Source organism: Polypterus senegalus, chromosome 9, assembly GCF_016835505.1.
Source record: "Polypterus senegalus isolate Bchr_013 chromosome 9, ASM1683550v1, whole genome shotgun sequence".
Taxonomy (NCBI): Eukaryota; Metazoa; Chordata; class Cladistia; order Polypteriformes; family Polypteridae; genus Polypterus; species Polypterus senegalus.
In genome coordinates, this window is record NC_053162.1 from 26492849 (window position 1) to 26781206 (window position 288358).

The 288358-nt window shown below is 39.5% G+C and overlaps 2 protein-coding genes across 5 annotated transcripts in view; one reads left to right on the top strand and one right to left on the bottom strand.

The window, feature by feature from the left end:
• The first annotated feature begins 33689 nt into the window (after positions 1 to 33689).
• Positions 33690 to 169360, top strand: fam163ba (family with sequence similarity 163 member B, genome duplicate a). The gene is made up of 3 exons (XM_039762752.1): positions 33690 to 34614; positions 155451 to 155566; positions 167567 to 169360. The coding sequence occupies exons 2-3, from the start codon at positions 155474 to 155476 to the stop codon at positions 167948 to 167950; spliced, it is 477 nt and encodes a 158-aa protein (XP_039618686.1). The 5' UTR covers positions 33690 to 34614; positions 155451 to 155473; the 3' UTR covers positions 167951 to 169360.
• Positions 169361 to 185141: 15781 nt separating this feature from the next.
• Positions 185142 to 288358, bottom strand: part of adamtsl2 (ADAMTS-like 2) — a 137131-nt gene continuing 33914 nt past the window's right edge. For 3 of the 4 annotated variants that reach the window (XM_039762755.1, XM_039762753.1, XM_039762754.1), the window contains 18 exons: positions 276878 to 276980; positions 264265 to 264407; positions 260887 to 260965; positions 258262 to 258364; positions 256424 to 256569; positions 251525 to 251648; positions 246999 to 247079; positions 236542 to 236717; positions 235125 to 235485; positions 233182 to 233554; positions 218305 to 218408; positions 212842 to 212968; positions 204468 to 204681; positions 197752 to 197907; positions 196801 to 196971; positions 193219 to 193395; positions 189796 to 189940; positions 185142 to 186666 (listed from right to left, as the gene is read on the bottom strand). In XM_039762755.1, the coding sequence (XP_039618689.1) occupies positions 186545 to 186666; positions 189796 to 189940; positions 193219 to 193395; positions 196801 to 196971; positions 197752 to 197907; positions 204468 to 204681; positions 212842 to 212968; positions 218305 to 218408; positions 233182 to 233554; positions 235125 to 235485; positions 236542 to 236717; positions 246999 to 247079; positions 251525 to 251648; positions 256424 to 256569; positions 258262 to 258364; positions 260887 to 260965; positions 264265 to 264407; positions 276878 to 276952 (2877 nt within the window). In that variant the 5' untranslated portion in view covers positions 276953 to 276980 and the 3' untranslated portion in view covers positions 185142 to 186544. Of the gene's footprint in view, positions 186667 to 189795; positions 189941 to 193218; positions 193396 to 196800; positions 196972 to 197751; positions 197908 to 204467; positions 204682 to 212841; positions 212969 to 218304; positions 218409 to 233181; positions 233555 to 235124; positions 235486 to 236541; positions 236718 to 246998; positions 247080 to 251524; positions 251649 to 256423; positions 256570 to 258261; positions 258365 to 260886; positions 260966 to 264264; positions 264408 to 276877; positions 276981 to 280555; positions 280574 to 288358 lie in introns of those variants that run through there. The other variant, XM_039762756.1, reaches the window with a different exon arrangement.

A 288358-nucleotide genomic window follows, 5' to 3' on the forward strand; every position in this document is an offset into this window, starting at 1 on the left:
ATGCAAAAACAGCTGAGGAGGATAAAGAAAAGGCTACCCAGGCAGATGAAAGCAGCAAAGAGAAGGCTGCTACAAGCTTTGATGACTTTGCATGCCCAAACCAATCCAAAGATCGTAATATGTTTTTCTGCTATCACCTCCAACAATGGGTTGGTTTGAGTATTTCTGTAACTGTTGATATCCTGGTATTTTCACACATCCCATGAATAGCAGTTTGAAATGCGTTGATGAATAGAGAGGTCAGAGGAGAATGACCAGACTGGTTCAAGCTGACTTAAAGCTATGGTAGCTCACATAAGTACTGTTTACAGCTGTGGTGAGCATCTTATAGTACACAGAACTTCAAACCTTGAGGCAAATGGGCTACAACAGCAGAAGACCCATGTCAGCCAAGAACAAAAGGCAGAGGATTCAGTAGGCACAGGTTGACCAAAACTGGACAGTTGAAGACTGGAAAAATGTAGCCTGGTCTGATGAACCTAAAGTTCATCAAACACACAGATGGTAGGGTCAGAGTTTGGAACTCACATCATGAATCCCTGCACCCAATCTGTCTTGTGTCAACAGTCCAGGGTGGAGGTGATGGTGTAACATTGTGGGGAATGTTTTCTTGGCACATTTTGGGCCTGTCAATACCAATGAGACACCACTTCAGTGTCACAGCCTATTGGAGTACTGTTGCTGACCTGGTGGATCACTTCATGGCCACAGTTTACCCATCTTCTAATGGCTACTTCCAGCGTGATAATGCACCATGTCACAAAGCAAAAGTCATCTCAAACTGCCTTCAAGAACTTGACAATTAGTTCATCATTGGCCTTCTAAGTCAACAAATCTGAATTCAATAGAAGACCTCTAGGATGTGGTAGAACAAGAGATTTGCAGCATGAATGTGCAGCTTATAAATCTGCAGAAATTATGTGATGCCATCATATCAACATGGACCAGAATCTCAAAGGAATATCTTGAGGAATTCATGCCAGGTATAACTGAAGATTTTTTGAAAGCAAAATGAAAGTCATCTCAAACTGGTCTCATGACCATGGCAATGAGTTCAGTGTTCTTCAGTGGCTTCCAATTCACCAGATTTGAATCTAAAGTGGCAGAATGAGAGATTCACAGCAGGAATGTGTCATTGACAGATCTTCAGAAATCATGGGATGCAATCATGTCAACATGGACCTGAATGATTCCAGCATCTCGTAGAACCCATGCCATGAAGAACTGAGATTGTTTGGAGAGCAGAAAGTGGCCCTAAAAATGTTCACAGTGACTGAAAAGGAAAATATTTCATGAGCAGTTTATGTGCATGAGCACAATGCTTACTGAATTCATAGACTAGAGTGACGTGTGGAATATTGATTGATCTTTGCTGTTGCCCACAATGACATTTAGTTTTTGCTAGTATTGGCTCATAATAACTGACCATTTCAACTTACTTGACACAAGGAGACATTTGTCTTGGCAGACGGATAGGAAATACCTCAGATTTCTGAGAGTCTGGGCAGTTATGGGCCAAGCTGTTTCATTTCTTATAGGTCATTATGCTTTAAATAACTCTGTGTATGAGCCTGAAACCAGTGTAAAATAAAGCTAGACTATTTTTTTTAAATCCAAAGCAATATATAATGTGACTTGTGACAAAGAGTGTGTGATAAGGACTTTGCTGCCTTTGTCTTTCTCGTACCTGTTAAATAACTGGAGGTGACATGGTGTCATTAACATTTTGGATCAAAGGAGAAACTGTGTGTGGGCAATTTCTTATGTTTTTGCAGGTGTGAAGAAGTGATCATAGGCAAGGTTTGTGATGACTTAATGTTATTCAGAAGCTAGGAATAATAAATTGTGTTCAATACGTCATTCCAGTTGTACTTTATTTTCACCTGAAATTGCTTTCGTCCTTTTTTGATTTTATTTCTAGACAGGAAAATGTCACTGCATTAGAAACTGAGAGAGATACTCAACGCCTAATCTGCAATGTGGAAGTACTTTCTGTAACAATGCTGTTGAAGTTAGGACTCAGGAGGCTAGTCAAGGGATGAATCAATGCCAATGGACAGGCACCCCCAGGACTTGAGAGGTCTTGTTTGGCATCCTCACTTTCACATAATATCGTTTATTTTTCATTCATGCATTTCATGACTCACTTTCTGCCATTGTCTCGTCCAGTTTTGTCGATTAAATCTGCACAATATCCATAATATCCTTGTCACACATTGCAGGATGTGTGCAAGAATGGTAATTGCATTGAAGTTGTGCATTTTCACAAAGTCAAACTGGAGGTGTGCATGTTGTTGCTAAGCAACGGGAGATGCACTTGTGATAATTTGGGGGGTTTTGCACATGCTCAAGCTATTTTGCACATATTTGGTAGTCCATCCATCCATTATCCAACCTGCTATATCCTAACTACTGGGTCACGGGGGTCTGCTGGAGGCAATGCCAGCCAACACAGGGCGCAAGGCAGGAAACAAACCCCAGGCAGGGCACCAGCCCACTGCAGATTTTTGGTAGTCTCCATTTCAATTTGAGGTTATGGTTTTTTTGTATTGTCATTTTTATGCCTATTTCATGCTACATTTCTGTGTTTTGTGTTTGTCCTTGAGTGTCATCATTTTGTGTGTTTCTTACAGGCACAGCCATGTTGTTTATAGTTGCCTGTGTCATGATGATTGGGACTTTGTTTTCTGTTTATCTTTTTTAAAAACCTTTTCATTGGCCTTTAAAAAATAATGGAGTTTTATGGGTTTTAGAGGTCAAGGAATTTAATAATCTTGGCCCGTATTTATTAAGTGTCTCATGATTACACCTAGGAATTGCACTAAAAGTCTCACAAGAATATGGATTTGCTGTACCTCAGAGTAGGACGTAAGAAGTATTTACAAAGAATCCTACACCCACACGCAGCTAACGGTGAGAGTTCATGTTTGAGAACCCCGAGCTACAAACTGGAACTCATGATGACGTTTTGTAGTTTTCTGATACTAAAGCTAAAACTGCACCACAAAGATGATGATAATAATAATAATAATAATAATAATAATAAAAGTAATAATGTTGTCATGCATGCACGTCTGAAGATCAAGCTCTTCCCGGGTATGTAGCACCACCCCATGCCGATAGGGGTCTCTGTCACTAACAGCCATGTTATGTTCTTCCTCCACAGCCAGGAGAAAATGCCCACTGTGGACAATTGACCCCGCCCCTTATGGTCCTGGGGCTTTAAAAGGACAGCCACTCGAATCTTTGACCAAGGAGATGATCCAGAGTAAGGACCTCTTTTACGAGAACGCGTGTCACTGGCAGAAGCCTGATGAGCGAGGCCACTTTGCTACATGGCAGTTGCTTTGTTATTATTTTCATGCCAAGGCCAGGCTGTGTTGGCACTTTAAACTGCTTTTGGTTAATCGACCCCACTTCCCTCAACCACTACACTGTATTCAAAGTATTAGGTGAAGAAGTCGAAAAAGAAAAAGGAAAACATAAAAAGGTAGGATATTGTGCTAAAGTGCAAATAATTATTGCCAATTCACTACAAAATGAAGAGTATGTGATAGGCCATATCATAGGATATTTGCAAAAGTTTGCAACAATAGTTTAGTTATAAAAAGTACACTTATCTGCATGCTGGATGAAGAGGTTCTGGGAGAAATGGTTGTGGTGGTGGTATGGAAGCACACCACGAGTGGAAACACTGCGTTCAGATGACAGTTCAACACGGGTGAGCAGGCCTGTCTCCCATTTTACCCCTCTAGGACAGGCATGCTGACATTCCAGCATTACATCATGCCATCCCGGGGAAGGACATCTGTTTAACAATATGAATCGTGGCAGACTAGCAGTCTCATAAAAGTGGTACGTAAGCCAGGTGTGCAGAAGAGCCGTGAGTTTGCAAGTCCCAGAAAAAGAGTAAAAGTGAAAGTAACTTCAGAAAGCTTTCTGATGTTGAAGGTCCGTGTGTGTGTGTGCGTGTGTGCTGGCAGCCACGCACCTGCACACAAATAATAATGTCCAATAAACAGAAAGTCTTCTGCCTAGACTGAGGCTGTAGGGGTGGAAGCTCACAAAAGACGTCACTAACTGGAGTGTGTTTCGAGCTGCCGTTAACAATAACAGGTAAATTGGCCCAAGAAATGCCCAGCAGGGGTCGTCATTTCACCATCTGGTATGAAAAAGGTAGCTGAACAAATTCTATAATGATCCTTCTAGAGCATTCTTGTATATAAAGAGTTGTTTATTTTTCCTGTAATTTTGTGCTTGTGCCATTTTATTCACTTTGGATTTTTATAACTGTTTTTTCTGTCCTCTTGGTTATTGTCCCATGAAAAGAAGGAAGAAAAAGAGATGTCTGATCATTTGTGTCTATTTTTTTCATCACCTTTGTTTTGAGCCATTGTGAATACTGTATATATTTATGGTCACTTATTTTTGTTTATTGCTGCATACATATATATATATATGTACTGTATACAACTATATATATATATATATATATATATATAAAAGTCACACACGAGTGCATGGGAGGCAGTCAGTGGGCTTGGCTGAATGTGATATACAGGGAGTTAATGGGGTGCACTAACGGCTTTTCTCTTTCCCTCCAGACCTTCCAAACAGAAGCCAGCTTAACTCCACCTTCACTTCCAAAACCTTCACTACCAGTGACCTCACTTCCAGTTCCGGCCCCTTGGACACACCCCTTCCTCCTCTGTAGCTATAAAAACAGTTACTTTTCCCTCATTCCTCAGTCCTGTTTTGGACACAATCTGAAGTAGCTTCTTGGCTTCATTGAAACTCACTACATTTCATCTTTCGTAGAGATTCGAATATATGGTGTGGAACCCCAAACCTTTTTCTGTCTCTTTTGTCCTTCTTACAATATATGTATTAATTTTGTGTTATTGCAGAGGACTGTCTTTAATTTGAAGTGCATACCTTTTGAACCTTTTTTGTTTTACTGGCACTATAACAAAGAATGGTTTTGTTTTAAATATTTTCCTAGATTCTGTGCTTCCATTTTCCACCACTGATCTGTTCAGAGACATTACAGATGTCCAGAGTTTGAGCATGTGCATGAGGCATCACAGAATAATACTGTAATTAGCACCGTGATGGTAAGACAGAGGAGCACACACACTGAGAGAGAGAGAGTTCATTCATCTACTACTGGGGGCTTAGGCCTATCCCAACAGCATAATAAACCAGGCAGGAACACAACTAGTACTGGTCATCAGTGCCATGATGGACAACCTCACTCTGAGGTGACATCAAATCACCCATCAATCCAACATGAAATTTAAAAAATCAAAGAGAAAAAGCTAAAAAGTGCTATGGTGTATCATTTTACCACTGTCAGCAGTTTTCTTCTTCTTTTCTTTAATAGTCAAATAATCCTTATGCCCCCTTCTTCTTTGTAAGTGTTAAGCTGGTGGATGCAAGCCACATTACATCAGTGTTTAAGTCGACAGACCCACAAAAGGGCTGTGGCAGCCTGGATGAGCCAAGTGTTTCCATTCAGGAAGTCAGCAGTTCTGTGAAACTATGATATGCCCTCCTGGTTTCATAAGTCATAAGGTGACAGAATAAAAATGCCAACTCAGAGAAACTAAAGCTGCCGCTGATGTTGCTTCTTCATTGACATATCATCAGATATTATATAAAATGATTTCTGAAAGTCAAAATGAAACTTAAACCTTCCAAGTGATTTAAAATGCATCACGAGAATCTTTGTCATAGATCATCCTCATCATATACTGGTATATTTAGTAACAGGGTGGTCGTAGGCCAGAATATAAAATGCCATAAATGTAAAACACGTAAGGCAGCTTTGTGGCTCAGTCTTTGTCCTTTCTGAGTTCACAGTCTCCCTGTTCTGCACAAAGACATGCTGGTTAGGTCAACTGGTGACTCTGAACTGACCCCATGTGTGTTGTAAGATAAGCGCTGTATGGCGCCCGACCTGACACAGATTAGACATGGGAGGCACATGTAAAATTAAATAAACTTTTACTTTCTTCATCTGTGGGCTACGCCTTCCCCATACCCACAGACACAACACAGTACCAAGCACACAATAAACACAATTATTTATTCTTTGTCTGGCACCACCACTCCTTCCTAGCAACCGTGTCCTCCTCCACCTGACTCTGGCCCCTGAGTGGTGGTCGATGGCTCCCTTTACAGTTCACCAAGAAGTGCTCCAGGTGCTTGATCCCTGATTTCTAGTTGCACTTCTGGGTGTGACAAATTGGTTGCCCACATGGGCTCAGGAGTCCCAAATACAGCACCCCCTGGCGGTACCTGCGGGACCCAACAGGGCTGCACCCAACTCCAATTCCCAGGATGCCCTGCGGGAACCCGAGGCACTGTTCCACCCCAGGGAGGCGGCCAACTAGCATTCAGGGCGAGGTATTGCAATGTCCATGGCTGCTCCCCCTGAATATAGTGTGCAGGGGTGTCCCGGCTGGGTAAGGACGCCAAGCCCCTGTCACAGTGTCTACATGAAAAGAATCTGCAGTGGACTGATGCCATCTCTAGTGCTGGCTCCTGTATTGCACCAAGTGCTTTTGGAATAAGCTATGAACCCTGCAATGCTCAGATGGATCCAGCGATGGAGATACCACCAGGGTCAGTGATGGCAAGGGACTTTTTCAGTAATAAAAATGAAACAACTGAGTGTCTGCAAGTTAAAATGACTAAGAGGGAACCAAGGGCGATGAAGTCATTGAGTCTCATGCAGAAATCAAGAGTAACAAATGCTGTGCTACATTAAACAACCATGCGGTGCATTGTTAAAACGTAGGACCAACTCCCTGTTAAGGAGCTAAGGAGCCTGTAGGGATCTTAATTCAGGATTGTTTGCTCCACAGAAGTAAGAAATCTGAAAAAAAAATGATATTTTTGTAAACATTTCTTTATTGAAATAAATGTTATCAGTTGAGTAATGTGGCATTTCATTTCCACTTCTCTGGCATCATTGGACTGTGTGACATGTATCTATTATAGTAATTCTAATGCACTGGCCCGGAACATGAGCAAAATGGCACCTGGCCTCACCATAAAAACAGATTTGGGGGGTCTAATAGAGCATTTAAAGAAATCCGCTCCAAACTATACATGACTAATATCAGCCAAGTGATAAAATAACTAGAAATCACTGGAGACCACCTGCCTGTTACCTCATACCTAATAATTTCCACATTTATTTCAACATGATAGGAGCTGATTTAGCCCCATATAGCTAACTGTGCCATTTTACTGTACACTCCTGTGTGTGTATATGTGACAAATAAAATCTAAATCACTCCTAGCTTGTATCTAAAAGTGTCAGCAAATCAGTTTTGATTACAAGATTTGGCAGTTTGTTCTTGATCTCCCTGCTGTCTGGTTTCCATCTTTAATGCTCTCATACCTGGTTGTCCTAAAGTTCATGTTTCTCTGAAAGTTCCAAGCTAGATGTTGCTCTGCATCCCTCAGCTGACCGGGACAGAAGTGGCTTAGCATGGATACTCTCTGCCTCTCTCGTTTTCTCCTTTTCTCTGTTCTCATTACTCCTAGTTTGTGGCTTGCAGGGTGATGGGAGTCAGACCTCAAGCTTTGCTTTATGTGAGTTGGTTTGATTCTCTTCTGTAAGTCTTTAATTGTAATGGTAGCTGATAAGATATCTTTAGACAGCCATGAAGTTCAATTGATATTCAATGTATGACTGTCATCTATGCACGGATCAATAGCTTTAGTCTGATACAACCTGTTTATGAAATATGAATCTTTCACACAGTATATAACAGTGGTTCTCAACCTGTGGGGCGGACCCCCTAGGGGGGCGCAAAGTAACAAAAAGGGGGGCGCGAAGATGTGAAAAAAGAAAACAAGAATCGAAAATATGAAAAATGCATCTATTGAAGCCAAAACAAATTAACTTAAACTACATTTTGATACTAGAAAAATAAATATAGAGTTAGATAAATGTCGATAAAAGTTAAGTAGGTATAATAAAATACGCATCTATGATATACCATTAATTAAAAAAGAACAAATTGGTGTTAGTGGGCTCCAGTCAAAAAACGGTGCACGATTAAAACTGTTATGAAAACTCGCGTCACAAATACGTAAAGGTTGAGAAATGCTGGTATATAATATATTTTGGATTGTAAGCACTGTCACTTGTTCTTTCTGCCCAGCTTGTAATACTTTGAGTTTCCTTCTTCCCTCTGCTCAGTTCTTCTAAGGTCAGTTCCTCCCAACTCTAAGTTCACAGGACCAAAGGAAGGGATGCTAATTTATATTGTACCCCAGAGTCCTTCTGAATAAGCATTTCCAGGGTCCCAGGTACTGTCATCTGTCTCTGGTGTTGTATGAGCAGAACTCTCCCTGGGGGCACCAGGTACTCTTGAAGTTAGCCTCACTGCAGAGGTGTACTAGAAAGGGCAAGAATGATTGTCCTCCCCAGTACTCTACATCCTAGTGGCTTCAGGAACCTTGAACTCCGCAATAGAGGGCAATTGCTACCTATAGGGTTCTTGTGTGACCCTCTGCTGTGATGGTGACATCCTCTGGTGGTCAGTAAGGGTACCGATACACAGATTAACTTCATAGTTATCATGTAGTGCATTGATTACACATACAGAACACTATACTGTATGGTGAAAGGATTGTGGGCACCTGACCATCCCACCTACATGAGGTTGCTGGACATCTGATTCCAAAATTATGGCCATTAATGGAGTTGGATTGTGTCTGTGGGAATTTGTGCCCTGTGAGGTCAGGTCTGAAGTTGGACAAGAAGACCTGGCTCACAATCAGTGTTCCATTTCATCCCTATGGTGCCCAGTAGGGTTGAGGTCAGGGCACTGTGCAGGATACTGGAGTTGTTCCACACTAAACTCATCAAACCATGTCTTTATGGACTTGTACACCTTGGAACACCATGCTGGAAGTGCATAATTATCTAAAATGTCTCTGTGTGAGGTAGCATGAACAGTACCCTTCACTGGAACCAAGGTGCCTCGTCCAAACCCTGAAGAACAAACTAAGAACATCACTCTTTCACCAAACTTTACAGTCCAGAAGGTAGCATGTCACTGAGCTCTTCATTATGACCAGCTCTACTCCCAGTGTTTGTTAATGGAGATTTCATGGTCATGTGTTTGATTTCATGCACCTGTTAACTATGAAACACCTGGACTCAATAATTTGGACAGGTTTCCACATACTTTTGGCCACGGACTAAATTTTGTATTTTAGTGCTTCTTCATCATCATCATGGGTTAGCTGCACACCCGTGTACCCACATTCAGATTAAGTTCATAGTATATGTAATAATATTAATATAGTATTATCATCGCTGTGTTGCATTGCTTGCTTTTCCTTTTTATTATACATTCTTAGGTTTTGATCTCTTTGCTGTGTTGTGCCACAGTGTGATAAATTATTACTTGAGCTCTATTGGGAGAAATTCTGAGAACTTTCTTAATTTCCAGAGATTTCTAATATAAGGAGTCAAAGCTACTAGTTAAACATGGATTGGTTTATTGTACCAAAACAATATTATCTTTAATTTACTAAAAGTGTTACCACACACTTGGCATTTGATAGCATCACAACCACTGAACCCCATAAATACTTGAGCACTTGGTTAAGGATAACAGCCAGCAGACCAAGAGCATGGTCTGGACATAGCATCTCTTGATTTACATTCAGCGTTATTTTAAATAAATGTTTACCTTTTTTTGCACATTTCCTGGAAGTTGACAATCTTGCATTAACATACAGTAAACCCCTAAATCCTTTCTAGAGTGTATCTTCCTTGAGGCCACCATTGTGCATCCGATATTTAATTATGTCTAATCTTTCTACCTTTAAGGAACTTCCATTTTTTTGCTTTCTTTAAGCTTAATAGTCTCCCTAATGCAGGGTTTCCCAAACTGGAATATCTGCCTCCCAAAGAGGTGTGGAATTGCTTTTCAAGGGGTTCAACAAAAAGGAAGACTGTTGCAATTTGCCAAAATTAAGAGAGGTGCATTGTCCGACTTTATCTTGGTGCAATCGGTGTTTTGTAATGTGCCGTCATTTAATAGTTTGTGCTCCTGTCCTATGAAATGAAAAGTATCAAACACTGCATGTGCAATTGTCACCTGTGAAAAAGACACAGAAATGTGTGTTTTTGCAAGTTCCTTGATGTGGGCAGAGCATTTTTTATATGTTTGTTATAATATTACGTTTAATGTCATTGTCTATGTGCAGACATTTTAAATCTGTTTTTCTTTTCTTTGTAGATACATAGCTAAGCCAGATTTAATACAAATGGGATCAGCATTTAGAATTGCTGGGCAAAGCATAGGACAAGATAGACAAAGACAGCTGGAGGAATGTATAGTAAGCCTAAAGACTATTGTATACTATTTTGTCCTCTGCCTAATTTCAGCATAAAATCTTCTTTCCTTGTTTGGAAATTGACTATTTGCTGACATGGGGGCCTTCACGTGGAGGAACCAGTATAAAAGACTTGGAAAGCAGCCAAATACTTTGAAGCCGACGGACAGATGTGTGACATCATCATCCATCCTGAAAACCCTTCCGGCACAGCAACGAAAAATGGCAGACTGTATAGATCAAGATCCCACCTTGGTATTGTCATGCAATTTGGCTTCCTCGTCTGCAATGGCGTGTAAATCGTGAGTAAAGAAAGCTAAGTTATTTTCTCTTATGTGATTTTTACCACCGTATCACTATGGGAGAGGTATCGCCTTTTAATATCATATCTATATAGTTTTCGGCTACTTAACTAGAACTAGAACTACAACTAGGGAGCTATATTGCCCCTAAAAGGAAACAGCATTCATAAAGGCAAATAACTTTTATGTATGTAAATGTATGTAAAGTATGTAAATTTGGACCTTGCAATGATCCACAGAGATGGGTGAGGTCTGGTATTGATTTCTGTGGAAGCCTTAATCGTGAAATGTCACTGATTTTGAGGATTGATAGATATTTTTGCCTGGCGGGGACCAGGGGGACAGAATTGGATGCAACAACTGCTAGTTACACTAAGCCCATCTCTCCTGCTGGTGTTCCTGGCAGTAGCACAGCAAATTGAATTGTGTGGCGCATCTGTATATGAACTGCAGTGCAGGTGTTATTGGGGGACAAAGCTCATCGATTGATTTGGGTTGTGGGGTTGTGGGTTTGCAACTGACCACTGGTAGTTCACCATGGTGAAAAAATCATTGAATTGAGATGCTTCAGTGTGTGAATCTATGGCAATTCAATTGGCGACGAGGATGGGATTTGCACTGTGGACGAGAGGAGTATAGTGAAGACATTGTGCAAAAATGGAGGAGATTGAGAGAGAGAGAGAGAGAGTGGCAGAAGACATCACCAGGTAGTGATGTGCTCGTCTATTCAGAAATGTCTGTGAATCTGCCTAAAGGTATTCTTCTATTAGCTTATTCTGCAAGGAGATCAATTCTGAGCCAGATATTGTGGGTTCACAACTGACCAAAAATAGCTTACCACAGTGCAAATCTTCAAACTGAGATGCATCATGTGTTAGTTACTGCAGTTCAGCTACTCATACTGACAACTGCGTGAGTGTAGTTGATTTGTGTATCTTATATTCTGTATATTGCCTCTAATATATTGTGTTGTATTGATTCAGTGAGTGTGCCAATTGTTGGCATTGCACTTCGGCCACTAATCTGTGGGTGACAAGCACATAGAGTAAGATGCCATCATACACATGTCAGTAGATTTAAAATTAAACCAACACAAGGAGAGCTTCACACATACACATACCAGAAGTGGAATTCAGCAGCAGAATGTTAAATATGTAAGGCAGCAGAGCTAACCACCATTATGCCATTGTACAACCAAAGCACTCATTCCATACTAGCCAAATAAACACTTTTCACTTTCTGTTTTTTGAAATACTAAATGATATGCACATACAGGGTACATATATGCTACAGGGTACAACCCTTTAATGCCTCTAAATCACCGTATAATGAGCACCTTATTCAAAGAGGAGCTCACAGACTTCTTCATTTCAAGCATCAACCCCTCAGATGCTGTTAACCATTTTTACTTTACCACTTGCTTTTACATTTAGTTAGCAGCACCGCAAAGCAGATGGTTTGTTCTTTTTCTTTCACTATTACTTTTTATTTTAACCATTGTTGCTAATTAAATCAGTATTCTCCTACTACCAACACTGTCTACCCACACAATTCTGCTACGGTGTCTAAAGAATGTTTTGTATTAAGATGTATTTTCATTTCATTTGAGCAGATTCATTAGAGGAAAAGATATTTTTTTCAGTATTATTAAGATTTTTTATGCAATGTACTTCATCGTAAAATACTAAGCCAATTTTTTACTTCACATTATGCCAATATGCCCAAGTGTGACAAGCATTAGAATAGAAATGCTGCACAATAAATATTGCAAATAATTTGTGGATACACATATTTCCATATCTCATAGCCTGTTCCACCATCCTTTCTGGTCCTTTTGTTAGGGCCACAAGTGATCCCCCTAAATAATAAACCTGCCATAGCTCTATGATCTGCTCTTGCCTTGCTCTCACTAGCTGCTCCTATCTTTGCTAGCGTATCTCTATCTTTGGGTCCACCTCCATAAAAATGAGACACCCCGTGGCCTGCAAACCCTTTTATTCTACTCCTGTGCACCCACACTTTGGTGCAGTTGCTCAGTGTATGGCGAGCTGGTACATTACAAAATGTTCATGATTTTCAGAGCCTTGGTACATTAACTTTTGGGTTTTTAGTAAAAAGTTGTTTTATTTGTATGACATATTTCAATGCAGAATTTAGATAGATGGCATGGCTGGGAACATCTCCTACCACTATGTATGATACAATTCTGGAAGGTTGTTGATAAGGCAGGGGCCCAGAAAACCACTAAAATGCCACAGAGTCAGGTGCCATACTCCTTTGCCCCTTTATTTAGAGCTTCTCTTTAGAGCCTGACCTATTAACCCACATGTGGTTTTGTAGGTGTTGTTGGGGAGTTTCTTGCAGTTCCAGTGGTTAGATTTAGCCTAACAGAAAGACTACGGAAAGAATCCACTCAAGAGTGACGTTGATGTGGAGTAGGACAACATGTGAAGAAGTACCTAATCACATATATACTGAAAGACGAAGCATAACATAACACTCAAAACAGTTCATAGTAGAGCTGAGGCCCAGCAATGTTGGCTTCAAGGCTGGAACCATTCATGGACATTCTGGATAATACGCTGAAGACTGCACAATGATATGGGACCAAGATGGAGTTTCCGATTCACCTAACCCACATCTTTAAGATTAGGAGGAAAATAACAGCATCTGGAGAAAAATCCACACAGATATGGGAAGAACATGCAGACAGCAATGAGTACAGCAGGATGAAAGATCTCTAGTTGAGCAGCACTAACCTCTGAACCATCCTATCATCCTTATAGCGAACGATGATCTCCCTAGAAACGATCTGGTGCTCTTCTCAAGTTATGAATTCTCGGTCGTAACGTGAATCTTACAATTTCACAACAATCATCAGGAACTTGCAATTCTTGGGTTTCTGCATGGCTCAAAATGTCCTCCCTTCTTCATTTCAGTTTCAATGTAATTTTTAGTACTAGGATGTTGTACCGTGTTAGCCATTATGGATGATGATAAGAAGTTAAGCAAAATGACACCTTATATTGGCTAACTAAAAAGATTACAATATGCAAGTTTTCATTGGCTCCAGCAGACCCCCGTGTCCCTGTGTTCAGATTCAGCGGGTTGGAAGATGGATGGATGGATGGAAGTTTTCAAGACAACTCAGACCCCTTCTTCAGGCAAGATGTAAATTGTAGTTTTTCTATTGCACTCTTCACTAAGTATTTCTGCAAAGTCCTTGCACACAATTTACAAGCAATAAGGAAGAAGCAAAGTTCACCTTGGGTTTGGCTGGAGAAAGAAAGACCCTCTTTAACAGAGAAAACTCTTTCCAGCAGGGAGAACAGGATATTAAAAATATGCAGTTCTGGTATCATATATACAACATCAGTCAGTACCAGACATGGCTGATGTTATCTATAGCTCATCACCCTGTAGTAATCTGCCTGCCAGTCATTATCACTTTAAAGAAAAAAGGTTTGAGAACAGTGTACAAACTGTTGACTTTTAGTAAACTTAAATTGTCTAAGTGCAGGGAAGTGTTTTCTTGAGAATTTTAACTTTGACCTCTGCAGGATCACACGGTGCGACGCTGGCTGCATGTCAATTTCAGGCCTGATGGATGCCACATGTCTGCCCAACAAAAAGGCGAGTGTCTCCATAGCTCTCTGAAGTGAACAAAGTAGAAGTGCGGCCCACTTCAGTTTGAGCATGCATGCATTAGTTTTGAAACGGAGATCCCAAAATAAAATCCCAAGGTAAAGTTACAAGAAAAGTAACTTACTTACCGGAGAGCATATTGGCTTGTCCGAGGGAAGCATGTTAAAGGTGCGCTTGTGCTCGCTCACGCAAAGCTGCCAGCCTGTTTAATACATGCCTTGCAGGGATCGAGCGTAGCACATACGCAGAACGCACAAGCGTCAGCTGCACTAAGAGAAGGAGAGCAGCGTGATGCAGGATTGGCTGTAAGTTTCATTCCCTGATATACAAGGCTCTTCCTACCTCTAAGCATCATCTTTGGACTCAATGGTGAGGAGAGTGTGGTTGACGTTCAAAGAATATCAAGCATAGCGTCTCGTGCCTTATTTGTAAATATTTTCTTGTGCACATAAGTATAGACATAAATATCTTCTAGTAGTAATATTGTTAGTGGAGGTATTTATATAGCTTGGGGTTGTGGTACACTTTTTGTTTTTCTTGTTTATACACAGTTTTTATTATTCTTCTTGTAGGTTTTTTTGGGGGATTCATTGAAAGGACTGACTCAGCTGGGTTGCCCAAGAAGTGGAAGGATGGAGGAAGGCAGCCTCTTTAGGGCAATTGCTCCCCCTACAATGCTAGATGGCAGCTCCCCTGATTCCCACAGGGCACTATGAGACTTGGAATTCTTTATCTCTGCCCTGTTGGGTACTGTGGGTGCCACCAGGGGAGGCTGTAAAAATGGAGGAGCCATGTGGCATGGTGTTTCGCCTAACCCGGAAGTGCTTACACACCACGTGGGCAGAAGAACAGAAGCACTTCCGGGTTGAACACTATAAAAAGACTTACCAGCCTCACAGTGAAGAGCCAGAGTAGGGAGGTGGAGGACAAAGCTTGAGGGAGGAGGATTGGAGACTGAGAGAAAGAGAGAGGAAGAAAGGACTGTGTGCTATTTGGTTCCCTGTACTGTGTTGTGTAGTGGGGGCTAAAGAAAAACTCCACCCAACTTTAATAAAATGTGTGCAATTAGACTAGTGTCTCAGCATGTCTGTGTCGGGGTTCGGGAGCAGTATAACGACTGGTGGTCCACAGTGTTAAGACTTGCTTTCTGACTTCAGCCATAAATGCACTTCTGCTTAATTTCCAAAAATACCCATCCATACATTCATTTTCTAAAACCCACTTTATCTTGAGCAGGGTCGGGGGAAGCTGGAGCCTTTTCCAGCAAGCTTTGGATTCAAGGCAGGAACAATCCCAAACAGGGAGCCAGTCCAACAGAGGGTTTCCAAAAATATGCTTCTGCTTAGCTGATAGCCTTCTCCATAGCTACACAAACTATTAGAAACACACAGAGTTAAAGAAAGTCTGTACTTCAGCATTCATACATAAAAAAAGGTCCTCCCGACTCCAACAATGTACGTCAAGTCATTTTCTAACCTACTTAATCCAGATCAGGGCCGTGGTTGTCACATAGGGGGTGGAGCCTATCCTAGCTAACATTGGACACAAGGCAGGAACAAACTGTGGACAGGGTGCCAGTCTATAGCAGGGCAAACACACACACCTAACACACACTTGTGTCAATTGAGCATTGCCAGTTCACCTAACCTGCATATCTTTGAACTGTGGGAGGAAACTGGAGCACCAGAAGAAACACACACATACAATGAGAGAACATGCAAACTTGACTCATGGAGGACCCGGGACGTGAAGCCTGGTCTCCTTACCGTAAGGCAGCAATGCTAACGCACTGCCCTCCAAACAGTATTTAAGTATAAATTTATTTTAACAAAGATAACTTTGGATCACACCATACAAGCAGTTTATTCTTGTAAATCAAGTTACACTACTAATCTTTTTATAGAGAAAGCCTTTATATGTATGACTATACAAACAAAGCGTATTTAGCCTATAGCTGATAACATGTTAATTTAATATAAGCAGGCCCATATAAAAGGCTACACAGAGATACCTGATGCCTCCACCTGAATGCAGGGAGACTGCATACTGGGATGAACTCATCCTACTTAGAGCAGTTTGACAAAAGGCAATATGACTGAAAGGCTTTAACAGATTAAAAATGTTACACAAAGGTTTTCCGCTACCACAGCAAAATAGAACAGTTTTCAATTATCATTATCCTTAAGTTATTCATAACCATGTGATGTCCATAATCATTGAGATATAACCAGTTGACAGTGGAGGAGAAAAAACACAATTCAAATCAGCAAAAAATAAACCTCAAGGGGATCCTGGACAGTTATAATGGGGAAAGTTACAAAGTTAGAAAAAAATCTAGTTGTGATGAAGTAGACCACCTGACCACATACCCCCTCTGGGTATTCTGTGGTATCATCATTAGATGCTGGACAGATGGACTGTTCCTGCCTGGCACCCTATGCATGCTGGGTTAGGCTCCCACTTCCCTGTGACCCTGCTCAGGATGAAGTTGGTTTAGCAAATTTATAGATGGGTGGACAAAGACCCCGGTTTGAAATTCAAACCATGGACACTTTATCAATGCGACAGCCATAGATAATATATGCCACAAAACAGCAGCAAATAAATTAATATGCAGTTAATTAAACTTTTTTTTTGTTTTCTGTTCTATCTAAATGATTTTTTCATATTTTTGTCTTACTATGAAATGATTCATTGGCAGAGCAATAAGTCATTTGGTTTATCATTAAAAACCACTTGTGCAGTTCAGGGCAGAAACCAGTAGGGGGCAATGGCTTAATGCGCCACATTTGGCTGCTGGGGGGTCACTGTTAGGAGATGGTTATGAAGAAATTATGAAGAAAATCAGAGTGAATATAATTGAGTGAATTTACATTCTTAATAGGAATAAATTAATTTTAGAGTTAATAGCTAAATGCTTTTAAATGGGATTTTTCTTCAGGCTACCATAATTGCAGCCTTTTACTCATCAGGAGATATCCGCATTCCAACTAGTGAGGTTGTTTTTAGTGATTAATGATAATATACAAGAGATCTGATGTGGATTCTTATATTCATGTTGTATTATATTACAGCTGTAGAGACCTGGGTTCAATTCCTGGCCCAATGTCTGTCTCTGCAATTTCTGTCCATTTCTCTCCATGTCTGTGTTTTTTTTTTTTTTTTCCTTTTTTTGGTACGTCATTTACCGTATCTCACCAAAATTGCATTTATACTGTATGAGGAAGGAGCAGAACTTTTCAGGAAAGCAGCAAATTCTCAAGAAGGAGCAGATGAGTGATTTAGCTTTGAGTAAGGACTTTTACATAAGCACGTTATTCTTTTTTAATGCTAAATCAGCCAGTTTGCTGATGCTTTCACATTTAAATAAGAACTCTCATAATATTTCAGTAGTTAAGTTTAAGTAGAAACTGTTCAGATTATCCATCCATCCTCTAACCCACTGAATCTCAATACAGGGTCACGGGGGTCTGCTGGAGCCAATCCCAGCCAACACAGGGCACAAGGCAGGAACCAATCCTGGGCAGGGTGCCAACCCACCGCAGGACACACACAAACACACCCACACACCAAGCACACACTAGAGCCAATTTAGAATCGCCAATCCACCTAACCGGCATGTCTTTGGACTGTGGGAGGAAAATGGAGCGCCTGGAGAAAACCCACGCAGACACGGGGAGAACATGCAAACTCCACGCAGGGAGGACCCGGGAAGTGAACCCGGGTCTCCTAACTGCGAGGCAGCAGCGCTACCACTGCACCACCGTGCCGCCCCTGTTCAGATTATGTGACACTAAATGTCCAGAGTTATGTTGTTTTAGTAAGAATATCATCTGGTTACTGATAAAGGATTAGAAAAATTACTGATGTGAGTGTGCAATACAACACGATTTTCTCTGATGTCAGAAGCATAAATTATTTTTATGAGCTTTGAAAGGAGAAGCCAACTACTCCAGAGACAGTGAACTGCATTTGACGAGCCCTGAATGAAAGACAAAATCAATCTTGGGACAGGCAACATTTAGGAGCCCTTAAGGGACAGGATCACCCCACATCTTACGATTGTGTTATAAGAACACACAGTATGCTGATCAGGGTCTTCCACCTCCACTATCACTGAGGTACACATGCAGTGTAAAAGAAGGTAAGACACTGGATAGCAATGCAAGTCCTGAGCTGCCCAGAAGACTGAATATCTCGGTTGTATGGTGTAGATTGCTACATGTTGATTTGCTTTTTCTTTGGTATAAACTGTATGTTTACAGAGTATAAATATTGTGAACATTACAACATTAAACTACCTGCTTCTCTAGGTTTCATTAGTTAGGATTACACTTCAACAGAACTGATACAGTAGCACAACAAAATAAAGGGTGAGCTGAATATCACAAATGATCTTTAAAGTTAGAATTAAAGAGAATAAAGACCATGTACTCTGAATTCACATTAAAAAGAATTTAGCCCAGGTAAGAGAATGTGCAGTGCATGTTTTAAGGAGAGGTGACCTCCCTTAAGAGCATAAGAAGTTTGAGAAACAAGAGGAGACCATTTACTTTATCAAGCTCGTTTATCAAGCTGTTCCCCTGAAGCCTTTCCACAATAAAACATCGTGTTACGTTAGTTGAACACTACATCAAATTCAGCTCTTCCAACAATCACAAATATGTTCAGATTTCTTCTTGACATATTCCATTATGTGAAGTATGCAGTGATTAATGGTAACCTTCCCATTTTGTGGGGTCTCTCACATTAAGAATTAGGTTAAATGGATTGTCCAAATGGGCCTGATATGAATGAGTGTGCCCTGCAGTGGACCAGCATTACATTAAGGCTTTGTTTCTAGCAGGTTCCTCACCCTTCAAATCTAATGGATGGATGGAAGCAGGGCCGGCACCACCATTATAGCAAATTACACATTCGCCTATGGTACAGATCATAAGGGATGGGGGGGCACCCAGCCACATGGGTTAGCTACTGAACAGTTGGTTGGTGCACTAATAAGCTTGCCATAGGGCACAAAATAACCAGGCACCGTCACTGGGCAGAAGAATTCTTTGAAGCTAATAAAGCATGGTGGAAATTGCTATCTATGGCAGTCCATAGGATGACAAGGCCCATAAGATGTAATATGGTCAAGCTGAAATACGTGCATGACTAACCAGCATGCACCTCACCACCACCACTACTTTCCAGCCCCACGATCAGCAGGTCAGCTAGAAAGGGAATGCTATTGTACCTCTAAAATGCCTTCCATTACTACTATAGTACAGTGCAGCTAACCAATTCGAGTGCTGGTCATATTTAAATTCAATTCAATTTACTTTCATTACACCATGAATAACAATAAAGAGTATCTGTTACTAGTATACAGTATAATAAAGTGCGTGGCAATGAACACTAGCAATAAATATCCACACATGTGCAACAGTGCCTAATAAAAAAATAAATATCAGATATTATCACTCAACAAATCTCAGAAGGATCAAGTTACCATCTGATGGTACAAGTAAAAGAGCTGCACAAGGGTCAGTAACACTGAATGGGTAACGAATGGGCAGACTGGTTGGTACTGTCATTTGGCTTTCAGTTTTACTTCTTGCCAGTTGCATTTTTGGTATGAAAATTCTAGTGTTCTGGTAGGTCATACCATCATTTTCCATTCTGCATACAGACATCTTTAATGTCGACATTTTCACATTACATGATTCAACCAACAAGGTGCTGTTGCTTAGTCTGTTTTGACTGGCATCAGATTATTGTGATACACTCTGACACTGTCATCATCTGAAAACGCACAACTATTTACACTTCTTCATTTTCTTTCGGCTGATCATGTTAGGGGTCGCCACAGTGGGTCATCTTCTTCCATATCTTTCTGTCCTGTGAATCTTGTTCTGTTACACTCATCACCTGCATGTCTTCTCTCACCACATCCATAAACCTTCTCTTAGGCCTTCCTCTTTTCCTTTTTCCTGGCAGCTCTATCCTTAACATCCTTTTCCCAATATACTCAGCATCTCTCCTCTGCACAGACCAAACCAATACAATTTCACCTCTCTGACTTTGTCTCTCAACCATCCAGCCTGAGCTGACCCTCTAATGTCCTCATTTCTAATCAACAACAACAACAACATTTATTTATATAGCACATTTTCATACAAACTGTAGCTCAAAGTGCTTTACATATTAAAGAATAGAAAAATGAAAGACACAATTATAAAACAAAATAAATCAACATTAATTAACATCGAATAAGAGTAAGGTTCAATGGCCAGGGGGGACAGAAAAACAAAAAAACTCCAGACGGCTGGAGAAAAATAAAATCTGTAGGGATTCCAGACCATGAGACCGCCCAGTCCCCTCTGGGCATTCTACCTAACATAAATGAAACAGTCCTCTTTGGATTCAGGGTTCTCACGGAAGGGCTTGATGATGATGATGATCACATAGAGTTCTGCCTTTTAATCCGTCCATCATTGTTGGAGCATCAAGAAGCTTTGAGTAGGTGGTGGTGGTGCAGGCCACCACCACAAAGAAACCGAAAAAAGAAACAGAAAAGAGAGTAGGGGTCAGTATCGATTTTAGAGCCACCATGAATAGTTATTTTGAGGAAATTGAACATATAGAGTATCAGGATTAAGTTAAATTACGATTAAAATGAAGTTATAAAAAGGCCATGTTAAAGTAATGTGTTTTCAGCAGTGTTTTAAAGTGCTCTACTGTATCAGCCTGGCGAATTCCTATTGGCAGGCTATTCCAGATTTTAGGTGCATAGCAGCAGAAGGCCGCCTCACCACTTCTTTTAAGTTTTGTTCTTGGAATTCTAAGGAGACACTCATTTGAGGATCTGAGGTTACGATTTGGAATATAAGGTGTCAGACATTCCGATATATAAGATGGGGCGAGATTATTTAAGGCTTTATAAACCATAAGCAGAATTTTAAAGTCAATTCTGAATGACACAGGTAACCAGTGTAGTGACATCAAAACTGGAGAAATGTGTTCGGATTTTCTTTTCCTAGTTAGGATTCTAGCAGCTGCATTCTGCACTCGTTGCAAACGATTTATATCTTTTTTGGGTAGTCCTGAGAGGAGTGCATTACAGTAATCTAGTCGACTGAAAACAAACGCGTGAACTAATTTCTCAGCATCTTTCAGTGATATAAGAGGTCTAACTTTACTTATGTTTCTTAAGTGAAAAATGCTGTCCTAATGATCTGATTAATATGTGATTTAAAATTCAGATTACAGTCAACAATCACCCCTAAGCTTTTTACCTCCGTCTTGACTTTTAATCCTAATGTATCCAGTTTATTTCTAATAGCCTCATTGTATCCATTATTGCTGATCACTAAAATTTCAGTTTTCTCTTTATTTAACTTGAGAAAATTACTATTCATCCATTCTGAGATACTAGTCAGACATTCTGTTAGTGAATCAATAGAATCAGGGTCATCAGGAGCTATTGATAAGTACAGCTGTGTGTCATCAGCATAGCTGTGGTAGCTCACGTTGTGCCCTGAGATAATCTGACCTAACGGAAGCATGTAGATTGAGAATAACAGCGGACCCAGGATAGAGCCTTGTGGAACACCATATTGGATATCATGTGTCTTCGAGTTGTAATTCCCACAACTAACAAAATATTTTCTCCCTGTCAGGTAGGATTCAAACCAATTTAAGACACTGCCAGAGAGGCCCACCCATTGACTAAGGCGATTTCTAAGAATGTTGTGATCAATGGTGTCAAATGCAGCACTCAGATCTAAGAGGATGAGAACAGATAAATGGCCTCTGTCTGCATTTACCTGCAAGTCATTTACTACTTTAACGAGTGCAGTTTCTGTGCTGTGATTTGTTCTAAAACCTGACTGAAATTTATCAAGAATAGCATGTTTATTGAGGTGGTCATTTAACTGCATAATGACTGCCTTCTCCAGAACTTTACTTAAGAAAGGCAGGTTAGAGATGGGTCTAAAATTTTCAAGAGCTGAGGGGTCGAGATTATGTTTCTTAAGTAGGGGTTTAACTACAGCAGTCTTAAGACAGTCTGGGAAGACCCCAGTATCTAGTGACGAATTTACTATGTTAAGAACATTATCAATTAGCACGCCTGATACTTCTTCCTCATCATATCCAATGCAAATCTTAGCATCTTTATCTCTGGCACCTCCTGCTCTGTCTCCTGCTTTCTGGTCAGTGCCACCGTCTCCAACCCATACAACAGAGCTGGTCTCACTACCATCCTGTAGACCTTCCCTTTCACTCTTGCTGATTTTTCTGATGTCACAAATTACTCCTGACACTCTTCTCCACCCATTCTACCCTGCCTGAACTCTCTTTTTCACTTCTCTTCCACAATCCCCATTACTCTGTACTGTTGATCCCAAGTATTTAAACTCATCCACCTTTGCCAACTCTACTCCTTGCAGACAACAATACAAAATAAAGTTATACACCCTCATTGAGCAAATTCTTAGGACCATTATCCTAATACTGTGTAGGGTTTCATTTTACTTTTAAAAGTCTTCATAGAATGGATTTCTTAAGATGTTGGGAACTTTTCTTTGAGATTCTGGTCCATGTTGACATGATTGCATCACACGGTTTCTGTAAATTTGTCAGCTACATATTCATTCTGTGACTCTCCTGTTCTACCACATCCTAAAGGTGTCCTATGGGATTCAGATCCAGTGACTGGGAAGGCCTCATTGTTATGTTCATGAACCGTGTGGCATAACAATCTCAACTGTTCTAATTATTTGTATTAAAGATATGACTGGTGAGGGCTACTGAGCAGGTAGCCTCCCAGATATTCTTCATAGCCATGTTGATTTTTAAAGGCTACCTGGTTTATCTGAACTCATTTATTCCACTATATGGTCTAATATAGCCTGAGGATATCATGTTAGCAATGGGTTAAAGGTGGAAACCAACCCTGGATGGGATGCCAGTCCATTGCCGGAACTGAAAACAACCAGGATTCAAAGAGGACTGTCAGCTTGAAGCAATCATTTTTAGTGAAATGTGTTAAAAGCGCTTAGTATCTTGATGCTGGCATTCCCAGTCAGAACGCCTAAGAGCAGGGCATGTTAATCGTGTCTTACTGGATTAGACTCAAGTGCTTGGCCGTAAACCATGTTGAAAATTTGATGACTACAAACTTCACATTGTTACGCTATTTATCAAAATATTTATGCAATCGCTGTGTGCCCTATTCAAAACTCAGACAATCTAACAAGCTCGGAGCTTTATTTGATATTGTGAATGTTGTGAATTCTGATTTACACACTAAGCCTCTGAGAATTCCACGGTGAATTTATTTTCTTATGTACAAGTAGCTGACATTTATATTTTGAGTAATGATCTTGAATTGGCTGTTAGATTCAAACTGACCTCTTAGAGTATTCTGGAATAATAATAATAATAATAATAATAATAATAATAATAATAATATGTTTTCTTTATATAGCACCTTTCCCATGCTCAAGGCACTGCACAGAGTTTAAGAAAGAACGACAGGGTATGCAGTATATAGCATTGTACTAAACCAGATAAATAAATAAAGAAGAGTAAGATAGTAATTCAAAGTAAAGCCTAACAGACAACATAATTGATGATCTCGCCCACACACACACAGGTTACATGAGCATCTTGACAGAGAGGTAAACTGAGAGAAGGGTAATAAAGTCAGGTAGAGCTAAAAGCCTTCCTGAACAGATGAGTTTTGAGTTGTTTTTTAAAGGAATTCACAGAGTCAGATGATCTAATTAATTTTGGTAGGTCATTCCAGAGTCTGGGTGCTATACAGCTGAAGGCCCTGCTGTCACCCATGGAGTGTAGATTAGTGTGGGGCACAACAAGATTGCCAGAATCAGAGGACCTTAGTGGGCGGACAGGCACATAGTGATGGAGAAGGTCACTGATGTAGTTTGCCGTGAGGTCATTAAAGGCTTTGTAGGTTATTAGTAGGATTTTGTATTTGATTCTATAAGACACAGGAAGCCAGTGAAGACGAAGCAGGATGGGTGTGATGTGCTCGCTGCTGCTGGTCCGTGTAAGGACTCTTGCAGCCGAGTTTTGAATAAGCTGGAGCTGTGATGTAAGATTAGAAGGGGCACCTGCCAGTAGGGAATTACAATAATCGATGTGGGATGTGATAAAAGCATGGACAGGTTTCTCAGTGTTAGAAAAGGAGAGGAAGGGGCTTTAAAGGAGGTGAAAGTAAGAATGTTTCTCAATGTGATTTGTGTGGGCGGAATAAGAAAGGGAGGAATCAAAAATGACAGCAAGATTCTTTGCAGTAGAGGCAGGTCTGATGAGATCACCGCCAAGATTGACTGGGAAGGAGCTCATTTTATTAAGTTGCACTTTAGTCCCAATTTGCAGGAGTTCAGTTTTGTTGCAGTTTAATTTTAAAGTGTTCTGCTCCATCCAGGTTTTAATTTCACTGAGGCAACTTGTGAGCTGAGAAATGTCAACTTTTAACATTGAAATAGAGTTGAGTATCAACTGCATATAAATACAGAAAAGCAGAGGGCCAAAGACAGAGCCCTGAGGAACTCCTTGTGTGGCTGGCACTGAGCTGGATCTGCTGTTGCCAGGACTAACAAACTCTTGCCTATCAGTCAGATGGGACTTGAACCACTGGAGGGCAGTGCCAGAGATACCCAGCATGTTCTCCATTCTGGACAGTAGAATGTCATGTCTGACAGTGTCATATGCTACACTGAGGCCTAACAGAATTAATATGCTGGTGTGTCCAGAGTCTGCTGCCATAAGCAAATCATTGGTTACCCATAGCAGAGCTGTTTCACAGCTGTGCTGCGCCCTGAAACCAGACTGAAAGGGTTCCATCAAGTTATTGGAAGTTAAGTGGCTGGTGAGTTGGGAAGCTACAACACGCTCAAGAACTTTTGACAGAAAAGGAAAGTGGGAAATAGGCTGGAAATTGTTAGGATTGTCAGCATCAAGAGCAGATTTTTTTTAACATTGGGGTTACAGAAGCGATTTTAAAAGTGAGCGGCACAGAGCCAGTGTCAAGGGATGAGTTCATTATTGTTGTAATAGTCGGGATTATGGCATGAAGGCAGAATTTAAGTAGTGTGCTGGGGATGAGGTCCAGTACACAAGTAGTCAGCCTCATCTTACAAAGCAGGTCATTAACAAAAGCAGATGTGACAGGTGAGAACTTAGAGAAGGAGCTGGATGGAGTGGGGAAACAGGGAAAGATATAAACAGATGATGTATTCATGTTAGTTGAATTATTTAGATCTTTAATTTTGTTTTGGAAAAAGTGGAAGAATTCCTCACAGACTTGAGTAGAAGAGGTAGTTGGGCCAGATGTGGGTTGGAGTAGTTTATTAACTACAGAGAACAAGACCATTAGGTTGTCATGGGCACTTTCTATTATTCTGTCGTAATGGGTGTTCTTGGCAGCAGTTAGTGCTTCTCTGTAAGCTCTTTGGTGGTCAGAGAAAGCCTGGATGTGCACGGTGAGGCCAGACTTACGTGACATTCTCTCAAGGCGTTGGCCAGCTGCTTTCATAGATCACAATTCTAAATTATACCAAGGAGCTGAACGTTTAAAGGAAACCTCCCTATGTTTTAAAGGAGCTGTTTTATCTAATGCTGAATGAAGGGCTGTGTTATAGTGGTCAACAAGTCTATCTAGTGTTGATGGAATAGGTGAAGACAGTAAAAGATCAGAAATGGATCCAGAAAGGATAGAGGGACAGATATTTATAAGGATTCTGTGAGAAAGTTGCCGTTTACAGGTAAGAGGAGGGAGAGGTAATGAGACAGTGAAAAGTACTTCTTTATGGTCAGAGAGTCCCAAATCAATGCTGTAAGTGTTGGCAACAGATAGTCCAGATGTGCAGATCAGATCCAATATATGACCACCAGAGTGGGTGGGAAAATCAACATGTTGTGTCAAATCAAAACAGTCCAGTAAGGATAGGAGTTCATATCTCAGTTTAGATTTGTGGATGTCAATATGGATGTTGAAATCACCAAGAACAATGACTCTCTGGGAAAAGGAACTTAAGTGGGTTAATAGTTCAGTCACTTCAGATAAGAAGGAAGCACTGAATTTTGGAAGATGATAAAGAACAATGAGTAAGACAGGACCTGATTCTGTTATTAGTTTATGAGTCAGACACTCAAAAAATAATGGACAATCAATTGGGATTCTTTTGATATTTAATTCCATTCTGACAATTACTGCAAGTCCTCCACCTTGTCTTGAGCTATGAGGTTCTGTGTGGAAAGTGAAACCTGGTGGAGTCGCCTCCGTTAGAGACGTAAATTCATTTGGTTTTTGCCAGGTCTCCGTTGAGCACAACATATCAAGTTTGGTATCAATGATGAATTCTGACAGCACCAATGCTTTGCCATTAAGAGATCTCGAAGACACATTGCGAACGTCTTGTGATAGAGCACTCAATGAGCAAGAATGGGTGATGAGGAAGGGGGGAAGTAAGGTCCTAAAATACATGAAGGAAGGCAAATGATCTCCTAGGAAGCTAGAGGACTGGTAACCCAGAACGTTCCTGGGGTACCTAAGCACCCACTGAACTGTGTAAACTGGCTCTGGAGGACTAGGAAAAGAAGACTGAAACACCCATTGGAATATAAAAAGGCAGCATACAGTCTCGGGGCTGGGGAAACAGGAACACGTTGTGCTTTAATAGTGAGGTCTGGCAGGAGGCCATCTGTGTCCCTCCAGACCACAGGATCCTAAAGTAGAAGGAAAGTAGGGCAAGTCATGAATCACCTGTGAATGGGTCATACATATACCAGCACATGGACGATTCACAATCATCAATCATACCTGAGAACTGTGGTAGGAGACCAGTGTGAATGTGGGCTGAGCTCCAGATGGAAGCTGAACTGGGCTCTAAAAAATGTGAGGCAGTGTGGCATAAATGTGTCTCTTAGCTGGCATCAACAGAACAGGAGCCAGAGATTAGTTATGTATTCATGTTATGATTTGTATTGAAAGCATATGACATAGTCCTTGGGACAGCCATTCAGTCGTAAAACCAGAGGTACAGCTCAGCTATTGATTTTCAAATCCTTTAAATCCAATTTAACATCTGTTGGGACCTGAGCTTATCCCAGCAGGACAGTAAGCCACACTAGATAGGGCACCCGGGTTTTTTTTTTTTTGTGTGTATCCAGTGACTTTATCTCAAGCACTTTACATGACATCATGTGAAACCACTTAGTTACTAAACCATAAGTATTGTCTGTCCATCTGTTCATTCTCAAGTACATTTAACCACAGTCAGAGTCGTGGCCTGGCAAAGCCCATCCTGGCAGCACTGGGCACAAGGGTGGAACTACCTCTGGATAAGGTGCCGTTATTTGTTTATTTATTTAGTCAGTACACATTATACATATGATCAGGATATTCATTCACTACACCATGAGTAGAGTCAATTGCTTTTCAAGCCTTGTTAAATTAAGGTTCATGGTAGCGGGAACCAACCTCAAACATAACGCTGACCACCTACACGCTATTGAGCCTATTTAATCAAATGGAGCCTGAATCTTTCCCACCAGCATCAACTGCAAGGAAGGAAACAACTCTGAATGGGACATCATTCTCTTAGGTATTTAGTTGTCCTAATAATTCTTTAATATGACATAATTTGGGCAATTATTATTAGATGCAGTACTGGTACTAAATTATTTCATAAAGTTATTCACATTTTAAGATCACGCATGCATGATTTGAGTTACAGAAAGTATTTTAACAGGTCCCACATGAGAGATTGGGCATCCAACTAAAAGAAGTGGGAGTTCAGTGTGTGGTGTTTATATACAAAATTGTCTCAGACGCAGGATGCAGAGGGTTATGGTGCGAGGATCCTTGGGTGATGTTAAGAGTGGTGATGTTAACAGTGGTGTCCCTCAGGGGGTCAGTGCTGGGGCCACTGCTGTTTTTAAAATATATAACATAGGAATATAAATATCAAGCTGGTTAATTTTGCAGATGATGCCAAGCTAGGTGGACTTGCAGATAACCTAGAATCTGTTGAATCATTACAGAGAGACTTGGACAGCATACAGACAAAACGTAATGTAAGTAAAAGTATTACGCATAGAAAGCATAAATGTTAGATCAGAATGCACAATGGGAGGTCTGAAACCTGAAAGTACTGATTATGAGAAGGATTTAGGAGTTGACACTACCAACTGCCAGACAGTGTTCCGAAGCCATTAAGAAGACTAACAGAATGTTGGCTGATATATCCTGATGTGTGGAGTACACAACAAACCAGTTTATGTTTACACACTGGTGAGGCCTCGTCTGGAATACTGTGTACAGATTTTCTCTCCAGGCTACAAAAAAGACATAGCAGCACCAGAGAAAGGTCATAGTATCTAGGCTGATTCCTAGACTGCAGGGGATGAGCTGTGAGGAAAGATTTAAGGATTTGAACTTTTTCATTTCAAGCAAAAGAAGATCAGGAGATGACATGATTGAATTGTTTAAAATTATGAAAGGAATTAGCACAGTGGATCGAGACTGTTATTTTAAATTGAGTTCACTGAGAACATAGACACAGTTGTAAACTTGTTAAGAGTAAATTTACACAAACATTAGGATGTTTTTCTTTACACAGAGAACCACAGACACATGGAATAAGCTACCAAGTAGTGTGGTTGACAGTAAGACTTTAGGAACCTTCAAAACTTGACTTGATGTGATTTTAGAAGTTTTAAGTGGATAGGACTGGTGAGCTTTGTTGGGCTAAATGGCCTGTTCTTGTCAAAATGTTTCTATTGTTCTAATGATTGATTAATGGATTAAACAATGAATTATGCTCCCTGGGTTTACAATCTGCGGATAGCCATGTGGTACTCTTTTCAAAAGCTTTTCACACTGTGATTTGCAGTTAAGCTTTAATAATAAATAGGTGCCCGTCAGCATCAGGGATTTACAATACCGCCTGTTTGTTTTAATTTTTAAATACGCATGCACATCAGTGCATCAATTGGGTAACTTTATAGCCTGGATTTACCAGCACAGCATTTACCAAGGATTTTGTGGCCCTTGTTTAATTACGTGTTTCCACTGTCCACTGTCAAAGGCTTTGAGAGAAGGATCCGTTTTCACCGCCACAGGTAGTTCAGTCTGTCACAAAGTGTGAGTAGCATTGCATTGTACAGAAATAGGAACAATCACAGGATACATTGGACTAGGTAGAGCAGTGGTTCTCAATCTGTGGGGCGGGCCACCCTAGGGAGGTGCGAAGTAACAAAAAAGGGGCGCGCGAAGATGTGAAAAAAAGAAAACAAGAATCAAAAATATGAAAAATACATCTATTGAAACCAAAACAAATTAACTTAAACTACATTCTGATACTAGAAAAATAAATCTAGAGTTAGATAAATGTCAATAAAGGTTAAGTAGGTATATTAAAATATGCATCTATGATATATAATTAATTAAAAAAAGAACAAATTGGTATTAGTGGGCTCCTTTCAAAAAATGTTAGGGGGGGGCACGATTAAAACTGTTATGAAAACTTGGGTCGCAAATACTTAAAGGTTGAGAAATGCTGCGGTAGAGTCACAGCTATGTCATAGTGTGCTAGTGGGGTCAGTGGCAGCTGGCCATGAGGGATCAGGTAGCATCCTAGAGCTCTGCGATGACAAAGCCCAGGGAAAAGAAAGGTGCCTATGGTTTCAAAAGAAGAAGAGCTGGAGTTGAAGAACTGTGTATGAATCACATTATATGGTGTGGATGTGGCAGTAAGGTTCATGGATGAGATGGGAATAGATAGCAGACCATAAGATCTCCTGGTCTGAGTTGTGGCACACTGAACCTCACCACATTAAGTTCCTTATCCAGTCAGTGTATGATGTTCTACCTAGCCCATCAAAACTCTTCTGTTGAGGCCAGGTTGACTTACCAGTATGTCCTTTGTAACTCAGGAGAAAAATACATCTGTAGCACTATAGCCCAAACCAAGTGCTTGCAACCAGCAAGGTAGGGCATCAGACCAGGGGAGAAGTTCAAACCTCCACTAAGAGTTGCAACAGAGCTACTTAGAACAAAGATGGACTGGTAGGTGAAGGCAGACCTGGGGAAACAGTTCCAGTTCCAGGAGAACATTGTGGAGACCACCTTAAGATCAGACAAGTTCTCAATAACATCAAGGCAGGTAGTCATGCTGGAGCATGGACGCAGTCCAGGATCTGATCACTCCTGGTTGGGTTGCCTGGGCGAGGGTGTCTGATGTTGCACCCAATGCACCTGATGACCCCAGGTACTACCACTAATGATATATCCAAGTACATCACTTGATTTTTGTTATAAATTCTATTACAAAATGGTTTGTGAGTACAGAATTTCACACCTCAGAGTTTTAAGGATTTCCATAAACTCTGAACTTTAAAAGAGCAGAATGTTATATACTGTAAAGTAGCAATGCAGGACTTAGAACTTTATAGAAAACTGGTGGTAATTAGTCTTGAAAGTGACTGAAAATTAGTCTGAACCAATGGGCTTTAGCAATGGGTATATGTGGTCTGTGTCTCCCCCATCCACACAAGATCCATGCTTTCAGGAGCTGCTTTTATGGCTGGGTTCGCCAGGGATGCTTGTCCCCTCAAACCGTTCCTGGACCCCCAAGAGGCATGTCCTTCTCAGATTCATGCTGAGGGTGCTACACTGCCCTCCCCTCAAAACCCTCATCCTCAATGCTAACACAAAGCCCATCCACCAGGATATTCAAGGGGTGTGAGGTGATCTGGTTCACTCAGCCTAAAGCAGGTCCTCTTGAGTATGGTCAAAAGGATGCACCAGCATTAGTGCTTAACTAGTCCTCCATCTCGGGTCATTAGTGGGTTCTTATCCCACTACTGACACCAATGTAATGACTCAGGGGTGAAAGAGATGAAGGAATAAACAGGAAGCTGGTAGTTATCAGTTCTGAAAAGGACTGTTGATTTCTTCAGTTGCTGGAACTGCTGCCACCTTTTTCCAGTGCTCCTCCACTGCACAGGCATCTGCATCTCCACAAGTTCCCAGCTGCTCCTTCTCATTGCCTGGGCAGACACACCTCCAGCCTCACATCACTCTTCTTTGCCCATGATCAGAGACAACCCATGTATTACACTGAGCTCTCTGAGTTGCCAGAGGTTAAGGTCCACATCTGAGGCCTCCTGGTGGCCACCCACTCAGGCCGATGAACTATTGAAATGACGCGAGGTTGAAGTGCTCTTTTAGTGCTGTGCATGCGTTGACCTAACTTCTACTCCCACCCACTCTCACACCCCCCCTTAAAAGCTTGTATATGTTCACAAGAGCTGCTTTTATAGCTGGCTCCTGTCAGTCCGTTCCAATCTAAGAAGTTATGTTTCACTAATGTCTAAACCCAGGGTGCTACAATACCCAATTCTCAAACCCCTTCTCCTCAAGAGTAACACAAACTCCATCTACTCCTGTTTTTGCTGCTAATTAACTAATTTTGAATTCATTTTAATTGACTTGTTCTTGAAAACTCAGACCCCTCAATTGTTTCTTTTTCCTTAATTAACAGTCAAACAATAATGAGTTATAAAATGAGCCAACACTTGACCAGCAAACTGTGTCCATCATATAATATCTGAAAAGAAAGAAAGATGAAGGTCTCAGGAATGCTGATCTGCTCAGGTCCCCAAAACATTTTCACAGTGCTCTTAGAAAACAGAAAATCAATAATTTTGGAAATGTATGCCATTGCACAACGAGAGCAGCAATGAGCCATGGAATTAAAGAACGGGTTTAATGAACATCAAGAATCAGCTCCGAATTAAGTGAGTGAAAGTGCTTGGAGTTTGAGGCTTTGACTTAGGTGGTCTTCTGTTAGCTCACTCACTTCATGTTTCATTTCTGATTGGGTGCCATTTTAGGAAAGAAATGAAGCAATTCAGACAAATGGTGAAAAAATTCAGGAAAACAAATTTTTAAAAATAAGTCAATTAAAGTGAAAGGAAAAGGAGTTAATTAGCAGGAAAAACTGATCACTAATTAAGAAAAGGGTTAGAATGAAAACCTGCAGCCACTGCGGCCCTCCAGGACCAGAGTTTGATACCACTGATCTACTTGGATAATTATGTGTTGCAAAGTTAAAATATCTTTTCTGCCCAGCTTTTGAAACAAGTCTTCTTCAACATGATAGAACAAACCACAAGCTTTAGTGTTAATCCTGTCTTCCGTCTCAGGTTTTTAGTCAGTTCTTATCCCACCTCTGACACCAATGTAACGACCTGGGAATGCAAGAGATGGAGGAATAGACTTTGTACTTTGTAGAAAGCTGATGGTAATTAGATCTGAAAAGGACCCTAAGACTATCTCCCTCGGCCAATCCTTCACAATACATTTTTCTTCTAGGGTTGCACTTGACCCAAGCTACTTCATCCCTGTGCCTGTGCATACAAGTTGCCAGCCTCACCTCACTGTACTTACCTGTGTTCAACCCATATGCCAGACTTTTCCTTGACTCCATGAGATGACTCGAGAGCAGGGTCCTTCTGAGGTTGTGGCCAGGTACACAGGCAATGGGGACACACAATCTAAGTGTTCTTTATGTTCTTTGCGCTAACCCATCCACCCCCTTACAATTAACGCTCACAGGTGCTGCTTTTATGACCTCTTTCTCCAGGTATCCCTTCATCAGGACCCTGCAGGGCACTGCAGTAACCTTGGAGTAGAAAAGCTTAACAAAGATGACTTACATTTTCCTTTATTAGAAAAGAGTACCTGTTAAATCAACCATCTGCTCGAAGCTGTTCTAATAAAATCTTGATTTCACTTAACAGGAAAGGTAACTCCTGTGTTGGGCTGGCACCCTGCCCGGGGTTTGTTTCCTGCCTTGTGCCCTGTGTTGGCTGGGATTGGCTCCAGCAGACCCCCATGACCCTGTAGTTAGGATATAGTGGGTTGGATAATGGATGGATGAATGGAAAGTTAACTCTTTTAAAGAAACTTGTGGGCTGTCTTGCACACTTCCATTAAATTTGAACTCTGGATCAGTAAGTGGGGTGACAAATCTCGTGCCAGTTTCCAGCCGCTGGAGTAAAATAAATGGATAGGAAAATGTGGTGAGATGACGAGTATGGCGCTAAAGGTTGAGGTTACAGCTGAGTGCAAACATCAGCTGGAATCTGTGTGTCTGTCTTACCACAGAGCGGAGAGTCGAGCACAAATACACCTGCGATGGGAGCTGAAGGAGATGCTCATCGGTCTTAACTGCGCTGCGATTTCTCACAAAGAGGAGGGGGCGGGGGCGGTGGGAGTTATTGGGGAGAGCGCGAGCAAGCGTGTGAGAGAGAGAGATGGGAGGGGCGGGGGGTTTGGAGGTGGGTGAGGGCCGTACTGTTATACGTTGTTCAAATTCCGAACAGCGCCTGTGTGGTTAATTGCATTATTCACGTAATGATTATCAGAGGCGCAGGAGAAATCTGCTTTTACACTGGAGAAAGGAAGAGAAAATGCATCTGGCGCGACGCTAACTTCATTAAGAAATAAACCTAATGGACTACAGATGCCGGCCACCGTTGAAAGCCGCTACACTGGAATCTAAGCATCGCAGGATACAATATATGGTCATCAAAATTAGCCACATAAAACAACAGAACAAAGAAACAAACCCGATGAAACCTTTGCGTTATTCACTTTAAACCAAGCAAGAAACAGCGGGCTTTGTTTTTCACTGTCCAGTGTATGGAGATTGTTCGAATTTGTTTTCCCTGTAAAGATTAATATAACTCGCAATTATTTAAAGATTGATCGTTTAAATTCAAACTTGAAAACTGGAATTTCCAAAATGGAAAAAGAGCGTCAGAGGGTTGGTGACGATCTCTAATTTGAAAATCTTATACATTTTTTTTAAGCATAAATGTATTTTTTTTAATAAGGAGTTGCAGAGCCAACCACTTTAACCGACTCTTCCATGGGTCTCAAACGAGCTGCGTCCTTTGAGCTAGGGGATCTGAACGTCGGTTTTTTTTATTTTTGATCCAATTGTCTCCATATACTGTCTGCAGATTCATTACGTAGCCCTGCACAAAATGCATGGGTACTGACACTGAAAAAGGAGATCCTCGGCATGTGATAATTTTACTTTACTTTTCCTTTTCCCTGCGATTTGTCACAAACTGAGTAAATCAGCGCCGGGTGCTGCTGTCATTTGGGGGAATCACGTGTTTGGGGTTCACCGATGCACAGTGCCGGACACTCCGAAAAAGAAGACCAAGACGGATGAGATCAGGAACAATTCAGATCTTTATTAAGGTAAGAAACGACATTTATTAAAGCTGGGCTAGACTGTTATGCCGTAGAGGTGAAGACGCTTGTCGTCGGAAGAACGAAACGGCGGATCATTGTGGAGCTGATGCGCCTGCTGAGATTGTGTCTTGTCTTTGTGCGACTCTTGTCCTTTTTCACCCTCCCCCTCGGAAAGAAAAAAAAACAGCTTTTTATGCACCATATTTCCTCATTCCCATTGGTCTTTAGTTAAAATGATTTTCACGCTGCATTAACTTGATTATTTAATCTCAAGGCATTTGGGAAAAGGCCAGTATTTCAATTGAACTATACGTCGTGTATTTGTACGTATAAGTTAATATGCTTGTATTCCAACTTATGTTGCGCTTTTCCAGTTTGGAATCATATGTGCATCCATATTTTAAACTAATGAATCTATCTATCTATCTATCTATCTATCTATCTATCTGTCTGTCTGTCTGTCTGTCTGTCTGTCTGTCTGTCTGTCTGTGTCATGTTTTATTATACATATATTTTTCCTTTTTTCTTTATATATTTCTTTACAGCACTTAACAGAGTTACGAAGTGCGCCTTTTGCCATATATACACACTGACGCCCACACATACAATTCAACACTGAAACATACAAACAAGTACACTTTACACATAATAAACCTTAATGAATCTTTAAATCTGTTTATACACGCACACATTCATTTCCATCTGTCCATCCATTTTTTAAAAAGCTCAATTAAACATAAAAATAGTTCATATAACGTAACATTCTCAATCTTGCCTAATCCAGTTTAAGGTCACAAAGCTGGAGCTTATCCTGGCAACATTAGATGTAAAGCAGGAGCCAGCCATGAACATGACACCAGTGCATTGCAGAGCACACAGGGTCAATATGGAATTTTCAATTAATTTACCTGAAATTCTAGAAAATATTTTGATTTCACCATTTTATATTGTCTTGCATTAAGATGTTGTATAAGTGCAAAAAGGTATAGTGAGCACAGCAAAATGCAACAACAAATTTGAATTAAGTAACCTTATATCTATTCATTTGGTCAATAAAATAAATTTAATTAAATTCTTCAAGATATTGTTTCTATTATGTTTTCTTTGAAAAAAATGTGAGGGCCTTTAACACATTTATTTTCCTAAATTGCACTTTTAATAGACTGTGATCTAAATGGCATGTTGGGGGTACTTAATGTACAAGACTGAAGAAAAGCGAAAGCTTCATGGACAGAAAACACAACAAAATACTGTAGATGGCTCAGCCTGAAGCAGTCACTTCCATAAACACTCTGAGCTGATCTTTTTGCATTTTCCTGACTGATAAAGTGTTAATGTGCACTCTCTGGTGGCAAATCTATCTCTATCTATCTATCTATCTATCTATCTATCTATCTATCTATCTATCTATCTATCTATCTATCAATTTTTTCTCATACATTTCTTTACAGTATGTGTAAAGTGTTAAGAAGCGTTCCTTTTACAACACACACACATTAACAGACGCCCACACATAATTGCTGTGTATTTATATAGTTCAACAGTAAACCATACATACAAGAACATCTTACGCATATTGAGCTGTAATAAATCTCTCCATTTATACACACATACAAATATATCCACCTGTCCATCGATCTAAAGCGTTCCATTTAAACTCAGTAGCACAAGCAACCCCAGATGAGAAGCCAGTTTTATGCATATGCTTATATATAAATATATTTATACAGTATATAATATGTTTATCTATGTACTGCATACACAGTAGTATATAGTACATATATACAGTATGTATATATATATATACTGTATATAATGTATAGTGACCATTCATGCACACACAATATATGCACATATATGTAGACAGTGTGTGTCAGTATGCATTACATGATACTCATCTACACCTTACTGACAGACAAAAAGTTAGAAGTTTGTTCCGCATTAAGTCTTCACCACACACACAGAAATACAAACACATACATGCATATTTTTTAAGCAATCTTAAACATTACTGAAGTATTAATCAAGTCACACCTAAAAAGATTAGAGAAGAAAATGAGAGTGTTGTAAATGTTAGAGTAGCAGATGCTTGTTTATTGGTGTGGTGGTTGGTCAATCAGGTATACTGTACATTTAGCTTATGTTTACGGCAAACGCTTTTAACGAAGGCGACTTAGAACATTTGCGATACAGTTGGTGACATTTAGGTGCACAGGCAGGTGAAGTGACTTGCTCCTGGTCACAGAGTAGCACTGGACCCATTACACCTCACTGCCTGCCTAAGCTGTGGCATGGATTGGAAAAAGCAGGGTTGCAAAAAAGAAGTGTGGATGGGATGAATGACAAATGGACGGATGAGTGTTACTTCACTGATGACTGGGGAATTTGGACTTCGACTTCTGTTTTTTTCTTGCTGGTCTTCAGGTTCATGTTTATATGAGATGACTCAGAAAGATTATACTGGTTATCATCAATTTAAAAAGACATTTGGATATGCTAGTACAATATATCGTGTTATTTGAATGTATCTTTATCTCTCAGAGCTTTGCATCCCAAAAATGACAATATTTTAAAGAATACACTTCTTTTGGGCTTCTACTTCACGCTGCTGGTGATGAAGCCTAAATCAAAAGGTCTGTTATGTTCCGATTTATATTTTGGCGTGGGCATGGGGATGACCTGAGAAATGGCAAATCTGTACTCAAATGTAGTTTATCAGACCAAAGTTAAGACTTTATCGGGTTTACTAAATTAAAAAAAAAAAATACCAAACTAAGCACACTTTCAGCATTTCTGTGTGATGAGACACTTTCCTGATTTTCTTCTATTTTTGTTAAAATAAATTCAATATTTGTTGTGTACTGCATTGTGCTGGTTGTGAGTGATTAAATGAAAAGTTCAGCATAAGTCAGCTGGAGGACAGCTGTGACCGGAAGTGGATGGACTTGAACCTTGACTTAATTGTGTGAGCAGATCATTTTTATGATGTTCCATGAGGAATACTCAATATACAGTATATTAATATATTCCAGGTATTGTTACATATGTCAAGGGAAAGAAAAGGACAGAAATGCATTAAATTAGAGTCACTATACCTTCAGATATTGCTGTTAATATCAGTGGCTTTCGAATACTATATCTTAACATTATTCATGATGCTTTAGAAAATACCTACAGTTGTAGTTAGAACTGTGTCCTTTCCACATTTAGAGCTTGTCATGTTAAAAAAACAGCAAGTGCACTGAGGCGAGAAAGATGTGCTTTTACAGTTTGTTAAATAAGGCTCATAATATTTAATGTGTGTGGCTATTAGAATTATCATAGGATTCTTTGAGTAAGATGAGACTTTTAGGTGAATAAACTGGAAAAGTTAACATTAGTTTTGATAGTGTGTATTTAAACAGGAGTTTAGCAGGCAGCTGCCCTTTTGGAGAGAAGGCAGCAAGTAACTGACTCATAGGGTGGAATGTTCTTCAAGAGAATGAGGGTGGTGGAATGCACACAAATAAATTGAGAAATACTTGAACGTATGCAAATCTAAAAGCAAAAGCTAAAAAAATGTTATTACTACTAAACTGCATTCTTTTAACCTTCAATAAACCAACCAGTGTGTATATGCTTGTAAGAGGATGTGAAACAGGAGCTTGGGAACCTTGTAGTCAACATGCTATTATATTTAACTTAACATAACTTCACTGACAAGTAAAAGGACCACCGTTAATAATGAGTTGTCCAGTTTTAGCAGATATAATTCTTGCATGGTCAGCTACCTAGGCATTCTGTAAAAGAAAGGATCATTGTCAGAGATATTACAAGAGGAATATACTGATGGACATTTTACATACTTTGCTGATTTGATTATTTCAAACTACCCATTTAAGTCGATTCATTTCATTTGTTTGATTGTTTGATGTTTGATTCATTTAGTTTAGGAGGGGTCTTCTCTGATCACATGAAAAATATATAACTTAATAAATCATACTATTCATTGACATACGTATATATTTATGAATATGAATATATATGTTAATGAATATTTTAGTTACATATTTAACATGATAACACTTCATATAACATTACCCTGTTTTAGTACTGTGGACGCCAGGGGTCGCTGTTGCCCCGTTGAACCCGTCAGACAGATGTCCCAGACACACGTGTGAAAACACCAAGAAGGTTTTCCTTGTAGATGTAGTGGCAAATTGTGTTAACTGACAATGGTTTTCTGAAGTATTCCTGAGCCCACGTGGTAATATCCTTTACAGAATGATGTTGGTTTTTAATGCAGTGCTGCCTGAGTGATCAAAGGTCACGGGCATCCAGTGTTGGCATTCGGCCTTGCAGCTTACGTGCAGAGATTTCTCCAGATTCTCTGAATCTTTTGATGATATTATGGACACTAGATGATGAAATCCCTAGATTCCTTGCAATTGAACGTTGAGAAACATTGTTGTTAAACTGCTGGACTATTTGCCCACGTAGTTGTTCACAAAGGGGTGAACCTTTCCCCATCCTTGCTTGTGGAAGACTGAGCCTTTTTGGGGATGCGCCTTTTATACCCTGACAAACACCTGTTTCCAATTAACCTGTTCACCTGTGGAATGTTCAAAACAGGTGTTTTTTGAACATTTCCCAACTTTCCCAGTCTTTTGCTGCCCCTGTCCCAGCTTTTTTCGAACATGTTGCAGGCATCAAATTCAAAATGAGTGAAGATTTGCAAAAAAACAATAAAGTTTATCAGTTTGAACATTAGATATCTTGTCTTTGTAGTGTACTCAATTGAATATAGGTTGAAAAGGATTTGCAAATCATCGTATTCTGTTTTTTTTACGTTTTACACAACGTCCGAACTTCATTGGAATTGGGGTTGTAGTACTGAGTTCAACCCACTTTTGCCTTCAGAACTTCCGTAATTCTTTGGAGCATAGATTCAACAAGGTGCTGGAAACATTCCACAGGGACTGTGGTCCATATTGATATGATAGTATCATGCAATTGCTGCAGATTTTTTGGGCTGCCCATCTTTGATGCAAATCTCCCGTTACACTGCATCTCAAAGGTGCTCTATTGGATTGAGATCTGGTGAATGTGGAGGCCATTTGAGTCCAATGAATTCATTCTCATGTTCAGGAAACCAGTTTGAGGTGATTTGACTTTTGTGACATGGTGCGTTATCCAGTAGTCATCAGAAGATGGGTACATTGCAGTCATAAGGAGATCAACATGGTCAGCAACAATACTCAGGTAGGTGGTGGCATTTAAACAATGCTTAGTTGGTACTAGAGGGACAAGGGGTGCCAAGGAAATATCCCCCACACCATTACACCAACACCACCAATACTGGTGATACAAGGCAGGATGAATCCATGGTTTCATGTTGTTAATGCTAAATTCTTACTCTACCATCTGAATGTCGCAGCAGAAATTGAGACAGCAGATCTGAAAACATTTTTCCTATCTTCTATTGTCCAATTTTGGTGAGACTTTGCAAATTGTAGCCTCAGTTGCTTGTTCTTGCTGACAGGAGTAGTACCCGGTGTTCTCTCCTGCTGTTGTAGCCCATCTTCTTCAAGGTTTGGCATGTTGTGTTTTCAGAGATGCTCTTCTGCATACCTCATTTGTAATGAGTGGTTATTTGACTTACAGTTGCCTCTATATCAGCTCGAACCTTTCTGGCCATTCTCCTCTGACCTCTGGCATCAACGAGGCATTTTCACTCAGAGATCTGCCACTCACTGGATATTTTCCCAATTCTCTGTCAACCCTAGAGACCCTTCTGATTCTTGGTTTGAACGTCAGCACATCAGCCTGACAATGTCTACTTTCGTAAATGCACTGTGTTGCTGCCGTGTGATTGGCTGATTCTATATTTACGTTTACAAGCAGTTGAACAGGAGTACCTAATAAAGTAACCAGTGAGTGCATATTCTGTTTAAAAGAATTTTAATAACACATTGTGCAAAACAAACATTGAACACTTTCTAATATGAATGTGTTGTTACTGTATTATACTTGTATGATCAGAAAGAGAATGATCAATGATAGACTTCTTGATTGCTGAGGATGAGTTACTTGTAACTAGAAAGAATCATGAATCAGAAGGATAGTACCTTCATGTGCACTACAAACATTAAATTAAAGAGGCTCATAGCGTCATGCATGTGCTTTAGCACTCCCATTGAGCTCTACTGAACTGATTTGTTCGTGCTCATGGTTCAGTTCCCATAATTCAATGAAAACAGTTGTTTATAAAGAATGTCCCATCACAAGTGGAGAAGAGAAAACACATATCACATGTGGCCTAAAAAGTCAAAGACTGTAGTAACCCAAAGTCAATTGACCATATGACCTGAAGCTTGCTGTGTGACTCTGATTTGAATCATCCAGGTCGTATGTGTTCCTCCATTGTATTATGTAACATTTGGATATAAGCCTGGTTTCTCTGCAAATAAAAATACATTTAGATTGAAATAAAGTTTGGATATTATCTCATTGTGGTCCTGTGGGATCAGGGTCCTGGTCCCTGTTTGAGTGTTTAGTGCCAGCGTTTCAAGTATAGCCAGTCGCAGATGGCATATCTGCTCAAACTCTTTCCAAAGGTAGTGAACAGGGAGCAGGGTGTCTTCTGGGATCTCGGCAGGAGCAGATCTCTTGGCCTTTGCTAATTTATTCAGAGGTTTGGCCCTTGCAGTGGGTGCAACTGAGAGCAAGGTGGATGATTCAGATGTTTAGTGCTGAATCCTTTACAGAGGTAGTCAGCCTTTATTAAGGGTTCCAGAGGTAAGCATTGCAGGGCGTACATATGGAACAACACTAATAACTTAGGCATTTCCAGGATTAACTTGCCCACCAAATTAAAAAAAAGAACCTTTGAAGGCTAAAGCTGCCCTTTGTGGTTACTGTGACAATAAAACAGTAAGTTTAAATTTTGTTTAAAGTTTCTGGAGATTTAATAATTAATCAGTTTTTCATATAACATAACCTGCTTAAGGGCGGCATGGTGGACCAGTGGGTTCGCTAACTGGGCCCTCCTCCCTACTTGGAGTTCGCATGTTCTCCCAGTGTCTGCGTAGGTTTTCTCCCACAGTCCAAAGACATGCAGGTTAGGTGCACTGGCGATTCTAAATTGTCCCTTGTGTGTGCTTGTGTGTTTGTGCCCTGTGGTGGGCTGGCGCCCTGCCCATGGTTTATTTCCTGCCTTGCGCCCTGCGTTGGCAGGGATTAGCTCCAGCAGACCCCCGTGACCCTCTAGTTAAGATATAGCGGGTTGGATAATGGATGGACGGATAACCTGCTTAATCTGATGAAAGGTCACAGAGCTGGAGCTTAGCTTGATGGAATTCGGAGCAAGGCTGGAGCCAGCCATGTGCAGTGCATTGCAGAGCCCACACACACACACAGGAACAATACAGAATCACTGATTAATTTAAATGATATTTGAGAAAATATTCCAATTTTATCATTTTGCACTACCATCTTGCATAAGATTGATAATGTTCAGTTAAGAGTGACCACAATAGAATGTAACCAGAAATCCTGAATAAGCAGCTTTACTTCGGGTCAGTTACTAATTTCTTTAGGCAATAAAACAAATTTCATTAATTTCAAAAAAATAATTTTCTGTTATATTTTCTTTCAAAACATGTTCAGGCTATTAACACATTTATTTTCCTTAATCGCCCATTTAACAGGCTGGGCACCATGATGGCATAGTGGTAATACTGTTGCCTCACAACAAGGAGACCAGCATTTCCATCTCGGATCCTCTCGGCATGAAATTTGCATGTTCTCCCCGTGCTCATAGGTTTCCTCCAGGTGCTACTGTGTCATCCAACAGTTCAAAAGACATGCAGGTTAGGTGGTTGACAATGCCAGATGTGTGTGTCACTCTGTCCAGGGATTGTTCTTGCCTTGTACTCAGTGCTTGTAAGGATAGACTCAAGCTTCCCTGAGACCCTTCTCTGGATAATTGGATTTAGAAAATGGATGGATGTGTGGATAGACAGTAATCTAAATGGTATGCTGGGGTATTTATTTTATAGAATGCCTTTAAGAGAAGTGAATGCTCCACAGAAGGAGAAGACAACAGTTTAGGCACCACAGAAGTGCACTTCTACAAAGACTCCTCTTATCTTTTTGCATTCTCCCTATTATGCCCATCAGTCTCCACATCACCTCAGCTGCAGTTCTTTATTCACAAAAAAGCAGGATGAGGCAGCAATAATACATGAATGATTATACATTGTGACCTGGAGATGCTGCCTCAAAGTCTTGTAGGCCTGGCCTTTGCAGCGACTGTGTTGAGTGTGTATGTTCTTGTGTTTTTTTTTTTGTTTTATCAGTTGCAGATTAGGCTAATTTGGTTTTTACCTATTATATGCAAAGTCATGAGTGGTTATCGGGGAAAATCCCATCCCATGCATACAATGTCCTACTTTTGTATCCTGTGCCAGACTCTTGTTTCTCTTTGTGTCTGCATTAGTTTTTCTCTCTTGAAGATGTTCAGCTTAGTTTAATTGACAGGCCCGAAATATCTTTGAGTGGATATGTGTGTGAGTGGGCACTGCAGACCTGCCTCCTGCCCTGTGCCCAGTGCCTCCAGGATAGACTGTAGCCTCCCAGGACATTGAATGTGATTAACCTGGCTTGAAATGTTATGTTATGCATTTTGATCAAAGATTTAGGCATTGATGCACTGTATTGCACTCATTTGTGGTGTACTGTATGTTTGTATGTGGCCTCTTCCATTTCATGCAGCTCACTTATTTATTTTTTTAGCAGTCAGCTTGTATATGTATGAGAAGGTATCTAACATATATATATAATATATATTCATTCATGCTCACAAAATATGCATAGATATTGTGTGCTGTTATGTATTAATAGACGTCCGGCTACAAGTCACCTGACAGACAGAAAGTTAGAAACATGAGCTTGTTTGGCATTAGGCCTTCATCACACAAACACACACACACGCACACACACCTACATATTTCTGAACAACACTTGAATGTTATTAAAGTACTTAAGCAAGGCACATGTGGAAAAAGTACAAAATAAGAATGGCATAAATGTGTTAGTAACTGATGAGTCTTTATTAGTCCGAGGTTTGTCATTTTGGTGTACATCAAGCACTGCATGGAATGAAAAGAAAGCAGAAGAGAAAAAGGACTTGTGGAGCGGGATGGAGGGCAACCGGTGGAATGAAAGACAAATGAATGGATGAATAAAAAATGGATGAATGAATGATAAATGAATGGATGAATAACAAATGGATGGAATGAATGACAAATGAATGGATGAATGACAAGAGGATGGGATGAATGGCAAGTAGATGGAATGAATGACAACTTAATGGATGAATGACAAATGGATGGGATGAATGACAAATGGACGAATAAATGATAAATGAATAGATGAATGACAAGTGGATTGGATGAATTACAAATGAATGGATGAATGACAAGTGGATGGGATGAATGGCAAGTAGATGGGCTGAATGACAAATTAACGGATGAATGACAAGTGGATGGGATGAATGGCAAGTGGATGAATCTATACTAATAAAAGGCAAAGCCCTCACTGACTGACTCACTGACTCACTGACTCACTCATCACTAATTCTCCAACTTCCCGTGTAGGTAGAAGGCTGAAATTTGGCAGGCTTATTCCTTACAGCTTACTTACGAAAGTTAAGCAGATTTCATTTCGAACTTCTATGCATAACGGTCATAATTGTATCTTACTTATGTACATATATACGTCCATAGCCTGCAGCTCGGTTGCCGTGTGAGGCGGAGTTGCATCCCCCATCAACACACCTCCCACGTAGTTGGCTGCCTGCCTATATTGCGTCCCTCATTTCCACACCTACCACGTAATTGACTGCCTGCCCATATAAGGCCGTCCGTCAGCAGCAATCCAAGCTGTGAGAAAACAGTAAAAAGGAGGCGTGTCAGATGTCGTGGTACATTTTCTGATGCAGCTAGATGGAAACAACTTTGTGACGCTGCCGCCAAATACTTGCAAAAAAATCCACAAGTTAATAGACACGCTGACGCTAAATAATCGCAGGCAAATCCACAAGTTCATAGAGACGCTGCCGCTAAATACTCACGGGCTAATCCACAAGTTCATAGAGAGTCTGTCGTTAAATACTTGCAGGCGATTCCACAAGTTCATAGACACGCTGCCTCTAAATATTTGCAGGCAAATCCACAAGTTAATACCGGGAAAGCCTGTTAAACATCTTAGATTCACAAGTAGCGATTTGGATAGTGAACTCTTCGAATGATGAAACCTGTTATCTTTACAATGGTTGACAAACACGGAATGTAACTTGAACACAACACATCCTTCAGATACAAACCTGATTGAAAGAAATAATGATAATCAAATCCTTGATGACAGCAACACTCATAACAGTGACAAAAATTTACATTGACAATCATGTTACGTTATTTTTAAAATGTTTCCTTTTCTTTTTCATAACTTCTTTAACACACTACTTCTCCGCTACGAAGTGCGGGTATTTTGCTAGTAAATGATAAGTGAATAGATGAATGGCAAATGAATGGATGAATGACAAGTGGGTTGGATGAATGACAAGTGGATGGATAAATGAAGAGATGAATGACAAATGAATGGGATGAAATACAAATGAATGTATGAATGACAAGTGGATGGATGAATGACAAATGAATGGATGAATGACAAGTGGATGAATAAATGATAAATGAATATATGAATGACAAGTGGATGGGATGAATAGCAAATGGATTGGATGAATTACAAATGGATGGATGAATGACAAATAAATGGATGAATGGCATGTAGATGGACAAATGCTGTCAAGTTGATGACTGGGAAATTTGGAATTGAACATCTGTGGGGTTTGTTTGGGTGGTCTTCAGCTTCACGTTTATATGAGATGGCTCTAATTCAACACTGACCAGCTGAATGAAGTTCCAGAAAGGCTGGTTGGGATCTTTAAGGTCTGCTTGAGTTTGAATGTGTAAACTTAGTTAATGCCCATCTCTTCTTGTTTACCACCGGGAGTGTGGGGTTATGGAGGTGTGATTATACTGATTAATCACCAATTATAAGTGATATTTAGAAATGTTGGTACACATTGCTATTTGAATGTGTCTGGATATTGTAAAATCTTTTCCTCATGCAGTCAAATCTTAGCATACTTGAAGGACAGTATTTGTATGGAGTTTACTTTCTTCTACATCAAGCTGCTGGAGATCATACCAAAGGTCGACATGTTCAGATTTATATTTTGCCTTGAGTGTATAAGCGGCCTGAGAAATGGCCAGTCTGTACTCAAATGCTGCCAATGTTAAGACTTTACTGGATTTCCTAATTTTCTAGTAAAATACCAACAGCACACTTTCGGGAGTTCTGTGTGACAAGCCTGTAGCCCGATTTCCTTCTATTTTTGTTAAAATAAACTCCTTATTTTTTGCATACTGTACTGTGCTGGCTGAGAGTCATGAAATGAAAACTTCAGGATGAGTCAGCTGGAGGACAACTGTGGCCAGAAGTGGACGGGCTTGAACTTCGACTTAACTGTGGCAGACGATTGTTTCTTTTTTATGACACTCTGTGGAGAATTCTCAATGTACAGTAAATGAATATTATTTTAGGTATTTTCCTCTCCTGTTACTATGCATGTCCAGGCAAAGAAGAGGGCATAAACGCATTAAATTAGCATCATTCTCCTTCCAAATATAGCTATTAAAATGAATGGCCTTCAAAGGTTAAATCTTGCATTATTAATGATGCTTTAAAAAGTAGGAAAAGATGTAGTAAGAACTGTTCTCTTTCCACTTTTAGAAGTGCCAGAGGTGAGGATAAGAGTCGTGTTTATTAGTCCTTGCCATGTTGCTCTGGGCAAACATCTTCTCGGTCTGTATATTCACTCGCTTTGGAACATTCACATTTTCTCATCATTTCAGCTTCTTAGTTTAAGATAGCATGGAGGACTGGTGCTACGATTTAAAGAGAGGCAGGAGATGCTTCAAAAGTGTTTAGAGGCAGATTTCATAAAATGAATCACACAGTTCAAGAAAATGGAAACATCATCAGTAAGGAAAGGCCAGAGCAAAGATCAGGTAAAAATGGAGCAAACGAGGACACAGTTGGGATCAGGAAGCAAGTCATGGCACAAGCTGGGGAAAAACACAGTATAAGATGCAGGGAATTAGGGTTCAAGTCAGTTGGTTTCTTCTGGAGAATCAATGCACAATGGAGGAAGGGATTCCAACCAAATAGCATGTGCTAGATGAGCAATAGATCTGATTGTAATTAATAAAAGTGGCCCCACACTGGGTGGGCAGCTCCATCCTGGTGACAGTACCAGCAAACATTGTACAGTGAAGCTAGCGGGTGGTCCCTATGCACATTTTGTTTAGTTTTGTTAGTGTGCTGTGGAGAAGACGTACCATATTCAGCATATCAAACGGTGTATAATCCTAAAATTGGAGGAGCATCAGACACTGAGGAGGCTACAAAAAAAATTCAGAAAAACTTGGACAAGCTTCAAAATTGGGAGAACACTTGGAAAATGCAGTTTAATGTATAAAAGTACAAAGAGCAACACGTGTGCAAGAGGAACGTCAATTATAAATACAAGATGGGAGACACTGTCCTAAAGAACACAGCCTCTGAAAACGAATGAAGGGTTTACGTTCACATAGCATTTTTATCATCTAAGCAATGTGCAGATGTAATTTAAAGGCAAATGAGATCGGTAACTTGGCCGGGAACAGACTGGCATAAGTATGTGTCACACACGTGTGCATGGGAGACAGTTAAAGGGCCTGAATAATGGTAGTTCCATGCCAGACCAGGGGGTGACGAGGTACATTGACTTTCTCTCTCAATCCTCTGCAGACCATCCAAGGGAAATGCTGCACGGCTCCAGTGCCAATGATAATGTCACTTCCGTTTTTTTTCTGGCCCAAATGATGACATCACTTCCAGCTCCAGTGCCAAAGATAATGTCACTTCCTATCCCGATGATGTCACTTTTGGGCTCGGCCTTTAAAGCTGGCATCTTTACACCTCTCAAACAGTTCTGTTTTGGACTTGAACCTGAACACAACTCATCTTAAACAAACCCATTCTGCAGCCTGGACATAATATACGGGTGGCTGCCCCAAACTTTTTTGATGTCTCCTGTCTATTCTTGTGATGTATGATAAAAGATGGGGCACTAGCCGGGTCATCCCAATAAATCAAAAAATAAATTACAAAGTAAAAACAATAAGGGGGATCTTGTGGCTTGGGATTCGAATGCTCTGTCCTTCTCCTTCACCAGTCAATTTCTGACCCACAGCTCCCTGGTTGCCTGGTTTTTATAGTGCTGGAAGGGGCGGAGTCTTCTCCATGGCATAGGGTGAAGCTACACATCTTCCTTTGGCGTCTCCTCGATGCTCCTGGTGAAGGAGATGATGCTGTTAGTGTCAGCACCCCTCTCGTCCCAGGGCAGAACTGTTTACCTTACCAGAACAAGGAAGGTGGGCCCAGGTACACATATGTGTCAGATGTTAGGTCATATAATAAAAACAGTTGGATATAAATCAAGGGATATTATTCTCAGACTGCATAATGAGACCACATCTGGTGTATTGTCTGCAATTTTGGTCATTACACTACAAGAAAGACACAACAGCACTTGAAGCAGTGCAGAGGAGAGCAACTAAGTGGGCATCCCATGGCTTAAGGAAATGCTGTCCCATGACAGTTGCCAAGAGCTAAACCAGAGGAGACTGCATGGGGACCTCACCCAGGTACTTCAGTACCTCAAAGACATTGATAAAGTAGACCCAGCAGAGCTGTTTGTACTTAATGGTGACTCATATCTTCGAGGACACCAGTGAACTCCTCTCTTATAGCATCTGAGATGGCTGACAGTAGGTTTGCGTGAACTGGAATTTCTGATTGATTTACAGTTAAAGAATTCTCAGCGATCTATTTACGACCACAAGTTTGTTTAATGTTTTTTTTTTTATTTTAGCATCTGAGCTTGGTTTGCCTGCTTTTGAATTTCCCGTTTCAAATACACTTCATCTCTTGATCCTTTGTGTCGGTCCTTTTTGTAGGAGGGAAGTTTAGGATTTAAACGCAGGTGGGCTTACATGCAGTGTGAACTGCTTTCTTTTCCAGGCATTCAAAGTACAGATATTTTTTCCCACTCTTTGGAAGAACAGTAAGCAATAAGGGTAAAACGTATGCTAATATGAATTTGAACTTATTCTTGTTATTTACTTATTTTCTGTTGTTCAGATTATCACTTATTAGTATCCATCCATCCACTATCCAACACACTATATCCTAATTACAGGGTCAAGGGGGTCTGCTGGTGCCAATCCCAGCCAACACAGGGAACAAGGCAGGAAGCAAACCCCGGGAATGGTGCCAGCCTACCAAATGGCGCACACACACGCACTCTCACACACCAAGCACACACTAGGGATAATTTAGAATCGCCAATGCACCTAACCTGCATGTCTTTAGACTGTGGGAGGAAACCAGAGTACCTGGAGGAACCCCACGCAGACACGGGTTGAACATGCAAACTCCAAGCTAACTGTGAGGCAGAAGCGCTACCCACTGCGCCACTGTGCCACCCTACTTATTAGTATTGTTTTGGAATTTGCATGTTTACTTTTTTTTTTTTTAGATCATTCTGCACCTATTCTGACAGTTTTTGCCATCTGTATTTCCAGTTGTTTCTGTAGCCACATTGTGTTCTCACTGCTTTGAAGGTCACAGTCAAGTGCCTGCAACATGACACGTGAAATTGTCACAAACCAGTTATTTAAGATGGACGTACAAAGCAAGGAGGCTACTAGATAAACTTTAAATTCAGTGGTCAAAAGAGCTGTTTTTTATTTATTTTACACCCCACCTTTTGGTGCCCCGTCCAGGGTTTGTTCCTGCCTTGTGCCCAATGCCACCTGGGGTAGGCTCCAGCACCACCCTGTTTGAGACTAAGCAAGCTGGACAATGAGTGACCTGTCTGACCCCACCTTTTGAAATAGCTTTTTGATTCACATTATTGGGATCTTTCTGACGTTTTACTAGTTTCTTGATCACGTGTTTTTCCTGCCCTTTGGTTTTCGTTTTCATGTCCTGATCTTTTCTTTTTCCAAGTACAGCTTGACTGTCAGTATTTTCTTATCACATACTGCGGATTCAGAAAGTATTCAGACCTCTTCATGTTGAAAGGATATCAACACTAAATAATCCATAATGACAAAGTGAAGACATGCTTTCAGAAAGGTCTGCAAATGTATTAAAAAAAATCAAAATCTAAAATCTCTCATTTATGTGAGTAGTCAGAAACTTTGATGTGCCACTCCTTTTTTGTTAGGGGCATCCATGTTTGCTTTAATTCTTCTTGAGATGTGTCTAGGACTTGATTGGGGTCCATCTGTAGCAAACTGGACATCATTTAGAAAGGTTCACATACCTGTGTATAGAAGGACCATAAGTCAAATGTCAGGACAATAAGAATGTGTAAAGTCCAAAGAACTCTCTGTAGACTTCTGTGATCAAATTCTGGTGAGGCATAGACAAGGGCAAGAGGATACAACCATTTGTAAAGCTTTGAGTGTCCCCATGAGTAGAATGGCTTCAATAATTGTAAAATGGAAGAAGTTTGGAACCACCAGCAGGACTCTTTATAGCGTTGGCCATCTGGCCGAACTGAGTAACCAGGCAAGAAAGTCCTTTGTCAGGGTGGAGACCAAGAATCCAATGTTTACTCTTACAGAGCTTCAGACGTCCTCTGCTGAGATGGGGGAACCAGCTGAAAGGATGACCATCTCAGCAGTACTCCATCAATCAGGTGCTTACAGTAGGGTGGCTGGACAGAAACCACTTTGAGTTAAAGGCATGTGACAGTTTAAAGGAACCTGGAACCGTGAAGAAGATTTTCTGTGGCAAGAACAGGGAGACTGGTCAGAATTTAGGGATGGGTGAATGCAGTCAAATACAGAGGGGTTCCTGAAGAAAATCTGCTCCAGAGTTCATGTGACCTCAGACTAGGGTGACAGCTCACCTTCAGCATGACAATGACCCGGAGCGTACAATCAAGGCAACACTCGAGTGGCTTTGGGTCAAGTGTCTGAGTGTCCTTGAGTGGCCCAGTCAATTTCCTGACTTAAACCCCATAGAACATCTGTAGGAAGACGTTAAGATGGCAGATTACAGACACTTAACATCCAGTCTAATGGAGCTTCAGAGCATCTGCCAGGAATAATGAGATTAACTGGCCAAATCCAGGTGTGCAAAGCTTGTAGGGACTTACCTAAGAAGACTCAAAGCTGTAACTGCTGCCAAAAGAACTTCTACAAATTACTGAATTAAGGGTTCTGAATACTTGAGAGGTTTCACTTTTACATTTTAAATAAATCTGCAAGACTTTCTGAAAACATATTTTTACTTCGTCATTATGGATTATTACGTTTAGATTATTGGAAATTGTATTCAATTAAAATTAAATCGCAAAGCAGCAAAGCATGCAGAAACTAAAGGGGTCAGAATACTTTCTGAAACTTTTATACAGCCATCCATCATCTAACCCACATTTCCAGTTTAGGGTCACAGGGTACAGGTTCCATTTCCTGGCAGCTATGGGTGCAAGACAATTACCAGCCCAGGATATAGAGCCCATATTTATTGTCAGTTGCTTTTATCCTTATCCGCTGACATAGTATGCATAGATACTGGAATAGACAGAGGAATTATTCAGTCACTAAACCACCGTCCACTCACCTATCCCATAAGCCTAAACCACAAGGCCACAAACTGTATAGAAGCAGATGTGTTAAAGAGGAAGTGTGCTATTTAGAGTCATTGCTAAGCAACATATGATGCTCAAAACAGAAGCGCCACAGGCGGGCACCATGGTCCTGAGTTAATCCGTCACTCACAACTGCATCTTCCTCAGAGATATACCACTTTCTTGACAAAAATAAATGATCAGCTGAAATTTGAAGAGAAGCAATAAAGTATGATGGTGTAAAGTGTCAGAAAAATAGAGACATGCCATAACATAACTCTGTCAGGAGCAACTCGCAAGAACAGGACCCTTTTGAAATTTGTGATTGGTAAGGAAGAAGACTAATTCAGTGAGGAGCTGACGGGCAGACATGACTTAACTAGTGACTGACTGAGCATTGGACTACAGCCCTCCAAGACCGGGGGGGCACCCATTCCTGCTCTAAATGCTCACATAACCTGACCACTGAACAGGAGAAAGGGAAGGAAATTTCAGTGACCTCTCCGTGCTCCTGCTTTTTCTTTTCATTAAATTCTGCCGTTGTGTGCCTGGTACTGATTAATGTGTTATTTTACTCTTCATTAGTAGATGCCGGTTGAAGAGCTGACAGTGATGTAGTGCTCCAAATTAACACAGAGCATCACTACCCACTCTCAAATTATTGGCTTTCTGTTCAGGTTATCCCCTGTGAAACACCATAATGTCTTGTGCAAGCTACTTGGCATCTCCACGAATATTTCCTGTGGGAGATTTCTGCTTCTGCGGCTTTAAACAGAATGTTGCTGTGGCGTCACAGGTCTGGAGTTCAGGGTTCAAATCTTCATTAATTGTACCTTCTGCTTTTGGTTATGTTGATTTTTCTTCCAGGTCTTCCAATCATCTTCCCACATTGAAGGCGCTCTTATTTAATGAAAAATTGATTGTGGCTTTGCTATCAAAGAAGTATAACTCAGTTGTATTTTGTTCAGAACTCTTCACTTGTAATGATCAATTTTGTAACCTTGTCCTGTTGCACCCCAGACTGATGTTTACTCGATTATGTTGACCTCTTTTGTTACTTTGGATAAAAGTGCCTGCATCAGAATACACGTAAATATACACTCACCGATCAAATTCTTAGGACCACTTGTACTAATGCTGGGCAGGGTCTCCTTTTGCCTCAATTTTTTATGTTCATGGATTCCTCAAGATGTTGGAAACATTCCTTTAAGATTCTGGTCCATGTTGACATGATTGCTTCCTACAATTTCTGCAAATTTATCAGCTGCACATTCATGCTATGGATCCTCCATTTTACCACATCCCAAAGGTGTTCTACTGGATTCAGATCTATTAACTGGGAAGGCCATTGATGAACTCATTGTCATCTTTATGAAACCAGTCTGAGATGACTTTTGCTTTGTGACCTAGTGCATTAACATGCTGGGTAAATAGTGAGCATAAAAGGATGGACATGGTCAGCACCAATACTCAGATAAGTCGTGGCATTCAAGTGATGAATGATTGGTATTAACAGGCCCAAAAGTGTGCAAAGAAAACATTCCCTACACCACCACCACCACACAGGCAGGTTGTGTGCATGGATTCATGATGTTGGTGCCAATTTCTGACCCTACCATCTGTGTGCCTCAGCAGAAATCGAGATTCACAGACCAAGCAACATTTTCCAAGTCTTCATCTGTCCAGTTTTGGTAAGTCTGTGCCCACTACAGTCTCGGTTTTATGTTCTTGGCTGACCGGAGTAGAACATGATGTGGTCTTGTACTGTGGTAGGCCATCCGTCTTAAGTTTCAGCGCATTGTTCATTCTGAGGTGCTGCTTTGCTCACCGCAGTTATAAAGAGTGGTAATCTGAGTTACTGTAGCCTTTCTGTCAGCTCAAACCAGTCTGGCCATTTTCCTCTGTCCTCACTCATCAACAAGGCTTTTCAGTCCACATAACTGCCACTCACTTGAGGTTTTGTGTTTTTCGCTTCATTCTGAGTAAACTCTACAGGCTGTTGTGAATCTGGCACCAACAATCACGCCACAGTCAGAATCACTGAGATCATGTTTTTCCCGATTCTGGCATTTGATGTGAACATCGACTGAAGCCTTTGACCTGTATCTGCAGGATTGCAGGCACTGCTGCTATATGATTGGCTGATTCGATAATTGCATGGATAAGCAGGTGTGCACGTGTCCATAATAATGGCTCAGTGAGTATTAATGTTATTGTGCATCCCAGAAGTAGGCATGTTGACAAAAAAGTATGAGTGAGCTCAAGCATGTACATGAGTGTGTCCAATGTTGCAATGATTCCTACTTTATGCTGAATACTTCTGGAACAGGCTTCAGCCCCCATGACCCTAGTCTGGATAAAGTGGGTCTGATAAAAGATAAATGAATGCATGTTCTTTATAAACTGGAATATACCGTTCATGTACTGTATTTTATGTCGTTGGAGATCAAGGTCATTACTCACATTATTAATGAAAAGACCACATATAGCAAGTTAAAACTTTGCAAAGCTTTTCTGTGCCATTTGTAATCATTTTAAGTTATCTTGCCTGTATCGGGTTGCTGAGTTAAAAGGGTGGCACAGGGCAGAAAAAGGTCAGTTAATGTCTAGAAAGACAGAGAGAGATAATATAAATGATAATACATAGATCGCCTCTACAATGACCACTGCCACTAGGTGGTGATAGGACCACCTCAAAAGAGTTGCCCACAGAAGCACCTCAGGGAGAAGAGAGAGACTGTGACACCCAGCAAGGAGGCATCATGGCGCTTGAGGGTAGCAGATAAGCACCAGACATTGGTGGGTTCTTGCTTATGGGGGAGAGCAGGGAACTTAAGATTTCATGGGTACCTGAACTTCTGAGAGGTAGGTTCTATCAGTCAAGTAAAAAAAAACAGACACCTGGGAAGTGTTGTGTATGAACGAGCATTTATGTTGTCATTATGTTGTCAGCCCAACAAGGCTCCACAATTCTATTCACTTAAGTCTTAAAAAATAACATCAGCTTCTACTGTCCACCACACTACTTGGTAACTCATTTCCTGTGTCTATGATTCACTCTGTGTAGAAAAACTTCGTAATATTTATGCAAAATTTACCATTGTCAAGTTTTCAACCATGTCCCCATGATCTTGATACAAAGTTTATTTAAAGTAACAGCTGGGATCTGCTGTACTAATTCCTTTCATAACTTTAAACATTTCAAATTTGTTCCCTGTTAATCGCCGTTTACTTAAACTGTCTTGTCACAGCTGATACTTCCCAGAATTAAGCCAGTTGCTCTTTTTTATAGGATTTTCTGTAGTGCTTCAATGTTCCTTGTTTCTATGAGTGGAGCTACAGGAGGCGGGGCCACCCAGACATCACCACTTCTGAGCCTTTCTTCTGGCTTTATTAAGTCAGCTGAGAAGACTCAGGAGCTGGAGATCATTTCATGTATCATGCAGTAAGTATTGCTATTTTTACTGTTTTTTCGGACATTCTTACTTCTGATTTCTGGTCAGTGTTTTTGGACTTGTGTGCTATACAATTTCCTGTTAGGCAACTCCTTTTGTCTCTTTTTGCTCTGGTGAGCCTTTTTCTGGTTTTGATAACTAAGCTAAATCTTCAATTTCTAAAGATTCCTTGTTGTGCTTTTTTCATACGCCAGTGGTTAACGGTTATCCTCCCTCTTGTGGGGCTTTTTGATATATTTGTGGACACATTTTGTGTTGATTGCTCATCTCCCCATTTGTGGACTGAAGCTAGTAATTAGTGTTTTTGGAGCCAGGCTGAGTTTAGGTGAGCCTGTTCTGGACAAGTTAGTCAAGTCACACCCATTTTTCCTTTTAGGAGACTCCATTTCATGATAGGAAGAGAGAGAGAGAGGTTAGGAGCCTGCACTGATAACACATTAACACACCCATCACACGATGAACCACCTGGATTGGGACCCGAGTGCAGTGGGTGACACCTCAGCAACACACTGGAACAGTGTGAGTTTTTTATGGTGGCTGGAGTACCAATCCTGCCACCAACCCACACGTTTTCCCTGTAAGTTGGAGGACCTGCTTGCAGGAAGGAGCTTTGCAAATTTATTTCTTTGGAAGGCCACCCAGTTCTCATGACTGTAGTTCTTTCAGGGGAATTGAGTAGTAGTAGCCTTAGAGTTCCTTGGCAAAATCGAGCCTGGAAGTTAATCCAACTCTGAGATTTAAAGTCTTCTTCCTGCCTTGAGTCTAGAAGGACTGAGCAGAACGTGTGTGTCCCAAGTGAAGGCCTGTTTAGGCCTCAAGGTCTACCATTGATAGTGTTGGAACTGAAACCACAAGATCTTCAGCCTGGTCTCCTGACTTACCCACCGTGCAGTCCTGAGTGAGCCACTTAATCAGTTTGTGCTCGTGTACAATGGACATTTACAACACTTATAATGTTCAATGTTCTACATTAACTTTTTTTGTCATTGAATATCACACAAAGCAGTGCACAGCAAAATGAAATTGAGTCACCTGGCCCAGTTATGAGCAGTATACACAGTGAAAATAACGAGAATAACGAGAATGAACAAAAATAAACAGCAGAGAATCACTAACGTTTAACATTTTGCACAGATATGTTATATATTCTGCTGTATTAATGCACTGCATTATCAGAGTGATAATTGTTCAAGAGTCTGGCTGTTTCACAAGTCAACAAGTTGTCTGACATCGTCTCTGTAAGCCATCTTGGCATTACTGCTGATGAGGCCTATCTCTGATGTGTCGTCTGCAAACTTTTTTTTGGCAAATATAATCATAAACAAGGAATTCACTCCATGTTTTTCAATGATTCTCCAAGTGCAGTTACATGACAGACAATTCATAAGTGCACACTGGAGATAAATACAAGACAATGCACGTGACTATATGCATACAAAACACAAGGCAGTGCAAGAAATGCTGAAACAAATGGTGAAATAGGCATTAGCTACTCTATATGTAAAGATATTTTGAGATATTCAATGGGGAGGGGTGTACAGACTAAGGAAGGACAAAATTAACCATTTATAAGCTTGATGATCTGTTCTTATACTGTATATGCTTGTTATGGCGTAGTTTAGTCTATGACTCCTGGCAGATGGGGGAGGTTCAAACAGCTGGTGGCCTGGATATGAAGAGGTTCGTGATGAATTTCCTTGCCTACTTAATGCCTCTGGAATAGTACACATTCTGTAAGGTGGGAAGACTGGTGCCAGTGATCTTTATGGCAGACTGGACTATTCATTCTACCCTGTAGTTGCAATATTTAGTTGCTGATCCAAACCATACTGTAATGATTGAGTTTAGAACAGACTCAGCGATTGATGTGCAGAACTGAATCAGCAGCTCCTGTGGTAAATTGAATTCCTTCAGTGGTAACTGGAAGTATTGTGGAATCTATGTTAGTCTTTCATGTCAGTCTTGGGTGGTTATGGATCCCAGTAATGTGAAGGATTGCTCAATTGACACATTGTTGTTAACTATGCAGAGGATGGGGAAGTTTTGAGGGGACTCCTCCTGAAGTCCATCCACTGTCATCTCCACAGTTCTGAGCATGCTTAGCTCCAGATTATGCTCACCATGCCAAAGGGACAGTTGTTCAACCTACTTTCTGTATGCAGACTCATCACCATTCCTAATGAATCCAATTATGGTTGGATCATCTGCATATACAGTGTGAGGAGTTTGACAGAGTGGTGCTTAGTTGTGCAGCCATTAGTATAAAGGGAGAAGAGCAGTATGGAGAGCACACATTTCTGGGGGGTGCCAGTGCTAGTTGTACAGGAGCTAAAGGTGAGTTTTCTCAGTTTCAATTAAAATGTGGTTCATGCTGTACATGGTACCACACTCATACTTCATCAGGGTGAAGAGTAATGGACTCAAGATGCAGCCTTGAGGGACACCAGTGCTCAGAAGAATGATATCTGATAAGTTGTTTCCAACTCTGGATGACTGGGATCTGCCTTTAGGGAGTTTGTTATTCAGTTGTGGGATGGAGTGGAGATTGAGGATTTCCAGACCCAGCAGAGACAAGCTTGTCCAAGAGATGCTGAAGGATAACTGCATTGAATGCAGAGCTGAAGTCTAAGAATGACATGCACACATATGTGTCTCTACCCTTCATGGTGTCCCAAGCTTAGGTGGCTATGGAATTATCAATAGAGCAGTTATTGTAAGTAAACTGGTTTGTATCCAGTGTGTGTGTGGGGGGGGGGACTGAATGTTATATAGGACGTGATCAGTCTTTCAAGCAATTCATCGTAATGGGAAAGAGCGCTATAGGGCAGTAGTCATTGAGGCATGCAACAGTTGACTTCTTTGGTACTGGTATGATAGAGGTGACTTGAAACATGGTGGAACGACAGTCTGGTTTAGAGAGGTGTTACAAATGTTGGGGACTATATGTACAAGTTGGACGGCACATTCCCTGTGCACATGACCAGGTATTTTATCCGGCCCTGCAACCTTTCACTGATTGACTCAATGCAGGGTCCTCTAAACATCAGCTGGATTGACTTGGTCATCATGATGGGTGTGAATTTCCTCGCAGGTGTGTCATTGGAAGCATCAAACCTTGCAAAATAGCTGTTAGGTTTGTTAAGGAAGTCCATGTTGTCCTTAAAGGTAGAGGAAGCAGGCTTACGGTCTTAATAGTTTGATTGTGTAAGTTACATAAAAGCCTTAGTCTAACCAAATCACATTCATACTTGTGTTTTCAGGTTTATTCTACATGCACCTTTTGTTTCCCTTTGTGTATAAAGTGCACTGAATGTTCATCTGCCCTATCTGCATTTCAAAAGCGAAGTCATGTCCCTGCCTTCACCAATACACTGTGTTTAGTAGTGGGCTGCATCACTCCTCTCATCACCTCATCTTCTCAACTGCTTTTCCTAGTGAGGCTCAGCAGGCTAAACAGGTCAGCCTAGACTTCCTTGTCCACAGCTGAAGAATCCAGATCTTTCTGAGGAATTCACAGAGTTACCAAGCCAGCCAAGACATATAATTCTTCCATTTTTTGTGGAGTCTACCACAGGTCTTTTCCCAGGTGGAACTCTTGGTGGAGCAACCAATGGACATCCTTACAACATGCCCAGACCATCTCAACTAGCGCTACTCGATCCAGAGGAGCAGTGACTTGCTGAACTTATTTCCATATCATGGAGTGCCAGCTCAGCATCCCTGTGAAGAAATCTCATTTCTGCCACTTGTACTTGTTGTTCCCTTCTTTTAGTCATTACCCACAGCTCATGAGCATAGGGGTGGACAGGGAAAGCTTTGTCTTTAGACTCAGGCCCTGCTTCAGCACCATGGAATGGTACAACACCCACAGAACAGCAGCCACCACTCCATTCCACTTGTCAATCTCATGCTCCCTTTTTGCATCACTAGTGAACAAGATCCTGAGATACATAAACCCCTTCACTAAAGGCAGTTGTTTCGCTTTCACCTGGAGAGACCAATCCACCATTTTCTCAGATTTGGAGGTGCTGATCCTCATCACGGTCACTTCATACTCAGCAGTGAATTGCTTGAGTGTGTGCCAAAGTCCACAGTCCAATGAGGCAAAGAGAACAATATCATCTGCATAAAGCCACAGTGCTATTCCTTCCCTCCTCAACTGGACATCCTCATATCCTCTGCAGCTCCTTGATATTCTGTCAATGAAAACCCCAGATAGGAGCAATGACAAGACACAATGACACTCATGATATTACAAAATTAAAAAAGTGTACCATGCTCGAGATAGGGTTACTGAGACATACTTCTGAAGCCAGGCCTGTTGGTGAGCATCTGGTGGTTGGGCACCCCACAAAACCCGGCCAAGGCCAGCCATCTTGTGGGCTCACAACCTGCAAGAAGGGTCAGGGTCAAGTGCAATGTCAGTTTAGTTCAGGCATAGGCGGGAAAGATCAAGATGAACTAGATCCTGGCAACGGAGACTGACTTTGGGAATTTGGTTTCAAAACTGTACATTAAAATCAGCTAAGAAAAAGTTCCAAAACAACACCTTGTTTAAGTCCCAGCTTGGCCAGTAACTTACAAAGTGGACTTTCAGCATCCTATTGAGCTATGTGCTTTCATCATAGAGCCTGATTTTTAATGTGTTGGGGATGAGAAACCAAAAGGTCGAGTGTACTGCTTCTGAAATATTCAGGGCTGTTTAGGGAATCGTTTGTGTTACCATCATCCGAGTGCTATTTTTGTTCCAAGGTAGTACCGTACAGAGTAATCAACGAATAGATCCGTGGCGTCCAAGGCCAAGCAGTGAACAGTGAATCCTTCAGTTGAAATAAAAGCATCCAGAAGAATTTGTGTTGAGGGCTCATTGCTGCCAGCATGTCTGAATTGTGCAACATGGCATAGAAGTGCGGTACCAGCCTGCCTGTTTCACTGGAATTCAGTTTCTGTCTCTCCCGCAATAAAATGGTGAGTTATTGTAATATATTCTTATTTACTGTACACCTCCACCACTAAGCAGCATTAATAAAGTTCAAAGAGAGTCTGTTAGCTGGAAGAGTGATTGCAGTGTGAATTTTCAATCATGTGGATTCCCCTGAAAGCATCCCCAGGAGATCTGACTCTGTCGGCGCTTGCCAAAACAAGACGGGACGGACTGAAAGAGAAAAGCTGTCGAGAGCCGCTTTGCATAGCGTGAATAATGAGAGGGAGCTGAGCCTGTCTGGTGGCCACCCAGATGGAAACCACGCAGGGCTGTGCTTCTGTCTTCTATTTCGAGGTTGTCAAGAAAGACCCGACAGATTGTCTTTGTATTGTTGAAATTTCAGCTTTTACCTGGCACTTTTAGGTTATGAACTGAAAGCATTGCATGATCGGCATCCGTCGTTTTTGATGGAGATATTTTTATAGGGGATGTTTAGAGCCATATATTAAATATTCAATGATATGGATTAGCTGTCATGTTTTAAAATTCTATAAACTATATTCTCACTTTCTGCACTATAGTCTTTAAGCCTTGAAGGTATGACTGTTATTTTTGTTAATTTTGTTTAAAAAGTTAATAAAAAATAATACATATTTAAATAAAAAGAAAATTGTTCATAGTATCCAAATCCAAATCCGACATGGTGAATATACAAATTTATTTGTATATATATATATATATATATATATATATATATATATATATATATATACATACAATATACAGTTTATTCTACTTTAAGACATTGCATTAAAATCTGTACAGAAAGGAAATTGGAGTTAGACTGAGACTGAGGCACCTGGCAGTGGTTGGAGCAATGGTGATGGGATGAGTAGGGTTAACACAATCATTCCACAGCTGTTGGTAAGGAAACTCTTTCTGTTGGTCTTTGACACTCCACTGTGTAATTGGATAACATCAATCACCATCAGACTGAGCACAGGTGCCCCCCAAGGCTGGGTACTGAGCCCACTGTTGTTCATGCTTCTTACCCAATGTCCAATGTCGTCATCATGTTTGTGGATGATACAACCATAGCTGTACAGAGAGGAGGTTTAACATCTGGCGAGGTGGCTTAGTGAAAATAATGTCCCTAAATGTCAATAAGACAAAAGAGATGCTTGTTGATTTCAGGAAAACACCAGCTGAATATTCCCTCATTGCTTATCAATGGCTCTGCTGTGGAGATAGTCAACAGCAACAAGTTTCTTGGTGTGTATATTTCTGATGACATCTCCTGGGGCCTCACGCATAACGCCGTGACTAGAATTAACACTAAAACATGGCATACGGACAAAAGCAGAAATGTGCATATGCACAAAAAATCCAGATGCATGAATCTATGCGTACGCCAACTTCCATGTTTTTCCGCTACATAAATCCCGGTCAATGTGAAAAGTAACACATATGCACGCGCCTGCTGCCTCTCCCCAACTCCTCCCAGAATTACGCCTCTTTGAATATACAAATCAATATAAATAGCCCTTAAGCTCAGTGTTCTGTGAAAAGGCAGAGGCAAAAGCACAGGGGAATATAGAAGAATTTCAGCAAATATCAAGTGGAGGTAAGGAAAAATGTACTATTTGTTGGTTTAAACATTGGTGTAAACAACAAAAGGAAGTTGATCGACATAGAGTGCCAGAGAAACTCAAAAGTTCAAGTTCACAAAGTCGCACAGTGCCTAAACCATCCTAAACTTCATCTTTAAATTGTTTAATTTACTAGTTTCCCAAATCGCATCGTAAATAAAGTAGCTCGTTAAATGCTTTGTTTTGTATGTGTTCTTCTATGTGCACTATGTGTGTGAATCACTACGTGCTTCTTAAACGGGCTTTTTCTTCCTCTGACAGGACACAGAACCCATTACATTCATGATATTAAAGCTCTCTGAATAAATTAAATACTGAGATATATACTTGATATAATTTTCATGATGATAAGAATTAAAGCATGTTATTAAACATGGGAACACGGTGGCGCAGTGATAGTGACAAGCTGTCTAGAGATTGTTCCTGCCTCTCACAAGATGCTTGCTGCGCTGTGCGCAACCTTCGATTAAATAATTTATTGCAGCAGTACTGTCTCTTTTAAATGTACTAACCCACAATTCCTGTCCTTCCATTTCTTTCTCCAAGTACCCAGTCGCCACACAATCAGCTCTGTAATAGATATTAAGCTATCTGCAAGCTTAGAACGCAGATTCTTCAAAACTTTTAAGGAACATTGAAATATCTTTGTAGTACATGTTTAATTATTCTATCCATCTATCCTTCCAGTGATGCTCCAATCCCAGTAAGCATACAGCGTGAGGCAGGAACAATTCCTAAATGGGGCGCCAGCTCGTCGATAGCACTGCGACACCATGTCCTCACATGTTTAATTACTAACAATATAGATTATTTAAATGATGTTAAAAGTTTATCTGTATATGTAATATTTTGCTGCATTTCATTTTAAAAATGATATTGTCATCATATGTAAACACACGCTTTATAAAGTGACTCAGGTTGTGCAATATTATAACCGTATCACAAGTTTACAGTGAGGTAATTGTACTTATACAGACACAAATAGTTCTACAAGGAGCATTTGATGGACTGATTGAGTGCGTTTATAGTTTTTGGGATGAAATTGTTTCTAAACCACGAAGTCCCTACAGGAAAGGCTCTGAAGCGTTTGCCGTACTGTATGGGAGAAGTTTAAATAGACAGCATGGCTGAGGCAGCTTTTGCTAGATGCTGTATACCGATAATTGTCTTTCCGATCTGCTGGTGTACATCTGTGATTCCACACTCAGATAAAGTGGGATAAATACTTGAGAGTAACAACACTAAAGCAGCTATGGTATTTGGAATAGTCTGGCCATTCCGTTTATTGTTACGGTTTAATTACAATCAGATGCCCTAAACTAATAGACAATATGCGGTTAATTTCAATGTACTGTATTTGATAAAGCCGTCAGGGATGTGCATCTAAAAGTGAAAGGGAAACCACACTGGAACAAAAGCACTGCTTTGACTCTGGGTGCCACCAGTTTGCAAAACCGAGCAGAAAACTTGTGTACACCAAACATTTAGCTGGTGTGAAAGTGTGCGTGGCTTTATGCCAAGTTTAGTTTTTATACATCATGATGTGAGCATGGAAACGGGCGTACGCAACATTTTTGTGCATATGCACCTTTTATACATGCGGCTCCAGGACAGTCAACACCAACTCTGTTATCAAGAAAGAACAGCAACACCCTTTTTTCTGTGGAGACTGAAGCAAATTGGCTTGCCACAGCGGTTCTTACCTCCATTTACAGAGGAACTGTGAAGAGCGTCCTGACAAACTGTATCACTGTGTGATTTAGGAACAGCAAAGCCCATGAGTGCCAGATTCTGCTAGACATAGTCAGGAAGGCTGAGAAGATCATAGGTGTCTCACTCTCTTCAATCCAGGACATTTTTCGGACACAACGTTTGCATTGTGGAAGACGTCTCTCACCCATCACACAGACTCTTTGACCTCCTGCCATCAGGTAGAAGATACCGAAGCATTAGGACAAGCACAGCCAGATCCTATAACTGCTTCATTCCTCAAGCTGTTAGACTTCTGAACTCCTACATGCCACCCAGTACCATATCTCTATAACATTTCCCAATTATGCACTGTTACTTTACACTGTGCACTTTAATATGGATATTGAGCATTGTTTAAGCTGCAGCTTTTGTTTTGTTACATTGTACCGTTGTCCTGGTTTGGGTAATGTTAATGTTTAAGTTAAATTTATGTTGTTTTGCATATGCACTGGGGACTGTAAGAAATGAATGTATAATGTTGTATAGAGTGAATCTGTTAGACAGAGAGGCCATTGTGAAATGGTCAGTGAAGGACACCTGGTCATCGCTCATCACCTCGATGGTGAGATGACTTAAACAGAGATGGGCTGTTGAACAAACAGATGAGCTGGCATATTAAGAAGGTCCTTCTTAACTAGACTGAGTAAGAGATTATGTTCCTTTATCCAGGATTCAATTTCAGTGAGTCATACAGAGATTCTAGTTGATATTGTGTGGTCCTTGGGAGGGAACGACAGATATAATTCTGATAATAAAAGTCATGGAACAGGATGATAGAGCTTGGTGAGGAGGTGTATAGAGAGAAGAAGAGATGGCCCAGCATCAATCTTTGGGGAACCCTCTACTTGCCTAAGTGAATAGTGAAAGACACCCCAATATGCTCTTCATCTGGCCGAGTGATATCTAGTGTCTACTGACTGGTAAAATCCTTAGGATTTGTGTTCAAATTCACCAGCATTGTTTAAGCTCTAAAACGGGAAGCATGTTGCTGTACTTTCTCTGGTGGGTGTCATAATAAGACAGTCTAGTATTCTCCATTGTCTTGCCCACCTGGGTGCCACTGATCTGCCTGTTCTTTGACTGCCTGTGTCAGTATCACTCATTGCTTGAACTTCTTATTTTTAGTAATCTCATGAATAATTTCTTGTCACTAGTGTATTTAATCTTCAGTGTTGTTGTCTTTGACCACAAGTCTTTAATAATCTAATACTTACCAGTCAGTGTTACAGCCTGGCCTGGAAGACTATGATTCCATCTTTTCCAATCCAGTCTGTGATTGTGATCAACTAAGTCATCAGTCATCATGCATCACCACAGACCTGGGGATATAATCTTATCAGTTGAGAGAATCTAATTTCTAAGGGTGCAAGATGGATGAAGCTGGAGGTGACAGATGAAAGGTCTCTCCAAAGCACAGCCATTTGTGTGAGTCAGTTAACCACCGTCACATGTCTGCTTGGAGAATCTGGGAAATACTAAGACCAGTAATGGTTCTACTATGTCTGCAGCATACGTTTTGGCTGTAAAATGTTTTTTTTCAGTGTGATGTAGGGGATGATGCTGTTGTCTCTTGTTTTATTACTCTGGATTCAAATTCTAGTGAGGTAGCTCTCTGTTTGTACATTACATGTTGTTCCAGTGCCTCAGGTTTATCAGTCACACTGTTGGCCAGGTATGAATGAGTGCAGGTGCGTGTGGGTGTGAATAGTCCAAGTGTGACTGGCATTCAGTGCAGCTTCAGTTCCTGCTTTGTTCAAAGAAATGCAAACCTTAAATTGTACGAGGGGGTACCCAAAAATAACCGGAATCTGTGCCTGGCGTGCAATCTAGACTTAGTTGCGAATTTTGCTGCTAGTTGTAGCATACTTCGAGTGTTCGGTGGCAGTCTGCCAAGTGGCGCTGCTCGGTATTGTTCATACGGCATTCCGTGTCGGTTCTTGGTGCTTATTGAATATGTTCTGAGATTTTTGTGATGGCTGATCATAAAGAATAGCAAGTCTGCATTACATTTTGTTTTATCTTAGGGAAAACAGCTGTTGAAACTGTAGTGATTCTTGAAACTGCTTTTAAACCGGAAGCTTTAAGTAAAACACAGGTCTACGAGTGGTTATTGCGTCTCAAACATGGGGAGATGTCACCTGATTTTGCTCCGTGTGTCTTTTTCTTCTTCCCTCATATGAAAAAGTAACTCAAAGGAAAGTGTTTTTGTACCATGGAGGAAGGCAAAGAAAAATCACTGCAGGCATTGGACAACATTCCTCTTCAGCACTTCCAAAAATGTTTCCACCAGTGGGAAAACCGTTGGGACAAGTGTATTCATTCTCATGAAGAGTACTTTGAAGGAGACTAAAGTTTCAGTAAGTAAAAATTATTAAAACTTTTTTTTTTCAATTTCCGGTTATTTTTGGGTATCCCCTCATATAATACAGGTTCTGTAAATTGATAGATGTATGGAGGTTATCCAATAAACCCTCACCTGATTCAATGGTGATGTTTTATTAGGTAATAAACTGTGTGCTATGACATATTCCAGGTGGAAGACAAACTTATAACAGCTAAAATGTATCCTTTCAGTTACAGTGACAACAATAATCAGAATACATTAGGTGACTTTATCCTATCTACTAAATTATACTGCTCAAAAGAATTAAAGGAACACTTTTTAATCAGAGTATAGCATAAAGTCAATGAAACTTATGGGATATTAATCTGGTCAGTTAAGTAGCAGAGGGGGTTGTTAATCAGTTTCAGCTGCTGTGGTGTTAATGAAATTAACAACAGATGCACTAGAGGGGCAACAATGAGATGACCCCCAAAACAGGAATGGTTTAACAGGTGGAGGCCATTGACATTTTTCCCTCCTCATCTTTTCGGACTGTTTCTTCACTAGTTTTGCATTTGGCTACAGTCCGTGTCACTACTGGTAGCATGAGGCGATACCTGGACCCTACAGAGGTTGCACAGGTAGTCCAACTTCTCCAGGATGGCACATCAATACGTGTCATTGCCAGAAGGTTTGCTGTGTCTCCCTGCACAGTCTCAAGGGCATGGAGGAGATTCTAGGAGACAAGCAGTTACTCTAGGAGAGCTGGAGAGGGCCATAGAAGGTCCATAACCCATCAGCAGGACCAGTATCTGCTCCTTTGGGCAAGGAGGAACAGGATGAGCACTGCCAGAGCCCTACAAAATGACCTCCAGCAGGCCACTGGTGTGAATGTCTCTGACCAAACAACCAGAAAGACTTCATGAGGGTGACCCAAGGGCCCCATGTCCTCATGCAGCTTGATTGGCATTCGCCATAGAATACCAGAATTGGCAGATGCACCACTGGTGCCCTGTGCTTTTTACAGATGAGAGCAGGTTCACACTGAGCACGTGACAGAAGTGAAAGGGTCTGGAGAAGCCATGGAGAACATTATGCTGCCTGTAACATCATTCAGCATGAGCAGTTTGGTGGTGGGTTAATGATTGTCTGGGGAGGCATATCCATGGAGGGTCACACAGACCGCTACAGGCTTGACAAAGGCACCTTGGCTGCCATTAGGTATCAGGATGAAATCCTTGGACCCATTGTCAGACCCTATGCTGGTACAGTGGCTCCTGGTGCACGACAATTCCTGGCCTCATGTGGTGAGAGTATGCAGGCAGTTCCTGGAGGATGAAGGAATTGATACCATTGACTGGCCACCACACTTTCCTGACCTAAATCCAATAGAACACCTCTGGGACATTATGTTTTGGTCCATCCAATGCCACCAGGTTGCACCTCAGACTGTCCAGGAGCTCAGTGATGCCCTGGTCCAGATCTGGGAGGAGATCCCCACAACACCATCTGTCATCTCATTAGAAGCATGCACCGATGTTGTCAGGCATGTATACAAGAACACAGGGGCCATACAAAGTGCTGCGTACAATTTTGAGTTGCTGCAATAAAATTTTGGCAAAATGGACTAGCCTGCCACATACTTTTTCACTCTGATTTTTGGGGCGTCTTTAAATTCAGGGTTCTGTAGGTTGATCATTTTCATTTCCATCAAACAATGTGGCAACCTTTTGTTCCTAACACATTACCCAGTCTATATCAGTATAGATATCCAGGAGGATTTCTTTTTCCCATTGAGATCTGATGTGTTTTCAAAGTGTTCCTTTAATTTCTTTGAGCAGTTTACAATCAATTACTCTCAGAATTAGAGTAGGTGACTTATGGTTTGGTACTTGTTGATTCTAGGTGAATGCCATGCTTTATCTCTGTTCTTCTATTTTGGTTTTCTTTGGCACACAAGGAAGGATGTTCAGTGTGCTTTTCTTTCTTTCCTTCTTTCTTTCTTTCTTTCTTTTTTAAGAAGTTGTTTCTTTGCTTTGGTCACACCTTGTGGTTGTGAGTGGTACTGCAGTTTTCTTTAAGGTTTCACATACTCACGTCCTCTTTTGCTACCATTAAATTTACATCTGCCGGGTAGCTGAAGACACCACTCCTTTCTTTATCAAGACAAATGCATTGCTTTGCATAGGACTCTCTTTTGCTTGTGCACATTACTTTACTTTACCAAGGTATGGACTCATGGAAGCCTCGTCTAACTCCTTAACAGATGGTCTTCCATTCTTTCAGTTTAGCACCTGGGTTCCCATTAGAGGTAAAAAGGGCTCTCTCCAGGCTTCGATGTAGACACAGCTAGCCAACAGGGGTTCTGCTATAGGGCAGAGTCACAGCCAGTCTAAGAGCGTTGAGCATATAGAGAGCAAAGAGCCAGTGCTTGCAATGCGTTGTAAAAGACGAAATGGACATTTTGCCATTGGTTTCGTGAGTACACAGAATCCCAACTTTTTGGTTGATAAGTTGTGCAAAGTTTTGTCCATCAAGGTTGCCAGTCATCGAGTTACAGCTGTTTGTTCACTGACCAAGTGTTTAAATGGTGCATCCGGGAGACATGCCTGGATGTAGCTTTGTTTGTGATTGACTAGATGAGGCCCAGAAACGGCAATCCAAAGTAGATCTCTGGGGAAATCTGGCACTTGATTTGATGTTTAGAGGGTCTGGCAGCTGTTTTTTAAGCATTTGTGTGAAAAGAAAAGCCAAATGGGAGATGCCAGTCTGTCCAACACAGTTTACAGTAAGACGACATTGTCCAGCCCATGGAGCACGTAGTGGATGCCGGTTTTCATTGTCGCCTGTCTCCTACTCAGAGTTGAAGTCTCAGGTATAGTTGGACTTCATGATTAGCTCGACTTGTTCTTCTCCTATTTGTGCACTTTAACTTTAAATGTATAATTAATCAGCATTAGGAATGTCAGTAAAGCTGTGAGTTAATGTTGTAACTTATAAGTTCACTTGAGTTCACTCATTCTCTGATAGTGTAACATGTGCATCAGCCATCTCTTGTGGGGAATCCTTTTTGTAGAACACAAGAGGAAGTAGTAGAGTCTCCTGTCAGATGTTTGAGGCGTCGTTCCTTCTATACTTCCACAGAAGATCTCTGCTTTTAAGCCCCAGTTCAGCTTATTTCTATCACTTTACCATAAAGGTTCTCTTCACAACAGACAGAGCGATGACCCGGGAGGTAGTTGGGATAGGATCTTAAGGAGGAGGACGAGACAGAGAGGCAGAAGGATTGTCCATTCTGATAGTCAAAAGGGGTTCTATTGTAGTTTTCAGGTGGGCCTGTGTCTCTGGTAGACAGCTAGCAAGTAGTTTTACCAATTGAGCATTCCGGGCCACGAATGTTTATAAAATTTTTGTTTTTGCCAGCAATAAACAGGGACCTTACTGGTTTCCTGACTCTTTATGTTATTCAGCTCAGGTGGGTTTATATATTTTTCTAATATTATTTTACTGAATTGCAGGCAATCTGCATTGATCTCATCTAGATACAAGAGACAATAAATGCAAGAATCGATGAACTTTGCAGTATCAGGATGTGGACAATTAACTTTTCTGTTTGAAATTTATTTAGACAAAGACAGTTCACATTTTCTAAATGTTGTAAGTAAAAAGAATTCAGAATCCAAGGGCATTCAAAGCCTTCAAAACCAACAAGAATAATTAAACTTGGAGTACCAAAAAAACGTAAATTCTCCAGAAAGCCTGTTGTACCTCCAGTTCTAATACTGTTAAACATCAGGGTACGGCCAAAAACACAAGCAAATCAACATGTTGATGGCTAGTAAAATCTGTTGAATTTGTTACAACAATATTAACAGTAACTTTTCGAAATGGATGTCTTAAAAATAATGTTGACCCCTCAGGAACTGAGTGGAGTAACAATGAATGGCTAGTATTGTACGGAAAATCTCAGTGGGTTGGGAACTCTTTTTGTTATGATCTCCTTTTAATTTTTTTTTTCTTATTTTATTTTATTTTCATTCCTTTTTGATATTTCTTTTTTATGTTTTTGGAATAGAACAAACAAGGGCAACATAAAAAGGTTAGAGTCTCCCCTGAGCACCTTGTTTAATAGCAGTGACGCTAGAAAATGTGAAAAAAGGAAGATCAAACAAAAAAGAGCTCTGAATTTCAGTTCAGTAATAAGACTTCCGTTATATAATGAGCTCAGGCTTCTTTCACAGATTATGCGCTGACTTCTTCAATGAACCACTCTTTAATTTAAGGTCCCATTGTCAATTTAGCCCACTTTGACACACATACCACAGATCCCACTTAGATAAGGTGAAGATTAAATATATTATTGAGTGACAATCAAAAAGGAGTTAGAAACTTATAAACAGCCCCCTTGCTGCACAGCGCACCTTCCCCAACACACATATTCCTTATTTACATAGGACAATATAAAAATATAGCAGAAGATGACAACTACATAACTAAATAAACCTGTGGTAGATTGGGCTCCCTTGCCTCTCAGTCCTTCTTCCTGGCCAGGCTTTCATTTTCTTCTACATGAAAGACCTGGATGAAGTGAAGATGAAGCTGGCAAGACCTCTACGTTTTGAAATCTCATGGTGTCCCCCTCTGCCACTACCTTGTGTCTCTTTTTTCTTATTCCACTTATTTCCTGTCTTCACCTGAAAGTCCCGTTCCTGCTACAAGTAGTTGACTTCTGTTTGCCACTGTGGCTCCAACAGAAGCAGGTGCAACTTCTGGCTGGTTCTGTGCTTTTATATATTTGAAACTGTAAGAGGTGGGACTTCCGAAGCACATCAATATTGAGAACACTCGTCTGTGGGGTTGTCCTCGGCTCTGGAGTGAAGAAGTGCCAGATTCCTTCCCTCACTCCAACTCTTGTGCAGAGTCCTCTTCACACTCCTTTTAATTCATTAGCTCTGCACTGGCCATAAGCAGAATTCAGAACATCAGAACAATCTGGACAAGAACAGGCCATTCAGCCCAACAAATCTCGCCAGTCCTATCCACTTATTTCTTCTAAAAAAACATTAAGTTGAGTTTTGAAAATCCCTAACGTCTTACTGTCTACCACACTCCTTGGTCACTTATTCCAAGTGTCTATCGTTCTTTGTGTAAAGAAAAACTTCCTAATGTTTCTACAAAATTTACCCGTAACAGGTTTCCAACTGTGTCCCCATGTTCTTCATGAAGTCATTTAAAAAACAACAGTCTTGATCCACTGGACTATTTCCCTTCATAAATTGAAACATGTTTCCTCTTAATCTTCTTTTGTTTAAACTGTAAAGGCTCAGTTCTTTTAATCTTTCTTCATAACTCATCCCCTGTAGCCCTGGAATCAGCCTAGTCGCTCTTCTCTAGACCTTCTCCAGTGCTGCTGTGTCTTTTTTGTAGCCTGGATACCAAAACTGCACACAGTACTCAAGATGAGGCCTCACCAGTGCATTATAAAACTTGAACAGAACCTCCTGTGACTTGTACTCCACACATCAAGGCTTTATATAACCTGACATTCTGTTAGCCTTCTTGATGGCTTCTGAACACTGTCTGGAAGTCGATAGCTTAGAGTCCACTATGACTCCTAAATCCTTCTCATAAGATGTACTCTCGATTTTCAGACCACCCATTGTGTATTCAAAGACACAATTCAGGGTAATGCATATGTTAATTGGCTTCTCCAAACTCTCATGTACTTGTTGAGTTTCCTCTTGTTCCAGTTAAAGTTATATCCAGAAGAGGCACTATTGATTTTCGACCTCTTCTCATCACAGCATTTTGATAGTCATAGATACGTGTGCCCAGTTTCTTAGATTTAGTTTCTTGTCCTATGTATGCCGCAAATATGAATTGACAGCCAATAAGGTGGTCCTACATACAGTCTATCTAAACACTAAAACACCAAATTAATCGGGCAAACAAGTAAATTGTGCGCTGGGCTGGTGCCCTGCCCGGGGTTTGTTTCCTGCCTTGCACCCTGTGTTGTCTGGAATTGGCACCAGCGGACCCCCATGACCCTGTAGTTAGGATATAGCGGGTTGGATAATGGATGGATGGATGAACAAGTAAATTGGACTATTACATACACAATAATGAGGTGGCATTAAAACATTTACAAGAGCTGTCCTTCAGGGATGATGAGATCATGGATTCTTTTCATGTGGTATCCCTGATTACAACTGTTATTAATGAACCTAAAGGGTGACATCCCCCTGGGTACAAAAACAACATTGTCTTCTAAAGACATAATGACGTTAGTGACTCGCTGCCTTAAAACCCATTTCCACTTCAATGGGAAATATTAACTAAAGAAAGAAGGTGCATTTAGGGGATCCCCATTATCTAGACCACTCAGATTTAGTCAAGCAGTGTTTTGAAAGAGGGGGTGACATAATGACGCCCAGTTCAGCATAGTCACAAGACTATATAAAATGGGGCGTCATTATGATATGGATGTCAATATGATACAGACAGGGTGTCATTATGATGCAGATGGTGTGACATTATGATATGAACATCATTATAATATGGACAGGACGTCATTGTGATATGGACAGGACATCATTATGATATGGATTTTGGAGATTATTTTTTAAAAACTGAAGTACTGCAAAGCTTTTGGAGCCTTTCAAATCACTGTTTTGAGTTTGCCATCATTACTTCCAGGTATCCAAGACTGGACAATAAACCTTTCCTTGTTGGTTGCACTTTCTTGTTTGATCTTCTGGTTTAACAGTATCCTTGCTTTGTTCTCTGGCTTTGATTTAAGTTTACGACTCTAAGTTTTGGTGAAAGAGACGAATGTTTGCTGAAATAATCTAGGCTTGTTTCTTGGTGACACATCATCCTCTGGTCACAGTACATCACTATTTATGGTCATGTTTATTTCAGGAATCTCACAGTTCTAATATACAAATTGTTATAAGAGACAACTTAAATACCTCTCACAAATGAAAAGCCAGGGCACCAGAACTGTGAAGAGATCTGTACAATTTATGAAAATTATGAATGAAGTTCACAAATTAGCAGAACTCCACATTAATATTATTTTCCCTTTTTCTATTTGTGGTTTGGACATGGTGATAGGCTATTCAACAAATATCCTAAAGACACTAGCTACTATATACCAAATAGTTGAAAGTATTGATATGTCACGGATTGCTGCTGAAGCTCCATTTCTTTGCTTAGTTGATTGTTTTCAGTATTTTTGGACTTGTATTGTCATTAATATGGATGGATGACACCTGCTATTGAAATTCTGAAAAGAGAATGTCCAGCATATCTCGATTCACCGTAGTCAAGATAGTATATTATGCAGAAGTAATCATAAAGTCAATTTCCAATGTTTTGATCCTAAACAGATAAAAGAAACTGATGCACGCCTCATTCAGAACTGAAAAAGCTGAATTGTATTTGGTAAAACGGTGTGTTAACCCTTATTTTTGTGAAATGATTCTCCATATTATTTGTGACAGTCTGGTAACAATTTCATATTTCAAATAGTTGTTACTCTTAAGCCATATTGTGTCCAGCTTTGAGGTCCCTGTGTTTTCCGACTATGGTAATCAATACTTGTTAGCAATCTACCCGAATTGAAATTATTTTAAAACGCCAGACCTTTTTCCTGACTCAGGAGAAACAATTATAAACGAAGAGAATATATTCAGCCGGATGGCTTTTTATGTTCTGGGATCAGTGGTGTTAAGAAGAGGTCATGTGAATTAGCTCTGTCATCTGTCAGGAATTTCAAGCCAAAGGTCATCTATTAAATGACACTGTTAATTATATGAGCATCCTTGAAGAACACTGCACTGACATTATGGCTGACTTATATAGCCACACACTGCAGTCCTTATGAAACAAATTTGTCTGAAATAGTAGGCTCATTGCCGTGTAAAAGTACATTTCTGTTTAAAAGAAAAGATATACGTTTATACGGAATGTAAAGGTCCCATGTATTCCTTTAATATGCATCTCTGGGTTGCAATAACCACTTAGAGATTTACTACACAAGTATGGTCTCTAAAGAGGTTTATTGACAGGCAAGTCAATTGCTTTTCTCTCATCTACTGGGGCCATTTTCAGATGGCTGAATATGGGATTTGAAGCAATTAATCAAACGTGCATATATATTCTGGACCTGCTTAGTCATCATGAAGAACCAGAGCGTACAGCAGGAACCAACTTGGACGAGACGCCAGTGCAGCTCATGGTGTACCCGTGTGCAGAAGCAGCTGAAGGTGCACCATTAGGCACATTTACTGTTTCAGGTGTGTACACTGATAGGGATGATCGGCAAAATCTGCCAAAGCTTTTTCTAACAGCAAATTTGCCGGGTTTGATCATTGAACTCTCCAAGTGCCAGACAGGATTATCTGGCATCCCACACAGGAAAAAACGTGGACCTTTGTCTAGAAGGCAGTTATGAACTGGCATCATGTCAGGGCTGGGTGAGTACATAAGTGTGCCCTGCAGAGTGGCCTGCCATCCACACTTTCAAAAATGAACATGCCAGAGTGGTTCTTCAGAGCAATGCCACAGGGGAACCATTTTTGTTTTCTAAAAGAACCATCCACATGAAGGTTCCAGAAAGTACCTTTATGTATTTAGATCTGTAACAGGTAACAAAATAAATTGATGGTAACAGATTTGGGAAATACCAATGGGTTGTGATTTTAAAAGGACTCTCGCTGCTTATAATAACACAGGCCACAGTCCACCCGTTGGTATCCTGCTATACCATACTTTAAAAATATCATTTTTTTTCTACATGATAGGAAACTTTTCAAAGCAAAAGGAACCAACCTCATATGCAGAGAACCTTTCCCAGTATGAAACGGTGCTTTGCCAAGCAATAGTTTTACAAGGAATCACCTAACCCAGTCACAAAATGCCATTAAGGAACCGCTATTTTTAAAAGCGCAGGGTGGGTTCCTGCCTTGCACTCACTGCGGCTGGGATAGACATGTTGATATACCCTCCATGTTGTGAATCTGTGATAATGCAATATGATGGATTATATATTTGTGAGCTTGTGTGTATGTGATGTAATTGGTTATATATCTAAGATGGTATGTATTTGTTGGATTTTTTAAATTTACTTACATTCAGTGTTTAAGAATAAATGTTTGTGGTTTTTTGAGCTTTCAGTATACAAATTAAGAGACAACATATATAATTGTATAATGTACATATATTTTAAAATGTATAGGGTGGTCCAGATCTAATTATGCAATTTTCATTACGCTATAACTTATTAAGTTTATTAAGTAGAAAATCACCCGAAAAATCCTCGACCATCGAGAAGTGTGTGAACTGATGACATGAAGAATTGTCTTTGCGCCAAACTGGAATCGTCCCCGCATAAATCAAAATCATTCAGACGATCTGGATCTGCATAATTAGATCTGGACCACCCTGTATATGAACAATATGTATATGTATGTATATTTGTAGAATATACATAATTATACAGATTATTCAGAATGAATAATGTTTGTGGCTTTGTGAGCATCCAGTATACAAAATTACAGACATATAACATATACTTCTGGCTCTGTGAGACAAGGTTCAAAGCATGTGACACTGCATGGGACACTGGAAGAACATCCTTACCAATTTTTAGTATCTTTCATATTGTGACCTCAGGAAAGGAACCAGGGCGAAGCAGCAAGAATCATTGGGGTACCAATCCGTTAGCCCCATTTAATTAAAGTAAAAGAAAAAGCAGAAGGGTGCCTCAAGGCACAACAGAAAAGACGTGGATCAAAATCTGTCCACACAATGTTCTCTGAGTTTGTGTTTCGTATGTTATTGAGTCCTAGTCGTTGAGTGAGATGCCACATTCTGGGGTCGTCCTTTTTTATGGTGTCCCGACTGGAAGGGTGACGCCTGTCCTTGGCATCTTGGGTGCCCTCACTGGGCAACTTCTCACTGATATGGCATAAAGAGAAGATACTGTTAGTGACAGCGCCCCCTCTCAGCCCGGCATGGAAATGCTTACCTCAGTGAAGCCCAGAAAGCCCAGTCACACATGCATGACAATATATACAGTATCTACTTTGTTATTAATCTTACCAAACAGGATAAAACAATAAACAATAAAAACAACAAACTCCCTTAATATAATTCAGGGCCATGTGGATCCAGAGCAGATCCAGTCATTCATCTTTGGAAATGTGTAAGGAAAAAAAAAAACACATCCAGAAATTAACAGATTTTTCAGATTTAACACTGAGAACATCTAACTCTGGATGCTGGAGCCATGCGCCAACAGCATTAACCCGTGTGCCACCCTGGGCATTGCGTATGTTCATCCTATCTGTATACGTAATGCAAAGCATCACCTCTGGCATTTTACAGCACACATAGGATTCTAATACACAGTAAAAAATAAATCTCATAATTTATACATGTAAAAACAAGAGTGCAGCAATGACAGACATTTTCCCTGCCTCTCTCATCTTATGACTGCCATGTAATTCAAGTTACAGACAGACACACAGATGCCTTATTTGTAATCATGCTGGGATAAATTCAAGCACTCGTCGATCCCAAATTGAGTAAGAGCGTTCATTTCATGAAGAACACAAAAAACACTGCATTGTGGAAACAGAGACCTCAACTGAATGCTGAGAGACTGCAGTATGTTACATTATTTGTATGAAAAAGTGCTATATAAATAAATGTTGTTGTTTTTACAACATGGCAGAGTCTATGGAAAAGAACCCATACAGTTTGGGAGAGGATGCCATAAGAAGTGAGTGGGTTTTCAGCCTTGAAGTCCAACAATCATTTGACACCATTTTCATGGTTGGTTCCTGTGTTGCAAACTCTGTTACTGTGTCCCTAAAATTGATGGATTGATGCTCGAAGAGACTGCAGGCTTTCTTCTCCTTTTACTCTTTGTTAAAGCTGGGCAAGATCAACTGTCATAGACCCTAATGGATATGCCTATAACAAATGACTGATGAATCCATCTTAAGGTTCTAACCAAGCTCTTTAAAAGAGCTAAATAAACTGGGAGGATCAAATTATATAGCAGGCCTTGAGACCTGGTCACCAGTGGTACGGAGCAATTTTGTTAAGAGGTCAGATGAGAAGGAAAAGCAGCGAGGGCTCAGTGTGACAGGTGGAGTTGATCTTAATTAGAGGATAGCTGGATCAATCCAGTTACTACCAGAGCCGTAATCTTTCAACAATTGCACAGCAGGGGCTGATTACAGTCCATTAATATGGATACGTGTGGGTGTGCAAAGGAGTTTGAGTCCATGTGGGTGTTAAAGTGAGCAGCAGCGGTGAAGTGAAGCGAAGACGGTGGAATTAAGGCTCTTGGTTAATAATACAGCAGAGAGGAAGAGATAGAGAGATAGAGCAGAAAGCGTCCTCAAGTGCAAACTGATTTGCCGGCTCACAATTTATGCCTCACTCGGGAACAGCCCAGCAATTCTCCCAGCTCAGCTCTATGTGCCACATTCACACGTTTTAATTTTGCAGCCAATTTTCTTCCTTTCCTAATGTCAGATGTGTTTCTTATACAGCTAATGCATCCCCCCCACCCCATCAAGAAAGACGGTCTGATGCAGCCTGTATGAACAAAGCAACTGTGAAAGCTAACTGTCAAGCTTTAGTAAACAAGAACTGACTTTGTTTTAGTAATTTTGTATGCACATCTGGAAAATCTGCAGTTCACAAACTGTGCATATTTGGTAACAGCGCAGATAAGAACCTCCGTTCTCAGGCATATGTGTCTTATTGGTGGCAGTTTACCGTTGTGTTTAGTTTAGACATAAGAGTTCAGTGTTGTCATGTTTCAGACAGGATTGGGTCTCCTTTTTTATTCTTATTTTCCTTTTTTGCATCATCTTTGTTTCTTGTGAAATAAAATTTTTAACATCCTGATGTATTTTTATTACTACTGATATGTTTATTAATTATTTACTATCAGTGTATCATTTGTGTCCCTGTGTCTTTTTGTGGGTGTAACCTTCGGGAGGCGGGGCCACTGTGACATCACGACCGAAGGACCGCCCTCAGCCTATATATGGTGAGGCCAGGGAGCAGCTCCTTCAGTGGCTCCCTGTTGCTTGAGGAGAGCTGTTTTCATTGTGAGTATTGTTTTTCCTGTTCTGGATGTATTACTTCTGTTTTTTGGTTTCTTATTTCTGTGGATTTATATAACCTTAAACATTTTTATTCTGCGTTGGCTTATTTTAAAAGCATTTTCATTTATAAAGATTCCTTGTTGGTTTTGTCTGTCCAGTCATAGGTCTGCAGTTTTCTTTCCCTAAAGAGGCTTTATTTTGGAAAATATAAAGTGTGTTTTGAGTATTTTGAACTTTTAAAGCCATTTTGGAGCCTGCCAGTTTTATTATCACTTATCATTTGGTTGACTCCATTATCCAGCGTGAGATATAAAATCTGAGATACAATTGGTTCTTTTCTGTTGTTCCAGTTGGAGTACAGGAAGGTGAAGTGACTTGCACATGGCCACGCAATGTCAGTAGCAGGATTTGCACCACAATACAAAGCCTTAATCATTACACTGCACTGCCTTTCTGCAGCATGCCTGGGGTGAGGCCTGTTTCTGAATAGGGTAACTTTTTTAGCTTCCTCAGACCTTTTTCGCTATTTCCAGTATATTCCTAATGTATGATTTACCGCCTTGGCACAGGAAGATAACATCACCAAATAAACAGCCTTTATTTTATACTAGCTAATCAGGCCGGTTTTTTAATGATTTTTAAGCACAGGGAGAAAATTAACATTTGAAAAATCGGAAATGTAATAAATCAGCAAGAAAAGCAACATTGTAAAAATGCACAGAACGAACCAACACACAATTGTCCGTGACTGAAAACTGGCGGACCGCCATCGCGCCTTCTCCTCCCAGATGGAGGGATGGGGGTGGATGCCGCTCAGGTGCGGAGGGTGGAACGAGAGGAGAGGAGAAGGACATTCATTCCGCTCCCTCCGTCATGCTAGTCTGCTGATTTCTCGTTCAGTATGCACTGCCTGCTCACGTGCCCACCTCGCAAACCGTTTCACATGCTGCATATGGCGATTCACCTCCGTGAGAAACATGCCTCTATGAACAGTCAACATGGCTCGGAGGTGCATGTGGCCTCTACGACAGACGAATATAAATGACGCCGTTTTTTCTGCGTCGTCGCGTCCAAGTTGGTGGGCGTGGCTCTGCGAGTTGTCGTCGTATCCAATGGTCTTGGAGTTGGTGGGCGTGGCTCCTTCCAGTGTGCGCCATAGGTGTCTTACTTGTTGGCGGCTTAGTGAATCCACGCCCCTTCTGGCGTGCTTTCCATGGGTGTCTTGCCTTAGTGAATTATATATATAGATTGTACCTTTAACCAGGTGTTGAATAAAATATGTTCAAAATATTGCTGCTAAAGTTTCAATAAGGACTGGAGATATTGAATGCATCCCCTGTTGTTCAAAATGAACACAAACTGAACATCTAAAGCAGTTTATCCATATTTTATAAGCAGTAACCAAAATGGAGATGTAAAGAAATAGTCCTCATATTGATTTAAACTTTGACAGCTCCATAGAATCATGTGGGATTAAACAGAAAAGCATCTTACCAGTACAAAATGTCTACAGCAATGGAAGGAAGGAGTACTTCAGCTCTGATGTAGTTCTGTGTTTTAATGCATTTCTCTTCATCATGGCACCAGAGGGTGGTGACATGTTGTATGTTGCTTGGACTTTCAAGTAACAATTTAATAAAAGTAATAATAATAATACATTTTATTCATATAGCACCTTTCCCATGGTCAAGGGGCTTAATTCTCTGTGCTCTTTACACATGGCCACCTACTACCACTACTACTACTACTACTAGTACGATGAACATTAGTTCTTGCCTGTTCTGATTTTCTGCAAAACAAGAGCTGAAAGAAGAGGGAAATCATCAAGTAAAAACCCCTCCACAACTAAAAATAAGAATAAATCAATGATATTTCACAATTAATAAAACTATCAAAATGCAATCAAAATTAAGACAATTTGAAAAGCTACATTAAAAATGTGAAAGATATTATAAAGAATAGCAAAATGTTAAACATTCATTAAATTAAGAAAAAAAAAGACACCAAAGTGTAAGCAGCTAAGCCAAATACCTGACCCTAAAGTCAAAATCCAAAAACTAATTGTGAGCCTTGCCCTCCATAATCAATTAACCTGACACAAGGAGAAGCAAGTTAAATTAACAAGTATAAAAAAGGACAATTTATAATTATAAAACAAGTCACAGAAATAGAGAATTATCTAAAAAAAATGCAAATAATACAAAAGAGGCAAAAAACAAATCTCATGTGAAGTCTGGTAAACTCTTCTCTGCACAAATCATCCCAGGCCTGCTAAAACAAATGTGGTCTTGAGTCCTGCAGTAGTGCTACGCTTTCTGAGCTCTATTTTAACATTGATTACTCTGTCTTTGTTACCTTCTTTCTGATTATTCAGACATCTTTTGTATATTAAAATTCTATATCTCTCTATTATAAAAGGAAATCCTGGGACGAGACTTTCTCGGAGATAATTTCAACTCCAGCGAGACAAAACTTTTTGCCAAGAGATTTTGACAATTCCTCCTCTCAAACAATTACAACCACGCCCACGGTCCACACACTTCTCGTTCGTGTGAGAGTTATTGTCAGACCCAGTTCCTGCACTCTCAGCTCCAAGTGGGGTCGGAAATAGAAGACAAAGCGTAGAAGACAAAGTACAATGTCGTAAAGAGGTTCAAAAATGTTGCAGAGCAGGTTAGAGATTATGAAAGTACTAAAATTCAAAAGTCTCAAAAAAATTATAGTAAAGATTGCATTAGCGCTAACAAATGGAAATTATTACTCGGTGAAATAACGGAACAGAAAAAAGTTATATGGACTATATGGACATAGGTGATATGACAGAAATATGTAGATATTGTTTGGCTTTAAACTTTAAGTCGGAGACTTGTAGATCGTCTAATCCGTGTTGCCATCAGGGAAAAGTAGTGTTTCTTCCCAACGAAGAGGCCTATCTGTGAGACTTAAAAGATTTGTTGTTTGGTGAAAATGAAATCCATATACATGAGCGGCAGAGATGCAAAGTGGCTGGCGCATAGTGAGCAAAGTGAGCAGGGGGCAAAGCCCCCTAGTATATTGTAAATTTAAGCCTTTAAAGAACCATTTCCCCTGTGCTCTAAAACAGTTCTTCTCAACCTTTTTGGCCTTGCAACCCAGCTTTAGCTATTTTTGTTCAGTGATGACCTTTTATTACCAGTAATTTGAATGTAAACTAGCCAACATTTTCCCCTGAGTGGCACATGTTACAAAATAACAATAAATACATATTCAACATTTAAATGCAGTGTGCATAATCAGTGAAATTTGCATGGTACTCATCAAAAAATATGTGACAAAGTGGTGTTTAACACTGAATCAAATTATGTATCCTTTGGTGTCCTTTTAATCATTTTTGACCAGCAGGGTGTGCCACTGAGCCCCTAAACCCCAAGACACAACTACACGGTGGGTTCAAACTGTAGATATTTTTATTCTACAATACCATCACAGACCAAATCCTTTTCCACAGCAGTATAATTCAGTATGTTTTCTTGTCTCCTTCTACACCTCCCTCATAGTCTCATCCACTCTCCTCCTGACTCTGACTGCTCATGCAGGATACTTGGCTTCCATACATCTGGTGCCACAGCCCTGCACACTGGAAGCATTTCCGGGTCAGGTGGAAGCCCCTGAAAGAGGGTATAACAATCCTCTGCTACTCCCCCTGGTGGTACCCAAGATCCCTGACAGGGCTGTTCCATGGGACTGCAATTTCCAGCCTGTCCTGCGCCTATCCTTATGTGAGTACCACCTCTGGAATCTGGCCATCATGTACACGGGAGGAAGACATGCCTCCTTGGAGCAGCCATCTTCTGTCCTTCCAAGCAGGCCCCCCATCCTGGCAATAACTCACATCCATCCTGGTTGGGATGCTGGACCCTCCTTGGCCTTCAAGTACAGCATCCCACCCTAGGAAGAAGCCAGCCTCCATCCTGGTCAGGGCACCAGTCCATCCAAGATAGCACTCACTATACGTAACCTTGACTTGTCTGGTTTTGACACATTTGTCGAAGTCATGGCTATGTGAAGAAAGAACAGGGAGGAATATGTCTTAGATTGAGGGTGGTGGACTTATCTAGAATTTCAATTGCACAAGGCAAGGTGAGCTTTTCTGCAGTTCTCTGTGCTTTCTGATACTTGGCAGTTCGATGTGCAATGAGATGATGACCCGAGTGCCTGCTGGCTTGTTGTACAAACATGCTAAAATATGTTTTGTGAAGTCTCAAAATATTCATTTTTTTATTAAAAAAGGTCTAACAATTTACTTCTGTGAGTCGCATGCTTTGTTTCCAAATGTCTTTAAAGTTTAGAAGGCTTCATGCATTTGTTTGGTGGTATCACACCACAGATAAAAATAAATCCATACTATTTGGATTTTTGGATAAATCTTGTGAGGTTGATACACAATTGGAAGAGTTTGGGGTAGGTGATGCTATGGGGCATCTGAGGAAGTAGTCCATGTTGGTTTTCTTAATGAAGTGTGTGACGTGTAATGGGTTGTCTTCTGCTCGTAACTGGACTTATGTCAGTCATTTCAATTCCACAACAATTCATTCAATTAATGTTGACTTATGTTTATTTTTTATTGTGTCTTCTATTTTTCTATTCATTTTGTAAAGCACTTTGAGCTACATTTTTTTGTATGAATATGTGCTCTATAAATAAATGTTGATTGATTGATTGAACATGTCAGAACAAAAAATGTCCCTTTTACTGGGTGCAGAACTGAAATCTGCAATCAGTAGCTTCCTAAAACATTAAAGCGATTTTTAAAATCTGAACTGACAGTCAGTCTAGGGTGTCCAGTGACCCACAGGTTGAGAAACACTGCTCTAAAGTTCAGAGATTATTGAGCAATGGGTTCCCCATTTTAAAGAAAGAGTGCAGCTAAATGCACTGCTTGCAACTGGAAAAACACAAAGGCTGATCTTTCTAACCGGTCAAAAGGCGGTTTACATTGTCGGTGACAACAGCATCCATTTGACCAAACTCGACTGCCCCTAAAAATGATGTGCAAATATGGGGGTAGTGATCCCTCCACCCCCAAAAAAATACACTGCAATGTCTAGAGTTTGGTATGGACTAATAATAATAATAATAATTCTTTGCATTTATGTAGCACTTTTCTCACTACTCAAAGCGCTTAGCAATTACAGGTTAAGGGCCTTGCTCTAGGGCCCAACAGAGCAGAGTCCCTATTGAAATTTACGGGATTCGAACTGGCAACCTTCCGATTGCCAGTGCAGATCCCTAGCCTATGGGCATGTTAAAAATATGTCATTTAATTTCAAATATTCAAACCCTGAAAAACAATGAGTACGTTTACATGCATGCACATTATCTGGTTAGGGTAAATAACCCATTTAAGGCAGAATTCTGGCTGCTTAAAAATCTGCTAGGAATCTTCTACAGTTCTCTTTTGTCAAAAAGCTCATTAAATTGCGCAAAAAAACAAGCTAAGCATCATCATCAGCCACTCTTAACCTGAAAATAAACATGACACTTGCGTTAATTTTGTTGTGTTTTATAAATCTATTTAGTCAAATTGATGCTTCATTTATAGATTTCTGTTACCAGATTGCCTGCAAAGGACCAGCATACTGATACAAGCACTTCTCGCCTTACACCCAGTGGTGCTGGAATAATAATAATAATAATAATAAGATAAGGTAAGATAAGGTATTGTTAATCCTTACTGTAAAAAAACTTTACAAAACTAAACTGACTTCTTGACGCACGTTAACTTTAATGTTTTTTAACTACTATCGAGATTGTGTTGCTTGCCTAGCACTGTACGCTCAGCTCATCAGCATAAATTTAGCAATTTCTGAAATACTGAGACAGATTACTTCAGCCAGGAGAAGGAATAATGCGATCGCCTGAGCATTTGCCTCAGGAAATTTAACATGTCAATGCTTCTACTGTACCTGTGACTAACAAACACACAGGCAAACAGAGAGCAATGGACATGCGCAGACTACAGAGTCTTCAATAGTAAGGGTTTAAATGGCCATATAATTGAGTTAGTGCAGAAATCTACCTCTGTTAGTCAAGTTTCTCAGATGTCAATAATCTGATTTCTCTAATCAGTGCAAAGGAACACGCAAATGGATGGGTATCCTGTCTAGGATTGATACTATTCCTTTAACTGGCCAGGAGGCCAATATAACTGAACAATGGAAGGAGGCTCAGTCTCAGAAATATATGCCTCCACAAACTGCTAGATGGCAGCATCCCAAGGCTTCAGGACCTATTCCCATAACTGCAATGGATTGTGGGATTTGTACTGCCATGAGGTAGCCCTGCTGGATGCCTCTGTAATAGAAGTACAGGGGGAGAGAGTGTGCTCAGGGTATTATCTCCCCCGGAGTGCTAGATGTCAAGGTCTCCAAGGGAGCTGGAGTTTTGGCCCAGCCTTGTTGAGTTCCATGGGTGCCACCAGAGGGCACTACAAGGAGTTGCACTGCCTGCTTTAGGGAACTTCTGATTGGTCCGGAGGTACTTCCATTAGGCTATTCCTTGGCACTGGAAGTACTTCCTGGGTCCAAGATAAAAACAGCAGCTCGACCTCACTCAACTTGAGTCGGAGTCAGGAGGAAGAGGGCAACACTTGCAGGAGGAAAATTAGTTTAAAAAAAGAAGACAGAACAGAAAAGAGTAGTGCACCATTGTGATTGTCTTATTGTGAAAGGTATTTGGAGAAATAAATACCCTTTTATATGAACCCATGACTGTGTGTGTGTGTCAGTTGTGTCTGGGGTTTGGGGCTCAGTGGCTCCCCCTGTGTTCCACACCAGGATAAGAGTTTACATGGCATTTTACTAACCAGGTTTCTGGGTATAACCAGGTTAACACACCTTTTGAAGTGTTTTCCTAATCCAGCTATGAATGTGACAGCTCTACGAGGTAGATAGATAGATAGATAGATCCCAAGAGGAAATTTACATACTCCAGGAGCAGCATACTGATAAAAACAACATTAAATTAAAGATTGATAACAATGAAAGTATGACAGACAGACAATAATTTTGTATAATATTAACGTTTACCCCCCCAGGTGGAATTGAATAGTCGCATAGTGTGGGGGAGGAACAATCTCCTCAGTCTGTCAGTGGAGCAGGAAGCTGCTCCTCTGTCTGGAGATGATCCTGTTTAGTGGATGCAGTGGATTCTCCATTATTGACAGGAGCCTACTCAGCGCCCGTCGCTCTGCCACGGATGTCAAACTGTCCAGCTCTATGCCTACAATAGAGCCTGCCTTCCTCACCAGTTTGTACAGGCGTGAGGCATCTCTCTTCTTTATGCTGCCTCCCCAGCAAACCACTGCGTAGAATATGGCGCTCGCCACAAATGTTTGATAGAACATCTGCAGCATCTTATTGCTGATGTTGAAAGACGCCAGCCATCTAAGGAAGTATCTTCGGCTCTGTCCTTTATTACACAGCACATCAGTATTGGCAGTCCAGTCCAATTTATCATCCAGCTGCACTCCCCGGTATTTATAGGTCTGCACCCTCTGCACACAGTCACCTCTGATGATCATGGGGTCCATGAGGGGCCTGGTCCTCCTAAAATCCAGCACCAGCTCCTTGGTTTTGCTGGTGTTTAGTTGTAGGTCGTGTGAGTCGCACCATTTAACAAAGTCTTTGATTAGGTTCCTATACTCCTCCTCCTGCCCACTCCTGATGCAGCCCACAATAGCAGTGTTGCCTGCAAACTTTTGCACGTGGCAGGACTTCAAGTTGTATTGGAAGTCTGATGTATATAGGCTTAACAGGACCGGAGGAAGTACAGTCCCCTGTGGCGCTCCTGTGTTGCTGACCACAGTGTCAGACCTGCAATTCCCAAGACGCACATACTGAGGTCTGTCTGTAAGATAGTCCACGATCCACGCCACCAGGTGTGAGTCTACTCCCATCTCTGTCAGCTTGTCCCTAAGGAGCAGAGGTTGGATGGTGTTGAAGGCGCTAGAGAAGTCCAGAAACATAATTCTTACAGCACCACTGCCTCTTTCCAAGTGGGAAAGGGATTGGTGTAGCATAGAGATGATGGCATCCTCTGCTCCCACCTTCTCCTGGTATGTGAACTGCAGAGGGTCGAGGGCGTGGCGGACCTGTGGCCTCAGGTGGTGAAGCAGTAGCTGCTCCATGGTCTTCATCACATGTGACGTCAGAGGTGAAGACACTCGTGCTCTCCACACTACTTCTTTATTATGCTGAAAACGTAAAGCTGACCTTGGGCCCACTAAATTATTCCTAGAATTTCTCAACATTTTGACATTTCCCCCTAGTAACTCGAATCTATATTTTCCGTCACCCTTTTTGACCTGTTTGCTGTTTACATGAATTCTGACATTCTGTTCAGTGACCACCATTACCCCTATCCTTTTTGCTCATGCACAATTGTTTTTCAATAGGCCATGTCTCCTTCAGATGATATATTCATTGTTATTCTGTTTACATAACAAATGGAAACCCAACTGAAGATGAAACAATAAATAATGATGAAAATGAAATGATAATCAGTGCCACAATGCAAAGTGACAAGTCAATCAAATACAACACACAATTTTAGGCCACTTCTTTCCTTCTTTCTTGGGTTTCCTAAATGATTCTGTAATCTTGTTTGATGTTAACGACTCCCCTCGCTTTTTATACCTAAGCCCTTCTGCATGGGATCTTGCACTTTTGATGCTTCTTCAGCTGACTACAGGTATACGTTCTCTTTCTTTTACTATGAAGTATCTAGTTAACCTAAAATACAGGCATACAGACACAGGAGAAAGGACAATCAAATATTATATAAAACAACTATGAACCACCCAGTGCAGTCCGCTACCACTCACGCCAGACCAACATTGATCTACTCCATTTTAATTACTTATCTTTATTCTCTGTTAGAAATCCAGAGCCCAGTAAAAAAACACATTAGGGAACACAACGACACACAGACTTTGCACAAGAGCCATACCGCTATCTGAAGAATGTGGGTCTTAACATCATTTAAACTTTAAAAAGGCTTTAATATAAAACAGACTAAAATGGGAAAGAGTCGATGTGCTTTGCAATATGCAGTACTATCCTGTCATTTGGTAGGTGGTGCCATGAAATTTTAATTCTCAAGCTGGAGAAATGCGGCACTGAGTACCTTTTCTGAAAAGGGTAATGTGGCTGAACTGCGGACGTTAGGTTAAACAGCCTCACACAGACCTGTTTTGATTTCAGTTTTCATTCTTTGAATGAATTATCATCAGTTATAATGTATATTTTAATATCCACCCATCCAATTTTAATAACTTTTCCATCAGACATTCATAGGCATATGTGCCAGGCCTGGACAGTTCATCACAGAGCATCCTACTATGATGCTTAAAGGAAATGCCAGTAACCCTGTGATGTGACATGGTACAAAGGGGGGTGGAGGGGGGGCAGTAGCTCCCCAAACCCGACACAAACGGATACAAGTTACAAATCCCAGCACAATACAGGTTTTATTTACGTGGGAAACTCTTCCCAAACATTTCCTTCTAATGCAGCAAGCACAAATAAGAACAATGAAACAGCACACAACAATGCTCTTCCTTCTTTCTTGTTCTCTCTTTCTTTCTCTCTCTCTCTCTCTCTCTCTTTCCACTTTCACTCCTCCTCTGCCAAGTGTCATCCTCTCCCTCCCAACTCTGGCTCCCAGAATGAAGGCAGTGCGCTTCTTTTCTGCTGCATCCGGGAGTACTTCCAGCGGCCCATTAGCGAGGTCCGTAATCACTTCCAGGTGAGGCAGAAGCCTCACAAAGTAGGGCTCCTCAGTCCCTGCAGCACACCCTAGTGGCACCCATGGAACTCAACAGGGCTGTGCCAAACTTCAGCTCTCATGGAGCCCTGGGGGGGCTGGCATCTAGAGCTCCGGGGAAGATAATGCACTACTGAGCACACTCTCTCCCCCAGTCCTTCTATTACAGAGGTGTCCTGGCCGGGCAACTTCTATGATTTTGTATAGAATATAATAGAATATAAAAGGCACTCAAGAGCATAACGTGCGGACCATCACAAGAAGAAAATTGGCACACACTGCATTTTCACAAGGACAACTTTAGTGTTATATTGATATGAGAATCGGCTTTTGAAAGGGCAAGTGTTTGTCTGTGAGTTGACATGAGAGGGTCCATGCTGATAGAAAACAGCGCAGAAGGTACCTCCTCAACGGGGCACAATGATGCAGTGGCACCTGCTCCTGCTCTGTTAACAGACTTACCTTAGTAATTATAAAAGGACTAGCCAACCCACGGTGTAGCATATGCCACATAATTATTCATTGATGGGTGAACACTTCCTGAAAGACACAGTTCAGCAATCCCCTATTCAGCATCGCGATAGGGCAGCGGCCTTCACTCCGGGTTCGGTGTCGGTCTAACAAAGGAAAAAAAGAAGGGGCACAGAAACAACAGGGAGAGCAGAAGCTTGCAGGGACAAACAAAGACGGCAGCAATGAGAGAGACCTGTTAGCAAAGCAAAGCAGCCCGAACCGAGAAGAACAATGAAAAGTCAACGTGGGTCAGAGGTGCATGTGGACCATAGCAGAGACCAAAGCGACTGAAGATGTGTTTGGTGAGGTGTTGGGAGCGGGCACATGAGCAGTACGCATGCCTCGAGAGCGAGGGTGGGCGCGGGAGAAGGGTTAGAGTTGGCGGGCGGGGCTGCATCGTGCATACCCCATGGTCGGGCGACTTGGTTGATTATATATATAGATGCCTCCACTCAGATTTGTCCACTTTGGATGCTTTTGTTATATGGTGCTTTTCAATGAAACTTTTTACAATGCAAAAATCAATCATTGAAATTGGAAGCAGAGAAACAGAATATACGCCATCCGTTGCTGGCAAACAAACAGATTTGCCTATCAAAAGAGTTAATTAGATGGTTTAGTGAGGTCCTACTGCAGTCACTTGATGATTGAACTTGACTACAGAAGAAGTAAAAGGCATAACAAGGTTTCTGTTGGTGAAAGTGCAGAAGCAGCATTACCGAGCCTCAAGTGGTGAGAGTGGAAGGTTGGCATGCTTGACTGACCCTGTCCCTTTCTGCCAGTCCCTCTACCAGACCAGTATCCCATCAGAACCTAACACCATTTTTCTCATAAGATTAATGCTTCACTTTCTGTTTCTGGGTTTTTTTTTAGGAACGTAATGGATAACAAGAATTGATTGTACACACATCGTATATATATATATATATATATATATATATATATATATTATATACTGTATATATAAATATATCACATACTGTATATATATTCATTGTTCAGTTCATTACAGGGTTCGCGGAATCCCCTCGAGGTTGCTGGATATCATGGCTGGCCTGTACACTGGTACTGTGAGTGCTGTGCTGAGTGGAGGCAGGACCTCTGCGTTTTTCCCAGTTGATTCTGGGGTTCGTGGCTGTTCTTGCTCCAGCTCTGTTCAATGCTTGTATGGACTAGGCGTTGGGCAAGGTCGTGGGGTCCAGCGGCTGTGGGGCATCTGTTGGTGAAGAAAGGTTCACGGATCTTGACTTTGCTGATGATGCTGTGATTGCGGAGTCAATGGAGGCTCTGATCGGGGCTCTCGAGAGCCTGAGCGAGGAGTCTGAGTGTCTGGGCTTACTAGTGTCCTGGATAAAGACCAACATCCAGACCTTTAAATATCTCTTAGGCACAGCCATCAGCAGTGTGTCTGTCTGTGGGGAGAGGTTTACTTACCTTGGCAGTGACATTCATGTCTCTGGTGACTCTTCCTATGAAGTCAGTAGATGGATTGGGAGAGTATCGAGGGTCATGAGGTTGCTGGAAAGGGGTGTGTGGCGCTCCTGATATCTATGCAAAAGGACGAAGGTCCAAGTCTGGTCGTGATGCTTCCTGTCTTGCTATATGGTTGCATGACATGGACGCTATCCAGTGACCTGTGAGATGAAGACTGGACTCCTTTGGTACTGTGTCTCTCCAGAAAATCCTTGGGTACCATTGGTTTGACTTTGTGTTGAATGAGCAGTTGCTCATGGAGTCCTGAATGAGGCACATTACCTGCATTGTGAGGGAGCATCACTTACAGCACTACGGCCATGTGGCGTGTTTCCCTGAGGGTGATCCGGCTCATAAGATCCTCATTGTTGGGGACCCGAGTGGCTGGACCAGGCCAAGGGGTCGCCCACATAACACCTGGCTGCGGCAGATAGAGGGTCATTTCCGGAGGGTGGGACTGGACCGCATGTCTGCCTGGGGGGTTGCCAACCGGGATCCCGAGTTGTTTCATTGTGTAGTGGGTGCAGCAATGCACTGTACCAGTGCATGCTCCCCAACTTGATTGACTTGACTTGACTATATTCACTATATTCTAGTTTAAAATCTAGAATAGTGTCATAACAGTGTAGCACTTTAACCATCAAATAATATAAACAATGTAAAAAGCAAGCAACAAAATAAGTAATTCACATATTAATACAGTTTACTGATAGGCTATTTCGCGAAGACAGCAGCCATTTAAGTGAAGTTAAAATAAAAGCTCCAGACTGTTGCAGAATGCTATATAAAATGTAGCACACACTGCGCATACCTCAGATAGATTTATTCTTTAATGTCATTGAACCAGTATGTTTGTTCAGGGACCAAGACAAGTACAGAAAACTAGTTTGTTCATTGCACATCACTATACAGTGGAACCTTGGATTGCGAGTAACTTGGTTTGCAAGATGAGCTAAAATTTTTAATACATTTTGACTTGATAAACGAGCGAGGTCTTGCAATACGAGTAGTACATATACGCTTTGTCTGCCGAGTGTCACGTGATCACAACTGAGCCAATGGTTCTTCTCTCTCTCACTGCGGGATTGTGGGCAATCGTCTCCCATTCTTGGGCTCAGTTGGCGTGCCTCACTCATATAGTCAACATCTGTACAAGCGTATACTGTTTACTACAGCATTGTGACCATGTGTGTGCTGTGTCGTGTGAGTCTCAGTACTTTAGTGACACCAGCTTTATTCAGCTTGAAACAGGAACAGCGCGGTTATTTATTGTGGTCGGATCTGCCACTCTCCTATACACAGACACAGCAGTCAGGTAGGGTCATGCCCAGGTTAGTGGCCAAGTAATACTGTGCCCTGTGCATTTATAATGTTCCTTGTTCCTTGCATCACCCATCAACGGCAGGTGCTTATACTGTAACATGACCGCGATCTTTTCAGATTCGCTGTTAAGGCGAACTGCTACAGCGCTGGAAGCCTGCGATTGCTTTGAGACGCTCTTCTGCATGTCATCCCATTGAGTGGAATCCCACAAGAGTTTAGGGTAAACAGCAGATTATTTTGTTTTATGTATTTTTACTTTATATTTTGTATTAATCATTTTTATATGAATAGTTTTGGGTTGTGAAATGAATCATTTGAGTTTCCATTATTTCTTATGGGGAAATTCGATTTGATATACGAGTGCTTTAGACTGCGAGCACGTTTCCAGAATGAATTATGCTCACAAACCAAGGTTCCACTGTGTATATATATATATATATATATATATATATATACTAGCAAAATACCCACGCTTCGCAGCGGAGAAGTAGTGTGTTAAAGAAGTTATGAAAATGAAAAGGAAACATTTAATATATAACATAACATGATTGTCAATGTAATTGTTTTGTGACTGTTATGAGTGTTGCTGTCATCAAGGATTTGATTATCATTATTTCTTTCAATCAGATTAATATTTGGAGGATGTGTTGTGTTCAAGTTACATTCCGTGTTTGTCTAGTCTATCCTTGACCATCTCATCTTCATTGTCAACCGTTGTAAAGATAACAGGTTTCATTAATCGAAGTGTTCACTACCCAAATCGGTACTCGTGAATCTAAGATGTTTAACAGGCATTCCCGGTATTAAGTTGTGGATTTGCCGGCGAATATTTAGCGCCAGCGTGTCTACGAACGTAAAAAAGTTTCTCTCGCACTTTTGCTGAGTTTGTGCCAAACACTATTCTATCCCTGACCATCTCATCTTCGTTTGCATAAGCACAGTCCTTGACCCGCGAATATTTAGCGGCAGCGTGTCTATTGGGACGTGGGAGGCGTGGTGATGGGTGACGCAACTCCGCCTCACAAGGCGACCGAGCTGCAGGCTATGGTCATATATATGTATGTAAGTAGGTTCCAATATATATATATTGTGGTCATGTGAGATGTGATAGCATGAATGTTGGGGCATCAACTGGTTCTCCCCATTTAATAAATATAAAGTAAAACAGAGCATTGTAATCATCTCTCAGAGTACTCAGGTCTAGAGTAGAGCTCCATCTCTGCCAAGCATCCATCCACAATGACAGTCAGTCCACCTTCTGGGAGTCCTCTGACTGGAAGGGGTGGAGCCAGCTGCTCTTATTGGGTTTCTTCTCTGTACTGTAGGGCAAAAAGAGACAATAGCAACAGTGCCCCCTTTTGCCCAGGGGTGGTATTGCATACCAAAGATCAGTCAAGAAGGTGATCTTCAGAAGCACATGCATGACCATATATATATATATATATATATATAAACTGCTCAAAAAAATTAAAGGAACACTTTGAAAACACATCAGATCTCAATGGGAAAAAGAAATCCTCCTGGATATATATACTGATATAGACTGGGTAATGTGTTAGGAACGAAAGGATGCCACATCGTTTGATGGAAATGAAAATGATCAACCTACGGAGCCCTGAATTCAAAGACGCCCCAAATATCAGAGTGAAAACATTATGTGGCAGGCTAGTCCATTTTGCCAAAATTTAATTGCAGCAACTCAAAATTGTCCGCAGCACTTTGTATGGCCCCTGTGTTCTTGTATACATGCCTGACAACATCGGTTCATGCTTCTAATGAGATGACAGATGGTGTTGTGGGGATCTCCTCCCAGATCTGGACCAGGGCATCACTGAGCTCCTGGACAGTCTGAGGTGCAACCTGGTGGCATTGGATGGACCAAAACATAATGTCCCAGAGGTGTTCTATTGGATTTAGGTCAGGAAAGTGTGGTGGCCAGTCAATGGTATCAATTCCTTCATCCTCCAGGAACTGCCTGCATACTCTCACCACATGAGGCCAGGAATTGTCGTGCACCAGGAGCCACTGTACCAGCATAGGGTCTGACAATGGGTCCAAGGATTTCATCCTGATACCTAATGGCAGCCAAGGTGCCTTTGTCAAGCCTGTAGCGGTCTGTGTGACCCTCCATGGATATGCCTCCCCAGACAATCATTAACCCACCACCAAACTGCTCATGCTGAATGATGTTACAGGCAGCATAATGTTCTCCATGGCTTCTCCAGACCCTTTCACTTCTGTCACGTGCTCAGGGTGAACCTGCTCTCATCTGTAAAAGGCACAGGGCACCCGTGGTGCATCTGCCAATTCTGGTAGTCTATGGCGAATGCCAATCGAGCTGCATGCTGCTGGGCAGTGAGCTCAGGGCCCATTAGAGGACATGGGGCCCTTGGGTCACCCTCATGAAGTCTTTCTGGTTGTTTGGTCAGAGACATTCACACCAGTGGCCTGCTGGAGGTCATTTTGTAGGGCTCTGGCAGTGCTCATCCTCTTCCTCCTTGCCCAAAGGAGCAGATACTGGTCCTGCTGATGGGTTATGGACCTTCTATGGCCCTCTCCAGCTCTCCTAGAGTAACTGCTTGTCTCCTAGAATCTCCTCCATGCCATTGAGACTGTGCAGGGAGACAGAGCAAACCTTCTGGCAATGACACGTATTGATGTGCCATCCTGGAGAAGTTGGACTACCTGTGCAACCTCTGTAGGGTCCAGGTATCGCCTCATGCTACCAGTAGTGACACTGACTGTAGCCAAATGCAAAACTAGTGAAGAAACAGTCAGAAAAGATGAGGAGGGAAAAATGTCAGTGGCCTCCACCTGTTAAACCATTCCTGTTTTGGGGGTCATCTCATTGTTGCCCCTCTAGTGCATCTGTTGTTAATTTCATTAACACCACAGTAGCTGAAACTGATTAACAACCCCCTGCTACTTAACTGACCAGATTAATATCCCATAAGTTTCATTGACTTTATGCTATACTCTGATTAAAAAGTGTTCCTTTAATTCTTTTGAGCAGTATATAATATGTCTGCATGTATGTGTATATATGATGGTGTGATTTTGATATTGGGCAGTGTCCAAACATGCTGTTTAGTCTGATTGCCAAAATATTCAATTTCATTTCATCTGACCATGGACTCTTCTTCCAATTGACTTCAGAGCCTCCCATGTGCCTTCTGATGATGTCAGGTGTGTGTTTTGTTTTTTTTTTGCCACTCTTCCATAAAACTCTGTACAACTGGTGAAGGATTCAGGCGGCGGTTGTTGTCTGCACAGTCTTTCCAGTGTTCTTGATTGTAGCTTGTAATTCCTTCAGAGTTCTCACTGGTCTTGTGGTGACTTCTTCTTGGCCAATGACTTAGTTGTTGTGGATGGCCTGTATGAGGCACATTTCCAGCAGTGCCATCCTCTTTCCATTTCCTAATGACTGATTTCACTTGATATCCAGTGACTTGGATATTTTCTTGTCTCCATCCTTTGTGAGTCTGTTCCTCTGTCTGCGTTGTGTAGCTTAGTCCACCATACTGACTCGTTGCGAGTTCCACATGGAGGAGCATTCAGACAACAATCAATTGAAACTCCAGACAGGTGACCGCCATTGAACTCATTCTGTGACTGCTAAAGCCAATTGGCTGTCCCAGTGATGAGTTAGGTGTGTCATGTTAAAGAGTGGGGAATACTGATGAGATCAGTGTTTTATATTTATAATTCATTTAGACCATTTTGCAGAGATCTATTATCACTTTAACATTAAAGAGTCTTTTTCTGTTGAGCGGTGTCAAAAGACCATTTTAAATCGACTGGGATTCAGTGCTGAATAACAATAAAATGTGTACTTTTGATATATACATGGAGTTTATTTACAGCCAAAACTTACCAAGGCAGGCACATCTTGGGATAGGGATGAATGCTACAATGCCACAAATATTGAAATGTATTTTTTAGAATGTATTATTTTGAAATATAAGAAAATATCACCTAATCCAATTTATCCTACTTACACCTCAAATCGGCTTCAGGGACACTGGGGGCACAGCCTGTCCCAGCAGCACCGATCCCAAGACAGGACCCCAAACTGGACAGAGTGCCGGTCCAACACAGGGCCCACTGACACACACAGCTATACTCAAAGATTTGAAGCAGCAACTTTCGAAAACATATGCCATTTTCTTTTTTTCCAGAGTCACCAAAGCCTTATAAATGTATACTTAGAAGAACTGGAATCCCCCCCTCCCCGTCACCACCAACGTAAACATGAATCAAAAAAAGGGAAACCATTTTCCCGAAATGATATCTGTAGACAGTCCTGCCATACCAATGTGACTGTAGTGGGCCATTCTGTCACAATTCAGCAAACGATTTGCCTGAAATGATTTATGAGAAATGAGTTCTCCCTGGAAGAGAGAATCCATCAGTGATTTTGTCGTTTCTATTTCTGGACCTTTCTCTCCGCTCCTCTTCCCGCTTCCTGCAGAGGATTTCAAGCAGAATTGTGTAGAATGAGGGTCGTCGTCACTGAAAGAGATAAAGGATCACATGCAGCTATTGACAAGTTTAAACAGAAACAAGGAAAGAAGAAAGGGGAGCAAGCAGAAAGTTAGGAATAACTTTGACTGGGGCCATTCAGCTTATGAAAAGCCTAAATCATTTAGTAATTAAATTACATTTCAGCTATCAAATATACAGTACAATGAAATTAATTTTAAACATTTTCTGCTGTAAAATGAGGGGATTTGATATGAATTTCACACAACTGTAGAAATCTTACTTCTCTTTCATTTTCCTTTTGTCTTCTATTATCAAGGCATAGTGGACAGCGCACGTGCCTCACTGCTCCAAAGACATGGGTTCAAATCCTGGCCCAGTCACTACCCGGCGTTGAGACTGAATCTTCTACCAGCACTTTCAAGTAGAATTTAAGTCTGTGATTTAAACAAACAGATCATTAAAACCATTTGCTAGGAAGAACACATTTGTCCACTAAGACATCACTCTAATATTACCCTTTGATACAACAAAACCATCTGTTAGAATTGTTTCATCCTTGGTTTTGTTTAGGATATATCAATGTTTATTCAGTGAATCTCTCTCAGAACTTTCGCAGTATAACTTTACCTCCCTAATACAGTATATAAATGTAGACATCTGCTCATCTAATCAGGTCCAGTCTCTGTGTTATACAATGCTGTCTTTCTGAGTCAGATAGGACAATACACAAGGGCACGGTACTGCCGGTTCTCAGATTATTCGGATTAAAATATAAGCTTTGACCAAGTCGGCATCCAAATCGTTAGACCCATCATTTACTGGGATTATACACCTCCCAGAGAAGATGTTAGACATGACTGACAACTCTAAAATGTCATCCTTGCCTCTGTGATGGACTGATAATCCTGCCCAAGGAAACTTTCTGTCTTTTACCAGGATAGGACCCAGTTTCTTGTAATAGGTGTAACAAATTAGGTAGATGGTGTGATGGGAGCAGGGGGTACCAATCCTACAACATGCAGTGCCTAAGTCAAAATTTGTATCATAAATGTTGAAGGAACAAATCAAACAAGGACAGAAGCTTATCAGAGCAGCCAGAATTAAATCAGCACTGTTAGACATGGCCATAGAGGTTCTCTCAATGAGATAGCTTTCCCCCAGCTTGTCATCCACAATTGTAAGTGGAACCTCTCTTCACCTCTCTAATCTCTTCAAGGTACCACATCCCTGACAATTGAGCCATCATTCATGGGGCTGACTGCTTCTGGGGGTCAGGAGTAACTTCTAAATGTCCTCTGGTGGCTTTTCAGTCCTGCAGTCCCATTCACCCCTGATACCCCCCCACTCCACCATTTTCGCAGCTTGTTCCATGTGACAACACTAAGCTGGCAACTAACCATAAAGTGACATTTTGATGAGTACAACTGCTTCTTTTTAGCCAGAAATTGATTGTGAATCATATTAGAGAAGCTAATTTATTTATTGTTATGATCCTTCTTCTTCTTCTTCTGCTTCTTTCAGCTGCTCCCATTAGGGGTTGCCACAGTGGATCATCTTCTTCCATATCTTTCTGTCCTCTGCATCTTGTTCTTTTACACCCATCACCTGCATGTCTTCTCTCACCACATCCATAAACCTTCTCTTAGGCCTTCCTCTTTTCCTCTTGCCTGGCAGCTCAATCCTTAACATCCTTCTCCCAATATACTCAGCATCTCTCCTCTGCACATGTCTAAACCAAGGCAATCTCGCCTCTCTCTCCCAACCGTCCAACTTGAGCTGACCCTCTAATGTCCTCATTTCAATGCAAATGTTAGCATCTTTAACTCTGCTACCTCCAGCTCTGTCTCCTGCTTTCTGGTCAGTTTCACCGTCTCCAGCTCATATAACATAGCTGGTCTCACTACCGGCCTGTAGACCTTCCCTTTCACTCTTGCTGATACCCGTCTATCACAAATCACTCCTGACACTCTTCTCCACCCATTCCACCCTGCCTCTCACTTCTCTTCTTCCATAACCCCTGTTACTCTGTACTGTTATAATCCTATTTCTTTACTTGAATACACATTATTTTCTGTAAGTTTTCTGTTCATTAAGGTTTTCAATTATGTAGAATTCACATTTTGCAACAACTCTGTTTTTAAAATACATAAGATGTTATAAAAAATGATGCATTGTTTTGATGCCATCTCGATTCTCTTGGCTGGACACCATGTATGTGCTTTTGTTGTGGTGTTACCAGGCCAGCAAACCAGAGCAGTGCAACGTGATGAAAGGTCAGCACTGACCCACTTCATCTGTGCCTGAGGTTGCAGACAAGACCTTAAAGGAACACTCCACCCAAAATGATGTATTCCTTCTTTCATACATTACTTACCTCAAGTACTCTGTAGTGGTGAGGGTGTTTTTGTGTGGAGAGGACATAGTACAGTTACTGACAGAACAGGACCCTAGGGGTGACCAGTGCTGTATAAAGGCATAGATAAAAGAAAAACAAAACAGTTATGCAGTTGTATGCTCAAAATGTGCCAAACGCATGCTTTTCTGCTATAGCATTGTTAAGTAGTTGTGGGATCCCAGTGCACATCCTAAACAGTAAACTAAAGCCTCATGGGAATGACTTTTTGAATGGAAGACCTGCCTCTCCCCCTCATTCATTGGTCAGGAGTCCTGTTTTCAATTCAAAAAGTGACTCCCATGATGCTTTAGTTTACTGTTTAGTAGTTTAATTAAAAAAATATTTTAGGTTGAGTATTCTTTTAAAGCGTAGGTTTGGTATTTTTCAGATTAAAGTTATTTCTTCACACACTTGGTATAAATGTATTTGCCACGTAATGCTGTGTTCTAAAGGTAACTAATGGGGCATCACCAGAAAATAATAGCTTAAAAACTCACTGAATATGTCTAAGACGTGTTGATTATTAAGCCACATCTTGCAGTCACACACTGTAAATTAGTTTAAACATGTTATTTTATGAAAAAAGAAAAAAAATATATATTATGAGATGTGGCCATTTTAAAAGAAGACCTGTGTGCACCCCATCTCAGCATTTGTCTTCTTTTGTGATTTCCTTTTGAAAGACCAAATCACAGTAAATGTTTTGTGCCACCTGGTTGATTTTGTTTGATTTACTTCTGTATTTATGTGAGAACTCACACAAGTGAATAGAAAATGTATCCTTAACTCGAGAAAAATACTGCGATCAAATGATAATTCCCAGATCTCTTTGGTTATCACAAACATGCATCGGAAACGCGGAGGATTGGTTTTCTTATATCTAAAGTTTTGCTGCTTCATTGTTAAGTTTTTTATCCTTTTGTCCTCTTAACCTCTATTGTAAAGTGCCTGTGAGGACAGATATTTTTAAAAAATGTAAAGAAAATACTTAACTTTAGAAAACAATTTTGCATGGCAAATGCATATACAGTACACCATATTTGTGAAACAACAACAACAACAACATTTATTTATATAGCACATTTTCATACAAACAGTAGCTCAAAGTGCTTTACATATTAAAGAATAGAAAAATGAAAGACATAATTATAAAAAATAAATCAACATTAACATCGAATAAGAGTAAGGTTCAATGGCCAGGGGACAGAAAAACAAAAACTCCAGACGGCTGGAGAAAAAATAAAATCTGTAGGGATTCCAGACCATGAGACCGCCCAGTCCCCTCTGGGCATTCTACCTAACATAAATGAAAAATTAACTTCAACTTGAAACTTGTCTTTTCCATTTCTTTTATTGATTTTGTTCTCTCTGGTAATAGATGTTTCTTTTTTTCACTTCAGGTTTAGGTTTAGTTTTGAGTTTGTCGATCATCAGTTTGACATTCTGTGTTACCAAACTTTCCGCTCTACTTTTGACTACATTTGGTTTTGATGGCTTGGTTCCATTTTCTTCTGTTTGTGTCATCAGAGGGAAAGCCATGAAAACTCAACTAAGGATGCTTTTGCTTAGAATCTGAACACACTGGGACACTCCAGAGGGTCTTAGTTTTGTAATCCCGCCTTTGTTCTCAATAACCTAACCTAACCACCCTGCAACACCTTCCTGAAGAAAAAATACAGAAGTGTGAAAAGAGTCAATGACGTGTCTCTTAAGGTTAGTGTCTATTGAGTAATGAGTTTGAGGGCCACCCTGAAATATAAAGGCAAGCTGTCCACACTGCCACCTGGAGGTGCTCTCCAGTTGTCCGTGTGGTCTCCTCTTTTGAGAGGGGGTCTTTACTGGCCTTGTGTCACATCCGAGTCCCAGCCCAGTGCCTTTTCATGAAGACATTGCAGGCCATGCAAGCACCACAGTGGCAGCAACAAATCCAGTTGGATTTTACTGTGTCAGACTTTGAATTCACATTTAGGACAATCAACTGCTTGCAGTGTTTGTTTCATTTAATTTAAATATTTTTCTTCATAACTAAATAAATAGAGGTTCTTCTTCAGCTGTATAATTATATGGGTTTAAATGTAGCTCCTCCAATGGAGTGTAATTAAATCATAAAGAATTGTTCTATGAACAGCCATGCCATGTGCAGGTTCTGCCACTTTCCTTGCCAAATACTATATAACTTGTTCTGAATTTATGTCTTTTAAAGTATCAAATCCAAGACTTCTTTCAGCTTTACTGGACTTTCCATTTCCAAGGTGTAATAGGTTATTTTTATTATTGCAGATTAATTTGAAGTGAGTCAGGCCTTTTTAGTGATATCACAGCATGACCTTGACAGAATTCAAGACCCATAAGCTAGGGAGCTAAGAAGAGGCCGTCATTGATGATCTGCTGCTTAGAAAAGGCATTTACAGGATAAGCGTTCATGTGTAGGCGGACTATCGGCTCTGGAGACAGCACATCCCCATTTAGATCCCAAGGCAAGAAATCAAGTTTACAAACTGCACAAAGGGCAGAGAAGCAACAGTCTGAGCCAGCTGAGCCAAAAGAGAACGTCAATGTCTCAAGTGGCTCGTTTGGCTTGCGGGGTGTCTTTACTTCGCAGTGGGCTCGTTCCTTTTAGGCCATGCATACAAGTGTTTGGTCAATCATGCCGGGCTAAATCAGTCAAAATGCCTGCTTGCTTTCCCCACACACTCCTTCTGCACTATGGACTATCAGTGAGATGTCTTTCTGAGTAATGCTTTCCTTTTGATATCTTTTTTATAATCACAATTTTATTAAGGTATTTTTATAAATGTGATATAAACTTTTTAATAGTCCATTTTGCAGGTATACAAAGGAAACAAGTTCATGTGTGGCATTACACAATGCCATTTTAGATGTGGGTTTTCTTCTTGGATGTTGCCATTTTGTAATTGTTTTTCATGGATGCAGCTACATTGTTTACTGTCGTTACGCCCAATGTCAGTCACATGACAGGCAAGCCATGTGATGCATTTTGTCATGATGACCCGTCTATACAAGAAGACATCATGCTGGTCATCACTCTGGACCCACTGGCGGCAGTAGCAGAGGGCAGAATGATGATAGTTGTCTTATTATTTAGAGATCTTGTGTGTGCTTGAGGGGGTTGTTGTTCTTCTTCTTTGTTACAATAGTTGTATGTTTTTTGAGCTTCTATGCTGGGATTAGCTCCAGCAGACCCCCCTGACCCTGTTGTTAGGATATAGCGGGTTGGATAATGGATGGATGGATGAAAAGATACATTTCCCCCTTTGGACAAGCAAAGTGCTATCTATCTATTATATAGCACCTTTCATACCTATCTATCTATCTATTGCATAGTACCTTTCATATCTAGCTAATCTATCTGTCTTTATATTATATAGTGCCTTTCATATCTATCTATCTATCTATCTATCTATCTATCTATCTATCTATCTATCTATCTATTATATAGTGCCTTATCTATCTATCTATCTATCTATCTATCATATAGTGCCTTATCTATCTATCTATCTATCTATCTACCTATCTATCCTACTTTTGGAATATTCAGAAAATTTGGAGTGCTTTAGCTATTACATTGTGGTTAGGCTTAAAGATTCTACTAGTCTGATGTTACAGTCCATAATAAATAAAAATAGGAAAGAATATATTAAAAAATCAGAAATCAGAACAATTTTAAAAACTGGAATGAAAAAATTAAAATCAACACATTGAATTAATGAGGAAACAAGAGAAAAACAGAAACTTTTATAATAAATCTAGTGAAACACATAGACCTCCAGTCTCATGCATTTCTCTGTCCTTGCCATTCTTGCATTGGGTATCCCACACGTGATGCTGCTCTTGTTCTTCATTATGGTGTTTTTTTTCAAGTCATCAGTCTGTGATTTGCTTGATGCTCAACAGATGTTTTGCCATGTCAGTTTGTTCGACGATCTTTTTGCCGTCATAAACCAACGAGTGCAGGTCAGTTTGCCACTGCCTCAAATGTTTTGAATTTCCAGGACGTATCTGGTCAAGACCAAGATCAAGGTACTAGCCCCAGTAAATAAAAAAAATAGAAATTCTAGCAGACACAGTAAGCTAACAATCTAAAGAGTCCAGTTTACATTTATAAAACACTGGACAAAACTATACCTAAAAGCATTAAAGATACCGTAAATTAAAAATAAATATTAGTAAACATACTAACATAACCATCCATCCATTCTCCAACCCGCTATGTCCTAACACAGGGTCACGGATGGTCTGCCGGAGCCAATCCCAGCCCACTACAGGGCACAAGGCAGGAACAAACCCCGAGCATGGTGCCAGCCCACCACAGGGCACACACACACCAAGCACACACTAGGGACAATTTAGGATCGCCAGTCCACCTAAATTGCATGTCTTTGGACTGTGGGAGGAAACTGGAGTGCCCGGAGGAAACCCACACAGACACGGGGACAACATGCAAACTCCACACAGGGAGGACCCGGTAGCGAACCCAGGTCTCCTAACTGCGAGGCAGCAGTGCTACCACTGCGCCACCGCCCTAGCATAACCAATAAACCAACAATAAAACATTTTCTTGTTTAATTCTTATTTGTGTGGAAAAAATGAAAAACAAAACCTTAATTTAGAAAATGACCAAACTGTAAGAGATTAATTAAATAAAAAAAATAAAATAATAAATCGATAAATAATACCACAACAGTAAGAATACATGAAAAAACTAACTGTAAACCTAAAATAATCAATCAAAAATAAAAAGTCTTACAGAAAACACAGGGCAGAAAAAAAATTCAAAAAAACTCAGTATCTGAAATTTAAAATGAAAGAAGCAAAATGGATTGTAAAAACCCAAAGTTGCCAGAAACAAAAACAGAAAAATGCAAACTCAAACAGACCCACCAAATGAACAAAGCACCCTGTGAGATTCACAGAACAGAAACATAAAGTGAAAGAAAAAAAGATACAATTCTCACCGTAGCATTGTGTAACGTCCCGTCCTCAAACTGCTTCTTCCCATCCCGCAGCACTGAGTTCAAGGAGTGGAACATTTCTGTCCATCAGTGTTTGGACCCTTTGATGTGGGACTTCAAATTGTGGTCAGGGGCCTCCTGTCTCTTTGAGATGTTTCTACAACTTGATTGGAGTCCACGTGAGGCAAACTGAATTGACTGGACATACGTTTAGAAAGAAACACATAAGCGTGGATGTAGAGAGGTGCAGAGAAGGCCCACAATTCACAAAGCATGTCAGGACAAAAACCAAACCATGAAGTCCAATGAACTCTCTGTAGACTTCCGTGGTCAAATTGTGGTGAGGCACAGGCCAGGACAAGGGGATAAATTAATTCCTAAAGCTCTGAGCAGTCTCAGAAGCACAGTGGCCTCAATTATGGTGACACAGAAGAAGTTTGGAGCCACCAGGACTCTTCTTGGAGTTGGACTTCTGGCCAGACAGAGTAACCAGAATTAGAATCAGAATCACATTTATTGGCCAAGTATGCACACATACAAGGAATTTGACTCCGGTTTTGATGACTCTCCAATTATAACTTACATAATTGACATACTCCACAACAGTTAATCACACACCTGAGAGATAAAAACAAAGAAGAAGACAGAGGATGTTTTATATACAGTGGAACCTCGGTTTGCGAGCATAATTCGTTCCGGAAACGTGCTCGCAATCCAAAGCACTCGTATATCAAAGCAAATTTCCCCATAAGAAATAATAGAAACTCAGATGATTCGTTCCACAACCCAAAACTATTCATATAAAAATTATTAATACAAAATATAAAGTAAAAATACATAAAACAAATTAACCTGCACTTTACCTTTAATAAGAATCATGGCTGGTGTGAGTGAGTTTCTAAACTCTTGTGGGATTCCACCCAACGGGACGACAAGCGGAAGAGTGTCTCAAAGCAATCGCAGTCTCCCAGTGCTGTAGCAGTTTACCGTATAAGCGCATCCAAAAAGATCGCAGACATGCTATAAGCGCCTGCCATCAATGGGTGATACACACACACACACAGTCACAATGCTGTAGTAAACAGTATACGCTCGTACGGATGTTGACTATATGAGTGAGGCACACAGACTCAGACGGAGAATAGGAGACGATTGCCCTCAAGAGAAGAAGAGAGAGAGACGTGCTGGGCGAGCGAGAGAGATAAGGAGAGAGAGAGAGAGAGAGAGAGACGCGCTGTGCACAAGCGAGAGATAAGGAGAGAGAGAAGAACCATCAGCTCAGTTGTGATCACATGACGCTCAGCAGACAAAGTGTATCCATACTACTCGTACTGCAAGACATCGCTCGTTTATCACGTCAAAATTTATTAAAAAATTTTGCTCGTCTTGCAAAACACTCGTAAACCGAGGTTCCATTGTGTATATATATATATATATATATATATATATATAATATATCTACTCTCTATATATAAAATCCTAAGCCTAAAAGTGCGACGGTTTTATGTGAACTATATATATGTTTAGTGTCATTCTTTTCATTTTAAAATTCTAAACTAAAAAATATCAAGAACTCACGTCCTGCAAGTCGAGACTTTGTGCCAAAAGACTTAACCATGCACGGGACTGGAAATAAAAGACAAAGAGAAGATGACAAAGACATCTGCTGTACAGGCTTTTAAATGTTCGAAGTGCTGTTCGAAGATGCAGATCATGTGGCACGGTGGCAGCAGTAACTGATCGAGCAAAGTGGAGGTAAAAAAAAAAAACTGTATTTGTTTCCCATTGTATCACCGTTTAAGAGGGGATCTCGGAGGAGTCACCGTGTCTCCTTGGGATGTGTTCAGCCCCCCTCAGTATCAGAGACGCAAAGTGGCTGGCGCTGAGCACAGGCTGAGGGGGATGGCGAGCGAAGCGAGCAGGGGGCAAGCCGTCTAGTATATATATATATATATATATATGTGTGTGTGTGTGTGCAAACAAAGTGCAGAGTGCAAGAAATGATGAAATAAACACTGGAAACAAAAAAAAAAAAGTATTAATGATATGTGCGCAGTATTGCAAGACCCTGGGAAGCCTGGAGGATGAAACTAACCATTTGTGAGCTTAGTGGCCTGTGGAAAAAAACTGTCCTCATATTTGCTTATTTTGCTGTAATCTACTGTATAATGATGGAAGAAGTTCATAAGAAGTTCGTGTGAGGGGTCAATAATGCTTTTTAAGGCCCATTTTCATGCTTCTGGAATAGTACCGGTCCTGTAAGATGGGCAGAGTGGCACCAAAGATATTTTCAGCAGACCTGACTATTCACTATTGTAGTCTGTTTTTGTCATGTTTAGTCCCTGATCCAAAGCACACTGTGATTGGATGAGCTGACAAATGACTGCTGTATAGAACTGAGTCAGCAGCTCCTGTGGAAGGTTGAAATTCCTCAGCTGTCACAAGAAGTGCATTAGCTGTTTTGCCTTTTTTATGATGGCCCCTACATTGGATTATGACTCTGGATTATGGATCCCAGAAACACGAAGGTTGCTACAACTGTCAATGCAGTATAAAGTTTGGAGAGGGAGTACAATTCTGTGTTAATGTTGATGTTGACGACACTAACTGGCCAGGCTAGAAGGGGCTAACTCAGTAAAGCCTACTCCAAATAATAGTTGCAGGCTTCTGCCTGGCTAGGCCCAAAGTGGGGAAAAATGGCTTAATAGTTCAAAATATACTTCATGTTTCAAAAAACACCTCACAAGAGGAAGAAACCTGGTAAAACTCCATCTTGTGATCCGTTGGGGGAAAATACTTTGTAAATTAAAAGTAGTCGTGAGTCACAGTTAACAATGTATTCAAGATGGGTGTCCTTTATTGCATCGATGGAGCCCGTCATTTGAGCAGCTCATTGCAGTAAAACAAGCCTGACTAAAATGGAAAAGCAATGGCCCTAAATAAGTTAGGTTCACTTAATTAACACAACCTGTTTAAACCAATCAACATATAAATACATTATATTTTCTTATTTTGGCTTTCAGATTGAACATAGCTATTTGAGTATAATTTGAATTTATTTAGAAAAGGTCCTATTGGAAGGCAAAAGCTGACCTTTGATTGTCAAAGAGCAGTTATTTGTTTTACCTGCTCTGTCTTTGGCATCGTGTTATTCCAGAAGCGCAATGCAAAGCTGCGTATTTTGCAGATTTGTTTCTGCATTTCACTTCCATGACCAGCCTCTTTTTTCATTTTGAATGGTTAGTTTGTTATTTTTATTAGTAAAACTTATGGCCGGACCCCTTCAAAACATAGTTTGTGTTTTTTTCCCTTCTGTTCCACTGCTTTGCACTTTGATCTACAAGTGTACTCAGAGCAGTTTTCCTAACAACTGCTTCTCTGGTGCCCTAAAAGTATCATTTTGCATCTGATTGTGCCCTACAAATGCTCATTCATGCTTTTGTCACTTCTCATTTGGATTATTGCAATGCCCTGTATGTCGGGGTATCCCGTACGACACTATCACACCTACAAATGATGCAGAAGGCAGCTGCTAGAGGTTTGACGAGTAGCAAAAAAAGGAATCACATCGCTCCGTTGTTGGCCAAACTTCACTGGCTCCCTGTTAGTTACAGGATGAATTTTAAGATTTTAGGGTTTGTTTTTAAAGCCCTACACGGGTCAGCTCCACTGTACGTAGCTGATCTTCTTGTTCCACATTCGTCAGCCAGGCAGCTGAGGTGTGCAGATCAGCTATTGCTTGCTGTCCCACATGTGCGGCTGAAGCCAAGGGGCGATTGTGCCTTTGCAGTGGCTTTCTGCTAAAAAAGTACTTTTATTCATGTGCTTTTTAGTTTATGAGTTCAAATGGTTAAATCTTTCTATTTATATTGTTTATACTGTGTGTATTTTATTTTACATACCGTATATACTTGCGGATAAGTTCTCCCGCCAATAAGTTGGGACTTGATTTTATTGTATAATTTCTGGTATTTTATAATGTCGGTTGTATGAGTTAAATGCGGATAACTCACGCTATTGGTCCACGAGATTATGATATGCTAACGCCCACCTGATAGAGTAACCACGGAGTGCATGGCCTTTTTACTATGTGGGTGCGTCATGTACTGTATCAGCATGTGCTCTTCACCTCTCTCTCTATTGTGCCTACGTGACCACACGGTAATACGCCAACTATTCCGAAGTGACATTTGCATTGTTTTGTGTTTTTTGAATCTCACACCCTCATGCACCTTTATTGTAAGAGCATCCCTTATCTACAATGGAGCGTTCGATCAGAAGAAAATATGAAGCTGGTTTTAAATTAAACGTCATTGAAGTAGACAAAGAAATTGGTAACTGCGCTGTGGCAACAAAATTCAATGCGTCTGAGAAACTGATGCGAGATTAGAGGAGGCAAGAAGATGTAAAAAAAATTGAAGTGTCATATTTTTGAACAGCCATATAAGTCGGGTCTGATTTTACGATCGATTTTTCAGGTTTCAAGACCCGACTTATATGTGAGTGCATACGGCAATTTTATATGAGCTATTTATGTGTGCATTCATGTATGTATAATGTTTTTTTTTCTTTTTAATAATTCCTTATTTGACTTTTATTTCCTACTGATAGCTCTTATTCTATGTAAAGTACTTTGATCAACTTTTAGTTGTTTTAAATGTGCTATATAAATACATAAAACTAAATAAAGCCAATTTACACCTAAACCTGAGGTACGTGATGACTGAATGCTAAGACCTTCTTGTTAAAGCAAATGACAATACTGTAAACTCCCCACTTTAAAAATCCTTACCGCCGTCAGTGTCAGTCATCATGTCCCACAGTTAGTCTCTGTCTTACCTAATGCCTAAACCAATGAGGTATAATTAAACATATTCAGGCTACCTTTATTAAAATATTACTATGCATGTAAAGGAGAAAAAAGAGCAGATGGATTGATATCATAACAAATCTTCTCTTCCTGCGGGAGACCACAGATGCCAACTAGCTTTTTATTCTGATTGGCGCGATATAAACGGTGCCCTGCCACTGCCCACTGCTCACCTCCAGAGTAATAAAACTTGAGTCCGTCTTTGAGCTGCCTGCTCTTTTACTCCATTCGCTATTCTCACCTTGTCGCGGTTTCACTCACTACCCCGTATTCTTCCGTCATGACAGCGAGCCATAGAAGTAGCCATGTTATTATTGATATTTTTAGTTTTATTTTACTCGCGGTACAAGCACTTATGACAATGTTACGTGGGTCTCGTTTGGACCACTCAGTTGATGTTGTCCTGCATGTGCTATAAACATACTGCTGCTGTAAGGATGGCTGTGGGGAATGGGAAGTGGGGCTGGGGATGGCTGTGGGGGGGAAGCAGGTTTTGTGAAGGCACAGACCCCCTCTGCAATGAGAGCTGAGTGATGGGGCGAGGGACAGGCCAACGGTGCTTCCCTTTTCTACAGTTAATGGCTCTCATATTTAAAGTGCTGTTGCCCGAGTACCACTACGATTTTTTTCTTTTTTTTTTTGCTGATGGTGTTTATTCTTTCTATGGCCTCTGCTAAGGACGTTTGCATAATAATAAAATATAAAATATTTAAGCATATATAAAAGCATATACAAACAAACACAGAACACCCTTTAAATATATTCAAACGTTTACTTATTTTTAATTTGTGTATTCAAACCTTACTTTTGGGCTAATTTGACAGCCCTAATTCTCATAACACATCACTGTCTTAGCCTTATCTAAAGGTCCCAAAATAGAAATCTTTAGCACACACACCTTTATCTCTGAAGAGAAGCTTCTTATTTATAAATTCTTACAAATAAAATGTATTTAATTATGAATAGCTCATCGTTCCCTTGGTAACTTGTTCAGGGCATGACAGGTACAGAATATCTTAGTTACATTGGAAAGACACACTCGGAAATTCACACAGAATGTACTTTTGGGGTTTTCTGCTACAGACCAAAAGGCAATGATCATTTGTTTATAAATGGAAAAAAGAAATATTTAGTTATAAACAAAAAATAATAATAAACAAAGCTCAAAAGAGCAAAAAGGAGCTGCCAAAAGGTCACCCTAATGTAAACAAGTCCCAATCCACAAAAACAGAAAGCAGTAACCCAGGACAGAACAGAAGTGATCAAAGAAACCGGCAACAGCAAAGAAATAGCAGTACTGACACCCACAGCTCCAAATGGCTTCATGAAGACATGGACTGCGCTCCTGATTCATACTTAAAACAACACCGGGCAGACTTAGGAATGGTGACATATCACCTTTAATAAGAGGACAAGTGGCTGTGTGTCCATCCAGTTGTTATTTCTCTGTCATTCTAACAGATGGCACATCACAAACATTAAAACTGCTTTTACGAATCCCACACCAAATGGCATATAATAGAGACATATACGTGGCATTTGTCATTCCAACAGATGGCACACCTCAAATATTAACATTGATTTTATGAATCCCATACTAGATGGCATATAACAGAGACATATACATGGCTGTTGTCATTCCAACAGATGGCACATGTCAAACATTTCTACTAATAAAATGTGTTGCATTTGTCACTCCAACAGATGGCACATCACAAACATTAATGCTGCTTTTACAAATTCCATACCATATGGCTTATAACAGAGATATGTGCATTGCTATAACATCAGATGGCATATCTCATACATTAAAATTAATTTTATGAATCCTATATCATATGATATATAACAGACACATATACAGTACATTGCCATTGTCAATCCAACAAATGATGTATCTCAAACATTAACATTGATTTTATGAACCCCATACCAAATGGCATATAACACACACATATGCATAGCTGTTGTCATCCCAACAAATGACACATCTAAAACATTAACATTGATTTTACGAAACTCTTTCCAAATGGCATATACCAGCGATATATACATTGCCATTGTCATTCCAGCGGATGGCGCATCTCAAACAAAAACATTGATTTTTTTGAATTCCATTCCAAATAGTATTTAACAATGACGTGTATGGCATTTGTCTTTCCAACAGATGGCACATCTCAAACATTAAAACTGATTTTACAATTCCCATACCAAATGGCATATGACAGAGCCATATGCATTGCCGCTGTTTTTCCAAAAGATCATCACATCACAGACATTTGTAGTATGACATATTTTAGCCATTTGCTACAATTTCTAAAATCCTGTTTTTGTTTTGCAATTCTGGGGTGTTGAGCTTTGCTTAATAAGTGAAAAATGAATGTAAATGATTTTAGCACAAGGCTGCAACATAACAAAATGTGGAAAAAAATAAGGGGATCTGAATGCTTTTGGAGGACACTGCAAGTGTTTGTGAAGGTGGCATCTGTCAAATCAGGGGGTGACAGTCACACCCAATGCCATGTAAATGTGAACTGATTGATCACATTCAAGTAGAATGACAGTACAACTGTGGAGGTCTTTCTGACGGATGCTTCTTGCAAAAAATACTGTGAACTAAGAAGATTTCCATGAAAATGCAAAAAAAATGTAATTTAGTCAGCAACATCTCACTTGAGGCTATAAATATTCTAAAGTGCAAATGGTGTCGACGTGATATAATTAAATTATTAGATGCTTTTGGCGGTGGAGCATCACTTTATTATTTTTAAATGACTCCTTTTTTTGTCATACTCCTGTTGATGAGTATGTGCAGTGCATCTGAGGATGTCAAAAAAACTACAGGGAAATTAGATATTTGCTTTTAAGAAGAAAAAAAAAATTGTGAGCTTGAGAAGGTTGACAAATTGATCTATTTATGCCCTCAGGCATTGATTTTTTTCTGATTTAAAAGCTTTAGAATGCTGTACTGAACACTAATGTCTCCTCCTCTCCATTTTTATTACACCAGGCCTGTTTCTCGTTGTACTGAATATATTTTCGGTCAAGGTCCTTCTCCCAGGTAGCAGACATTCATCCACCCATTTACTGAAAGTGCTTAAGTTTAAACTCTTCGTTTGGGAAGTCAGAGCCTCTCCCAGCAACAATACATTCAAGTCAGGACTGATCTCATAACGCGTCTGTCAGTGGTACACCATGAAGAAGGAAATAAAACACTCGTGGATCAGTAGATGGAGTGACAGCAGTTCAAGAAACTCATCAAAGACAGCTTAGGATCCTTTTCTGAATTTGAGCAGGACACTCAACCGCTCGACCATGAACTAAACATTTTTAAAAATGAAAACGCATCTTGAGTGAGCCATACAGTAACGACACCACCGAGGACTTTGGGATGTTGTTCACCATTGACGGTGAGATATCTGTAGTGGTTAGCATGGGGGATTAGGTCTAGCAAGCATCTCAGGACAGGAAAAGAGTCCGAACTGGTGGAACGTGACGCACGTTTGGTCCTGCTCTTACCAGATGGAGGAAGAACGTTTTATCAAGAGTCCTAATTTAGGGAACTACTCCTAACATTACCAGGATAGATAGATAGATAAGGATAGATAGATAGATAGATAGATAGATAGAATGAAAGGCACCCTATGATTGATAGATAGATAGATAGATAGATAAAACTGCGGTGGGCTGGCACCCTGCCCAGGGTTTGTTTCCTGCCTTGTGCCCTGTGTTGGCTGGGATTGGCTCCAGCAGATCCCTGTGACCCTGTAGTTCAGATGTAGCGGGTTGGATAATGGATGGATAGATAGATAGATAGATAGATAGATAGATAGATGGAAAGGCACCATATGATAGATAGATAGATAGATAGATGGAAAGGCACCATATGATAGATAGATAGATAGATAGATAGATAGATAGATAGATAGATGGAAAGGCACCATATGATAGATAGATAGAAGGAAAGGCACCATATGATAGATAGATAGAATGAAAGGCACAATATGATAGATAGATAGATAGATAGTGTGGTCCCGGCCGGGACGCCCAGGAGGACCAGAGGAGGGCTTGTGCCTCCTCCAGACCGCAAGGGGGTGATCGCCCTGGTTGTATTGGGGGCCACGGGTAGAGGGCTTGGAAGCCCACCCTGTTGGGGCCCATGGCCACCGCCAGGTGGCCCCCACGTGATCCAGGGTGGGCTTTGACCCTCTTCCGGTCCCTTATGGTGTCCCGGCCGGGTCGTTGCCCCGGCATCCCTGACAATAGATAAGGCACTATATGATAGATAGATAGATAGAATTAAAGGCACCATATGATAGATAGATAGATAGATAGATAGATAGAAAGGCACTATATAATAGATAGATAGATAGATACTATAAAAGGCACTATATAATAGATAGATAGATAGAATGAATGGCACCATATGATTGATAGATAGATAGACAGATAGAGATGGAATAATATTCAAAACAGCTCTTGTACATAAGGTAATCACTCCATGCACTGTCTGCCAAAATGGAAGTGTTGGTAACGTTACACTTTTTGGCCACAGGGAAGAGGCAGCTTTGCGATAGTAATGAGTTGTGTATGTCACAGCCTATCATTTCTCGAATTTTCCACCAAACTTTGAACACCCCACCATATGTCAGGTAATCCGCAGATTTAAACACTTGCCCGCGACTCAATGTGAGGTCATGTTGAAGAGAGCTGCTTTCAGCACATAACCCTGAAGATGGGCGGGGCTGGTTGGGTGATTGACAGCGAATTGTCACACAGGTACACCAAGATCAGCATTCCACAAAGCCCCAGAACATTCATGTTACAAGCTCAGGAAGGTTGAAGAAGGTTGGTGGAGACTCTTGAGGCACTAAATAAGTACAGCCTCACAAAAGATAAGGTGGGATCACAGAGGGGGGCACCACATGACATGGGACTCTGGAAGTGTGAGCTCAACTTCAGTGCAGGAATAGCTTGTTTTAGCATAACTAGTGTTTTCCAATTGCCGAAACAGTAGGAAGTTGATTATTGGGCTTAACTCTCATTCGGTGTGTGTCTCGGCCTTACCATCTCACTGTTTGTTACAATATTATTTATGATGTTGCGATGTGGCAATAATTACATGCTTAACACAATATGCTACCTTATTATGTTTCTCCTTCTACTTTTTCTTTGATTATTATTATTAATTATATTATTATGTTTATGGTGAAGCTTCATTGTTAGCATCATGACATCATGAGTATCCATTTGAGGGAAGAGGTGCCGTAAATTCATGCCGTCATTCGCTCTCAGCTGCAGCCTCCTACTCCTCGCTGGGACTGGGAGAAGGACACTTCATAACTTCTTCTCTTGTCCTACTCTGAGGCAGGGCAGGGCAAACTCTTGTCCTAGTGAAACATTTAGTGCAATTCCTAGAAGTAATTCTGAGGCCTTTGATAAATATGAGCCTTGGTCTGGTTACTGTCTACGTGGAATCAATCTGCATGGTCTCCTCGTGTATCTATGGAAGTTTCTGCCAGTTTCTCCAGTTTTCTTTCCTCCCACATCCCCTTAACCTGCACATCATGTTGATTTGTATCTCTATATCTCAAGCGAGAATGCTATTTATGAAATCAACTGCATTTTTGATAACACATTTGAACAGATTCTCAGCTCTTGCCTGACAATTCTTCCTACTTTTTGTTCATGCACTGAGGTGGCATGTCATTTGGTGCCAACCTGAGCACTCTGGTGTTGGGACAGAGAGTTGGTGGGCTTTGATCTTCACAACACTTAATTGTATTATGCAGAAATCAGACAGCTGTCTGCCAAAGTGATTAAGGACACCATCAGCCATACAGCAGGGACCCCGAGGTCTGGACCTCTGTGGTTAGGTGAGGGGAGAAGTTTTCAAGATTTCATTTAGGAAAACGTTGTTACGTGTGATGTGTTGTGAAAATTGCACTGGGTGATAAAGGTTAGGCATGAGCACTCTCTGCATGCTGGGAAATGAGGTATAGTCAATGAATAAGAGTTAAGTGACAGCTATGGGACCATTTTGTTGGTGGGTTGTCAAAAGGGGGTCATGGCGATTTCATTAACACGCACAACAGAGTTTCCTATTGTCGAGTAAATTAGAAGAACTAAAATAAAAAAATGTGTATTTGTCATTTTGCATCCAATTCTACATACATAACCCAGATTGGCATACGGAGAATTCCTCCTTTCCCCATTTTATGTGGATTTTGCATTTTGAATTTTGTGAACAAATGTGTCCATCAGGAATGTGATGCCCATGTTCTGCTCACTGAAGCGTCCAAACTTGCTATCATGCCAGATAAGCAGTGAGAACAACTATGTGACCACAGGGAAATCTGAACATCATTTTCAACAAGCACTGAGAGCAACGCAAAATCATATTTTTATGGGATTACTGAGAGCTAAGTCCCTGAAGGTGGTAGGCACACATTCAGAGGAAGAAATGCCTACTTGTGTGAAAAAGAAGATACTCTCAATATATGACTTACTCTGAGAATATGAGAGCAGCAATACCGTCAAGGCTACCCCAACACTTCATTAACAGTGGCCTTCATTTTGGAAAATTTGTGGTAGTTCATCACTGCGCGTTGTGATTTATTCATAACTCCCATTGGATCAAATAGCTAATCTAATCAGGGTTCAATTCATACGTGAGGCTCCATGGAGCTTTCATGAATGCAAAGTGCAGGATTAGACATTTGGTTTACATTCTCTTAGAAGAAGATGGCCTGGCTTCATGAAAGTTGTTAGTCATGTGCGTCAGTCTGTGTTTGACAGCAGGAGCAAAGGCAGCAGCACCAGGGCTGAATGAGGGATACTGGAAATAGAAATATTGACTTGTCTGTGTAAGGCGCTGCTGGAGAACTAAAATGACCAAAGACTAAGAGCCAGAAAAGCACACTGGAAAAATGGGTGCCACACTGTGCTAAAGATGCGTGAGATGAAGAATATCAAAGGATAATAATTTCTTCAGACCAGTGGTTGTCAGCAGAAAATCTCACTACGAAAAGAAGGAACAACTCTACCACAACTGCTGTGAGGCTGCAGCACAAAATGGTGCACAGGCCCTAAAATAATCCCAAACCCAGACTAGGCCTAACCCCAAAAACATAGGGCAGGCTTCAAGGCCTGCACAAGCCCAAAATGGGGCACAGACACAGAAGTTTAAAGGTTTTAAAGTGCCTTTGAATGTCCGAAATGCAAAAGAAATCCCCTTCAAGGGAGAGGGAAACCGTAAACCTCTGGCTTGAAATAAGAAAGTAAACAGAGCTCTGTATGTTTAGAGAATTTAATTAAATAATCAAAAAAACAAAGAAAAGGCAAAAAGGTATGCCTAAAGAGACAACTCAGTAGACAGGACCAATCAATAATCCAGAAACGAAATCCCAAAACTGAAGCAATAATTCACGAAACCACAAAATTCAAAGAGAACTGACAAATGCTCTAGAATTCACAACTTGCAGAAACGTTCTCTCAGATCAATCACTTAATCCTCAATTTAATTCTAACGGTGGTCCCTAGTGGTGACGTCAGTGTAAACCCCTTGGAGTTTCCCCCACAGAAAACCAAGAACATAGTCAGAGTATAGAAACGTAACGCACACAAAGTCAATACTTCAACAACAGCAGTTACCTAAGAAAAACATAATACAACAGAACAACACCAAAAGCAGAATTAGTAACAAAAGATGAAAACTTATCTTAAAAAAAAAAAACCTGAAATAAATAATGTGGTTTTACTTATCTCTAGCAAGGTACTAATGATGTACTTATGAGTGGGAATGATATTTTCAATCCAGCTAAATAATTGTGCGGGAGCGCGTTAGACACGTGAATTAATAAAGACCAATGCAGACCAGACAGAGATGGTGACGGTTCTGATTTCATTGACAGTGTAATCTGTTTAAGTTAAAGAATACAGTAGATGGCAATGAAAAATTCAACGGAAACCAGAAGATGTTGTTATGGTTCCAGACAATTAAAAAATATAAAACTAGTGTGCATCTTAATATATAAGAAACACAATTAAAGACTGAATGGTGTGAATATCTGATGTCCCTAGGACAATGTAAGATGATGTTTTTCCAATAATAATAGATCATTTTATAGTAAAGAGTTTTGATATCCCTTATTTAGTAATATTTTTCAGCATGCATTTTTACATAGGGGTTCATAACCAGAAGTGACGTCATAGGAGTCAGGCAGAATTTCCTGTAATAGAGGAAAGAGAGAAAGGATTAGTGCACTTTGCTACCCCGTGGTCTGGCGTTTAATTATCCTCCTTCGAGCCCTTTAGCTGCCTCCCATCGGCACATGTGTGACAATATATACTATATATATATATATATATATATATATATATATATATATATATATATATATATATATATATGGTCACATATACATGTGTGAGAACCATCTACCTGGCTCTGACGAGGTAATCACTACCATGAGAAGGGGGTGCCGATGCTAATCTTATTTTCTCTCTTCTTCACTGCAAACCATGAAAAAGCACCCAAGAGGGACAGCTGACCCCGCCCTCTGCTCAAGGAACTCCACCCCTTTCAGTTTCCAGAATATAAAGGTGGCGTGAGATGCCAAACTGACTACTCCAGAGGGCAGTACTCCTACCGCGAACCACTTCCAGAGAAATTAACCCTTTAATGCCCTTTTTAATTGAGCTGTTTGCGTCTTTTCAGTTGTTATTAAATGTAACTACAAGGGTGGTACCCCAACCTTTTTTGGCTTCTCAGAGTCATCTGCCTACCCAGTCACTGCTTACTATATATTGTGGACCACTAAGGTGGGCAGTGATGCCCCAACCTGGCACAGACAGACGCAGAGGCACAACTCCAAAGGACACACAACGTCTTCCCCGACTCCCACAAGCACAACAACACAGTCCCAAAAGCACAAGCACAACACAATTCTTTTCTTTTCTCTTCTTTCTCTTCTTCCTCTTTTTCCTTTTCTCCTTCAGTCCCCCCGGCAAGCTTCGTCTCCCCCCTCCCGACTCTGGCTCACCGAGTAGTGTCTGCTAGCCCATTATATAAGGCACCCAGAAGTGCTCCAGGTGCTTGTTGATGGATTTCCAGCAGCACTACCAGGTGTGGTGGAGGTGCTACACTCAGCGTCTGCTGCAGAACCCCCTGGCAGCGCCCACGGACCCCAAAAGGGCTATATTAAACTCCAACTCCCATGGATCCCTGCAGGAGTCTGAGGCACCGCTGTCAGCCAGGGCAGTTGCCATCTAGCGCTCCAGGAGAAGTAATGTTCTGGCCACGTTTCCTCCCCTGTTCTATCTACAACTATATAGTGGAACCTCGGTTTAGGAGTAACTTGGTTTATGAGTGTTTTGCAAGACGAGCAAAATTTTTTAATAAATTTTGACTTGATAAACAAGCGATGTCTTGCAGTACGAGTAGTATGGATACACTTTGTCTGCTGAGTGTCATGTGATCACAACTGAGCTGATGATTCTCTCTCGCGCATGGGCTTCTCTCTCTCTCTCTCTCTCTCCTTATCTCGCTCGCTCGCGCACAGCCCGTCTCTCTCTCTCTCTCTCTCTCTCTCCTTATCTCTCTCACTCGCCCGCGTCTCTATCTCCTTATCTCCTCGCTCTCTCGCTCGCGCATCTCTCTCTCTCTCTTTTCTTCTCTTGAGGGCAATCGTCTCCTATTCTCCATCTGAGTCTGTGTGCCTCACTCATATAGTCAACATCCGTACGAGCGTATATTGTTTACTACAGCATTGTGACTGTGTGTGTGTGTGTGTGTGTACGCACGCGCACGTGTGTGCTGTGAAGTGTGAGTCCCCATCTTGCGCCCCAAAACACGAAGATGAGTCTCAGTACTTTAACAACACCAGCCTTATTCAGCTTGAAACAGCAACAGCGCGGTTATTTATAGTAGCGGGATCTTTCTAATGTTCCTTGTATCACCCATCGACGGCAGGCGCTTATAGCATGTCTGCGAACTTTTTGGATGAACTTATGCTGTGAACTGCTTCAGCGCTGCGATTGCTTTGGGATGCTCTTCCGCGTGTCGTCCTGTTGGATGGAATCCCACAAGAGTTTAGAAACTCACTCAGCCCAGCCATGATTCTTTTCAAAGGTAAAGTGGAGGTTAATTTACTTTATGTATTTTTACTTTATATTTTGTATTAATAATTTTTATATGAATAGTTTTGGGTTGTGGAATGAATCATCTGAGTTTCCATTATTTCTTATGGGGAAATTCACTTTGATATACGAGTGCTTTAGACTGCGAGCACGTGTCCGGAACGAATTATGCTCGCAAACTGAGGTTCCACTGTGTGTGTGTGTATATATATATATATATATATATTTATATAATATAATTTATATAATATTTATTTATTTATTTATCTATTTATTTATTTATTTATTTATTTATATTCTTAAACAATAAGATACCAGACACTAAATTAAACAAGTGCTATTTCTTCTGAGCAATTTCAATAAGGCATAATATTGACCTGTTACTGCCATCAAGAAGAAATGTGGTGGTATTCATTTAGTAGTATTTGCTGATAAGAGTAACTTTTAGTGAGGTTGTCTCCATTTAATTTTTTTTGTTAATAATAACTGCAAATTTTTGTACAAACAGGTGTGATGGTTTTCGCATAATGCCCTAACAGATCTAAATTCAGCTTTATGTAGTGTATATACTGTAGATGAACAGCAGGTGAAGCAGTGGTTGGCATTCTTGATCCAATGTTTCGGGTCTTAATCTCCCACTTGGCTGTCCCCTGCATTACGTTTCCATGTTCTCGCCATGCAGTAGTGAATTTTCCTCTGGGTATTCGAGATTTCCTCCAACTTCTCCAAGGTTCATCTTTTTGATTGACTGGTACTTCTAAATTTCCCTTTTTTTAGCGCTGTTTTTTTGCTTGAGTGGACCCTTTGATGGCCTTGTGCTCAGTGCTGCTGGGATAAGCTTTGGCCCCACCAGCACCCTGAAATGGATTTAGCAGAGTTTGGGAAAGTGAGGGCACAAGACAGCAGGACAGAGGGCTGGGGTTCCAGGGAAACATCCAAAAAGTAAGGTGAGGCAGGACATGGTGGGCATTGTCTATTCCACAGGCCTTATTACAAGTGCTGCCAGTGCTTGTGCTTATTTGTGATGACATTATGATCCAGTATGGGGTCTTAAAGGGTCCTGAGATGCGAGTGGCAGTTGGGGAGAGGACCCCAGGGGTCATTGATCTTCTTCTGCAACGAGTGTCAGGTGAATCTTCTGGCCTCTTGAGAGAACACCTTTTGTGATTACACTGACTTCAAAATGGTGGGCTTGGGCGGGCCCTTGACAATGTACATGTTTGTTTCATCCCAGACCATGAAAGCTGGCTAAGTAAATTGTTGGTTAAATCCTACAAAGAATAAAGATGTAAGTAAATGAATCCAAAACTTTTTAAATTGTGTTAATTATTTTTGGCCATATCCCCCACTTGCAAATGAATGTGTGCTCCAATTAAATGAACTGACTTGATTTGAGCTGAAAGATTAAGTGGACTTTGGCAGAACATCCTCCATGTGCCAAAGTGAGGGGGCCGCATTGTTAATGTAAACCTGAGCCCAGGCTGATGAAAAGCGTTTCCTGCTTGTGTGCTGCCCCGGCGGCCAGAGCCCAATGTTACTTACCTGCCATCGAATGAAGATGACATGCAGTACTTGGACGCCTCCATCACCACATCCCTCGCAGGATGAAGCACTAAACAGTTTTGAACCAAAGCCCAGCTTTGAGACTTGGTGTGCAAACAAAGTGCACGCATTCCCTATGCAAATGATGACTTTGGCACGACACCCAAACAAATCCTGCCACTCAGTGTTAGTTGCTGCCAAAAGCCGTGTGTCTGGCAGGCGCCCCAGCTGATAAGTGGAGCCATATGTTGATGACTTCCATAGTGCTGTTTCCATCTGCTGCATGCCATCTCTCTTCAGGACAATCAGCCATGCACCTGAACGTTGCTTCCTGGTGGACATTGGATATTTCATATCTAATAATAATAAATGCTGTCAAATGTATCTTTTGTGAAAGTCAAGTGTGTGTGTTTTGGTGTTCATAGCACCCTGAGGGCAGAATATCAGCAACAAGGGCAAAAGGAACAAATGAAAGGCTGAATTCAAAAGAAATTGACTGGTACCAGTGAAACAAAAGTAACCTGTCTGGGCCGTCCAAACAGTGGCGTAGCTCGAGTTCGTGCCACTCTGTACGGGGCGAGGCGGGGCGATGCTTCAATTTGCCATCCTCCAACATATCTGAATATGGTAAACTATTTAAATAGAAAATTAAAATGACGTATAGAGAAAAATTAAGATACATTTTGCATAGATTTATTCAAATATGAAGAAACAGCAATAATATTTTATATACATTTATCAGCATCATCTCGAGAAGAATATAGCATAGACGCACTGATAAGCCGTGTTCTAATTATTAGTTTAATATAATTTTGCTATGAAAACCACAGCCAAAGTAGGGTACAAGTGATAGGTGGCAATGTTTTCTGAGCAGAGCAAGAACGCATTCGGATTAATAATGAAACGAAATTATAAATTGTAAATTAATTGTTTATCTTCCTAGAAATTATTATCGGTGTAATGTTTATGTTTATTTTTGTTATTGCCTCATAAATTTCAACTGCCGTATCTGATGCTGTCCCAAAAGGGCAGTCTGAACATTATTTTTCAAGCATTTGTGGTTAAAAATCAGAGAATTTGACTTTTTTCATTCATGAGTGATATTTTTCCGAACCCTGCTGCTTGCACACGAATTGTACTGAGCCTTTTGGCCAATAATGCCACTCCCAAAAATGTGCCACCCGGGGCGGACCGCCCCCTCCGCCCGCCCCTAGCTACGCCACTGCGTCCAAAACAAAATGGTTAGCCCCTCAATCTGGGTGGTCCTCCCTTTCCTCCGGGTTTGGACCAGCTTTATACCGCATGCCCAGGTCACGTCTGTCCAAGCCCTAGAATCACCCCTAGGGTCAGGAATGGCCTTGTGTTTGTCACATGGACACCAAATTAGAGCTCCATCTTGTCAAGGCCGTGAAGCCTGATTTATTTACTTTAATACAAGAGGCCAGGATCACACTGCGCTTTGATTTGACTCGCATGCACTCACAGAGATGTTACGCCATTGTTAAATTAAATGCAAAAAAAAAAGAAAGAGTATGAAATAAAATAAATAACACATTATGCACAATCCCCCCAAATAAACCTCAGCTCCAAAAGCTAACTAAACAAAGATACACAGAAACAAATATCTGATTATTACAAAAGCCCAGAAGACGATACTCACTACACAGTGAAACACACACCAACACAGTCCAGTACCTGAAGAGACGATGGCGATGATTGAAACGCCCCCAGTGAGCAGCCCCCTGAAACAGTCGTAAAGTTTTCCCTACCTTGATACAGTTCTCCGTTGTTGATCTACAAATGGATGGCGCCTGCTTCATGGACGACGATTTCCAAACCAAACTGTCATGATTAGCTTTGTGTGATTTTATTGTCTAAGCTCTGCATCTCGACCTCTATTTTCAGTGTCCCTTTATCTCCGTCCTTTTGGAGAGCTGTCGTTAGAGACGCAACTCTGTCCTTGTAGGGGCGTGGCTTCAAGGGTCATGACCCGCAAGGTTGTCAGTGTGACGAGATAAAGGGTCGGCTGGTGGCGCCTTCCTTTATCCAATCTGGGATTCGACCGCTTTAAACCTTTGGTGTTTCTCGTGAGTTTTGTTGACCTCTTTGCTTGATTTCTCGACTTCGGTAATTGTCTGTCATTAGGATTTGGTAGTGAGGTTCATTTTTATTTGTTTTGGTTTCTTTTTTTGTGCACTTCTCTCAGTTAGCTCGGTAAACATTTCAATCCGGGCATAGGGTTAGGGTTAGAACACAAATTTGGGAAAAAAAACTGTAATCCTTCTGGGTAGCGGTGACTGTAATCCGATTGATTGGTTCAAAGCAGCACTTAAAGGGAGGTACTGTAATTGTAAAATGAACGATGATTTCCACCACCGGATTCTTGCAGCTTCCTTTTTAATTCCATAGCCTTGTCTTCTTTTCAAGTCGTGTTGCTACAATTCAGTGGCTCCTGGTGATCCTACAAACCCTGAGGCTTCCAATGACCATGAAGGACCAGGACACCGTGGTACCTCTCAGGCTGGCTGCACAGCCATATGTGCCCTCCCTGACCTCACTCGCAATTTCTCTAAGGAAATCCTGCCTTGTAGTTTTCTGGGGGGCTATAGCTTTGAGGTGAACTTGTTGGTTTCCCTGCCTTCCTTAGCCACTGGGCCTTTGTGCCACCCTAACCTTCTGGTATTACCTTTTTTAATGGTTTTTTGTTTAATGCATTCTGGTAAAAGAGGTCAGCAGATGAATAAATGTGTGCTGTTGTTGTTGTTGTTGCGTCGTTGTCATTTTTAGTAAATGGCTCCAGGCCTCATAAATGACAAAGGTAAAGCGAGGGTCGTCCTCCTTTGAGTCCTGCGTGCCTACTGAAGTGTGTCCCTTCAAAAGACGAAAGGCTGATGTCGTCCTTGTTTGTGTTGGAAATCTAAAGCGTATTTAACTACAACAGGGCTGTTTGATCTTGTTTAAAGGAACACACCATTGTAACGTGCAAGCACATCCCGCGTGTCTCCATGGTGACGTTTCTTCTTTAGGGGTTGAGAGCCATTTCTATTCACACGGACCCCATCCTGGCAGCTGCTTCCACAGTCTTAGCATTTGTTATGAACCTCTGGAACAACGTGATGCCGCGTGACTGATCCATGTCAATATGGCACGTGTTTGTTATCTGATGATGGCCGTGGCATCTCAGGCCTGTAAATGAAAATAAAAAGAAAGCATTAGTTGTTAAGTACACCGGCAGACTCCCTCACTGCCAGATCGAGCCGTTAGCAGTTTATATTTTAGCTGAAAATGAGTCGACTAATCCTGTATGTGAGGTTAACCGCTATGAATATAAGTGGGGGGGTCTTTACAGAGTGCTGGGTTGGTTCCTGCCTTAGGCCTGATGCTTTAGTTAAGCAAGTTTATGGATTAGGACTGCAACATCAGGTTAGGCAGATTGCTGACTGACTGATCAAGCAGATCCAGCAGAATTCTTTTCTTCATCTTAACGGTGAATTACATACTTGAGGACACCAATGGAAATGAATGGGGAACTGCATTTAGAGCTGAAGCAATGAATTGTGGGACTCTGGAACGAACTGCCAAGACATGGAGCTGAAGCAGAAACCTTGACAACCTTTCAAAAGGATCCGGATGAGCTATTGGGGCAGCTTAGCTGTTAGCTAAATGGACTGAATGGTCTCCACTCGTTTGTCAAAGTTAGGAATCCTAGTGGACTCTAAGCTATCAACTTCCAGAGAACGCCCAGAAGCCATCAAGAAGGCAAACAGAATGTCAGGTTATATAGCGCCTTGATGTGTGGAGTACAAGTCAAATGAAGTTCTGCTCAAGCTTTATAATGCAATGGTGAGGCCTCATCTGGAGTCCTGTGTGCAGTTTGGGTCTCCAGGCTACAAATAGGACATAACAGCGCTAGAAAAAGTTCAGAGGAGAGCGACTAGGCTGATTCCAGGGCTACAGGGGATGAGTTATGAAGAAAGATTAAAAGAGCTGAGCCTTTACAGTTTAAGCAAAAGAAGATTAAGAGGTGACATGATTGAAGTGTTTAAAATTATGAAGGGACTAAGTACAGTGGATCGAGACTGTGATTTTCATCAACAATATCGGGACACAGTTGACAACTTGTTAAGGGTACATTTCGCACAGACTTTATAATGTTTTTCCATTACAAATGTTTTTGATGTGCCGTCTGTTGGAATGCCTAGTGCATTGCCTATGTCTCTTACATGCTATTTGGTATGGAATTCATAAAAGCAGGGCTAGGAAAGATGTGCAGCAGGTTAGGGTGATAAAGGATAAAGATGGAAACGTACTCACAAGCGAGGAGAGTGTGCTGAGCAGATGGAAAGAGTACTTTGGGAGGCTGATGAATGAAGAGAACAAGAGAGAGAAGAGGTTGGATGATGTGGAGATAGTGAATCAGGAAGTGCAACAGATTAGAAAGGAGGAAGTAAGGACAGCTATGAAGAGGATGAAAAATGGAAAGGCTGATGAAAGACCTGTGGAAGCATAGAGGTGTTTAGGAGAGATGGCAATGAAGTTTTTAACCAGATTGTTTAATGGAATCTCTGAAAGTGAGAGGATGCCTGAGGAGAGGAGAAGAAGTGTACAGGTACCGATATTTAAGAATAAGGGGGATATGTAGGACTGTAGTAACTACAGGGGGATAAAATTGATGAGCCACAGCATGAAGTTATGGGAAAGAGTAGTGGAAGCTAGGTTAAGAAGTGAGGTGATAATTAGTGAGCAGCAGTATGGTTTCATGTCAAGAAAGAGCACCACAGATGCAATGTTTGCTCTGAGTGTGTTGATGGAGAAGTATAGAGAGGGTCAGAAGGAGTTGCATTGTGTCTTTGTGGACCTGGAGAAAGCACATAACAGGGTGTCTCGAGAGGAGTTGTGATATTGTATGAGGAAATTGGGAGTGGCAGAGAAGTATGTAAGAGTTGTACAGGATATGTACGAGGGAAATGTGACCGTGGTGAGGTCTACAGTACAGGCGACGGATGCATTCAATGTAGAGGTGGGATTACATCAGGGATCGACTCTGAGCCCTTTCTTATTTGCAATGGTAATGGACAGGTTGAAAGACCAGATTAGACAGGAGTCCTCGTGGACAATGATGTTTGCTGATGACATTGTGATCTGTAGCGATAGTAGGGAGCAGGTTGAGGAGACCCTGGAGAGGTGGAGATATGCTCTAGAGAGGAGAGGAATGAAGGTCAGTAGGAACAAGACAGAATACATGTGTGTAAATGAGAGGAAGGTCAGCGGAATGGTGAGAATGCAGGGAGTAGAGTGGGCGAAGGTGGATGAGTTTAAATACTTGGTATCAACAGTATAGAGTAATGGGGATTGTGGAAAAGAGGTGCAGGCAGGGTGGAATGGGTGGAGAAGAGTGACAGGAGTAATTTGTGACAGACGGATATCAGCAAAAGTGAAAGGGAAGGTCTACAGGACAGTAGTGAGACCAGCTGTGTTATATGGGCTGGAGACGGTGACACTGACCAGAAAGCAGGAGACAGAGCTGGAGGTGGCAGAGTTAAAGATGCTAAGATTTGCATTGGGTGTGACGAGGATGGACAGGATTAGAAATGAGGACATTAGAGGATCAGCTCAGGTTGGATGGTTGTGAGACAAAGTCAGAAAGGTGAGATTGCATTGGTTTGGACATGTGCAGAGGAGAGATGCTGAGTATATTGGGAGAAGGATGCTAAGGATAGAGCTACCAGGGAAGAGGAAAAGAGGAAGGCCTAAGAGAAGGTTTATGGATGTGGTGAGAGAAGACATGCAGGTAATGGGTATAACAGAACAAGATGATGAGGACAGGAAGATATAGAAGAAGATGACCCGCTGTGATGACCCCTAACGGGAGCAGCCGAAAGAAGAAGAAGCAGTGCTAATGCTTGACAGGCACCATCTATTAAAATAATAGAGACATAACAACAGGGCCGACTCACAGACAGACACTTATCCTTTTATTAAGGTGGGATAGATAGATAGATAGATAGATAGATAGATAGATAGATAGGTAGATAGATAGATAGATAGATAGATAGATAGATAGATAGATAGATAGATAGATAGATAGATAGATAGATAGATAGATAGATAGATACTTTATTAATCCCAAGGGGAAATTCACGTACTCCAGCAGCAGCATACTGATAAAAAACAATATTAAATTAAAGAGTGATTAAAATGCAGATAAAACAGACAATAACTTTGAATAATGTTAACGTTTAAGGGTGGAATTGAAGAGTCGCATAGTGTCGGGGAGGAATGATCTTCTCAGTCTGTCGCTGAAGCTGCTCTTCTGTCTGGACTAGCAAAACCTTATCTGGGCTACTGTGCAATGAAATGGCAAAACTGGCATGACCCTTTGTTGATCTTCCTTGCAGCAACTTATATTCAAAAAAATAAAGTGCGAGACTTGGTGTAATGAGCACTTTCTCCATCTTATTTCACAATAGCCCGTGTTTTTGCTTCTCAAATGGGTTGATGTTGCTGAATAACCTAAGAGTGGGTGACCGTACATGTGATGCCAGTCTAATAATAAGATGGCATCAGGATACTGTAGTGTGAACGGGTAGGATGTGTTGGTGCGTTCAGACTGCCGAAGGTGGCCTCAGCTCTCGAGTACAGATGGGACCAGGAGATGCTGAAAAACAAAATAGCAATCAACGGGTCAAAACTAGCGCCAGATCATTCAACATTAGTCATAATAAGGAAATGGTGGAGCGGAATTTTAAAAAGAAACACATTACCAGAGCCAACTCATTAAATGTTATTTGTAGTTAAAAAAAAAAATATTCAATTTCAGGGCTTGAGAAACAGAAATAATTGCAAAGAAAAGAACTTTGGGAGAATTCAATTGTGGGAAACAAGGAAGTGTGTGACACTGACCTTCGTAGCTATGACCCGATGATGTCACCAGCCATACGTCCACTTGACCCTGCATAGGAATGGCAAAGCAACCAATCATCAAAGCTCCAAATCGCGGTGTCCATATAAAAAACAAATGCCACTGTGGGAGAAACATTCCGAATTTTCAACATCGTAAAAAAACACAACAGGCACATAAATGCGACCGCACCACGCTTCACCTTAATAATCTCCAAAATAGGAGGCTTTGATGATTCTTAACTAAAATTATAAAAAATACAATTATACCAAAATCCTAATCATGAAATGTGGAAAGTGTGACCCCTGTCCAATATCCCCCAAGAGAATCTTGACTTTGAATTGCTTGTTCCATCCAATCAAACAGATGATCTGTACAACTTGTATGTATCTGTTGGTTAGATAAGCCATTGCATTAAGCCATTTCATCTTCATGTCCCTGGCGGCACTCAGTGACCTCCTTATCCTTGCAGCTTGGAGTATTTTGTTGTCTTGACATTGCTGTGTTCATATCAAGGGACCCAAAGTGTGCCATGAAAACCCGTCCACATCATTCCAAAGTCACCACCATCTGGCATTGTTGGTTGGATGTGTCCATGAACTGAATTGACTTGTTTGAGAAATCCTGACCACCAATCAATGTGAAGACTCATCAGTCTAGCTGAGGTTGTCCAGAGTCTGTCACCTTTGCTTGTTTGTACACCTTGGTTGTGGGGACTTTGCTAGGAATGTTGGTTGGATGTTCTTGCTGTAATCATTACATGATGCCGGAACTGTAGTAGGATTCCTGTTCCTGGTGACCTTATTTAGCTGTTTAAATCCTCTTGAACCTTCATGCCGTGTGAATCTCTATAAATAAAATGCTAACAGTTGTGTCCATCTGTCACAGGATTACCTCGCAAAACCTTAATGTTGGTCTCAAAATCCTTTAACATGATATGCACTGATGGAGTAAAAAAATGTCGATTGTGGCAACTTCGGCTGAGTTATCAGGATCTGCGTCAATGTTATGGCAAACTGAAGGCAACATAACAGAAAGAAAAAGGAAAGCAGCAACATCTGCTGGACATGAAGCAAACTGTAGTTACTGTACATGGTCGGGGCTGGAACCCTAATCCTGGAAGAACCAGAGGTCTGCATCTTTCCATCTGCTTTACATTTCATTGTGAACTTTACGTTTCTGGTACTGACTGTGTGGCCCATTACTTGAGTCAAGCAAGTGCACCACTCCGTGTACAGGGTGCGCACAAAGTCCGTATACCCCTATCTTTAGGAGCAATTACAGGAATAACCATGACAATTTGGTTCCTGCGGACATCGGCCCAAGTCTTCCCGGTATTTCAAGGTGTGTTTCCGACATCCCATCTGGTGCTGCCACCTGCTGCCGCTCAAGAAATCGCAACAACGTGGCGGTCGTTCCAAGACGAAGCGATGGATGACACAAGTGTTTTTACAATCGAGGAGCGCTTGGTGGCCACTGTGTGGGTTCACGAGCGGTCTGTTACTGGGAAATCGATCAAAAATGTCATGGATGACTTTTTTGTGCGTTTTGGGAAAGCATCGCCGACAAAGAGGACGTTTTTGCAGTGGGAGATGAAGGCTTTTGCAACGGGCAGCGTCCGAGATGAGCCGCGAAGTGGAAGACCATCCACAAGGCACGAAACGTGCGCAGATGTGGCAGAGCATGTCCAACGATCCCCAATGAAATCTACTCGTAAACGTGCTGCTGAGTTGGGAATAGCGGAATCGACAATGCGAAAACACATCAAACAGGACTTGCAAATGAAATGTTGGCATCCATTGCACTTTAACGAGTTATCAGATGCCGACTTGGCCAGACGTCAGGAAGCTTGTGATCTGATGCTGCACCAATTTCCAACAAATGCTGAGAACAAAAAGGTTATGTTCTCTGATGAGTGTGCGATTTATCGCAGCTCCCGCAATCGAAACGTGTGTTTTTTCTGGGGAAAAGAAAATCCGCATTTCTTTGAAGAAATTGAGCATAACCCACCACACATGATCATCTGAAACATGCGGTTCATGCAGCGTTCCAGAAAGTCACCCCGCAAATGTTGCAGAACATGAGCAGGAGAACCTGACGGCGCAGAGATCATGGAGGGACCCATACATATGTTTTGGATTCCTAAGAGGTGACCTTTAGCTTTCAAAATCTTCCAATAAATAGGGGTATACGGACTTTGTGCGCACCCTGTATAGCTGGTTGTGGCTTTTTATCCACCTCCTCGTGGTCACGTCATGGAGTGACTGTTGTCATGGATGGCCAGGACCCTTGCCCTGCTGGGAAAGAGAGAGAGAGAGAGGATTCGGGGCATTACCTCCACCAGGTTGCTTGGTGGCAGCCCCCCCTAGGTTGCTGCGGTGCCACGGATTCCCACAGGGCTTCATGGGAGTTGGAGTTCGGGACAGCTCTGTTGGATTCTGGGGATGCTGCAGAGCCCTACTTTGTTGAGATTCCTGCTTACCCAGAAGTGCGTCCAGACCACACTGTTGGGGGCACCAGAAGTACTCCTGGGTACCTGAATAAAAGGAACCATCTGCCACTACTCCGGGAGCCAGAGTCGGGAGGGGGTGAACGAAGCTCCACAAATTGGAGGAGAGAGAGAAAAGAGAAAGAAAAGTAAAGTACTGTGTTACTTGGTGCTTTGTACTGTGCTGCTGTGGGGAGCGATGGAAAGCGCGGCCCCCCTTCAATAAACATGCAGCATGTGCTTAAACCTGTGCCTGGCGTCTACTTGCATCGGGTGTGGGCAACCGTCAGGTCACGCTATTTAGCACCCATTTAATGTGACCGCTTGCAATAATGGCTGTCTGGTAGTCAGCCTGAGGGCCCTTAGTGCCCTGAGCAGCACATGAAGATCTGTACAAGCTAACGCTGCTCTCTTGGCGGCCCCCCTCAGCCTGGCACAACTTCCTCTCAGCTTTCCTGAACAGATTCAAATTATAACGGGCAACCGGATATGCCAGATGGATCATAAAATACAATTTTGTTTTCATACTGAAGCTGTTTTATATGGACATACCGGTAATTTTTACACACATGAATAAACCACAAACTAAATGGATAGAAAATATTTCTTTCCACACCTGCTATGTCTGAGATGATGTTATTCTGCCTCTTTAATGCCTATCTTATTCTAATTACTTCTGATTCTTTGTGCCTTTTCACTGATTAACTTTGTACTTATTGATTTTTTTTATCTTATTAGGGAATTATGATAAAATATCAGGTCTATGCATGGTACATATTTTCTATATATTTGATATGTGGAGGCCTGAGAGAATATTCGGACCCCTTCACGTTCTGCTCAATTTATTGTGCTGTAGATTTCATTTTAAATGGATGCATTTGCCATTTTTGCCCATCAGTCTGCACTCAATAACCCACAATACTTCCAGGGCGAAGATGCGTTCTTCTCAATGTTGCGCGCTGAGTACCACCAGCCCATGAGGAGACTTTCCAGTTTTTGATTTTTAATACATTTCCAAATCTTTCTGAAAACCAAGGTTTCACTTTGTCATTATGGGTTAATAAGTGTAGATTGATTTTCTCCACGTAAAATCAACTGTCTGAATCCTCCGTACGTGACACTACAGCCATTGTGGCCTGCAGGGGGCGCCCCAGCTTCCCAACCTGACAGTCCCAAGTTCAGAACAACACACTGGCTTTTATCTTGCCTTGGGAAACTCTTCCCAGCCGTTTCCCACACAGTAAATACAGTATAACGCACCGATACAGCACACAGCAGTGCTTTTCTCTTCTTCCTCTTCTCTCTTTCCACCATTAACAAGCTTCGTCCTTTTTCCTCCCGACTCCGTCTCCTGCAGCAGTGGCAGGCAGCTCCTTTTAAAGTAATCCCTGCAGTACTTCCAGTGTCCCGAAGGCTTGGCCTGGGTAAGGTTGGATCCCCATGAAGAAGGGCTCCCAAGTCCCCACAACACCCCCTGGTGGCACCCACGGCACCCCAACAGGGCTGAGTCTAAGAACTTCAATTCCCACGATGCCCTGTGGGAAACTGTGGTGCTGCCACAAGCCAGGGGGTCAGCCATCTAACAGTCTCTGGGCACGCTCTCTACCTCACTTCTTCCAATGCGGAGGCGTCCCACGGCCCCCACCATCCACCACACCTTAATGGAAGTGATCTGATGCCGCAGCATCCCAATGCACCTTCAATATTTGATCGATGCCATAGAAGTTGATTCTCAAAATGTCTGCTGAATTTACTTAGGGGATTGCCGGACGTACGTAGGTCTCCTTAAGGTAAGATGCACTAAGTAAAGGTGATACAGAACAGAGTGCACGCCTGCCATGCCTGCTCCTTGTCTCCTGTCCTAAAACACGCAGGAGTCTGCCTCAGACAGCTCAAGGAAACACCTCGGCAAGGTCAGCTGCTTGAGGGGGCTGACATTCAGTGCATTGTACTCTTTCACATGACTTGCCATATAAACTCTGCACCACTGACTCCTGTCTAAAATATTAATCATTTCACCATTTGTGAATCTTTCTTCTATTTAATCATTTATTTTACTGCCCAGATTTCACACCAAGAGAATCTTCTGTTTATGACAAGTAAGCCTCAGTTGCCATGGCTGAAAGAGAGAATAATGAGATTTTTCAAGAAGACAGAGGAGATTCACACGATTCCGAAGGCGCAGCACCATTTAAAGAAGGAGACGTTTTATTTGATCCTCCTGCACGTGAGAATAAAGATTTCTAAAACCTTCAGTCTCCACGTTCATATCTAAACCGTGATAGCCACCTACCTGTGTTCTGTTCCACTTCGATGGCTTTGCTTGTTGTGTACTTCGTGTTTTTGGCTCGGCTTTCATTCCACACCAATGTGCCCGAGTTTACTGGACAACAGCGACCTGCAGTATTCGGACCGCCCTGCCGCTGATTTACTGAAGGGCTTGATAACAGCTGTGTGAGACGACAGTGAGGACATCTCTAAGGATACTGACATGGTGTGGCAGATCGGGCCTCAGGTTCAGATTGAATAGTTGGACCCAAAGATAAAGGGATGGGGGGGCTAAAGGGAATTCCACTGTCAAAAGGTTTATTCCCACCTGGACAAATCTGACAGCACTTGTTAGGATGATGGTGTTTGATTTCTTCAGTGTTATGATTGGAGTTTCCTTCAATGCAAAATAGGCAAAGCCTCTGAAATTCAGCCAAAAAGCAGGCCGGGATCTTCAGGCCTCTGCCCAGTAGAGGCTCACTTAGTGCAGCCAGACCCCCAACACTGACTGTTGGCTTCGGCGGGAGCAGGCCTAAAAATGGGGAGCTGGCAAAACCTCAAAATAAAAGCAATGAGACGTCAACAAAACGACACTTTTTATTGGCTAACTGAACACATTACAATATGCAGGCTTTTGAGGCAACGCAGGCCTCTTCTACTGGCAGGATTTGATTGGCCCAAAGAAAGAGGCCTGAGTTGCCTTGACAGTTTACATAATGTAATGTGTTCAGTTAGCCAATAAAAGGTGACATTTTGATGACTTATCATTGCATCCATAATGGCTAACGCGGCACAACAACCTAGTACTACAAATATAAAGTGAAAGCCTCACAACGAGGAGGGCTACCATAAAACTCTGGCTTGATCACAAAAAAAAGGCAACAATGAGTCCAACTTAATAAAAGGATACGTGTCTCTGTCTCTGCCATTGTCACTGTCTCTGTGTCTGCCACTGTCTCTGTCTCTATGACTGTCTCTGTGTCTGTCTCTGTGTCTGTGATTGTCACTGTCTCTGTGTCTGTGATTGTCACTGTCTCTGTGTCTGTCTCTGTGTCTGTCTCTGTGTCTGTCTCTGTGTCTGTCTCTGTGTCTGTGATTGTCACTGTCTCTGTGTCTGCCACTGTCTCTGTCTCTATGACTGTCTCTGTGTCTGTCTCTGTGTCTGTGATTGTCACTGTTTCTGTGTCTGTATCTGTCTTTGTGTCTGTCTCTGTGTCTGTCTTTGTGTCTGTGATTGTCTCTGTGTCTGTCTCTGTCCCATTGGTGTTTCTCTGACATTCCTAAAAATGGCGCATCACAAGCATTTTTAGTAATAAAATGCATTTCCATTCAAACAGATGGCACAACACAAACATTAACGGTGCTTTTATGAATCCCACACCACATGGCATATAACAGAGACATTGGCATTGCATGGCACTACAAACATTAATGCTGAGGTCGATGATGATTACTTAGATTTCAACTTGTATTAAGCTAGTCTTTATAAATAATAGATGTTAAAAAAATGTAAAATGAAAGAAAAGCTCATAAAAGCCAAATGATGTAAAAAGGAGTACAGTACACAGTAAAAGGCCGTCTACAATAACCAAATCCCAATATGTTAAACAGAATTCAAAATATTTAAAGACAGTCTAAAAAATCGTAAATCCTTAGAAAGCACAATCCTTAATAGGAGAACTCACTGACAGCAGGTGCATACAATGCACCACGAAGAACTGCATTTCCCAAGAGCCTTCACAGGACGGGGGGCAGTCAGTCCCTCAATGGTGCCAGACAGTTGGCCCCGCCTCTTGGGCAAACACCCACAAAACACAAGGGACACGGCAGAACAAGCATCCACACAGAGAAGGTCAAAGAAAAGGAAACTGATAAAGAAATGCATAATTATAAAAATAATAAGCATAAACAACCACATTAACATAATTTTTAATAACCAAAGGACCAAAAATGAACAGATAGGACATAAAAATAAAATGTACATGTTAACCAGGGAGGTGACCGTGGCCTGAACATGACTTCAGTACCATTCAGTTACCAAGATTCCCAGAATCACCGTTAAGTTGAAAGAACTCTGCTGGATCAACTTTATCAACGCCTTTGAGGATTTTGAAGACCAGGATTAAGGTGTCCTCTGCTCGAGACTCAACAGGTTTAATGTCACTGGGCGACGTGTCCTTAAGTCCCATGATGCACTCGGTTGCTCTCCTCTGCACGGCCTCGAGTGCCGCTGTGTCTTTTTTGTGCCGTGGTGACCAGAACTGCACGTGATACTCCAGATGTGGTCTCACAATCTGACTGGATTTGATATTCTTTGTTTACCCCGAGAGGAAGTTGTCTTTTTGTGTGACCCTTTGGGGTTCAGAGTTCAGGGTCTGTCCCTAACATCCCTCAATTTGTATGCAGGAGCACTCGGACTGATCACAATATTTAGATGTACTGTACATGCACTTGTCAGTATGAGTGGCCTGGAATACAACCTGTCCCTGACTGTGCCCACAGCATTTGAGTGCCAGTGACGCTGTGCCAGTTGTCAGCGGCTTGTCAAGGTGTTTAATAACAATGAGTGATTTTCAAAGGCAGCTGCATGCCCATAATAATCTCACCAGCGTCACCACCCTTTGAAGTGCATGGCAGTCCTGAGCCATACCTCAATGTTTGACACCCGGACAAGATGCACTCTACTGTCCACCTAAAAGGACCTGGTGGGTGTAGATGGAGACTTCCAGGCTGTTCTTGGACATCTGCAGATGTAAAGGCACTGATGAGCCTTCCTGATGATGTGATGGACCCACTCCAGGCCATCTCTCTACTGCATCCCCTCTGCCACTGGCAGTAGTGTGATCTGCCCAATGCTTCCTATTCACCAACCAGCATTTGGCCTTGCTTTGCCCTTGGGTAACGCCACCTTAAAACGGTAACTGAAGAAAGACGGCATTGAAGACTGCTGAGTGTTTTATGCAGCCGGCAGTTCAATGTCTGCCCGTGTCAGTTTGCCTGCATAAAAATGGCCGTATCAGGTTTCATTTTATTGACCGCAGACTTTAAGACGAAATGAAATGACTCTCAAAGGTGACTTTGTTTGCAATAAGCTTTCTCTTCAAATCAAACGCGTTAACCAGAATCGTTTTTAGTTGTGACTTCCTCTCCAGTTCTTAGTCGGCAAAGGAGCTGTCACGTGCCAGGCGCCATGCAACCCTCTTATAAATAGCGGCCATTAGGCATGGACACCAGGACAAAAATCGGATAACTGTGCTTGCTTTAACATACAACAGTTCATCGTTTTTTAATATGTTATAATGACAGTAGTTTCTGTTTATTTTTTAGATGACTGGGCATATTGCAGGGTTTATACAACATCCTATAAATCTTTAAGAAACTATGGCAAAAAAGACAAAAGCACAATCTCAGTCAGGCTTTACCAAAGAGCTCTGGGCACACGGCTGTGACTTTCATTTTTTGTCTGAATTCTTAAACGTGAATGTACAGGAAAATGCAGCCTTCAATGGCTGTGCAGCACCTAGAAAACGTTTTCATGTTTTATTGTCATTCAGCATTGAATCGCAATGAGTTTAACTTGGTAGTTTTGACCCTGATGATATAAAAAACTCTAAACTCCTTAATGTCAACGTGAACACAGATCTCTGCAAAGTGGTCTCAATTAATCTAACTAATAAAAGGCAAAGCCCTCACTCACTCACTCACTCACTCACTCACTGACTCATCACTAATTCTCCAACTTCCTGTGTGGGTGGAAGGCTGAAATTTGGCAGGTTCATTCCTTACAGCTTCCTTACAAAAGTTGGGCAGGTTTTATATCGAAATTCTACGCGTAATGGTCATAACTGGAAGCTGTTTTTCTCCATTTACTGTAATGGAGATGAGCTTCAACGCCGTGGGGGCGGAGTTTCGTGTGACATCATCACGCCTCTCACGTAATCACGCAGTACATAGAAAACCAGGAAGACCTCAAAAAAGCGCTTTAGAAAACATGCATTATATAATTGAGAAGGCAGCGAAACAATAAGAAGCGAGCGAGTGACATATACAACCATAGTCATGAGTTCTGCTACTGAAACAAAGCACGATGTAAACCTACACTTTAAATTAAGTTCATAGACAGGCTGCCGCTGGCGTTTGTAATTTAGTGCCTGCCCATATAAGGCCGTCCGTCAGCGGCAATCCAATAGCAAACTGCCAGGGTAAATATTCACGGGTGAAGGACTGTGCTTATGGAGAGGAAGATGAGATGGTCAGGGTGGTGTTTGACACAAACTCAGCGAAACTGCGAGAGAAAGTTTTAAGTGCCAGGACTAAGGTAACATTAAATACAGCCATGGACATAGCACGAGATGGCACCAGCACAGCTGGGAAACTTCGATGCATGTACACCGAGCGCTCACGTGAACTGGCGCGTGCACAGATAAAAGCAACAGTTCCAAAGAGCTGAACAAAACCGAATTACACAATTGAAAAGGCAGCAAAAATATGAAGCGTCTGATAAGCATATTCATAAATCCAGCTACTGCGGAAACAAAGCACACGGTGGAAAAAGTCAATGTCCCGCTAAAGGAAGACAGTGTTAAAAAAACCCGTGCATGCAGTGTGTCAGGTCTCAGATAAAGAAGAAGACGAGCTGTTTATTGATGCAGTAAGAAACGAATCGATGAATGAAACCTGTCATCTTTACAACGATTGACAAACACGGAATGTAACTTGAACACAACACATCCTACAAATACGAACCTGATTGAAAGAAATAATGATAATCAAATCCTTGATGACAGCAACACTCAGTAACACTCACAAACAAATACTGTATATTGACAGTCATGTTACGTTATTTTTAAAATGTTCCCTTTTCTTTTTCTAGCTTTTTAAACACACTACTTCTCCGCTGCGATGCGGGTATATATATATGTATATATATATTCCGATCTACATACTCGAATAATGGATACTTTATTCGCCATCAATGATTGTTTTGGTAAAGCCATACTCAGTGTATTCATTAGATGAACGGTAAAAAGTAAGAGCAGGGAGGATGACTTTGAGGCATGCAGGCTGTAGTGCCAACTCTATCTGAATTGCGCGATCACATTTGAAAAATATATCTTTTCAAGTTCTATTTACTCCATATGTGTCAAACTCAAGGCCCGAGGCACATCCGCCCGGTGTAATTATATCCGGCCCGAGATCATTTTATATACTGTATTATTGTTATTAATGGCCCGGGATATGAAGCGCTGGTAACACAATAAACTACAGATCCCATAATGCAGCGCTTCAGCTGCCTTGCCGCCTCTTCAGTCGTTTCCTTACTTTGCGAAGGAAGCAGCTTTCAGAGCTTCTGCACTGTTTTATAAACGAACGATATATAAGAAAGTCCTTTTTCCTTGCTTCGCCAACGCAGCCTTTTATTTAATCCACGGGTTCTCCGCTGTTTCATTGTTCATTTATTACGATTTTTATAGTTATTGTGTAGGTTTTATTTAATCCACGGGTTCTCTTCTGTGTTCACTGCGGTGTCTTCTTTCGTTCGAGCTTGCCAAGGAAGCAGCTTTCTCATAGCTTCTGCACTGTTATAAAAACGAACGACATATAAGAAAGTGCTTTTTCCTTGCTTCACCAACGAAGCAACCTTTTTATTTAATTCACGGGTTCTCTTCTATTTTATTGTTCATTTGTTACGATTGTTACAGTTATTGTGTAGGTTTTATTTAATCCACGGGTTCTCTTCTGTGTGTCACTGCGGTGTCTTCTTTCGTTTACGACCTTCGCCAAGGAAGCAGAAACTTACAACCACCGAAACTTTGTAACGGCACAAGACTTCAGGTCACATCTCTATAAAACAACCTAATTGAAGCAACTATATTTACTGGCAGTGCCTCAGTGACACAGTTTTTATTTCTCATCCCGTTATACCATCTAATCTCCCATTTTAATTCAAACGCGTTCAATTTCCAGTAAGGCTCTGCTTCGCAATGACAATTATTAAGTCTCAGGGACAAACACTACAAAAGGTTGGCATTTATTTGAGGCGGGATTGCTTTTCACATGGCCAACTGTATGTTGCATGCTCAAGAGTGAGCAAAGCACACAGCTTAGTCATATTACAACCAGAGGGCCGAACTGACAACGTGGTATACAGAGAGATCCTTAACAATTAATTTTTGACATTTTTGTTTAGTCTAAAAATGTTTACTTTTTTATTAATAAAAATATTCAGACAGTATTTCACCGCTGCGAAGCGCGGGTATTTTGCTAGTCTAACTAATAAAAGGCAAAACCCTCACTCACTCACTCACTCACTCGTCACTAATTCTCCAACTTCCCGTGTAGGTAGAAGGCTGAAATTTGGCAGGCTCATTCCTTACAGCTTACTTACAAAAGTTAAGCAGGTTTCATTTCGAAATTTTACGCGTAACAGTCATAACGGTCGACAATGTCCGCCATGTTGAACTTTCTTATTCATGGCCCCATCTTCACGAAATTTGGTAGGCGGCTTCCCTGCGCTAACTGAGACCAATGTACTTACTTATTTTGGTGGTATGATGCCACTGTCGGCCGCCATATTGAACTTCTTAACAGTCTTTGTTACTTATGGGCCCATCTTCAAGAAATTTGGTACGCGGGTTCCCAACGCTAACTGAATCCTACTTACATACATATATACGTCCATAGCCTGCAGCTCGGTCACCGTGTGAGGTGGCATTGGGTCCCCCATCCCAATGCCTCCCACGTTGTTGGCTGCCTGCCTATATAAGACCGTCTGTCGCTCCAGTCTCTACATTCCCTTCCTTGCTTCGCCATGGGATTCACGTCTCCCTGCTGATAACTGGAGCCTTTTAATTTAATCCACGGCTTCTCCGCTGTTTTATTGTTCATTTATTACTATTATAGTTATTGTGTAGGTATTTTAGACTTTACATTGTTCAGGTACCCATTTCCTTTATCATTCCAACCGTACCCCCATTAACATGTCTATCGAGGTAATCACCATCGATCAAAGAACTGTCACTTAGTGGTTTCCATTCCCGGAGATGGCACCTACCTTTTCCATTCTCTGTGTTACATATTGCACGGCCATATCAGGCTCACTCTTGATATCCGGAGAAACATTGTGTCTTATGTATTGAATGACTGGGACAGGTTCAAGGTGTGGACTGATGACGGTACTGGAGATAATTATACTACACAGGAGCACTAGATGAGTGAAATGCTTAAGTCCTTCACCTGTAGTTCTGCATGTGAGTTGATGGCTGCCACTGAATTGTTTGGTTGTCGCTTTCAAGTGTACCGAAATGGCCAAATATTTTACACCTTTCGACAACCGCCAATGCCTCTTAAACATCTTAGATTCACAGGTGACTATTTCAGTAGTGGACACTTTGATGTTTATGAATGTTTAAACTCTCAAAAGCTGGATGTGAAGTTATTGATGAAACTGGTTGCATGCTTACAACGCTTGACAGATGCCGAATGTCACTTCAACACAAGTCCTACAAATACTGTCGTCATTGAAACAAACCATGAAACTCAAACCGATTATGACAGCAGCAATCCAAGCTGTGAGATTTGAGACAAGATTACTGTTCACATGGCCAACTGTACGTTGCATGCTCAAGAGTAAGCTCAGCACACAGCTCGGTCAGATTACAACCGAAGGGCCGAACTCACAATGTGGTATACAAAGAGATCCTTAACAAATAATTATTGGTATATTTTCCCTCAGTTTAAAAAGGTTTAATTTTCTTCTTAATAAAAATTTTAAGGCAGTACTTCGCCGCTGCGAAGCGCGGGTATTTTGCTAGTTACAAATATAAAACACAAAACTATTGATTGTATAAGTACTGAAGTCAGCATTTAGTAGATGGCAGCCATGAGAGCTTTGAGTCTGTGTGCGCAGTTCTCGCTGTCAGCTTCACTCATCTGGACTCCGACTCGGCCGCTCCTGTTTAGCTTCGGTTTTATTTTTGGGGTCACAAACCAAGGTCCTGTCACACTGCAGGGATTTTTCGTCACAGATTTCATTTGCGTAGTCTTGGCAAGTTGGGAACAGTTGTGACATTCTCTCATGACCACCAGTCATACAGTCTGACATCCGCAGAATACACGACTCGGTCCAACGAGTATGCGGCACTCGTGTAATTTATTCTGCCCTGCAGTTTCATAATCATCAAGTTTGACATCCCCTCTGACTAGAAGTCCTGTAGTGCGACGTCAGCTTTTCACAACTCCGCGATGACCCTACTGCACAGTTTCACAATTCCACCATCTGACAGCCAATGGCGCGCTGCCTGACAGAGCCGGTGCTGTACAAATGGTTTCCAGGTGCGGCAGGTTCGGCCTTAATCTCAGCCCTTTTGTTTTCTGTTTTCTGGTCTGCTGTGGTGCATAAAGCAGGAGACATCAGACTGACAAGCCTCTCTTCTGTTTGGGAGGTCCCTGTTCCTTATTCCTCATAGCTGCATTGTCAGCTGTGCCATCCTTCTAAGATAGGTGGTAATCAACGTAGACCTCGGCACTAACATTTGAAGAGCACTATCTTTTGGAATGTATGTAGTAAAACATTGCATTGCATTTGTCAGTCCAACAGATGGCGCATCACAAACATTTGTAATAATAAAATGCATTACTACATCGTTTGTGATGTGCCATCTGTTGGAATGACAAATGCAATGTGTATGTTACTTTTCTTTGCAATTTGGTATGGGATTTGTAAAAGCAGTGTTACTGCTTGTGATATGCCATCTGTTGGAATGACAAATACAATTAATTATACTATCACCAATATCTGTGTTGTATTTTTCATTCCAACTGATGGCACCGCAAATACAATTCATTTTATTACCGCTAATATTTGTCTTGTGCCATCTGTTGGAATGACAAATGCAATGTCTGGGTCTCTATTATATGATAAAGATATATATGAAAAGAATATATTTATTTATTTTAAATATATGAAAATATATTTAGTATGGGATTTGTGAAAACAATGTTAATGATGCTCCATCTGTTGGAATGACAAATGTAATGCATATGTTTATATACCATTTGGCATGGGAGTCGTAAAAAGTGTTACTGCTTGTGATATGCCATCTGTTGGAATGACAAATGCATTGGCAATGCATAGGTCTCTATTATATGATATAGATATATATGAAAAGAATATATATTTTTTATACAGTGGTGTGAAAAACTATTTGCCCCCTTCCTGATTTCTTATTCTTTTGCATGTTTGTCACACAAAATGTTTCTGATCATCAAACACATTTAACCATTAGTCAAATATAGTAGACAAGTAAACACAAAATGCAGTTTTTAAATGATGGTTTTTATTATTAGGGAGAAAAAAATCCAAACCTACATGGCCCTGTGTGAAAAAGTAATTGCCCCCTGAACCTAATAACTGGTTGGGCCACCCTTAGCAGCAATAACTGCAATCAAGCGTTTGCGATAACTTGCAATGAGTCTTTACAGCTCTGGAGGAATTTTGGCCCACTCATCTTTGCAGAATTGTTGTAATTCAGCTTTATTTGAGGGTTTTCTAGCATGAACCGTCTTTTTAAGGTCATGCCATAGCATCTCAATTGGATTCAGGTCAGGACTTTGACTAGGCCACTCCAAAGTCTTCATTTTGTTTTTCTTCAGCCATTCAGAGGTGGATTTGCTGGTGTGTTTTGGGTCATTGTCCTGTTGCAGTACCCAAGATCGCTTCAGCTTGAGTTGACGAACAGATGGCCGGACATTCTCCTTCAGGATTTTTTGGTAGACAGTAGAATTCATGGTTCCATCTATCACAGCAAGCCTTCCAGGTCCTGAAGCAGCAAAACAACCCCAGACCATCACACTACCACCACCATATTTTACTGTTGGTATGATGTTCTTTTTCTGAAATGCTGTGTTCCTTTTACGCCAGATGTAACAGGACATTTGCCTTCCAAAAGTTAAACTTTTGTCTCATCAGTCCACAAGGTATTTTCCCAAAAGTCTTGGCAATCATTGAGATGTTTCTTAGCAAAATTGAGACGAGCCCTAATGTTCATTTTGCTTAACAGTGGTTTGCGTCTTGGAAATCTGCCATGCAGGCCGTTTTTGCCCAGTCTCTTTCTCATGGTGGAGTCGTGAACACTGACCTTAATTGAGGCAGGTGAGGCCTGCAGTTCTTTAGACGTTGTCCTGGAGTCTTTTGTGACCTCTCGGATGAGTCGTCTCTGCGCTCTTGGGGTAATTTTGGTCGGCCGGCCACTCCTGGGAAGGTTCACCACTGTTCCATGTTTTTGCCATTTGTGGATAATGGCTCTCACTGTGGTTCACTGGAGTCCCAAAGCTTTAGAAATGGCTTTATAACCTTTACCAGACTGATAGATCTCAATTACTTCTGTTCTCATTTGTTCCTGAATTTCTTTGGATCTTGGCATGATGTCTAGCTTTTGAGGTGCTTTTGGTCTACTTCTCTGTGTCAGGCAGCTCCTATTTAAGTGATTTCTTGATTGAAACAGGTGTGGCAGTAATTAGGCCTGGGGGTGGCTACGGATATTGAACTCAGGTGTGATACACCACAGGTAGGTTATTTTTTAACAAGGGGGCAATTACTTTTTCACACAGGGCCATGTAGGTTTGGATTTTTTCTCCCTAAATAATAAAAACCATCATTTAAAAACTGCATTTTGTGTTTACTTGTCTACTATATTTGACTAATGGTTAAATGTGTTTGATGATCAGAAACATTTTGTGTGACAAACATGCAAAAGAATAAGAAATCAGGAAGGGGGCAAATAGTTTTTCACACCACTGTATGTATGTATTGAAAATATATTTAATATGGGATTTGTGAAAACAGTGTTAATGGTGCTCCATCTGTTGGAATGACAAATGCAATACATATGTCTCTGCTATATACCATTTGGCATGGGAGTTGTAAAGAGTGTTAATGTTTGTGATTTGCCATCTGTTGGAATGACAAATTCAATGCATTTTATTACTGCAAATGTTTGGGGTGCGCCATCTGTTGGAATGACAGAGACATAGCAACCAAATGCACTCCCAGATACACAGGTACTTGTCCTTTTATTTGAATAGTGCTTATGAGTGCTCATCTGGTAGTCAGCCCTCACAGACACACAAGCACACCCAGGTGACTTGAGACTTGTCAGGGGAGTCACAGGAGCGTGTTATTACCATCTTCCTAACACATAAATGAAGTCTACGACTGAATAACCACACAGGCCCTTAAACTGTTGGAAGGTGGTTAGAACCGAGTCCTATGCAGCTTTAAAACGGCAGCACAGCGGTGTGTGTGTGTCCTCTTCCATGAGATTGTCACACCTTTGGTGTCACATTAAAGTCTCCTTCTTGTCACTTTTTCTAGCCGAGTCAATGCCATCAGCCAGTCTCCATTCTAACTTCAGGTTCTGGGCAGATAAACACGCCCAGCCAATAGAAATGCATTTTAACGTCAGGTGTAAATGTAATCAGGCTGAATTGTGCACGGGTACAATCTTTATATGAACGACACACTAAATGCACTCATTGAAGCAGTGCACTTTAATTAGGTCCGGGGTGAGTTTGAGACCCTTGCTTTACGGCCCACCCTCCTGTCCCGCTCCTCATTCTTTTAAAGACCCTCCACCCAGGGTCTAGGGCTGCTCTCCCACACTTGGCCTTTTTTCCCGCAAACTCCTTTAACTTTATTTCAGTAATTTGTCTCCATGGCAACAGAGCGATGGCATGAGTAGATAAATAAGGCGAGAGGCAGAAAGAAGAGCGCAGGGCCTCTCGTTTACAGTCAATTCATCTTATTAACTACAGGACTGATTTCCAGTGGACGCTTTATGAAAACTCCTTGGAACTCACGTCCCACTTTGACTGATCCCGCTTCATGTTTTGGATCGTGTGATGGTGTGGCATGTCCTTTTGCCCCAAGCCATGCCACATCATGTGATTGGTGTTGATTGGTGCCCTACCCAGGGTTAATTCCTGCTCTGCACTTGTTGTTGCCAGGATAGGCGCCAGTTCCTTGCTACCCTAAATGTGGATTAACGAGTTTAGTGAAGAGAAACAAGAAAATGAGAAGTAATTGTGTTTACCGCAACACAACGTGACAGCACACCAGCATAACAAATGAGAAGGAACTGCCTTTTAAAATGAGGGTGGCACCTTCAGAATGCCAGGGCCAGATCTCTGCCTGTCTGCCTCCGACTCGCTTGTGTAAATGAAGGATACGACTGGGGAAGTTGCAGAATGTGACACAGCCTTTAATTTGGTAATTTACTTCAGCAAATTTCAGGTGTAGGTTTACAAAATGTGACCATAAAGAAATTGCCCGGGATTATTTTACAGCCATGTCTGTGTTTCGGTTTATCCAGGGTTTTATTTCTGGCTCATGTAAAGTGTTCTCTACCCCTGACAGCCAAACCCCAAACTCAAAAGGCAGGTTTCAGGCCCAAAGGGATGCATTAAAGCTTTAAGAGTTCTAAAACAAAATGTTGATGCACACAAAGGAAGAGGAAACCATAAACCTCTGGCTTGAAAAGACCAACCGAAAACCTCATGATTGAAAAGTTTTTTTTTATATGAACAAAAAGAGCCACAAAAAGGAAAAAAGTCAACAACAGGCAATAGGGTGAAACCTAAAAGGCAATTCAAGGCAAACAAGTCTCAAAACATAAAGCAAAGGCAAAAGTGGAGCAAAGTAGCAAGTCATGTAGTCCAAGTGCAAACTTCTGGAAGAGACGCTGTGGCTGATAGGCAAACTCCTTATGTCATCATGTGCCATCATCATCGTGTAACATCAGAGAAACCAAGGAAATCGTTATTGACTACTGACACCCAAACAGCCTCAATGTAAGGTCACTATTCAGGGAGAGGATGGAGCGGTGGTCCACTCCCACAAGTACTTGGGGGTCCACATCAATGACTAATCTCGAACACAGAGGAACTGTTATTATAAGAAAGGGCAGAGCAGGCCTTAGGAGACTGTGGTCCTTTAATGTGGGAAGTGACATCCTTCACATCTTCTACAACTCTGTGATTGTCAGAGGGATTTTCTACTCTGTGGTGTGCTGGGCTGGTAACATCACATCAAGAGAGGCCCACCGAATCACAAGTTCATGAAAAGTGCAGACTCACTTATGGGGTACACTCTGGAGAGAATTAAAATAAAACTGAGTGCCATTAGGAACAATGCTGCACATCCTCTCTCTGACACACCAACACTGAGGCCTTTCAGTCAACAAATCGTTCAGCAGAAGTGGGTCAAGAAACGCTACGGGGCTCCTTTATACAAACAGCAATACACCCCCATAATGTCTGACTGAGACTGGGACTGTCAAGTCTGAACTTTTGTTTCTTTTGAAATTTCCTTGCTTTATAGTCATTCCAGTGTGTGTTCAGACCAAAGTGTGCATATTTATTTATTTATTTAAAGAGTTTCTGTAAAAAGCCAAATTTCCTCCTGGAGACAAATAAAGTTCTATCTATCTGTTATATAGTGCCGTTCATATTTATCTATCTGGTAAATAGTGCCTTTGATATTTATCTATCTATCTTTCTATCTCTCTATTATATAGTGCCTTTCATATTTATCTATCTATCTATCTATCTATCTTTCTATCTATCTATTATATAGTGCCTTTCATATTTATCTATCTCTCTGTTATATAAAGCCTTTTCTATCTATCTAAATAATCCATAATGATGAACGCTTTGTGAAGTTCATTCCATATGGCGTCCCTGCACAGTCGATGTACAGAGAGGACCAGCGCCGCCTTCACCATACTTTGGTTTTCCCTTCTCATCAAAAGATATGTGTGTTCTGTTTATTTGTGACTCTCCTTTGGTCCAGGATGGGTACCACATTGGGCACCAGCTCCTTGTGACTCTAAAATGGTTAAGACGTTAGAAAACAGACTGATGGATAGATGGGTGGACAGGCGGATGTGGACAGTGTGAGTGGTGCAGTGCTGGCTGATTGCGGCTCAGGACTTCAGCGCATGTCCTCCTTTACTATTGTTATGAAATTTGCAAGACATGCCCTGAAGTTTTTGGGAAGATGGATTAAGAAATTACATGAAAACAGACCATTGAATTCTGTTAGTTCATCTACCGTGGATTCAGAAAGTGGTCAGAAGCCTTCATTTTGGCACCCTTGATTGTGCTGTAGGTTTCATTTCAGATGGAAACATTGGACAGTTCTGCCCACTAATCTACACTCAATAATCTATAATGACAAAACGAAAACACGTTTTTAGAAAGGTTTGAAAATGCATTAAAATTTATTTATTAACAGTCAAAAACTTACCTTACTGTCTGAACTTCTTTCTGTCTCTCTTCTGCCCCTTAAAGTAATTGGGGGTCATCCATACAAATTTTCAGACCCTCTGAGGTTGGACTCCAGACTGTGCGCAGGTACCTCCTGTTTGCTTTAATTCTCCTTGAGATGGTCCTGGAATGTGATTGGAGCCCACCTGTGACAAGCTGAACTGATTGGCACACAGCTGTGTATAGAGGGTCCCACAATCCACACTGCATGTCAGGATAAAAGGCAACTCCAAAGAACCCTCTGTAGATCAATGCCAGTCCTGGAGGGCCGCAGTGGCTGCAGGTTTTCATTCTAACCCTTTTCTTAATTAGTGACCTGTTTCTGCTGCCAATTAACTTCTTTTGAATTAATTTAATTTGACTTGCTCTTGAAGACTCAGACCCCTTAATTGTTTCTTTTTTTCCTTAATTAGCAGCCAAACAATAATGAGATACAAAATGAGCGAAAGCAACTGGTGTCCATCATACAATATCTGAAAATAAAGAATGATGAAGGTCTCGGGAATGTTGATCTGCTCAGGTCTCAAAACATTTTCACAGTGGTCTTAGAAAAGAGGCCTTGCACCCTGTGTTGGCTGGGATTGGCTCCAGCAGACCCCCGTGACCCTGTGGTTGGGATGAAGCGGGTTGGATGATTGGATGGATGTTAGAAAAGTGAAAATCAGCAATTTTGGAAATGTATGCTGTTGCACAATGAGAGCAGCAACAAGCCATGGAATTAAAGAAGGAGTTTAATGAACAACAAGAATCTGCGCCTAATTAAGCAACTGGTTGGAGTGAAATTGGTTGAAGTCTGAGGCCCTGACTTAGTTGGTCTTCTGTTGACTCACTCACTTCATGTTTCATTTCTGTTTGGGTGCCATTTAAGGAAAGAAACAAAGCGATTCAGAGAGATGATGAAAAAAACAAGTCAATTAAAAAGAAAGGATTAGCCACAAAAACAGATCACCAATTTAAACATGAGCCACTCCTTTCTGAAAACATGTTTTACTTTGTCATTATGGGTTACTGCCTGAAGATTGATGGGCAAAAAACGGCCAGTTCATCCAGTTGGTATTAAATCTACAGTTTAATGAAGTGTGCAGAAAGCGGAGGGTCTGAATACTTTCTGTAATTTAAAAGAAACAAACGCAGGGACTCAAGGCTGTCTCCTGAATAGCAGGCTTGGTGGTTTTGTTTCTTTTCTTGCTCGACTCAATGCTGCTGACGTATTTTAGTTCGGCGCTGACATTTTCATGGATTTTTCTTTGCACGGTGCGATGACAGTAATACATTGCTTTTTTGTGTGTTTTGTTCCCGTATTTCATTAATATAATTGTCTGTCATTTTCGCAAGCCGTATGCGCTATTCTCGTACACTTTATAAAGTGTTTTCTATTTTTTCTCACTTTGAATTTCTTCTTGTCTTCCCAGCATTCACTCGTCATTTCCTTTTATTTGCCTGTACTCCGGCTGACTGGCAGGAGTAAGAAAAGGCAGACAATTGTATAACAACAAAAGAACAGACGGAAAAGCTTCGAAAATAAGGGGTGTTAAAAATAACTCGACAAAACGAAAAACACAGCTGCAGCGGAAAATTAGCCATTGTGTCTTTTTGGCGTTCGAGGGGTACCAGCAAAATGATGGCATGTGAGGAGTATGAAAGGCAAACGAGTGAGTGAGTGAGCGAGAATCATAAAAACGTGCCGCTAGGATAAGAGAGTGGACTCTGTGACCGAGGACGGTGTGTGGATCGTCGTCTCGCCGAATGAGCTAAAGGAACACTGGCGGCTCTGGGCTTGTTGACTACTGAGGCGCTGGTGCCAAGCTTGTAAAGGAAGAATTCAGATGATCCCGCCATCCATATTAGGGCCCTCATCACCCAGTTCAGGGGCACAGTGGAGCCTGTCATGGTAGGCACAGGTACAAAACACTGGACGGAGTGCCAGTCCGCCGATCACTAGCAGACTCCACATTTAATGTATCAGTTGATTCCCATAAATGTAACCGCATGGTGTAACACCGTTGCTTGTGTGGAGTCAGAGGGACGCAGCACCTCACTGATATGCTGGAGGTGTATGAAAAAGCAAGTAAAGCACACGGTAAGAGAGCTGCATATGAGAAAGAAAGCCGTTATTATAGGGTGGTCCAGATCTAATTATGCAATTTTCATTACGCTATAACTTACGTTTATTACACAGAAAATCCCGGACCATCGAGAAGTGTGCGAACTGCCGAACTGGAATCGTCCCAACAGAAATCAAAGTCATCCAGACGATCTGGACCTCCCAGGATGCCACGATTACTTAATGCTGCCTGTAAAAGTTTGAATTGCTCAAGGCTGCGCATATCACAGCTTCTACTTTTAAATCACCAGCCTGGCGATGCTAACGATTAGTTACCATGCCAGACTGCAACTGGACAACAATAGGAGTGTGAATCTTAAACGTGTTTTCTATTTTTTTTTATTATTCTTAACGATTGTGCGGTGCTTAGCCTTCGAAACATTAAATGCTCCTACAAAATTTGTCTCAAAACCAAAAACCAAAAATCTGTCTGGCGAGTTTCACTTAATATGTTATGACTGACTTAGCAAGCATCAGTCAACAGGACATTAAATCTACTAATCTAATCAATTTACTTTCAAATTCCTGATTATCATCAGTTTTGAACTTATACAGGAGAAAGACGACGGTATAATTATGGACATGTTATTCTGCAATTACAGGCAAATGCAAATATAATTAAGTTACAGAAGCCAGCTATATCAATTACATCGGGCTGTTCAGCATCGAGCTCAAGTCTGTAATTACATCCACAAAAGATAAGTGCGCTCATGAAGCGCTAATCATTTTTCCCCAGTGCAGGTATGACTGAGGAAGGGTAACGGCTGCCATCATGAAGTCCGTTACTGAACGCACGTACGCTCTCTCTGGCTTGTGCCGCGTGAAGAGAAAGCAGCAGCTCAACTTAATACTTGCTTTTTAATTCTCACAAATCTTTCAGAACAAAAGGTTCAGTCCTATTGTTCACGTTCTAAATCGGCAAACGGGACAGTTCAGTTGTTATCGCTAAGTATCTGTGACCTGCCATCGTTGACACTGTGACAGTGCAGAAACCGTTGTAATGTGGTAAGCCTCAATAAAACACTTCATCAATGAAAATCAGTATCTTTAACCTTTATTTATGTATTTTATGAACCCTTTAATCCATTAGATTCAATTCAGGGTCCCTGCGAATGCAGTATTTAAATCATTTGTCAACCTTAAGACATAGCAGTAACAAGCCGTTTTTAGGATCCAAAAGCTTTTCAACACTGGAGTGGTAAGCTGTTGGTTTATTTCACTCATCACATTGTGACTCTAAAAACCTACTCATCCCCTTGGATGGTGTCACATTTTAGTGTTATACGACATTAAATCACAGAGGATTTAATGTGTTTCTTTTTTTGACACTAAATAGAAAATGGCTCTTTAATGTAAAAGTCAAAGCTAAGTGGTCTAAATGAACTACTTAGGTTGGCCACATAAAGCACCCCACCTGTCCGTAGCTGTTCACTTAGCCTAACGCTGTTTGTCTTCCTCATTGGCAGGCTGTTAGTACGATCTGAAAGGTGCTGGCTTTGTGGGACAGTCCGGGTTGGCTCCATGCACCCTGTCACAGCCTCTTGAACCCGAACCATTGACAGTCATGTACCGAGATGAGCCGGGCAAATGAGGACACACACATGCAGCAAGGAGTAGCTGTGAAAGCGTTTAAGTGGTTTTATTTAAAACCATCAAAAAAAAAAAAAGTGCTCAAAAAGTGCAGTGTAGGTTTTCAAATCCATCCATCCATCCATCATCCAACCCACAATATCCTAACTACAGGGTCACGGGGGTCTGCTGGAGCCAATCCCAGCCAACACAGGGTGCAAGGCTGGAAACAAACCCCAGGCAGGACCGCCAGTTTTCAGATCTTCAATAAATAATCCATAAAATTGGTGGAACTGTGCTGAGGTACAAAATCTGGAATAGATATTAAAAAAAAAAAGAGGTTAAAAATTCCAAAGCAGTTCTTTAAAACTCGTGAGCCCCAATGGTTCCACCTAAAATCGCGAAGAGCGAGCGGGCGAGCGAGCGAACAAGTGCTCACGGGCAGCTGCGAGGGCCTGGGGTGTTGGGCCTACACCCAGGCGTTGGAGTTAGATGTCGCTCCCGCTGAGCGATCAGGTAGCAGAAGTGACCAAGGGAAGGCGACTGGCCGCAGAGAAGCCACAGAAAGGCAACGGAAGTCGAGAGACTTGGTGAAGGAATCCTCAACGTGGGCGACCTGGCCGTTGTGGAAATCCAAGTCTCTGAGGCTGGGATGAGTGCCGCCTGAAGCCAGGGTTCGGGAGGTCTCCAGTCTTATGAGTGAGAAGTAGAGGGCAGCTGCAGAGAGCATCTCGCCTGCTGCGAAGCCCAACCGGGAGAACAAAAAGCACAAAAGAAGGCACCGAGCTTGTTGTTGTTGTTTATTAAAAACTGCTTCCTGTAAGAAACATTTTAAACCTCTCGTTTTAAAGGATTGTTTTTTCTATTTATTGATTTTAACCTCCACGTTCTTTTATTGGATTATTTATTTATTGAATTTTGAAACTACTGGATTATGGAACACTGTTTTGTTTTGATGGACAGTTTTAAATAAAAGTACTGTTTCACTTTTTGCACCACCCCTTGCTCAATTATTGCCTCCATTGACTAGCTCACTCGGTTACGTTATCGACGGTGTTGGGTTCAAGTGCTTCCAAATCAGATGGGAGTGTGGAGCCAGAACCGACATCGTCACACTCCTCACCCTGAGGCTCACGCTCAACCACCTGCCTCCATTCTCAACAGCATGATCCTGCCTCTCGATCGTTCTGCCATTCACCTCTGTTCATTTTCTTCTTCTTCTCGCTTTCTCCCTGTTTCTTTTTGTTCTGTTCCCCCCTCTCTGCCATGCTGGCTCCGTAGATTGCCGTGACTGGGCACAGGTATGATGCTTCGCCCACTCTGAGGCATGAATGTGACACCCAATCAGTCCTCTCACTTTTGCATGAGTGTGCTAATTGGCCAGGCTTAAAGCAATCAATCCCAGAGTGGTGCCATCTTGTGTAAATCTGTGCCCATTCTATGCCTGCACAAGTATTTATTTAAAGCTTGCACAATGCCACGGACCACTCATCACACTATGCACTTGGTAATGCAATTCCCCTCCTATAAGCCATCCATTTTTTTAAACATTAAAAGTCTAACTAGAAGTCACAGGGAGCAGGTGTGCAAAGCAGTATGTGGTGCCAGTCCATGGCAGGGCACACTCAAGCTTAGTTGACATTTAAGCTTATATGCGTGTCTGAATGTAACGTGCAACATCACACAGCAACGAGTTGTGGGTTTAAATCAGGGTTAGAACATTGGAACAGTTCTGAAGATAACAGATCATTCGGGCCTACAAAGACTGCCAATCCTGCCCACCTAATTCCTCTGAAAAAACACTGACATGTGGATGTCCATAAAGTCCTATTGTCTGCCACACTACTGCATAATTTATCCCACGTGTCTCTGGTTCTGACTTACCTGACAAACCTGACGTGAAATTTTACAGGTTTCCAACGGTGCCTCCGTGTTCCTGTTGAACTCACTTTAAAGAAGGAGCCTGGATCTACTCAGCTAATTCCCTTCATGATTCTGAATGCTGAAAAACTAAACAATTCAGCCCCTTCAGTCGTTCCTCAAAGCTCATACACTTTATGGCCAAAAGTATGTGGGCACCCCTCTGAATTATTGTTAACTGATGCGTGAACTCAAGCCCTGTGAGCTCTGTTGACAAATGGAGGCAGTATAATGTGTCGTACTGAAGAGCTCGGTGACTTTAAACGGGACACTGTCATAGGAGGTGTGGACACTAGAGGGAACTGTTGCTCCTCAAACCCAACACCACTGACACCAGGCACAAGTTAAAAGCACAAAGAGCTTTTTATTTTAAGGAGACTCTTGACAATACTTTCCCACCACCTCTTGTTTGATCTTGCTTCTTCTTTCTTTGCCATTCACTCCTCCGCTCCTCCCAGCAAGCTTTGTCCACCTACCGCCTGACTCTGGCTTCATAACTGGGTTTGAGGTGGCTCCTTTTATATTGCTCTTCCGCCCACATGGCCTGCCAGCACTTCCTGGTTATGTGAAAACCTCGTCTCCTATAAGCTCTCCATAGCACCCCCTGGCGGTACCCATGGCACCCAACAGGGCTGAGATAAAGAACCCCTGCGGGAATCTGGGGCATTGCTGTAATCCCAGGGAGCTGCCATCTAGCATCTCAGGGGAGGCAGTGTCCTAACTAAGTTGCCTTCCCCCATCCTTCCATATCCTGGGTGTCCCGGCCATCTCTTACATTGGCCACCTTTGCCATAAGTCACTACGTCAAAGTTCTGCTCTGTTACGTCTGCCCTGCTCAACTGTATTGTAGGTGCTATTACTGTGAAGTGAAGGCAGCGACGAGCAACAACAGCTCAGCCATGAAGTGGTAGACCCCACTAACTTACAGAACGGGACCGCCAAGTGCCGAAGCGTGGAACATATAAAAATCACCCGTCCTTTGGTGCAAATTCCAAACTGTCTCTGGAAGCAACATCAGCACAAAAACTGTGTGTCAGGAGCTTCATGAAATGGCTTTACATGGCTGAGCGGCTGCACACAAACGTGCAATGTGAAGCGTCACCGCACACCGCCATTGGAACAGTGGGAACGCGTGATCTGGAGTGATGAATCATACTTCACTATCTGGCAGTCTGATGGATGAATCTGGCTTTGGCATGTGCCAGGAGAAGACTATCTTCTAGACTCCATAGTGTCTACTGTAAGGGGAGCTGGAGGGGGGATAGTGCTCTGGGGCTGTTTTTCAGTCTTTGGGCTGGACCCCCGGTTCCAATGATGGGTACTTTTAAAGCTAGAACATGCAAAGTCATTTTCGATAATTGTGCTCTTTCATCAGCTTGGGGAAGACTCTTTTCAGGTCCAACGTGACTGTGCTCCTGCGCCCAAAGCCAAATCCATAAAGATATGGTGGGACTGGAGTGGTCTGCACAGAGCCCTGACCTCAGCCCTACCAAGCTCCTTCGCTGACTGTGAACCAGGTCTTTGTATCCAATGTCCAAACCAGACCTCAGAAATGGGCACAAATTATCCACAGACGCACGCTCCAAAGTCTTATGGAAAGCCATCCCAGAAAAGTGGAGGCTACTATAGCTGCAAAGAGGCGGCCAACTCCATATTAATGCCCCCAGTTTAGGAATGGGATTTCCAACAAGCTCATACTGGTGTGATGGTCAGGTGTCTGCAAACATTTGGCCATATACTGTACCTCTCACTCCTGGAAGCAGCCAAGTTGCTCTTCTCTGCCATGACTTTTTTGTAGCTTTTCTTGTAAATCAGCCATAGATAGATTTTATAGGAAGGCCAGCAGTTAATTCATTGATATGCTGCTTAAGGCTAACGTGAACCAGTTTGATTTGTACAACTTGGTGCTGAAACCTCCATCTCGTCAGTTACAACAGCGGACGCAGAGTGGCGTTGTAGACCTCAAAACACCACTGAGTGTTTTCTCTGTTGCTTGATGCTCTTATGCAGGCTGAAGCCCTTTATTAACAATGAGCGTACTGAGAAAGCATCCGACTTCAGCCTTACAGCTTAATTTTTTGCACCGTATGGAAAGACATCTTGTGAAGCATTCAGTTGACAGCTATGCTTGTGTTCTTGGCATGCATTGGGTCTCTGTGAATAATATTCACATGTACGACTGCCACAGAAATCAAAGATTAAAGCAGGTGTGTGATGATCAATTTAAAATTCAGAATTGTTTACACGCACCTTCTTTATATCACAGTTTGTGTATCTTGTGTCCTTTGAGATTTTGAAAGGAAGCTGAGTGTTACCGACTGTTGATTTTCATCCAACCTTCTTTTTCTAAACATAATTCTGCCAGAACACAACTTGGACTGCCTTTTAGTCTGCATTGGGAAAAAGCAAGTGGTGGGGAGGAAGCATCCCTTGTGATTAGCAGAGTCACAAATTGAGGTGACTTTGGGGCACAGGTCAGGTCAGGTCAGGTCAGGTTGGGGAGCATGCACTGGTACATCACGTTGCTGCACGCACCACATGACGAAACAGCTTTTGATCCTGGTTGGCAACCTCTTGGCAGACGCACAGTAAAGTCTCACCCATCTATCTGCCGGTGCCAGGTGTTATGTGGGCATGCCCTTAGCATGGTCCAGCCGCTCTGGTCCTCAACAGAGAGGATCCTGCAAGCCAGATGATCCTCTGAAAATCGCGCCACATGGCCGTAGAGCTGTAACTGATGCTCCCTCACTATGCAGGTAATGTGCCTTAATCGGGACTCCATGCGTAACCGCTCATTCGACACAAAGTCAAACCAACGGTACCCAAGGATTTTCCGGAGAGACACAGTAACCAAAGGAGTCCAGTCTTCATCTCAGGTCACTGGACAGCTTCCATGTCTCGCAACCATATAGCAAGACAGGAAGCACCAGGACTCTAAAGACCTGGACCTTCGTCCTTTTGCATAGATATCGGGAGCGCCACACACCCCTTTCCAGTGACCTCATGACCCCCCCATGCTCTCCCAATCCGCCTACTGACTTTATAGGAAGAGTCATCAGGGACATGAATGTCACTGCCAAGGTAAGTAAATCTCTAGACGTGGTCGACACACTGCTGATGGCTGTGCCTAAGGGGTCATTAAAGGCCTGGATCTGGTCACGGTGGTCTGATACTCTCCAAGTGAAATCGGTTTGTGTGATCCCTGTGTGTGTCAGCTTAGACAGCCAGTGTGGCCAGTACCGAGGGAGATAGCTTTAAAACTCAGTGTTTAATTAACTTTCATCCATCTGTTTTCTAAACCTGCTTATCCTGAGTGGGGATGATGGAGCCTAACTCAGCAAGCATCAGGAACAAGGCAGGAACAATCCCTGGACAGGGTGTCAGCCTATCGCAGGGTAAACACGCACATATCAGGGGACAATTTAGCAGCACAAGTCCACTCAACCTGCATGTCTTTGGAGTCCGAGAAGACACCAGAGCACCTCGAGAAAACCCACAAGGACATGGGGAAACATGCAAACTTCACATATGGAGCACCTGGGACTTAAACCATGGACTCCTTGATGCAAAGCAGCAGTATTATCACTGAGACACAATGCTGCCAGTTTACTTAGAAGTCTACTTTGATATTTTGGGTCACCTTGAGTAAACCTGTCGCTAAATAAACAGCAGTAATAATAATAATAATAATATGTCATTTGCTAACCTGCTTAATCCAGACCAGGGCCACAGGGGGGGCTAGCGCCTATCCCAGCTAGCATAGGGCACAACCCCCAGACATGGCACCAGTTCATCACAGGGCAAACACACACACACACAGAGGCCAATTTAGAACCTCCAGTTCACCTAACATGCAAACCCAAACAGACAGAGGGAGGACATGCAAACTCCACGCAGGTAGGAACCGGGACGTGAACCATTGTTGTCTTTACTGTGAGACAGCAGCACTACCACCGCGCCAACCAAAACAGTAACAGCAACAACAATACCCTAACATAAAGGAAGGAGGAGGAAGCTGGGGTATCCAAAGAAAACCCACATAAACATGGCGAGACAGACAGTGTCCAGATCTGGAACTGATATGGCAGCAGGTGACAGGAGTTGTTTAAAAAGTGCCAGGAATGTCAATACAAGTTAATTTTTTTCAGCTTGTAGTAAAATTAACTGACTTAACTGATTTCTAAAATTGGTGAGGACATATCTGCATTTATATTAAAGTGATGGTAGTTAATGACTGACTGTTGGTTTCCTTCTCCTGCAATGTCAGCTTGTTTCAAAGGTCGGATTCTCCATTGCACACAGGAGAAAAAATACAGAAAATGGGGCTCTCGGTTGGGCCCATATGGCATTATTATGTACACAAGATCTTAAGTCAACACAAACACAGTAAAATGAAGAAGGAATTAATTATAAACTGTACTCAAACTAGTCACTGAGGTCTAATGATATGTTTAGCACACAAGGTCATGAGGCCTACCAAGAGCACAGTTATAATTATCTAGCAAACAACACAAGTTTTAGCATCAGTTCATATTCTGTTGCCTTATTTACTGCCTCATCGTGTTGAAGACTGACAGAAATGGGTGTGCTTTATATCAAAATACATGTGTGGCATAAGACATGGGCATTTATTCACTCTTATCCTGTATAAATAACCTGAAGTCAGGTCAGACAGAGCTCAACCTTTCTACTCATTTCTCTCTTTTTTCCTTTCTAGGCTGTTAATGGAGAAGAGGTCGAATGACAGCCGGGACAGTGGTCATCACAGGTGGAATTTTAGCGGCAGTAATCTTATTGTGCATCATAGCAGTGCTGTGTTACTGTAGGCTGCAGGTAAGCCAACCAGAACATGCCAACCACTTCACCAGTCTCAGTGACTCGGTTCAGAAAATGGGTGAAAGACAGTCCAGTCAGAAGCAATCACATCTCAAATATACTAGTGTTGATGGTGTAAGGTGCTTAATAGGCAAAGGTATTGAATTTCTGGATATATGATGTCAAATTAGAACGTGAAATGAATCGATATCTCACTTATAAAAGGTTTGGGGCTGAAACAAATTCAAAATAAAAAATTAGCAATAAGAAGGTCTTTACTGACTGAGTGTAAGACAGAGCTCAACTAATGGGAGCAAGATGGCATTTTAATAGGTGGGGCAGAGGAAGTAATGTCAGTGGGGCTGGAGCCGGAAGTGATGTTGACAGGCTCACATGGGATTTTCCCTCGAGTGGTCTGCAGGAGAAAATGAGAAAGAGTTGGTACACACTGCCACCCCCTGGGTCGGCGTGAAATGACCATCTTTTGAGCCCATTGGTTGCCTCCGACTCACATATGTATCTATGTATTAATATATGTATTAGTTTATATTATATATATAACATATACAGTGCCTTCAGAAAGTATTCAGACCCCTTCACTTTTTTCATATTTTGCTATGTTGCAGCCTTGTCCTAAATTCATTTTAATAAATATTTCCCTTCAACAAACAACATTCAGTACCTCAGAATGACAAAGCAAAAACAATACAGTATTTGAGATTTTTTTTTATTTATTAAATATAAAAAAACTGAAATTTCACATTGACACAAGTATTCAGTGCTTCATTGTGGCTGTGATTCCAGCCTGGAGTCTTCTTGGTTTTGACACAAGAAGATCCACACACCTGGAGTTGGTGGAATTTCTCCCATTCTTCTCTACAGATGTTCTCAATCTCTGTCAGGCTGGGTGGAGACCATTGGTGGAGAGCTATTTTCATGTCTCTCCCGAAATGCTCGACTGGAATTAAGCCTGATCTCTGGCTGGGCCACTTAAGCCCATTCCCAGAGTTGTCTCAAAGCCTTTCCTGTGTTGTCTTTGCTTTGTGTTTAGGGTCGCTGTCCTGTTGGAAGGTGAACCTTCAGGCCAGCCGGAGGTCCAGAGAAGTGTAAAGCAGGTTTTCATTATTATTTTGCTTAATTCAGCTTTCCCTCAGCCCCGTCTAAACTCCCAGTTCCTGTCACTGAGAAAGAACCCCACATAACATGATGCTGCTACTGTCATGCTTCACCGTTGGAATGGTATTGTGCAGTTCACGGGCATTGCCTTGATTCCTCCAGACATGATGCTTAGAACTGAGGTCAAACAGTTTAATCAGACCACAGAATCTCGTTTCCTACAGTATGGAAGTCCATTTGGTGTCTTTTTGCAAACTTCAAGCAGGCTTTCAAGAGTCATTCGGCCACTCTGCCATAAAGCCCAAATTAGTGGAGCATCACAGCGATGGTTGTCTTTCAGAAAGTTTCTCCCATCTCCATACATATTCTCTGGAGCTCAGCCAGACAGAGTGTCAGGTTCTTAGCCACCTTTCTTGCCACTTTCTTCTCCAATGATTGCTCTATTTGCCTGGGTGACCAGCAATAACAAGAGTTGTCATTGTGTCAGACTTATTCCATTTAACAATTATGGAGGCCACGATGCTCTTGGGAAACTTCAATGCTGAGAAATATTATGTAGCCTGTCTCAGATTTGTGCCTCGACCCAACCCTGTCTCTAAGCTCTACAGGCAATTCTTTTGAACTCATGGCTTGGTTTTTGCTCTGATGCACACTGTCAGCTGAGGGTCCATTGTCCACTCAATTGAATTCACTTCAGGTTGATTCCATACAAGGTGTAGAAACATCTCAGTGATGATCAATAGAACTGGATACACCTGAACAAAGTTTCATGTGTCATAGCAAAGGATCTGAATGCTTGTATTAATGGGATAATTTAGCTTTTTAATCTTAAATAAATTTGCAAAAATTTCTTTAGTCCTGTTCTTTCTTTGTCATTGTTACTTGATAAGGGAAAAAACAATTGAAATGATTTTAGCACAAGACTGCAACATAAAAATATGTGAAAAAAAACTGATCTGAATACCCCCTGGCACTGCGCATGTACTTTATATTTACAGTATATAAATGTACACACATATACATGTACTAGCCCCATTACCTGTCCAAGACAGATAATATAATACATTTAAACATATTTGATATCTCTTGCCCTATGTGTACCTTCAGTGCTTTTTCTCTGTATTTGCGTCTATTAACGTCTCTTGGCTGGGGCTCCCTCTGTCCATTGTGTTCCCATGAAGCCTGCTTCTCAGACTTTGTTATCATTTTTGAGGTGCCTTACTTGTCTCCTGTCCATGTTTTTACTTCCCATCTTTGAAGGCAACTCTCTCAGCATGTCTCTTACACTTTTATTCCTCTTAATGTATCTCATTTCCTCTTTCAATTGCATCTCCAAAGCCAAACTGACCGATCAGTTAAATGTAAGTATAGACAAAAAACAACCCGAACACTCCCTAGCAGTTTTACTATATTGGTGAACTTGCAGAGGTGTCAGCTAAGTGGGCCGGAACAGCTCGTATATTGTCTGAGATGGACGTGTAATTGAGTGCAGCTGTGGCATAAATTCAGCAGGACAAGCTAGAACCTGTTTCAGGCAAAGGTATGGTAGCCTGGCGTGTGAACTACAAAGCTGAGTTTGTCTGCTTTGGTTGATGAGGAGTGAGGTGCAGGAAAGCACTGAAAAAATTGAAAAATGCATGCATGGGCCATCTCACCAAGTGCAAGTCACATTTGTATAAGCTTCTACATCTTCTGTAGAATTCACACCAACGCCTGTGGCTGTGTTGAGCATGAGCAAAGTGGACTGCTCCATACACACACACAGGTCTTGTGTTTGTTTATATATACAGTATAGCAGCAGACGCTGGACAAACCGGCATATTAATTCTGTTAGATCTCAATGCAGCATTTAACACTGTCAGACATGACATTCTACTGTCCAGAATGGTTCAAGTCCTATCTGACTGATAGGCAAGAGTTTGTTAGTCCTGGCAACAGCAGGTCCAGCACAGCGCCAGTCATACAAGGAGTTCCACAGGGCTCTGTCTTCGGCCCTCTGCTTTTCTGTATTTATATGCTTCCCCTTGGCCATATTATCCATAGCTTTGGACTGGGTTGCCATTTTTATGCAGACGATACTCAACTTTATTTCAGTGTTAAAAGTGGAACTTCATCAGAGCTTTCTCAGCTCACAACTTGCCTCAGTGAAATTAAAACCTGGATGGAGAAGAACTCTTTAAAAATTAAATTACAATAAAACTGAACTCCTGCAAATTGGGACTAAAGTGCAACTTAATAAAATGAGCTCCTTCCCAGTCAATCTTGGCGGTGATCTCATCAGACCTGCCTCTACAGTCGCAATATATTTATAACTGACTCTGTATTTATTTACACTTTAGATATTCATCTGACTGACTTTACACAGTATGTTCAGATTTGACTTTATATATCCAGGACTGACTCCTTATGTACTGAATTTGACTTTATGTATTCTGCATGTCATTACCGGTTGGAAAGGCAGAAAACATTGGTTTGGTAACCTCAGACTAAACATTGACAACAGCTTGAAGGATTCATTTGGAGACCCTCTCCCAGTGTCGCTGGAGCAGCAGGTTTATTTCTACCAGACTTCTTCTTGAAATACTCATGCCCACGGACACCTAATAAACGAAGATTCCCACATAAACAAGTATTAGTACATGGGAGCCAGTTACCACGCTTAATGTTTTGTCAGTGAGTTGCCAACTGGGTGCCTTCAAGCCTTGGAATGACTTAAAATGTTTCAATTCAATAATCCAATCCCAGCAGTCAACGCTAAATTGTTTATTACTTAATTTCATAATCCAGCTGACAAAATTGTAATTATTATACTCTCATGTTTTACATTAGTTAAGTGATCAGTGTGCATGAACTCTTATCGCATTTGTTATATGCTGGGTAATGTAAATGACAGTTGTCTGGCATACCCAGTGGTGTTTAGGATTAAAGACTGTCATGAATAATTTACTGTCATCATCGGCAAACAAGGAAAAGACACTAAGAAACATATGTTCTACATGCATTTCTGTGTTTATCCAAAGTGGCAGTGTGCCCCCTATATTACCTCTGGGGTCACATGGCAGAGTTTTAAATAAGACAAGCAAGAGTGAATTATGTATGACTGTTGGAATTCAATTATTTATTAAATTACTCCTTGCTAATGATATAGTGTCTTTGATAGAGTAAGAAATAAATATTTTACAGTTACTTTCACAATATTGGACATTATTATGGACTTAGCTATACCAACCAGAAACTACCCAGGCTCTGAGAGATGCCAGGCTATCATATCATTTCTAATTGTAGTCATCTTAAATACACAATAGACTTAGTGGAGACAGGCCACAGAGTTTTGGTTCAGTGATAATGTATTTTTTGTTAGGTACACAAAGTTGTTCATCAATACAACTATATTCAATGATAGAGAGGTGTCTAAATGTGTAAATGCATGTAGACTTTTATTGTCATATCATTAATACATGGGCAGTATAGTAATATGAAATGTCGGTTCTGCAAAGTTCTACCTGGACACCGTGGGCAGGGCTGCAGACAAAGGATTATACAAGTAAAAATATCTACTGTATAAGGGTGTGCAATTAAGCAATTAAAGAATATTGCGCAGTGTTTTGTCTTGGTAGAGTATTTTATTACTCTACTTTCCCCTATTGTATTATTAATATGTAGCCTTTGCCAGAACACCTCAAATCTCACTGAATTACCACTGTTTATAAGGTATTATAGTATATAACGTCTCCTCACCTTCCCTCCTACGTCTATAACCTCAGGCAATTAGGTGTAGTAAAAGAGTTTAGTTACAATTTAAACAATATATTATTGATAATATTCATAAATAATAACAATATGCAAAGTACATTTGAATATTGGCAACCATACAACCTGATAAATGGTGATGTGTAGTTTCAGGCGGCACACAGACTTGTTTGTCACTTAAAAATTTCTCTAGTTCATTGTGTTGTCCTTTTCAGTTCATGCATCAGTTTGGTAAGAGAGAGAGACAAGAGAGTGAGGGAGGGAGCAAATTTGTAGATTCTCTGTCCAGCCCCTAGAGCCAATAGGGCTTCATAGTACTTCTGATACAAGCCAGTTCCAAACAGCCATACTTCAGGCCAATGGGGGACAGAACATCTTCACACCTGCCATCCCCCAAAACCATATGTTAAGGTAAAGTTTGGCAGTTAGGCAGCCTGAATTTCCTATGCGGGTTGACTGAGGGACTTCAGAGGGACATTAGCCAAACTTTTTAGGCACTTCACCCTAACTCTGTCATAAAATTCAAAGAGACCCATTCCTAAAATGCAGGGGTAAACATGAATGCTTCTCACTAATGTAACACTAATATTACATTGCTTTGCCTAAAATACAAATAAAGACATACAACATATGAAGGCATATATAAATACTTCAGTGGACATGGCACTGTAACACTATTGTATGACTGTGCCCATAAATATAATTTTTTATTTGTATTTTTGTTAGTTTTTTTTTGGCTAAGAATACATTTTTATGGATTTTTAAATACCTTTAATTTCAGAGAATCTTATGGTAATCTTGTCTACATTGCATATTTTGATTGGAAGGTTGTTCATTTGATTGAACTTGTTTTATGTTTTGAAATCATCATCATCCGTTTGTTTTATTCTGGTTGTCACCAATTTGTTAACAACCCAGCCCGCAGCGCTACAAAGCACAAGTTGTGACCTCATTAACACAGTGTTGCAAGTTGGAGGATTTCAAAGCTAAAAAGATTTCCAGGTACTTATTATTGATGCTTAGGTTTTCATACTGTCTTGTTTGGTTCTTTATAACCGAGTGTGATTACATATTAAGGTTTAGTTACATGAGCCTTCACACTTTCACACTAATGACCTCCACTAGTCTTTTGGTTTTCAATTTCATCTCCTGATCCTTCCCCTCTTGCCCTAGCGGCCTGATAAATGTAAGCATTGTGGCAGAACAGTAAGTAAGAATGGGCAAAACAACACAACACAAAACAAACATAAAACAATACAAGAAAGAAGAGTGGAGAAAACACAGTTTCTGATATAAAATGTGTCTATAATAGTAAGAACTATCAAAAAACATCCATGAAAAAATTTCCCTTTACTCGTGTCGCATAATCCACAAGTCAGGTCATCTGACCAGGCATCTGAGTAGAAGACCCCCACCCACCCACACACACACACTCCCTTCATTACGTTTGCCTTCATATCCATGATAGAGTACCTTTGGTGGCAGTCTATGAAAATGTACATGTGAATTCACCTTCTGCTTGTTAAACAATCTCATGTCTGAGGCTTATTCTTTTTCTGATATGTTTTTGCTCTCTTTTCTTTAGCCTTTAACATTTACTTGTACACGTCTCTCAGTGAACTTTGCACTAGTGCAATCACGTGAAATACAATGTTAGCCTATAAATAACCAGACTCCCAATCAATGAATGTCTCAAAGCTCACAAAAGTTCACAAGAACATTTACTTAACAATATTTTAGTAAAATCGCATGTGTTTTGGACTTTGTGAGCATGCGACTGGATGACTTAACACTTGGATTGTGTGACAAGAGTTGCGTGAGATTTCTTCTAAGGACGTTTTTGATATTGTTTGTTGTTGTCCAACATTGTTCACCATAGACGTGTATTCTGTTAGAAACTTTGTAATCTATGTTTAGCTTGATAAGATAAACATTTTTTACTACATACTACTGAAAATTTCATTTTTGGATGAAGTATTTGTGTAAATAATTTTTCCATTACGTTTTTGTTAATTTTGTATTGTTGTTAAGTAATTGTTCAACAATTTCATCATCTGAGTCATTATGTGTTTCTGTTTTTATGATGCTACATATTGCTGATTTACATTTGTGTGTTGGTGTGTATGCACATGATGTCACAGTGGTCATCCTTAAAAAACGAAGACTTCAGAACGTTAGAACAATCTAGACAATAACAGGCCACTGAGCCCAGCAAAGCTCACCAGTCCTATCCACTTAATTGTTCTAAAATAACATCAAGTCGAGTTTTCAAAGTCCCTAAAGTCTTACTGTCTACCCCGCTACTTGGTCACTTATTCCAAATGTCTATGGTTCTCTTTGTGAAGAAATACTTCCTAATGTTTGTGTAAAATTTACCATCAATTAACTCAATTAACACACTTTCAGTCCACTCTACTAATTTCCTTCATAATTTTAAACACTTTTACCTCTTAATCTTCTTCTGCTTAAACTGAAAAGGCTCAGCTCTTTTAATCTTTCTTCAAAACTCATTCCCTACAGCCCTAGTTGCTCTTCTCTTGACTTTTTTCTAGCACTGCTATGTTCTTTATGTAGCCTGGAGACCAAAACTGCACACAGGACTCCAGGGGCCTCATGTATAACGCCGTGCGTAGAACTCGCACTATAACATGGCGTAAGCACAAAAGCCCAAATGTGCTTACGCACAGAAAAATCCAGATGCAGGAATCTGTGCGTACTCCAACTTCCATGTTCTTCCGCTACATAAATCCCGAACAGCGTGAAAAGTAATGCTCGTGCACGCGCTTTATGTAATGCCCCAACTCCTAAAATAATAAGAAGAAGAAGGTGCAGTGAGAGTAACAATGCTAAAGCAGTTATGGCATTTGGAATACTATGGCTGTTCCCTGGACCATTATATTGTTACAAGTTAATTACAATCAGATGCGTTACAATAATAAACAATATGCGGTTAGTTTCAGTGTATTTATAAAGCCGCGTCAGGAAAATAAGGTGTAACCACACAGGAACAGTAGCACTGCTTTGGCGCTGGGTGCCGCCAGTCTGCAAAACCGAGCGGAGAACTTGCGTCGACAAGGCATGAGTACCGTGGAAAAGTCGTGGCTTTACACCAAGTGTAGGTTTTATACATCGCGATTTGAACGTGGAAAAGTTCTTACGCAACATTTCTGTGCGTACGCACCGTTTATACATGAGGCCTCAGTTGAGGCTTCACCAATGTGTTAAAAAGCTTGAGCAGAACCTCCTTGGACTTGTACTCTACACATCAGGGCGCTATATAACTCATTCTGCTTGCCTTCTTAAAGGCTTCTAAACACTCTCCGACAGTTGATAGTGTTTGAGTCCACTATGACTTCGAAATCCTTTTCATAAGGTATACTTTCGTGGATTCTTGGTTCGTTTAACATCTGTACTTTGTTTTCTTAAACAATGAAAGAGTCGTATGCACAAACAGATTACCATCTTGATCAGTTTCATGTGTTTCCTTTAGTTTTCTCTTTGCCTACTGTTCACATTGAAACAGAATGAGCTAACGTGGACTGGTTAAAGAGAGAATGGCAGCGACCAAAGATGTCTTGAATGCGGTTTAATGTGCAAGGCCATGTGAGCAGCCACTCTGTTAGTGTATCACACACTTAGCAACAACACAGCACCACAACGACCAATCACACAAGAAATGCAGAAACACAAAATCTTAGCACCCATGCAAAGAGATTGTGTTGGAACAAAAACCTGCTGCCATTATGGTGCTCCATGACTGAACTTAAATCCCCCGGATTAAAAAAAAGAAAAGAAATGATTCACATTATCATAAATGCAGTACAGCAAAATACACTTCTATATTTAACTCTGTCCAGTGCAGTAATTTCCACACATCCTTTATGCCTCCCCCTAAAATCAGCCTGAAAGTTCCTTGGTTCTAAAAGCCAAACAATAAATCTCACAGCCATTGCAAACACTTTATGAACATAGTGGGTTCTTAACTGAAGGCGTACACAGAAAAAAGGTCACTTGCTTTCTCAGACTGCTCTTCTATTCCATCACTCAGCTGAATCAAATGGAAGCTGCTTTGCTCTTTCATTATCTAGGGGGTGCTGCTGTTCTGCCTTTGATGACTTAATGAGCTACAGGATTTGAATTGATTAGATGTCAGGTTTGATTTGACTATGCATGGACCACACTCCTGCTGAGTAGCCAAGTGAGCCCTGTGGTCGATGGTGAAACAAGTGATCACTAAGCTTGTGCAACAGGCTTAGAGTACAATTGACATCTTCTATGAAAGGCATCAAAATAAAGCCAATGACTCAAGGCACAGCAAGCACTCCACATAAAAGAAAAGCAAAATGGAGAAGCACTTTCACAATTACAAAGGTCTCACACTGGCACTGCCACAGTCCCAGTGGGACACAGATTGAAGATCAGCAGTGTAGTTTACAGTGCAGAGACAAGGGATTGTTCCTGGCTGGTTAAAGCTGGCTGTTAAATCTCAGCTGCTCAAAAAAGTAACAGAAAAGCTGACAAAGGAGATAAAGGTCTTTAAGTTACATGGACTGAAATCTAGATAATCTGCGAAAAATGGAAAGGGCTCCATCAATGTCAATAAATCAATCAATGCTGCTTATAGTGCTACCCCGGCTGAGACTCTAATTTAACGAAAGAAAATTCAGGGGTAATTTTGTGCAACAGAAAAAATAGATTGTGAGAGATTTATTTCAGACAGAGGAAGAAGCTACATTACAAGATGAGGCAATGAATTGAGAGTCACTGTCAGGCAGAGCCAGGATTTGAACCCAAGTTTCCAGGCGTGTGAGGAAGCAGCAGTCAGCACTGTAGCACCGATTAGTTGGTGACAGCTTAATAAACCACAGCAGGAAGGATGATCAAGTGTGGCTACCTACCACAGTCATGAGACAAGAAACTCATGAACTGGAAGAAACTGGAAAAGCTGGAAAAATCATATATATGTATATGCCTTTAAAAAGTACTCGCCCCATGGAAGTATTTTATTATTATATAACATTGAATGACAGTGAATTGAATTCAGTTTTTTTGACAAATGATCAACAGAAAACGTCTCTTTAATGTCAAAGTGAAATTACATCTCTGCAAAGAGATGCACAATAATCACAAATACAAGACAGAAATTTGTCGATCACATACTGTAAGTATGCACCCTCTTCAGGTTAGTATTTTGTAGATGCTCCTTTGGCAGCCATGACAGCTTTTAAGTCTGTGTACATGGGTTTCTTTGCATATCTCCACATTGCCATTTCTCCCAATTCTTCTTTACAAAATTGCTCAAGGTCTGTCAGGTGGCATGATCGCAAGTGAACAGCCATTTTCACATTCAGCTGCAAATTCCCCATTGGATTGAGATCTGGACTCTGACTTGACCACTCTAGGATATTAACATTGTTGTTTTGAAACCATTTGGGTGTGGCCTTGGCTTTCTGCTTGAGGTTCTTATCTTGCTGGAAAACAAATCTCCCAAGGTGCAAGTTCCTTGCAGACTGCATTTGGTTTTCCTCCAGGATTTCCCTACATTTTGCAGCATTAATTTTCCTGTGACAATCCTTCAGGGCCTGGTGCAGAGAAACATCTTCACAGCCTTATGCTGCAACCACCATGCTTCATCGTGGGGGAGGTGTGTTTTTAATAATCTGCAATGTCTGCCATTTAGTCAGATGGCCAAAAAGCTCAAGTTTGGTTTCATCAGACTATAGAATCTTATTCTAACCATCTTCAGAGACCCCCATATGCCTTCAGGCAAGCTCTAAACAAGGTGTCACATGTGTTACTTCTTTTACCCACTGTTCTATAAAGCTGTGACTGGTGAAGCACCTGGGCAACAGTTTTTGTCTAACCCTCAAATCTCTTTCAGAGTTCTCAGAGGCCTCCTGGTGGTATCCCTCACTAGTCTTCTTGCACTATCACTCAGATTTTGTGGATGGCCTGCTCTAGGCAGATTTACAGACACCTTGAGCATGGGAAAAGCGCTATGTAAATAAAATGTATTATCCATCCATCCATTATCCAACCCGCTAAATCCTAACTACGGGGTCACGAGTGTCAGTCTTTGGACTGTGGGAGGAAACCCACACAGACACGGGGAGAACATGTAAACTCCACGCAGGGAGGACCCGGGAAGCAAACCCGGGTTTCCTAACTGTGAGGCAGCAGTGCTACCCACTGCGCCACACTGTACTAATTCCCTTCATAATAATATAATAATAATAACACTTCAATCATGTCACTGCTTAATCTTTGTCTGCTCTTTTAATCTTTCTTTATAACTCATTCCCTGTAGCCCTGGAATCAGCCTAGTCGCTCTTCTCTGAACTTTCTCTAGCACTGTTATGACCTGTTTGTAGCCTGGAGACCAAAACTGCACACAGTACTCCAGATGAGGCCTCACCAGTGTGTTATAAAGCTTGAGCAGAACCTTCTTGGACTTGTACTACACACATCGTGCTGTATAACCTAAAATTTTGTTTGCCTTCTTAATGGCTTCTGAACACTGTTGAGAAGTTGTTATCGTAGATTCCACTACGATTCCTAAATCCTTCTCATAAGGTGTACTCTCCATTTTCAGAACTCCCATTGTGTATTCAAACCTAACATTTTTATTTCCTATGTGTAATACTTTACATTTACTGACATTAAATTTCATCTGCCACAAATTTGCCCAAGCCTGTATAGTATGCTGTCCAAGTCCTTATGTAACAATTTAACAGATTCCAAATTATCTGCCAATGATCACCATAGACTACTACATCAAAAACTTTGTTATTTGCATTCTGCATGAAACATGCAATTGCATTGTTTTCTCAACCATCACTACAAGCTAGGAGGTAAGTCACATATGCATTTTGTTTTAAATTTTAGATGGGGTATTCCTTTAAAATGGTGGTTACACAATGAATGGATTTTAGGACCAGTTCTGACTCCAGATTGGGATTAGGTAATAATGAATATGGGTCCTGAGAACAGTCTGAACGCATTAAATATGCTAAGAATTTTTACCCTTTGTCTAGGAGACATTGAGATGTCTTAATTAATTAAATAAAGTAGATTTAGCCTTGTTAAAGTCAGATGTATATAACAAACTGTTGCTGTGCTGTTTCTCAGGAGTATTTATTCTCTTTATTTCAGTATTACTGCTGTAAGAAAGAAGAGTCTGAGGAGGATGAGGAGGAGCCAGACTTTGCCATGCACTCCCACCTCCCTCCTGTCCACTGCAACCAAAATGTAGTTGCAGCAGCCAATGGGCCAGCCGTTTTTACCCCACCCCTGGCCAGAAAACTCACTCGCTCCAAGACTTACTGCCCCAACTGCACGCAATACGAGCTGCCCTTCTACCTGCAGCACCCAGAGGAGCTACGCAACGGAGGCAACAGTGTCTGCTATAGGACTGTCCAGCAGGAGGACCTGGACTTGCCGATGGACCTGGCGGGCTTTCATAAGCTCAGTGTGCCGCGCTCTGTCGCCATGAAACAAGCTTTCTCTCGCAGTCGGAGCATCAGTACAGATGTGTGAAACAGTTGGGGATTGAAAGGCACACTCGCACATATGTGTTAATGAACTTTTCAAGTTTTGTATGATTTTCTTTTTCTCCAGGCATTAAATCAAAGAAAAGTTTCAAGGGTACAGATGAGTGAGGATGAGGAACAAAAGGAGCTATATGAGTTCTGCTCCTCCAAGGTGAAAAGATGTTCATTTTTGAAGCCTTAAGAAAGATAGAATAGAGTATGCGTAGTGTCCAATTGCCATCTTACTGGCATCATGGGGAAAATAACACTCACAACAAGCAGTTCATATTTCTGCCTCTTTGGTTTTCCCTTTTCGTTGCACAAAGAGAGTCTCGGGCGATTTAAGGGTATGGAGGAGGTTTAGGTAATCTGGCATGCTTCACCTTTCCAAGCTTACTAAGCCTTTTCCTTTGGTAAGGTGTTTTTGTTCACCCTTCAGAAATCAGCCATGTTTGCAGTCCTGCACATGGCTACCGGCCCTCATCCTATCCTGCCATAGGACAACCGGAAACACAGCAGCAGCCTGATGTATAGTGGGATTAGGGTGTACTGGTCAAGGCTTTACACAAAACACAATCCAAATTAACTCTTTGCTTTTTCTGTTCACATCTGAGATTTCTTAACCACCCAGCCATACTGCATGGATTCCCCTTATCTGTGGATCCCTCAGCTTTCTGGTAAAAAATTTGGATGCAGCTTGAACTCTGGGTATTAACAGTAACAATGAAAGCCAAGAATGTATTCTTATATCTTCACTATCTGATAACTCTAAAGCATATGGCAGTGCTTCACTTCTTTAAGCATTACTGTTCCATGTTTTAAAGACTTGAGTAGTGCATTTCTGGCTTTTGTTTCTTTTTATAAGATAAAAGGGCAGATGTTAAACTTGTGCATTGTTTTCTTATGGATTTTGTGAACTTGTTCAAAAGTTTTCAGCTGTTTGGTACCGGGGCTTGAAAAGGCTTCAGATTCAATGTGGTGTCATGTAAGCACACATTAATATTGTACGAAAATTTAGGTTTTGGGTTCATTTTCTGTTTCAGTGAAAGCAGGTGGACCACAGCCACAGGGCTAGTAATCGAGTCAGGGGACTTGCGTATTGATTTTTATTATTTAATTATTTCTGTTTTTAAGTGGCTTTACCAAATGACACAGTGATACTTTTCAACAATGTGTGTAAATGGTAGAGGAAATCCTCTCTCTTTTTTGACTCTTCTTCTTTCCACTTGTTTTTGCTTGCTGTTATTTTATAATGATGTTTGTGTTTTTGAACAATTTCAAACCTTTATATTGCAATTCCCCTGTTCTGTGCTATCAGTAAATGCAGAGATGTCCTTGAAATTCATTGAATTTTAGACAACTGAATGAACACTATTGATAATAAAATTGCAGATAAAAGCAACAAATTGTTTTAAAATACCTTTGTTAAATGGTTTATTACAAATCAAAAAAGTGTAAATGGAGTAACACGACTGCCAGGTTGGCGTCGTTCTCATGGTGTGCATTACAATGCCAGTTAATATAAATGTGGCAGCACTTCAGGACTACATAAAGCACTAGACAAGGAGACGGAAGTGAATAAATATGATTTAGGCAGGTTACTGAGACGACGAGCATAAGCGTGAGTGTGGGGAAAAACATTTGTCAATAGATGGGCCTTGAAGTGAACACCTTCTGGATGTGTATTGAATCTAAAGTGTGCTGATAAAGTTCCATATTATTCTTCGTCAATAGAAACTGAACAGAATTAATTTTACACTGGATTATGAACGTTTTGCTTCCTGAACACTTTTGGGTACATCATATGTATTTTGGCCTTATAATCACAAAAATCAAATTTAAATTTTCCCATGTTGTAATGTTCTATTGCAATCACCCATTTTGTGATTTCCTATTATATTATATATATACAGTACCACAACTACAACTGGAACATCTGTAGTGATCTAAAAGTGTTTTCACAATTTGATCATTTGGTTTGTTTTTTTCAAACAATTTCAAAAGTCTGCTTCATTTTGGTAGATGTGAACATGGCAATTGCTTTCGGGTGTGGACTAAAACAATCAGAGTAAGACTACTGGAAAAGGGTGGTCTCTGTGCAGTACTAAGTGAACTCTGGAGTGGTTCACATGAGGTATAAATGTGATCCAGGTACCTACATGAAATACATTGCATTATGGGTAAAACTGTGCGTGTTGTGGTATACACAAGAATGTGTAAATTTACTTGTGATCAGGTTATCCAGAACACACACTGATGTGACTAGAAACAAATAACAGTACCCTTTGAGACTGATGATCAAATCCTCTACTCTTATACCATGAAAGTGATGTACAGTGATCCCTCGCTATATCGCGCTTTGACTTTCTCAGCTTCACTCTATCGCAGATTTTATATGTAAGCATATCTAAATATATATCACAGATTTTTTGCTGGCTCGCGGATTTCTGCGGACAATGGGTCTTTAATTTATGGTACAGGCTTCCTCAGTTGGTTTGCCCAGTTGATTGCATACAAGGGACGCTACTGGCAGATGGCCGAGAGCACGTACTACGTATTAAATAAAACTCCTCAATGATATACAATATGCTTCCCGCGTGGTGCTTCACATACTTAAAAGCCCGAACAGCAAGTATTGATTTTTGATTGTTTGCTTTTCTCTCTCTGTCTCTCTTTCTCTCTGACATTCTCTGCTCCTGACAGAGGGGGTGTGAGCAGAGGGGCTGTTTGCACACTGGCATAGAGGATACGGATGCTCCTCTGAAAAATGCTGAAAGACTATCGTCACATTGCTCCCTTACTTGCAGCTGCTTTGTCGCAGTGCTTTGCATACTTAAAAGGCCAAACAACACCTATTGATTTTTGATTGTTTGCTTTTCTCTCTCTCTGTCTTTCTCTCTCTCTGACATTCTCTGCTCCTGACGCACACTCCTTTGAAGAGGAAGATATGTTGCATTCTTTTAATTGTGAGACGGAACTGTCATCTCTGTCTTGTCATGGAGCACAGTTTAAACTTTTGAAAAAGAGACAAATGTTTGTTTGCAGTGTTTTAAAGTCACTGTCTCTACAACCTCCTGTGTTTCTGTGCAAATCTGTGACCCAAGAGCGACAATATAAAAATAACAATATAAACGTATGGTTTTTACTTTGCGGATTTTCACCTTTCTCGAGGGGTTCTGGAACGCAACCCCCATGATCTAGGAGGGATCACTGTACACAATGTGGACTTATGTAGTAAATTCTACTTATGCTTTCCAAAATGACCAGTATTACCAAATATTTACAGACAGTAGAAGTGATTTGAGATCAACTAAATAGAGCTTACATTCATATGGTGGCTAATAGAGTAAATACGCATAGAGTTAAGTGAAACTCATCTGATACTCTCATTGTTATAAAACTGAAGCACGTCAGTGCATGATCTCAGCAGAGCTTGTCGTTTGTATACTCACCTAATTCAAATATGTTCTTTTTGTTCCATGCAGGATAGTGTAAGAATTTTAAAGTAAACTTCTATTACAGATATATTGTTTACAGAGTGATGTTTGGTAAATAAATAAAAAAAATATATAGAAAATGCAGCAGTGCACAAATACAACTATTGTCAATCCTTCATAATATTTTTCGCAGGCAAAAATATTTCTACCCAGTGAAGGAAGAGTGAGACACATCCACAGGGTGTTTATTAACATGCTTAGTTTTCTTTGAAAGTGAGTTAACTGAAAATTGAAACAAAGTAATGAATCTGAATAAATCAAACTGACTATGAGTGTGAAAACGGCATAAAAAAGCGTGGCACATAAACCACTTGTCAACCCAACAAAGATATTTTCCTTATCTGCATAAAAAACTTGGACTGATGAAAAAGTTGAGAAAGCAATGAACAGGAAAGGTGAAGGATTTCAATATCTGAGACAGATGTTTCCACGAATAACTGATGCCAAGATTTAGGAAGGCATTTTTGTTGGTCCACAAATCAGACACGTCACCATTTGCAAGCAGTTCAAAGATCTGCCACAGGGGCTCGAGAAAATCACATGGAATTCAGTCCAGGTTGTTGTTGAGAATTTTCTTGGCAACTACAGAGCACCAAACTAAGTCCAGCTGGCTGGCAACATGCTTTAAGCATAGAAAACCAAGAAGCCCAACATGTTGCTAAAGATTTTGTGCACCCACATTTGGACTTTTTTCTTGCTAATTTTGGTGCAGTCAGGGACAAACATAATGAAACTTTTTATTAGGATGTTGCAACAATGGAAAAGCAGTATTAGGGTAAATGAAATCTATTAGTGCTGCCAAACTGTTGTTAGACAAGTAGCATCAGAGTTCAAAACAGAAATCAGCAGCAAAACATTTTTTGTTCAATTCAAGAATTATTATTATTTATGAATTACTTATTTGGCTAACATCTTTATCCAAGATGACAACATATGAGATACAACTAACATTTCTTTTGTTTTTCCAGTTGGAGCACAGGCAGAAGTGACTTGCTCATCGTCACACAGTGTCAATAGCAGGATTTGAACCCTCAGACTCAAAGTGTGAAGTCCAAAGTCCCAAGTCTAAAGCATTATATATTGACTAAACACACTAAATTTAATAAAAGTTCATTTGATGGATCTCTAAATTCCCATGAAATACAGTAATCTGAAATTATATTTGTGTTCAGCTTGAAGCTGTCTATCATAATCATCAAATTGTTGGTTTAAAAACTTGTGCTGTCCCGTGCGATTAAACCTTTGAATTTGCTATAATTATATGGTTAACATGCACAAAGTGGAGATAAAGGAGCAAAAACAACTAGTTTACTGTGGTGACAATAGTACATGTGTAATGAATGTTATTATTTTGTTACTGAAATCATTTTTTTTCACAGATACAGACTGGGGATTTATGACAACCCTCTGTTTTTTCCGAATGGTAATAAAAATGTGTGATTTTCCATAGCTGTTATTAGGATGAGTTGTCCTACTGATTAAAAGCATTCTTTCCAGCCTAGAGAAAGGATTTTTCAAAGTTCCTGACATGATTCCAACTGGAACTAAATGTTACTTTCATATCTTCTGCAACTGAGGATGGAAATTCAAATTATTAGTTTTCCAATTATCTGGTATGGAGATCCACCTCATTCATTTCCAAACCTGCTAAATGAAGTTCTTAACAAAAGTACTTTTAACTTTACTAAATAACAAGTTCTTAAATTTGTTTGTGTGCATATTCTTTAGTGGTTGGAAAAACATCTTAATAAAATAAACAAATATTTTGAGTTTATTACCACTCCTTAAAAAATTAACCATGGTATGTCAAAAAGCAGTGTTTTATTTTACTTGAAAAATGCATTATTTTGCAAAAGCATTAAATTATTTTGCAATTATGATTACATTTTTCACAAAACAATTGCACTGTTCTGCAACTACCATTACTGTATTTTATAAAGATATTGCTGCTGGCACCATTGTACATATGTGTGTGTTTTTGTCTTTTAGAGACAGGTAGGAGTGAGATTCAGTGTGTGTACTTAAGTGACAGGAAACAAATGGATGTTATACATAATCACCTTGGGCCTCATGTATAACGACGTGTGTAGAATTCACACTAAAACATGCTGTACAGACAAAACTGGAAATGTGCATAGACACAAAAAATTCAGATGCATAAAACTGAGCATTAGTAAAGTTCCATGCAGTGTTCCTTTATAAATCCCAATTAAAATGAATTGTTACGCACATACACGTGCCTACAGCCCCACCCCAACTCCTCCCCAAATTTCACATATGTTTATATGCAAATCAATATAAATAGCCCCTTCCGTTCAGTGTTTTGTTAAAAGACAAAGGATGAAGTACATAGAAAATGGAGATTTTCAGCAAATGCGAAGTGGAGACAAGAAAAAACGTACTCTTTGTTGGCTCAAGCAGTGGTATAAGCAACAAAAAGAAATTGATGGAGCTATACAAAGTGGTGGAGACACTCGAAAGTTCAAGTTCAGAAAGTCACAGCGTCCTAAATAAAAAAAGAAGTGGTCAGATAAAGTCAACGTGAAAAGGCAACTCACAGCCCCCCATCTGTTTATTCTGTTTCAGACAATATTACAAACACTGACCCCCATGCCAAGGACGCGACTCCAGGAGTTGATGGTACTGCTGTGCCCAGCATATCTCCACGCGCTGGCTGTGCACACACCTCGGCCTCGGAAATTGCTGGGTGACCGTCTGGCTATGTGCTGATGAACGCTGTTCTGGAGTCAGAAAATACAATAGTGGAGGCTATAAGAGATGTGGCCAAAGAACTAAGAAATATAAGGGCTATACTATGTGATATTGACCACAAATTAAATTAATTGGTTAAAAAATAAATGCTGCACATGATTACCTATTTTTATATTCTGCTAATTTCATTCAAAGGATGGTGTAATGCTGTCTGATTTGGCTCATCATTTCATCTCTTCAGGTATGGACAAACTGCGACTCTGTGCCACATTATGCAGGACACTACATGCTTGCACAATACGACACACTTTCTCTGGATTACAGAGCAGCACATTAATGGAGTGGAAATGCTTTCTATTTACATAAGCAAATATATGCCCTGAAGGTGTTTATAGTGTAGCGTCAGCACCAAGTACCACAAAGGATAGATTCTCTGCTCTTTACATGGCTCTTTGAGGTGACTCGCTATCCTTAAAGGGACTGCTTGCCTTTTGCCACACTAGCTGGAAAAAGCACCTGCTACTGTGTGAAGCTGTTGTTTTCATATGCTCTCCTGCTGTATATGATGTAATGCCGGCTCATTCTTTTGGTGATTCATCCCTGGCTGATGTAACTTGTCCAGCTCTGTTGCAATAGCAATGTGCAGGCAGCTAACCGCTCCAATTACATTTGGAAAACCAGACGTTGCTGCAGTTTGCTCTTTGATGTTTGCCAGTTCAACCACAGTGTAAGGAAATCTCATATATCTGGATGACAAGCGGATAATACAATCCCATACAGCTGGCATGGTGCGTCTCAGTGATGATTGTGAAATACCCCATAGGTCAGCAACTTCATGTCGAAAAGCTCCTCTGGCTAAAATCCAGAAAGTGGACAGAACTTGCAAAGGAGCAGGTACAGCACAATTCCTCAAAGTCTGCCTTTGTAAAGCTGGCACTGGTTCAGCACACAGCGCCAAGAGGAGAGTTCTTGGAAATCAAAATCAACTTAAAAGCCAGTCATCATCATCTACAAATATGCACTCTCTTCTAATTTTTCTATTTGTGATGTCTTTTAACAACTCTAAAGCAGCTATGGTAATTGGAATAGTTTGGCCATTCTGTGCACAATTATATTGTTGCAGAAAGATTACAATCAAGTGAATTAAATTTGTAAACAATTTGCAATTAATTTTGGTGTTATTTGATAAATCCATTTGCAAAACCGAGCAGAAACATGGTATGATGCTGCTGTGAAAATGTGCATGGCTTTACACCAAGTTTAGTTTTTATACATTTTGAAATGAGTGTGAAAACGGGCATACTCAACATTTTTGTGCATAAACATTGTTTACACATGAGGCCCCAGGTGATTTAGTGACCGGAGAAGTGATACAGATCTAATGCTCCTGCCTCCCAGCACCTTTGGCACAGCTCTGAATGCTTGCCTAGTCGGAGTCTGGGAAGAGTTTGCACATTCTCCTTTTTTATGTGTGGATGTATTGGTGTAAGTGCATAACTATGGAAGACTACCTGTTTTACAACTTATGAATAAGCCTGAATATTTTATGGCACAGTTTGTGCTAATGGTTGTATACATTCAAGCAATTTTGATCTCTAAAGATCTTTCAGAAAACTTGTAGAGTCTGTAATATGAGGTCTAAGGCAAGAATCAGCTCAGTAAGTTTCCCCTTGTTGTGACCCACAAACACAGGAATAGGAAAAAGGTGTGAGGCCTCCAAAACATAACCGAAAAGTAGAGCAGATTCCCTACTAGTCTGAATAAATAAGGCTCACTCCAAGGCAGTCTGATTGTCTAAGCAAATGGGAGGCTTTGGGCCTGTCCAGGCCTCAAAATAGAGATCAGGCTTTTAAACTTCAAAAATCACTTGTGAGGATCAATATCCTGAAATATATCTCAGCAAAGGGAGAACTGTGGAAACACTGGCTGGTAAAAAAAGACAAGTCCCACAAAAGCTTTATAAATGAGGATGCACATTTTCAAAAAGGAGAATACAATTGAAGGTTAAAAGGAGCAAAAGGCAATCTTAAGCAAAAACGTCCCAATAAAAAAACATCGGTATGAAGAAAAAGTCAAAAGCCAATAATTAAAATCAAAGAAAATACAATACAAGAAAGTGCAATCAAACAAACAGCACAGGACTCACTGCCCAGCCTTCTTTTGTTGAATGGGGCGGTCCCTTAGCAGTGATGGATGGGGTGGTCCCGTCTTTTTGGGGTCTACCCCAAAACATGGGGAACATAACAATGTTTAAAAAGAAAGTACATGAATATTCTTAAACATAACAAGAACAATGATATGTTAAATATATAGTATCTGCTAAATAATAACTTAACAGAACAATATGAGAAACCATCATAACAAATGAAGAACTGAAAAATGAATGAAAAAGGCAGGAAAAAGAAATTTAAATATAAAGCGGAGGAAGAACACTGGCTAAAGCAAAACATCCCTCAGTTTCACCATGCACATTCATGTATAACAGTCCCTAGCAAACACCAACTATGACATGGTTAAAAATTACATCTCAGCCCCTGTGAATGCAAGGTATTTCAAAATATTATCTAGACATAGGTTGGCAATATCTATAAAAAACTACTCAGAAAATGGCACTCTGGTTAAAAAAATACTGTACAATATGGTGACAGAAAACCTTAACATACTATAACTGAGAAAATAAGTAAAAACAAGAACGGTAATTATAATACATCAAAATACTTTGAAAGATACATCAGAGAAATCTCCCAAAAGTTACTGATACTGTAGGATTTCTGTCAGACAACTGTTGAGATAGCAGGAGGAATGTGATGTTCAAGGCCATTCTCATTCCAGCATAATGCACAATGTATCAACATGACACTGTGAGAATCACAATAACCATACCAAATCCTTACAGAGGAAATGAAAAATCAGATATTGAAAAAGTATTTCTTATTATTTCAAAGATGGACAAAATGTTTTGGATAAAAGTTATCCCCAGATTCTCAATAAAGTACATAGCTACATAGCTATCTGGTGGTCATTGGGAGCATGGAAAACTTTCTATTTAAAGAGATACAGTAGATAGATAGATAGATAGATAGATAGATAGATAGATAGATAGATAGATAGATAGATAGATAGATAGATAGATAGATAGATAGATAGATAGATAGTGTGGAAGTTCATCCCGGACACAGATAGACAAACACAGATGGTTCAAACACACACATTTATTTACACTATTTACAGTCTCAAATAGTCCCGCACAACACACAGTGCCCTTCCACCAAACACCCTTCTTCCAGGGCCTTCCAATGGTGCTTTACTACCTCTATCTTCCTTCCCAAGCTTTGTCCTCTTCCTCCTGACTCCGGCTCCTAGAAGGGAGTGAGGCAGCCCCTTTAATCATGCCCCGGATGTGCTCCAGGTGCTCGGTGATGGTCTTCCGGCAGCACTACCTGGTGTGGCGGAAGTACTATCCTTCAGGGCTCAGGAATCATCCAGGCACCCCGGGGTTGCATAGATAGATCTTTATTTGTCCCAAAGGGAAAATGTTACTTTTCACAGAAGCTCTAAATATAATAGGGGGCTTTGCCCCTGCTCAATTTGCTCACCAACCTCACGGCCTGCACTATATGCCAGCCACTTTGCATCTCTGCCGCTCGTGTATGTGGATTTCACTTTCACCAAAAAAACAAATCTTTTAATTCTCGCGGATATGCCTCTTCATTGGGAAGAAACACTGCTTTTCCCTGATTGCAACACAAATTAGATGATCTACAAGTCTACGACTTAAAGTTTAAATCCATACAATATATTCAATCTCTTTTCACTGTTCCATTATTTCACAGAGTAATAATTTCCATTTGTTTGTACTAATGTGATCTTTAATATCATTTTTTGGAGACTTTCGAATTTTAGTACTTTCATTATCTCTAACCTGCTCTGCATGTGTATCGCACCAACGTTTTTAAATTCTTTACAAGAATTCTTAATTCTTTAAATTCTGAATCCCGTGGTGAAGCAAGGAAGGGAATGTAGAGACCAGAGCAACAGACGGCCTTATATAGGCAGGCAGCCAACAACGTGGGAAGTGTTGTGATGGGGGACCCAACGCCGCCCCACACGGTGACCGAGCTGCAGGCTATGAACATATATATGTGCGTAAGTAGGATTCAGTGAGCGTTGGGAACCTGCGTACCATATTTCTTGAAGATGGGCCCATAAGTAACAAAGACCGTTGGAAAGTTCAATATGGCGGCCGACAGTGACGTCATACCACCGAAATAAGTACGTACATTGGTTTCGGTTAGCGCAGGGAAGCCGCCTACCAAATTTCAGCGGGGATGGGGCAATAAATAAAAAAGTTCAACATGGCGGACGTTATTGACCGTTATGACTGTTACGCGTAGAATTTCGAAATGAAACCTGCTTAACTTTTGTAAGTAAGCTGTAAGGAATGAGCCTGCCAAATTTCAGCCTTCTACCTACATGGGAAGTTGGAGAATTAGTGACATTGGAAAGTTCAATATGGCGGCCGACAGTGGCGTCATACCACTGAAATAAGTATGTACATCAGTTTCAGTTAGCGCAGGGAAGCTGCCTACCAAATTTCATGAAGATGGGGCCATAAATAAGAAAGTTCAACATGGCGGACGTTGTCGATCGTTATGACCGTTACGTGTAGAATTTCGAAATGAAACCTGCTTAACTTTTGTAAGTAAGCTGTGAGAAATAAGCCTGCCAAATTTCAGCCTTCTACCTACACGGGAAGTTGGAGAATTAGTGATGAGTGAGTCAGTGAGTGAGTCAGTCAGTGAGGGCTTTGCCTTTTATTAGTATAGATGCACAATGAAAATACATGGTAAGATCAAACAATGACAAAAAGACTATAAAAAAGGGATGCAGAAATAAACAATATCAAACATGCAAAATTTTAAATCCAAAAAAGTGAAAAGGAAAGGTGTTCACAAAGGCTATAAATAAGGTGTCCAAGATTTGTTTCTCATTATTCTTATTATGTGACTGCTACACAAATGTTGTTCCCAAAAAGTATTATAAAAAGAAAACCACCTGACAGATAACATATTGATAATTAAGTCCTAACCCTTAAAGAAAAACTGTAAAAACTGTGCTTCATATGTGTAATCATGGCACCAGAGAGTGGTGATGTGTTATATAGAGTATGTTTATTAGCTAATTCAAGTAAGAATTTCACTGTAGTCAGAACATATGACAGTAATGACCCAAATAAACCTGTAAATTTAATAAAACACAACATTGCGAAAACCACCAAATCCAATTCACATTTTTGGGGAGCCACAGCCTATCCTGGCACACCTAGCAGGAAGGTACGAACCAACTCAGTATTGGAAACCTGTCCAACCTGATTCTGAACTGGGCTAATTTAGAACTGCCAAATGAGATAAGAAACATGTCTTTGTAGATTTACGAGGGAAACCCATGCAGTCAAATAGAAACATGCAAACTATAAGTCCATACAGATAATAAATGGGCATGGGAAGTGATATCTACTACAAAAAATGACCTGATAGCCCATAGAAATTATATTCTGAAATACTTCAAAATGTTGAGCAAAGTGAATTGAGCTTAAGTGAGACTATGAAAAGTAATGTATGACAAATAATACCATGGATTGCAATCATTTACTTCTGTGTTAGAATTTAGACTTACCAATTGACCATTGGAGCTTTTCCATTGTCCTATGCCAACCTATGCAAGTTCTTCATCTGAGATATCAGATTTGGAACAGTAAATAGACTACCAGGACATTGATTAACACTTTTCTCATTGTTATTCTATATCTGTATAGAGCATACTGGCAATATGACAATGGTATTAGTGGAATGTAACCCAATATTCTGCATTTAAATAGAAATAAATACAGAGAACTATTAAACTATAAAACAATACATTGAAAAAAAAATAAAGAATACAACATCTACAATAACAACATTTATTTCTTTAGTACATTTTCATATAAAGGATGTAGCTCAAAGTGCTTTATAACATGTATAAGAAGTACTTACATGCAAAAGAAAACCAAATAAAATTAAGATGAGAATAATAATGAATACATAGTATGCAGCGGTGTCCTGTACAGGGTTTTTCTCGTGCCTTGTGCCATGCGCTAGCTGGTTAGAAAATGACTGACTGACTGACTAGTATACAGAAGATAAATAAATAATACACATTTACATAAAAGACATATATAATTAAGAAAAACAGAGTCCTTAAAATATGGATTTTTTAAGTGTCTATGGGACGGTCCAATTATAAAGTCAGATGGCCAGTAAAAAAAAATCTCCAGTTAAGAGAATAAAAAATCTGCAGAGTTTCCAAGACCAAAAGACCACCCAGCCCCAATTGGTCATTCTGCTTAACATACATGTTTTTAAGTAGTTTTTTTTTTTAATTCGTCTTACAGGAATCAAAGCTTTGGGTCTTGTAACAAGTTGGGGTATCCACTTATAAGGCCTATAACCATCACCTGCTTATCCTGAGAATAAAACAAGGAAAAAAAACTGAATATCACAGCAACTGTTGGCTACAACAAGCCCATACTGAACTTTATTGCACATCTTCAGGTGACGACTTTTTTAAAATCAGTTGTGCCTGCTTAATAAATGTATAATTGAATAAACCATGTAAGCTTTAATAAATAGAAAGTGAAAAACGTGCCAGCAGCACTAAACTCTGCATTACCATGTTGCCTTTTTGTATTTTATTTCAAAGAACTTCACGGCTTTACTATTTAGATTTCTTTCTTCACAGAAACTTAATTACTTAACCTAGGTGTTTTAAACTAATCTATACTTCTAAAAAAATGGCATTAAATTCTTCTAGATATTTAAATTATTATATATTACAATAAAAATGCTTACAAGTAGATCAGGAAAAATCAGTGAGTGGCTTCTAATTCCTCATTAATACTACTAGTAGCACTTTGACTGCATATGATGGTAGTCCCAGCCAATATTCAAGCAGGAATTTTCAAGACTAAAGTGGAAATGTGCAGAACTGTGTCTCTTGCCTTTTTAACTTTTACCTGAGAAAGACATGGCAGTAGGATGCACTATGGGAAGAAGGCAAGTCAGCAGAGGCAGTGTGATGCTCTGGGAAATGTTCGGATGGGAAATCTTGGGTCTTGGCATTCATGTGAATGTCACTTTGGCATACATGACCTACCTAAATACAGCAGCAGACCATACTCCTTCATGACAACAGTTATTCCCCGGTGGAAGTGGTCTCTTTTAGCAGGATATTTCACCCTGACACTCTGCAAAAACTGTTCACGAATGTTCTCCACATCTCAATCCGATCAAGTATTTGTGAGATGTGCTCTGAAAAAACAGATCTGATCCATGGAGGCCCCATCTTGTAACCTACAGGACTTAAAGGATCTGCTGGTGATGGCTTGGTGCCATATAACACAGGACACCCTCAGAGGTGTTGTAGAGTCCATGTCTGTTAGTGTTAGTGCTGTTTTGGTGGCTTGACAGGGAACTACCCAATATTAGCCAGGTGGTTGGTGGTTTTAATGTTGTGGCTGTTCGGTGTTTATTCAGACATCTGCCAGAAATTTTACTTTGCTACTTGTATTAATTCATCCCAATCTGATTGTTCAGTCATTTGGCTTTCTACTTGCTGTGTTCTGACAAGTTTCATATACAGTAGATTCACCAAAGCTGACCAAAAAAGCTAATGACATATGCACAAGAGTGCAAGCAACTTTGTCCAACTAAAGGAGGACTAGAGATACGTTTCAGGTCATCATTAGAAAAGCCAGACTTCTTTTAATTGATTTATTGCCATTTAATCTCAGTTTGTTTCTACATGTATATTGTTGGTGTATTTGGATTTTGTCTGCAACGAAATGTAAGTGGTCCTTGATGAACATGGGGAGAAGTTCCACCAGGACCTCACACAAATGATGAGACATTATAGTGGAAAGAGGAGGTAAGCTTTGTTAGCAGACATCTGCTGGTCATTCCACTGTGAAACACCTTCAGAGGATTATATCAGGAAAAAACTAGTGACTACTTTTTGAAAGTAATACTGTAATTATACTGATATAATTAAATGTGTAATTTGTCTTTTTTTTTTTAATTAAATAACTAATTTTATTTTTTTTTTAAAATACTACTTTTTTTTATTTTAAACATATGTTTCAGGCTGGGACCAAGCCCCAGCCTCACTAGGTCACATGTTCTGGGCCTGCACCAAATTAACATTATTCTGGACAAAAATTTTTAATTACGTTTCAGACAGCCTTGGACTCACAATCCCTCCTAACCCATTAACAGCTGTGTTTGGGGTTCTTCCAGAGGGGCTTAAAGTGGAGAAGGACAAACAAATTGTGACTGCATTCACTACACTGTTGGCACGCAGACTCATTCTGATAAACTGGAAGAACCCAAACTCTCCTCTTTTAAGTCAGTGGGAAACCGATGTGTTATACTATTTGAAATTGGAAAAAATCAAATACTCAGTTAGAGGATCCGTACAGACTTTTTTCAAAACATGGCAGGATCTAATCAGTAATATTCTAAAATAAGTTCATGAAGCACAGAGAATTTATTAATTTAGGTATGTTTACAAGCCTTAAATTTTACACCATTCGGCTTGCTCTCTCTCTCAGGGGTGGGGATCGATTTGTTCTTAACTTAATTTTTCTTTTTGTAAAAACTTGATTGCTTTGTATGGATTGCAATAAAATTAATAAAAAAAAAAATAAATAAATAAATATACATTCGTCTCAAACAAATTTAATATGACAGAGCAATTTGGTTGCCAGATTTGGATTTAGATCCCTCAAATCTATAAAGAACCACTAAAATGTTTGACAAGAGAAAACAAAGGGGTTTTTTTGCAGGCCATGGTTATTAATTTATTTGGTTGTTTTCTTTTGTTTTCAGATTGTTATATTTTATTTAACATTATATTTTTCTCTGCGGTGGGTTGGCGCCCTGCCTGAGGTTTGTTTCCTGCCTTGCGCCCTGTGTTGGCTGGGATTGGCTCCAGCAGACCCCGGTAACCCTGTAGTTAGGATAAAGCGAGTTGAATAATGGATGGATGAAAGGATTATATTTTTCTTTTGCCATGACATCATACTCATTTTTCACAGTCAGGGTTCTTCCTCTGGCTGAGGTTGAAATTTTTTTTTTTTGGTCAATTTTTTAGTAATTTATTTCTGTTAATGTTACTTTTGTTAATTATTTGCATTACTGTATACTTTCTTTTTGATTGTGATTGTGTGTTTATGTATGTATGTATGTATGCCTCGGTTGCATTCCTTGTTTCTCAAGAGGCTGGCCACCTGCCCATCAAGGCAAAGGACTACACTAAGCCCTGTAAAGGTGGGGTCAACCCACAGTTCCTTGCCATTTACTCAAACACACTTGGGAGTAATAAGTTTATTGGTTTTGTGACATAACATAACCATGATTGGATAAATACTGGAAACATGTTGTTACATGCTTCCAAAATTGTGGATAACTTTATAAAAACGACTGTGCATGCTGTTCTTGTAACATGCCTGGTATTAGACCTTTTATGCTTATTGATTTTTCACTTCAACATCGGGTTATGGCTTTGTCTTTTGATATTAATCCTAACTATGTTTTTGACTATGCTTCCTTTCCCACTCCTAAGCTATTTTTGCCCTAATGGTATACCATATCCATTACTTGGCAAAATAAAATGCATCTTGGGATATAGGAAGAAAACTAGAGTACGTAGAGAAAAAAGAAAAAAACAAACCACAAAGAAGGAAAAACACATAGGCAATGACCAGGCATTGTAGGTAGAAGCTCTACGCATTGTAACATAATGCTATGCATACAATTTAAGGGAACCTAAATGAAAGCATGCAAGTATTTTCTCCAAACTGCCAAACAGTATTTTGGTAGTATTTACTTGGTGTTTTGCAGTTTTAAAAACATTTTATTATTCTGATATTCCATTATCAAAAATCTAATTTGTTTTTGTTTACATCCATCTACTGAACCCACTTACCTTTAACCTATGATCCCAGGAAGCCAGAGCCCATCCCAGCATATGCATTTTGAGAAGATGTAATCACCATACTGACAGTGAACAGGCCAGTCTCTTGAAAATGTGAAGTAGCTATTTTCATAGCTAGTTAAAAAAAATATATATTTCTTATGTCTACTTCTAATTATGATATTCCTCGAAGCAATGACTTACATAATATCCCAAGAATTTAATGTGTCAAAACCAACCTTAGGCTCTCCACTTCTAATACTGTCAAAAATTAATTGCTTCATAGTGGAGCTGTTCATATGATTGCTCTAATAAAAGATTTGTTATCATTTTACAAAATTCCCATTGAGCAGTATGCAGAATATACAAAATGATTCTTTCTTGTTCCATAGAAAGCAGACTAAGGCAAGAGAAAATAAAGCTGCATCAAGTTTTGAGTCTAAATAAATATTTATAGGGCACTGTGTCAAAGTTCTGTGAGCCTTAATATACTGAGCACTTACTTAAATGTTACTTTACGGTTCAATGTAACTATCTAATAAAACTGGTCATAAAAACAAGATGGATTAAACTAATCTTAGGCTTTCCATTTGACAGCATATACGACTAAATGAGAACTTTTGCTGAACCTATATACAGCCCTGGATAATTGCAACAGATATAGTGAGCAAGCTGAATTGCTTACTTAAAATAATTTATTCCAAACATTGTACAATGTTTCACAAAGCTTTATCCATTTTAACAAATGTTTAAGAATGTCTTACATGACAAATGATATTCCAGGATTCAAAGAGGTTTCATAAATATTCCTGCTTCTTAAAATACAAAGGTGTTTATTACAATTTAAAAATTATATGTATATTGAATATATTATGTAAAAATTACTTTCTTGCACGTAATTCACATAAATACATAGAACAAACTAGTAAATTATATTAATACATTATTTTATACAAATTATTAATGTAGAACAGCATAAAGGTTACCTTTCTTTAAAAAAATGTAAATGAAGTGTGTGGCTAATTCTATAAACTAATGAAACAAACTGACTTTTTATAAATTGTATTTGTACATACGTTTGCAGTTTGATTCCAGACAAGTCTGCAAGTACCTAAAGGTGACCCCTTAAGTTTACGATTTACTCCTCAAACCAGTAAACCATGGCTGCCTCTGCCTGACTTTTGTGTAATTCAAGGGAAGACAGACTAACAAACTTTACTTTCTAGAGCAACTTTCTATACTTAACATTATTTCAAATAGCTTTACAAGTATATAACTTATTATTAATATTACTGTTTAAAATGTTTACCAAAATAAACTAACAACCTAACTTCAAATTAGGCTAATAACAAACTCACTTAATCTAATTCAGGTTAGCAAGAATCCAGAGTCTATTGCCAGCTGTCGTGGTCATGAAGAGCATCAGTCAATCATAAAGCCAATTAACTGGGATACATTTCAGGTAAAGTTCACAAGTGGATCTTCTGTAAAACACTTTGGATCAACTGCACCTTCATGTCCAAATTGGTTTATTTCAATAAATTTTGTGGGAAGCCAACCTTTGTCAATACTACTGGGTAAAAGGCAGGAGCACCCTGGACAAAGATGCCTTTCCATCACAGTGCACAGTCACTCATACAAGGCCAGTATTGAATCATTGATCATTCTAATCTGCGTGTTTTTAGGATGTAAACAGAGAAGAGGTATGTAAACTGTGCACAGAGGCAAACAAGGCAAGGGTTTGAATCGAGAACTCTGGAATTGTAAGGAAACCATTTCAAGTACTGCATTGACATTCACTTTAGTAGCACAGTTCAAAATGTAAAGAAATAATTACATTTTCTTTTAAAAGTATCTACTATAATACAACTGGAGAAATACAAAACTATGGGAGAATCTGTTTAGCATGTTATGTTGTAAACTATCGTTTTGAGCATTGTTCAGTTTGTCACATGTAACACCTTTCACTCAATACCAAAAATATACAACAATCTGAAAATGTTCATTTTCTTACAAAGATCTACATTATAAACAGGATCATTTCTATGAAAAAAACAATTCTCCTCAGTGCATGAGTCTGAATTTCATGGGTAACCTTTAGGCTTATACTTTAAATCAGAACTTTATCCTCATTTGAACCATAGCTGCTTTCACTCATGGTGAATGAAAGACAAGTATTAAGTATCCTTTCAAAGGAGTCCATGAGAGACTCAGCTCCCACTGTCTTTTGAGATTATTTTACACTAAAAATGTTACCTGCATAAAGTGCTAATAAGATTTAGACACAGAATGACCTGATGCAGCTCATAGGCTGAGAAGAGATATGTTTAAGCAGCATGTGGTCCAAGGCAGGTGGCGAAGCAGACTCAAGGCTAGAGTGGTTATTATGAAGACAGCATAGATCGACATGAGCGGCAACAGGCTTTGCTGTAGTACCAGTGACTGCATAAATTCACTTTGAGTGCAAGAGAACAGTTAGTGTTGGGCTGGTCCTGACAACTTTCATCTGTAGAAACAGTGAAAAACAATGACAAAGATGTGACAAAAATACAGCTAATAGTCTGAAAAAGAAAGCACGTTTAACTTTAGTTTACAAAATCTTCAAAGTCCAACTTTTCACTTTCTGGACCTAATCATTCAATTATGCCTCGCAGTTAGGAGACCCAGGTTCGCATCCCAGGTCCTCCCTGTGTGGAGTTTGCATGTTCTCCCCGTGTCTGCATGGGTTTCCTCCCACAGTCCAAGGACATGCAGGTTAGGTGCATTGGTGATTCTAAATTGTCCCTAGTGTGTGCTTGGTGTGTGTGTGTACGTGCCCTGCGGTGGGCTGGCGTCCTGCCTGGGATTTGTTTCCTGCCTTGCGCCCTGTGTTGGCTGGCAGACCCTCGTGACCCTGTAGTTAGGATATAGCGGGTTGGATAATGGACGTATGGATGGATGGATGGATAATCATTCAATTATAATTGGGATTATAGGGTCATTATTTTCATGGGTACAGAGTACAGTGAAATTCTTGCTTGCATGTGCTAAACAACATGAAACACTTTACCACTTTTCAATGCCAGGATTACTGAGTAGATATACCTTACCTCAAAACTCCTGTCTTCCTGAACTGAATAAGCTCAGAACACATATGTCATAGTATTATATTATTAAGTAGAATTCTGGCAAACAGTCAAAACTAAATGTTATTTAAAAAGGGAGTGATTGGAACCTGATGGTACAAGGTAGGCCCAAACACAGAATAGGACATTACTCAGGCCATTACGCTGATGATGAATCAGGGTTTAAGGTTGGAGTACATTTCTGGAGTAGGGTCACTCACACACCTACATTAACTCACCCAGGGACAATTTTAGGTGGCCACTTAATCTAATATCTATATCCTTCAGTTGTTGGAGGAGTGTATAGAGCTAGGAGTAAATCTACCCTGACACAAGAAGAACATACAAACTCACACCAGACAATGGGCAAACTTTGATTTAGGGGTATCCATCACTATACCATCAAACACAATAGTATATCAAAGCTAGGGGGCATCAAATGAGAATTGACCAAGTGTGATTTAAATGTCTGTGCTCTGCCAGTATGAAATCAATGTTGTCTGTTGTTTTTATTCATTTGCCACTTTGGACTCAATATAACTTAAACAGCATACACAATAAAGTGGCAAACAAACAAGTTTTATTTCAGTTGCAATTTAGGGCTTAACTAGTGAAATGTTATAAAATCATTTTGCATATTTTCACAATTGTAGCATATGGAGGTAAACGCTTTGCTCAAGAAAACAGCAGATCTGCCAATGCACACACTACAAAAACAGCAAAACAATTAGCAAATATTTTGTTTAGTAAGTTACTTTGAATAAAAGCAGTCCTTCCATAACTAAATGAAACACAAATAAAACTTTTATTCAGTTTAAGATGTGAAGGATTTTCCCCAAGAGCAACATCCTCTATTCCTACACATATCAAAAGCCCCTTTAAGTGTGGCCAAATTAATGCAGGTCATCCATTTGTCACGCACATGAACATGGGGGACAGCATAGTTGCTCAGATGATGGTAATAACCTGCCAAGCCAAGGTTTGGCACTGTGGTCCAATGCCTTCTCTCTTCCTCCCTCTGAAAAATGGAAGCCTAACAGCCACTTCAGTGTTGACATCACTTCCATTGTCCTCCCTCCGGGACCCTCACCTTAATTTCCAAGACCTATATAATCAAGATGGCTACAACCTACTTCAGTTCTGTCTTGAACTCAAGTCTGAAAAGATATCTCTGCATTTTGATTGTGTGCTGTCAGACAATATATGGGGTTTACCCAGGGTGGCACTCTTTAACTTTGCTTTGCCTCCTCTTTACACAGTATATTTATTATCTCAGAGCTTCTATTCATTCATCACCCACAATATCCAGTACTTAGTCAACAGGGGCCATGTCTGTTTTGGGTGCTGGGCGCAGACCAGCCCCAAAAAGGGTACCAAGACTCAAAACATTGTAGCTTAGTAAATAGATATATAGATAGATAGATAGATAGATAGATAGATAGATAGATAGATAGATAGATAGATAGATAGATAGATAGATAGATAGATAGATACTTTATATTAAACAAAACCTATGATCCTACAATCACTCACTCAAGGCCATTTTTCATTTATAGTGTAATTGAAGAAAACCCCACACATAACAAAAGAGATATTGAAAAAACTTACGAAAAATAAAAATATGTAAAATGCAGCTTGCATAAATATTTAGAATTCTTAAAAACTCATAATGAAATAAAGCTTTTTAATGAATAGAGAAAACTGAAGGATACTGAAAGAAAGTCTTTAATTTCACTAAAAATTTACACTGCGGTATGGAGGTGGGATTACTTTTATCCATAAATATTTTTTTGATTTAAAAGATTTAATGGATACCTCCTTCCCAGTCCCTGAATGACCCTGAAGTCCCTATTGACTTTAAACTATAATGGTTTTGGCTCAAGTTGTTTTGGCTGTATGTGATCTTGAGCAATTCATATAACCTTCATGAGCCCTGTAAAATAACATGTGCATATTAAAATTGATCTATCCAATAACCAACATTAACATTTTCTGAATAGCACATTCTTGTTTTGGGCTGCTGCAAAGCACAACCAAACCCTAGAAGGGAAGGCTGTCCATCACAGTGTATTCATTAAAATAGTTCAGGGCTATGTAAATGATTATAAATACACAATGGGGCACTTTCCACAATTACTGTACTTAAAATAATAGATAGTGTGGGACAGCTGTCTAGTCCAGCTTTACTTCTGCCCTGCACCTAATGCCACACGTGTAGATGCTTTTGCCCTTTGAGCCTGTATTAGAATAAAAAGGAAATAAAATTAATGAAAAGACATGAAAATAGAGGAATAGGTATATGCCTTATGGAATATATAGGTCAGTAGTACACTGCTATTTTTTTTAACAGCCCCATATGTCATACAAATTAAAAAATATATATATTTTTCACAAATTTGAACAGCAGCTGAATGGCAGACATCCGTCCTTTGGTGTATGACAATTGCAATTCATAGTATATTGATTTGAAGAAGTCATCATATTAATCTGAATTAGAAAATAGGAAGTAGATTCAAATGTCAGCTTCATACCTGGGGCCTCAGTAGGGCAAGATTGCAGATCACATGTGTGTTTAGCTACAGGCTTTGTTAGGGGGTCACAGCCTTTTACAGCTTCTCTACCTTGGTAGCATTTCACATCTCTTATACGCATCCCAACTCCACAGGTTTTTGAGCACTATTAAAAGAAGACATGGAAGTCAGTCTCCAACAGGGACAAAAATGTGCCAGAAACTACAAGCGACAAAGCAGATATACATTTATATACAAAGTACTTTATGTATATAATTAACAATGACATTTTATTTTATATAGGACCTTAACTTTTCTATAATAATGCCATGCTCCTGGGCATTTTTTGATTTCTGGGCTAGGGCTGTGGGCCAAGAATTGTCTTTATTCTTTTTGATAGGAGGGTTAGGATATGTAAAAACGTGATTATTAATTTATTTTGTGGAATACTATATGATTTGGGGACTATTTTTTTAATGTTATTGCATACCACAGTTTTGTTCTCTCCCACAAGCTGCAATTTTGAATGATATTGTATATATCATTGCTGATGGTATTGCCACCTCATGGCCTGCAAAGTCATCAGATCAACACTTCCTAGTTGTGCAGGTGTTATGTTTAAGCCAGTGTTCCTTCCCTGACTTATATTTAATTTTTTTTAAACTATTTTGCTCTTTTTTAATTACTGACTAAAATTGTTTCTACTTATATTGTTATTTATATTTATTATTAATCTTATTATACATTCCCATGTTATTTTTTGTTTTACCTGTTATTTTTTTTCTATTTTTTTGTAATTTTTGTTATGTTTTGTGGGTAGACCACCAATAGGCAGTGCCACCATTACCTTTCCTGTAAAGAGTCACCCCCAGTCTACTGTATATGTTGTGAATATTACTATTACAGTTATGTTCTTGACTGCCCGAGTCTTTTTAGCAGAAATTGAATTTTAATTAATTACATTTGTGTTAAGTTTCTGGGAGAATTTTTTGTCTCCAAGAAGGGATGGATTTTATTTTCTGTTACATATCTTATTTATAATATTGCTGTTTTGTTTTTCAATGTCTGCCACTATTTTGTGAATCAGTAGTCAAGACAATAGTCCTGGTTGCCAAGCGGTGTAATCTGTGTTTGGATAAAAAAAAGAAAATAAAATCTTTGCAATGTCTCATGTAATTTAACTTAGATTTTCTGTTTTTGATTTTCGTGTGTCCTTTTCTACAATGAGTTTTGGCTTAGTCATTTTTTTATTTCTCTGTCGTCATGGTAACAACTTTTGATCTTCAACCAGTTATCAATTCCTGGTTTCAAACCTCTCTTCATTTCTCTTATTTGGTTCAGTCATGGTGCTATAAAAGTAGATTGGGAAAGTGAGTTCCTTATGTTTCTTTCCAATATACTTTGGTGTGCAGAATTTTGTTGTAAGTATGCCCTTTCACTTTCTTAATTTTCTTGAATTTTTGCATTTTTGATTATTGTATTATTGTCTTTTAGGAAATTCCATTTGCCTTTTTGATATTTGTTTAAAATTTTATTATTTGCCTTTTTCATTTCTGAGAATAAAATCCTCCTTAATATTATTTAATTTGCCAATTTATTGCACAGGCCAGAGTTTGGTGGTAATCCCCTCTCTTGTGGGGCATTTTGAATATTTTTGGGACCTTGCCATTATTATTACACTTGTGAAGCCGAAGCTCCATTTGGTGCAGTGTAGATCAAATCTAGTCAGTGAAGTAGGTACTCAGGCTGCCTCGAAGTGTATCTTAACTGGGATGGCTGGTTAGGAGGCTGGCCTGCTTTGTGGCTCAGTTTTCAAGGCCTCACAACTTTGACATTTTGACATTCTGTGAAACATTTTTTACTTGCTTAGGAATGTTCTGGAAACATTTTCAGGACATTTGTGTGTTTTTCAGACTATGTTTTTTTGTTCTGTATTTGACTTAAACATTTTCTGTAACCCCAGTGTTGATTCTTTGCTCTCCTTTATTGACTACAATTGTGGACTATCTCCTGGTTCTTTTCATTGGTTAAAGTTTTGTCTTAATTACATTGCAGGTAGAGCAAATTAACACCAAACCATAGTGCATTACAAGAAGGCTTTTGTTTCAGCTGTTCACATATATTGTAGTATTGATGAGAATTGACAGGGAAACCCCAATACAATATTAACATGATACTTGGGTTATGATACTAAAATACTACAACTGATGTGATTAAAAATATTATAGTGCCATACTGTATTAATTTTTCTCTAGCCTCTACTATATATATACAGTTTAGGGGTCTTTAGGAGGCATTCATGAGCTGCCTCCAAACTCAGAAACACTAAGGAGGCACAAGAAAATGTATGTTGATCTGACAACAAGCTTATTAATAGAGCTCTAATGCCTCAAACGGCTTCCTAAACTGTTGTAGTATGTCTTTTAAGCTTCATTATGTGGCTGTCCTGACTTCCGACTACCAAGTACTACTAAGTAACTACCAATCACAAACTCCTTTAGCTACCCTTTGTTTTCTGCAAGCCACTCTGACCTTTCTTTCTTCCTGCCTGAAAAGCTGTTGCCACTACTTCATGCCCAACTTCAAACTCTCCTGGTTTGTTGCAAAGATGCCCTCTTAAACCTCAGCTCTGAGTTATTTGTAGTACAACTTTCGTGTGATTAATCTTCATTCTGGGACCATTTATTTTATTTTTGGGAGTTGTGAAGCATTTTTAAAAATTAGATATTTACTCTACTGTTATGATTCTGGTATCACTATAGTGCCATCTTGGGTGAGTTTTCGCCATGATTACCAACATTCTGTGGTGTGTTTGGATAGTTGCTGCCATACCTTTTACAGAGTTGGCATCTTTTACTATCGATGTGATTTAACCTTCTCACCTCAATCTATTTAAAATGGAAGCAAGAGTGTGTATACATTCTAACAAAAAATAACAAAGAACAGTAGTAGTAGATATGAGGAAGAAACCAAGTTAGCATGAGGACCTATTACTTGTTCAATTTACACCACAGTTCCACTTACAAGATTTTAGAAGGAAGTCAGGATGTTTCACACTATTTTCTAAGAAAATGTCTACTACATCTGACACTTTCTCAGACAACTTATGTACTTAAACATTAAATGTCTGTGTAGCCACTGTAGGATCAAGCAAAAATAGGGTTTCATGATTAAATTAAAAAACTTATGGCTCACACCATTAACATAGCACAACTTTAGATCTTCTGCAGCATCATACAGTAGGGAAGAAGCTGGGCTTGAACGCAAAAGCTTATTGTAATCGGTGAATTTAACAAAATCACAAACTCCTTGAGGTCTACTTGTTAAAAAGTATAGTATATGCTAGTGTATAACTCTTGTATTATATACATGAAATGCTGTAATGTGGTATACACAAGGAATTTCTTTCAAAATGAAATACTAACAAACCACATGCATGCTCACCTCTGACCATGGAGTAGTGTACCACTTAAAGCAAGGCCTCTCAAAACACGTACTTTCCTCCACTGGCTTCTGAGCAGCATCACAGTCCTCAGGCTTCTGAATTTTATTTCTTCCTCCTGAGATTCCCATGCACAGGACTGTCCGCTTTTTGACACCTCGCCCACACGTTGTGTTGCACTAGAGAAAAATGAATGAGTGACCATCACTTTATCATTTTAAAAAAATACTGAATATAAACAGTGATTCTGTCTTTCATAATGATCAGTATTATCAAGTGCAGGGGTCTCCAGTTCCACTCCTGGAGAGCTACTGTGGCTGCAAGTTTTCATTCTAACTCTTTTCTTAATTAGTGACCAGTTTTTGCTGCTAATTAACTATTTCCCTTTATTTTAATTGACTTTTCTTGAGACTGTAACCGCTGAATTGATTCTTTTTTTTCATAAACAGCACCTAAACATAAATTTGATGTGAAGTGAGCCAACAGATGACCAACTAAGTTGGGGCCTCAAACTCCAACCTTCATTCAGTTTCTTAATTTGAAGCCAATTCTCGTTGCTAATTAATCCTGTTCTTTAATTCCATGGCGCTTATTTTGCCATGACAGATATTTCCTAAACTGTTGATTTTCTTTTTTAAGAGCGCTACCAAAATGTTCCGTGGACCTGAGCAGATCAACATTACTGAGGCCTTCACCTTAATTTATTTTCAGTTATTGTGTGATGGACGCAGGTTGTTGTTTATGTGTTGGTTCATTTTGTGCCTTAGTATTGTTTGGTTGCTAATTAAGGAAAAAAAGAAATAATTAAGGGGCTTGAGTCTTAAGTTGTGAATGTGTTAAAATCAAGGCACAGAGTTAATTAGCAGCAAAATATGGTCACTAATTAAGAAAAGGGTTAGAATGAAAACCTGCAGCCACAGTAGCCCTCCAAGACTGGAGTTGGAGACCCCTGATCTAGTGTATGCAAAATTATAACTGTATATTCAGAACTATAATTAATACAGTCATACTCCCAAAAGATATTCTCTCTGATAGTTATGGCCCATGTAGAATTGCTATAAAAATTAAATTATATTAGTACTAGTGACTGGGAGCCCGATCGAATCGGACTTCAAATTCTATGTTTGTGAAATCCATACTTTCTCTGCAAAGAATTATTTTTGTTAAGTCCTTGAAATGATTTTGTTATCATGGCACTGATTTGTGCTTAAAATAGACCTTTTCGGCCGAAGTAATGAAGAGCTTCCTGTTTAAACAGGGCAGCAAGACGTGAACTCAGCTCTTTGGCGCACCTCATTTGATTTTTCCAGCAAACAAATTTTCAAAACAAACCGTATTATACGACTCTAATCAGAGTCGGAGTAATAATTATGTTGGCGTGGTTATTTTAGATCTGAGATCGGCTAAAATTTAAACAATGACCGTTGTTAATACCCAGCCGTCATTACTCATTTTGCCAATAGATGTCAGAAGGACGGATGCCAAAACCGAACTGCCCAAAGATAGATTATGACGTACAAAGCAAATGGCGATACGTTCTAAACTACTTACGGTTCCGGAGCTGTCAAAGGGTTTAAGTCAGTCGACGATGTTAGTCCTGGAAAGTACGCCCCACCAAACCAACGTTCGAAAAACCAACCAAACTTACTGTTATCTGCTCGAACCAACACCGACTTACTATACTCAGTCGTTCAGCAGGGTCACTGAAGCATTCGAACATTCTTAGCCAATCATGCAATACTGTGTCCGAGTTTGCCACGTTATGTTCTAACTACAGAGGCAGAGTCCCATTGTATGGTTCTAACTTGTATTGAGTTGATGTATTGATGCGAACCCCATACATACGGGGTACTGACACAAACACCATACATACGAATAGTAGCAAATTATATATAAGGATACATTTGATAAAATTGCTATATTTTCATAAGCTGGGTAGCCCTGGTTAAAGTTGCTTACAACAAAACTGTAGTAAAAACAAAGTTATAGTCCGAGTTTCAAAAAAGCCAAAGCCCCCATCATGGTTTACAATATTTGATGCTATTTTCAGTCATTAACATAATCTTAATGAGCCAGGGGCAGTTGTGGTTCATTCCTGTGACCGACAGTTGTGCAGTTTGACATCACCAGCATCTCAGTAAGACCAGTCTTTGCTAAGGACATGTGAAGATGCCTGTATATATATATATATATATATATATATATATATATATATATATATATAAAAGAGATGATCAAAGTAGAAAAAGCCAAGAACAGAACAAGTCATAATAAGAATACTGTGGAAACCAAACAAAACTGAGAAACTAATAACTGAAGCTCCAAGACAAAAATGAAAAAAAAATCCAGAAAAATGATAGCAACCAAAACATAATTCCTACCACTGGAGCCTACTTGTTTGAAAGCTAATTACAACTATTACAAACAACTTTAAACTCATCAGAGAACAAGGGAGTATACAGTATAATCAGCACTGTATTTATATTGTCACTTACTGTGTTACCAAGTGAACAACAATCTTGGTCATGTGATTAACTAACCATGTGTCACATTATCAAAAAAGAGATCAAAACCACAAAACAAAACTATGTTTAAATCAGTCTAAATACTACATAACACCTCTTCCGAGGCTTAAACTCCACATTTGACCATCTGGCCATCGATTAAAGAAGTGGGAGTATGTACATCACTTGCCTGTACACATGAATAACCCTCCAACCACAAGATCTAGAAAATGTACCCAATAAGTCTGATGTCCCCAACAACCAGAAGTTGCGTAATGTGCTGCCATCTTATTTGAACAGATTATCGGGCCAAACCACTAAACACTAATTAAAACTTGAAAATAATCTTGCAAAAAAGTTTGTAATACAAACAGGTTTTCTTTGACCCTAATTAGCTTTACTCTTTAAGTAATTTTTTTGTTTTCTTTTTCAGAATTTGATCCAACACTAACATATCAAATTGCAGTATGCTGCCATCTTACTTAGGCAGAACATGATGACAATGTGCACCATGTGGTCTGTGTAATGTGAACAGAAGCAAGCATCACAACAATAAACAATACAGTTTACATCCATCAATGGCTCCACAAAATGGCGGTGCTTGTGAGTAAAATTCAAATTCTAATTAAAGATTTATTACAGAGGATAATTCATGGGGAATTTACCATGTCCAGGGTCATCTTGGTACCAACCTGGCACCCGCTGACAGATTTATGTAGGATAAAATTGCATAAGGTGAGGGTGACTTTTTCGTTTAAAAAGTGTGCAACCCCAGAAATCACCCAAAAGCAGATTGCCAAAAGAATGATGGGCTATATAGACATTGTGTGAGGTGCAATTATTGAGAGGCTGGTTAAAGTAGTGGTTTGGCAGCATTTTGAACACTGCACACAGTTATTGTCTGCCTCAGAAGTATAGTGATACTTCATACACAATTTCTAATTTCATATTTCAAACAAAAGCAAAAATAGCACAAAAATAATGCTGCAAATTAAAGTTTAGTACACTTTCTACAGTTTATCTGCCTTAGAAATTCAGAAATGCTTCCCTTGCCTTTAAGTTCAATCAATACTCGCTTACCTTCTCCCAGTCCTGTGCAATCCAGCTTGGTGGACACTCTTTCTCTCCACAGGGGTGGATAGCCAATGGCTTGTTCTCTTGATTGCACTGAGACTCTGGCACCACTTTGCCATCTGATGTCTTGCAATACACATGACGTATCATTTTACCCTGTCCACATGGGCCTGAGCACTGGAAATACAATTAATATATAAATATATATATAAATCTAATTTGTATTTTGTGTATTTCTTTTGTCCTTAAACTGTATAGCATGGTGTATTCACCAAAAGGTCATGTAGGAATGCCACCAAACTAAAGGGTGGCATTTAAACATAACAGGGTAAAATTGCATTATTTTAACAAAATTACCTAATAAATATTGGGCAAAGTCCATTAATCTGTTTAGTGAACATATTAATTCAATTCGAGAATGCACAGAGCAAACATCTTTCCTGGCAGCAATGAATGCAAGGTAGAAACCAACTCTGGACTCACATATATTCTCAGGCACATTTACACAAACACTCACAAATAACTTATACCAACCTAATATTAAATCACAATCAACCTGCTCTGTATGTCATGGGAGGAAAACTGGTGCACGCGAAGAAAAAAACCCTTGGAGATAAAGAGAGAATACAAAATCTGCACACTAAATTGAACTCAGTCTCCTTGATCTGTGAAGTCTCACAGGTATAAAGCACTCTTTAAAATTGAGAAGAACCCCAAAATGTTACAAATACCATAATGTGTATAAGCATTTACCTTTTTCTATTGTTAACAAATATGTCATTTACAAAAAATTCATATTTTTATTTTCCTTTATGTTTAATTATTTTTAAGGTTTTATTTACCTTTCTTCTCCCCCATCACACATCTGGTTCTATACATTATCTGGTTACTCTCCGTTTTTACTGAGGCAATCTGTCAGTTATCCAGTTACACTCAGATATTCTTAAGATTGCTCACCGGTCCCCAATCAGAGACAGTCCACTGTCGGTCACAAGGCGGACCAGTGCAGTTCTTGGTATCCGCTGGTCTCGTTGATGGATCGCACAATTTTTCATCTTCTGAACATCTCACTTCCCGACTCACTGTGGTTCTTTCTCCACACTTCGCAAGACACTATTCAAAGGTGAAAAGAAATTAAAGCAAACCATCAGAAGACACATTTTCAAATTCTCCTTATTGTTGTTTCCTTAATATTTAATTAGGTTTATACATTGCATTATGATGAATAAATTAAAAAAAAATCAGACAATATAGTTAAACTGAGATCTGACGTTTCTGCTCTCATAGTTTTTAAGGCATTAGGAGGATCTTCATTATTAATAATAAAATAATAATAATGTTATATTTATTGAGCGCCTCTCACAAACCCAAGGTCGCTTTACATAGAGTATAAAAAAAATTTATTAGGAACAAAATTAATAAATTTCTGCCATATTCTAAAGAGGTTTTTTGATCTTTTACTTTGTTGTTTTTCCCAATTGGTTATGGCAGGTGAGTTAGGTTTCCTCCAGATATGCAAGGCAACATGGTAGCAATATGGTCACCACAATATATTAATCTAAGTATTGAAATCCTACTGAGCTTTGCTCCAAATAGTGCTGTTAGAGGTTTAGAAAATATTGTGCATTCAAAACCATGTAAAAGATAAGAGAACAATATATTCCAATAAGGGTGGCATGGTGGGTTGTACTGCTACCTCGCAGTTAGGGGACCCGGTTCACTTCCTGGGTCCTCTCTGCGCGGAGTTTGCATGTTCTCCCCATGTCTGCGTGGGTTTTCTCCGGGTGCTCCGGTTTCCTCCCACAGTCAGAAGACATGCAGGTTAGGTGCACTGGTGATCCTAAATTGTCCCTAGTGTGTGCTGTGTGTGTGTGTGTGTGTGTGTGTGTGTGTGTGTGTGTGTGCCCTTCTGTGGGCTGGTGCCCTGCCCTGGGTTTGTTTCCTGCCTTGTGCCCTATGTTGGCTGGGATTGGCTCCAGCAAACCCCCATGACCCTGTAGTTAGGATATAGCAGGTTGGATAATGGATGGATGGATGGATGGATATATTCCAATACGGTCTTAGCTAGAGACATTTTGAGAACACATGACCCAAACAGGCAGGTGTTTAACAACAGTGTTCTCAATTAGAACCTTAACCAGAGTTTATTTTTGATAATCTGAGTCAAGATAAATGTTGTTAGCTGATTTCTATTATCTGAAATTTTTATTGAAATTACCTGTACACTTTTTCTTATTATTTCAAACATTTTTTTTGTATTTAATATATCATACATTCAAGAAAAAGGGCAAGCACAGAGAAGGTGGGAACCTTGAAATAACAATTAAGGACATTTAATTTAGCAAATTTCTAGTGAAACGAGAGGCAAAATCTCAATTACCTGACTAAAAGGCTCACTCTACAAAATTCTTAGCATTTCAAGAACTTAGGAACTGATCTGTAGTACTGCTCCACAATTACAGGAATAAAGAACATTCATGCATTACAATTGAGGAACTGTGCTAATCTACAATCAAAAGGTGTTGTTTGCAGGATTAAACAAGAAGAATCACTGAACTATTAGGAGAACAGAAAAATGAACTAAATGTATATTTCAAAAAAATTGATTACAAAATAGGAAACAAATCACATGCCTCAGATAGATAAATAAGAAAGGAAAAACAAAACATGTAAACAGGAGAGTTAATTGTGCTTACAAATAATACATGCATTGACAAAACACATGTGCTGATAGGAATTGATTATTAATGGTACTTTGATGATGGAAATGTTTGCAGTATCTCTAATCCAGTCTCGAGTCCACAAGAAAAAACGCATCTCAGTATTTAGAGACTAATAAGCTTTACCTCTAATTAACAGAAATTATCATCAGAAAAAGTATTGTTTACTTAAATTTTCAAAATATGAATTCATACCGTTCTGGACCAAACTACAGTTATTAGTTATATTTTAAACAATTTCACTGCAATCAAAGATAAAGCAAGGAGATATTATGCAATTAGTTATATTGGGTGAGTCAAAGATCTGTCCCAGGACTAATAACTTAATTTGTAATAATAATAATAGAAATTCTCATATACTGTGTAAAATCTATTTATCAATTTATAATTAACAAATTGCAAAACTAAGTGAACATTTGTAAGGTGTATGAAAGTGCAGGTAAAGCTGAACATTAATTTTAATACAAAATTGTCCATGCTATTCTACAGGAAATAAATTATATTGTTGACAGCTGTGTTATCTATACTAATAAAAGGCAAAGCCCTGACTGACTGCCTGACTCACTCACTCACTCACTCACTCACTGACTCATCACTAATTCTCCAAGTTCCCGTGTAGGTAGAAGGCTGAAACCTCCAAAAAGTGCTGAAGAAAACATGCATTATATAATTGAGAAGGCAGCAAAACAATAAGAAGCGAGCGACTGACATATACAACCATATTCATGAGTGCTGCTACTTCGGAAACAAAGCAAGGTGTAAACCTAAACTTTAAATTAAGTTCATAGACAGGCTGCCACTGGCGATTGTCATGCCCATGGGTAATGCGGGATACAAGTTTAACACAGGAAACAGGATATAAACGAGAGTTTTGATCACTTTGTAACTAAGTTAAAATTGCACGTGAAGGGCTGTGCTTATGCAAATTCCGAGAGACTGTGTTTGTGGTGGATTGAGAGTTAAGGCGGGTGGGGGAGTCACGTCATCTTCTCTCCTCCCATTCACCTCATTCCGCTCTGAGCTGAGCTCCGCAGCTAACGCCGTCTTCCGAAGCAACTTCGTCACACTGCCACCAAATACTCACAGAAAAATCCACAAGTTAATACACACGCTGTCTCTAGAGTTTCTCCACACTGAATCCTCCCGGAACTACTTACAAAAGGTTACATTGACAATCGTGTTACTTTATTTTTAAAATGTTTCCTTTTTCTTCTCGATTCATTTTACCCTCGCACCCCCTTGGTTTGAGAAGAAGTATGAAAAAATATGAGGTTAACACAGAAAAACAGATCACCAATTCAAGCTTTATGAATAATCGATTCGCCCTCAATAATTGTTTTGGTAAAGCCATACTCAGTGTAATCCTCCTTCCATTTTATAATTTTCCGCCACTAGCCATGATTAAATGAATGGTAAAAAAGTAAGAGCGAAGTGAGGGTGACTTATTTAGGCAGGCATATATATGACAGCAACACTCATGACAATGTCAATCATGTTACGTTATTATTAAAATGTTTCCTTTTCTTTTTCATTACTTCTTTAACACACTACTTCTCCGCGTATGAGTATTTTGCTATATATATATATATATATATATATATATATATATATATATATATATATATATATATATATATATATATATATATATATATATATGTATGACCTCCAAAGAGCGCTGAGACTTTTGATCACGTGAATGAGTCTGCAAAAAATGGGGTCTCCAGCCCAGCGAAAGTCGAGCAGCCGGCATGCGCGCATAGCTGTGCCGGCCTTTGAGACGCTGACTGTGCTTCTGCCTTAAGTCAAAGTGAGCACTTTTAATTTTTTTCATCCTCCCCCTGAGCTATAGCCCAGACAAGTGCAAACACGGGACCCCTTTTCTACACTGCGGCAAACTAATATTAAGGCGATTCACACTTTCTTTTGCACGTATACGATTATGAGGTCGTCAGCTTGGATTATGAAGACACGCACAGGAGTGGAGGACTGACAGTGCCATCACAGCCGATTAATGGCAGGGACGTCTCACCAGTCTACGCAAGACCCACCGCGACTGTCCCCAAAAGGTGCTCATATCGTCAGCGAACACACCTCTCTATACTATATAAAAGAAAAAGGCAAGTTTGGTTTCAGTTAGTGCAGGGAAGCCGCCTACCAAATTTCGAGAAGATGGGGCCATAAATAAGAAAGTTCAACATGGCGGACGTTGTTGACCATTATGACCATTACGCATAGAATTTCGAAATGAAACCTGCTTAATTTTTGTAAGTAAGCTGTAAGGAATGAGCCTGCCAAATTTCACCCTTCTACCTATACGGGAAGTTGGAGAATTTGTGATGTTGGAAAATTCAATATGGCGGCTGACAGTGGCGTCATACCACCGAAATAAGTACGTACATTGGTTTCGGTTAGCTCAGGGAAGCCACCTACCAAATTTCGTGAAGATGGGGCCGTAAATAAGAAAGTTCAACTTGGCGGACGTTGTTGACCGTTATGAGCGTTACGCGTAGAATTTCGAAATGAAACCTGCTTAATTGTTGTAAGTAAGCTGTAAGGAATGGGCTTGCCAAATTTCAGCCTTCTACCTACACGGGAAGTTGGAGAATTAGTGACGTTGGTAAGTTCAATATGGCGGCCGACAGTGGTGTCATACCAACAAAATAAGTATGGACATCGGTTTCCGTTAAAAGTTCAATATGGCGGCCGACAGTGGCATCATACCACCGAAATAAGTACCAAATTTCAGCCTTCTACCTACACAGGAAGTTGGAGAATTAGTGACATTGGAAAGTTCAATATGGCGGCTGACAGTGGCGTCATACCACTGAAATAAGTATGTACATTGGTTTCGGTTAGCGCAGAGAAGCTGCCTACCAAATTTCGTGAAGATGGGGCCATAAATAAGAAAGTTCAATATGGTGGACGTTGTTGATCGTTATGACCGTTACGCGTAGAATTTCGAAATGAAACCTGCTTAACTTTTGTAAGTAAGCTGTAAGGAATGGGTCTGCCAAATTTCAGCCTTCTACCTACACAGGAAGTTGGAGAATTAGTGACGTTTGGAAAATTCAATATGGCGGCTGACAGTGGCGTCATACCACCGAAATAAGTACGTACATCGGTTTTGGTTAGCGCAGGGAAGCCACCTACCAAATTTCGTGAAGATGGGGTCAGCCTTCTACCTACACGGGAAGTTTGAAAATTGGTGACGTTGGAAAGTTCAGTATGGCGGCCGACAGTGGCGTCATACCATCGAAATAAGTAAGTACATCGGTTTCGGTTAGCGCAGGGAAGCCGCCTACCAAATTTCGTGAAGATGGGGCCATAAATAAGAAAGTTCAACATGGCAGACGTTGTCGACCGTTATGACCGTTACGTGTAGAATTTCGAAATGAAACCTGCTTAACTTTTGTAAGTAAGCTGTAAGGAATAAGTCTGCCAAATTTCAGCTTTCTACCTACATGGGAAGTTGGAGAATTAGTGATGAGTCAGTGAGTCAGTCAGTCAGTGAGGGCTTTGCCTTTTATTATTATAGATCAGTGATTGTTGTCCCCATAAGTGCAGAGGGGACGGATGAGGGAGAGATACCACAGCCCCAGGATGGAAAGCACCTGTTCACATTCAGTTACATCCAGCTCTTTACTATTTAAACGTTTAGGAGGGAAAGGAGAGGGAGGAGAGAGGAAGGAGAAAGACGGGAGATTTCATTTAACAACAACAATGAATCATCATTTCCTGCTATTTTTCACATCGCGCTTTGTATCAAGTTTGTTTCTCATTTCTCCAGATTCACGTCAGCTCAATCATCACCAGAAACACCGAGGTTTGACTTCATTATCCATCATACACCGAGGAAACACGGTGAGATTGTTCCATTTTTCCAGGAGATTCAAACGCATTCATCCTTTGTTGATCAGTCATCCGTATTCAGGACAGTAATATACCCGGACTCAAGTTCATGATCATTGTCATTTAAGTATTCACTCATTATTGTTATTTGTGTTTTGTGTTTGTTATACGTTACGGGGCAAAAGAAAGAGTTTGTTATTGTATATATGGTGTTTTCACGTTGCTGCTTTGGTGGAGGGATATACATATCTATATATATATATTTTCTACGTGTGGAATTTGAATTTTTTTGTTGTTGTGTTTCATTTAATATATTTATACACCTAATTTACATATCTGCTTTTGTGTGCTTGTTTAAATTGTCGATTGAGGGGAAAATATTATTTGTTAGAGGTACTGTACAGCTTGGTATTTGTAGGTTCACCTCAGTAATTCATCCAGGCCACAGGTCTTGGTAGTGTAGCTGCCAGCTGGGTAAGGGGTCGTTACACATTCACATTAACTTACTTGTTTTTCCTATATATTAACCTAACAATTCCAAAATATCATCAATCTGAGATTTGGATGCCCCCCAGGTACTCAAAGTGGTGGTCATGCTTATGTACAGTAAATCATCTCATACGGTAAATACAGTCAATACACACAGCTTAAAATGAAAGGGACTTACATGAGTCTGTCTTATAATTATTTAAGGACTCGACTTCCCTTAATTATATATCTATCTTATGTAAATGTGCAGTACATATTTTTTGTATAATGTACTATTCATTCATTATTTTTCTTACCTGCTTTTTGTTTTTTTTACTTCTACTTTTGACATCTTGTGAAGGATGTTGAGCTAAATGCTTTGGATGAAAATTTGCTATAGGAAAAAAATGTTGAAACACATCCCAACAGCTTTGGTAAAAAGTTAGGAATCAGCTCTGGGCTGGACATCAGTTACTCATAGAACAGTCATATTTACTCAAACTTTACCAAATAAATACAAAAAGTCAGTTATATTAAGTGTGAGGTTTCCTTGTGCAACACTAATCCTCTTTACTTATATACTGCAGGTACCATATTCAAGGACTTGCACAGCACTTCTTTAACCAGTCCTACCTCCTCCCATTCTGCCACTTCCCACTGGGGGCCACAGGCAGGGTTTTTACAAGGGCGTCTCTCTGAAGGTCGTTCAAGTTCAGCCAGTTCACACAAGTCGCTGTAGACTGAGCTGTCCAATCCTGGAGACAGCATCTTCCAGCAGCGCACCATCCGAAATTGTATACCTTCTCCACAGGTTCGAGAGCACTCGTTCCAGCTACTTGTTTCCCACCTACAATGAGGCAGAATGTCAGGATTTTCTACCCTGAATCTTGAGTTTCCAGTTCCTACATCAAATAAAATACAATAAAAATTATTTGCACCAAGTGTGTTAAATATAAGTCAGATTTAGGATTGCAGATCTGAAACATATTTATGTATTAATCAGCATTTTATATGGGCTGTATATATTTTTTATTTCCACTGATGTAGGCCAAGTTATTTACTTTTTTATGACAAAGATGGCAAACGTATTATATATAAATGCCAGCTGTCAAATTCTAGATGTTTTTATTTCTGTAATATTAGGAGTTGGATATGTCTCAATATTGGCAGTCCTTACAACATCCTTTGCATTTTTACCTTCACATTAATTGAATCCAGGACTATGTAGATTCACAGTACTCTTTGCTCCTTACTTCTGGGAGCTGGGTGACTTTCTGAGAGTCAGCTGTAGAATTTAGATTTCAGTGTTTTAAACACCATTCAATGGTAGACACCATTCAAGTCTACCTATCTTAAAAAGTTATACTGTATTAGAAAAATTGAATGATCATTAAAACTTACATATACTCTTACAATGCAGGTATTTCAACTCTCTTACAAAAGAACGGTGCGAAAAAGACCAAATTATACAAATGACAATATTTCATTTTATTAAATAAGAAAACACAAAGAAGTGATAATTAGAATATCAAGTCAGTTGACTTTACTGTTTGCCTACAACCAAGTCCCACCATGTCTCATACTCTCCTACCAACCTTCTGTATCTTTGTCTCTGTATTCTGGCCTCTATTCCTCCCAAAAGTCAATTCAAGGCTTTGATTCACCTCCCATCATCTCCATGAGGCATTTTTATGGTAAATCAAGTTCTGCCTAGCAAAGCTGTGAAATTCCATATTTGGCCATTGGCAGCCCTACTACTGTAACAAAGATCAAGCAAATTAAAAGGTATGGACTATGCAATTCCAGTTCTCACAAATTTACACTGGGCTTACATTTAGGCTGAGAACTGATGTCAAAATCCTCTTTCTTACATGTAGAGCGTTAAATAGTGTAGAATCTGTTTAATTATCATGACTTGCAAACCACAACAATGCAAAAAATCTCAAGATGGCAGCCTACCTAATATTCCAAAAATTAATAAAATGACAGTGAGAGGTTGAGCTTTTAGCTACAGGGCCATAGTGTTGTGGAACGATGTGCCTGCCTATATTAGAGAATGCCTCTTCAGTCTCGGTGTTTAAATCCAGGCTGAAGATGAACTACTTTAGACTAGAATACCCTGACTAGAGCTGCTCATTAACTGTGCATTTTGAATCACTGTGTACTAGTCATGTATACAAACATATAAGTACTGCAATAATTATGAACTTAACCTCCTCTGTTCTATTTCTCTTCTTGGTAACCTGCTATGACACTTAGTGCCACTGCTCCCCTTCCAATCTGTTTTCCTACCCATGGAAAAGACATCTGAGACACTGGAGACCTCGGAATCAAAGGATGGAAAGATTCTGTTGTTAGAATGGACCGCCCAGCACAGACTCTACGGTAGAAGGCTCAGGAAGAGGTGGACAGCCAGCTGGCCATGGTCTCCATGACTCTGACCGTGTGTGAATTTGTTTTCAACTTCCTTTATTATGACTGATTGTGGAACACCCAGAAATGTATTTTCAGCAGAGATGCTGCTGACTGGAGTTTTTGTTTTCCTTTCCTCAATTGTCAACTGACCATAGTTCAAATATTAATTAATGAACAAATATTGTTGGAGACTATTTAGATTAAGCAGTTTCAAGCTAGTTTGTTTTCCTGTTTGTTTAAACTAATATGTGTCTTTGTGTATATTGGACACATCATTTGCCCTTTACCTTAATTTTCTGCTTTCACCATTAACTATTAATAATGCCACTGATTAGTATTTACAGAGTTGTCTGAAGGAGTGGGGTAGGGGTGGTGGGGGTAGGGTTTGGGGTCACATGCTGGACTAACCCCATCCACAATCCTTCTTCACACAGACATATACATGTATATGTGTTTAAATATTTTAATAAACCAACTCACAAAACTCTTATCTTTACTCATAGTGAAATCTAAAATAATTGCAAAGTAGACACTTTACTCAAGGGTGATCTCAAGAACAAGGATGTTATTGAGACCCCTGTACTCATTGCATTAATAATACACAGTGCAGCTCAGTATAGCTATTATATCACCTCAATGCTACTCCCTGACATCACCACTCTACATAAGAAGCCTTCAATATCAATACTTCCTGGATCCCAGCCACCAATTCATACTGAGTCTGTTGAGGTTTTGTTAAATAGTGCTGCCCCAAAATATCTCTCAGATTTTTATCAATGACACAATGCACATGACCTATGTGTCACACGACAGGCAACAGGGCTAAACACCATGATGACACTTTACTTGATTGTATTGTTTCTTGTAGAACTACTTTTCACAAAGAACCATTTCATTTTTGGAAGGGTTCTTGGCATATGAAATGCGTTCAGAGGGTTCCCAATATGTGGACAAAGCAGAAATCTTTAATGTATAGGAGGATACCTTACAGGATACTAACAGCTTAAAAAACCAGAACATAGCCTGCTTTATTGTATGCAGTGGGAAACAGAAACCCAGTGAGTAGCATTGCCAAATGCCCTAAAGGGGAAAAATAAAGTTCTCTCTGTTTCACAAATCTGTTTTCATCTGTTTATGGCTAATTATGGAACCTGTTTCAGATCTAAATAAATACGAGTTTATGGACCATTCATTTAGATGTTTCTTTTGAAAGCCAAAAATGGTACCCCTATTGCATTACATTGAAGAACCATTTTGATACCTTTATTTTAAAGAGTGTACATTATCTCTATAATGAACCTGTCTCTTTTTTCTTCCATTGAAAATGTAGTCCCTATAAGTATTCTTCTCTGGTGCAAAAAAAAAAAAAACTACTGACCCAGTCTTTTCCAGCAAAGCCTCGGAACAAGGTTGGCCTTAATTTTACTACAGTTGACACCAGGTTACAACTCCCTCTGGTGGCTTCTGCTGTCCATACACCTATAAAACCTCTTTTGCTCTTCAAGAGTTTGGTCTGTTAGACAACCCCTGGTCCACTGTGTTAACATGTTAACTCTATCTTGCCAACATTGCAGATGACCAGGACAGTAATGTCTTCCTGCCAATTCTACTTGAATCTACTTTTGAACTGACAATCTAGCCCCAGCTTTCTAGTTTATAGCTACGTGCTTTCACTTGCAGGCTGTGTGGCTTCTTACAAGAACATCTTGGCTGCACTTAAAGTTAAAGATTTGTGTCAAACATCCCAAACATCTCTTTATCCTTCCAGGGTACCTCTTTCTATCTCTATCTCTCTAATGATTACTCTCACTCTGTCCCAACTGGGGCCACTGCCTGTTTTCCTACCACTTTTCAGGAGCTCCTGTTTTGCCACATTGACATATCTTATTGCTGTGCATCTGCCAGTGTGGGTCTCTCTACCTCTTCTGAGTATTTCACCTTCACTGCCATATGTCTTGTACCAGCCTGGTTGCCTCTTTGCCCCTGGAAATCACTTCCCAGCCAGACACTTCTTCACACCCTATTATATTTTTACATTTGTACAGTACTCTGAGCCTGATGAGAATTACACTATCTACTATAAGAAAAAAATAACGAAATGAGTGAGTACAGGCACATGCATGAGTATGTCCAGTAATGGACTATTAGCCCACTTAGCACTTGAAAGGGCTCCAAATCCCTGCAAACTGATGCAGAATCCATAGCTGGCAGGATAGGCCGATTGATTTACATAACTCAAATTTCTGTCTTATTTTATAATGAACTAGCAGTCCCCTGTGGCTCCGCCCACGTAGTAGTGAAAAAGGACCGTGAGGAGGGACCTGCCCGGCTCTCTACTCCTGATGTTATGGTCCCCCTCCCCTCGGCCTGCAGCTTCTGTCTCAGATTAGCATGAATATATCGCTCCTGCAAGCAAACTATGATTCTTAGCACGATGATGTTCAAGCAAATTATAGAAAAAAACCTGATCTAAATCCGTTAAGTAGTTCTCTTGTAAAAAGTGGACAGACAGACATTGGATTTTATATATATAGAAGTTAATTATGACCAAGACTAATACTATTCAGTATTTTACGCAGATTCTGAGCCTACCTTTTCTCATTACAGCATTGCAGAAGCCATAGGTTACTCCAGTAACATTGTGAGCAAGCTGAAATCTAACACTGAAAGAGTCACCAACTTATCATATGGCAATCTGCACAAAACCTACACACCTACCCTAGACATTACAGAGCCAGTTGAGAGTAACCAGTTATCCCAATGTCAGGAAGATGTATGAGGAGACCTAAGTACCCTGAGAAAATCCAAGAGAATACAAGATAATTGTTAATACTCCACACTGGTTGGGATACAGGTCCCTGAGACAATGATGTAGTAGTGTTAGGTTTAGACCATGACTAAATCAGATATGACAAACACTGCGACGAAGTGCTGCACTGAACAGCACTGCTGCATAATATCTTCAGAGACCTGTGTTCAATTGCCAATCCATTTATTACTTACAGAGTGCACATTCCCCTCAGGTTTTCAAGGATTTCTCTGGATTCATTTGTGACTCTAAACTGACCAAGCATGAGAAAACGTGGACATGTCCTATATTTAATTGGCCCACTAAGTGTTGACCTCTGTCTTGTGGTCTAATTTGATTAGTAAATTCTAGCTCTCAGACAGCCTGAAACAGAAAATGTGGGTACAATGCTGCATTCCTAGACCACCACAGAAAGCAAAGAAAGTCTAAGGGCAGAAGCAAAACAAATTGTAAAAACTGACAATTAAAGCTGTCCAAAGATGGCTACTTCACCACTATGTGTATGTTCTATTGAATAAAGAAACAACAACAATGGCATCTAAATTGACACTGATTTGAAAGTGAGTAGCACAGTTAGCAAGGAGTGAAAGTTAAGGACTGTGCTTCTCTGATCTAAGTACTATGACAACAGGGAATGTAATCTGGGAAAACTGGGCATCTATTTAGAGATTGCGTCTCAGACTTTTTTTCTTTAAAGCTGTTTTCATTAATTCTCTCCATCTTCACATAGCCTTTTTCAGGTCACTATGGTTTCCAGTATTCAAAAGATGTAGTTTTTGGGTTTACTGGCCTTATATAAGTCAGGCTGGATGTGTGTGTGAATATGCCCTGAAATTACTGTGAGCATAAGAGGGTGGCAGGATGGCACTATCACATTACGAATTCGATTGCCTCAAATGACATTCGCTGTTCAGTATTTACACATTCTCTCCTCATCTTCAGGGAGTTTTCCTCCTACATTCTTAAAGATGTGCAGGTTGAGTGCTTTAGCCCAAATTGTACATTTATTTTTAGTTCAAGCACAGGTAGATAAAATGACTTGCTCAGAACCACACATGAGACAGAGTTGGGAACTGAACAAGCAGCCTCAGAGTTTAAACTCCAATGTCTTTGGCATTACATCATAGTGACCAAGATGTGCAAGCCCTTTTTCAAAAATTGTATCCTGCCTTCTGCCTTATCGAACTATCATGGGCTCTGGCCTCCAATGACCAAGTACTGGAATGAACGAGCTTGGATAAAGAATGGTTGAATAAATTAGTACTTAAAAATGATGAAAAATATTATTATCTTTGATAAATATGGACGATCATGTGTCACTATCAGATAAAAATGAAACAGGCTGTATGTTGAGCTCAACAGTTGGGTTTTGTTCTGGTTTTGGTTTGTGTATTAATTACCTAAAAAGCACACATCTAGTAAATGTAGTGCAGAACAATGTAAACATTTTGTGCTTTGTTTTATAAGGATAAGGCAAATAGGAATGGAAATCCTGCTTAACTGTATTTAAAGCACTAAATTCACTTGCATCACTAACATATCCTTATATAATCTATTTGTATTACTTTCTACCCTGCACATGTAGCTCTTTACCAGAATTACATATATGAACCTGTTGGCTACAGGGATAATGCCATATGTGTCAGCTATAAACAGGGACCATTACTGTTAAAAAAATGTAATGCTTGTGTTTTTTAATGGATGTTAATCCCACATGCTACCACTAGAGGTCATGTTATCATTCCAAAAAATGAAAAAGATGGGAAAATTATTTTCAAAAGTGATAACAGTGCAGAGCCCAGTCATGCACACCCTAACACTGACACTAATAAAGGACTTGTTCAGAATCACTATTAAACTTATTGCACATTCCTCATCTCCGTATTGAATAGATCCAGCTTGAAAATGTATATATCTGTGCATTAATGGGGCAAATGTTAGCTTGTAGATTCTATTACAAATTATTGTTTGCCAGGAAATTTGTTAGCATTCATTCATTCATTCAGTTATTCATTTTATTAATCTGTATATTCTAAAAAAAGATCACAGGGAACACAACTAATACATTACCTTAACTATTTAATCCACCTACATATCATTTTGTTTTTCCAAATGTATATCATAGACACAAGGTGAAAACAAGGCCTAATTTGGACCCAGTCCATCAAATGACAGAATTCTACAACATCTAAACGGTCTTGGCCCGTTTAAAATTAACCCAACATTTTCAGTCTTTTTTTGTGCAGTAGGAAGCTTGAAAGATCTGGGGACAGACCTGAGAAGAACAGGAAGGTCTCCAAGGCTGTAATGCAGTTGTGTCAACAACTGTGCTTATTCAGTACACATTTCTCAACATTTATGGTGCCACACTGGATGTTTATTAAAAATGCATAATAAATGCACGTTTCCACATTCCTTCCCTCTGTTTGAGTGGTCAGTATTCAGAACAGTGTTTTATTTGCAATAAGTTGTGTATTTAAAAAAAAAGTTAAATGAATAAACTCACTTAGTGCTGCTGTTGTTGAATCCTGGATTCAAGTTTCACCCTGGACACTACTGTGTCTGTATGATTTTTCCCACAACCCAAAATACTAGTATTTTTCACATAAGTACATGGACTGTAATTACACAATTTAAACTAAGAAGTGACCATATGGTGAAGATGATCCTTGTGTTTTTGAATTACCATAGTGGTTGTTGGTCCTAAACACTTTGAAAAACAGTGGAACAGACAGTAACTATTGATATTTGAACTGTATATTGGCATTGGGTAAATAAGAATGGATGTGTGCAAAATTGTGTGCTCCACTGAACCAGAATTAAATACCAAGAGATCTTACACAAGGTCTGACTCCTCATAATGCAGTGTTGGGAAAAGTGCATTCAGAAAAAGAATGAATTGAGAAATGCACAGTTGTCAATATTTTTGTAAAGTCCATGCAGAGCCGGCATGTTAAATTATGTCGTCTAATGAGAGGTGCATCACCATATATATCCTTATTAGGCATGAGAGGAAACACTTAATTCACATACATTACTATACAACTTTAATAAAACAGTGTATTCCCTGAACATCAGCCAAAAAATACATATATACAGTAAACAGTATATATTGAAAGTAAACCTGATGACAAGAATCTAAGAGTTATAATGGACTCATCACTGTCCATTCAGACAGCATGAAGGAGCAATTAAGAAGACTAATATGATGACATATAGCCTGATGTGTGGAGGTCAGGCCTAGGGACGTTATGATTGAGCTGATTAAGTAACTAGTGAGCTCTCATCTTTTATGCTGCCCATAAAAAAATGTAGCAGTGCTATAGACGGTATAGAAAACAGCATTAGATTTATTCCATAACTGAAATATACATACATATAAGCTATCAGGAAAGACTAAAGAACTTCAAAATGTATTTATTTATCAGAGATTCAGAGGTGACACGATGGAATTGTTTAAAAATTAAGTGATTAGGATTAGCAGACCTTTTGGGCTAAGTGGTCTGTACTTGTCAAAATTGTTCTAATGTTCTTCTGTCCTATTGCATTCTTAGTCACTTTACCTTATTCACTTGCTTAAAAACTTCTGCTATGATATTCTTATAATTCACAGTGAAATACTTGAATATTGCTAAGCCTACAGTTTTGTACCTATATCTTTTGCAACATTAGAATTTTAAATATCCAAATAAACTTAAATATTTTGCTGTGTTCAGCTTAAAGGCCTTGACTGTTACTTGGGATTCTTAAAGCCCACTTTTGTTTTCTTTTGCCATTTTTTACCTAGGCTGGCATTCTCTCCCAATGCAGAAGTCATGCACAGGCTCTGGTCGTGTCGACGCATCGCAATAGGAGTCTTCAACTTCAATTCCATCGTAGCGGACACACATAACATAAGACGCAGTTACTCCTGTTATTGATATAAAAGAAGGGGTACAAAATGACGTGATTAAATAGAGCCAAACACGTTGCCTTAACCACAGTATAATTTTTTTAAAACCTGAACATCTTTTTCTTTAGTAATTCAAATCCGTATTAACCTACTGTAAAAAGTTTTTATAAAAACAGTTTTTTTTGTATTTAAAATGTTCAATTTGCCATAATGCTGGTAGGCCCTAAGGAAGAATATCAGGAAACACATTAATCTTGGTAGACATAAAAAGGTGATTTGAAGATCAAAATTAAAAGCACAGCAGTGGTGATTTCAGTGAGTTAACAAATGTAAAGTAGCAAATATCCCAAACATTACAGTGGATGGATTGAAGGTCTCCAAGTGAAGCTGTTTTGAAACTTTGCCTCATCTTTAAAAAAAAAGAAAGGTCCAAAATATACTTCCAAGATGTGATCATATAATGAGCAGCATTATTAAATAAAAGACAGAAACAATGAGTTCAAGATGAAAATTATAGGACAGTCATCACAAGTCAGCCTGGTTTTGGCTCATGGTTCTATATTCTTGTAGAAATGCATATTAGAATTGGGTTCAACTGGTCTCAGGTGAAGGCAGTGCCATCAGCAGGGAACAGGTGGCACGATGTGTCACTTGGGATGAAGCTACAGCACATAAGAGTCACAACAGAGAAGTGCTACAAGAAAAATAATAGGGAGTCAGGGTATGAAGATAGGAAGGAAAATGATACATGAGCTATGTTGCTCACCCACATGTCAAAATGCAAAAACAAAAGTATTGCTTGTCCACAGATTAAAGTCAGATGTTATGTTGTGCTTCTGTTTGGCTGTGAAAAAAGAACAGCTAAATAAGTTCAATATGTAAGTTGTGATCTCCAGGGAGCAGATGGGTTCTGTTTTCACCAAAAAGAAACTGTACTCTCTATGAGAATGATATGTTTTCTGCGTGATCTGCCCACAATTCATTTAAGTGTCTGCAGATGCCAGTGTCTGGCAGTCAAGTTTAGCTATTAAACTGCCAGGAGAAGGAGACTTTCATATATTTTACAACACATGTTTTCTCCAAAACGTCAGTGCTAAGCAATTCCTGTAATATTTTATTTGTGTGGGTTAATTTAGTTTTAATTTGTTATAAATGTGATAAAACTGTTTTTTGTTGCTTTATTCTAATTTTATTTCACAAGGAAAAGAAAAGGATACTTTTTTTTTAGTTTGACTTGTCTTCAGAAATTACTCAGATCCTTTCAATTTTTACACATTTTGGTATGGTGCAGTCCTATACTAAAATCACTTACATTCACTGTATCAATCATCAATCAATACTCAAGAATGACAACACAAAAATGGGATTTTAGGAAATGTTTGAAAATTTATTAAAAATAAATAACTGAAACATAACATTGACACAAGTGTTCAGACCCTTTGTTATGACACTTGAAACTTGGCTCAGGTATGTCCCATTCGTGATCATCAATGATATATTTATACACATTGTATGGAGTCCACCTGATTTAATTGTTTGCACAAGATTATGAAAGACATACACCTTACTTATAGAAGGTCCCACAGTTGACAGTGTATGTAAGAGCAAAAACTAAGCATGATATTGAAGGAATATTGCCTGAAGAGTTTAGAAACAGAATTGTGTTGTGGCACAGATCTGAGACAGGCTACAGAAACATTTCTGTAGTATTGAAGGCAGTCCAGTTTCCAAACCTCCACGTTACACAGCTTCAGGTAATTCAGCATTTTATTAGTTTTCTGTATTACCGTAAAAATTTTCATTACATGTAATCATGCAAATAGAAAACATAAAGACAGCAGTAAGTATCATTCCTGAAGAGACCATAAACAACTATTTTAAGACTAAAACAGTCATACCTGTATATACTCATCAAATTAGTATATGTCACTTACAATTAAGATGTTAAATTTATGCATCTCACAATATGTGGGTATTACCCACATAAAAACCGCAATATAAGACCATCACCATCTCCTGTCAATCATAGAGAATCCACTGCATCCACTGAACAGGATCATCTCCAGACAGAGGAGCAGCTTCAGCAACAGACTGCTGTCACTGTCCTCCTCCACTGACAGACTGAGGAGATCATTCCTCCCCCACACTATGCGACTCTTCAATTCCACCCGGGGGGTAAACGTTAACATTATACAAAATTATTGTCTGTTATACCTGCATTTTTATCACTCTTTAATTTAATATTTTTCTTTATGTATGCTGCTGCTGGAGTATGTGAATTTCCCCTTGGGATTAATAAAGTATCTATCTATCTATCTATCTATCTATCTATTATATAGTGCCTATCTATCTATCTATCTATCTATCTATCTATCTATCTATCTATCTATCTATCTATCTATCTATCTATCTATCTATCTATCAGATGATCATTTCATTCATCCACTTAGACCAGGGGTGGGCAATGTCAGTCCTGAAGAGCTGCAGTGACAGCAGGTTTTTCCAACCCAGTTTCTTAATGAGAAGTCAAGTCATTTTAGTGGTCTCATTTGCAAAGGTTCCCCACCCTTAATTTCTTATTTCAATCTTAAACAGCTGCATTCACTGTTTTAATGACTCCTTATTAGCAATAAGATGTAAATGACAAAGTAGTCAGCAGTTCACCATTGAGCTTGTTTCGATTTACATCTCTGTGTGTTCATCATGCACTGCTGGATTTAATAAAACAATTAGTGGAAAATGTGAAAGACTGAAAATGATCAGTTTTAGGCTTCAAATCATTTTGATAATATCCTTGGAAAGGAAAACATCTACAATATAAGAACCTTACACTGCAGACTAACAACGATTGGTTTATAATTAATTAATTAGGTTGGAATGAAAACCTGTAGCCACTGCGGTTCTCCTGGACTGACATTGCCCACCCCTGACTTAGACTATTAAAGGCCACTATCTACACATACTCCAGTCTGAGAATAACCTCCTACTTCTTCATGTAATTATCAATTTCATATTCCCTTGAGACATTTTGCAGTTTATTGTAAAAACCCTGCAACCCAAACCTTAATCTTTTCTTGATTTATAAAAACTGTGCTTATTTTAGGTCTTAAAGTTGGAAATCCTAACAAAGATAGGCTGCTCTCATTGTAGGAACATAAGGTATCCGAAAATAAAATAAAACAAAATAAAAAAGACCTACATTTAATTCTTTGCAGTAATGGAGAAAGGGCAGCCACACAAATGACAGTCTTATCTGATTGTAATTAGTAATGTTTCTTTTCTTTTCCTTCTTTTTCTGATTGTTAACCAAAACTATAGTGCATCTGGGGCATCAGTGCATTATACTGGTAAGGGCATAGCAACCCAAGAGTAGCGGGAGACACCTCAGCAGCACACTGGAACAGTGTGAGGCTTTTTACAGTGGCTGGAGTGACAATCCTGTCATCAACCCCCAAGTTTACCCTGCCAAGTGATTGTTCTTTTTTCAGTAATTCTTGTCATTAGATTTTCTTTGTGTTACAACATTCATCTAATTACAGCTTTGACTTATACAGGATATCCAATATTGGCTCCCTATATATTGAAATTGACTTTATATATAATTCACACCATATATTTCAGTTTTGACCATACAGTATTTCCAAACCTAACTTTATATATTAAGAGTTTCAAATTTGACTCTATAAAAGGAGATGTTCAAATGTATGCTTAAAATCATTTTGCTGGATTGTGTTCTCTCTTTTATGGCATGTACTTCAATATTTCAAGGAACAGATCAAAACATTTCATGTTCAGAAGATTCCAGAATGAACTTGGCAACACATAGAAATCTGCTCGATGTGTCCCACACTTGCTGTGAACAGAAAAGAAATGGGCCCTCATGGAGTTTGCCAGATAATGCCTCATGGATTTCAGGCAGGGACATTCAGTGAACTTCAAATCAATCATAACTAGCTACGAAGCCTGTTTTTCCAAAATGGACCCAAAAACCAAGCACCAAACCATGGTCTAAACTAGAAAAGGACAGACAGCCCCAGTGAAAGCACAGCATCTGAAATTGAACACCAATGTGATGTTTGCGATTTTATTCTCCATGGATTTAATTGTAGCAGCCATCCCATTTGATGAATGACGGTGACTTTCAAGGTATATTGAGAAATGCCTAAAAGAAGTTTTCAAAGATCTCCATTGAGTTCACCAACACACAGTGCCACCAAGACTGTATTCTTCATTGGCACCTCTTGAATAGGCTGACCAGATTTTCTAATTCCCAAACTATGACACCTGCAGGCTTACCAAATTGTCATTGTTCCAAGACAGGAAACATGAAATCACAGTCAGGTGCCCCTGCACAGAATATTGTGTTACTTGTAAGAATGAACGAAATCAATGTCAGGGAGAAGAGTCTCCTTAGCATTTTGGTTGCCTAAATACGAGACAAAACAGGACAAATGGAATTTTGTCAAATTCTAGGACACTAGGCACAAAGTGGTACGCAATGCTTAAAAACATTACTCTCCTGGAAAACTGAGAAGTCTGGTCAGCCATACCGGGACACATAGCTAAAATCGGGACTTTCCCAGTCAAACCAAGACATCTACTCACCCTACTCTGGAATCAATCTTATCAATACCCCACCTTACTCCCTGGATGTAGCCCCTTGTGACTTTTTCCAAAAATGAAGATGCCCATGAGGGAAAAAAAACATTCAAAGTTAAGAAGAAGTCATCAGTTCTGTCTAAAATGAGCTGGAAAAAGTTGAAGAAACATGATTTTGAGGACTGTTCCAAAAACTGGAACCACTGTTTGAATATATGCATTGAAATTAATGGCAATTATGTTGAGAAGTGTTGAAGAAACAAAATTTAAAGTGGAAGAAACCCAGCCTATTTATATTTCTTCACAGATTTTAAATGGACTTTTAGACCTCCCCTACTACAATGAAATTTGGCTTTATATTTTCATAATTCACTGCATATGCTTCAAGGTTGAAGTAATATATTCAATCTTGACTCCATAATGTACCTATCAGATCTATTATTAAATCAGAATTCAAACTAATTTATATCAAATTTCATTTAACATTTTCCAGAATTTACCGGGCCTCCATATTTATTTAAATATTCCTGGTGCACGTTTTATTCCCTGATGTAATTGTGCAGTGTCCTTGGTTACCTTAAGGACATTTTTAAGTAAAATACATTTGATATATTTAAGAAATTTATCAAATGATGAATCAATGTAATCACTTAACTATATAGTGGTTGTTTTCACACATGGTAACATATTTAACAGAACACCACAAAGAAAGAAATGTAACAACAACTTTAAGTAAAACTGTTTTAAGAATTTACCTATAGTACATGTTGAACTGCATGGCTCCTGTGAGGACAGCTTCCATCTGTACATGTCAGCCGGACTCAGTCCCAGACCTTTCCGAGGAATCTTCAGACGATTCCTGTCCTCATTTGACAAAAAAAAAAATTATAATGTACACTGGAAATGTTTGGAATCTTACACTGACATGACATTTGCTTTAATTATGTGCCTCAGCACTTTCTTAGTTCTTTCTCTTTGTTTGTAAAAGTCATTATTTTCTACACTAAGAGTATTGATTTATATTCTAACACAATCTTAGGATGTTTGTAGACTTTTTCCAGTATTAAATCAATTGAAATTTGGACATTCCCTAAAATAATAGTTATTACCTAAATAAACAGAACACTTCTACAAAGTTTTGTAACAAATTCTTTATTATTATTATTCTTTATTTATTTTTTTTTGTGAATGAATGCATGATCCATTTTTATTCTAATTACAAATCCTTTAAATCATAAATGATCTGTCTGTTCATTTTTAACTTGTTTTTCCCATAACAGATATTATGAGTGAGAGTCTCTCTGGGCAGCATAAGGAACCATGGCCTTTTTAATGGGGCTTCTTCCAGGTCTTCATCTGAATATTTGTCTTTCATTCCACACCATCCATTCATTTTCAAAGCAAGCTTTTCTTTACATGGCTGTCGAAGACCAAAGACTATCCTTAAGTGCAGTGAATGAGGTGATTCTGGATGAGATATTGTTCCCACAACAAGGTACAGTATATTTATGCACACAGCCACCTTCACACAAATATGGATAATTTTAAAAATACTGTACATGTCTTCGGAATATGGCAGGGAACCAGAGGAAAAAACATGGACTCCACACAGTGTGTCAACAGGCCTGGAACCAAGGAAATTCCTGTGTATTTAGTACCTATAAATGCATAAATAGTAATTATAAATAAAAAAGGCAAAACGGTGTTACACCGGGAACATAAATAATATAAGATGTATATGGGCATTAAATAAGAGCATGAAGTGATAGCATATATTGTTCAGGCTCTTTGTTACTAGCACGAATGGTGATATTTACAAGAATAATCATTTCTCTATTTTGAATGCATTTATGTCTCTGTGTATTAATAAAACTAATTATTTTTTTTAAATTGAAATCTAAAATTATTTCTTTCAGTAATTTCAATATAAAAGTTTTGATGTATACAGAATAAAAAAATATATATATAATATTTTTCATTTAACATGCTTTTCCAAATTCAGTTTATTTTTATACATTAATAAAGGGTGTTATCTTTCATGGGAGTGTAATGGAATTACATAAGACTCTAGTTTCATTTTATAATGAAACTAGCAAAATACCCACACTTCGCAGCGGAGAAGAAGTGTGTTAAAGAAGTTATGAAAAAGAAAAGGAAACATTTTAAAAATAACGTAACATTTGCTTTCTATTCGTTTGCATACACACAGTCCTTCATCAGCAATTATTTAATGTTAGCTCAGACCCGGCACTTAAAAGTTTCTGTCGCACTTTTGCTGAGTTTGTGCCAAACACTATTCTATCTCTGACCATCTCATTTTCGTTTGCATAAGCACAGTCCTTTACCAGCAATTTTAACTTAGTTACAAAGTGATCAAAAGTCTTGTTTATACCCCACGTCCTTTAATTAAACTTGGATCTCACGAATATCGTATTCGTCTTAGCCATGACAAACGCCAGCGGCAGCGTGTTTATGAACTTAATTTAAAGTTAAGCTTTACACCTTGCTTTCCTATTTTAACTCCGTTACAAAGTGATCCAAAGTCTCGTTTATACCTCGTGTCTTCTCATTAAACTTGTATCTCGCGAATATCGTATTCGTCGTAGGCATGACAAATGCCAGCGGCAGCGTGTCTTTAAACTTAATTTAAACTTACGGTTTACACCATGCTTTGTTTCCGCAGTAGCTGCACTTATGAATATGCTTGTATGCGTCACTCGCTTCATATTCTTTTGCTGCCTTCTCAATTGTGTAATGCGTTTTTTGTTCAGCGCTCTTTGGAGGGCTTCCTTGTTCTCTACGTACTGCATCCACAGTCAGTTCACGTGAGCCGCTCTCTTGTGTGATCTTGCGATGTCCACGGCTTTATTTAATGTTAGCTAAGACCCAGCACTTAAAATCTTCTCTCGCATTTTCACTGAGTTTGTGCCAAACACTAGTCCGTCTCATCTTCGTTTGCATAAGCACAGTCCTTCACCCGTGAATATTTACCTTATATGGGCAGGCACTCAATTACGTGGGAGGCATGTTGATGCGGGATGCAACTCCGCCTCACATGGCGACCGAGCTGCAGGCTATGGCCGTATATATGTACGTAAGTAGGTTCCAGTTATGACCGTTACGCATAGAATTTCAAAATGAAACCTGCCTAACTTTAGTAAGTAAGCTGTAAGGAATGAGCCTGCCAAATTTTAGCCTTCCACCTACACGGGAAGTTGGAGAAATAGTGATGAGTCAGTCAGTCAGTCAGTGAGGTCTTTGCCTTTTATTAGTATAGATGATATTCAACAATGACTAAATGGACAGTTACCAAGTCTGCTGTAGTTAAGTAAAATCTTGATAAATTAATGAAATGACAATATATAAAATAAGAGTAATCCATCCATCCATTTTCTGCCAGTCATCCGGGTCCAGGACACAGAGACAACAGTCTAAGCAAAGATGCTTAGATGTCATTTTTTCCTGTCATCACCTCCCACTTCTCCCAGGGGAATACAAAGGCATTCCCAGGCCAGCAGAAAGATATAATCTCCCCAACATGTCCTAGGTTTGCCCTGAGGCCTGAGATGATGCCCGCACCACCTCAGCTGGGTCCTTCTGATACAAAGGATCAGTAGCTCTACTTTGAACTTTGTCTGCGCTCCTCAATCTATCTCTAAGTCTGAGCCCATATACCCTGCGAAGGAAACTCGTTTTTGCCACTTGTATTCACAACCTAGTTCTTTCAGTCACTACCAACAGCTTGTGAACATAGGTGAGGGCAGGAACGTAGTTTGACCGGTAAGTCAAGAACTTTATCTTCTCAGCACATCTCTTTCTTCACCACAACTGACCAGTACAACATTCACATGACCGTGGATACTGTTCCAATGCACCTGATGATCTTCCACTCCCTTCTTACCTTTCTTGTGAACAGGATCTTGAGACACTTAAACTCTTCCTATTAGGTAAGAGGGAACTCCACTTTTACCAGATGAGAATCTTGACCTCGAGCTTGAAGGTGCTGAACCTCATCCTGGCTGCCTCACACTCAGCTGCAAACTACCCCTACACATGTCTAAGGTCACAGTCCATGACATAACACAGCTAAGGTCTTGATGGCTTCACTGGGCGTATAAACTATCATAGGAAACATGCAAAAGACATTAAAACCTACCGTCCCATCATACCACCTTCCATAACTATCTGTTGTAGTGGCTCCCCATTGTTCCCTCCACAAACGGCACCACACAGCATTTTGCCAGGGGTTCCATTTCTGTGTTCCTCCAGACCTTGGCTAATTTTGCCCTCCTCACTCCTTCATTTACTGAATTAAGTGGTCGACTGATTGTTCAGAGGAAAGATGCAGTTTAACCCTATCCTGGGATCAAGGTTGCTCTACAGAATTCTTGGTCCCTTCTAATACCTTAAGAGGAAATTCTGTTTATACCTGCATGCTTTAGAAGACCTTACAAGGATCAGTCATTATTTTCGCTGCCCTTGCTTTGTTTCAGACACAAAAATCTTGGTTGCAGTTACCCCAGATGACATCACTTTGCTTTCACCTGTCACACTGAAGGCATTGTACTGGCCTGCAGTCTGTCCTTTGGAATCTCTGTAACGTCTTTTTTCTTGGTGTATTTACTTCCTTTCACGCAGACGTGTCAAATTCTGTCCTGGTGCTTCCTGTCTTTTCAAAATAGAGTCACCAAACAAGTTATGAACGATTTCTTTTAAGACCATTTTTTACCCAGTGCCATTCTGATGCCATGTTTGGCCCTGGTAATAAATGACTCTATAGAGTTCATTATAGTCATTAAAATATTTTTTAACATTTGCTTTTACAAAGACACTGATCGCAGTTAAGGGTGCATGCACTAAAAATTACTGGTACTCTTTTTGTGAGGAAAGAAGCTTTCTGTGACTACACCCTGAAAATCCATGTAAAGAGCTGGAGGATATTGAATTTACATAGAAAGAGAATAGGTCATCATTTAAAAAGTTCAAATTAGTTGACCAAAACAGAAAACTTCTATTATGACAAAAATTCTAAATTCCATCAAACAGTTTAATAGTACAGTAATATGATAACTTAAAAGAGATGAATAACTCTGTACTATTCAGAGACAAAAGAAACCAAAAAAAAGCTGAGTACACATAATCTAAAGGTAGAAAACTCATTCTTTTGTATGGCTTTCATTTTTGAGAAGGGAAAAAACAAGGTGATCTATTAGCAGCTGTTAGCAGGCTCTTCTCTGCAAGTACAGTACATGAAATGTGAGCTTTTAGGTATAGGGAATGCAGAGCAATCCCTTCCAGGTGCACCCAAAATTGTTGATTTTAATGTTTATTTGAGTATATCTGAATATATTTTAAAAATTACATGTTTGTTTATTGCTTTATGGCTTACAGTATTTGATCAAATAAACCAGCCCATCATTGCAAAATACTTGGCAAATGGCATTCCAGGGTTTGTCCATCCACCCTTCAATGTGTTTTCTAAAATAAGCAAAATTGAGTATAAGTATTATTTTCATACAGTTGTATGGAATTTAATTTAAACCATATTAGGAGGTAGAACTTAATAGGGGTAAATTATATTGCTAAATTATATGTCTAATAAATTATATTTCATTGTGCCATAAGAATAAATAGCTGAAAATAAATAAAAATAATATACTGTTTATCCCGTTCATTAATGTAAAGAACATATTAAATATATTATTTTAAATAAATTCATATTATTTTGCTAGACCTGACAGGAATTGGGAGCAAAATAGCTTTCCTAAATAAGGTATAGTGGTAGGAGGATATGCTGTCTACAATTAGACCTCTTCATTTCACAATGTTCTCTAATTCCCTAATCTTCCACACATAAATCTAAAAATAGTGATAAAAAGACAAAACAATGCTGGGGAATACAGTGGTGTGAAAAACTATTTGCCCATTTCCTGATTTCTTATTCTTTTGCATGTTTGTCACACAAAATGTTTCTGATCATCAAACACATTTAACCATTAGTCAAATATAACACAAGTAAACACAAAATGCAGTTTTAAATGATGGTTTTATTATTTAGGGAGAAAAAATCCAAACCTACATGGCCCTGTGTGAAAAAGTAATTGCCCCCTGAACCTAATAACTGGTTGGGCCACCCTTAGCAGCAATAACTGCAATCAAGCGCTTATGATAACTTGCAATGAGTCTTTTACAGCGCTCTGGAGGAATTTTGGCCCACTCATCTTTGCAGAATTGTTGTAATTCAGCTTTATTTGAGGGTTTTCTAGCATGAACCGCCTTTTTAAGGTCATGCCATAGCATCTCAATTGGATTCAGGTCAGGACTTTGACTAGGCCACTCCAAAGTCTTCATTTTGTTTTTCTTCAGCCATTCAGAGGTGGATTTGCTGGTGTGTTTTGGGTCATTGTCCTGTTGCAGCACCCAAGATCGCTTCAGCTTGAGTTGACGAACAGATGGCGGACATTCTCCTTCAGGATTTTTTGGTAGACAGTAGAATTCATGGTTCCATCTATCACAGCAAGCCTTCCAGGTCCTGAAGCAGCAAAACAACCCCAGACCATCACACTACCACCACCATATTTTACTGTTGGTATGATGTTCTTTTTCTGAAATGCTGTGTTCCTTTTACGCCAGATGTAACGGGACATTTGCCTTCAAAAAAGTTCAACTTTTGTCTCATCAGTCCACAAGGTATTTTCTCAAAAGTCTTGGCAATCATTGAGATGTTTCTTAGCAAAATTGAGACGAGCCCTAATGTTCTTTTTGCTTAACAGTGGTTTGCGTCTTGGAAATCTGCCATGCAGGCCGTTTTTGCCCAGTCTCTTTCTTATGGTGGAGTCGTGAACACTGACCTTAATTGAGGCAAGTGAGGCCTGCAGTTCTTTAGACGTTGCCCTGGGGTCTTTTGTGACCTCTCGGATGAGTCGTCTCTGCGCTCTTGGGGTAATTTTGGTCGGCCAGCCACTCCTGGGAAGGTTCACCATTGTTCCATGTTTTTGCCATTTGTGGATAATGGCTCTCACTGTGGTTCGCTGGAGTCCCAAAGCTTTAGAAATGGCTTTATAACCTTTACCAGACTGATAGATCTCAATTACTTCTGTTCTCATTTGTTCCTGAATTTCTTTGGAACTTGGCATGATGTCTAGCTTTTGAGGTGCTTTTGGTCTACTTCTCTGTGTCAGGCAGCTCCTATTTAAGTGATTTCTTGATTGAAACAGGTGTGGCAGTAATCAGGCCTGGGGGTGGCTACGGAAATTGAACACAGGTGTGATACACCACAGTTAGGTTATTTTTTAACAAGGGGGCAATTACTTTTTCACACAGGGCCATGTAGGTTTGGATTTTTTTCTCCCTAAATAATAAAAACCATCATTTAAAAACTGCATTTTGTGTTTACTTGTGTTATATTTGACTAATGGTTAAATGTGTTTGATGATCAGAAACATTTTGTGTGACAAACATGCAAAAGAACAAGAAATCAGGAAGGGGGCAAATAGTTTTTCACACCACTGTATTACAGCTTAGCAAATGATCAGTTATCTACTTGAAACACACAATATGGTCCAGGCAGAACATAGACAAGTTTCTTGTGTGTTGCAAAATTCTTTCAGATCTCCAGCTATATCAAATCCAAACGCTTGATTAACTCCAGCAAGACAACACTTGGTTGTTAAACCATTGTGATAGACAATCAGGGAACAGTATGGAGTGTTAGCTTTTCATCTTTCTGTACAAATATATTTTAAATTGTAAAATTAAACAATTAGATGTGTTAAAATTTCCCTTTTCTTTGATTCTCTCTATAATCAGAACATTCTAGCATACAAAAGAATCTCATTTTTGACCTCAGCTTGAATGTGAGAGAATGCCTAAGGAGTAGAGAATAAGTGTACTGGTACCGATTTTTAAGAATAAGGGGGATGTGCAGGACTGTAGTAACTACAGAGGGATAAAACTGATGAGCCACAGCATGAAGTTATGGGAAAGAGTAATGGAAGCTAGGTTAAGAAGTGAGGTGATGATTAGTGAGCAGCAGTATGGTTTCATGCCAGCAAGGAGCTCTACAAATGCAATGTTTGCTCTAGGGTGTTGAAGGAGAAGTATAAAGAAGGACAGGCAGAGTTGCATTTTGTTTTTGTGGACTTAGAGAAAGCATAGAGATGAGGTATTGTATGAGGAACTCTGGACTGGCAGAAAAGTAAGTAAGAGTAGTACAGGATAAGTACAAGGGATGTGCGACAGTGATGAGGTCTGTGGTAGGAGTGATGGATGCATTCGAGGTAGAGGTGGATTACATCAGGGATCAGCTCTAAAACCCTTTCTTATTTGCAATGGTGATGGACAGTTTGAAAGATGAGATTAGACAGGAGTCCATGCGGGCTATGATGTTTGCAGATGACACTGTGATCTGTAGCGAGAGTAGGGAGCGGTTCGAGGAGACCCTGGAGAGGTGGAGATATGCTCTAGAGAGGAGAGGAATGAAGGTCAGTAGGAAAAAGACAGAATACATGTGTGTAAATGAGAGGAAGTTCAGTGGAATGGTGAGGATGCAGGGAGTAGAGTTGGTGAAGGTGGAAGAGTTTAAATATTTGGGATAAAACAGTACAGAGTAACGGGAAGTGTGGAAGAGAGGTGAAGACAGAGAGTGCAGGCAGGATGGAGTGGGTGGAGAAGAATGTCAGGAGTGACTTGTGATAGATGGGTACCAGCAAGAGTGAAATGAAAGAAGTAATCAAAAAAGGATGTCATTTTAATCTGTTTTGCCAAAATCAGCAAGTCATTAACTTCAAGTAAATGTCCCCAACAACGCAGATTGCTGACCTAAAAATAAGAAACAAATGGCAGCAAAGACAGTGCATAATCATTTACAACACAAAAAGTAAATGATGATTCAATAAACTGACCTAAAAATTTGATTCTTCACTTTGAAACCATTTTAATAAACAAACAGCCATAGATATTTTAAACATCTGAATTCATTACACCCGTCTTACAAGACATGGTGCCTTTCACAGCATACACAGAACACTCTATTCTTGCCTTTTGTACTTTATTCTCCACAACTTTTGTCTCACCTTCCTCAACACCTGTTGAGTTTTGAGAACTCCAACATCACAGACTTCAAGCAAACCTCTGTAGTGACAAGAGGGAACTTTTACATCTGGGCCAGAAACTATTTCCAAGCATTCCTCAAGTAATACCTCTCTGGTCAGGAATGACATTAACTACTCCTGGGGGCATCTTTCCAGAACTACGCCAAGCAGTGCATGGTGTCCCTTCAATTCTGAGACTCACTGATGTAATAAATGACTTAGACACGCCTCAGGTCATCTGCTTCTTCCACTGAGTAACAGGATCCAAACATGGCATACTGGGCCAACCTGCTGCTACTCACTGGAAGGGAGTATTCCTGCCCTGTTTCTGGCAATGTCATCCATTATCCTGACATACAATATTATTCTACATTATACAGCTATGAACCAACTACAATCCTGGGAGACGTTAAACTGCCCACAGCCCTGCTGCTGACCAAGTGTTCTTTACATTCTCCATTATTAACTATAAACAAAGAAGTACATACTAAATTCTTTGAACATTTATTATGAAGGAAGGAACAACAGTCCTCCTAAAGTGGCATTTTCTGACAACCTTAAATATGGATTAAGTGCCATGAGAGTCATGGGCACAAGATTAGCACTGATAAAAATCAAAACTACAGAATGAAGTTCTGGTACCAAAATGAAAACTTTTTGTCAGTCAATCTGTGGAAAAGCTCTTGATGTGCTTCCAAGAAAACACCAATGACTTCCAAAACAGCATTGAGTTACCCTGCCTCTTGGTATCCATATTAAATGGTTTGAAATGAAGCAATGTGACTACTGAAACTGCATACAGCTAATGTCAGAATCTTGCTTTTTTGTCTATGCCAACATTTTATGTACCTTTAAGCATCCGGTAATATGTAGCCGCAAAGGGCTTGTCTTGGTACAGTGTGTTGAAAACAAGGGTCATAAAATACAGCAATTCTCCAACCCATAATTATAGACACAGATGGATTTGGGGGAAGGACTTACTTAATTCAAATAGATTCTTGCATGAAAATAACAGTGAACAAGATAAAAAAAAGTATGATGGAAAGCCATTGCTGAAAATAATCTTGTTTGAGAAGAGGAATAAGTAGCAAAATTGGCCTAAGGACATTTTAAATACAGTGAAATGAAGGATTTCATAAGAAACTGGAGCTTGCAGACAACAAACTGTATTCAGCTATCCAGCAAGGACAGGTGGACAAATTCTGCTTTATATATTGTCACATAAGCATGCATGGGAGGCTGTCGATGGACTCAAATGAATGTTATATGCCGATTGAGGGGATGATTGGGTGCACTAGTGCCTTTTCTCCTTACCCTACAGATTTCCACATGGAAAACCACTCTAACTCTTCCTCTAGTTCCTCTATAGACTCCACTTCCAGCCATAACCTCAACCCTTCTCTGATGTCACTTCTGGAAGAAAACACACCTCTTCCTCCCTCCTACCTATAAAAACCCACCAGCTTCCTCTCCCTGTTAGTCCCGTATTGGACAGTCATTGTTGATGACTCGCTTTGCTAAAGCTTTTATTTATTTATTTATTTGCAGCTCTGTTCTCAAGAATATGGGGTGAATCCCCCAAACCTTCTCATGCTTCTCTTATCTTTCCGTTACAATGTCCATCCAACCATCCATTATCCAACCCGCTATATCCTAACTACAGGCCAATCTCAGCCAACACAGGGCGCAAGCCAGGAAACAAACCCCGGGCAGGGCACCAGTCCACCACAGGGCGTGCACACATACCAAGCACAATTTAGAATCGCCAATGCACCTAACCTGCATGTCTTAGGACTATAAGAGGAAACTGGAGCACCTGGAGGAAACCCATGCAGACACGGGGAGAGCATGCAAACTCCACGCAGGGAGGACCCGAGAAGCGAACGCGGGTCTCCTAACTGCAAGGCAGCAGCGCTACCCACTGCGCCACCGTGCCGCCCTCCGTTACAATGTGCTGTTTAAAATTGCTTACATTCTCCATCTTTCTGGCTTCTAATATATTATTAAATAATGAAAAATACTCCAGGGTTATATGTTATTCTTCCTTTACATCTGTTTATTTTTTATTTCTCTTTGTACTACTTGATGAATCCTTCTTTTTAATTTTATAATTGTTGAATCCAATTCACTTTATCAAGAGGATGGAGACTATCCAAGCAGCACTTAACACAAGCAGGTATCAACCCTGGATAATATGCCAGTCTCTCTTTCTGTATCTCCCTCTCACACACACACACACACACACTTATTCACTCTGGGCCCATTTCAAAGTCATCAATTAACTTACAATGCATGCAGACACAGGGAGAACATGCAGTCTCCACTTCACAGAACCCCCAGGAGAGCAATTTTAACCACTTCACCACTGTACTATTTTCATACAAGTTATATTATCCTGTTCTTTGCTAACTGTATATTTAATTGAGGTGTTTTTCTTATTTTCTCCATTTACTAAAAGTAATTATTTTTTGTTGTAGACAGCATTTTTTACTTCATCAATAAACATAAGGCAGTGCCCCAACCTAAATAGGATGCCAGTCCATCACAAGCCTGACTCCTGCATACAGCCATACTCACTCATACTAGGCTAACAAAATGAGTGTCATATCTTTTAATCAAGGAAGGATACTGGAAGGAAATGAATATCTTTGTACACATATTTGCTTATGTCTTTATTAGTACATCTTTGCATTCACAGTTTTGGAAAATATGTTGTTTTATAAAGCACCATTGTATGGGCATACTATTACTCAGCAGCTAAAAGTTAAAAATGAGGTGAGTGTAAGATTTTCCCTTGTTTACCATAAATAAAAGATTTTAGTTTGGTTTCTGGACAAATAAATGATGGTGAGTCATTCTGTGCAGCTGCCTTTGAGATACCATCTCTATGAAGTAGTAGCATGACAACTCCATGAACATGCACAGTTAAATCCACAAAAAATCTTCTTTATTATAGAGAATATGAAACATTTCTCTCCAACAGTAATACTCCTCAAAATAGGCTATGTTTATTTTTTCATTTTGTATTTTTTAACTTCTGCTCTAAAAAAATGTAAAGGATCACTGGAAAGAAAACTGCAGAAACAGGCCACATTAACCAGTGAATGGCTGCTCCATTTAAATACTTACGAATAAGGAATCACTTTTATATTTTAAATAATACTTTATATATTTAGACATTGACTCCACATAGTGCGTTTAAATCAAAATATTCAAACAGTCCATATGTTTGCCTTATTTAGCATTCATGCTAGATATGTATTCACATATACGTGGGGAATCAAATATGCAAGTTTATAGTATCTGTTGCAGGTGGCTGGGGGCTGTGCCCAGCCAGGACACCTAGAAGGATCAGGAGAGGGACTACGCCTCCCCCGGACCACGAGAGGGCAGTCGCCCTGGTTGGTATGGGGGCCACAGGAATGAGGCATGGAAGCTCATCCCTATAGGGGCCTGTGGCTACTGCCAGGGGGTACCCATACGACTGAGGAGCCCTGGACGTCAGCACTTCCACGACACCCAGAGGTGCTGGTGGACGTATTACCAGGGACACTCAGAGTGCTTCCGGTTGCTGATGCAGCACTTCTGCCACACCAGGAAGTGCTGCAGGAAGTTCATCTGGAGGCACCTGGAGCACGTCCGGGTGGGCATAAAAGAGGCTGCCTCCCTCCAGTCATTATCCGGAGTCAGGTGGAAGAGGACGAAGCTCGGAGGAGAGGAGTGAAGGTGATAAAGACAGGACTGTTGAGAGGCCCGGATTGGAGGGTGATTGGTGCAGGGGCACTGGGTTGTGTGCGGGACTGATTGCATTGTACATATTTTAAATAAACATGTCTCTGGTTTGGAATCCGTTGGTGTCTGCCTGTCTGTGCCAGGGCTGGTCTTCCACACATCTTACATTGGAAAGAGCTGTCCCTTCAAGCATTTTAACTGATTCATAACAATAGAATATGTACTTTAAATATCATGTATTCCATTTATATTGCAGCTGTATTTTCTTTATAGAGATGTAATTAAATAGCTCTTCAATAACTAATTCATTTACTTTTTAAGAGTGGCTGTTTGCTTATTTTACATTTGAAGAGTAACAGTAGATTACATTCCTTCCTAAACATTGTGATGGTTTTGATTATTTAAACATTTAGTGTTTCTCTTGTTCTATATGGTCTAGAAAATAATATAATTTAAGATTTGCAAATTATTGGAATTACACCACTGGCTTTCATTTCAAATAAAAGGAAATAAAAATACAATGTTTAAATACATGCAACCAAAGTACTGAAAAATGATTTTATAACCTTTAAGAAAAGTACAACCAGTACATAATCTCATTACTTATTTATAAAATAATGCTAAGAAAACAGTTTATGATTAATTAGGAATTGGTTTTAATTGTTGTGGTACTTAGAAAGTGAAGTGAAAAAATGTTAAGAAGCTGTGAAAGTAAATATTTTACTGTCAGTATGGCACTAACTGTTTGGGATATGCTGTATCTATTACCCTGAGGCAATGTTTTCAGTATATATTCTAGGTGGCAACTACAATAGATGGAAAACAATTATTTAAAAACATTTATGAGTAGAACAGAACATTTCTAACTTTTAAATTGACTGTCAAACATTAAGCATATGAATACAACAAAATGCTGCATATCAATTGCAGCCAAATTAAAAAAATGATCTTTTCTGTTGTGACTAAATTCACCAGAGAATACTGACAATATAGTTTACCAGTTTGTTAACTGGTAACATTCCATTTTCAAACATACATCTAAAAAATATAATTTCTAAAAAAGAAAGATCAATTCTAGTTATGGAATGTGCACATTATACATTTTTAGATAAAATATTAGATATCTGTATTAGCAATAAAGGCAGATAAAATTAAAAAATAAAATAACCAAAGTAAAATAGGAAAAAACTAAACGAGATTTAATAATAAAAAATGGGTGTACCCACAACATAAAGGGTAACGCAGAGCAAAAATACATACTACATCAAAAATAAGATAGCATTAAGCAGTTCTACAAACATAGGAAAAAAGACAGAGCAACCATGTAGGCCAGAAATCATTATTAGCAATACATTGTAATGAGACTTTTAAGTTAACAGTACACACAAATTGGGCAGCACGGTGGGGCAGTGGGTAGTGCTGCTGCCTCGCAGTTAGGAGACATGGGTTCGCTTACCGGGTCCTCCCTGCGTGGAGTTTGCATGTTGTCTGCGTTGGTTTCCTCCGGGTACTCTGGATTCCTCCCACAGTCCAAAGACATGCAGGTTAGGTGCACTGGCGATCCTAAACTGTCCCTGGTGTGTGTGTGTATGCCCTGCGGTGGGCTGGTGCCCTGCCCTGAGTTTGTTTCCTGCCTTGTGCCCTGTGTTGGCTGGGATTGGCTCCAGCAGGCCCCCATGACCCGGTAGTTAGGATATAGCGGGTTGGATGATCGATGGATAGATACACCCAAATTCACAGTGCCTTGATTTTTCAACTGTTACTTACTTCCCATTACCTGACAAACTAATTATTTTTAAGAACATCGCAAGCCTGTTACAGTTGTTTAAATAGAGGTTCAGTATTAAATACACTGTATGTGTATACAGTGTATCAGGCCACATCTCAAAGTGATGAGCAACAAATGAGAAGTGATGTGTGACAAGTGTGAAATAACTAGCATTATAGTGTAATTCCAAAGCTTGATGATAGGAGAAGTAAAAAAAAAAATGATGATGTACGAAAATACACGCCATCAGTGTACTGTGTATGTGTTCACTACATAAAGTAGTACATGTGTTTCAGTATAAACAGTAATTTAGGAGACAAATCTTACTATCCTGTGTATGCTTTTCAGTGTACATGATATATAAAAATTAAAAAATAAGTACTAAATGGCCCTTTATACAAAGATTAACAATAAAGAACAACTAATAAAAATAAACAAAGTACTCAGTTAATGTCACCAAGAGTGGAACCTTAAGCTGCCATAATAAAGTGAAGTGGTATTTACTGTTTTCTTAAACCAAATCATATATTTTAACATAGTAAGGCATTAGACTTGATCAACAATCATTCCACAACAGTGGTTCGAAAAATTCAAACATAATTTTCTTTGTTTTTTGCAGTGAAGCTCCTAATATTTTTAATGTTAATAAAAGACCAATGATGACCAAGCCCACCTGTATTGTTCTAAATATTATAAGAGTATTACAAGAAATTCATAAGAGTAGGGATAATATGCTAACTCATTTCAATTACTAGGTTAATTTTCTAACCCACTTATTCAGCACAGGACTACAGGACTACTACTTTTAAAAGTTTATTATAGTTGCTGGTTGTATAAGGTGCTGTTGCACCAATTTACCAGTATAACTGCAATAAATATGCACTGATGCTTCTAACTCTTACTACACATGGATTAGTGATTAAGTTAGACCATATTGTAGGAATGTTATGATACAAGAATTCCCAAGTGCACGAGGTATTAAATCATTAATAGCAACATTTTGAAATATAATTCAATGTAAATGAGAAGTCTGCCTTTACCTGACTTTTTGAGTGCGGTTGTTGGAAGCATTTCCAGGTTGCATTGTATGATTTAAAAGCCGAATGCCTCCATCTGATTCATTTGCCTTCCTGTCCAGTGTCAGTTCCTGGAGGGTACCATTCAAAGTGTGCTCAGTGCTATCATAGTCAGAATCCAGTTGGTCCATCTCCATGGAATACAGTGGTTCTCCTTTGGAAAGCAGTTGATTCATTGTCATGTTCACCACAAGGTCCTCTGAAAGTGGGGGATTCTTGAGGAGTATGTTTAGGATAAGATTTTCAGATTCTGGAAGAATTTCATCTGACACTGAGGTGGACACAACTGAGGTATACATGTGATCACCTACACTATTGTGTCTGGTGACATTGAGGTCTAAATAGAGAACAAATGAATATTTTCTGTAACAGTAAACTTGACAGAGATGTTTGCCTGTTAATATTTACTAGTATATTAAATGTTACACATCCATTTGCCAATTCATACTATAAGACATGACATCTAAGTCTAAGAGAGTCTGTAACTGTGTTTAGTTCTTCTTTTCCAAATCAATAATATTCAAGGAAAATCAGGGATATTGTGTAGCAATTTTGACACAAGTAACATTTACATTTGGATACTAGAAAAGAGCATAATGTTTTTCATCTCTTGAAAACTAACTAACTGATTTAGAAAATTTGTTCTAGTCATCTACAAGATGTCATCTCATCTCATTTTTCCTAGTAAGGATTGCAGTGGCAATAGACTGAGGTAAACAAACAAAACTAAATTTTCAATAAAATTAATTAAATTTAATCTTATGTAGTAATCTTCTCTAAATACAAACTCAAAGCCTGTGTACAGATTTAAATGATGATACGGTGACAATGAAGTACTAAACTGTGCAACATTTTTATAATTAAATACACTCTTCAATGATAAGCATAACAGCATTATTTTAATATAAACTCTAACTACCTAAAGAATTGAGCTAGGGTCAGTTAACAATGGAGGAGTAGAAAACAGAAACACATGCTGATAAAATACTGGGAGAAAATAAATCTCTGGGATGTCCAGTCAGTTATGACAGCTGACTGGCTGTGCCTGAACCTTCGGCACATTGCAGGTGATGATTCCAGATGTTCTTTTCCTGTGGCATACTTTGGCTGGTTTCTGTTATGCAAAAGAGTAGCAATAGCTCTTGAATAAGAGCTCTGCCTCTAATCACTACCTAAACTGATAAGAAAACAGTAAGTATGCTCAGAAAGGATTTAGACCCCTCTATTTTCTACACACTTTGTTGTATATTTCATTTTAAATTAATAAAATTGCCACTTTTGCCCATTTATCTATGTTCAATAACCCATAATGAAAAATGCAAACATTTTTTGATAATATTTGCATATGTATTACAAATCAACAATTGAAATATCTAATTCTTCTAAATATTCAGGAGCATAAACAAGCCATAAAGTCCAAAAACTCTCTGCAGACCAAATTGTGGTGAGGATAAGATAATGGCAAAGTTACAAAACCATTTCTAAACTCAGTGTCCTCAATAATTATGAAATGGAATAAGTGTCCCACCATCAGGACTCTTCCTAGAGTTGGTCATTTAAAATTAAATCAGCAACACAATAAGGTGTACAAAAAGGGGGTCTTAATACTTTCTGAATCAATTGTACATTTTCATGCGCAAAATAAAAAAAAATAAAATCTGCTTTGTGTTGTTTGCTATCTGAAGTTATTTTTTTTTTATTTTAGGACTTGAAGAGGATAAGATGATTATCTCCTGCTCCTTCTTCACATGAATTTCAGTGCAAGTTCTCAACAACTTTTACATGTTTTAACATTGACACACAAGTCTTGTTTTCAGCTTTTCTTTTTCTTCCTGATTGCTAATAGTTGCAGCTGTATTCTGTAATAATGTTGTATACTGATTTTTGAATTGAAATCTATTACTTACCTTGGTGCTCATGGCTCACCAGTGTTTCTGGTTCACAGTTTTTAGAAAGTGTCTCTTCGTAAACTTCATTTGTCTGTTGGTCATCATTACTTACAACACCAACTGCTCTCAATGCTGATGATGGTTTCTTTAGGAGCCGTTTTTTTGTCTCAGCATTATCCTTCTCCATGGTATTGAATGAACTACCATTGAGAGAAACTATACTGTCCGACTCCACAGAAACATGTCCTTTGCTTTTTTCTTCAGAACCTTTTCTTTCAGCTGATGTGTAAAAGAAAGGCTGCAGCTCAGTAGTGTGTGGATGCCTCAGGACTGTGTATTCATAGGTGATGTAGGGGTTTCTTCCATTTTGATTCCATACCTGGTGTAGAAGGAGAATAAATGAAAATATTGATGTAGTTTGAGTAAGTCCAATCAATCATTCTCTATTAAAATTACTGGTTATTAATAAATTAGGTAATTTATCAAGATCACATAATCCTATTCAAGTTCACTAAGGGGGTCCTTATCCTGGCAGTACTGAGCTCATGGCAGGAACATGTCCCAGACAGGAAGGCAGTTCATCAAAAGGCCCATTCTTGAATACACTCATTTAGAATTGTGAAATAGCCTAGCAAAAATCTTTGAAGACATGGGAAGAAAACCTGAGTACCCAGATGAAAAAGATGCTGTTAATATGCAAATTCCACACAGATAATGACCAATCATCATATTTGTAGTTAGATCTATGAAGCAGCAACACTAAACACTGTTGTACTATTGTGTCACTCCTTTGTAAATAAGTAAGATGCCAATGACTGCTGCATATGGGTTAGTCAAATGGTCAAAAAGCGAACTGTACATTTAATGAGAGTCATTGTAGCAATCTTTCTAGATAACATAGGCATATTTTATAGGAGTCTAATGCTTAAGATAAAGACATTAATCCTCCTAAACTCCAAAAATGTATGTTAGTTAACAAGTGAAACTATTTAGATTAACATAATAAAGCATTACAAAGCCTATCCTGTAGAAATTTGCCATCAAAGCCTAGCAAAAATGTATCTACTAAACTTCATCACTCCAAAAAACAGTGTGCAGCAGCTTTTCCACTCACCAGCCTCCAACCCGGGTTTCCATTTTAGCACATTTCTGAAACTATCAAATATTTATAAGTGTTAAGGAGCAATAATTTAAGTATGCCTTGCAGGGTAAAGGTATTACTGATGCTCTATGGCCATCCTAAGTATTTGATGAAGCAATATGTTAACAAATTGTTAAGCATGAATGATTATTTACATAAAATTATTAATAAATATAATGCAAATAACTCATTTGATGATAGAATCTGTTAAAGAATGACTCCATTAAAAGTATTTTTTTAACTTTTAAATAATGCATTACACAGCTTCAAACTTAGATAAAAGTTTCAAATTACCAAAACATTTATAGGCTGATTAATGGGACCCTGTGCCACAATGTATTCAATCCCACTCTCATAGACATCCATAGGCCGACGATACTTGAAGACTGTACCAGCTGCATGTACATTTTTTGGACTGTCCACCTTGTAGTCACCATTGAAGAAAAATGTTCCTTCCAAATCAGTGATTGCTAAATGAAGAGAAATTGATAAGATATTTGTAAGTATACATACCTGTAATGCAGCATTTCTAGTAATATCATAACATTCTCCAACCTGAATAATCCAGATCAGAGTTGTGGGGAGCCTGTACCTATACTGGCCTGACAAGGCAGGAACCAGTCCTGAATAGGGCAGCAGGCCTTAATAAGTTACATAAGCTCATACTTGCCTAGAGCCAGATTAGTATCACTAATCAACCTGGCAATTACATGCACAAGGATGTAGAATTAAAATCTTGGAATCCAAAGGAAAATCCATGCATACTTGGGGAGAATATACACACTCCACACAAGCAAGGATTGGGAGTGGGATTCAAGCCAGGGATGTTGGATCCATGAGATAGCAGTACAAACCACTGCTCCAATACGCTAGCAATGTAATGAATACATATGAAAAAAAATCTAAATTTCATTAAGCATCATTTCAAAAATGAAATGACTGACTTCTACTATAGAAACAAGATAAGACAAAGGTTCATACTGAATAAACATAAAGCAGCAACCTTGGTGTCTCATTGGGCCAACCTAAACAGGGCATGATACTTGTTTACTGGGTGGTGTGATGCCCACTTCCAAAGTGAACCACATTATTTTCCTCTGTAGGGACTGCTACATGGACTCTTCCCTGTAGACATTTTCTCTGTATTTATCATATTTCTTTATTTTCTGGACATCATCTACATTTTAGTTTACACATTTTTAATTTCTCCCATTCCTTTAAACCTAATTGCGCTCTCTGGCTTAGGGGAGGATACCCCAGTATGGGTTAGGACTCTCAGGTGCTACAGTCTCTAGGTTTGTTGTTACTTCAGAGTTTTTATAAGACACCTGCACGCTACTAGCGAATCACTATGACATAAGAAAGCTAAGATTTCAATTTTATTTTGTGACTTTAAGAGTGTACTTTTTTTTTACTTGTGTCGATGCATTCATTTTTGCTTAAATTGTAATTTTGTTTGTTAATTAAAAAGTTCTGGTAGATTTTCTTGATTTTGACCTTCCTGCTTGAGTTGCATCATAATAATATTTTTTCTGTATTTCTCGCAACTCTGGCCATTCAAGCATTTGTCCCGGCCTTCTATATGACTTTAGGCTCAATGGCACCCCCAACAGGATTACATTTTGTAGCCCTGAAAAGGGCCTGGTCACTTACAGAACTTTTGCTTTTTGGTCAGTCCACCAATTCCCCTTCTTTAAAATGAGCACATGGCCTTAATTCTGAGTTGGGGTCATTGGGCTAGCTGCTCTCTGTCAGTGAGGACATAGTCTGACTTCCTGCCCACTTTTTGTGGATATTTTCTCTCTCAGTCACTCTCCAAGATGAAGAGTATTTGATGGGTAACCTGCTGTCTACTATCCCGAGGAAGCAGAACCTGTTTCCTTGCAGGTCATGCATCATTCTGTCTATCTTTGGTTTCTCTGTTTGTATCACCTGTTTGAATATATTTTGTTAATACTTGTGTTAAATAGATTAAAATTATTCATGTTAGTTAATTATACTTTGAATTGTTAACTTTGCTTTGGATTAGACTTTTTTTCTTTTTTTTTGCACAATGAGTTAATTATGATGTATTTGACTGGTTAATTTTTTCTCCATAAGTGTTTTTTAATTTACATTCTAAGCCAAGGATCATTAATTGATGATGGATTGATTGTTCTTGATTTCTCCTAGGTAAAATTTGACTAAAGAGATAAATAACAGCTGAACAGAAGGGCAACGGGAGACAGGGAAACAGAAAACAAGGCTGGACAAGTGGGACGCACACAGAATAGGAAGTGCTTCAAGGCTGTTAACGTTACCCTGCACTTTTCTAATTTTTTTATTTTAATCAATAAAACCTTACATTTTGTTTTGAATCTGAAAAATGCATATTCTTGGTAAGTTATAAATCTAACATATTTTATAGAAATTGAGAAAATGACACTGGCTGGAAAAGTGAAGTACAGGAAGTGGACCCTCGTATAGGACTGATATAAGAGGCATGGAGACTCGATATTACGCCCAGGAGGAAATGTTGTGGAGAGAATCGGAATGAGCCATGACTGGAATTTTTCAGATTAAGACAAGTGCCCTGTAAAGCAATAACTTGACAACAGATAGTGGCGTAGCGTTCCTTGGGAGGGGTCAGTTTTCTTCACTCCTTAAATGAGAGCCTCTCTCTCTGCAGATTGGTGGGTCCAGTACTAGCTTAGAAACAAAAGGAACAGCCACACCAGCTTCTGCCTTGGAAGGTGTTGGACAATTCTGCCTGTCTTGTATTTAATAGATTGTTGTTTTTTTGTTTATTTTTGAGATTGCGTAAATCCATAATTCCACTGTGTGGAACCAGAAAAAAGAACTTGGTTCAAAAAGAAAAATAATAAAATAAATAATACTGCTTAATTAATTGAGTCCTAGTACTCACAGTACTTTTACCACTAAGTGGTGTAGTTGGCCAAACTGTCCATTTTAATCTGTACTGATTGGTTGGGCCATAATTGTTCCTTTCCTAAGTCTAATAAAGAAGGTTTAACACTGTCTATTGCCTAGCCATGTCGGTATTTCTACAATGGCATGAAAACGTGTCACCAGTGCTGAAGAATGTAGGTCTCTTTTGCTTTGGCTGCAACCTTTTTAACTATTGGGCAACTTATCACAATATACCTATTAAATTAAATTGAATTATTAATAAGCAGAGGGCTTTCAATAGGATTGAAATAGAGGTTTGCAGTTCCTAAGTAAATCAACTAACTGGGATGTAACTGTGCACTGACATCCTCACATGGGTAACGTTTGCATGGAGTTTACATTTTCTGTCAAAATATATGTGGGTTTTTTTTCCCTATTCTCCAGTTTCCTTATATGCTGAATAAAGGTGTGCAACACATGTCATCTATGATAAAACTTGTTGTTTTAAAGATGTGCAAGCTGACATTATCAAATATGTCACTCACTTTACAAAAAAACAATCAAAGACACTCCTTGACAATGTATGCATGTACTGCGTCATGCAGCCTTATCTCGTGGGGCCAGACATGATTCTCAAATGAAAAGCAAATACTCATTAAAAAGATTGTATTGAATAGCAGCAAAATCCTGTGCTGCAAATGCTACACCCACAGGGCTTCCTCCTAAACACTCACCCCCAATTCTTCCAGCCTGTGAAGTTTAAACTGAGCTTAGGGGGAAAGAAAAAAAAAAACTAAACAAAAGACTCAACTCTTAGAGGAAAAACAAAAGCTAAAATTGCTGCTATCAGTTCAGGAGCTCAGTAGCAAAATGTGACTGAAGCTTAATGATTAACTTGTACATTTTAATGAACACTGTGACAGAAGAGAAGCACCTGAGAAGTGTTTCTGTCTGCTACATATCTTGTAGTCATTTTGACTATTGCATTGCATTACTATATGTCATAACAGCAAACAGAGTCAAGATGAGTCTATGGATAAACCATGTGTTAAAATGCTGCTACTATTCTGGCTTGGCATGTTTGCATTTCCAATTAGACAGCAACATTATTTGTTCAGATGTGCCATGAGATGGTGAATACATTGCAGCCTCCTACGTGTTTCTACTGGTGTCGCTAGGCAGATTTGTGGATTCGGAAATCTGCATTTTCTGTGGCTCTTCATTATCAACTCTCTGTGACACATCGTTTATATCGAATGCATATTTCACAATTCATATTTTCACTAACATAGCAGCTCACTAAACAGAAGCTTGCTGTCTGTAGTACCAGATTAATTAGAGTACCTCTGTTATTTGCAGTTAAAAATCACCACACCTGCTTTGAATGCCACCTTCATAAAGCATTGGATTGGTTTACAAATGTGACACTCAGCAAGCTGTCTAATTGTTCCCACCCAGTTTCAAGCAAAGTTCACTTGTGGTTGTCTTCAAACACGTGGGATGCAAAGAAGACTACATATAGCCTAGTAGGACAGACTCTGCACTTGCTCATTGAGAGTGCATGCATGCAGTGCGCTAGTACAGGTGTACATGATCACCACTCCACAAATTTAGCTAGCATAGCTAGTTAAAAATGAGTGAACAGACAGTGCCAGGAGTTAAAATACAGATACCACCAGACTCACAATCTATGTCGTTTGATGTAATTATTAAACGTGGATCGTCCTCACTTGCATGGAGGTGGTTTGGCTTTGAAAAGATGGATGCTGCTCAAAGACTGCAATGTGTAAACTATATTGGAAATTGGTTCCCATTAAAGACAGCTCAACAACTAACTTCTCTCACAATCTGTGAACTAACCACAGCACAGAATATGAAGAGTATGTAAAGCTTTGGGAGTCAGCTGTCCACAACACTCCACCCAAAAAGATGTTTTTTTAAATGGTACGTACCGCATGTAGTCTGTAGTGGTGGCCAAGAAAAAAATTGAATGTAGTGTTTTAATGGAGAAATTAAATCATAAATATTCAAACACAACATCATTGATAAGTGATCAATACCTAACAGTGGCAAAAGATATGAAAAACATCCAAGGGAAAAAGAAACAAAATTCTCTCCTAACTTCTGTTGCATAATCCACATTCGGTATCCACTTGTATAGTTAAAATATGCAAAATGTGTGAATTTTTTGCTAAAATATTAACAGCTGCTTCCTGAAAATGACAAGATTGAATGTAAATGTGGAAGATGTCATTACCACTATGATATGCATCATTTATAAATACAAGATGAGAGACACCATTCTACAAGAAACAATTGTTGAAAATAACTAGGGGGTTTATGTTGACTCAACATTTTCATCATCTAAGCTAGCATTTCTCAACCTTTAAGTATTTGCGACCTGAGTTTTCATAATAGTTTTAATCGCGCCCCCCTAACGTTTTTTTTTAAAGGAGCCTACTAATACCAATTTGTTCTTTTTAAATTAATGATATATCATAGATGCATATTTTATTATACCTACTTAACTTTTATCGACATTTATCTAACTCTTTATTTATTTTTATTTATTTTTCTAGTATCAGAATGTACTTTAAGTTAATTTGTTTTGGTTTCAATAGATGTATTTTTCATATTTTTGATTCTTGTTTTCTTTTTTTCACATCTTCGCGCCCCCTTTTTTGTTACTTTGCGCCCCACAGTTTGAGAACCACTGCTCTAAGCAATATGAAAAAGCTGTTAAAAAGGACAATAAAATGTTAGGTTATATCATAAAAAAACTGTTGAATATATATCAAAGGATGTCATGCTTAGACTATATGATGCAGAAGTGAGACCACATCTTGAGTACTGTGTGCAGTTCTGGTCACCATGCTATAAGAAAAACATAGCAGCACTTAAAGTCGTACAGACGAGAGCAACCGAGTGCCTTAAGGACATGTTGTACTCTGACAGATTCAGTGACTAAACCTATTTAGTCTTGAGCAGAGGAGACTGTGTTGGTAATTAATTCAAGTCTTCAGAATTTTTAACTTAACTGTGAGTCACATAGTCGAGGATTCCAGTGGAAAATAAGGGGAAGTGCATTTAGAATTGAAGCCAGGAAGCAATTCTTTACTCAAAGTTCTGTGGGAATCTAGAGCAGTCTACTGAGGTATGTAGTGGTCTCTTCTCATTTCCTAAATTTCTTATGTTCTTAAGACTGAACCCAAAATTAGACTAAAAGGGTTCATTAAAAGGGTATCTTTAAAGCAGTCTTAGAAAAATAATTAGAGAGAAACCATTAGTATCACTAAATATACTGATAATGAAATAAACAATTAACAGATCACTTAAAGTTCTGTATTTTTTAACTCAAAGTTATTTCTTCACAATCATGGTATATATTAATTTGCCACATAAAATTGCACTCCAAAGTGAAGAGTTTTTTTTAATACATTTTTAAAATACCTTGTTTGTTCTTGCAGTTTACAATTGGGGTTGAGAGTACGGGGAAAATCCTTACAATGTACTTAATATGTTCACTTTGAAGCAACAAAGGTTTAGGTTTTAGAAAATCTACCTTCCATATTCATGAGGCATCTTTGGGGTAATGAATGGAAACAAGAAATAATTATTTTATCACAAATTCCTGGAACTAATTTTCATGATGCTGCTTATAGCCTCCATTATGGGTGGAGTTATGACAACCCAAAGGCCCTCAGTGCCAAGCTATAGTCTGTTTATAATCCTACTTTTTCTTTTGCAATTCTGCACTGGAAAAGTGAGTTTGGAAAACTGATGGATGAAAGAACAGATGCCTATCTGTTGAGTTTTGGTCACTTGATTACATACTATGTGCATGCTAAGTATTCTCTCTCACTTGAGCATTATCAATATAGAAGCAATGTTTGCAATATAAAGAAATAAGCTTCCATATAGTAAAAGAATAAAGTGATAGTAAGTGTGCCTGTTTCAGTTATTATTGTCCAGTTGTCTACAGAACAGAGGCATCAATATGCACCTAGGCATTGTCGCAGGCGGCTGGGGTGGAGCCCAGCCGGGACGCCCGAGGGGACCAGAGGAGGGCTGGTGCCTCCTCCCGACCACGAGGGGGCGACCGCCCTGGTTTTGTTGGTGGCCTCGGGTAGGGGGCTTGGAAACCCAACTCTGTAGGGGCCCGTGGCCACCACCAGGTGGCACCCGGTGCCTGAAGAACCCTGGAGCCCAGCACTTCCGCCACACTAGAAAGTGCTAGTGGGAAGAAGAATGGGGAAACCCGGAGGGCTTCCGGGTGTGCAGCTGGCACTTCCGCCACATGGGGGCGTGTCTAAGGAGGAGTGCCGGGAAGCAGCTGGAGCCCATCCGGGGTGGTATAAAAGGGGCCGCTGGAGAAAGGACTGGAGGCAGACAGAAGGAAGGCACAAAAGACTGTGTGAGGCCCGGGCTTTATGGGGATCGGTGCTGGAGGCACTGGGAAGTTCACTAAAGCTTGTAAATATTGTATATATTGGTGGTGTAAATAAACGTGTGTGTTGGGTGCAAAACGATGTCCATCTGTCTGTGTCCGGGTCCTGTTCCACAGCATCAAGATTCAATAATGTCAATATTGAGCTCTTGGCAATAGCTTCTGAGGTGAATCATGGAGCAGTACATGGAGAACAAATTGGCAGGCCATCCATAAATTTACAGACAGTCAGCAAAAAAATATTCAGAATTAAAGCCTGCTTGTAATTCAGTAAAAACATATCATTGCCCACAAAAAATCCATTAAATGCTGCAATACTAGGAATTAATATTTATTGCATAACAAAGCTATGAACAATTCTTTTCCCTTCATGTAATGCACAGACGCTATTGGTTGTTTCTCTTGCACATGCCTGTCAATCAAATATCAGAGCAACCTACATACAGTCTAGAAGTAAGCGTATTTGGTTACTGCTTATATAACAAACTGCTTTATCCGAGTGTAGTGAGATACGATCAAACAAAGAAAGTCTGACATTGCACTTTGCAAACAAGTTGGACTAAAGGCCCAGAGTTTATGTAATGGATACGTACAGATTAAAAAAATGGTAAAAATGCATATTATTTGTGGGGCAAAAAGATTTTTTCAGTTGCTTACTGTGCTATTGCTAAGCTAGAGCCAGATATTTGAAAACAACCATTTTTGTTGGAAAAGAAGCTTTGATAAAAGTTGAAGAGTTGAACTATCAGGTACCAGAAATAGAGGTGAAAAAAGGTTAACTTTGTCACACAGAACAATTCGCTCCACGTATAATGGATGATCTTAATGAATGTGCTGGTGACTAGTTTGCTGAAACAAAATTGCCAAACAAGTTAAATACAAACACACAAATCCTTCCTTGTTCATTAAAAATGTTTTAATCAAAGAACTGAGGAAAGACTTGTCATACAAACCCAGGGAACATTGTTTTACAAGGTGAATCAAAAGATATTAGCACTACTCACAAATTTGCAATGGATGTTGTTTTTTTGACAATGACCAAGGGAAAACACAGTATCCTTTTTGTCACATTTTGAATATAGTAATAGCAGACACAGAAACAATGTTTCCAAAAATATTGTCCTGTTTAATGAAAGACAGCATTTCATCGTCAAATGTAATGGCACTTAATGTAATAATTTGCCCTAGAAACTCTGTACTGTTAAGATTCACAGACATGCAGTCTCATGTTTTTCACATATATCATAACCATCATGTTGCTACACTTTGTTCATCAGATGCATATAAGGCTATTCCAAAAACAACTGAACAGCTCTGCAGGGACATCTATAACCACTTCACTAACAGCTGCAAACTTCACTATAACTGCCATGTTGCTGAACTTTTTTCATCAGATGCATACTGTATAAGGCTATTCCAAAAGCAATTGAACAGCTCTGCAGGGAAACCTATAACAATTTCACTAACAGCTGCAAATGTCAGCAACTTTATAAAGACATTCTAGGGTTCACTGATGCTGATTCACACAATGTACGGAAAACAGGTTCCACTAGGCGGCTTAGTTTGATTGAGTGTGTGGAAAATATTCTCAATGAGTATAATGTCTTAGTCAGTTACGTTCAGTCATGTGATGAGAATGAGAACCTTTTTAATGTTTAAAGAATTGCATAGAAACATTCAGACCCAATAAAAAGTGTTACTTTATTTTGAGCTACAATTCTACCAGTATTTGTTAACTTCAACAAACCTTACTGGCAGAACTCTCCTAACATCACAGTAGTTACTGAATGATGAGTGTGTTATACTACTGAAAACACCCATTTCATATTTGATTAAGCCCTCTGCACTTGCAAATCTAACACTAAAGATTGTTTGTAATTTGATATCACAAAATCAATTACCTACAAGGGTAAGCAGTTTATTTTATTGAAACTAAAACAAGAAAGGCACTAGATGAGACTGACGATGTAGAAGTTCATTGCAAGTTTATGCAGTCTGTAACACATTTCTGTGTCCTAGCAGTTAAAAGCATAAAAAATCACAATGCCAGTCAGCAATGAATTGCTCAAGGTGGCAAAAGTCAAAAGTCAACAAATAAAGACTTCACCAGCTCAAATGAAATTGTCCAACCTGCCTGTTTTTTTCCACAAATTGGGAATGAAGGTAGCTTTAATGCATTGGAAAGGGCGTTTCTTGAATATCAAATTACAATCTTTACAGATCTGAACCAATGTATGACCATCAATCAAACCAACAATACTGGCTCCATGTTTCCCTTGTACCCTAACTTAGTGGATAAACATGCTTCCTCACCCTCTAAAAGTTGGCCATGAATATTCTGGCATTACCTCACAGTACTGCAGAGGCTGAAATAACTTTTTCAGAAATGAAATTAATTAAGACCAATATCAGAAATCAGCTTTCCACACAAATGCTAGGTGGAATATTGGCTGTTCAAACAGGAGTGAAGAACAGCAGAACCTTCAATTGATTTCAAAATGTTACTCAATCGAATTAAAATATATATAACTATATAAAATATTATTGATTTAAATGATAAAAAACAAAACCTTATTTGGAAAGGTAATCATTATAAAATAATTCTCGGGTCTGTGAGGGTTTCCTCTGACAGCCCAAAGACATGTAGGATAGGTGGATTGCTGATTCTAAATTGGCCATAGTGTATGGTTGGGGTGTGTATGTGTGTATTCACCCTACGATGAACTGGTCCCCTTGTCCAAGGTTTGTTCCTGACCTATGCTAGATGGGATAGGCTCTGACACAACCCGTGACCCTGTTCAGAATTAAATGGGTTAGTAAAATGATTGCCTAACTGCTGGTATAGCCTAAATATAATAGATAGATAGATAGATAGATAGATAGATAGATAGATAGATAGATAGATAGATAGATAGATAGATAGATAGATAGATAGATAGATAGATAGATAGATAGATAGATAGATAGATACTTTATTAATCCCAAGGGGAAATTTATTTCTATGATCTGCAGATGCCAGGAGGAAAGGTTTGTTTTTTTGCTATACTGTAAAGGCTTTAAATACATAATGTTACAATGGACCAAAGAAACAACATAATATGCACACTTAGTCTCTTCAAAGGGCTGTGTTGATCATCTAATGTTTCGGAATAATAGAAGTAATGAGTTAAGTCCATTGTCTACATCTGGCAGACCTCTTACCCATGACAACCTACAACAAACAAATGATGCATTACATTTGTTGGCATATATTTTTATAATAGTAGTACAGGTATGTTAAACAACATTGTATTAGTCAAAGGCAACAACTAAAATGGCAAACGTTTGGTGAAAAGTTTAACATTATAAGTTACTAGGCCAATAAGTTAGATGACATAGTAATCTCTCAAAAAAAAAATACAATGGCTAATCTCACCCAGTATGTCAGCAGATCTCTTACGCTCAATGATCTGGATATCTTGGGACCCTGCTGGAATTTCAGTTATAAAGGAGTATCCTGCAAAACATAATTATTTAAAACTATACTATTGGGATTTGTTGTCATGCATTCATGCATTGTGACTCAACATTACAGCAACTTTGAAACTAAACAAAATCAACATAATCAACTGTTTAAAATTAAATTAGAATGTAATTAACTATTTTTACATATCTATCATGTTATTTTGTCTCATCATTTTTTGCGCTACATAAACCTTCTTTATTTTGATGCTTTTCTTTGACTCTGAATCAGAGTGAGTTTCAGAATCCATTGGCTTAAGTAAATGTACATTAGCCACCAAATCTCCCAGGTAAATGTAAATGAATAATGTACAGGGGTAAGGAGTACACGTGCTGTTCTATATTTTAATATTTTATTGATTGGAAACATGTTGGTGTTATGATGCTACTTTTCCAAAATCCTAAAAAGTGTACAGGCCTCAAGAAACAAAAGCCAGACTTATACTCCAAACAAGTCTGAAACAAAGAGTAGGCCTCAACAACTTAGCCAACCTGGTCCCAAAGTTAAACAGCAGGCTTATGACCTGCATGGGCTCAAAAATGGGGTAAAGGCTACTCAAATTACAAAATATCAAAGGGAAAAGGGAAAAACCATAAAAACCTGAAACCAAACACAATTCCTTGAATATTTAAATATTAAGAATATTCAGAAATATTCAAGTAAAAAATCAAGGCAGGCAAAAAAGGGAAAACCACAAAGGTTTAAACTGAAAGTGAATAAATCCTATTAAAAACTAAAAACAGTACCTTTTACCAAAGCCTGAAGCCAAAAACCAGGAAATCTAAACAAAAAAATCAAAAGCCAAATCACATGAGAAAAAAACACAATGCCAACGCAGCAGTTGACACTACCGCTTCTCTGTTTTTACTGCTAGGGGATGGGTCCTTCACTTCAGTTATCAGGTTGACCTGTTCCCTTAGGTTCTATATAAAGGGGACAAGGCAGAAAACAATGGAAATTAATATATGCTTTACTATAATACATAAATCCACAGTAGTTGATGAACAATAATATTAAATACATTATAAATTATATTGCATCAAAAGCAAAAACAGAATTAATAACATAATATACAGAACAATATTTAAAGAACAACAAAAAAATGAAATAAGCAAAAAAACTAAAAATGGTTATAACCCTAGCTGAAACATAACAGTTGGTACAGTGTAAATGTGACAACACTACTACTACTGTTAATAATAATATTCGAACAACAACTACTAATACCACTACTACTACTGAATTGTGCTTTATTAGTTATTTTGTCCTTGTTAATTATCTTATATCTATAATGTATTTGTGTTACTTTAATTAGTTCATCTTTGTACTGTGTTATGTTATTAGGTTTATAATAGTGGAGGTGCAAGTCCCATAATTAGGCAATAGTCATATAGTGCTGCTATTAAATTGGCTGAGAGCTATTAAAACAACCTATAGACTCGGCTTTTTTGTTTTGTTTCTCTAATGATGTTCTCTCCTGTCTTTTGTGTTCCTTTCACTCTATGTTTAGTGATCATTTGGCTTTTATAGGTTTGTGAATGTTGGCTTGATGGATGGTGTATTATTTCCAGTTTTTTTTTTTAACTATGCAGTTTTTAGACTTTGCATTTTTAAATCTTGAATTTTGCATTTATTTTTGGAATATTTGATTTAATTGTCATTATTTTCACTTTTCTTATTCTTAGTTTTATTTTTATATTTAAAATTAGTGATTTTTAGCATTTTCTTTTTTTGCTTTCTCCTTAATTTAATAAATTTACTTCAGTTATTAATGCTTTTTTATTTCCATGTTTATAATTCTTCTGTTAGTCATGTTTTTTAACAGTTGCATTATGGCATCACTATTGTATACTATCTGCCAGTATCTAAATGATTTTTCATCTATTTATTAATTTTTTATATATTTTAATTATTTATTTTCTTATTTTGAATGTCTTGCTTGTGCTTCCATGTTCTGGTCATTATTTGGTCAAGCACATCTGGTCTCAATGCTAAATGTAGCTTCTATGACAATTGTGCACTAAACATGTGACATCACAAGCATCACCTTGTATAAATATGAGTGGGCTGACACACTTCCTTGTCTGAACTTTCCCGGAATTTAGAGTAAGCAAAAGTCAGTGTTTCATGAAGAAAGAGATCTGTATGCAAGAGACTTTAGTGGGTGTGAAAATACATAGAGGCTAGGCTAAAATCTAAACTCAAAAAAAAAAATCCCAAAATCCTTTGAAAATTATTTATATTTTTCAAATCATGTCACCTATGAAAGGGTGGCACGGTGGCGCAGTGGGTAGTGCTGCGGCCTTGCAGTTAGGAGACCTGGGTTCGCTTCCCAGGTCCCCCCTGCTTGGAGTTTGCATGTTCTACCCGTGTCTGCGTTGGGTTCCTCCAGATGCCTGGTTTCTTCCCACAGTCCAAAGACATGCAGGTTAGGTGAATTGGTTGTCCTAGAGTGTGCCCTGCCTGGGGTTTGTTTCCTGCCTTGCACCCTGTGTTGGCTGGGATTGGCTCCAGCGGGTTGGATAATGGATGGATGTCTTCTATGAAGTCAATCTCCTATAGTTTTAATTTTAAAGTTTGGATTCACGACCATGTTTTATAGCATGACCACCATGATGTTCACCATTCCTTTTTGTAGTTTGGCTGTAGATAATCTGTGTATAAACAAATCTAACTACCAACTTGCCATGCATTTACTGCTTACTTACTCAACAAAGTAGTCAAATAACTGTACATTTTAGCCCATAAATTATTCAGCAGTAATCTGCCATGAAACACTGCTGGGACTTCTTTATATTTAAGGCAATATGCCTTTGTAATGCCTCACGATGACTGATCTTTAATCTTTAGCTAAGTGAGGAGTTTTTATTGTTCATTTTTGTAATTCTTGGCTGTGTTTTTAGGAGAAATGAGGGTTATTGTTGTTGTTTGTTATATTTCTTGTCTAGGATATTGGAGCAAGTGTGTTGTTACCCTCGAGTTTGTAAGGAGGTTAGTGAGTGCATATAGAAACCCTTGACACATATTTTTAGGAAGGCACTGCATATGAAGGAAATCCCGAAGGATGGGAAAATGGTAAATATTGTCCCATTATATAAAAAGTGTGACTGAGCAAATCCAGGTAACTATATCAGTAATCTTAATGTGCCTCACAGGTAAATTGTTTGAAGGAATTATTAAGGATAAGCTTGAGCAACACATGGCAAGAACAGGAGTTTTACTGAACAGTCAGTATGGGAGGTTGGGCAACAAACACCCTTATGAGAACGATTTAGGAGTTGTGGTGGACTCATCCATATCAACTTTCACATAGGGATGCTCCAATCAATTGGACAATTTTTCACGAAAAAAAAAAGACTCGATCGGTTGACGGTAAATTGGCCGATCACAAAAAGCAATCTTTTCAGTCCCTGCTTTTCTAAGCTTTATGGTCATTTAGTTGCAGTTCATGTTTCTTTTTTGTTGTTTTTATGCAGTAAACTTCATGCAGATTAAATAAAGCAGCAAGTTGAGGCTGGTTTTGCAAGAGGCGGAGTCATCCTGTGAAATCAGACTGTGAGAAAAGCTACTTTAATGAATTCAGGCCTTATTATTTTAAATAGACAGATAGATGACTTTATTTATTTATTTATTTTTTCCTATAATAAAAATGGACACCAGTTTAGTTTGGACAGCATGCTTGTTTATAGTACAGCAGCTTTCATTATCAACTGGAAAAATAAAAATGTTATATTAACAGCAAAATGTGTCTTTAACTAAACCTGTTAAGCATGTTAGTTGTGTGCTTTCTTGATAAATAACTTCTTGTCCTCACAACCACTCGTACACCCAAGTTGTTGTCAAACAGTGCATGCATGCCGAGGGGTACTACAGTCACTAGTGTAATTACTGTGACTTGCTGGAGACCAATGTGAAGTCTGCTATTCAATGTAAGCGGCGGGGACTGCTGTCTCAAGGAGTCCTCTTGCTGCAAGACAATAACACACACTGCTAAGAACACCAAGGCTTGACTGGAGGAACTGAAGATTGAGGTATTGCCATATCCTCCTTATTCGCCAGATCTGGCACAGTGTGATTTCCACCTTTTTGGACCGATAAAAAAACATCTGGGTGGTCGTTGATTCAAGACAGATGACAACGTGAAGAAAGTGGTGCAGAAGTGGTAGTGAGGGCAAGACAAAACCTTTAATTCTGCTGGATTCCAGGCACTTCCAGGCAGGTGACGCAAGTGCATTGAGAAGGGTGGAGACTCCATTGAGAAATGACATCATCAGTTTTGTTAAGGTTCGTTTCATTTTCTGATAAATCCCATTATCTAACTTTAGCTTGACTCCCCCTTGTAGTTCATAGGTACAAAATGTTGCTTCCAGGACATAATAAGAAAATGCAAATAATGTACATGGCAATTTAAGCTAAATTATCTCTGAAAAATTGCTCACCCAGATGTGAAGATCCCTTCCTAAAGTTGCCAGTCACTCGAATGCAGCTGCTTCCATTACCCTGGCATACTCCACACTTATCCAGGGTGAGCGTGGAGAAAAGAACTCCATCACATCCAATTGGCTATAGCACCCAAAACAGCACAAAAAATGAAGAACAACATTTTATAAATGTTAAGTCACCTTGGATACAGCTACTAGTAGGTCACAAATGAACACAAATTTAGAACTGAAGTCACCTTTGCATAACTAGAATGTTTTAAGATTATTTTACATTCAAGTAAGTAGAATGGAAATGAGGTTAAAAAGAAGTGTAAATTAGTTACAAACTACAGCTGAATAGTTCCTTTAGTAATATATCACAATCATTGTCATTTTTGAGATACTGTGATGTGGTGGTTAGAGGTGTTACCTCCAACCTACCAAAATGTGAGCTTTATTTCCAGTTCGGTCAACACCTGGATTTAGATTACTTGTTCTCTCTGTGCCCATATGAGTTTACTCTGGGTTCTCTGATTTTCCTTCTATATATCAAAAATTATCTCAGGTCGAATGGCCCTGTCCAAGTGAGTGTGGTTATGCTCTAGTGCACACTATAATAGATTGGAAATTTATCATTTGTTACTTCCTGCCTTGCCACAATGCTTTCAGATTAGGCGCAAGCCCAGCATTCCTCAAAACTGGATTAAGAAGGTTTAAAGGTACATGAATGGGTATATTGAAGAAAACATGAGTCTATTTATATGTCTAGGAAAACAAACCAGAAAGAAAATATATTATACTGACAGTACCTGTTAATGGGTGTGTATTGTCATAAAACATTCCCAAGATGAACCAGTAACTTTAAATTGTATGAATGTGTGTGATTGGGTCACATGATGAACTAGACTGTTTTCGTTCCTCCCTTGCCCTAGTGCTACTGCAGCAGCCTCTATATTTGCACAGCTCTTTAGTGGAAAAAATAGATAAATAACATATAGATCATTGACTTTAACAGAATAAGTCATCCAAAGAGAAACATAATGTTAATGCAAGAATAGTTAGGCATTTACTATTAGCATGGCAAGGTGCAATTAAATGGCAGCACCTAAGAATACAGTACAATGAGATTCTTACTTGCATATCACCCACAGACAGACGACAGTAGTGCAGTATCAATAACAGGAAATTAACACCCTACATTAATTAAAACATCAGTCAGTTTAAATAATAGAAGCTCATCATGTCCACTAATGCATAGATCACTACAAGTGGCTGCTGATCTGCCTTAAGCTCTAAGAATAAAAATCCTTGAATCTTGAGAAGTGAGTGTTCTGGAAGATAGATAGATAGATAGATAGATAGATAGATAGATAGATAGATAGATAGATAGATAGATAGATAGATAGATAGATAGATAGATAGATAGATAGATAGTACTTTATGTGTCTCACAAGAATTTTTTTTTTCAAGGAATGCTCTAATAAACAACAACACACAAAAGAATTATATAAAAAAAGAAACAACCTCTGACTTAGCCAAAGGTAAGAGAACAAGTACAGTGAAGCATTACAAAGGCGTAGCATATCTTGACACTCTTGTTAAATAATTTGTTGGCTAATACCTCAATGCTAGTGTATCATAGAGAGGATGTGAGGATGTGCAGTATTGTTCATTATAATCATTATTGTTTTCCTCTTTCTCTCATTCACTACCGCCTAACAAAACTAAGCCTACCTTCTTAATCAGTTCTCACTTGAACTGATGTTACTGACCTGCACACTACAGTGTAGAGAATCACACTGGCTATCAGAGTTATACCACAAGTAAAGTATGTCACTACTCACATTAAAAGAATTCAGACTCCTTAGAAAAAAAATAATCTGCTGATGTTAAGTTGCAGACAAATCTTTCTACACCAAGAAACAAAATTCTTCCCCTGAATCCTTACTCTGTCTCACCACCTTGGTCAATAAATGCTATGTCAGGATAAACTTTACTGTTCATCTCTATAAGTTGGTGAGCATTCTTCATAATAGCCATGCTATTTTGTTCCTCCTTCAGGTCACCCATAATCATTACTCCAGAAAATTTAAAGAGTCAGGTCCTCTCTAAAACATTATCCTATAATGCAGGTGGTCTTATTCTTCTTGATGTCTATGACCAGGATTTTTGGTTTTGCTGACAGTAAGGCGGGAGATTATTATCCTGGCACCACTATACAAAAAGGCAAATATCTTTGAAGGTGTGTCAGTCACTTATTCACTACAAATGAATCTGATTTTTCTGGAACCACTTTAAAATCATCATTGTAGAATGGTCATTTACATTCTAGTTTAAAGCTGTCTTCTGACATCATAAATAAGTGATTATATACACAAAGGCACTCGGCTTTGTATTACTATTTGTAAAATCTGCTTACCTTGGAAATTTAAGTGGCATTTTTTTTCTTTGACACTGAAAGGATTTGCATATGTTATCATGACTGACAAAGTTAAGTGTTGATTTTATTCTTCTAATGGGAGTTATGTAAGCCTTTTCATGCAGTCCCTGCTGTATGATGTTGGGGACCTACTTTAAAGCTAATTAGTTTAATTTAAATGACTGTGCTGCCGTTTATCTTTGATGTACCCATTTATCTTTGATGTAAAAACAGAAACCCAAGTATGTGAGATCCGCCAACTGCACTACAAAATTAAAGAACCAGTAGCAAAGGAAATCTTTGCCCTCTAAACACAATCAGAGGTCCCTGCTGCATATGAATAGTTAATACGGAAATTATTTCATTTTTGTATATGAAACAGTACATTCTTTAAAGTATAATAAATAATTAAAAAATAAATTAGCAGAAAATAGCATAAACTTCAAATCAATTAAAGTTAAAATGTTAAATAAACTGACAGCTAAACTGAAATCTTCAGATGATGGACCTTACAGCCTAAATGCCTCACTGGAGCATTCTTAAAAAATACTTTTCTATGCTGTTTCCTTGAAGTTTCCTATTGCACTGTACTGCATATCTCATCTTGTGAATTTTTTAACCCGATAACATCAGTCAATGTTTATCTAATTCAGAGATATAAGGAGCCAGTACATTCCTGCACACGTCCACACTCAATTATAGGGTGGTCCAGATCTAATTATGCAATTTTCATTACGCTATAACTTATTAAGTTTATTATATAGAAAATCACCCAAAAAAATCCTGGACCATCGAGAAGTGTGTGAACTGATGACAGGAAGAATCGTCTTCGCGCCAAATTGGAATCGTCCCCGCATAAATCAAAGTTATCAAGACGATCTGGATCTGCATAATTAGATCTGGACCACCCTGTATAGAGGACCAATACAGAATTATTAATTAGTCAAATAAACATATAGTATGTGGATTGTAGGAGGAAACCCAAGAAGAAACAGAGAGAACATGCAAACTCCACACCGGCATTCACCAGGCTGGATTTAAACCGAGTCATCTGGATCTAATCAGTACATCAAAATCAATCATCACGAACAGTGCCATTGAAAGTAACATCTTAAGTACTGTACTTTTATAGTGCAAAAATGATCATGATACAGAATGATATAAATAACAAATTTATATATTATATATTTATGTTATATTAAAATTATGCTAGTTGTATAGTAATATTAATAATATATATACCATATAAACAGCAGTACACAACCAAAAAAAAAAAAAACGTACTATTGTCTGGAGCCAGGATGAGCTTGAAAAGTTTACTGATATTCTTTATAAGTGACAATAATCTTGAACTTGAAAAGAACCTTAAATCAAGAATAGAGAACTCTGGGCTGTATAAAATAGTAGTGGTAGAGAGAAAGCAACAATGACAGTACGTTACAAAACAATCCTTCAAAGTCAGCACTCTTTCAATAACTAGTCCATGAAATTTTATTTTCTCTATGCTTCCGTGAAGTGTTAGATTCACACATTTAGATATCTCACATTTTTTGTATTACAATATGAAACCCTCCATCCACTCATCCTTTTTTTGACTCAATGTTTCAGTTCAGGGTCACATATAACTGCTGATGGAGCAGCATCAGAAACCTGCCTGCATCAAATTATTATTTTCTTTTTGTTTAAACTTTAGAATGTCAAAGAGAAAACAAATGAAACTGCTCTTAAATGTATTTAAAATGCATTCATACAATAACTTCAAACCCATGTAGTACAATTAAGGACTGCAGGGGACCAGAACCTCAGCAGTAAGATCCAGTTCTGAGCAGACCACCAGACCCTTGCAGGGCCCACTCAAGTGATCATCAACATTCACTCCAGCAGAACCAGTTTACAGTACCCAATATACCTGACCCTTGTGTCTTTTGGATATGAGGTTTGAATTGGATTATGCAAAAAAAGCTCATAAAAACTTGGTATAGGATTCAAAGAATACAGGATCAATGAGGTAGCAACATTTACTACTGCCCTGTTATGACTTCCCGCTTTTGAATAGAAACATTAAGGCAAATATTCAGTTAGTTTTGACACGCTTTATTTGAGTGTAGTGCTTTAGTCAGATTTTTTCTTTTTTACAGATGTTTTGTTAATTTTGAATTATTATTTTTCATGTATTTATGTTATATTTGTTTAATACTTGTTATTTGCTCTAGAATTAACTTCAGAAATAGGTCCAAACCTTTCTAACCTGAACGTAGCTGGAAAAAGTATACATGGATGGTAGCAAGTAAGTGGAGAAGTTACACTACTTGATGCTTCTGTTCATACTTTCGTTATATTCAGTTCTCCTTTTGATGATCCCAAAATGTGAGTGTTTTTTTTTAGTAAACACAAATCTGGACTCTTTGTCATTGTTCTGGGTGTGTTGAAACATCATTGGCTCTTCCATTAACGTGTCATAATCTACACAATCATAAATCTGGTTCCTTTTCACTAACCTCACACCTCCCATTGATACAGACACCTCTGTGATCATTGTACTTGCAGGAAGTCCCATCTCTTGCAGGCACCATCAGCTGTCTTTGTCCATCAGAAGTAGTACAATGCAGATCACATGGCTTACTGGAAATGTGCACGTAGTCATCTGAGAAAACAATGAAGGCCAGCATGATTTACATCATATACTGGCTTATTTATTAATTTGGTTAAGACATAATGTTGATTGAGTGCACAAGTGTCCTGCATCATATAATCTTCATTTAATTTTTTTAGTGAATAGCAAGATTACTAACATACTGTATATAATATACAACACTTTAAAATAAAAAGAAGTTGGAAGAAACTTCAATAGGGTTCATATTAGATGTTTATTCATGTTATGTACAGAAATTAATTTTGGTTCACTATAAATTAGATTCTGAAACCGGAACATACAAAAGAAGTTTTAAATAAAGTGCTTTATTAAGTAAATACAGACAAGACTGACATTCAAAACAACAAATAAACAATAGAAGACAATAAACCCACAGTTCCTCTGGGCCTCCTTATACAGGTTTTCCTCTCTCTCTTCTCTTACCCATTTCCTCAGTCACACCAACACTCTCGCTTATCACCTTCCTGATCCTTCTTAAACTTCTAGACAATCCTCTTTCCTGCTAGATGAGCCCTTGTATTTCACACCCAACTCCAAACTCCCCTGACAAACCCCTGAGAAACAATTTTTATTGCAAAGTGTTTTATTTCTAATAGCATTTTAACTATTTACAGCACTTCTGTATTTATCAAACGATTTAAAAAAAAATCCTATCTTTTTAAACAATTAATCTTTTTAATGATTTTAAAAGCAGAATAAATATATGCTTAGTGCAGAATTCTGTGTATATTGTTTGTGTGATGTCTTTGGTTACTCCAGGTATTCTGTCTGTTCAAAATAAATTTCACTCACTTAATTGGCAAAACTTGTGGATTTAATGATGTTCAATGCATGTTATAATATGCCATGAATAAATATGTGGCATAGATGGTATAGTAGTTTTATAGAGTCACTGTTCTAGCTTCACATTCTGGGGGTCTAGGGCCACAAACACCTCTCATACTGCTATACAATTAGAAATAATAAAATTAAGCCAGTTCATTTTTGAGATGGTTAATGAGCTTTGGAAATGTGTTCATTGCATCTGTTCATTGCAGTAAAATGAGTAGCACAGTGATGGATTGGTTACTTCTGTTGTCTCCGAGATTTGTTATCCAGGGACCAGTTGTTGTCCACGTGGAATTTTCATGTGCTTCCTCCTACATCCCCAAATGTTAGTTTACTGGCAGTTCTAATCTGGCTGAGTGTAAGTGTAGGTTTGTACGTGTGTGACTGGGCCCAGCAAAGGACTGATTGATACCTTGTCCAGGGCTGATCTCCACCTTGTCCTCAGTGATAGGCTCAACCCCAATTGGATTAAGGAAATCTGAGAGTATTACATTACATTATGAATGCATAAACTTAGAGACAGGCTGAACTGGACATTTCTACAGCCACCAAAGTCCTTATTTCCAATCTCACAACTGGACACTGTGTGGAATTTCCACATTCTCCTATGTCTTTGAATGTTTCTCCCAATACCCTGATTCTTCTCAATTCATAAAGATATGTGTTAGGTTAATCAGCAATTCTAAATTGACCCAGTGTGGGTGTATGCGGAAGAGGGCCTTGCATTTAGGGTTCCTGCTTTGTACTGGATGTTCCCTCATAGGTTCTGGAGTCCTGCAACTCTGTATTAGATTAAGTGGGTTTGAGAATGTTACATTACATTATAAACCAGCAGGTCGTAATAATTTCCATTACCTGAATATAATGGCTTCCATTGATAATTTCTCCCATTGTAGGTTTGAGAATTAAAGGATGAGCACTGCTCTTCTCTGAAACTCCTTGCTGAAGGTGGGCAAACCTATGACACAATTGAATAAGTAAATTAATCAAAGAGGGTAATTAAACATTTCTATAGAAAAACTATCAAAGGGATGATCACACACAAAAATGAAAACACCTCTCAGCTCTACATGGTAGTACTCAAACAGGGGATACCTTTTTAACCAAAGTAACATACAGTTCACTTACTCTTTAAGGACCCCATTCTATCAGCTCTCAAAATTTCCTCTGTACTCTAGCATCCTGCCACTCTTCCTTGAAGTCAGAGTTATTCTTTTTTATCACCTCTGCCATGAGAATCACCATTGAAACCTCACCTGGGGTTTGCGTCCAGCCTTCTCATGTAAATCACTTCTGGATTTAGAATAGATTCTTCAGAGCAATACAGAGATCAGCCCTCAGACAGCCTCTGTAGCCCCTGCTTCCCTGAAATTCTGTTTAAATGCCACGCTACCAAGACTGATGCTAGCTTGCCTATCTATTCAAGACTGCAAGATCCCAGTCATTTTCTTTCTATTAATACCTAACAGTTTGGCTTGTATACTTCATTTGGCAATTGTTAGCTCTTGGCACACTGAATATAAATTATTGGGACTGCTGTCCTCTACTAGAACAATTAAGGAAGTAATTGAAGATATCCCTTCTCTGGCCTTATATAACTGTCTTCCCAACTGTAAGCTTACTGGATTGGTGGGAAAAGGGTGGCTGTATATCCCCAACCCAAATGTACTTCAGGGATCAGATTTGTTGTATAGCCCCTGTGGCTTCTGGTGCTCCTGCACTTCTGCATATCAATGAAAATTTAAAGGGTCAAGCATAGTCTGTCACAGCCAAAGACCAGCTGGAATCCATAAATAATGTATGTATAATGGTCACAAGTTGAAGAACTGCCATTTATCTAGGCTTACTTTTCTCATATTATCAAACCCTTATAAGGTTTCAAGTCTATCCAGTAGCAACCCGTGCTGGTAACCATACAGGCTAATACCTGACCTAATTTTCAAAATATTTTCTCATTAGACAAACAATAATCTTGATTAATTAATTTCAGTCTTCATTATGCTATATTTCAAAGCCAGGAATCTTAGTCAGGTTTTGGTCCATTCCACTTGTATGTGTTTCTGTTATTTGTGATCATTGATATTTATCAGTATTGTGAAGGGTATTGTGATGTGAACTTGAGCAGCACTCGGGAGTAGACCTCAATAATGGACAGTGACACAGGTTTTCTAAAGTACTGTAATGAAGAAAAGGGTTATTAACACACAAAGGAATAAAGTATAGCAAGGTGAAAGAAAACAATACACAAAAGCCTCACCTAAGCCTGAGGGCCTTCCTAGAAAATAGTTCACTTACCCACTGCTGCCCATAATACCCTGCTAACATTCTCCCAAAAGACCACCTTCTTCCTCTCCCATTTGGCCTTCTTTTGATCTGTTAGTCATGAACTTCTCTTTTACTATCTCTTCGTCTCCATTTTTTTAAGGTCACTGTCTGGGAGGGACATTAACTTGTGGGTCCTGATGGTGCCTATGAAGGGCAAGCACCCCAGTATCAGACTGGCTGTCTTCCCCAGTAGCCATGTGAGTTTGGCACCCTCTAGTGCTCAAGGAAAGATTAATATTACTCTTAAAATGATTTTCTCTTATTCTTATGTCTTATTTGATCCAAGTTTTTTTACTGGTAGTACTCCCTACTGGCTAATTTGACTGTCACTACCCTCAAATGTCTGACAACTGTTATGACTACAACATATGGTAACAATGCAACACTTAACAAAGCAGTAGCTTGCCTTGTGATTAGGCTGTTATTTGACACCGAAAAGAGTCATGATTGTTCCTTTTAATGCTGGTTCTAATTATATCATACTCATTATCTCAATAAGAGAATGTCTTTGTTAATTTACCCTGATCTTTAAGTGTGCTGTGTCTATCTACCACTTGTCATTTTTAGAATCTTTTTCTTTCTTCCATAAACATTTATCTAATACTCACATTACTTGCTTTCTGAATTCTTTGCTCTGTCCTTATTTACTTAGTTGTTTCTTGTGTACCAGCATCCACTAGTTCTGATCACTCTTTAATTAAAATTTCAATTGCTAGGCTGCTATCTCAGTTAGCTATTTTTATTTTTCAAAATGCATACAGAAAAGTTCTGTGACTATGGAAATTATAGATCAGGATGTTTGTCAAACTGCATTAACAACACAGATACTGACTACACTTTACATTAGGCATTCACATATTCATAGCTAGGCATTCAGTAATAAGCATACTTTACAATAAGCATACTTTATAACTGCCTGTGTATACAGTAACTGACTATTGTACCAACTCTAAATCCAGTATCAGCAGTCACTCTGATAAACTAATAACTATTCACTTGGTAAACTATTTACTGTAAATCTGTTCTTATTTTCAAGTCACCACATTTACACTGTAACAGAGCCATTTTACTTTCAAGAGTGAGAGGCAGTATATGTAGTGACTGAAGTGTAGTGTTTGATGCACCTTGTTGTAACAGTACATTACTTTTTCTCACCTGAATGTTGCAGAGATGATAATGCTTTGAGGTCCCAGTACAAGTCACATTTTCTTTTCCAACATACAATTTCTTCCTGCTAAATGAATATTATGATTGTTATCAACTGTAAGGTTTTGTAAATATTGACAATTTTTCAGGTAGGGCACTTTGGTAGGGCAAATATTTAACACACGTGACAAAACTTAAAAAAGGATAAACTGGGATAAACTTTTAGTGCAGAGACAGTCAAGAAGCAGTGAAACTGGTTTTAAAATGTTTTACATATAATGCAAGACAGGTACATCCCAAAATCTACAAATAGTTGGAAATGAAAAAAGAAAAAAACTCCATAGTGGGTTAATAAATAATTGAAAAAAAACTGTACATGGAGTAAAAGAAAAATATCTCCATTGCGAACCGCAGGGCATATGACAGCATGAGGACAACCATTAAGAAGGATATTAGGTAAGCTAAAAAGGCAGTTAGACAGGGATGTTGTAGATAAGGCAAAATATCACCCAAGAGATTTTTTCAGTATTTTAGTAGTAAGAACAGTCAAGGAGGAGGGGAAAATTAAAGGGAAATTAAAACATACAGACAGTGAAACAGGGAATGCTCTAAACTTAGATTTTTCCTAAGTTTTTACACATGAGAAAGTGGATAACCTACTGTATACCGGAGGCAACAAGGACTACAAAGAAGGTACTGAGTAATTGGAAAATTCTAGAGGAAGAAATGCTGTTTAGACTAAATAGGCTGAAACCTAGCAAATCACCAGGACCAGATAACATTTATCCTTGAGTGCTTAAGGAGATCAGAGAGTTCATATATAAACCCTTGATGCATATTTTTGGAAGTAACTACACACTGCAGAAATTTCTAAGGATTGGCAAATATTATCCTGTTATTTAAAAAGAGTAATCATGCAGATCCAAGTAGCTATAGGCCAGTAAGTTTAATGTGTATCACAGGTAAAAATGGAAACATGTGTTCATACAAGGGAGGTCAAGATTTACTAACATGCTGGAGGGTTCGGACAAGGGAGATCATGTTTTAATAACTGAATGGCCTGTTCAATCAAAAAATGTCCAACATTCTAATGTTGTAATTTTAACATTGTTCTGTGGTTCATTTTTATTAAGTTCTTATATTATTAATTTACAGTTTAATAGTGTTGCCCTCCTGTTTCATATGTGTGGCACCATTGTTGTGGTTCAAGTGGTAAGATGTTGTTGTCGGTGGATACAGTTGTACCTCCCAGAAATTGTGGTGCATGACAATGTCAGCGCAACACTGCTTAAGCCAACAGCACTCAAATTCTTTGACCAAGATTGTGGATACTCTGTCTTTTCTTTATATCCTTCTGGTTTCTGAAATTATGATTGTAACTTCATGTTTTGTTTAGTGTTTTGGGTTAGGCTCTTTAAATTTCTGATCTCCCAGTTGACCTGTTACCTGCATTGTTCAATTTACAATTTCATCTCCTGGGGCCTCATGCATAATGCTGTGTGTAGAATTCACACTATAACATGGCATAAGGTCAAAATTGGAAATGTGCGTACGAACAAAAAAATCCAGATGCATAAATCTGTGCGAACGCCAACTTCCATGTTCTTCCGCTCCATAAATCTCGGTCAGCGTGAAAAGTAACACACGGGCATGTGCCTGCTGCCACTCCCCAAACTCCTTCCAGAGTTACATCTCTTTGAAAGTGAAAATCAGACTTATTCTGATAAACTGGAAGAACCCAAACTCTCCTCTTTTAAGTCAGTGGGAAACTGATGTGTTATATAATTTGAAATTGGAAAAAATCAAATACCCAGTTAGAGGATCCGTACAGACTTTTTTCAAAACATGGCAGGATCTAATCAGTAATATTTTAAAATAAGTTCATGATGTACAGAGAATTTATTAATTTAGGTATGTTTACAAGCCTTAAATTTTACGCCGTTTGGCTTGCTCTCTCTCTCAGGGGTGGGGATCAATCTGTTCTTAACTCAGTTTTTCTTTTTGTAAAAACTTGATTGCTTTGTATGGATTCCAATAAAATTAATAAAATAAATATAATAAAAAAAAAAAAGTGAAAATCAATATAAATAGCCCTTAAGCGAAACGTTCTGTGAAAAGGCAATGGCAAAAGCATGGGGTTGGGAATAAAAGAATTTCAGTGAATACCAAGCGGAGGCAAGGAAAACGTACTATTTGTTGGTTTAAACAGTGGTACAAACAACACAAGGGAGTTTATCGAGTGACATAGCATTTCGGAGAAACTCGAAAGCTCAAGTTCACAAAGTCGTACAGTGCCCGAAATAAAAAAGAAGTCGCCATGAAAAGGCGAGTCAAAGCCCAGCGTCTGACTGTCATATGAAAGCTTATTGGGGTAGAGAGAAAAAAAAAAAAGCACGAAATGTCAACTTTAATCTCGGAATTTCCACTTTAATCATGTAGTTTATTTTGTTATATAGTAGAACATTATAAACTTCATCTTAAAATCACTTAATTTACTAGTTTCTCAAATCCCATCGTAACTAAAGTAGCATGTTAAATGCTTGTTTTGGTATTTGATCTTCTATGTGCTCTATGTGTGTGAATCACTACGTGCTTTCTCTTCCACCGACAGAACACAGAATCCATTACATTCGTGATATTACAGCTCTCTGAATAATTAAAATACTGAGATGCATACTTGGTATCATTTCCATGATGATAGGAGTTAAAGCATGTTATTAAACATGGGAACATGGTGGCACAGTGATTGTTCATGTCTTACGCAAGATGCTTACTGCGGCGTGTGCGACCTTCGATGAAATAATTTATTGTAGCAGTACTGCCTCTTTCAAACGCACTAACCCCCAATTCCTGTTCTTACTTTTCTTTCTCCAAATACCCAATCGCCACACAATCAGACGTTATAGACGTTAAGCCATCTGTAAGCTTAGAACACTGATTCTTCAAAACTTTTAAGGAAAATTGAAATATCTTCATAGTACATGTTTAATTATTCAAATCCACCTATCCTTCCCTTGTCGCGCCAGCACCAGCAAGAATACAGCGTGAGGCAGGAACAATCTGAATGGAGCGCAAGCTCCTCGCTAGCCCTGCGGCACTGTGTCCTCACATGTTTAATTATTAACAATATAGATTATTTAAATGAAGTTAAAGTTTTATCTGTATAATATAATAAACATATTTTGCTACATTTCATCTTAAAATGATATTGTCATCATATGTAAATACACGCTTTATAAAGTGTAGCACCCTACAACCTTGTGATAGAATAAACATATTTTTAAAATGAAAGAATGAATGAACAGCCTTAAAAAGCACATCAGAATAACTCAAGACCAAAGCTTAAACATTTTTTTCAATACAATCAAAGGAATGTTCAGTCAGTACCTTTGTTTAAGACAGTGCCTCTCCTGTGATTTCACTCCTCCTCCACATGAGCGAGTGCAGGCTGTCCACTTGGCCCATTCTCCCCACCAGAATGCTGTGACGTCAGGCCCTTCCTCCAGACTATTTGAGGTTTGTCCAAGTTCCTAAAAGCCAAAGAAGACACCTGCTTATAAGGACACTTTAAAGTTCTCTGTATCACAGGAATTCTCTTTATTTAGAGAACAACTTGTGGAGCCAAACAACCAGATAGCTTGCCAGAAGAAACTTATTTAGAGGGTTGCAACTTTGGTTTGAGATTGCTGTTTGTAACAAGTAAGTTGGAATACTCACTCACTTTTGTTTTCTCAGGAACAGATTGAAAATGAAAAAATGTGGTAAATAAAGAAAGATATAGAGAAGTGAAAAATAATACAAGTATTAAATAAAAAGGGTATCTGAGCAATGCAATTGTGTAATGTACAATGAACCTTCCAAAATACATTATAGAGAAACTTACTCATACAGTAGTACTGCATAAAAAATTAACAAGTGTGCAGTATAAATGTGTGGCATTCTGGAGTCACAGTGATGACCAAAAGCAGTAGATCAGTCAAGGTGCTTTACAAATAACAACAAAGAGGCAAACACTGTCATTAAACATAACAGCTTGCATCTGGGTTATAGACACAATCCTTTAGTATGGCTAAAAGTGGTGCAAAGTCTTTAGGGAAAAACAGATTAATGAAAACAGGCACATACAGTAAATATTACCATGAAACTGTCTTTTTCTATTGACTTAGTCATAGGCTGATGTGAGAAGCTCGTAGGTAGAGATTATGCCAAAAGAAAAACTACTGAGGAGGGCTTTAGGGACACCCTGCCAGCGACTAATAAATGAATGCATCTTCCTCACAATATACGTTTAGACTATTCTACACATTTTACACATTTCCTATTTTACATTTCCTATTTTACACAGTATAGGAACCTCATCAAGGACTTTGTTAAATGGTGCACCTCAAACCACCTACAACTGAACGCCAGCAAAACCAAGGAGCTGGTGGTGGATTTTAGGAGGACCAGGCCCCTCATGGAAGCTGTGATCATCAGAGGTGACTGTGTGCAGAGGGTGCAGACCTATAAATACCTGGGAGTGCAGCTGGATGGTAAATTGGACTGGACTGCCAATACTGATGCTCTGTGTAAGAAAGGTCAGAGCCGACTATACTTCCTCAGAAGGCTGGCGTCTTTCAACATCTGTAATAAGATGCTGCAGATGTTCTATCAGACGGTTGTGGCGAGAGCCCTGTTATACGCAGTGGTGTGCTGCGGAGGCAGCATAAAGAAGAGGGACACCTCACGCCTGGACAAACTGGTGAGAAAGGCAGGCTCTATTGTAGGCACGGAGCTGGACAGTTTGACATCTGTGGCGGAACGATGGGTGCTGAGCAGGCTCCTGTCAATCATGGAGAATCCACTGCATCCACTAAACAGTATCATCTCCAGACAGAGGAGCAGCTTCAGCAACAGACTGCTGTCACTGTCCTGCTCCACTGACAGACTGAGGATATTTTATCTGCATTTTTATCACTCTTTAATTTAATATTGTTTTTTATTAGTATGCTGCTGCTGGAGTATGTGACTTTCCCCTTGGGATTAATAAAGCATCTATCTATCTATCTATCTATCTTATATTGTTTGCACAAAAAAAAACTTTAACCAGCTTCCATCTGTGTCTCCCACGTTATAACTGAAGAACTTGTTTTTAAGTAACCAACATACATGGTTACTTGAACATGGTATCCAACATATTAATTTCCTTCACAATTCTGAACGCTTCTTCCTATTTGCTCAACCTGAAAAAGATTCAACTCAATCTTTTTTTGTAATACCAGAATGTACATAAATTTCCAAATCAGACCTCACAAGTGCACTGAATAGCTCAAGAATATGTTGCCCTCACTTCTGTTTAACACAGAGTGTTATGTTACAGATTTCTTAATCACTTGTAAAATACCTCTTGAATGTTAACAGTGACAAGTTCAATACAACTTCTAAATCCTTCTAATAAGGTTTGCTTGTAAATTTTTCACTAAGCCCCCAGTGTCTAATCATCTATTTTTTACAACCTGCATGTAGTACCTTTTCATTTTCTAACACATCTGCCTGATTTTGAATTCTGTCCAATTACTTTAGTAATGGTTTTACTGACTTCAAGGTATTTACTAGTCTCACTAGTTTAGTGCCATTTGTAAAATTAACAAGGTCCATTTTTATCTGGACCATAACATAACATTCTCAAATCTGATTTAGTGTCACAGAGGACTAGAGCCTCATGACCATTGAATACAAAGCAGAGAGCAGACATAGACAAGTTGCCTGTCCACTGGAGGCCCCACCTTTGCTCACAATCCCACTCACACAAACACAGGTCAATTTGGAATTCCCAATCAACCCAACATGCACATTTTTGAGGAAGAGGGAGGAAACCTAGAATATCTGGAAGAAACCCATGCAAACAGGAAGAGGATGCATAAATTCTACATGCCCATTCTGGCGTGCTTCTGGCAACTCTAGCATACAAACGTTGTGGAACCAGTCTATTTAAGGGCCGAGCATGCATCAAACAAACCACTGAGACATTTGTTTCCAGCTTTCTTTGGTTTTCCTTCCTCTTTAGGGTGGTGTTTTTACTTTTGGTTTTCTTAGCTGTTTGAACCTTTGCTTTATCTATTGAGTTAGTATTGTGGACTGTTGGTTTAAAAAACATTTTTATGTTTTGTTATGTTTTTTGGTCTTTGGCAACCTACTTTTGTATTTTTGATTCAGTTTTGGTAGTTTGGACTCTTTTTTGGATTTAGTCCAATAAAAGCAATTAAAATCAAGTCAAAGCTTTGTTATTTATTGGACAGATGTTTATAGTTACATTCTTCACCTTTGGTTGAATTTTAGGCCTCATTCTCTTTTTAAAGTAAGTGGACTTTGGGACTTTTTTGGGAGTGTTCAGGCTTATTGGTCTTGGTTTGACCTGAATATATACACAAACAAAAATTCTTATCATAAACATGATAACCAACAACAAAATTTTCAACAAATGGTTCACATGACATTCTTACCAAATACACATTTTATTTGACATTTACTCACCTGAAATTGTATTTATTTTGAAAAAGTCTTTTTATTGAGGTAAAATTTTTTGAAAATTAAAAGGTTCATAATTTTTGTTAAAAGCACCTTTTATATTTATTGCAGGAAGACATCTATGGCATTGCAAGTTCTTGTTCTGGAAAATATCTACAATATTTCTTCAAAATAAACTTTTAAATTGTCAAACATTTTTTAACATTTTAAGAATTCCACCAAATCACTAGCAAGATGAGAAATTTCAAATTCATAATATCCCAGGTATCTTCAGTCTCCTGTACCTGGTAGAAGTTTAAGGCATGTTTTTTTCTTCCAGGTGGGAACCAAGGATGTCACTGCCTTGTTAATCTTTGTATATATTTTTGTCTTTTGTTTATTGCAAATTTGCTTTAGCATCTGGAAGCTGAAGTTGTTGTTCTGCTCTAAACGTTTAATCACACATGAAGACAAACTTTTACTGATAAATCTTCTTTCGGCCGCTCCCGTTAGGGGGGGATCACCTTTTTCCATTGCTCTGATACACCCACCACCTGCAAATCCTCTCTCACCACATACATAAACCTTTTCTTAGGCCTCCCTCTTTTCCTCTTACCTAGCAACTCCATCCTAAGGATCCATTTCCCAATACACCCAGCATTTCTCCTCTGCACATGTCCAAACCAATGTAATCTCACTTTTCAGGCTTTGTCTCCCAATCGTCCAACTTGAGCTGATCCTCTAATGTACTCAATTCTAATCCTGTCCATCCTTGTCACACCCAAAGCAAATCTTAGCATCTTTAACTCTGCTACCTCCAGCTCTGTCTCCTGCTTTCTGGTCAGTTCCACCGTCTCCAAACCATATAACATTGCTGGTCTCACTACCATCCTGTAGAACTTCCCTTTCACTCTTGCTGATATCCCTCTGTCACAAATCACTCCTGACACTCCTCTCCACCAACTTCACCCTGACCACACTCTCTTTTTTACCTGTCCTTCTCAATCCCCATTACTCTGTACTGTTGATCCCACATATTTAAACTCATCCACCTTCGTCAAATCTACTCCCTGCATCCTCACCATTCCATTGACCTCCCTCTCATTTACACACAAATATTCTGTCTTCTTGTTCCTACTGACCTTCATTCCTCTCCTCTCTAGAGCATATCTCCTCCTCTCCAGGGTCTCCTCAACTTGCTCTCTACTCTTGCTACAGATCATATCATAGTTCATGGGGACTCCTGTCTAATCCTGTCTGTCAACCTGTCCATCACCATTAAAAATAAGAAAGGACTTACTATTTACTTATTTAGGGCTTAATATTTACTCATAAATATTATACATAACTGAAGGGAAATATGAAAGTACTTTTTCATTTTTGATCACTGGAGATCTTTAAAGAAAGTGCAGTACCTACTTGTTTTTACTGTTTAAAACCCATAAGATTTTTATGATCATTAAACTGTATATAGTAAACTGATGTGCACTGCCCTCCAACTAATAGCGCCACACTTCCATATCATACTTACCAGTTAACATTTCATGATCATCCAGATTATAATTCTGTTCTTAATTGGATATACGCTTTTGAAAAATATGCATACGGATGTAACTGGACCAAATCAGGGTAACGTTGCAAAAAACAGCCCTACCTTGAGACTCAATGCACCAACCTGTACTTTAAAGGTAAAGAAACGTCAGGATGACGAAGAACAAGGGTGGACATAAATTTCTCTTTAAACAAATTAAACACAGTTTGAGCCTTCAAAGTTTAAATACATTTTCAACTATTCTTTTCAGTAACATTTGTAATGGGAGTAAGAAATGAATTCATATTTTAATAAACAATCTATAACCAGTCTATAGACCTGTATAATACTGTCAGGCAGTTTCCACTTCCAGGTCTACTTGAAATCCAGCACAATCCAAATGATAGCCAAGAAGTAGAACAGAGGAATTCTCGAATTTTGTGAATAATTTATTCACCCTAAGTCATGACAAAACGTCTCTGGCACAGACAGCAATATACTTAAAATCCTAAGAAAACAACAGATTGAAAAACTGCTGCTGCTTACACATAATACAGGAAAATTTTATCCTGAGATTTACAGAACGTAAAAAGTACATAGGAGTGTGGGGTGGCTAAAAAAGAAATTAAAAAGATGTTACCATCTGTATAAGTCACACAAGATCACTAACTCTAGAACAATGTGTAGGACATAAGAGAGTGTGAGAAAGTTTATAATTATGAAGAAAATTAGTACAGTGGATCCCAGATGTTACTTACATATTTCAAGAAGAACACAGTGATGCAGTTGTCAACATGTTAAAGGCAAATTTCTCAAAAATATTAAAAAATGACCAAAGATACATTGAATAAATTCCCAAACAGTACAGTAGAGAGTAGGACTTTAGGGACCTCCAAATATTGACCAAATTTAATGAAAAGGATTGGTGAGCTGATTTGGCTGGATGACCTGTTCTCAAAACAATTTTTATAATGTTCCAGTGTTTTAATACTAGCGATTACGATTAATTTTTCCTTAATATTTATCCAAACGGTTGGATGCTGAGAACTGCTTGCCATTATCTTTTATAATGGTGCAGCAATGACATCACAGACCACTTCCAGATGACATCATGCACCATGCCCATGTAACAAGCAAAAGACATCATTTATTGCACTCACTAAGAAGAGTTTTTTTAGCAATTAACACATTTTTGATGGGGTTGAAAAAAGGACTATTGCTTCTAAAGCCTTGCTTACAATTCCAAGTTTACTTGTGTTTTTTCCACTTCTGCTAACACAAGTATTCAGTAGAATACCAGTAAAAACAATGCTCTTTCTGCCTCTTTTCACATCACTGTGAAGTGGTACAGTGCGGTTTTCAAAAATGCAACATGTTCCACATGAACAAAATTCATCACTGTGCACAATATCATGGAGCTTTGAGTTTTATTTCTGTCACTGATTCTTGTTTTTTATTGCAGTTGCTAAAATTGTGATCACAATTGACTAAGTGGGCATCATAATACACAATAATTACAACATTTGACGGATAGCTAAACAATAAGTCTACAAGTGACAGGAGATGACTCCAGTGCTTTGTTATTTTTGTCACTACAGAAAAATACTGATTCTTTCTTTAAACACTGAGTAACATCCAGACACATGTGGAATTAATATAGTAAAACACATCCAGTCAGAAACTACACACCTTCTACTTGTGTGAATGGCGCAGATTTCGCTGTAAACGAAATGCCATTTGAACGTTTTGAGAAGCCAAACAGGCAGACTGGGAGAAAATTCAATTTCTTATGAAACATTTTGCTCATTACTCAAAATTAATGTGTAGCCAAAGAGGCATGTTCATTCCATATGCAAACTGAAGAGGGTCTACAAGGTCTGACAAAGAGCTGTAAATTCTCAGAATTACTAAGAATTTTGTGGCCCCAGAACTTGGGACTGTAGTTTTTCACCCATTTTACACTAATTTATTGGAGAATTGTGGTGCAGTGATGTTTTTAAAGCAGATAGGCTTCAAACACTAGGTTTGTAATGCCAGTAAATGCAAATATTAGCTGATCTTCAAACTTTTTAAGAAAGCAAAACGAAACTCTGTGTTTTCATAAAACAGCTCCACACATCACAGTGACAAGAGTTTTACAACAAAATCACTTTTACTATGAAACCAGATGGAAATGTTGGTGTCAGAGCTTCAAAACAGGTGTAAAATTTATTTAGCACATTTGATAAGGTGTTCCTGTCTGTGATTTTATTGGCATTCTCTTTATAATTGTTGATAGCCAGGAGGCCATGAAACATTAGTCATGAAAATGTGTCACTGTATAATGAATCCAGTTTATCCAAGTGTTTCCTTTTTGCCTGTCAGACAGCTTTCCTCTGTTCAGAGCAGTTTTAATGTTTCTGTCTCACATTTTGTGAAACTGTTTATTAGATATTAAAATTTTAAGAATCCATGTAATTCACAGTGAATTCAGAAAGTATTCAGATCCATTCATTTTGTATCCTTATTGTGTTTTAGATTTAACTTTAAATGGATAAATTAGCAATTTTTGCCCATCATTCTACACTCAATAACCAATAACGACAAAGTTAAAATATTTGCAAACCTTTTCCACATGGGCTGCATGCTACTTTACCCACATTGTAGTACTCAATAAACACTTCCTGTAACTTCTTTTACCACCATAGTTCTCTAAGTTGCTAACAACTATGCTGCCAGCTCCAAGGTCAAAAGCCTTATGGCTGGACCATTCCAGGGTCACTTTCAGTTCCCCCTGGAGTTATTTGTGGGACATGTGCTGGTCTCCATCGACTACATAAGGCAAGAACTACACCCAGTAGCCCTAATTGTTCCTGCAACCCCAGATCTAGTGCTGGAAAGCCTTAGCAGCTACTTTCCCTAATGGACAACATCCGGAAAGTATTCACAGTGCATCACTTTTTCCACATTTTGCTATGTTACATTGTAGCCTTATTCCAAAATGGATGAAATAATTTTTTTTCCTCAGAATTCTACATACAACACCCCATATTGACAATGTGAAAAAAGTTTGCTTGAGATTTTTGCAAATTTTTTAAAAATAAAAAAATTGAGAAAGCACATGTACATAAGTATTCACAGCCTTTGCCATGAAGCTCAAAATTGGAGTTTGCCAAAAGGCACCTGAAGGAAACAGAATTCTCTGGTCTGATGAAACTAAGATTGAACTCTCTGGTGTGAATGCCAGGCGTCATGTTTGGAGGAAACCAGGCACCGCTCATCACCAGGTCAATACCATCCCTACAGTGAAGCATGGTGGTGGCAGCATCATGCTCTGGGAATGTTTTTCACCAACAGGAACTGGGAGACTAGTCAGGATAAAGGGAAAGATGACTGCAGCAATGTACAGAGACATCCTGGATGAAAACCTGCTCCAGAGCACTCTTGACCTCAGAGTGGGGCGACGGTTCATCTTTCAGCAGGACAACGACCCTAAGCACACAGCCAAGATATCAAAGGAGTGGCTTCAGGACAACTCTGTGAATGTCCTTGAGTGGCCCAGCCAGAGCCCAGACTTGAATCTGATTGAACATCTCTGGAGAGATCTTAATATGACTGTGCACCAACGCTTTCCATCCAACCAGATGGAGCTTGAGAGGTTCTGCAAAGAGGAATGGGCGAAACTTTCCAAGGATAGGTGTGCCAAGCTTGTGGCATCATATTCAAAAAGACTTCAGGCTGTAATTGCTGCCAAAGGTGCATCGACAAAGTATTGAGCAAAGGCTGTGAATACTTATGTACATGTGATTTCTCAGTTTTTTTATTTTTAATAAATCTACAAAAACCTCAAGTAAACTTTTTTCATGTTGTCATTATGGGGTGCTGTGTTTAGAATTCTGAGGAAAAAAATTTATTTAATCCTTTTGGAATAAGGCTGTAACATAACAAAATGTGGAAAAAGTGATGCGCTGTGAATACTTTCCAGATGCACTGTACATGAGGTTTAGAGCAACGTTTATTACAAAATACACACTATGATAGATAGATAGATAGATAGATAGATAGATAGATAGATAGATAGATAGATAGATAGATAGATAGATAGATAGATAGATAGATAGATAGATAGATAGATAGATAGATAGATAGATAGATAGATAGATACTTTATTAATCCCAAGGGGAAATTCACATACTCCAGCAAGAGCATACTCATAAAAACCAATATTAAATTAAAGAGTGATAAAAATGCAGGTAAAACAGACAATAACTTTGTATAATGTTAATGTTTAACCACGGGTGGAATTGAAGAGTCGCATAGTGTGGGGGAGGAACGATCTCCTCAGTCTGTCAGTGGAGCAGGACATTGACAACAGTCTGTCATTGAAGCTGCTCCTCTGTCTGGAGATGATACTGTTCAGTGGATGCAGTGGACGCTCCATGATTGACAGGAGCCTGTTCAGCGCCCGTCGCTCTGCCACAGATGTCAAACTGTTCAGCTCAGTGCCTATAATAGAGCCTGCCTTCCTCACCAGTTTGTCCGGGTGTGATGTGTCCTTCTACTTTATGCTGCCTCCGCAGCACACCACTGCGTAGAAGATGGCGCTCTCCCCAACCGTCTGATAGAACATCTGCTTCATCTTATTCCAGATGTTGAAGGATGCCAGTCTTCTAAGGAAGTATAGTCAGCTCTGTCCTCTCTTGCACAGAGCATCAGTATTGGCAGTCCAGTCCAATTTATCATCCAGCTTCACTCCCAGGTATTTGTAGGTCTGCACCCTCTGTATAAAGTCGCCTCTGATGATCACGGGGTCCGTGAAGGGCCTGGGCCTCCTAAAATCCACCACCAGCTCCTTGGTTTTGCTGGTGTTCAGTTGTAGGTGGTTTGAGTCGCACCATTTAACAAAGTCCTTGATGAGGTTCCTATACTCCTCCTCCTGCCCACTCCTGATGCAGCCCATGATAGCGGTATCGTCAGCGAACTTTTGTACATGGCAGGACTCCCCTGCGGCGCTCCTGTGTTACTGACCACAATGTCAGACCTGCAGTTCCCAAGACGCACATACTGAGGTCTGTTTGCAAGATAGTCCACAATCCATGTCACCAGGTATGAATCTACTCCCATCTCTGTCAGCTTGTCCCTAAGGAGCATAGGTTGGATGGTGTTGAAGGCGCTAGAGAAGTCCAGAAACATAATTCTTACAGCACCACTGCCTCTGTCCAAGTGGGAGAGGGATCGGTGTAGCATATACAGTGGTGTGAAAAACTATTTGCCCCCTTCCTGATTTCTTATTCTTTTGCATGTTTGTCACACAAAATGTTTCTGATCATCAAACACATTTAACCATTACTCAAATATAACACAAGTAAACACAAAATGCAGTTTTTAAATGATGGTTTTTATTATTTAGGGAGAAAAAATCCAAACCTACATGGCCCTGTGTGAAAAAGTAATTGCCCCCTGAACCTAATAACTGGTTGGGCCACCCTTAGCAGCAATAACTGCAATCAAGCGTTTGCGATAACTTGCAATGAGTCTTTTACAGCGCTCTGGAGGAATTTTGGCCCACTCATCTTTGCAGAATTGTTGTAATTCAGCTTTATTTGAGGGTTTTCTAGCATGAACCGCCTTTTTAAGGTCATGCCATAGCATCTCAATTGGATTCAGGTCAGGACTTTGACTAGGCCACTCCAAAGTCTTCATTTTGTTTTTCTTCAGCCATTCAGAGGTGGATTTGCTGGTGTGTTTTGGGTCATTGTCCTGTTGCAGCACCCAAGATCGCTTCAGCTTGAGTTGACGAACAGATGGCCAGACATTCTCCTTCAGGATTTTTTGGTAGACAGTAGAATTCATGGTTCCATCTATCACAGCAAGCCTTCCAGGTCCTGAAGCAGCAAAACAACCCCAGACCATCACACTACCACCACCATATTTTACTGTTGGTATGATGTTCTTTTTCTGAAATGCTGTGTTCCTTTTACACCAGATGTAACGGGACATTTGCCTTCCAAAAGTTCAACTTTTGTCTCATCAGTCCACAAGGTATTTTCCCAAAAGTCTTGGCAATCATTGAGATGTTTCTTAGCAAAATTGAGACGAGCCCTAATGTTCTTTTGCTTAACAGTGGTTTGCGTCTTGGAAATCTGCCATGCAGGCCGTTTTTGCCCAGTCTCTTTCTTATGGTGGAGTCGTGAACACTGACCTTAATTGAGGCAAGTGAGGCCTGCAGTTCTTTAGAAGTTGTCCTGGGTCTTTTGTGACCTCTCAGATGAGTCGTCTCTGCGCTCTTGGGGTAATTTTGGTCGGCCGGCCACTCCTGGGAAGGTTCACCACTGTTCCATGTTTTTGCCATTTGTGGATAATGGCTCTCACTGTGGTTCACTGGAGTCCCAAAGCTTTAGAAATGGCTTTATAACCTTTACCAGACTGATAGATCTCAATTACTTCTGTTCTCATTTGTTCCTGAATTTCTTTGGATCTTGGCATGATGTCTAGTTTTTGAGGTGCTTTTGGTCTACTTCTCTGTGTCAGGCAGCTCCTATTTAAGTGATTTCTTGATTGAAACAGGTGTGGCAGTAATCAGGCCTGGGGGTGGCTACGGAAATTGAACTCAGGTGTGATACACCACAGGTAGGTTATTTTTTAACAAGGGGGCAATTACTTTTTCACACAGGGCCATGTAGGTTTGGATTTTTTTTTTCCCTAAATAATAAAAACCATCATTTAAAAACTGCATTTTGTGTTTACTTGTGTTATATTTGACTAATGGTTAAATGTGTTTGATGATCAGAAACATTTTGTGTGACAAACATGCAAAAGAATAAGAAATCAGGAAGGGGGCAAATAGTTTTTCACACCACTGTAGATGATGGCATCCTCCGCTCCCACATTGTCCTGGTATGCTAACATAGCCACATGTTATACTTTCAGTTCAAAGTGAACTAAAATTGTTTGTTGTTTTCTATCATGTCCTAAATGAGCAAAAGGACAATATATTTTATCTGGTGCTCTCTGCTATGAACAGTTATCCTTAAATAACTTTTCAGGACTTTGTCCTTTGGACCAGGCATGGTAGGCATTCTCTAAGAATTATAAATCACAAACATGATAGCCAAATGCGCCTTTGTTTTTAACTACCTTTTCCAAAAATCAGTCCATCCTTCCACCTACCTTTTTTCAATACCTGATCCTGGTTCTTTCAGGGAAGCTGCAGTCGGGCAGTGTTATGCAGTGGCTATAACACTGGAATTTACACTGTGAGGTTGCCATTTACATTTAAACTTCAAGCTGTATCACAAATTGTATCACCCCAAGCAAAACTTTTAATCTACCTATGTTTCAACTTTAAAAACATAACTAAATACTTCTATATTGTATCTATAGTTGTAAAATGCCTATTGATAGTGTTTGATATAAAAAGGTGCTATAAACATAATAGTAGTTTGTCTTTTCCAGAAGAAATAAAGATAAAATACATTGGCTTAACATTATAAAATTAAAATTACTAATCATCTTAAGAGAATATCTTTGTGCTGTGGGAAAATACAAGAAAACACAGGAAGAACACACAGACTCCAAACATTAGGCTACCTTGTGGGGACTGAAACTTTGTCCCCATACTCCTAATCTGCATTGCTTGCTTCCACATCAGTATTCCATTACAAAACTACTGTACATTACATAATTTCTGTATTGTTAATAACTACAACAGAAACCTCAAAAAGCACATAGTTTCCCTGTTGTTATTTTACCTTAGATTTTACTTTTGAAATGCTCTTGTTTCCGTCATATCTTGAACTCCATGTTCAAGTAACATGATAACTACTTACTTACTGGAATTTTTGCTGGATTTATAGAAATAGACTTCATAAACACTGTGTTACATAAGACAAAATTAATCAATAAGAAAATAGCTAGAAGTAATACTTTCTTGCAATTGATGAATACTGCATTCTGTTTATTTTCTGCACACGTCACAACACAAAAAAGTGATTCATACTGTACCTTTCTATTAAGGGAAGTGTGCTCCAAGGAGAATCCAAATAATAGGCTGCAAAACATTAAGAGTCTTGACCTCATGGCATACGTTTCCTGATATAAAATTAATCTAGGAATAGGGAGAAAAACATAGAAGACAGATTGGTTTGAGCATGGATTAATTAATTTCATTTATAAGCATGCTCTGGGGTATTCCTGAGCTTTTGTGAATGCCTCACTGGTCTATTGACATCTTTCTCATCTCATTCTTAAACTCATGCCACAGTTTGTCTTACTCCCTGTGAGACCAGGCAAAGGAGCCCCTGGAAAACAAACTCATAATTGATGATTCCATAGTGCAGAATGTTAGAATTCCAAACTATGTTAAACCAGCAGTTAATGTTAAATGCCTCACAGGGGCAAAGATTTCTGACATAGAGGCCGCATTGGACCGTGTCACCGACGATGAAGTATCTACCTTATTGCTTGCATGTCGGCACTAATGATATTTATTTACACCAATCTGAGGTATTAAAGAGGAACTTCAACTCTCTATGCACCAAAGCTAAAAGAAAATGTTGAAATTTAGTTGTATCTGGCCCCTTACCAAGATTATGAGGGGATGTGATTTATAGCAGCTTGCGTTTCGTTCACTGCTGGCTAGAAACCTGGTGTTCAAATAAAAGCACAGCCTTTATGAACAAATGGGATAATCTTTGGGAAAGGTCTGGATTTTTCAAAAGAGAAGGTCTTCATCCTAACTGGAGGGGATCTTTTATATTATCCCAAAATATGGCAGCAAAACTGCCTGGTTGACTGATTAGAGCACCATCTTAAATCACAGGCTGTTTTTTATCCCACCTGTTACTTTTCTGAAGCTGTTACGCATAACCCCTGTTATGGGGCATCCTATAAATTTAGCCATGATGCAAACCTTAAATTACTTGATAACCAAAAAATAAGGTGTATGATTAGGTCAAGAGATAAACCCGACCCTCCGCCATGGGCACCTGTAATAGAAACCTAATTCAAATTAAAACAAAAAATATATCACCAGTTCAGAAAGAAGCATGCAGTTTTAAATGCTGTTTATTGAACATTCGTTCTCTTGGCAGTAAAGCTGTTTTGGTAAATGATATTATAATAAGTACAAAATCTGATCTGTGTCTACTGACTGAAACCTGGCTTAGTAAATGTGACACTGTTCCCCTAGCTGAAGCGTCACCAGATGGATACTCACTCCTTCATAAGTCTAGAGATTCTGGTCGAGGATGAGGCTTTAGAATAATTCATTGTAACAAAATGCAAATCACTTCTAAAAATGTAGGCAACTTTACATCCTTTGAGGCATTCATTTTAAATATTAAAACAGATTCCAACACAATTATAGTGCTAGTCTACAGACCACCAGGGCCATATTCATTGTTCATGACTGAATTTAGCAACCTTTTATCTGATTTGGCTATAAATTATGATCACATAGTATTGATGAGGGATTTTAATGTACACAGTAATGTGGAAAAATGACACTTTTAGCAAATGTTTTACTTATTTGTTAAATTCTTTGGATTTTGTCAGATTGTCAAAGGTCCAACTCATAATGATAACCACACATTAGATTTCATTATAACTTACAAAGTTGAAATTCAAAATTTAAATATTACTCCATTAAATTAAATTATTTCTGATCACTATTTAATTACATTTGATTCGGTTCTGCCCTTATCAATACACTCACAGATTAAAACAAAGACAATGTGACATCTAGATTGTAATTCTGTTTCAAAATTTATAGATACTTTGAGCAAGTCAGGGGTAATTGTGGAAAACAATTTAGATCAGTTAACATCAAATATAAACGTGGAAAACAATTTAGGTCAGCTGACATCTCATTATAATGTGACTTTGAGAGATGCTCTGGACACAGTGGCTCCCTTTAAAACAAAAGTGATCAAAGCAAATTGAAACTCTCCCTAGTTTAATGATAACACTCAAGCGCTTAAATTAGAGTGTTGAAAACTGGAGTGCAGATGGAGAACAATAAAGCTACATGTGTTTCAAATTGCATGGACAGAGTGTGTAAAAAAATGTAAAAAAGCTCTCTTTAAAGCTCACTCAGACTATTATTTTAAAATAACAGCAATAATAAAAATCCTCGGGTACTGTTTAGAACAGTGGCTAAATTAACAAATGGGAATTCAGATCTACAGTGCAAAATACCAACAGATATTAGCAGTACAGACTTTATGAACTTCTTCAATGAGAAAATTAAAAATATAAGATCCCAGATCTCAGCATCACAGTGCAAACCACATACAAGCCTGGCAGACCCTGTCTCACATTGCATTCAGCACTTTAGAAATTTTAATCCTGTAACTGAGAAGGAAGTCTTAACTTTAATTTCTAAAATGAAACCCACTACTTGTTCCCTAGATCCAGTGCCAACAAAACTAGTAAAAAGTGCAATGGATGTTCTTGTAGTGCCTATTCTTAGCATTGCCAAGTTAAGTCAAGTTGGGGAGCATGCACTGGTACAGTGCGTTGCCACACCCGCTACACGACGAAACAACTCGGGATCCTGGTTTGCAACCCCACAGGCAGAGACGCAGTCCAGTCCCACCGTCTGGAAATGACCCTCTGTCTTCCACAGCCAGGTGTTACGTGGCTGACCCCTTGGCCTGGTCCAGCCACTCGGGTCCCCAACAATGAGGATCCTGCGAGCTGGATCACGGCCATAGTGTCGTAACTGACTCTCCTTCACAATGTAGGTAATGTGCCTCATTCGAGACTCCATTAGTAACTGCTGATTTGACACAAAGTCAAACCAATGGTACCCAAGGATTTTCCTGGATAGCATCCATGTCTTGCAACCATATAGCCAAACAGGAAGTACCAGGACTTTAAAGACTTGGACCTTCATCCTTTTGCATAGATATCAGGAGCACTACACACCCCTTTCCAGTGACTTCATGACCCCCAATGCTCTCTCAATCTGTCTACTGATTTCACAGGAAGAGTCACCAAAGACATGAATGTCACTGCCAAGGTAAGTAAACCTCTCGACAAGGTCGACACTCTCTCCACAGACAGACATACTGCTGATGGCTGTGCCCAAGATGTCATTAAAGGCCTGGGTCTTGGTTTTTATCCAGGACACTCACAAGCCCAGACATTCCGACTCCTCGCTCAGTCTCCCGAAAGCCCTGATCAGAGCCTCCATTGACTCCATGAAGATCACAGCATCGTCAGCAAAGTTAAGATAAGTGAAGCTTTCTTTACCAACAGATGCTCCACAGCCACTGAACCCCACAACATTACCCAACACCCACTCCATGCAAGCATTGAACAGAGTAGGAACAAGAACACACCCCTGATAAACCCCATAATCAACTGGGAAAAACACAGAGGTTCTGCCTGTACTCTGCACATCACTCACAGTACCAATGTACAGGCCGTTCATGATTTCCAGCAACCTTGAGGAGATTCAGCGAACACCTAGGATGTCCCACATGGCAGCTCGACCAGCTGAGTCGAACACTTTATGAAAATCAACAAAGGCTGCAAAGAAACTCTGCCGATATTCACATTTGTGCTCCATGAGAACCCTCAGTGCCAGGATGCAGTTGATGGTAGACTTCATAGGCGTAAAACCAGACTGCGCCAGTTGCTGGTAGGTGAGCAAGTGATCCTTAGCAAGGACCTTACCTGACACCAAGAGCAGTGTTATCCCCCGGTAGTTTCTGCAATCCAGGCGATCACCCTTCCCTTTCCCGATAGGGACAAGTCCAGTTTTCCAGTCAGTTGGGATGATGCCAGTCTCCTAAATGGAAGCAAAGATTGCTTGCAATGCCAGGAGGACAGCCTTACCACCAGCCTAGAGAAGTTCAAAATGTTGGGAAATTAAGGCATTTTCTAAATAAGCAGGATTCTGAGAAATTACTTCATGCATTTATTTCTAGTAGGATTGAGTACTGCAATGTGGTGTTCACTGGATGTTCAAACTGTTCTTTGTACAACTTTCAGTTAGTCCAAAATGCTGCTGCAAGAATTATTACAAGAACAAGAAAATACAAACACATAACACCAGTTCTTAAATCCTTACACTGGCTCCCAGCTAAGTTTAGGGCAGATTTCAAAATCCTCCTTTTAACATATAAAGTCTTAAATGGCCAAAGTCCGGCTTACTTATCAGAACTTATCATGACTTACAAACCAGAGTGCACATTAAGATCTCAAGATACCGGTCTGCTTATGATTCCAAGGATTAATAAAATAGCGGGAGGTTGAGCTTTTAGTTAGAGGGACCCTAAACTGTGGAATGGTCTGCCTGCTGCTATAATAGATGCCCCTTTGGTCTCAGCTTTCCTATCCCGCATGAAGACTCACTACTTCAGTTTAGCTTATCCTGACTAGAGCTGCTGATTAACTGTACAGACTGCATCTCTGATGTTAGTTAATGGTAGTAATATGGTAGTTATAATTTGTTACTAACCCTCACCTATTTTTTTTCTTTGCTCGGTACTCAAATGTGGCACTTGGTGCCACGGCCCACCTGCCAAGTTGTTTTCCCTGCCTACAGTAAAGACATCTCTGATGGAGAATCGCAGGAATTATCGGGTAGAGAGGGTTTTTTATCAGACTGGCTAGCCCAGCAATGATTCAGCTATGGAATGGCCAATAGGGAGATGCAGCTTGATGGCCACGGTCTAAAGGTCTCTGACCAAATCCAAATTGTATTATGTGACATCATCTACGGTTAAATTCTGCTCTGTACTTGTAATATTTCTATTGCACTATTATACTGTATTGAGGATTACTTGTGTTCTGTTCTGTGTATTGTATTGTATCACACCCTTCTTTTTGACACCCAACTGCACGCCCAACCTACCTAGGAAGGGGTCTCTCTTTGAACTGCCTTTCCAAAGGTTTCTTTCATTTTTTTCCCTACTAGGAATTTTTTTGGGGAGTTTTTCCTTGTCTTCTTAGAGAGTCAAGGCTGGGGGGCTGTCAAGAGGCAGAGCCTGTTAAAACCCATTGCAGCACTTCTTGTGTGATTTTATAAATATATATAAAAATAAACTGTATTGTATTTTGTAAAGCTGGGATCCACATCTTGCTTCTTCTCAGGCAAGGATTGGAGGTCTGGAAAAAGAAGACATGTGCAAGTGCAAAGAGGTCAAGGAAGTACCTGTACTAGGATCCTCCCCATGAGGTTTTCAGATGGCACCTTTCAGTGACATGATCCTGGCCAATTTCATAAGAGTGTACTCTACAAAACCGTTAGTCAATTCTAGTTTGGCTGTTAACTGGTGTGGAGATCAGCCCAAAAACAGACAGACAGACCACAGAAGTCCAAAATCGCACACGTTTATTTTGCTCTCCTTCTACACAGCACACAATGAACAATCTCAAACAAACCAATAAACTCAGTCCCGTCTTTCTTTCTCTTCACTCTTCTTCTGCCTCCACTCCTCTCTTCTGCTCCCCTCGTAAGCTCTGTCCTCTGCCTCCCGACTCTAGTTCCCCGAAAGGAGTGAGGTAGCTACTTTTATAGTTTACCTGGATGTGCAACAGGTCCTCCCTGATGGTGTGGTGGAAGTGCTGCATGGGCACCCGGAAGCACTCCGGGTGTACCTGGTTCCTGTTTTGGCAGAACTTCCTGGTGTGGCAGAAGTGCTGCAGTCCATGGCTCCGTAAGCATCTGTGCACCCCCTGGGCTTGAGGTTCTAAGCTCCGATCCCGTGGCCCTGATGCAAACCAGGGTTGCTGCCTTCTCGTGTCCTGGGGAAGGTATTATCCCTCTCCTGGTCCTTCCATCCTCCACGCGTCCCGGCTGGGCAGGAGCCCCAGACGTCCGCCACACTGGCCAGAGGTACAATGTGTCGGTTATGGAACCAGGCCAATAAAGGTAAAAACTCCAGAAAAATACTTTCCACAAATGTGGGGAATGGAAGACTACAATGTTTGGTTAAGACTATGAGGCTGGATGTGGTGCCTTAATTTTATTTATTTATTTATTTTTTATTTTACTCTTCATTCCTAGGAGACTTAAATTTGCTTTTTCCATGACTTGGCTTTGGCAATTATTTTCTTCATGAAAGTCTAAGCATCCTCTAGTGGTCACACTCATTCAAATAAATTCAGGGCTTTTGGGTATAGATCTGAAAACATTAAAACCACCTCCAGGACAGGACATTAGTCCATTGCAGGGTCCATTCACACACAAACAGTCACAGAGACCAGTTTGGAATTACAGATTAACCTAATTTGCACATTTTTGGATTATGGGAGGAAATCCCACAAAAACACACAAGAAGAATAGGCATGGAAATATTTGAATTCAAACCCAGGATCCTGGATCTATAAAGTGACGCCTCTACCCACTGCATCACCATGCCATCACTAAAGAAAAAGAAGTGTGCACTAAATTTGCACACTTTGCACATGCCTTTGTTTCTATGTACAATACAAAAATAAGATCATATCCAGCATTGCGTTTATTCCAAGATGTTTTGTGCTTTTATTATTACATGTTTACTATTTGCCTCATTTTAATCTGAATACTTGTATGTGTGCATGATATTCTCAACTCACAATAGGGAAGAGAGATAAATATGAATTGAACTGATTGGAAAGATGGCACTGCTCTTGTTTCCAATACCAGCCTAGTCACTGTCTGTATATTGTTCACATATTCTTTCCTTAACTGGTTTTCATCTGAAACCCCAAGGAGTTAAAGGTTAGGTTATTCTGCAACTCTAAATTAATATGCTATAGACAAACAAGGGTGCATTTGTGAATTTGCAATGTGATGGACTTGTGTAATAGAGGTTAAGGGGCAAAATCATTTTTTGTTACTGTAATTATATTGCATAGGTTAAAAAGCCCAGAGATATTTTGTTCAGTTTCATTTAAGTAGGAAGTGGTGCCATTACAGAAATGAGAGATTGGTAACATCAACACCCCTGCCTTGTAAAAGTTAACCTTCCAAAATGAAATGGGCATGTTCATGCAGGCATGTTCTTAGCTGTGTAATGGCAGCAGTGAGGTGAGGGCTTTTCTTTTAGTTTCTTATGGAATTTCATTTGTTAATTTAATAATAATTATAATTTTAATGTTTGAGTATATTTTGTATTACAGTGCATACAGGTGATGAGACCCTGTGCATATTTTGTATTGTCACAAAATAAACCATTACAGACGTGTGTACAAAACCTTTTGTAGTTCCTGTCTTTAACCTAACATCACAACACAGAGGGCTATTCAAGGCAGAGGTGACAATGACAGGTCATCCTGGGCTGATTTCGGCCATACAGTTTCTTCTTCCATATTATTCAGTTTTGGAATAAGAGGGATTAAAATATGTATGGATGAAGAGATAAACTGAAATGTATTATACTGTCAACCCAACCTAGTGGCTGCCCCAAATATAAATCTTGTTAAACGTACGGTATTACTAAAAATTTGAATTGGAAATATATGAAAAACAAAGTTATACCAGGCAATTCGGAATACTGCATTATAAAGTAAATTTAGTCCGATTATTGTACATGAAAATATTATAGACTTCATGCCTACAAGCTTGTAGCTAGTACATACCGTATAAGAAACACTTACTTAGCAAAATACAAACTGGCACATAACCTGTAATTGAATGTAATTGCATTTTGGAATAAAGAAAAACTTTAGCAAAACAAAAGCTTAATCTATTTTGGCAGATTACTATAGTACAGTTAAGTGGATTGCATTTTATATTTAATTGTTAAATGCTGTAACTTAAAAACTTCTATGGTAAAGCACAGATGTTAAACTCTATTCATTATTTTCATTTTGTGGCCTCTCACAGTAGGAGTCCTGGTTTCTCCCACAGACTAAAGTTAACAAGTTAAATAGTATTTCTCCAGTGGGTGTGAGTGTGCGAGTCTGTGAGCTCTGGTATCCCGTCTATGTTTGAGTCATACCTTCTTCAATGCGGCCAGGATAGTCTGCAGCTCCCCTATCACTTTTAATGAGTTTGCACATTAGATTGATCATTTGGTATAGCTTTATCAAGAAACTTTTGGAATTCCGCAATGAAACAAATCTTTATTTAAACAAATCTTTTGATTCATCAACTAATTGCCTAATACCTTTAACAACTATGGAGACAGGGCCCATCATAGCAACACTGAGCACTAGATAGGAACCATCCCTGCATGGAGCAACAACCCACACAAACTCCTTAACTCATTCAGGACCAATTTAGTTTCACCAATTAACTCAGCAAGTGCTTTAAAAGGAAAACACAAAAATACATAGTAGAACAACTGGCAGAAAAACTCTATACATGCAGAGCCCACATTGAAATTTGGATACAGGGCTCTTGAGCTGTAATGGAACAGTGCTAAATACCACTCCCACTATAAAAACCTGCTAAATTTTAAACTTTAAAATTTTAACACAGCATTGCTATCACTATTAAATTAGTGAATATAATACATAAATGATCTTTATGGTAAAAGACAGGAATGAAGTTCTAAACAGATTTTTTTTTTCCATGATCACTGAATAAAGTCATTGTAATGATTTGTGATTTGCCCATTTCTCATTCCAGAAGCTGGCTTTTCATGATTTAAATTCCAGAAAAGGGAAAAAAGTAAAATGTGTCTAAGCCCAAAAAGCATGAAACCTCTTCTCTCATTAATTAAAAGTGAAAGGCTGTTTTATGTTGTCTGAATGTCAGAAAAGAATTATTCCACCAATGAAAAATTCTTTAAATAAAGAAATATTCTTTAGCCCATTGCGACTGTCTGGCAGTACTGAACTGAATTTTGAGTTTATTGCTAGAAAAACAGTCTTGAGGACATGAAAATTGTTGCCTGTTATAACAGGACTTTATATTCACCTTTGTGGTCTCACTGAGGACAACTTGGGGCACTTTCATGAACATCACTTGCTCAAGCAATGAGTAAAGTTTAAAGATAATAAATTAGCTTGACTTTTGATATGTGCTAAAACCCATCAATCGGGTCAAAATGATGAGTGATTACAAGACAAGAATCATGTATGGGTGAATCACTATTTAAGGAGGTACAAATGTGACCAGGAAGAGTTATTTATCAAAGAAAGAAGGACAATTTTTACAGAGGCAGAGTCAGCACACAGGAGAAATGAAAGATCTAGGTCCTCATTTATAAATCCCGCGTACACACAAAATGAGGCTCGAAATCTGCATACACAACTTCCCCCACAAACATCAGGATTTATAAAAGAAAACTCGACAGGAGAATGTGTGTAAATTTGTGGCAACTCAGACACATGCAGAGGCAATATTTCAGAGAAACTGGGAAATGACGACACTCAAATAATGATGTCTCACACGCATAGGTCATAACACTGAGATGTTACTAGAATATATGTTGAAGTGACAAACATATTAAAGTCTCAAATGTGATGAATATGATGCACATACTGTATTTTAGTTCCCTTTAAGGAGGACCAATGCTGCATATTTCCACTGAAGAACTTTTTTTCTTTGTTGAATCAGTTTAGACTAACTGTTAGTTTGTCAGTTCCCTGGGATCTAGTTGACAACTCAGGAATATATCAGCCAAAATTCACTCTGTCATGCCCGCTGTGCTGGAAGTCTTTAACCAACAACATCCAATTTTCGTATAGTGTGGGTGCATATACATATAACATAACGTTGTTACAAACATAAAAAGGCAATTTGTTACCAGCACTTTAATGCACTTTTAGTGCAGAGTAAATGGGCTTCTTCATTCTCTCTTGCCGCTATAAATGTAACGTTCTTTCTTAGCCAAATATGCGCCTTACCTATGTGTTTGTAAAAAATTCTGGTGAGATCTGAAACATAACCAGTAGTCAATGTGCATGCTGCCAATTGAATAGTGACCAAGCTACTCTTTTGGGTTCATATATTTGTAAATCTGACTCTGAAGGAGTCAGTGCCTCACCAGCCATGAACTTCACCGAACGTCACTGTTGCAGTAAAGATACCTAGCAAAAATAAAGCTACTTTTGTTATCTGTAACCAATTGTATTCAATTTACGTGTAAGTCATTTGTGATGCCAAGACAAGCCTGACAATAGTCAAGACTGCTCTAGCATAATGCCACATAAAAGGGCATCAGAGTGGATGCCCTTATTTTCTTCTCCCGTTACATACACATTCTGCCGGTGACCATGGAGACAGAGATTAGACCTTGATTTTTTTTTTTTTCATTTTATACAGTGTGTGGCTAGAACTCATGGCATTTACAGCAGCAGTAACATGTTGCCATTCAACATATTTGCACTTGTTCCTTAGGCCACCAAATAAAAGTTCCTTGTGTTTGGTTCTTTCATAAACACATAATTACAAGAAGATTGTGATTTATCAAGGGTAAAATGCATAGAAATGTGTATACGCCAGATTTTATGAATTTGATTTTTTTTCTATATTCATTTTCCTGTTTTTCTTTGCATATTCACATTTTACTGCTCGAAATCACGCAATGTTTTGTAAATGAGGGCCCTGGGGCCTCATGTATAAATGATGCAAACGCACAGAAATGTTGCATATGTCTATTTTCACACTTACATTGAGATGTATAACAACTAAAGTAGGAATAAGGCACATTTTCATAACAGCCTTAGACCATGTGCATGCAGCAGTGCTACTCTTTCTGTGTGGTTTCTCTTTCTTTTTTATATACGTATTAAAGCTTTATCAAATACACCAAAATTAATTGCATATTGTTTACAAATTTAAGAAACTCGATTGTAATGTATCTGTAACAATTGTGGAGGATGGTCGGCCGTTTATCCCGGCCAATACCCCCAAGCCGCCAGGTGGAGCCCTCCTTGCAGCATGGAGGTCCCCAGAAGACAAGTAGGGCATCATGGACAATGGAGTTTTTAATGCACAGCCCTGCTGGATGCCATGGGGGCCACTAGGGGACGCTACAGGGAGGAGCAATGGCTATTTTCTTTACGCCCCGGAAGCACACGTGGACAAGAGGAATGACATGCTTCCGGGGTGAAGAAAAGAACTTTTACCTGACCCGGAAGTGATTGAGAATCACATGGACTGGGGATTAGAAACACTTCCGGGTCAGGAGATATAAAAGGACAGTGGGAGCTCCCAGACGGCGAGCTGAGCTGGGTGGAAGGGTGGCAACGCATCTGGGAGTGGAGGATTGATTTATTGTGTAGTATTTGTGATTTATATGAGTATTGTGGAGAAGAGAGTGCTTTGTGCACTGTGGAAATTTAATAAAGTCAACTTGAGGACTTTAACCTGGTATCTGGAGTCGTGGACAGGGGTTAAAGGGAGCGAGAGCGCCCCCTATCTACCACACAATATAATGGTACACAAAATGGCCAAATTATCATGGCTGCTTTAGCATTATTAGAAGACATTACAAATGGAAGAATTAGAAGTGAGAATGTATTTAGAGATCATACTGATTTCTTGTCCCATGATGATGACTGGCTTCTAAGTTGATTTAGATTTCCAAGAGCTAT

Bases quoted from the DNA above. Each gene is read 5' to 3' on its own strand.
- fam163ba (XM_039762752.1), top strand. From the start codon at position 155,474: ATGACAGCCGGGACAGTGGTCATCACAGGTGGAATTTTAGCGGCAGTA. The intron at 155,567-167,566 runs GTAAGCCAACCA...TCTTTATTTCAG, and splicing joins TGTGTTACTGTAGGCTGCAG to TATTACTGCTGTAAGAAAGA.